Raw genomic sequence first — 288,358 nt, 5'->3', positions numbered from 1 at the left:
CCTTCTAATCTTTTACTCCCCAAGGCATAAATGAAGGTTCATGGTAATAAAGGAATCACGCTCTCTTCTTTGTAAAAGTCTTGAAGGCTTGGTCCCTTTTTCGGCCTAGTCAAAGCCGTCTGAAAGTGGCCACGTTGACACAGAAGGTATGGGATGGGTGGTTGAAACAAAGTGGATAAAGCTAATATCTAAATAAAATCAATTCTAATTCTGTCTTAAACTCGCCATGATGTAGAATCGATTTAATTTAGATATTAGACTCTTGCAAACTGTGTGAAAGTTGTGTGGAGCTTCACCATGGCTAGTACTACAAAGTAACTTAACAAGCAAGATGAGCAAGGCCTTTGTCCCAACACAATTTCAATGGCTTCTCTCAATCGTCCCAAAGTATCCATCTCAATTCTTGCTGGGACAAAGGCCTTGCTCAACCACCGAAGCTAGTGTTCAGGAAAAGTGTGCCTCAGCTTAGCATTGAGCCGGTTGAAAAATCTAAACATCAGGTTGAAGGGAGGGAAAGAAGGAGAAGAAAACAGAGTAGAATTGTAAAAGATGCCCATGAATTTGATTTTTCCCAAACGGTGACTGAAGCATGTGAACATGCTCTGTGTCTCTCTCTAACTCTAAAGGAGCGCGCGCCGGCGCATGCTCTTTGAGAGAGTTGAGAGAGAGAGAGAGAGAGAGAGAGAGGACTTTGAAAATTCGCATCGCCTGAGGCTTTGAGAGTGAGTGGTGTTGACACTGGTTGTTTGGGATGCTACATTGTCATGCTCTCCCTGCTAGGATTCTACAACATGCAGCCGGCGCGCGCTAGAAGAAATAGACCACTGTAGTGCAGTGCGCAACTGAGGGGAAAATTAAGAGCTGGAGTTAACACGAGCGAGGGAGGAATGAACAGCTGAGGATCAATGGTGCCACTGCAGCTAACGCAGGATGCGAGGTTCTTCTCCCTTGCTTGCTATTCCTACACCTCGCCACCCCTGGAGCGAGAGCCGGAATGCGTCGCTCCTCCTTGTTGTTCCTCGTGAGTAAAAGAGTTGATTGTGCTCCATCCCGTAAGCAGGAGGAGAAGGTGGATTTTTAAGGTCAAAATTCCTACATGTTGCATTGCAATCCCGCCACCATGTCTCACCATTGCTCTCTTGCTCTCTCTTATGCGTGCTCTCTCTCTCTCTCTCTCTCTCTCTCTCTCTCTCTCTCTCTCTCTCTCTCTCTCTCTCTCTCTCTCTCTCTCTCTCTCTCTCTCTCTCTCTCTCTCTCTCTCTCTCTCTCTCTCTCTCACACACACACACACACACACACACACACACACACACACATGCGCACAGGCAAGTTTGCAAACAGAGAAGCAACACTCTCTTGGTGCTCGATGAGTACACCTGAATGCAATACCAAGCAAACACACACACACACACATTCTCTGAAAGGGAAAATTACCAAAATACTACTATAATTTGCAAAAATTCCCAAAATACCCCCAGTATTTTGTCATAAATTCCCAAAATGTCCTTCAAATTTTCCAAAATCCCAAAATACCCCTGGTTGTGAGAGTAAGTTTTGCCAAAAAGATTTATTTATTTTAGCTTCTCATAAGATGACTGATTGTCTATCATCCAAGATGCTAAAACAAGAATTCGAGCTGGTTATGTAGGCTTTGGAGCTGAATGGATTCTTTTTTGCGAGGTAATTTGTGACAAATTACATGCTAAGCACTCAAAAGAGGATCTCAATTGTTGAAAAGGAATAAAGATTAGCAAATCTTGAACAGTCCAACAAAAATAGATACAAGGGTATTTTGGGAGTTTTTGAAATTTGAGGGGTATTTTGGAAATTTCCAGAAATTAGAGGGGTATTTTGGTAATTTTTCCTCAAGTGTGTGTGTGTGTGTGTGTGTGTGTGTGTGTGTGTGTGTGAGAGAGAGAGAGAGAGAGAGAGAGAGAGAGAGAGAGAGAGAGAGAGAGAGAGAGAGAGAGAGAGAGAGAGAGAGCAAGAGAGAGAGAGAGAGAGAGAAGACTTCATCTTTGTTCTAGCCGAATCACTACTTCCATTCAATGCCTTCACAATCACCTCGGCCCCATCTTTACACTTCATGTCCATAGTACCTCCATGATCTTTATCACCTTCCCCGCCCTTGCCCATGAAGTCCTCTTTCTTTTGTTTCTCGTCATGAAAACTCAAAAAGAGGACTTTGAAAGAGTCTGCGGTCCTCTAAAAATTCTCAAAAAGAGCCGGCGCCGATGTGGTGGAGTTTTGAAGAGTTTCTTTTTAAAGGTTTTGTTTATCTGGTCACTGGTCAAAATGAAGATGTTGACCTTCTTGCTTAGCTATTGTGCCTCCAACAAGCTTTTAGAATTTCCTTGCCCAACTAGATCCGATGAATATGGACCCTCATATTTGCCTTTCCTAGCCAACACCATTGTGTGAACGTTATTGGTTGTAGCAGTCAATAACCCAATGAGCCCTTGGAGGGGGGTACCCTGTGGGTACATGCTCAAGCAGATGCGCACTGGCATTTCACTTGGTTCAAATTTTGAAAAATAGAGTACCACCTAATAGGGGTGAGAAAACTCCACAAGGTAGTGGAGAGGCTCCAGCATGATTACAACAGACATGTTAAAATAGAGTACCACCTAATAGGGGTGAGAAAACTCCACAAGGTAGTGGAGAGGCTCCAACATGATTACAACAGACATGTTAAAGGAAGCTAGTACAAGATCGGAGCCAAGTTGTTGCATACACTGGGGTTCGCAATCTTGTAAAAGTCTCACAAGAAGGGATGTGAAGATGATGAAGTGCTTTGGGCATGATAGATTATCCTATGGTCGAGAAGATAGAGATGCTGATGATGCAGAATTTTTCGATCGAATTACCGTGGATGCTACTACATCCAACTCATTGAACCAGTTGATTTCTTGAGGAATGCTTGAGTTGATGATAGATAGATAATATGTAATTTGATGCTAAATGTTTCCTATTATGATTTAGGTTCTATATGTATTTTGTTGACTTTGCTTGTTTTTATGATTGCTTGGAAAGGTTTGCTCGGAGTTTGAAATTCCCCAGATTTCTCCAAGACATCAAATGTCGTGCAAATACACCACGTGTTATTGCATTTGTAGTTTTTTTTACTGAGATAGAATTTTTTATAATGCTAGGCATTTGTGTATGTAGTAGATTTGTCTACTATTGTTGTTGTCCCTCATAGATTGCACCTCCAAGCCATTGATGACTTTACGTCAATTTCCACCAATGAACATAATTGTTCCTCTTCAGTTTCTTGATGGTGCTGAAGCAAGGGGGCCATCTCCCAGGTTTGAGCCCTTTTAGAGCCTTTGCAAACCTTTGAACCTCAAGGGTAGTCCCCAAGCCGCACAAAAAACTCCTCGCTCCCTTCCCAAGTCCACCAAGGAGTTCTAGCTTTCACGGGGGTTATGACTTGCAAGCCCTCCAAGGGGAAGACATTTCAAAATGCTATCGAATTATGGCACCTTTGTTGTTATGCGTCTCGAAACACAATCAAGTAGTGTCAATTTGGCCATGTGTGTCAAAATGCACCATGCTTAAGGTGCCCAGTGCATGCAAGAGGTGGCCCAAGGAGCGCTAACATTGCAAGATTATGTGCCCAATGCTCAAATTGACCTCCCCTTCTGACAACATTTTGAAACTTTGCATCGGTGGTGGAGGAAACCTCATGTGACCAAAAGGCCTTGTTTCCCAGCATTTCAAAATGCTACACAAAAACAAGTAAATGTAAAGACAACGATAACTCCTTTGTCTTTAATAAGTGCAACTTCTCTTCGACTAGGCTATGATACCATGTCAACGTCGATGATGCAAAATCATAGAGCCAAGAGAGAATGCACGAGAGAGATATTGTTGAACCAATCAATTGGGCAATGAAGTAGATGATAATACAATGGGGAGTAAGTGTACTTATATATTAGAGTAGGGGCCTTAAGTACCCCCTTCAGTAAATTTCCCTACCCAGAATCTTGTCCAACAAGTAAACTAAATACCTAAAGGAAAAACAAATTGGGTTCACATAGGGCTATTTATTTGAGATGCTATAACTTTAACACCCTCTTTGTAGCTCATAGTGGACATATGTAGGAAGAATAAGTCGATGAAATAGCTACCATGGACACCCCATCATTGGACAATATAATGGATACACTTCGGATTTGCACCACCAACTTGTCACCTGAGAAGAATGACATCTTTAGCACCGGTCACCTCACTGAAAATTGAATTGTGGACCACACTACGACCACGAATCCCAATTTGTGAGTTGTGAACACACCACATCCAAACTTTCCTACTCAATGAACTTTTTGAACACATCTTGTCCATATATCTAGCCAACAAAAATGGATTTTGTGAACATCATAAGTAGTTTGTATAGATTGCATTGGTTCTTTGTCAGATGCATGTGCCTTGATCTTTGACTCATGGGACTAAACACTAATAACTTGAACTCCAATAGATGGGTGGAAATCAAGTATAGAAGCTCCTTTTGCCCGTCTCTATGGCTAAAGCAAGTTGTGGCTATAGGCACCTCACTTAGAAGGCTAGAGCCCTTGCCAATGTAGTCTTCACCACAATGGTAGACTCGAGTGAGTCCTTCAGAGAATCATTGTCACTCCTATCCTCGTCATGCTTGCCTTTCCCTTTGTCATTTGTTGAGCTTTGCCTTTGGATTTTTCGTGAACATCATGTCAAAGAGGGTTAGGCAGCACTTTGTCCTAAAGTGCAAACCAACACCATTCAAGCTAAGAATGGTAGATCAAACAATATCAGAACCCTTGGGAATAGTGGAGAATGTACCAATTAGGGTGGCTAGTGTCAACTTTAAAAACTCATTCTTGACATTGGAAGTCGCAGACTCATATAATGTAGTGTTAGGAAGACCATGGCTCAAAGCAGCGGAGCAATACATAATTGGGTCACAGATGAGTTAACAATGAAAATGGGCACCAAGAAGGTCACTATGTCATAATCATCCATGAGAGTTCCAAAGGACATCCATCCAGGAGATATATTCATCTCAAAAACCTAGGAGCTGAGGGAAATCTGGAAGCTAGTGGCATTGTCCCAAAGGATATCCTGGATTTAAACTAGTGGGTGATGATCTGAAGTTGGTGGCTTAGCAAGGGATATTCCCAGCTCACTTCAAGCATGATGGAGCAAAACTTACGCCATGATTGCCAATGACTAGCACCACACTACACATATACTTGGATTTTTTCTCTAATAAGTTCTCACAGCCTCAATAAGCTATCCATACCCCCTAGAAGCTATCACACTAAGCTCTCATGATAAGCTATCATGTAATGATCAATCATTAAGACATGGTCAAAGAGGCGATACGGGTGATAAGCTATCCCTAACTTGGAGTTGCCTTTCGCAAGTTAAAGGGGAATTCTTGTGGATATGCAACATTGATAAGCATAGTTGTGAGTCATCATAAGAAAGGAGCAACCACAAGAGATCACCCGATGATCGTGCACTTGAGCATCTCCAACCACTAATTGCTCTTGCCACCCACGGCCGTGAAGGAGTTTACTTCTCTCTCTCCTCCTTACACTACTGACTTAGGCTCACTTTCTCCCTTACGCCGACAGCTCGTTAGTTTCCCCTACATACGCCCTCAAGCAAGCTTGGCTACCCACTTTTTCAATCTCATCATGCACTCTAATACCACATGTAAGAATCTCAATTGCTTCCTTCCCTTCCTCCTCCCCCCATTCTAGCACCCTTTCAATGCTCGCTCTCTTCCCAGCTCGTCGAGAATCATTGAGCATTCAATGGCGTGATTCCAGCTAACCAACTTTTATCCCCTTAGAGGGCTCTCTCATGGAACCTTTAGAGGGCATTACAATTTGGGGGGCATTTATCCATTGGAGGGCCCTTCAACCATTCTACATGTGCCCCATACACCCAAGCGATGGCAAGCGTGACTGGAGCCTTCCGCTGATAGAATACATATGGACCCTAGGGTCATCTATCTCTTGCCTACGAATCTACGATCACCGCGCTAGCAAGTTATTCTTGTGCAATTTCCTTTGGTTTCCTTTTCAATTAGCGTAATGGTCATCCGAAAATTGTTATGAGGGTATGGGGCACCCCTTTGCAAATTAATGGGCCCTCCAAAGGCACCTCTAATGGGCCTATGTGAGAACCCTCCTAGCCAAGACATTAGTTCAAGACACCTTTCAAATTGGGCCTCCCTCTTGCGAATAAAACCCACCAAGCTCCTAGCATCTCATCACCCCTTGTCAATTCACACATGATCCTTCTTGGGCTTCTTGGCCAACTCAGCCGGCCCTCATAGTTGCACCCTTCATCGTCAACTTATAGAAATTGGTCTCTATTTGTTGTTTTTGTTAAGAAAATGTGTTGAATAATAGAATGTTTGGCTCTAATGGCTTGAAAACGCTAGAGGAAAGAAAATTAAGAAAAAAAACACAAATGTATAAGGCGCATTCGACCATCTCTATTTATATGCACACACAAAGTCTTTTGACTTTCCACCTCCATGGTCTTTTCATTTCCTAAACTCACCCTTCACTTATGCACTGGAGATGTTTTAAAAGGATTTTTAATTTTTCAAGATTGGGGAGGCCTAATAGAATGCTTAACAAAGAGCCAAATTAATGCATAAAATTGTGCATCTCTAATGTACCCAAACATGGTTGTGTAGTAGTCGGCAAAACAACTCTAGCATTATAAGAGCTAGAACCTGCAACACCATCCATAAAATTTGTATCTATTAGACTTGGTCATAAATCATGATCGTGCACAATGTTTCAAGATCCCTTTGCAATAAAAATATGTTGCTTCTTGCATGTCTATAATGGGTAGTTTTCACTCTCAGAAGACAACCTACAAAAAACATAAATTTTTGTTGGCTATTTGCTAGTACTATCAAATCAACAATTTAATTACATGAAATTTTAATGTACATGCATTAATCATTGTGTAGTAACAACAAGAGCAAGATAAAAAATTTGAGTAATTAGCACAAGAAAAAGAAGATTAGAGAGAATAAGAGACATGATGGGGTCGGCCTCAATCTAATTTGAGATCTTGTTTAGCTAATAGGGATTGTATAGACTAAGATTCTCTCAAACCATATGCTCCTAAATTTTTGCAAGTAATAAAAAACGGAGCAATCCTAACCCCTTCTCAAAAGGCCTACCAACTACACAAACCCTAAGTACATGCGGAGAGAAGGGGAAGCTTGCAAGAGAGTCATAGTTAGATAATGGATATAGGTGAGAGACTCTATCAACCTACGCCCACTGGGTCACTAACCCCTTCTCAAAAGGCCTACTAGCTACGCAAACCCTAAGTACATGCGCAGAGAAGGGGCAGCTTGCAAGAGAGTCACCGGTCTTTTCTCTTTCGATGCCAAGAAGAGACCGCGGTTGAGAGCTTCCCTCTCTCTTCTCTAGTTGTGTTACCCAAAGTGTGTGTGTGTGTGTGTGTGTGTGTGTGTGTGTGTGTGTGTGTGTGTGTGTGTGTGTGTTTGTGTGTGTACACTCTTCTTCTTCCGTTGCGACTTCTCTCCCAACGCTACACAGAAGAACTCCAGATTAACCAACGTTGTGCTTTTCTTTGCATGTAGCACTACTGAGAAGCCAAATCTCTAACGCTACTGAGTTAGGCTCACTAACCCAACACTTTAAAATGCTTTAAGTTGAGGTGGATAGGGCAACTTTGAGCTTCAGAGAGGGTGTTAGAGTTTTGGCTTCAGAGAGAGACAATCTGCATGGTGCGTTGATTGGGATGCGGCTAATGCTAAGAGGAGGACTGTCATAATAACTAATATCTAATTATCCAAAATGATTTTCTCATGTTAAACTGATCATTTAATATGGGGAAGTACTAGGGGAGAAAAAGCTAGAATATTGGTTAAGCTGATAGACCGATCACAGTAGGGATCCAAAGGAGGGAATATAGGGATCCAAAGGGGGGGGGACATCTGCAAAAGAGCAATGTGCAACAATGGGCTTCAAAGACCCTAAGTTTTAGCCCATTACGACGTCCAAAATGCTAAGGTTCCAATTTTCAAAGGTAAGTTCAAATGGTCAAGCTTAGTGGAACTGGATGGTTTAGTGATGACCAAAAAGTCTTCCATGACTCCTAAAGAGGAGGGGGTGAGCCCTAAAGGTAGGGCAAGAGAGATAAGCTTGTGAGATAACACGCACACACACCCAAAGGCTTCCCTTTACACAAAGGGCATATTGGACACATGTTAGCTCCCTAGCCCAATTGCCCACAAGGTGCACTCAAATCCTATTGGATGGCCATAGAGGTGGACCAATGAGAATTAGGCTAGAGTAAATCTAGATTAATTCATTTAAAAACAATTAATAAAAGAACCAATGAGAATTAAGCTCTCTAGAAGACTATTGGACAGTCTCCCAAGGGGTCCAATGAGCATTCAGCAGCCCAATGGCTTGCCTGCTTCCTATTGGCCAGAAGACAAAGGGGTCCAATGAGAGTTTAATTGCATTGATTAATTACCTAAAGCTCTCACAAAAGGGGAAAGGGGGACACATGTCACAAGGCTATCACTTATGCTTCTCAATTTTCATTGGCTAAACTTTGCAGGGTCCAATGGGGTGTCAACATGAGTATTTTGCAAGAGGGATCGACCAAGAGAGAGAGGGGGGTGATTTTGTCAAGGCATTATCACACACACACACTCACACAATCTCATGTGTGAAGCAAGAAGACTCTCTCTCTCCTTCTCAAGCTTTAATGGAAAGCTCATCACCTACTCCAAGCTTGTGAGAAGGGAGGCCTACACCAACAACTCTTGGCTTTGTGATGCAAATCCAACCAAGATCCAAGCTTCAATGCATGCTCATCCCCTCTACCATGCTAATTACTAAGCTATGCTAAGCTATTATGAGTGATTAGGTGAGGAGACACATTTCTTTCTCGTAAGATTACTCCTTCTTCCTCTCAATTTACTCTCATACCCCGCTAGCTCTCACCATCTTCGAAGGTGTGTGAGGTCTTGGGTCTTAGACCGTGAGGGAATTAATGTTGTGTTTTAAAGTGTTTGCTAGTGCTTGAAGCTTCCATCTTCATTGCACTAGCTAGTTATTGAAGGAACACGAAGAAATGTATTGTAAAATGTCTCCCTTGATGGGGGAAACCTATAATACAAAGCCTTTTGGAGGGGGGACCGGCTCCATATAAATCCGGTCCTCAACTATTGTCAATATCTTAATTTGTCTCTCTTTTGAAGTATTGTTCATGCCTATCTAACTAGGTGTTATGCTTTTTGTTTCTCTCTCCATCCAAGCACTCTTGCTATGCTCATTAGGAACCTATTCTAATGAAATGCTCACTATGTCTATGCTATTTTCCACTACACACAAGTTACTAGGCCATTGAATGTTACATTGGTATCAGAGCACAAGGTTTCTCTTTTCTTGCTCAAGAAGGGAGGTCCTCAAGCTAGCTATAAATGGTTGATATTATTAATTGCAATTGAGTAAGTAGAATAGGGATTTTTTCAACCTTGGAGTGCGCCTGCCTTTGTGCAGATAACGAGGCATCACCGTCGGGATCTATGGTCTTAATAGTGGAGTCCTACGAGGCTTGCCTATAGCTTAACCACTATTGAGCTATTAGAAGCTTGACAGGAGCCAGTATTGTTTTGGTGTTGAAAGAACCTCTCTTCTATTCCTTGCAATTAATTATATTCGAGCCACGGGTACAGGAGCTTGAGTGCTTTTCTAACTAGGACTTGAAGTGCCAAAGTACACCTAAAAAAATTGTTAGAATGGCTGACAATAGTAAAGAGAGTGAAATTAATGTTGATAACTTTGATTTTGCTAATGAGCAGGCTATTGATGATGCCCCTATGCTTGTTAACTACCTTGTTTCTAGGCTTCAACAAGTCATGGGCAATCCATCCCTCCAAAGTGAAGTGCAACGGTAGCTTCGTGCTCATGGGATTCTCCAAACTCCCCACCATGAGAAGAGAGTACCTAGGAAGTCTCCTAGCGAGACTTCCAAAAGAGGCCTCTCTCCAATTCGGGAAGAAGAAGAGGATGCGTACGAAGGGCTCAAAAATCTACTACTTGATGATGCCTCTCCTTCCCAAACGAGAACTCAAGAGCCCCCATCGAAAGAACGAGAAAGAAGTGAGTCTCTTGCCACCTCGGCGGAGATGGCTCCACAAAGGCGGCGGGCAAAACGCTCTCCATCACCTCCTAAACAGAGAAGACCATCGCACACTTCTCCACACCATAATTCAAAGAGGGATGACAGAAAACAAGAGAAGAAAAAGGCGAGAAAGATGTCACCCTCTTCTCCATCTTCTTCACCCTCTTCCTCTTATGAAGAAAGTGATGATGCAGACAAAGAGGAACGAGGCAAGAAAAAGGCAAGAAAGAGGTCACCCTCTTCTCCATCTTCCTCAAATTCTTCATCTTCTAAAGAAAGCGATGGTGTAAAAAAGAAGAGGCCATAGGAAATCCTATGCCGCGTGGAAGAGATTGTCCAAGCTCACGAAGTTCAAAGAGGGAGGAAAGAGCATCTCTTTCCTTACCTATGACGGCACCTTTGGTGCTACAGACAAAGTCTTGGCTTTCATCCAACAATTCGATGCGGCGTTTGGAGATGAGGGCTTCACGGAGTCCTCTAAGCTACGCCATGTAGCTATGCACTTTCAAAAGTCCACCAGGAAATGGTGGTCTAGCCTACGAGCAAACAGTGAAGCTACACAAACATGGAAAGCTTTAAGAGCTTCCATTATGAAGCAGTTTTTGGCTACCGATGCCAAAGGCAAAGCACTCACCGAATGGCGAAGCTTGAAGCTCTCTCCCTACGAATCCATTCACAAATATGTAGAGAAGTTTTAGGACTTACATCTCAAAGACACTATCTTCAAATAGATGGATTTTGGAGAGCAAAAACAACAATTTTGTGCGGGCTTAACTGAAGAAATGGCGGAGTATGTTAACTCCCAAAGGCCATGCACCATATCTGCGGTCATACACCATACTATGGTGGCTTCACGAATCAATTTCCAAAACAGGGGCTAAGAGAAATCCTAAGCCCACGAAAAACAAGGGTTCTAATGAGCCTAAGGGGAAGGACAATGTCCAAAAGTCTCCTAAGGGCAATTCCAATAACCACAAAGCTAAGGAGAAGGGAGTTTACAAAGGCCAAAACAAACTCTCTCTTGAAGAGCTTGAGCGTTATTGCAAGGATAACCATTGTTCCAAATGCGGCGAGCAAGGGCATGTGTACCGTGTTTGCCCCCAAAAGAACACCCGCCATGAGCCTCCTAGAGCTACCTTGGTTGAAATCCAAGAAGAGGAATCTCACCACAAAGGATCTCCTCTATGCCATGCTTGGGGAAAGGTAAGAGAACATGATGCTTTTATTCTCTTTGACTCCACAAAGTTGGCCACCAAGCTAGGCATCCAAGCCTATGAGATGGGAGATGTCCTACCCACCGATGGTGCTTTCAAGGGGAAAGAATCTTCAGTCACTCCCTTAATTGGGAAATTGAGGCTCCATGTCAAAAGCTATGTGGACAAAGAGGACTTCTTTATCTCTCCTCTCAAGCATGAGGATGTAATACTAGGGGCACCATGGTTTGATTGCATGGCTGCCAATGTTAGATTCCCTGAAAGGATTTAGGTTCTAGGAAAAAGATATGTACATAGATGCTAAGGAGTTGGGTAACACCATACCCATTGTACATACGCAAGCTTTCAATAAGTCAATAAAGAGCTCTATTTCTGTGTACATGATTTTTGTTAAAGATTCTCAAAATGAACCTAATGCTTTAGCAAAAGAAAATATAAACAAACACAAAGAATTATAGTTATCCAATTTTGTCAAGGGCTTTCAAGATGTTTTTATTGCCAACATCCCTTGTGAATTACCTCCTAAACAAGGCAATGATGACCATGCAATTGAACTTCTTCCAGGAAGTTCACCGTTTAACAAACCTCCTTATAGAGTTTCTCAAGCTCAACAAGAGAAGATTATGTGGCAAGTGCATGAGTTAGTTGAGAAGGGCATGGTTAGGCCTAGCTCATCTCCATTTTGTTCACCCGTGCTATTAGTGCAAAAGAAAGATGGCACATATCGTATGTGTGTCGACTATAAGCACTAAATAGGATCACTTTCAAAAATAGGTTTCCCATTCCACGGGTAGAAGACCTATTTGATAAGCTGCAAGGGTCGACCTACTTTAGTAGAATTGACCTAAAAAGTGGCTACCATCAAATAAGGATAGTTGATCAAGACATTGTAAAGACCGCATTTTGCACTACATTTGGTCTTTACAAATATATAGTCATGCCTTTTGGCTTGACCAATGCACCAGCCACATTCAACCACTTGATGGAGAAGCTATTCAGGCCTCACCAAACTTTTATTGGAGTGTTCTTCGATGATATTATTATCTACTCTAATTCATTAGATGAACACAAGCAACACCTCCAGGTAATATTTCAAGTTCTACGAGAGAATAAACTTTATCTTAATCGAAAGAAAAGTGATTTTTTCTTACAAGAGATTCACTATTTAGGTCACATTATCTCTCAAGATGGCATCCAAATGGATCCATCAAAGCTAGAGGTAATAAAAGGAAGGCCTAATCCAAGGAATCTTCATGAACTAAGAAGGTTTATAGGTATGTGTGAATACTATAGACGTTTCATAGAAAAGTTATCACTAATAGTAGGACCATTACATGACCTAACAAAAAAAAATGTTAGGTATACATGGTCTACCAAGGAGAACAATGCTTTCGAAAAGCTTAAAGAAAAGCTTATCTCTCAACCTGTGCTTACACTACCGGATCTCAAAGCCATTTGAGGTCCAATGTGACGCTTGTGGTGATTGCCTTGGAGCTGTTTTGCTCCAAGAAGGGCACGACATAGCCTATGAAAGTCAAAGGCTCGACCCTGTTGAGCAAGTTTTAGGCATATATGAAAAGGAACTCCTCGTAGTTCTATATGCCTTAGATTCGTGGAAGCACTATTTACTGGGGACTCCTTTCATTCTGCGGCGGGACGAATCACCAAAGCCTTAAGTACTTTATGACGCAGACCAATCTCTTCGACAAACAAATGAGGTGGGCAAATTCCTTTCGCAATTTGATTTTCATATGGCTCACATTGCTGGCAAGCATAATCAAGTAGCCGATGCACTCTCAAGATGGCCAAGAGTGAATACGGTTTCCATAGCAACTCACAATGATCTATCTTCTATGATAGATGAGTATGCTATTGATCCCGATTTTAGAGATGTGATTTCAGCCCTTGCACTAGGGAAGAAAGAGGAACCATTTACTTTACAAGATGGTTATCTTCTCTATGGAAATAGACTATGCGTTACTAACTCACTACGTGAGAAAGTAATGTATGAATCTCATGCTCCTCCTTATGCGGGACATAGAGGGATTCAGTCTACCCTAAAAGGGATTGAAACATATTTCTATTGGCCTACCATGAAAGCAAAAGTACAAGAGTATGTTTCTAAATGTGTGGTATGCCAAAAGACGCAGTTTGATAGAGGGAAGCAACCTGGATTGCTTCAACCATTGCCAATCCCTAATTCACCATGGGAGAGCATATCCATGGATTTTATCTTTGGATTGCCCAAGTCTATCCATGGGAATATGGGAATATGGACGATAGTAGACAGGTTCAGCAACCAAGCTCATTTTATACCTGTCAAAAAGACTATCAAAGCCCATCAAATGGAAACCCTCTTCATTTCACAAATCTTTAAGTACCATGGCTTGCCAATGTCCATAGTGTCGGATAGAGATCCTAGAATGACCAGTAATTTCTGGAAGGGTCTCTTTGAGAATTTAGTGACAAGGCTAAACTTCTCTTCGGCCTATCACCCGCAAACGGATGGCCAAAGTGAAATAGCTAACCTAACAATTCTTGATCTACTAAAAGCCATTGGAAGAAGTACTTACCCTTAGTGGAGTATGTCTACAATAACATTGTACATACTTCCACGGGAAAAGCACCATTCGAGGTAATTGAGGGAAGATATAAAAGTCCCCTGCTACTTAAGGTACACGGGAAGATCTTCGCTACAGATGAGTATAGCCGAGACCTACAAGAATCTTTCCAAAAGATTAAGGATGCTATCTCTATCTCACAACAAAGGCAAAAGGCTGCTGCTGTAAGCACAGAAGAGGCCAAGCCTTTAAAGAAAATGATTGGGTTTTGCTTAAATTTCCCAAGGCTCGATTAAGGCACACCACGGGCAAGAATCCTACGGGACACCAAAAATACTATGCTAAGTTAGCAAAAAGGTACTATGGTCCCTTCAAGATTCTTAGACCAATCAATGAGATGGCCTATCAACTCAAGTTGCCCAATCATTGGCTCATACAGAATGCTGTTCATGTGAGCCTACTAAAGCCTTACAAAGGAGAGCCACCTCAAGAACCAGCTATTAAAGACCAACCTAAGATCGAGGACCAAGAAGAGGTGCTGTAGCCCAAGTCCATTATCCGACATAAAGACAAGGTATTAAGAGGCGGTAAGATTATCTTATTAAGTTTAAGAACTATCCTTTTGAAGATTCTAATTGGATGCAAGGCATAAAATTTAAGGATAACCTAAACCTTGTCAATGCTTACAATGCTTTCCTAGAGGAAGCAAATGTACAAATGTTTAAAATGAACAAAGTTTTTGTCTTCTAAGACTCTCTTTTTGTTATTTGTGCACAAATGTTAAGTATTATGCATGCTTAGAATCAAGTTTGTGGAGACGACGTCTCCCAAACACCAAGTAGAGCTTGTCACTCTACTATGGAAGATTGACGAGTCTCCCTTATTCTTTTATCTATGAAAGAATAGGGTTAGTAAGTTAGTGGGCAGCCAGATCTGAGGTGTTCGTCTCTAGGGTTAAGGCACATCCCGCCTTCACCCCAACAATTGTATTGGATAACTCCTAATTGGGATAATTTGTCTCAATCGCTTAGAGTTTTGGAGAGTCCTTGCATGCCATGCCCATGAACTTTATACTAAAAACCATTTCTATCCTCAAAGGGTAGACTCATTGAGTTTCTCTATGTCCATACATGCCACCTTGATGGGGTAGGAGGCAATACTGGGTAGGGAAGGGATGGGGAGGCTCAATCTATTCAAGGGGGCTAGTAGATGTTATTGGAGCTTGGTCTTACGATCAACATATACTAGCTTTTAGTGAGTCTCGATAGTAGGTGTAGTACCCTCCTTGCTTTGTAGCTAAGAGGTCAAGATTACATATACCAGCTTTTAGTGAGTCTAGATAGTAGGTGTAGTACCCTCCTTGCTTTGTAGCTAAGAGGTCAAGATTATAATAATTAATATAGTGATAATAAAAATCATATATAAGTATTTATTTTAAGCTGCACAAATATGGCCCAAAATATACACATGCATACTCAGCTCATGTTAAAGGCTACATATACCTTACTATGGTGAAAACGCATATATAGACAAGTTATAAAGTTTAACTCTCTCTATCTGTATGAAAGTTTCTTCTTGTTTTGGTTATCTGCAAACATGGAAATAATCTCCCTCTCTCACCCTCCCTTGTGTGTTCCCAAAAAATACTTTTCTGTACCAATGGGAAACATTGGGCTATTGAAAATTACAAGTTTTTTCCCAAAAACTTTGCATGCTCTTTTTACAAATTATAACTAGATTATGGAAAAATTTGCAGTTTTTTGAAATTGCCAAAAAAAAAATCGCACGTGAAAACCAAAACATGGCAAGTAAGGTAAAGGGGCCAATAAAAAATTGGGTCCCTGTGAAGGGACCCTTGGTCCCCCTAGCTTTATGATGCTAAAGATTCAGTACTGGGACACAAAAGGTCCCTTGGTGAGGTGGTTAGTAGAGTGAAACTTAAAATTTTGGCCGTCGGATCAAGGTTCAAGCCCTGTTGGCAGCACTGTCACATCAAACCCTCTGGTGTGCCCTCCTATTCATGGCCACACCAGGGGGTCCTACTCGCAAGTTTTGACTATTATTGCCCATAATCTATAGCGATTCCTTGGCCCTGCTGGATTTGCTTGAGGAGTAAAACCTCTAAACTTTTGCAGGTTTCGAACTCTCACGGCCCGCACATAGGCTTTGAGTCCAATACTCTAACCAATGTGCACACAACCAACTTGTGCTTACAAAGCATGTACGTTAAGATTAAAAAAATATTTCTTCTCTCCAGTTGCATGCGACACCTTCATGATCCACCCTGGCCCACCGGCTCTTGCACATCATGTTTCGCCTTGGTCTGCTGCCTGCCTTGCTGCTCGTCGTCTCATCGCCCATCACCTACGAGATTTCTTGGGGTGCTTGAGTTTCGATCCTCTAAAATAACGACATCTTTGTCCAATTCTGGCCTCCTACATTTTTTCAAAAATCAGCGAAACCTACTCATGGCCACTTTTGTTACACATGAATTTTTGGTCGTTGTCGTGTGTCACTGTCAGAGCTATGTTTGTGACGTGATTTTTACGGGAGGTAGGTGATGCTGCGCTCTTCAGATTGTACCCATTCAGTTCGAAAACAATGCAATATACTGGCAACAGTTTGTCACCTACCTTAGGTGGCACTAACCTGGCCCCTTTACCCTACATTGTTATTGTTTGGAGGCCTTCTACGAACAATGCCTCCCTCCCTTCTTTCTCTCCTCTCCCCTCTTTGTGTATCTTCTATACACGGATTTACTTCAACGCCCACCCTACCTAATTTCCAATCTCACATTGTTCCCTCACTACCTCACCCATATCAAAAGTTTTCCACGACCTTCCTGATGAGTGTAAAATGGATTGACATGAATCTCTTGATGAACAATTAATCATAACTACCCATATCCATGATGCTTAATTGACCATATATTTCCCTTCAACAACCCCCCTCCGTCCAAGGTCACTAGTGATTCCCACCCACTTCACAAGTGTCAAGTATATGTCTCCACAAGGCAATGACTAGTTAATGTCTCCCTTTCTAAGAAAGCCATCACATGCAACACTATTCCACAAGCTTTATTCATCGATCCACAATTGCTCCCAGGAGTTCCATGCTTCATCAAGGCTTGGCTAGTAAGCCACCACGGATATGACCATGCTTGCAATCTGCTCCCCTTCCAACCCCACTCCCTACCAAATATGTATAAAACTCACCATCTTTTCTTCGACAAATCCCATGGCTAGCTCAATGGTGCTCATGCTGAGGGGTCCTGTGATCAAGCCTCTCTTCCATTTTGCGATGATAAGTGTGCGGAAATCATTATCTTTTGGGGAGGAGAGGCTGCCCGAGGAATTCTGGGTCCGGAAGCATCTCCTTTTTCGTCGGATGAGCTGTTGCAGTCACGCCCCTGTAGCAGTGTGAAACCTCTCTAAGTTGGTTGTCAATAGCGAAGGTTCGAACTGAGAACGTTGTTCACTCATACAATGCAACCATTTCCTTTTTCTTCACCCCCACGAAATGGGACTGCTATACATATACAGAAGAACAAGACGGGCGTGCAGAGGATGCTGGAGATGAGCCAACAGACCCTTCTTTTTTGTTTTCTAGAACCATGATCCTGCCCTTGGCTAAGCTCGGCACTCTCGCAATCCGCACTCTCAGTAAACCCCTTGCCGCTAGGCTCAAGGCTCAAGCTGCTCGCCACGAGCGATTCCGTAAAGTCATTGAAAACTTTGCACAGGTAACAGTAGGTCGCCATTGCTTTTCTTAAGGAAGGGATCATGCCTGGATCACAACATGACTTCTCTCTCTCTCTCTCTCTCTCTCTCTCTCACACACACACACACACACACACACACACACACACACACACACACACACACACACACACTCACACACAGGGCTGTGTTTCGAAATGTAGGCATCTGTAGACTTGTCATAACGTTTCCAGGCGCATAACTATGTACCGTGGGTTGTGGAAAAACCTCTTGCATAGCTTGGAAAGTGGTTCCTGTCCATTTAATGCAAAGGTGGCTGGTTGAATTGGCAAAGCTTGTGGAATAGGCGTCCTAACCACCTGTTCGTGGACAGAAGGAGGTTGTCTTGGAGCTCCAATTGACTCTGCAACATGAGAGTGCTCCCCGTCTTGCTAAGAGGCACAAGGGACCTCCGCTTGAGCCTCAACTGGCTCTATTGCATGAGACAGTTGTCTTGTCTGTCGTGACATTGGTGGCGCTTGTAGAAATTTCATAAACCTAGGATTTTGCACCAACCGAGAAAACACATTTACAGTGCCAACCACTGTGTCCTAAATGCATCCTCGTCTAGTTGCAATCATATACCCTTGACCTGTGGAGCAATCAAATCAACAAAAAATACCCGTGAACTCTCGCGACGCTCGAACACTGGAGGAGGAACAACGTGTCTATTCTGTGAAGAGGAACCCTCTTCTTTGGCGTTGTTTGTCTTGTGAGCCATAGTGTAATTCCAAGCTTCCGTGCTTTGTGTCTTCGCCGCAAACCAACCAAGGCTCACTCTTTAAGGAAAAAGTGATTCTGTCCCCGTGACGGAATCATGAAACGGACCCGTAGGGTGGTAGACTTTAGCTTTCACGACACATAGGAACTTTAACAAATAAACCTGTGACTGGAATTAACACTTCAAACAAATTACGGCTTGGCAGCTAGAGTGCTACCAATCAGACAATGACACCTTGTAGGCCCCAAAAATTGGCGCCCCTTTTGGCATTTCTTTATTGTTATAAAACTTGGGAGATAACTTGTAGTTCCTACGAGCTGTCCCGCTTTTGCCGGGCTGAAAATGGCATACTCTAGCCCAATTTTGGTAGCATAACCGCAGTAGGAGGCTTTACAGATAAATTCCCCATGCAAAAGATGACTTCCCCGGCACATATGAGTACTTTTCCAAGCCTGGCGAGAATCTGCTGCACACTGAATCCTCTGTTTTTTGGTCTCGGAAATGCACAAGATCACCTGTACAACGATTCCATTGCTTCCCCGAAGCTCCTTGGGGGTACTAGGGATCAATTAAGGTCAAAACCCTAAACTTGCAAAAATACACAGCAAGCTGTATTTTATTGTTTTGGGCTCCGTTTCGCGTGCCGGTCATATCCGTATCAAGCCCTCGTACTCCTGCACTTGTAGGGCTAGTTGCCCTTTGAATCCAACAAGATTTCTTGCGTGAAATCTCTCCGATCTCACATGTACCTGTGGGGAATTAGCAATTAGCTAATCCAGTACTTGGACAAGAGGCTCTTGTGTCGGCATACGCTCATGAACCCACACAACTGTGCATACAAATGGAAAGCCCTTGAGCTGGGCATTACGATTCTGTATTCAAAGGGAGAGAGAGACGCGAGAGAGCGGAATCATAGCACTACATAAGACAAGGGAGAAGGTAAGCTTTTCATTAAAGCTGTGATCACCTGCACCCACTACTCACGCACTCAAGTTCACTTGTAGAGCTAAAATTAGCCCCCTCTCAAAATGGGCGTCCCCTCTTCGAGCAATTCTGGAAAAATCACCTGGAGCTAGCATGTGTCCACTTTGCCTCTTCTGAGCTAAATTTCTAGTATCCACCGACTTCTAAAGTGTAGCGAGGGGCCTAAATGACTTTGAAGTGAGCCTAGACACCCTCTTACTGCTCAGATTTCAATGCCGGCTGGCCCGACCATCTTTGGGGCGACCTGCTTTCTCGACTGCGAGTGAAACTCTTGGACGTCGGCTATTTCACACTGGCCACATAATGTCCGGTCATTTGTGACTTCAAAAAGAGGCTCCCAAAAATTAATTAAAAATTAAGGGAAAGAAATCAACAATTAAGGTTAGTGGTTGCCACAGCCTCATGACACAATGTCACACCGTAGAGGTGTGTACACGGTGGGGAAAGAGAGCGCTAGCAAGAGGAAGAGAGATCGTTGGGATAAAATGCGCGCGAGAGAGAGAGAGAGAGAGAGAGAGAGAGAGAGAGAGAGAGAGAGAGAGAGAGAGAGAGAGAGAGAGAGCCTAAAACGTGGATCTTTGCACTGAACAATATGCCAAAACTACCAGGGGGGAGGTCTGCATATATAGGGCAATTGGAAAATTGCCCTACTTGCCTGAAAAACCCAACGATTCCAAAAAATTGGCTAAATTGCTAATAAATATATAAATTCACTAAAAGTGACCTGACATACATATTTAGAACACAACTGCAGAAGAATCGAGACTCTGACCTCGGGAAACCCTAGCAACAGGATCCTTGCCTTATGCCAGCCTACGGGGTGAGCAACACCATGGAGTGCATTGCCGAGAAAGGTGCGTCAATACAGCAGGGCACAACAACAAAACAAACCTCACTCCCTAATCTGCTCCTCGGAGATATTGGAGCCATCATCGGACAAGAATCTCGATGATAAGAATCTGAACTCTTAACACCCCCTCAGCTCCTGGATGACAAACAAGTCCTAGGGAGCTAGCATGAGAAGATAGAGGTTTGGTGAAGATATCAACAGGGTTATTCGAAGTCGGGATGTACTCTAGTCGGATAGAGCCATTTTTGGTCTTCTCACAAACAAAATGGTACTGAATCTATATGCTTGGTTTAGGCATGGAACACCGTATTTCTCGCAATGGCTATACAACTCTGGTTGTCAGAGTACATGATGTGTGTGCTGGGGAAATCCCATCTCCCAAAGTTAGCCTCTATAACCACACTGACTCGCAAACAACCATGCACTCTGCCTTTGTGGAAGATAAGGAAACTGTAGGCTGTTTCTTGTTGCTCCATGAAACTGCTCCAAAAGAAAAGGTGTAACCTATAGTTGACCTCGTTTATCTGAATCTCCACCCCAATCTGAATCACTCCATCCTCGTAGAATGATCTTGGAGTCTGTATCTCTTGCTGCATAGTGAATGCCTAATGACTTGGTCGCCTTTAAATACTGTAGAGACCGAAGAGTCCGCTCCAAATGTGATTCGGTGGGTCTCTGCGTGAAAGAACTGAGAAGTTCCATTGGGAAATTGACATCAAACCGGTTGTTGAGAACCCAAATAAGAGAATTGACTAGTTTCCGATATTATGTAGCATCTCCTACATTTGGGGGGTCATATTGTGACATTTTTTGGTTGGGATACATAGGGGTTGAGATAGGTTTACACTCAGTCATACCAAATGCAACTCTTGGATATACCGCTCCTGAGAGAGAAAGATGCCTTCATTGTTTGCCATATCTCCACCAATCCAAGAAAGTAGTGAAGCAAGCCGAGATCTGTCATCTCAAACTCCTTAGCCAAGGTCTCCATAGTACTGCGGATGTGCTCAACATGGCTACGTGTAATCACAAGATCGTCCACATAGAGGATAACAAGTGTCACCAATCCTCCCTCACGGTAAATGTATAAATTTGGGTTTGCAAAAGATTGCAAAGGAGCGTCGTAGGAAAGAAAGACTCTTATCTTCTAGTACCACGCTCGAGGGGTTTGCTTCATGCCATAGAGAGCCTTTAGCAACCTACAAACCATGTCTGTGAAATCTGGATCCTCGAACCTTGGAGGTTGCTCTACATACACCTCCTCCTCTAAGTCACCATTGAGAAATGCCGAAACAAAATCCATTTGAAACACCGGGCACCCGAAAAAGGCAGCAAGGGTAAAAACCAATCGTATGGTCGCCATCTTCGCAATCGGTGCAAAGGTCTCATCATAATCCACACCAGGTTTCTGGGAGAAGCCCTTGGTAGTTAGCCTTGCCTTGTGCTTGTTCATAGAACCATCATATTTGTACTTGGTATTGTAGACCCATTCGACACCAATCACCTTCTGCTTGCAAAGCCGCGGAACCAACTCCCAAGGGTCGTTCTTTTTTAAGGAATCAAGTTCTATCTGCATGGCCAACTTCCACTTCGGTTGTGAAAGCGCCTCCTCAACTGTCAAAGGATCTGTGTCCTTGATCACTGTCGACATCAAAGTACATTTCACCTGTAATAAAGTCCCATCTACCTCAGCAAATCGAAGTCATTAAGATCTTTGTGTAGTACCGGCTTCACGCCAGTCAGGTGGAAAATCTGAAGTCGTTGCATCTCGCAAAGTCTCCAATAGCCACTTCGGTAACTTGTCTAACGTGCTCCCCGGGGGAGGAGCTATTGGTATATCCGGCTCTAACTCTGCACTATGATGAGAACCGTCGTCATGTGCATCATGTGAAATGGGTGCATTCTCCTTTGCAGCCTTAAGGGAAAGGGGTTGGAGAAGAGGGTTCATTAAGAGGCAACACATATTCTGGGTCTCCAAGTAGCGGCAAATGAGGGATCTTCGTGGAAGACTTGGGAGCGGAAGTCCCCCCTCTAAAGGTAAAAACTCGTTGAACACAAATTCATGGTTGAGTACAAACATCCTTATCCTTTGGATCATAAAGTAGATATCCCTCTGAAGGAGTATGTATGCCGACAAATACATCCTCTTGGACTTGGGGTCAAACTTTTGCTCCTTCGGTACATGTGTCACAAGACAGGCACCAAGTGCCAATAGAAAAGAAAAGACTGAACAGACTTTTAGCACTTCAATAACAGCTGAAGCTGAAAGAGAGAGACGACACGCGACACGGAGTGGCAAAATTCCACCCCAGAGAGTATTGGCCCCAAACCTTGGCGCCCCTTTCGATATTTCTTTATATTGCATCAACACTGTAGAAGCCGGTACTCCAGAGTCTGCACCTTCTCGAGGAAGCATGCCAGAATGAGCCCTAACCTCATATTTAAAGGCCCTAGGCCCCAAAAGCAGTTTACAATAAAAAGCTTTCAAACTCAAAAGCTTCTGGTCCGAAAGCAAAGCCAAAAAGCTGCCAGCGTAATTTACAGAAATCCGTACAGTTGCCACGTCATCAGCCATCGCAAAATGCGAAAATCCGTATAGCCTGCCACGTCATCATGCCAACGCAATTTTCGAAAATCTGCCACGTCATTAGTTTTTCTTGTGTGTGTGGGTCTTGCTTAAAATCTATTTAAATTCTTTATGTCACTTGGGGCCCCATCGGACGGGTCCCCATAAGTTGGTAGGACTTCTTCTTCTGTTACTTGTTCTTCTTAGGGTTTAGGCCCCTCGGCCGACATCTGCAAGTTGGCTCCCTTCTTCAAGGCTTTGACACGTCAGCAATTTGTGACAACATGGACATATGTAACAAACTTGGACACTCCAAGTCAAGATTCTACCGCGACACAACAGAGATTCACTTCAAAACAGTTCACAATTCACACTTGAGTCAACACGACCCGACGTAGTTGTTTGCCTAGAGATGTTGGCCCCAAAGACTGACGCCCCTTTCGGTATTTCTTTTTGTATTAATCTGTGTTAAAAGTACAAGACAGTGGGTAGGTGCTCACTCTCAGACTCTGCGTCCAGATGCTCTGAGAAGTGAGGGCATAACCACTTATTTATTGGTTACAAGGGACGCCCAAAAGCAGAGTCCCAAAAGCTACCAATTTTAAAAGCTTCTTAAAATAAAACAACTGGCTCAAAAGCTGTCCCAAAGTTCAGCCAGCGCAAAATCAAGAATTCCGTACAGCTTTGTCATCGTAAAAAGCGGAAATCCGTACAGTAGGCCATGTCAGCACTGTGAGCGTGAAAAGTGGTGGAAAATCCGGAACTGCCACGTCAGCTTGTCTCCGCATTTTACGGCCTGTATCCTGCTGCCAGCCTGTGTGGTGTGTCCAGGAGCATGCCACGTTACTCATTTGTGACATACCCCCCTCTTGAAAGCATTGTAATCGCCTACGATTACGCCTGCAAAACAGATAGAGGCCATAAACTGTCTTAGCAGACACTGAGTGCTAGTACCGACGCACTAGGAACAACACATCTAGCACATGTACCAATTGACAGTCACATCAAAGGACATCACTTGACATCACAAGACATTACATGACAAATCACATTCAAAAATCATTCCAAATCTCATACCATGATTAATCGGCAACGTATTTAGCAATCGCATCTAGATCCAGTCGGGACCTCACAGATGCCCGATTAACCAATCCATATTGCAATCATGTCTATAGAGATTAATGAGATCGAAATGATGCAGTCATTTTGTCTATCCGTTCTCGCACTCAAACAAGTCAAGTACAAATCAATCAGTATCATTTTCGGAAATTCTAGTTCATAAAGTCATTCGGCAGAATACTGTTAGCCCAGCAGTATCCCTGAAACCCAAAGGGACATCAGTGTACTCTATATCAAAAATCGGGGTAATCCGTTGACAAAGGAGTGGACTGACTCCCCTCTTGTGCAAGCCCGCTGCACTAGATTCACCCATGTTGAATCGGGGTTCTATCGGAGTAGACTATGCTAAACCGAATGCTTCAAGGTAAAGGTTCACAATCTAAGGAGTATTTGCTAGGCAGTGTAATAGGGAATGGGCGGAACGCAGCCCAAATGTTCCGAAACGGTGTTCCGGACGAGTCCTGTTCCCGAAACAGAGTCGAGAACGGAACACCGTTCCAGAACAGGGCGTAACCGGAATGGTGTTCCAAAACGAGGGGGAACGGGGCGGAACGTGAGACATTAAAAATACGAGAGTGGGTAGGTGCTCACTCTCAGACTTTGGTCCAGATGCTCTGAGAAGTGAGGGCCTAACCACTTATTGATTGGTTACAAGGGATGCCCAAAAGGAGAGCCCCAAAAGCTGTCAATTTTAAAAGCTTCTTAAAATAAATCAACTGGCTCAAAAGCTGTCCCAAAATTCAGCCAGCGGAAAATCAGGAATTCCGTACAGCTTTGTCAGCGTAAAAAGCTGAAATCCGTACGACAGGCCACGTTAACACTGTCAGCGTGAAAAGCGGTGGAAAATCCGGAACCGCCACGTCAGCCTGTTTGCGCGTTTTAGGGGCCTGTAGCTTGTTGCAAGCATGTGTGGTGTTTCCAGGAGCATGCCATGTCACCCATTTGTGACACATATGTATCGCTTCCAAAGATCCGAAAGAGGGAGACGTCGGGCTTCTTACCAAAATAAGCTTTGAACAGGGTCTTGCTTGGAATTGAAGAGGTTAGAGATTGGTTCATGGTATGAACTGTTGTTGCAACTGCCGTTGCCCATAAGGACTTTGGCAAGTGTGGATGCTTAAGCATGGTCTGTTCCATTTCTATGATTGTCCTATTCTTCCGCTCCACAACTCCATTCTCTGAAGGGGATCCGGTATTCACAAGCATTCACTTGATGCCATTGTCTATACAAAATTGAATAAATGCTTTGGAGCTAAATTGTCCACGTTTGTCCGATTGAATAGTCTTCAACACTTGATTGCTCTCCTTCTCCACAAGAGAATGCCAATTCTTGAAGAGGCCAAATGTCTCATACTTGTGCTGTAGAAAATATACCCAAGTAAAGCGGCTGAAATCGTCCACGATCAACATGAAATAGAGAGCCTTGCCGAGCGAAGTAGTCTGCATAGGTCCACAAAGGTCGGTGTGAACCAACTCCAAAACGGCAATGGCTCGTCGTGTAACAAGTCTTTGAATAGATTCTTGATGTTACTTCTGTCACAACCCAGTGACGTGGCGTGCCCAGTACACACACACAGCCTTGGCGTGAGAAAATCTGGCTGCGGTTGCATCTTACACAAAATGATGATCTGGCTTGCTATACAACACTTTCCGCGATTCACGGAGCTGTACAGATTGGCTGAGCGAGGGCTTTTGTGTTTTGCGTGGGCAGTTTTTGGCAGCGTGGGATTATCTACGCAAGGAGTTAGAAAGAGAGAGCTTAAAAAAAAAACTTTGCTTTATTCTTTTTGGCCAAGTATGGCTTGAGAGAGAAGCCCCTTTTTGCTTTATGAAGAGCTTTTGATTTTCAGCTTTTGGGCTCTGCTTTTAGCATCCCTTGTAATCTTTAAATATGCAGGCAGGGCCTCATAACTCAGGGCATCTGGTGTAACAGACTTGGACACTCCAAGTCAAGAATCAACCGCGACAGCACCAAATAACCACTTCAAAACAATTCACAGATCACAATAGATTTGCACTGGCCCGGCGGAGTTTCGTGCCTAGAGATATTGGCCCCAAAGACTGGTGCCCCTTTCGGTATTTCTTTTTGTATTAATCAATCATCAAAGTACAAGAGAGCGGTTAGGGTTTCACTCTCAGACTCTGCGTCCAGATGCTCTGAGAAGTGAAGCCCTCACCACTTATTTAAAGATACAAGGGATGCCCAAAAGCAGAGCCCCAAAAGCTTTTAAAATAAAAAGCATCAGTTCTCTCTCTCTCTCTCTCTTAGAGAGTCTTTTCTCTTTTTTTATTAAAAAGAGCAAAATTCGCGTCGCTCATCATTTTTCAATTTTTTTTTTCAGCCTCCGCGATTTTCAAAAATTAGGGTTTCTGCTGTTCGCCACGTCATCACTTTGTGACATACCCCCCTCTTGAAAGCATTGTAATCGATCGCGATTACGCTTGCAAAACCGACAAAAGCCATAAACCGTCTTAGCAGACACTGACTGTTAGTACGTACGTACTAGGAACACATCTAGCACATGTACAAAATCGACAATCACATCACACGACATCACCAGACATCACAGGACATCACATGACATTCAACATTCATTCGGATCTTAGACCATGGTTTATCGGCAATGTAGCTAGCAATCACATCTAGGTCCAATCGGGACCTCATCGATGTCCGATTGACTAACCCCTATTGCAACCATGTCTATTCGAGATCAATCAGACCAAAATGCTGCAGTCATTTCGGCTATCAGTTCCTGCACTCACAAGAAGTCAAGAACAAATCAATATCATTATCAGGAATTCCATTTCATAAAGTCATCCAGCAGAATACTGTCAGCTATCAGTATCCCTGAAGCTCAAAGAGACATCAGTGACTTTAGTATCAAAATCGAGGCATTTGTTGACAAGGGAGTGGAGTGACTCCCCTCTTGTGCATCCCACTGCACCAAATCTCCGGCCAAGTTGAATTCTGGGTTCCGTTTGGAGTAGACTATGCTAAACCAAAACATTGACGTAAAGTTTCACAATCCGAGGAGTATCTGCTAGGTCCTCCTCCTCCATCCACTTCGCATCAAATGCAGGAAAGTTCTTGAACTTAACCAAGAACCGCCTTCGGACTTTACCTTTCTTCGTATCATTATGTGCCAAAACCTGTTCAGGAACAAGGATCTCCTCGTTTTCTTCCACTTCGGGTTGCTCATCAGGCTCCCCATCATCAGGCACATCACCCTTAACAAGTTTCAAGAGACTCACATGCAATGCATTGTGAATCCTCCAAGTATCTGGCAGTTTCAATCGGAAGGAGACGTCATTTATCTTGTCAGTGATCTGGAAAGGTCCGTAGTATCGCATACTAAGCTTTGGAAAAAGCCTCTCCTTTCCCTTTTTCTTTCGTATGCGTGCCTTCTCAAAATGTAAGAGCACCCAATCATCCTCCTTCAATTTCAAGTCGCGACGATGGCGATCCACTGCCTTTTTCTGTCGTTCTTGAGACTCCTGCAAAGTCTCGCGAACCTTGGCAAAAGCCGTATCCAAATCTCGCGAATATTCATCCGCTTCAAATATCTAATCTTTCGTGCTCAGGAAGGACGGAACCTTCGCAGCACTTTCAACAATCTCACATGGCGTCTTCCCCGTCGAAGAGTGTATCGTGTTACTGTAGGCAAATTCCACCAAAGATAAGTTCTTTTCCCATTGAGTCTTCTGATCCGAGATACAAGACTTCAATAAATCTAAAATCATTGAATTGGCAATCTCAAATTGCCCGTCAGTCTGCAAGTGGAACGATGACGAGAACTGCAACCGTGTGCCAATGTTCTCCCAAATTGCCTTCCAAAACAAACTCATAAATCTGGGGTCTCTGTCGGAGACAATCGTCTCAAATTGCCATGTAATCGGAAAATCATCGTGATCATTCTGTGTTCTCGGGAGATAAAAAATGAAATCCATTTCAATACTTTTTCAGGGGCGGGTGGGTATGGGTAAAGGCTTTAACAATCCCTGTGCCTTATGCCTGTCAAAATTGACCTTCTGGCATACTAAGCAACTGCGCACAAACTCTTCCACATCCTTTTTGAGTCTCAGCCAAAAAAAAGTATCTCTCTACCCCCTTCATGGTGATAGCAATGCCGCGGTGACTCGTAAAAGGTGGACAGTGGCATTCAGTCATAACCTTTTCCCTCAACGGTTGTGTAACGCACAACATAGTCTTTATCATCAAGTAGCCTTCCCGAAGGGAGTATCGAGCTACTGTCTCCCCATCTCGTATCCGTGTGAAAAATATCTGCAAAATCCGTATCTATGGCATACCCATCGACCATATCCTCGAAGCTCCTATGATGTGTCGCGGAAATAGCCAGAACCAATGGTTTCCGAGACAAAGCATCTGCCACCACATTCTTCTGTCCCTGCACATGGACAATCTGGAAGTGGAACTGTGACAAGATGTTCGCCCACCGCATCTGCTTTTCTGAAAGATGCTTCTGTGACAAGAAGTAGCGCAAACTTTGATGGTCTGTGAAGACAGTAAAATCCGCTCCGAGTAGGTAATGCCGCCACTGAGTAAGAGCATGGATAACCGCCAAAAGCTCTTTCTCATAGATCTGTGCTGTCATCTCCGGCCTAGAGAACAAACAGCTCTCATAAGCTATGACATGGCCTTCTTGCATCAAGACCGCACCAGACCACAAGCATCACAATATACTTCAAATGACTTCTGCAAGTCCGGCAAAGTCAAAATAGGTCCCGTAGTCAAGTTCTCTTTCAATGTCCGAAAGGCAGTCACCTCTGTGGGTCCCCACGAAAAAGGTACTCCTTTCTGTGTCAAGGTATGCAAAGGGGAAGCAACCTCTGCAAACTTTCGTATGAACCGCCTGTAGTACGAACACAGTCCCAAGAAGCTTCTAACTTCATGGACATTCCTCAAATCGGGCCAATCACGGATAGTCTCTATCTTGGCCGGGTCCATTTGCACTCCTGCTGCTGACACAATGTGTCCCAAAAAGTGTATCTCTTTGTAGAAAAAATTCACTTTTCTTTGCATTAATCACTAACGTGTGATCTCGTAATGCCTGAAAGACTTGAAGCAGATGATCTCTGTGTTCTGCCTCATTCTTGGAGAAAACAATGATGTCGTCAAAGAAAGTGCCAACAAATAGCCTGTACTCTCGAAAAATCCTGTCCATCATCCGGTTAAATGTCGCAGGAGCATTGGTTAAGCCAAAAGGCATCACCAAAAACTCAAATAACCCAAAAGTCGTCCGAAAAGATGTCTTGTAGACATCTCCTGGCGCTATCCTGATCTGATGATATCCACTCTTCAAGTCAATCCTGCTAAAGCACGAGGATCCCTATAGCCTGTCGAGTATATCATCGATCCTAGGAATCGGAAATCTGTTCTTGATGGTGATTTCGTTGAGAGTGCTATAATCGATGCACATTCTCCAAGATCCGTCTTTCTTCAAAACCAACAACACTGGAGAGCAATACGGTGAAGTACTAGGATGGACAAGACCCTTTTCCAAGAGGTCTTTCACTGGGTTCATAATCTTTTCATTCTGTACTCGGCTCACACGGTAAGGTGGCCGATTCGGTGAGGTGCTTCCAGGTATCAAATCAATGGTATGATCTTCAGGCCCTCTGAAAAGCAATCGGCATGAGTGTGGAGAAAAATCTTGGCGTTCTTTTGATCACATCAAAACATATTCAACCTTTGTCCATCGTTCAGTTCTCTCCCAAAACAATGAGTAAGAAAATTAAGTTCATCAAGTACAATCTCTAAGCCCTTCATTTATCAAAGTCGCTTTCGCGGCCCGGTAGTCAACCACGGCGTAGTTCTTGTGGTACCAAGGGATCCTAAGTAGAACGTCACTCGCGTGCCCTGAACACCCGTGTCATTGCAAACAAAGTTTGCCAATGCTCGGTGTAATGGCAACATCCCATCCGGGTGCCAGTCGAACTACCTCCGCCTGTGGCGTTAGTATGCCGGGCGTAATTCCAAATCGAGCCGCCAATTCCAAGTGAAAAGAAGTTGGCCTTGGCTCCTTCAAAAGAGCTTCCTGATCCTTGACTTTGCCCCAAAAGCGGCAAAGTTTGTACTTTCATTCATTAGATTCGGTGCAGGTGCCACACCATGTGGTACCAGTTCTGCTTTTCTATCTGCCTTTTCTGCCATATTCCTCAGCTGCTCTTGAACTCTCAAGCCTGTCGTCGTCTTTATCATTCTGTTCTTTCTGTGCCTTTATAGGGCACTTCGCGGAGATATATCCATGTTCCCCGCATCCAAAGCACTTCCCCTCTCTGATGAAGCGAGCTCTCTCCTCAGGAGTAAACTTGGGTCATGCATCCTTTTTCTTTGGGTTGCTCTTTTTCTTTCTACTTTCATTCCCAGAAGTCTGTTCGGCTCGTTGTGTCATGGCCTTGTCTGTGGGGTCGTCAAACTGCCAGAGTGAATGGCAAAGCCCCGCTTCGCATGACTCATCAACTCCGAAATAGAAGCCGACTTCTATTTCAAGCAGTGATCTTGGATCTCTGTAGGTAGACCCAAGGTAAACCGCTCAATCTGTTCTCTGAACGAGATCTTCTTGAATGAAGAGGCGGGTAGAAAAGAGCTCCAGAATCTTTCACAGTAAGCATTGATTGTATCTTTCTTAGTCATCCGAAGATGGTTCCAAGCAGCTCGTATATCTCGTTCATATTCTTGCGTCAACCAAGAAGAAATAAAAAGCTTCTTATATTTCAGCCATTTAACTGGGGCAGTCTTGTTTAAAAGAAGCGTGGACCACCAAGTACGAGCATTCCCCTTAAAGTAAGAGGCATCTCTCCGAATCTTGGAGTGCTCTGAATAGCGTCCTCCCGCGAAAGCGATGTCAAACTGCTGTATAAAAGACAAAGCCTTCGAAGCATCTGAGTATCCTGAAAAAGTATCAAACTTGATCGAGTGGCCAGCTTCCTTAAACTCTTGGACTTTCTTGCTTTTATCTTCGAGAAAGTCATACTGGTTAGCTTTGTAAAAATTCTTCTTGTTCGCATAAAAGTTTCCGTTGTCAATGTTTGAACTGTCTGTAGACGAGTCCTCTGTAGAAGTGTCACTCACTGGGCGAGACTTAGACTTCCTTGCCCTTTCCGAAGCGTTGTTTCTTGCTTCGCTTTTTACTTTTCCTGTCTTCTTCGCTCGAGTCTGAAGAGCTAGAAGAACTGTCAGAAGAAGAAGAAGAAGAACTGGGTAGGTCTTCAAACTTGACGCGCTTCTTCAATTTCTTTGCCTTGTCAAATGTCGACCGACGACCCAAATATCCCGGGAAGTCAGTGCCTTTCTTTTGCACGTCGAAAAGCTGAGCAATCCGTGCATCAACCACGTTCTCCAATTCCTTCTCCGTATATTTCTTGGAGGCAAAAGGTTTCTTGAGAGCGGGTTTCGGGAGTGGTGTTGTGGTTCTTTGCCACTCCATCTGTACCTCTTCCAAAGAGGTCTGGTTCATATATTTTGCCATCTTCGGGTCCTTGGCAAAATTGAGCATCATCTTTGTTGCATCGCCAATCAATTGACGACGCTCCATCTCTCTTTGCTCCGCTTGAGTAGGCCGAGGCGGGCCATACTCTCTGTCTGAATCTTCGTTGTGGTCCCAGCCCGCATCTCCAGATGCAGAGGGAGTCGACTGATCATTGCCTGAAGCCATAGGTGCCGCGGATTTTTTTTTTTTCGGGGATCGGATTTCTCGTAGAAGAGAAATCGGCCGTGCTCTGATACCACTGTAACAGACTTGGACACTCCAAGTCAAGAATCAACCACGGCAGCACCAAATAACCACTTCAAAACAATTCACAGATCACAATAGATTTGCACTGGCCCGGCGGAGTTCCGTGCCTAGAGATATTGGCCCCAAAGACTGGTGCCCCTTTCTGTATTTCTTTTTGTATTAATCAATCATCAAAGTTCAAGAGAGCGGTTAGGGTTTCACTCTCAGACTCTGCGTCCAGATGCTGTGAGAAGTGAAGCCCTCACCACTTATTTAAAGATACAAGGGATGCCCAAAAGCAGAGCCCCAAAAGCTTTTAAAATAAAAAGCATCAGTTCTCTCTCTCTCTTAGAGAGTAGGGTTTCTGGCAAAAATTAGGGTTTCTGTTGTCCGCCACGTCATCACTTTGTGACATTTGGACGCAGAGTCTAAGTGTGAGCACCTGTTTGCACTCTTGTACTTTGAACACAGATGAATATAAAAAGAAATACCGAAAGGGGCACCAGTCTTTGGGGCCAATATCTCTGGGCCAGTGTCGAATCAATTGTGAACTGTGAACTGTTTTGAAGTGAATATTTGTGGTGTCGCAGTAGATTCTCGACTTGGAGTGTCCAAGTCTGTTACAGTGGTATCAGAGCGCGGCCGATTTCTCTCCTATGGGAAATTCGATCCTGTTTACGCGACACCTATGGCTTCAGGCAAAGATGAGTCGACTCTCTCTGCATCCGGAGATGCGGAAAGGGATTGCAACGAAGATTCACGCGAGGAGTACGGCTTGCCTCGGCCTACTCCGGCGGAACGTCAAGAGATGGAGCGTCGACAATTGATCGGCGATGCAACAAAGATGATGCTTAATTTTGCGAAGGACCCGAAATTTGCAAAATATATGAGCCAGACTTCTTTCGATGAGGTGCACACGCAGTGGTGGAAGACCACAAAACCACCCCGCAAACCCGCTCTCAAGAAACCTCCTACTCCCAAGAATTATACAGAGCAAGAATTAGAAGAGGTGGTTGATGCACGAATTGCTCAGCTTTTTGACGCGTAGAACAAAGCTAAAAAGCACGGCAAAAAGCAGAAGAAAGGCACTGACTTCCCGGGTTATTTGGGTCGTCAGTCTACTTTTGAAAAGGCAAGAAAGCAGAAGCGTGTTCGATTTTAAGGAGTACCCAGTTCTTCTTCTTCTGACAATTCTTCTAGCTCCTCTGACTCGAGCGAAGAAGACAGAAAAGGCAAAAAGCGAAGCAAAAAGCAACGCTTGGAAAAGGGCAAGAAAAAGGTAAAGAAGCCTAAATCTCGCCCCGTGGTTGACAGTTCTACAGAGGACTCGTCTAGTTTGGACTCTAATGACAACAGCTTTTATGCAAAGAAGAATTTTTACAAAGCCAACCAGTATGACCTTCTCGAAGACAAAAGCAAGAAAGTCCGAGAGTTTAAGGAAGGTGGAGAGTCAATCAAATTTGACACGTTTTTTGGTTATAGAGATGCTTTGAAGGCTTTGTCTTTCATACAACAGTTTGACATCGCTTTCGCTGAAGGACATTACTCAGAGCACTCTAAGATTCGGAGAGCTGCCTCTTACTTTTAAGGGGAATGCTCGAACTTGGTGGTCCACGCTTCTATTAAACAAGACAGCGCCAGTCTGTAACAGACTTGGACACTCCAAGTCGAGAATCTACCGCGACACCACGAGAAATCACTTCAAACAATTCACAGTTCACAATTGATTCGACACTGGCCCGACAGAGTTCCATGCCTAGAGATATTGGCCCCAAAGACCGGCGCCCATTTCGGTATTTCTTTTTGTATTAATCTGTTGCAAAAGTACAAGCGAGTGGGGAGACTTTACCCCACAGATGAGATCATGACGCAAAGAGCTGAACAGACTTCGATAAATGAAAGTAGAAAGAGGAAGAGCAACCCAGAAAAGAAAGATGCACGACCCAAACTCACTTCTCAGGAGAGAGGTTGCTACATCAAGGAAGGGAAGTGCTTTGGATGCGAGGAAACTGGACATATCTCCGTGAAGTGCCCTAAAAAGGCACAGAAAGAACAGAACGACAAGGACGACGATAGGCCTGAGAGTTTGAGAGCAGCTGAGGAACGTGGAAGAAAAGGCAAGATGAAAACAGGACTGGTTCCAGATTGCGTGGGTACCGATCCCACCACGATCGACGTGAGTACGGAACTTTGCTGAGCTTGGGGCAAAGTGAAAGACCAAGAAGCCTTGATCTTCTTTGATGGAGGAGCCAAGGCCAACTTCATTTCACCAGAATTGGCAGCACGGCTCGAGATCAATCCCGATCGGATGGGACCACTTGTAGAGGCAGTTCTAGCGGCACCCGCAGGGACGTAGCCATTACACTTGTCATTGGCAAACTTCGGTTGCATTGTCGGGGATATTTGGGGCATGAGGACTTTTACTTAATGCCTTTGGAAGGTTGTGATGTTCTCTTAGGAATTCCTTGGTACCACAAGAACAACGCCGCGGTCGACTATCGGGCGAGGAAAGCGACATTGACCACAGAGAAGGGCAGAACCATTGTACTCGATTTAAAACCTAAGGGCGAGTCTGTCCCTATTGTATCGGCTTCGGCCATTTCAAAATTAATGAAATCCAGTCTGTTTGTTTACTCGATCTTTATGAAAGAGTTGAGTGATGAGGATAGGACAAATATGTCTGAACTTGATAAAGAACGCCAAGATTTTCTCCACTCTCATGCCGATTGCTTCTCAGAGGGCCTACTAGGCGAGTTACGACCCGCTTGTCTGTAAGATCATACCATTGATCTGATACCTGGAAGCACACCACCGAACCGGCCACCTTACCGTGTGAGCCGAGCCCAAAACGAAGAAATTATGAACCAAGTGAAAGACCTCTTGGAAAAGGGTCTTGTCCAGCCTAGTACTTCACCGTATTGCTCTCAGTGTTGTTGGTTTTGAAGAAAGACGGATCTTGGAGAATGTGCATGGATTATAGAGCTCTCAACAAAATCACCATCAAGAACAGATTTCCGATTCCTAGGATCGATGAGATACTTGACCGACTACAGGGATCCTCGTGCTTTAGCAGGATCAACTTGAAAAGTGGATATCATCATATCCGAATCGCGCTGGGAGACGTCTACAAGACAGCCTTTTGGATGACTTTTGGGTTATCTGAGTTTTTGGTGATGCCTTTGGGCTTAACCAATGCTCGTGCGACATTTAACCGGATGATGTACAAGATTTTTCGAGAGTACAGACTATTTGTTGACACTTTCTTTGACGATATCATTGTTTTCTCCAAGGATGAGGCAGAACATAGAGATCATCTGCTTCAAGTCTTTCAGGCATTACGAGATCACAAGTTAGTGATTAATGCAAAGAAAAGTAAATTTTTTCTACCAGAGATACACTTTTTGGGACACATTGTCTCAGCAACAGGAGTGCAGATGGATCCGGCCAAGATAGAGACTATCCGTGATTGGCTCGATTTAAAGAATGTCCATGAAGTTAGAAGCTTCTTGGGATTGTGTTCGTACTACAGGCGGTTCATTCGAAAGTTTGCAGAGGTTGCTTCCCCTTTGCATATCTTGACACAGAAAGGAGTCCCTTTCTCGTGGAGACCCACAGAGGTGACTGCCTTTCAGACATTGAAAGAGAAATTCACTACGGGACTAGTTTTGACTTTGCTGGACTTGCAGAAGTCATTTGAAGTATATTGTGATGCTTGTGGTCGTAGTCTTGGTGCAGTCGTAATGCAAGAAGGCCATGTCATTGCTTACGAGAGCCGATTGTTCTCAAGGCCGGAATTGACAACACAGTTTATGAGAGAGCTTTTTGCGGTTATCCATGCTCTTACTCAGTGGCGGCACTACCTACTCAGAGCGGATTTTACTGTCTTTACAGACCATCAAAGTTGACGCTACTTCTTGTCACAGAAGCAACTATCAGAAAAGCAGATGCGGTGGGCGAACATCTTGTCGCAGTTTCACTTCCAGATTGTCCATGTGCAGGGACAAAAGAATTTGGTAGCAGATGCTTTGTCTCGGAAGCTGTTGGTTTTGGCTATTTCCGCGATTCACCATAGGAGCTTCGAGGATATGGTCGATGGGTATGCCACAGATACGGATTTTGCAGAGTTTTTCTATCACGAGGACGTGGCAGCTGTTAACTATGTCACGAGGACGTGGCAATTGCTAACCTTAGTTGTTGGTTTCTTTCCAATGATTTTTGTTTAATTTTTGAGACCCTCTTTTTGAAGTTGCAAATGGTCGGACATTGTATGGCCAATGTGAACGGTAGTTTCACCCGCAGACAGGAAGTTGGTCGGCAGTGGAACTCGCAAAGTAAAAGGATGTCTAGGCTCAGTTCAAGATCATGTAGGTTCCCCCGTTGCACTTAGCAAGTTGGTGGATACTAGGAAGTGAACTCAATAAAGATACAATGCCAAGGTGGGGTCACCAAAAGAAAGTACTCGACAGTTGGGCCACATTGCATTTTTGGATGCGGTCCTAGTGGGCATTGATGGTCAGATGACCAATGGGAGTCCAACGGAAGCATCCCCTAAAGTTTAGGGAACTGCTATTTGGGCCACAAAATCTATTCGCGTCATTAGCTTCAGAATGACAAGGGGAACATTTTATTACTCTGCTGCAAAGTCAACTGATGCACCGATTGAGAGATTTTTAAGCAGGAAGCCGAATGCGGGGAAATTGCATGCATGAGTGTCAAGTGGCACTTTTTGGCCAATTTACCAAGTTTGGGAGATCAGAACTCGTAATTGACTTTTTGGAGCAGTTTTGGAGGCTGATAACTCTGATTTTCAGTCATTTCTCTCCATTTTTGAGCTTCCCATGACGTTACCTAGGAGCAAGGAGCTCATTTTCAGCATTGGCAGGCATCAGATGCGTGTTTACAGGGCTATTTGCTGCGTTTTCAGCGTTACGCAGGTTTTGGCAGCTATGGAAATCTTCTTCTTTTTGCATCTATATGTTGACAAATGCATTATAGGTCAAGCGCAGAAGAGGGGTCGCTCGATTTATGCTGGGGGGATGCTTCATTGAGAACCTGTCAACATAGGTTAAGAGCTATGGAGTGCTTCCTTTCCACTCTATGTACAGTGTGGTGCTAGGAGTGATGCCTGCACACTACACACTGCTCTCTCTCTCCCCCCTACATGCAGTTATGTGATGCCCCACAAGAGGGCTCTTCATTTGACTGATGTACAATTTGACTGATGTACAATTGTGTGGCTTCATGCTTTTGTGTTACGGCAAGAGCCTCCTTCAACAGGAACAGGGGTAGCTAACAGCTACTCCAAAGCAGGCACCGGTGAGGGTCATAACCTCACTGTACAGGTGCGTTTTCAACGCTGTGTATGCGTTGTAAATTGACTGTTTTTCAGCCATATGGATGCCAAAACCATTGCGAATCGTGCCCCACTGGCAAAGGACAGTTAGGGGATTGTTTGGGGCTGAAAACAGGGCAAAAACCAGTAAATACAGCGTGCTGAATTTACTGCTTTTGGGCAGGAATCAGAGGGTTTATGCCAATGGAAGCGATTTACAGCAGGAGAATTGGTTTCGCGCAAGTTTCGGGGTTGTTATGCTACCGAAATTTGGCCAAAACAGGTGGTATCTAGCGGGATACGGGTAAAGGATTCCCAAGACTCTACTTTGTAATTTACCCTCTCAAAGTATAAAGAAATACCAAAGGGGCGCCAATTTTGGGGCCTACAGATTGTCGGCGTCTGCTCGGAACATTCTAGCTTCCGAGCCGTGTGTGTGCTTAAGTGTTAATTCCCGTCGCAGGTTTCCTTTGCATGTTTTCTCTGTGTGTGTCTAAAGTAAAGAATTTCGTGTGAAAGCCAAAGCCTACCGCCCCACGGGCCGGTTTCATTTTCACACGGATACGGGACGGGGAGACAGTAGCGGGATATTCCATTCGGGATGGCTACTTGATGAGGAAAACCACGTTGTGCGTTACACAGCCGTTGAGGGAAAAGGTTATGATTGAATGCCCCTGTCCACCTTTTACGAGTCACCGTGGCATTGCTACCACTTTGAAAGAGGTAGAGAGATACTTCTTTTGGCCGAGACTCAAGAAGGATGTGGACGAGTTTCTGCGCAGTTGCTTGGTATGCTAGAAGGTCAAGTTTGACAGGCATAAAGCATAGGGATTGTTACAGCCTTTGCCTATACCCACCCGCCCCTGGGAAAGTATTGCAATGGATTTCATTTTTGATCTCCCGAGAACACAGAGTGGTCACGATGGTATTTGGACTGTTATTGACAGATTTAGCAAGCAGGCTCATTTCATTCCAGTGAAGAAAACAATCAAGCCGGATCATTTAGCAAGACTGTTTGTGGCCCAGATCTTCAGATTGCATGGCATGCCCGAGACGATTGTCTCTAATAGGGACCCTAGATTTACGAGTTTGTTTTGGAAGGCAATTTGGGAGAAAATTGGCACGCGGTTGCAGTTCTCGTCACCTTTCCACCTGCAGACTGACGGGCAATATGAGATTGCCAATTCAATGGTTTTAGATTTATTGAAGTCTTATATCTCGTATCAGAAGACTCAATGGGATAAGTATCTACCTTTGGTGGAATTTGCCTACAACAACACGATACACTCTTCGACGGGGAAGGCGCTATTTGAGAATATTGAAGGTGCTGCGAAGGTTCCACCCTTCCTAAGCACGAAAGATAAGATTTTTGAAGCCGATGAGTACTCGTGCGACTTGGACACGGCTTTTGCCAAGGTCTGCGAGGCTTTGCAAAAATCTCAGGAAAGACAGAAAAAGGCAACGGATCGCCATTGTCATGATCTCATCTGTGGGGCAAGGCAATATGGCACTGACACGTGGCACTGTTGTACGGACTTCCGCAGATTGCGGCACCAATCTCGGAAACGCAGCAGTCGTACGGATTTCAACTTTTGGGCATTGCTTTTTCTACGCAATTGAAGAGAGAGAGAGAGAGAGAGAGAGAGAGAGAGAGAGAGAGAGAGAGAGAGAGAGAGAGCTCTTTTGTTTGTTTTATTTCCCCCCCCCCTCTCTCTCTCTCTCTCTCTCTCGATTGTGAGAGGCAAAGAAAGCTTTTGATTTACAGCTTTTTGGGGCTCTGCTTTTAGCACCCCTTGTAACCTTTAAATACGCGGGTAGGCCTTTCACAACTCAGAGCATCTGGATGCAGAGTCCGAGTGTGAGCGTCCGCCTGCACTCTTGTACTTTGAACACATATTAATATAAAAAGAAATACCGAAAGGAGCGCCAGTCTTTTGGGGCCAATATCTCTAGGCACGGAACTCCGCCGGCCAGTGTCAAATCAATTGTGAACTGTGAATTGTTTTGAAGTGATTATTTGTGGTGTCGCGGTAGATTCTCGACTTGGAGTGTCTAAGTACGCTACTTCTTGTCACAGAAGCAGCTATCTTTCGGATAGCTGCGGTGGGCGAATATCTTGTCACAATTCAACTTCGAGATTGTCCATGTTTAGGGACAGAAGAATTTGGTGGCAGATGCTTTGTTTCGGAAGACATTGGTTCTGGCTATTCCGCGATACACCATAGGAGCTTCGAGGACATGGTCGATCGGTACGCCAGAGATCCAGATTTTTCAGATGTATTCAGTCGAATACAGAATGGGGAGGTAGTAGCGGGATATTCCATTCGGGATGGCTACTTGATGAGGAAAACCATGTTGTGCGTTACACAACCGTTGAGGGAAAAGGTTATAACCGAATGCCACTGTCCGCCTTTTACCGGTCACCGTGGCATTGCTACCACCTTGAAAGGGTTAGAGAGAACTTCTTTTGGCCGAGACTCAAGAAGGATGTGGACGAGTTTGTGCACCAGTTGCTTGGTATGCCAGAAGGTTAAGTTTGACAGGCATAAAGCGCAGGAATTGTTACAGCCTTTGCCCATACCCACCCGCCCCTGGGAAACTATTGCAATGGATTTTATTTTTGATCTCCCGAGAACACAGAGTGGTCACGATGGTCTCTGGACTGTTATTGATAGATTTAGCAAGTAGGCTCATTTCATTCTAGTGAAGAAAACAATCAAGCCGGATCACTTAGCGAGACTGTTTGTGGCCCAGATTTTCAGATTACACGGCATGCCCGAGACGATTGTCTCCGACAGGACCCCAGATTTATGAGTTTGTTGTGGAAGACATTTTGGGAGCGCATTGGCTCGCGGTTGCAGTTTTTGTCATCTTTCTACCCGCAGACTGACGGCAATCCGAGATTGCTAATTCAGTGGTTTTAGATTTATTGAAGTCTTATATCTCGGATTAGAAGACTCAATGGGAAAAGTATCTACCTTTGGTAGAATTTGCCTATAATAACACGATACACTGTTCCACAGGGAAGGCGCCATTTGAGATTATTGAAGGTGCTGCGAAGGTTCCGCCCTTCCTAAGCACGAAAGATAAGATTTTTAAAGCCGCCGAGTACACGCTGACTTGGACACGGCTTTTGCCAAGGTCCGCGAGGCTTTGCAGAAATCTTAGGAAAGACAGAAAAAGGCAGCGGATCGCCATCGTCGCGATTTGAAATTGAAGGAGGATGATTGGGTGCTCTTACGTTTTGAGAAGGCACGCCTAAGAAAGAAAAAGTGAAAGGAGAGGCCTTTTCCAAAGCTTAGTATGCGAAACTATGGACCTTTCCAGATCTCCGAAAAGTTTAATGATGTCTCCTTTCGATGAAACTGCCTGACACTTGGAGGATTCACAATGCATTTCATGTGTCTCTTGAAACCTTTTAAAGGTGATGTGCTCGAAGATGGGGAGCCCAATGAGCAATCTGAAATGGAAGAAAACGAGGAGATCCTTGTTCTTGAACTGATTTTCGCACATAAGGACAGAAAGAATAAGGGTAAAGTAAGAAGGCGGTTCCTGGTTAAATTCAAGAACTATCCTGCATTGGATGCGAAGTGGATAGAGGAGGACGTAGCAGATACTCCTCAGATTGTGAACCTTTGGTTTAGTGTTGCTAAATTGGCTTTATCTTACAGAAAAACAATTCTAAATGAATTATTGGATTTATAAGTGAGAGGGTTTTCTCGCTTGGAACGCCAAGGAAAAATAATTCTAAATGAATTATTGAAATTTTAAGTGAGAGGGCTTTTCTCACTAGAGACATCCGAGTACAGAGTATTTCTAGTGCGTCATTTAAAGTAATGACGGGAACACTGAGAACGGGAATATCTGTAAGGCCACCAGGAACGGGTACTTCTGATGCGTCACATCGGATGGGTGACAGGGAGCATCGGAAAGAAGTATCCGACCATCCGGGAACGGACATCTCTGATGCGTCATAGGATGGGTGACATAGAGCATCGTGAAGGAGATTGTACGGTAAGTTCGGTAGGAAAGGACTAGGTAATGGGTATTCCTGATGCGTCACAAGGTGGGTGACGGGTGCATCGGAAAGGGAATATCCATAGTCGGGAGGAAATTCCGAACTGTGTTAGAATTGTGCACAAGGAAAAAGCAAGCACTTGAATGAAGATGGGTTCAAAGGAAACTTTGAGGAAAAACAGATGCTTTCTGAGAAAGCGGGATTGCTTTTCGGGAAAGCAGATGCTTTCCCGCGAGGAAGTCTATGTCTGCATTGCAACTGTGCATGTGATTGCATCCAGGGACGCCTGGGAAGTGCTGTGAAAGCATTGTTTTTAACTTATAAGGTTTTATCGAGTTTTTGGGCAGGTTCAAACTATTTGTACAATATGCCGTCCGCCCACTTAATAAGTGGGCAGCCATCTGATAAATAAGGCAACAGATCAGCCAGCGTTTTCTCTCTCTTTTTCTGGCAGAACAACGAAAAAGAAAAAAAAAACCCGGCCGCGATCTCTATGCGAGCAGCTCTTCATGCCCGTGGATAGGAGCTATAAAAGCATCACATGCCCTCACTCAGAGGGGAGGAGCAGTTTATGCAAGAAGGAGATGCTGTTGCAGAGTTCACCCGCAAAGAAGACGTTTGCCGGTGATGCCCATGGCTGCCCCAAGTGTACCAGATGTCGCCAACACTCAGTGCGCGAGTTCCCTCGCGAAGAAGTGCCTACGGAGCGTGTTTCCATCGTGACAAGCTGCTGTTTTTCTTTGTTTTCAGCCCATAAACGTCGTAGACGGGGCTGATTTACGAGAAGGAACCCGAGAACACGCCTTTTTTGTGTGTAGGATTGGAAGAGAGGATTTTCTATGTAGAAATCTCTTCCAGGGAAGTGCTTTTCGCGAATCGAGTTGCGTTTCGAGCGTCGAGACTTTGAAGGTGTCACGAGGACGTGGCAGTTATTAACCATGTCACAAAGATGTGGCAAGTGCTAACCTTGGTTGTTGGTTTCTTTCCAATGGGGTTTATTTTATTTGTTTTGAGACCCTCTTTTTGAAGTAGCAAATGGTCGGACATTGTATGGCCAATGTGAACGGTACATTCACCCGCAGACGGAAAGTGGTCAGCATTGGAATTCGTATGGTAAGAAGATGTATAGGCTCATAGCAAGATCATATAGGTCCCCCCGTCGCACTTAGTAAGTTGGTGGATACTAGGAAGTGAACTCAATTAAGGCGTAAAGTCAAGGTGGGACTACCAACTGAAAGTATCCAATACTTGGGCCACATTTGCACTTTTGGATGCGGTCCCAATGAGGATAGATGGTCAAAAGATGAGTGGGAGCCCAATGGAAGCATCTCCTAAAATTTAGGGAACTGCTATTTTGGGCCGTGAAATGTGTTCGCGTCATTACCTCCGGTATGACTAGGGGAACATTTTACAACTCTGCCGCGAAGTCAATTGGGCAACCGGTCCGGATATTTTTAAGCGGCGAACCCGAAACGGGCAAATGCTTGTAAATGCGCCAAGTGGCAAAAATTCATGAACTTGCCTCATGCAGAAAAATGGGCGCTGATTTTTAAGCTGGGAGAGGCCTCATTATGCAATCTGTCTCACAGGTTAAGAGCTATGGAGTGCTTCCTTTCCCTCTTATGTACAGTGCGGTGCTAGGAGTGATGCCCTGCACGCTACGCACTGCCCTCTCTCTCCCCTACGAGCAGTATGTTATGTCCCACTAGTGGGCTTTTCATTTGACCAATGTACAGTTATGTGGGTTCATGCGGGATTGCTGAGGCAAGAGCCTCTTGCAGAGGTACTGGATTAGCTAGCGGCTAATCCCCCGCAGGTACAGGTGAATTCGGAGAGGTTTCACGCCAAAAATCTCGTCCGATTCAAAGGGCAAGTAGCCCTACAAGTGCGGGAGCTCGAGGTCTTGCTACGGATGCGACCGACACGCGAAACGGAGCCCAAAACAGGGAATTACAGCCTGCTGTGTATTTTTGCAGGTTTAGGGTTTCGGCCCTAAACGGACCCTAATACCCCCAGGAGGTTCGGGGACGTAAGGGGACCGCTGTACAGGTGAACTGGCGCATTTTCGGGGCAGAAAACAGAGAATTCAGCGTGCTGCAGATTCTCGCCAGGTTTTGCAAAGTGTCCGTATGCGTCGGGAAAGTCACCTATTGCGTGGGGATACTGACTGTGAAGCGTCCTAGTACAATTATGTTGCCGAAATCGGGCCGGAACAAGTGTTTCTTAGCCTAGATTGTACGGGGCAGCTTGTGGGAGATCACAGGTTTTATTCCCTTTGATAAAGAATGAAGAAATACCGAAAGGGGCGCCAATTTTGGGGCCTACAAGTTGTCGGCGTTTGCTCGGAGCATTCTAGCTTCGGAGCCGTGTGTGTGATTAAGTGGTAATCCTCGTTACAGGTTACCTTTGCAAAGTGCTCTCTGTGTGTGTGTCTAAAGTAAAGAATTTTGGGTGAAAGCCAACCCCTACCGCCCTACGGGCCGGTTTCATGGTTCCGTCGCCGGGACATCAATCACTTTTTCCTTAAAGAGTGAGCCTGGATTGTTTTGGGATAAAGACACAGAGTGCAGGAACGCGGGGATTACACTTTGACCGACAAGGGGAAGGGAATTACGGAAGAGGGTTCCTCTTCAAAGGACAGACGGGAGATTCCTATGGTTTTTGAGATTGGCGAGAGCTCACAGCCACGTCAGTCTATACCTCCTGTCAATGTGAATGTCCCTCCAGTAGTACAGGGCTTTATGACAGGGCAATTTGAGGATGATGCGTTCAAGACTCAGTTAGTTGCCGCGGTGAATGTCTTTTTGCAGCTGGTGCAGAATCCGAGGTTTATGGAATTCTTGCAAGCGCCACCAGTGCAACAACAAAATAGGCAACCTACGCCGCGTACGGAGCTTGTTGATGCTCAAGCCCAGGTTCTTCATGTGGCGCAAGAGGAAAGGGAACACTCGCATGTTGCGGAGTCGGGGGCTCCAAAGCAGGTTCCTGCGGTGCCTGAATAGGTGGCTAGAACGCCTATTCCACAGGCTATGCCAGTTCAGCCCGCCACCTTTCAGAGCCAACATGCTGTCTTGAATGGACAGGGAGTTGGATACCAGGCTATGCACTCAGTTTTTCCACCAGGTACATCCTGGGTATTTCGGGGGTGGATCAGTGTTCCAAAGTATGGCTGGTTATGCGCCTGGAAGTCAGTCGTACATGCCAGGAACAGTGTTCGGGGGTATGCAAGGCATCATGCCAAACCCCATGTATGGTAGAATCGGCATGCAGCAGGGTTTTCAGAGCAACCACGGCCAGTTTGGGGTGCCACAGGGTCATTTTGGCATGGCTGGTTTTTCTGGACAGCAGCCAGATATCGCACCTTTGACGCAAAATGTGAATGGCCAACACGTGCCAATCATGCCTACTACAGTGCCCATGTTGCAGACCATTCCGTATGACAATTTGGGGGCACTAGAGAAGCCGAAGGCTTACAAAGAAGGTGGTGCAGCAGTAAAGTTCAGTACCTTCAGTGGTTTCGAGGATAAGACAAAGGCACTCACTTTCCTCCAGCAGTTTGATACAACTTATGCGGGAGGGAATTTTACAGAGGCCTCGAAGGTCAAGAAAGCTGCCACTTTCTTAAAGGACAATGCGCTTACATGGTGGACGACATTGTTAATGCAAGGACAGGCACCCGCCACTTGGGTTTACTTCAAGCAAATGTTTGCATCTGCTTGGCTGTCAAATGAATTTGAAGCCGACGTCATGACAGATTGTCACCAACTTACTTCAGCTTCGTGCAAGAGCTTGCTGGAGTACAATAGGAGGTTTTGTAAAGCATTACTCTCAGTGACCTCCTACAGATTTGTGCCACTGACAGAGCAGATAGAGAAGTACTGTTGTGGGCTGCCTAAAGGGCTTCGCGATTACTGTACAAAGCACAGAGTGGCTACCCTTACTCAGCTTATGGAAGTTGCGAACACTGGTCTTGCCTTGTTGAAAGGAGAGGACAGTGGATTTCCGAGCAGTGGCAAAGGAGGGCAGCAAAAGAAAAATTCAGCGAAGAAGCGCTTTGTGAAAACGGCTCCTGATGCGTCACAGGGGTCAGAAAAGGCCACCAAAGACAAGGATTCAGCCGGGACTTCTGGAGCGCAGGCTAAGAAACAGAAAAGGAAGCCTTTTGTGCGCAAGTCGCTCGAGGAAAAGTAACCTGGTCACTTTTCTAACAATAGTTCACAAAGGAAAAGCCCAACTGACTCAGAGGATAAAGAAGACCAGAAAGGCAAGAAGCCAAAACCCACGACAGGTTTAGTGCTAGACATGGTGGGTGACAGGCCCAACATAGATGCCAGTGAGTTATGCAAGGCATGGGGTGAAGTTAGGGATCAGACGGCACTCATCTTCTTTGATCCAGGTGCCAAAGCCAACTTTATCTCACCAGAGTTAGCTATGAAGCTGGGCATCAGAGCTGAAGAGATGGGGTACACAGCAGAGGCAGGGTTGGCATGTCCTGGCCACTTAGAGTGTGTTACTCCCATCATTGGAAAGTTGCGTCTGCATATTCAGTCGTATGTGGACACTGAAGAGTTTTACATCATGCCGTTGAAAGGTTGTGACGCCTTGTTGGGGATTCCGTGGATGTTCCGAGTGCATGGAGTTTTGGATGCCTACAACAAAAAGATCACTGTACAGCATAGGGGCAAAACTCACATCTTGGATGTAAAGCTTAAAGGAGAGTCAGTCCCTAATGTACCTGCTTCTTCTATCACTTCTGTAATAAAGAATCATCTTTCTGGGTACTTGATTTTTGCACGTGATGTCTCAAATAGTGAGCGGTCAAATTTATCTGTGTTAGATAAAGAAAGGTCAGCATTTTTGCAAAAGTTTAGTGACTGTTTTTCTGATTCATTACCGTCACAATTGCCACCAGAGAGACCTGAGGACCATCGGATAGATTTGGTGCCAGGGTGTAGCCCACCAAATAGACCTCCCTACAGGGTTAGTGCGGGGCAGCAGAAAGAGATTATGGGCCAGGTTGAGGAGTTATTAGAGAAGGGGTTGATTCAGCCTAGTTCTTCACCCTTTTGCTCCCCAGTGCTCCTAGTGCAGAAGAAGGATGGCTCATGGCGCATGTGTATTGATTACCGTGCGTTGAATAAGAATACCATCAAGAATAGGTTCCCTATTCCTAGAATTGATGATATTCTCGATCGTTTAGAGGGTGCTGCAATTTTCAGCAGGATAGACCTTAAGAGTGGGTACCATCAGATTCGTATAAGGCCAGAGGATGTATACAAGACTGCGTTTAGAACGACATTTGGTCTTTATGATTCTCTAGTGATGCCGTTTGGACTAACAAATGCTCCTGCCACGTTCAACAGAATGATGGACCGGATTTCCGCTCGCATCAACAGTTTGTTGGAACGTTCTTCGATGACATCATAGTGTATTCGAAGAATGAAGAGGAGCATAGGCGTCACTTGACCATTGTGTTCGAAGAGCTGCGCAGTCACAGGTTACTTGTCAATCCTAAGAAAAGTGAATTCTTCCTCGAAGAGATCCACTTTCTGGGCCACATAGTCTCAAAGGATGGTGTTAGAATGGATCCCGCAAAGGTCGAAGCTATCAAGACATGGCCAGACTTGAAGACTGTGCACGATGTCAGAAGCTTCTTGGGATTGTGTTCCTACTATAGAAGGTTTATCAGAAATTTTGCAGAGATAGCATCGCCTCTTTACGCATTGCAAAAGAAAGAGGTCACTTTCAGATGGACCCAAAAAGAGATTTCAGCATTTAGTCTCTTAAAGGAAAAGTTGACTTCAGATCCAGTTATTGTTTTGCCAGATCTGAGGAAGTCATTTGTGGTCCAGTGTGACGCGTGTGGCAGTAGCATCGGAGCAGTGCTAATGCAAGATGGACGGGTAGTAGCTTATGAAAGCCGAATTTTGCAAGGGCCAGAGAGGACTATGCAAGTCTATGAGAAAGAGCTCTTGGCTGTGATTCATGCGGTTTCTAGCTGGAAGCACTACCTCTTAGGCACTGATTTTGTTGTCCAAACAGATCATCAGACCTTGCGATACTTCTTGACAGTCAAAGTTATCCGAAAAGCATATGCGATGGGCAAACATTCTTTCCATGTTCCACTTCCAGATTATGCATGTGGAAGGCAAGAAGAATGTTGTGGTTGATGCGTCATCAAGAAAGCCGCAAATTTCAGCTGTGTCAATTCCTTATCATCATGAGTTAGATGACATGAAGGAACATTATATTGCTGATGAAGATTTTGCAAGGATCTTTGAACAATTACAAGAGGGGCAACATCACGAGCACTACCTCCTTAGAGATGGTTTTATGATGATGCATGGCAGACTTTGTGTCACTAGGCCACTGTGACATAAGGTCATGGAAGAGAGTCATGTCCCACCGTATGCAGGGCATCGTGGCATTGATGCGACAGTTAAAGCGGTAGAGACGTTCTTCTATTGGCCTACCTTGAGGAGAGACGTGGATGCCTTTGTGCGAGCATGCATAGTTTGCCAAAAGGTCAAGTTTGACAGGCAAAAGGCACCAGGGTTGTTACAACCACTGCCGATTCCGGATAAGCCATGGGAAAGCATTGGTATGGACTTTATCTTTGATTATCCAAGGACGCCAATTGGGAATGATGGTATATGGACCATTATCTACAGGTTCAACAAGCAGGCCCATTTTATCCCTGTCAGGAAGAAGATAAAATCTGATCAGATGGCACGCTTGTTCATGTACAATGTGTTTAAGTACCATGGTATGCCACAATCGATTATCAGTGATCGTGATCCTCGCATGACCAGTTTGTTCTGGAGAGGATTGTTTGAGAAAATGGGCACTACGCTCAAATTCTCGTCTTCGTTTCATCCACAAAGTGATGGACAGTCAGAAGAGGCTAATTCTACTGTCTTAGATCTGCTGAAATGCTATGTGTCAGAATAAAGGGCAAGTGGGAACAGTATTTGCCTATGCTTGAGTATGCGTACAATAATACGGTGCATTCGTGTACTGGCAAAGCACCTTTTGAGATTGTTGAAGGCGGCAAAAAGGTTCCTCCCATTTTGCATACAAAGGACAAGATCTTTTAGGCAGATCGATATGTTGAGAACATGGATGAGATGTATAAGAAGATTAAAGTTGCCTTGGAGAAGACTCGGGCAAAGCAGAAAAAGGCTGCCGATCGTCACCGTCGTGAATTGCTACTATCACCTGGTGATTGGGTTCTGTTAAGGTTCGAAAAGGCAAGGTTAAAGAAGATGATAGGCAAGGCACGGCTATTTCCTAAGCTCAGCATGCGTTACTATGAGCCTTCTCTAGTTCTTGACAAGATCAGCGATGTGGCTTACAGGTTGAAATTGCCTGATGCATGGAAGATTCATAATGCGTTTCACGTGAGTCTTCTAAGACCCTTCGTGGGTGATGTGCCAGAAGATACGCTAGTTGAGGATCAGCCAGAAGATAAGGAACTTGATGAGATCCTGGTACCTGAGCAAGTTTTGGCACATAAGGACAGAAAAGTTAAAGGACAAGTTGCAAGACCCTATTTGGTGAAGTTCAAGAACTATCTGCCTATGGATGCAAAGTGGATGCAAGAGCATGAACTGTCAGAGTCACCAAATGTATTGCAGCTTTACCTTGAAGCCTTTGGGTTACAGCCTACTTATGCCCCAACCCAATGTGTGCAAAGGAGGGGTAATGATAGAGCTAGTACATCAAATGTACATATGAATTCAGTGCCATAGATGGAAATGGCGAAAGTATGAAGGTCTCATTAAGTCATTTGTATCTATGTATGTTACGACCTTTCTTGCGGATACATGCGATGATAAAAGAGTGTTAATAGCACAAGATCATCAGTGGCGTGTATTTATGGTATGCAATCGAGGACGTTTGCGATTTCAAGAGGGGGGTATGTCACGAGGACGTGGGAGTTATTAACCATGTCACAAAGATGTGGCAACTGCTAACCTTGGTTGTTGGTTTCTTTTCAATGGGGTTTATTTTATTTGTTTTGAGACCCTCTTTTTGAAGTAGCAAATGGTCGGACATTGTATGGCCAATGTGAACGGTACATTCACCCGCAGACGGAAAGTGGTCGGCACTGGAATTCGTATGGTAGGAAGATGTCTAGGCTCAGAGCAAGATCATATAGGTGCCCCCGTCGCACTTAGTAAGTTGGTGGATACTAGGAAGTGAACTCAATTAAGGCGTAAAGTCAACGTGGGACTACCAACTGAAAGTATCCAATACTAGGGCCACATTGCACTTTTGGATGCGGTCCCAATGAGGATAGATGGTCAGAAGATCAGTGGGAGCCCAACCGAAGCATCTCCTAAAATTTAGGGAACTGCTATTTTGGGCCGTGAAATGTGTTCGCGTCATTACCTCCGGTATGACTAGGGGAACATTTTACAACTCTGCCGCGAAGTCAATTGGGCAACCGGTCCGGATATTTTTAAGCGGCGAACCCGAAACGGGCAAATGCTTGTAAATGCGCCAAGTGGCAAAAATTCATGAACTTGCCTCATGCAGAAAAATGGGCGCTGATTTTTAAGTTGGGAGAGGCCTCATTATGCAATCTGTCTCACAGGTTAAGAGCTATGGAGTGCTTCCTTTCCCTCTTATGTACAGTGCGGTGCCAGGAGTGATGCCCTGCACGCTACGCACTGCCCTCTCTCTCCCCTACGAGCAGTTTGTTATGTCCCACTAGTGGGCTTTTCATTTGACCAATGTACAGTTATGTGGGTTCATGCGGGATTGCTGAGGCAAGAGCCTCTTGCAGAGGTACTGGATTAGCTAGCGGCTAATCCCCCGCAGGTACAGGTGAATTCGGAGAGGTTTCACGCCAAAAATCTCGTCCGATTCAAAGGGCAAGTAGCCCTACAGGTGCGGGAGCTCGAGGTCTTGCTACGGATGCGACCGGCACGCAAAACGGAGCCCAAAACAGGGAATTACAGCCTGCTGTGTATTTTTGCAGGTTTAGGGTTTCGGCCCTAAACGGACCCTAATACCCCCAGGAGGTTCGGGGACGGAAGGGGACCGCTGTACAGGTGAACTGGCGCATTTTCGGGGCAGAAAACAGAGAATTCAGCGTGCTGCAGATTCTCGCCAGGTTTTGCAAAGTGTCCATATGCGTCGGAAAAGTCATCTGTTGCGTGGGGATACTGACTGTGAAGCGTCCTAGTACAGTTATGTTGCTGAAATCGGGCCAGAACAGGTGTTTCTTAGCCTAGATTGTGCGGGGCAGCTTGTGGGAGATCACAGGTTTTATTCCCTCTGTTAAAGAATAAAGAAATACCGAAAGGGGCACCAATTTTGGGGCCTACAGGTTGTCGGTGTCTGCTCGGAGCATTCTAGCTTCCGAGCCGTGTGTGTGATTAAGTGGTAATCCCCGTTACAGGTTACCTTTGAAAGTGCTCTGTGTGTGTATCTAAAGTAAAGAATTTCGTGTGAAAGCCAATGCCTACCGCCCTACGAGCCGGTTTCAGAAGGTAACGATTTTCATGTTATGAACTCTGAGTATTTGTTTGCAGGTGTACTTCCTCTTAGTGAGGGAGTAGGAGCAAAGGAAGGTATGAGCCTCTGCAGGAGAAAAGCGCTCTGAGGAACTAGAGCCAGATCAGCCCAGGGGTTTCGTACCCGAGTTTGGGAAGTATATCCACGAATCGGAGAGAGAGGTAGTCTCTCAAGTTGTGATCCGGAAGGTGGGATTCCCAAGTAAGGACTTCGTGTCCGGGAAAGCAGAGTTGTTCTGCGGGAAGAGGACTCTGGAAGTAGAGTTCTAAAAGAGAGTTGCAGGGATGTCATGCCCTGAGTCTGGAAGGTGAGATGCAGAGGCGAGAATCTTGATTCTCGAGGAATTGGAATAAGGAACGGAAGTTCCTTGGAATAGGGTTTTGCCCTAGGAATCGGAAGCTGAGGCTTTGGGGAACCATCAAGTCTTATTCTAGAACGAACGTGGTAATACGTTCGGTTCAAATGCTTGTATAGACTTCTCCTCAGTAATAAAGATACTATTACGGGGGGGGACCAGCCCATCTTCTGGTCCCTAGTATTGTGTCGATCTTCTCACTTTCTATCTCTCTCTCTATTTATTTCTCTCTATATCCTCTGGCTTCAGTAATAAGTGATAAATCCTATTTATCCGAATGTATTTTATATTGTTATGCGCTCCCGTTTGTGACAGTGGTATCAGAGCATGGTCTCCTCTCTTTCTCTGTAAAGGAGGATGACTCTGGGAAGATACGGGAAGAAGCCATGACAAGCCAAGAGAGAAGTAAGCAGGCGGAACCCTAAGTCCTGCAAGGAAAAGCTCGCAGTGTTGGAAATTTTTTTTCTCTCTGCAAGAAGTCGACACAAAGCTTGGGATTCTCTGAGAAGGCGACAAGAGCATGATGCTCAAGAACCTAGAGAATCCAAGGAGCGGAATGCTCGAGATCCTTCAGAATCCAAAAAATATCCAACTAAAGCCATGGAATCCCAACTAAACGACAATTTGTGAGAAGCTTCGAAGGTGAGGCATGTGACCAAACACCTCAAGGGGATTGCAAGTATACCCAAGCTCAAGGAACTTACAACAAGACTTGGATTCAATTCAAGGCTGAATTTTCCGACAAATTTTTTTCCTCTACGCTTTGAGGAAGGCATCCAAGAAGATTGGGATCGGTTTGCCCAATAGAAATATGAGCGAGTCCAAGCAAGTAGTGGTTCACTCTTGCCAAGGTAGCTCCACTCTTGACCCTCTCTGAGGAAGGAAAAATGCCCGAATTTTGTAGACGCATCTGCAAGATACTTTGCAGCAAATGGTGGAGTCAGCAATACAAGTTGAAAGTGTACATCTCAGTGTACATAGAATCTAATCTCCGCAGTGGGACGAGAACCATTGAACACAGAAATGACGAATTTTTGTTACCTCTCCCCGAAGGATACATTGCTATCCGGAGAAAGTTTGGAGTAAGGGAATTCAATCTAACTCCTGAATTTTTGACCCTCAAACTTTAAGTGAGAGGGCAGGTCTTTGATCAAAGTTAAATCTTTGAGGAACTCATAAAATGCATATTGCTTTTATGCACGAGATATGCATGTGTCTAACCAGGATAATCACTCTCGAGTATTTATGAGAGTAGGATCGATTTGAAACATTGTTTTTTGAGATGAATTGGTTTGCTCAACCATCCGGAAGGTCAACTATTGATCTCGTATCCGGTAGTTCACCAACAAATTACCTGCTATTGCGGGTAGGAAGGAACCATTCCGAGCTTTCAACCAAGAAAAGCTTTCACTAAGCTTATGAACCAACACCCCCTACCCGGTCAGGGAAGACATGGTAGTGCTTTTCGCACAAGTGAACGAACACTCCCTTTACAAGGGAAGGAACAAGTGACGACTACGGCCTGTGCTTGAGGAATCCAAGCATTGAAATCCTAGTTTATTTGATGAGCGGGTTTTGCTCTAAGATTGAGCCAAGGGATCGTCAGGTTGAGCGTCTTCGCTCTAAGGATCTTACGAAGGGACGGAAATTTTCCAAGCTCACTGAAACTTATGTACACCTTTGGGTACATGGATAAAACATGAAGATGCAGACCTATGCCAAGGAACTGGACGAGAGTTTGTTATACTCTCTTGAGCGCCTTTTTGCGCGCAAGGATATTCCGACATGAGAATCTCTATTTGAGATGTGTTCGGTAGAAGAAATTTGAGTTTCTCTACGGAGAAGAGGTTTTCTGATGGTCGTTGATCATTGAGTACGCTATGTGCTTTTACCATTACAGAGCAACTTTTGGTTGCGGTATATGTTTCTCCATGAGCGGGTCAAGTAGCATTTACACGCTGCTGGAATAAATTCGAACTATTATGTTCGTAAGAATATAGTTCGCCAACCGTTTCAAAACGGTAAGAATTACATATGGGAGAACATCCCTGAGAATCAAAGACAGTTCGCTCTATTGTGAACCGGGTTTGAACGTACGTTTAGAAAATGCTATGGCTAGAATCCTATCTTCCTGAGATTTTGCAAATCGTCATTGATGCTTGCAAGGTGAATCATTTTTTATGATTTTGTAAGGAAGAGACGCTAATTGGCGTCGGAAAATCACTGTTGGTGGTAATAACTCGTAGGAGGAAACGATTGGAAGGAAGTGCTGTCGTGCACAAGGAATCTTCGGACTGGAACCGTCCGCCTACGTTGAGCGACGGATTGGAACAAGAACCTTCTTTAAGGTGATCGCAAATTGTGGAAGAAAGACATCGACCTTAATGCTCTATGACTTGGGCATTCCCTATGTGGGAGGACACAAGAGGTTTAATATCCTTAGGACTAATAGCGCAAGGTTATGCGCAAGGACATAGACCTAGATTGATTTCTAGGAGGTTTATTCTTCTCGGAATTGAGAAGGTGGAATTGAGTTAACAGATTCTCGGATGAGGAAACTTCCAATCTGTTGGAAAGACGCGAATGACGAGTTCTTACATGGCTCGTAACTTTAATGAAAGGTGAAGGATATCCTTGAGGTCCTAGAGGAAAGACATGAACCGGTAAGGTAAGTATTAAATTATTGAATTTTTGTTTAATTTAATTTTTAAGTTCTCTTTTGAGAAAGGACTAGCTCAACTCACCATTGAGCAAGATTTGGAATCTTTCCGGTTTCTCCCCGGCAGTTCAGTTGGACCTCTACAGTTGAGGACAACTGTTTATAAGTGAGAGGGATGTTGCTAAATTGGCTTTATCTTACAGAAAAATAATTCTAAATGAATTATTGGATTTATAAGTGAGAGGGTTTTCTCGCTTGGAACACCAAGGAAAAATAATTCTAAATGAATTATTGGAATTTTAAGTGAGAGGGCTTTTCTCACTAGAGACATCCGAGTACAGAGTATTCCTAGTGCGTCATTTAAAGGTAATGACGGGAACACTGAGAACGGGAATATCTGTAAGGCCACCAGGAACGGGTACTTCTGATGCGTCACATCGGATGGGTGACAGGGAGCATCGGAAAGAAGTATCCGACCATCCGGGAACGGACATCTCTGATGCGTCATAGGATGGGTGACAGAGAGCATCGTGAAGGAGATTGTACGGTAAGTTCGGTAGGAAAGGACTAGGTGATGGGTATTCCTGATGCGTCACAAGGTGGGTGACGGGTGCATCGGAAAGGGAATATCCATAGTCGGGAGGAAATTCCGAACTGTGTTAGAATTGTGCACAAGGAAAAAGCAAGCACTTGAATGAAGATGGGTTCAAAGGAAACTTTGAGGAAAAACAGATGCTTTCTGAGAAAGCGGGATTGCTTTTCGGGAAAGCAGATGCTTTCCCACGAGGAAGTCTATGTCTGCATTGCAACTGTGCATGTGATTGCATCCAGGGACGCCTGGGAAGTGCTGTGAAAGCATTGTTTTTAACTTATAAGGTTTTATTGAGTTTTTGGGCAGGTTCAGACTATTTGTACAATATGCCGGCCGCCCACTTAATAAGTGGGCAGCCATCTGATAAATAAGGCAACAGATCAGCCAGCGTTTTCTCTCTCTTTTTCTGGCAGAAAAAAAAAAAAAAAAAAAAAAACCCGGCCGCGATCTCTACGTGAGTAGCTCTTCATGCCCGTGGATAGGAGCTATAAAAGCATCACATGCCCTCACTCAGAGGGGAGGATCAGTTTTTGCAAGAAGGAGGTGCTGCTGCAGAGTTCACCCGCAAAGAAGACGTTTGCCGGTGATGCCCATGGCTGCCCCAAGTGTACCAGATGTTGCCAAGACTCAGAGCGCGAGTTCCCTCGCGAAGAAGTGCCTACGGAGCGTGTTTCCATCGCGACAAGCTGCTGTTTTTCTCTGTTTTCAGCCTATAAACGTCGTAGATGAGGCTGATTTACGAGAAGGAACCCGAGAACACCCCTCTTTTGTGTGTAGGATTGGAAGAGAGGATTTTCTATGTAGAAATCTCTTCCAAGGAATTGCTTTTCGAGAATTGAGTTGCGTTTCGAGCGTCGAGACTTTGAAGGTAACGATTTTCATGTTATGAACTCTGAGTATTTGTTTGCAGGTGTACTTCCTCTTAGTGAGGGAGTAGGAGCAGAGGAAGGTATGAGCCTCTGCAGGAGAAAAGCGCTTTGAGGAACTAGAGCCAGATCAGCCCAGGGGTTTCGTACCCGAGTTTGGGAAGTAGATCCACGAATCGGAGAGAGAGGTAGTCTCTCAAGTTGTGATCCGGAAGGTGGGATTCCCAAGTAAGGACTTCGTGTCCAGGAAAGCAGAGTTGTTCTGCGGGAAGAGGACTCTGGAAGTAGAGTTCTAAAAGAGAGTTGCAGGGATGTCATGCCCTGACTCTGGAAGGTGAGATCCAGAGGCGAGAATCTTGATTCTCGAGGAATTGGAATAAGGAACGGAAGTTCCTTGGAATAGGGTTTTACCCTAGGAATCGGAAGCTAAGGCTTCCGGGAACCATCAAGTCTTATTCTAGAACGAACGTGGTAATAGGTTCGGTTCAAGTGCTTGTATAGACTTCTCCTCAGTAATAAAGATACTATTACGGGGGGGGACGAGCCCATCTTCTGGTCCCCAGTACTGTGTCGATCTTCTCACTCTCTATTTGTTTCTCTCTATATCCTCTGGCTTCAGTAATAAGTGATAAATCCTATTTATCCGAATGTATTTTATATTGTTATGCGCTCCCGTTTGTGACATTTAGCATAGTCTATTCCAAATGGAACCCTGAATCCAGCTCGATCGGAGATCTGGTGCAGTGGGTTGCACAAGAGGGGAGTTACCCTGCTCCTTTGTTAATAGATGCCTCGATTTTTGATCAGTGATGTCTCTTAGAGCTTCAGGGATATTGAGAGCTTACAATATTTTGTTGTATGACTTTATGAAATGGAATTCCCGAGAAAATGATTTGTTCTTGACTTGTTTATTAGTGCAGGAACTGATAGACGAAATGACTACAACATTTTGGTCTGAATGATCTCGAATAGACATGGTTGCAATAGGGATTAGTCAATCGGGCATCTATGAGGTCCAGAGTGGATCTAGATGCGATTCCTAATTGCATTGCCAATAAATCATGGTTTAAGATCCGAATGAATGTTGAATGTGATTAGTCATGTGATGTCCTTTGATGTGACTGTCGATTGGTACATGTGCTAGATGTGTGTTCCTAGTGCGTCGGTACTAACAGTCAGTATCTTCTAAGACAGGTTATGGCTTTTGTTTGTTTTGCAGGCATAATCGTGTGTGATTACAATACTTTCAAGAGGGGGTTATGTCACAACCCAGTGACATGGCGTGCCCAGTATACACACACAGCCTTGGCGTGAGAAAATCTGGCTGTGGCTGCATCTTACGCAAAATGATGACGTGGCATGCTGTACAGCACTTTCCACAATTTACGAAGCTGTACGGACTGGCTGAGTGAGGGCTTTTGCGTTTTGCGTGGGCAGTTTTTGATAGTGTGGGATTATCTACGCAAGGACTTAGAAAGAGAGGGCTTAAAAAAAAGAAGAAGCTTTGCTTTATTTATTTTTTGGCCAAGTATGGCTTGAGAGAGAAATCCCTTTTTGCTTTATGAGGAGCTTTTGATTTTCAGCTTTTGGGCTCTGCTTTTAGTATCCCTTGTAATCTTTAAATGTGCGGGCAGGGCCTCATAGCTCAGGGCATCTGGACGCAGAGTCTGAGTGTGAGCGCCTGTTTGCACTCTTGTACTTTGAACACAGATTAATATAAAAAGAAATACTGTCACGTGACACATCCAACCCTATGTTGTCCGTGGACAAGCTACTTCGATAACAAGGGTTCCGTCAGTCCAGTCAGTCTAGATTAGAAGTGATCTGGCACTTTTGTGAGTCTATTCGTAGACCGTGCATGCCCAGTCACTTAGTGTAGATGCATATCTTCTGGTTGCACACAGCATGATCATAAGCATTTCCATCAGAATCCTTCAGGGGAATTTTCCAGTGCATTTAGCCTATTTTACCTATCTTTGACATTTTTCACTTATTAATTTAAGTGACTTTTGTTGAAAAGTAGGTAGGGCAAATTGGGTAAGATAATATATAAGCAAACCAAGGTTAGCACTAATTGGCAGATAAGCAAGGAGAACACAGGCCTTCGGCGAAAGGTTCCCCCTCTCTCTCAGCACGACTCCCCAACTACCTTGGCGATTTCCCTCATGCAGGCATCCTAGCGTTTTCAACAGCCCCAAATCAGCGTTTTCAGCACCAAAACGCAGCAGAAATCAGCGTTTTCAACAGCCTCAAATCAGCATTTTCAGCAGCAGAAATCAGCCCCCAAATTCAGAGTTTTTGATTTGGAGGAGATTTCAGCCTCGAGCGTTTTTGGACACCAGATACATACCTTCAGTTTTCAGCCATAGCGTCGGCTTCGTCACCCTCGTCGATGACCCCGACATAGTCTAGACTTGCATCAGTTTTCATGCATACACTTTTTACCAGTTTGTGCAATCAATCGTAGACCACTCTCGCCAACGAGAGTGGGGCCTTCGGAGGAGGTTTTTACAACGTCTTTGGTGTTATATCCCCCTTCTCTCTCTATCTCTCAGTCTCATACACTTGCACGCACAGTATCCACTCACTGTGTTCGTGATCATTGCACTATCATTAAAGATGGAAGGCTCTCCCTTCCATAAGAACAAAAAGGAACCTTGAGCACATTATGGAGCATTCATCTTGAGAAAGAACAACATTCATTCAGCTGCACCTTACAAATACCAAAAGGGGTGCCAGTCTTTGGGGCCAATATCTCTAGGCATGGAACTCCGCTGAGCCAGTGTCGAATCAATGAGGAACTGTAAACTGTTTTGAAGTGAATATTTGTGATGTCGCGGTAGATTGTCGACTTGGAGTGTCCAAGTCTGTTACAACTCCCTCGAATGCAAGTAATGCATTTGCCATGCTTACTTCCAACATCTGGTAAGCCTGTAAGCATCTGCTCATTGAAAGCGAGCCGAAGAGCATCATTGTTCAAATGACCAAATGAAACCGGCCCGTAGGGCGGTAGACTTTAGCTTTCACCCGATTCTTTACTTGAACTTTACGACACAGAGGAAAACTTCACGAATAAACCTGTGACTGGAATTAACACTTCAAACAAACCACGGCCTGGCAGCTAGAGCGCTACGAAGCAGATAGCGACACCCTGTAGGCTCCAAAGACTGGCGTCCCTTTCGATATTTCTTTATTCTTATTGCGAATAGACGATCCGAACACTTTCACCTAACTCTCACCAAGCTGTCCAAACGTGTCGATGGCTGTAATTGCAAGTATTTGACCCAATTTCGCCAACATAACGGTGCAAAAACCTTTGTAGATCAAAAGTACATGTCAAGGACACTTTCCCTTGTGGTTTGGAAGCTTTCTAGTGAGCTGCAGGTCAATTTCAGCGCGCTGTAATTCCTTGTCTTGGCGATGTCTTGCAGTTTAGGTGCAAAACCGTAAACCTGCAAAAAAACACAACAGGGTGTAATTTTCTGTTTTGGATCGTTTTACGTGGAGCGAACACGTCTACGCGTGTCTCAGGTGCTCCCGCACGCAATGGGACAGTTCCCCTTTGAAACGGATGAGTTTCCACGCGAGAAAACTCTCCATTTTTGCAATCCTTTGCAATGGAATTGTGCATACCTGTGGGGGATTAGCAATTAGTTAATCTGGTTTATATACAAAAGGCTCTTGCCTTGGTAAACTGATAACTGTACATGGTCATCAGAGAAGCCCAACTAGTGGGTCATTACCATATGTGCAAAGGGGAGAGAGATGCGCAAGAGCAAATCGTCGTGCTACATGAGACAAGGGAGAAGGCAAGCTTTCCATTAAAGCTGTGATCACCTGCACCCACTACTCACACACACACACTGTATCACTATGAGTAAAAATTAGCCCCCTTCTCAAATTTGGACGCCCCCTCTTGCTGATGGATCTTGCAAACAGCCGTGGAGCTGCCATGTGTCCAGTTTGCCTCTATTGAGTTAATTCCTAGTACCCACCGACTTATAACGTGTAGCGAGGGGCCTACATGACTTTGAATTGAGCCTAGACACCCTTTTACTGCTCGGATTCTAGTGCCGACTGGCCCGGCCAATTCGTGGCTGTCGGCCGTCGACCGTTTCACACTGGCCACACAATGTCCGACCATTTGTGACTTCAAAAAGAGGGTCCCAAAAATTAAATAAAAATCAAGGAAAAGAAACCAACAACTTAAGTTAGTGGTTGCCACGTCCTCGTGACATACCCCCCTCTTGAAATCGCGAACGTTGTCACAAAAATACGGAAGCGTAAACTGACATTTAATTGCACTTCAAATACTCAAGAGAATTAGAGGGAGTGAGAAAACTTGACACTTCATTGGGGACCAGAAGATGGGCTGGTCCCCCCCCATAAAGAGAATATCTTTATTACTAAGGGAGAATCTTTACAAGCACAGGAACGGGGCATACGCCCGTCCTCTATTCTTTCTTCTGTTCTGTTCTGACTACTGACTGAGAAAGTGTTTCCACTTTCTTACTGCTTAGGGGATTTCCCCTCTTCTGCGAGACTGGTTGGAAGCTCTCGAAAAGAGAGTCTATCTTCTTAAACAGCTCATCGGAAGCTCTCACAGAGGAGAGTCCATCTTCCGTTATGTGTTGCCTTCATGCTCATTCATTCATGCATGGAACACAAAAGAGAAACAAGCAAAATGCACACGCACATGCTTGCTGTAATTTTCTGTACATAACCTGAAATTCTTACCTTTGCACACCCCTACGCCGAAACAGAGGTCTTCTTCGCGATGAAATCGCGCCAAACTTGGTGTAGACTTAGGATAAGGAAAGAGAAGAGAATTTCTATGGCTGATTTGCTGAAAACAGCCCTAATCGAGGTGATTAGGGGCTGAAAACAGAGAATTTCAACAGCCGCACTCTGCTAAGAGAGCGTCTACGGCAGCTTCTCGCGATGAAACTTCACTAGAAGGTGTCTATGACTGTGAGATCCCTTGTTCTTGACGATGGGAGCACAAGGCTACCACATATGTCGCAAGGGGTTGCTCTCAAGCTTCAATGGAGGGCTCCACCGCGTAGAGCGCGCTCACATTAGGGGGGGGTAGGTGCACTGCCAGCCCTGAAAATGGGGGAGGGGGGCTCCTAAATAGCCATCAGGGAGAGGGGGCGCTAGGAAGAGAGAGAGGGTGAGTGAGAGTGAGAGAGAGTTAGTTTGCATTGGTAAGTGTGCCACTTGGCACACTTACTTTAAAAACTTAAAAACCATTCAACTTTTGACTTTAAAAACTTCTAGCTCATTAATTAAAAATGTGCAACTAACTAACAACTGCTACCAATGATTCTTTTATGAGAACACCAAAGGTCTGTCGGCGCAATGCCGCACCGGCACTGCACCGCCTTTACCTGTTCACACTTAAGTGTCTGGCCGCCCGCCCGGGCACGAACCGTTAAATTTAATTTCACGGAACTTACCCTAAGGCTTTATTAGCTTTATTAGCCTTAGGGTCATTGTTCTAAGGACCCCATCTCATTCATGTGCTTGTATCGACGCGCGTATTTTTCTGAGCCTAAAATCTGAGGCTACTGCTTACCCCTTTCTGAAGACCCGATTTTCCAATCACTAGGGCTTCAGGGTAATTTCTGCTAAGGTCCCTCTGAGGTGTTCTAGCCCGCATTTAGGCTCACCTGAGGCCTTAGAACTGCTTGGTGTGCACACAACTAATTAGATAATTCTTTTCTCGTAAATAAATTAATTATTTACAAAGTCTGACTTAGTTACAAACGTCCTCGATTGCGTGCCATATATACATACCATTGATGATCTTGTGTTGTTAGCACCCTTTTATGACCGCATGTACCCGCAAGAAAGGTCATAGCACATAGATACTGTCACAACCTGGTGACGTGGCAGGCCCCCAAACACACTTACACAGTCAGGCAACAGGGTACAGACCCTCAAAACGCGTCGACAGGTTGACGTGGCAGTACCGTACGGACGCTCCGTAAAATCCGCTGACAGGCCGTACGGAAATCCCGCTTTTTGCGTTGACTTATTGACGTGGTAGAGCGTACGGATTTCCGCAGATTACACTAACAATTTTCATTGGCAGATTTTTAATAAGCTGATTTTGGGACAGTTGCTTTTATTTTAAAAGCTTTTGGGGCTCTGCTTTTAGCATCCCTTGTAAAATCTTTATAAGTGGCCTTTGGGGCTCACTTCTCAGAGCATCTGGACGCAGAGTCTGAGTGTGAGTCCCCGCCGACTCTCTTTGTACTTTGCATATAGATTAATATAAAAAGAAATACCGAAAGGGGCTCCAGTCTTTGGGGCCAGTACTTGTTGGCACGAAACCACGCCACGCCATCTCGTCTTTGTGAACTGTTTCGAAGGGAATCTCTGTTGTGTCGCGATAGAATCTTGACTTGGGGTGTCCATTTTGTTACAGTGGTATCAGAGCGCGACCGATTTCTCTTCTACCGGGAAATTCGATCGTTTTCTCGCAACACTTATGGATTCCAACAAGAATCAGTCGACTTCTTCTGCATCTGCTAATGCGGGAGGATATCACGAACAAGATTTTCATGATTAAATAGAGGAAGAGTATGGGCCACCTCGCCCTACTCAATACGAACTTGAAGAGATGGAATGTCGACAGTAGGTTGACGAGTGCACAAAGCAGATGATCCTTCGCAATTTGCAAAATTTTTGTCTCAGCAATCCATCGCAGAAGTGCACACCCAGTGGCAGAAAGCTACAGAACCACCCATCAAACCGGCAATCAAGAAACCTCCTTCTCCGAGGATGTTTACAGAGCAAGAATTACAATAGGTGGTTCAGACACCGAATATGAAGATGTTATTACAGCTTGGCATCATTTGAGGATGACTAAGAAACACACGTTGGATGACTATGCCAGAGGTTTTGGGATACTTATTTGCCAGTTTCCTTGTTTCGGAAGATTACTTGAGGGACCAGATTGAGCGGTTTTGCTGTGGTTTGCCAAAAAGAGATTCGAGAGTATTGTCTTGGACAAAAGTGTGTCTCTATTCAGAGACTTCTGGGACATGCTAAGCAAGACTTTGGAATGCATGGCGGCCCATTGATATATTTTACGAACAGGACATTATCCACTTCAACAGGGCAAGAGTCTTTCAGTGTAGAGAATGAATTAGGAGAATTGGATGACATCTCATCACAGTATTCCTGAGCACCAATGGAATTAGATGGTAGCGCATCCAAGGGTTCCGACGAACTAAGGGAAGTAGTTGCACGTTCATCAGAGGATTCTGGAGAAGAAAGGTGACCAGATGATAGTGCGTCATAGGATTCCGACGATTGAGACCGGCCTACTAGTAGACAGGGGAAGGATAGCGAGCCTATCCACAAGTCCGAGGACTTCCCCCAGTTTGGAGTACTCCATGATCTCCTTCCTGAGGCATGCATACGGTGAGTGTGTGTCATCCTCCTCTTCCCCATCATGTGTGTGGAACTCCTCTGTCTCTCCTCTTATCTGTGCAAATCTGGATTCGTCGGATGCAAAGTAGCAAATGGAAATGTAGAGGATGTGCTCCTCAAATAGCTCAAGCCGCATCCACATGTAACGTGAGTTTGGGTCGTGTGTCATGATTGTGACTATGTTGTAGTATTACACCTACTCCAAGTTGTAGATACACGGAGTGCCATGCTAAGGAGAACCCTTGCACTTGGATGGTCACATCCCTTCGCCCAAGAGACGTGCCTCTTCGCCAAAAGCCACACTCCTTCGAGGACTGGTCACACCCCTTCGCTCTACCGGTGCGACTCTTCGCCCAATGGTTGCAGCTCTTCGCCGAAAGGATGTGTCTTTACGTCTAAAGTCATGTCTCTTCACCAAGAGACATGTCTTTTCATTTGTGTCTCTTCGTCTCCTATATAAGGAGCCTATTGTACTCAGTTCAAGCATTCAATCAATCAAACATAGAGTCTTCGGAGTCTTGTTTCTGAGTTCAGTTCAAGTTTCTTAAGTCTTAATCGTGAGTTTAAGTACTTAATTAAGGATTAGTACCTAGAATCCTTACAGTGGTATCAGAGCAAATTTTTTTCCGGACTCGAAGGTTGTGAGCCTCTCACCCTCGCCACTACCCTCTGCCCCCCTTCTTGGAGTTGTATGGAAGTAGAAGAAAGATGGAATTCAACTTCGTCGTTGATGGTATGAGGTAACATGAATTTATCTGTTCCAATTACATAAAATAAAAGACAGAAGAGCTATGTGTGTGTGTGTGGCGTACCCGAAAAGCTCGCACCCCTTCGTCGAATTACACCTCTTCGTGCCTGTGTGCTCGCACCCTTTCCTGCGAAAGGACATGGCCTTGGCAGACAAGTATCTCCTCGCATTCACATCCCTTCATGTGAAAAGATGTGCCTCTTGATGCTGGACTGCTGAATCAGTGGGCTGAATTGTGTGTTTTTCCTCGGCTAAGAATCCCTCGCATGGTGGTACTCGTGCCTTTCCTTCTTGCGCACACCCCTTCCCCAGGCACCCCTTGGCGTACCTTCTTTCATGCTGAAGCGCTGGCTGTACTCCACGCTGGCTGCAACCTTTCGTGAGTTTTTTTTTAACGCTACTAGACAGCCAGAGTCCCAACGCATGGGTTTTTATTAAAGCCAACTCATAAGCCAGCGCAATATTTATTAAACCCACCGAGGGCGCCCAAGTTGGCCAGCCACTCCCATTAATAAAAGGGACATTTGAATGTTATACCAGCCAACGATAAAATAACATGAAGTGCAGCAAAAATAATTTACGCTCCTCTCTCTTGCGAGTAGCCATGACTCTTCGCCCGCGAGCACCTCTTCGCTGGCATCTCTTGCTTGCAAAATCGTCACCTCGCGTGCCCTTTTGGAAACGCTGGCTGCCTTTTCATGTTGCGCAGCACCCTTTCGAGGGAAATTCTTAGGTGAGGCAATTTTCAGCGCTGCATAATCAACCAGCGATATTTTTTTTAAGTGGCCAACCTACAAGTTGGTTTGGTCGCCCAACTTATTAGCCTCAGTGGGCACCCCCTTGGTGAAAGTTATAAAAAAAAAATAGAAAAAAAAGGGAGAACAAGTAACGATGCGTATACTCCAGCGTTTCAACTTTCTCTACGTTGATATCTCACACAGAGCCAGCGCTGGCAGTTCTGGCCCCTTGCACCTTCATTCTCACGCAGTGTGCATGCACTTGCTATGGCCGACGAACACCAGTGGACTGCTTTCCCGTATATCTCGTACATAGACGAGATTACCGAAGCAGTCTTGGCGGCGCACCCTCTCCCGGCACCCAAAATAATCGTCATTCCTGATACTCCTAAGCCGTAACCCGTTCCAGACGCAAGTTTCGCTCTCGAAGTCTCAGTTCTTAAGCTTATTCGGCAAAAAAGTTACTTTCGCTAAATAGTCGACATGGCCAAATCACAAGGTGGCGACGGCAATATTTTACCCGAGGATCCGATAGTAGTTTTCAAAAAGTAGATGGCAGCAATTTCATCAAGCCTCGCATCGATTCACACTCGCTTGGATCATATGCAACAGCTTCTCAGACAATACATGCATCTTCTTCCGACGCTTCTGTGGTCAACCAGAAAGAACCACTCAAACATAAGCCTTCGGAACTCAAATTTTCTCACCCAAAGCATGGTTTCTTAGAGACAACGAGACACAAAGTATCTTCGTGCGAGTAGCAAAAGTCTCGGCATGAATATTCTTGGAAATGTTACACTTCTCAGCAACCAACTTCTTATTCGAATCATCAACAACAAAAGCAGCAATATGAAGCTTCCAACAGATCATCAACAATATCAAGATGGGCTTACTTAGTGGCACATATATCCCACCCTAGTCGAGTACTCGGTCGTGAATGTTGCGACGTTGGACAAGTTCCCCCTCGCGAGCCATGATCTACATTTAAGTCTTTCTTGTCTGATGGTGGTAAAATTGAAGATTTATTGATCCTTTCCTTGTGCAAGAGGATTCTTCAGAGGTCCAACAAGCAACAACTCCCTCGACCTCCCCCTTCTCAATTGGAAGCCTTAATACCCGTTGAGAAAGCTAAAGATTTAGAAGATTCCAGTTCTTATGATACAACCGACAAGCACATAACCCCTTCTTTGGCCGTGATCCAGGCAGGAAAATTCGCCTCATCACTGCCCTTGAAGAATACAGTTTGTCTCTAAACAGATACCAGATGCTATGGTGAATGATACTTTTTTAAACTTGAAGATTCCAATCCTTACCTTCAGCGGTGCAAAGGATAAAGCAGATATAGGATCTTGCAGCATGACTTCAGTCGCTGCAAATGAATCTTTGGACACAACTTGTTCTATTGATGAACCTTTACAGATGAATATACCTTCAAAAACTACTCTGTCTCAGTCTACGACATCCCTTCAGGAGGATCTTTGTAAGGTGCAGTGGAATGAATGTTTGCGCTTTGCTCAAGATGAGTGCTCCGAACTGTGCTCAAGGTTTCTTTTTGTTCTTATGGAAGGGAGAGCCTTCCGTTCTTAATGAGAGAATGCTATGATCACAACAAAGTGAGTGGACACTGTGCGTGAAAGTGTATGAGACTAAGAGATAGAGAGAGAAGAGAGATATGACACCAGAGACGACGTAAAACCCTCCTCCCAAGGCCCCACTCTCGTCGGCGAGAGTGGTCTACTTATGATTGCACAAACTGGTACAATGGGAATGCATGTGATTGATGCAAGTCTAGGCTATGTCGACGATGACGACGGGGATGGCGACACCGACCTAAGGGCTAAAATCTGCAATTTTTTATCTGCTGTCCAAAAACGCTATGGGCTGAAATCTGCTGTTGCCGAAAACGCCAAGGAAAATGCTGATTTTGCGGGTCTTTAGGGCTGAAAGTCTGCATCTACTGTAGGGCTGAAAACTGATGATCTTTGGGCTGAATCTGCTACTCCTTTAGGGCTGAAACTGATGGTCTTTCATTGCTGAAAATCGCCAAGGCTGAAAGCTGTAAAGGCTGAAAACTGCTAATGCTAGAATCTCCAAAAATGCTAGGGGTGCAATCTGGAAACGCTAGGTGCTGGGGTTGTGTGGGCGATAATCCTCCTGATGGAAAACGCCAGGCTGATGCTAATCTAGGGCGATGATGCTTGATGATGCAAAACGCTAGGTTGAGTCCTTCTTGCTTGGAGGGGAGACCACCAAGTTCTTGCTTGAGAAGTTGCCTGTTGAGCTTGGCTCCTGTTGCCTCTTCTGCCATTTAGTGTTAGTTTAGGTTTGCTTGTATACAAACTTACTCAATTTGCCCTTCCTACTTTTCAACAAAAGTCACTTAAAAATAATAAGTGAAAAATGTCAAAAATAGGGAAAATAGGCTAAATGCACTGGAACATTCCCCTGAAGGATTCGGATGGAAATGCTTATGATCATGCTGTGTGCAACCAGAGGATATGCATCTACACTAAGTGACTGGGCATTCACACTCTACGAATAGACTCACAAAAGTACTTCTAAATCTAGACTAACTCGACTGATTGAACCCTTGTCGTGTTGTAGCTTGTCCACGGACACATAGGGTTGGATATGTCACGTGACATCCCCTCCTTTTCAAAGTGAGGTACTGGTACCGAACTGTATGGCGTCGAGGGAGATCGTCAACAGCATCCGGAATCCTGGAAGGGACTCTTCGCCGGCCCACTTTGATGTGTGGGTCATGCGGTACTTAAACTTCATAAAGGTCTGCAACGCTTGCTTCTTTGGGCCGCGCCGAAAGCGACACAAAGTCTTTTGTGGCTCCTTTGATGCTTCAACTTCGTCTAGAGTCCTGCTTCGTTCTTCTTCAAGAATCTCTATGGCTAAAAATTCCTGAAACCACTTCCAACACAAAAACATGAACATACCTATTCACTGTAAAGTGAGTGGAATAAATCTTGTCTTCCTAAAAGACTGTGCATGCAATGTAGATGAACAAAGATACGGAGTGCTAAACCGTTCACCACACACACGCAAACAATGAGACCGAATCTTTCTCTTTTGATCTAAAGCAATCAACTGTGGCAATTCACAATGGAAATGCCCATGGTTGGTGCTCATACTTTCATGTGCTCTTTCTACAAATCTGTCATGCCAAGGAAGAGACATGAAATGTGACTTCCTTGCATATATACTTTTCAGATTTTCATGAAAAATCCGCATACATCCGTGCTCATCCATGAGTGAAACATGCTCAACATACAATACGTCATGCCTAGGAAAAGGGATCACATAAAGATGCTAACTAAAATACAGGAAACGATCACGAATGAAACACTCGATCAATGCGTGCGTATGAATCATGCGAACACATAATATTTCCTGTGAGGGTTCTTTGTACCTAGGCTCGAGAACCAAGATCGCTTTTGCGTGAGGGGGTTCTTTGGACCTCGACTCGAGAGTCAAGATCGATCCTTCGTGATTGATCGAATCTGCAACGAGGTTAGCTTTGCTAGAAAAAGCATCCACTAACACATCCTCCTTGTGAACAATCGCATCTTCTTCATGCAACTCATCATGCTTGTGAGAAATCACATCTTGATCATGCAAATCATCATGCTTGTCAGTGTTATCCAAATCATCATGCTCATCATTATCATTCAAATCATCATGCTTATCATTGTCATTCAAATCATCATGCAAATCATTGTCATTCAAATCCTGTGTGTCATGCTTTGGAGAAGAAGAGACTGAGAGAGTCTCCTTTCCCCAAATCTCTTGCATCTGTGCCTAAACTTGAGAAAAGAGTCACCAGAACTCTTTGTTGTGTCGGTCGCTCTGTTCTTGTCTCGCTTTGGCTGCCTTTCTTTCTACTTCGCTTTCTGCGTTTCTTTCTGCGTGTGCTATCCATTTCTGCTTCTCTTTCTTTGCATTCATGATCAAATTTTGCCATTCTTTCTGCATTTCTTGCTTCGCGTTCTAACTTCCTTTCCATAAATATCTGGTCCAAAGCCTCCATAGGAGTTAGTGCAATCCTTGACGTAGATGGGGAAGGGGGATGGTCGGAAAAACCTCCTTGTGGGGAACATTCTTCGTCGCCTCTCTCATGCTCATCACCTCCAAGCGAATTATCGATTCCGCTTCGAGTGATGACCATTCTGAAGTCGTGGGCTCTTGTGGTCTTGGGTTCTTAAGTTCACAAGGAACTTGGGTTCTTGGGGGTCTTGGGGTTCTTGAGTTCTTGAGGTTCTTGCGGGTCTTGAGGTTCTTCTTTCGCTTGCAATCTGTGTTTGAGAAGGATCTTCTCTTCACCCGAGTTCTGCTCTTAAATGCACTGGAAAATTCCCCTGAAGGATTCCGATGGATTGTGATAGGAATGCTTATGATCATGCTGTGTGTAACCAGAGGATATGCATCTACACTAAGTGACTGGGCATGCACGGTCTACGAATAGACTCACAAAAGTGCCAGATCACTTCTAAATCTAGACTGACCGGATTGACTGAACCCTTGTCGTGTTGTAGCTTGTCCACGGACACATAGGGTTGGATGTGTCCCATGACAATCTTACTGTTCCAGACAAACCAATGGAATACCTTACAGATTTCCAACCAATGGTCATCACTCAACAGACAACTCAAGTCAGTTTATCAATAATTTCACTCGAAGCAGATACAGATTCAATCTTTTCTTGGACAAAGCTAGAAGTTACAAAAGACTTTGACAAAGGCACTTATCAAGTTGCAGATATGATCAGTTTTCAGTTTGGCAAAATCGTCATGGTCAATAACAGTGCCATGACGAGGGACTTAACAAAAAGAGCTTTGGATGCAGAAGCACAAAAACAATACATTTCCTTCTCCAGGAGTTTCTTCAACTACCCTGGGATTTATTTAAAGAGGGAGGGAATGTCACGACGCTAGTGGGGATGTCGTGGTATTTAGTCAATACTATGCATGATGGAGCTGATGGTTATATCATCTTGTGGGTGACTACCATGGCTCTATACCTTGCACTTTCCTTCAAGGGTGAATTTGGGCTTATCTTGGATTCATCTAGGTATATATATTTAAAGAGGAAGGGAATGTCACGATTGTGACTATGTTGTAGTATTTCATCTACTCCTAGTTGCAGATACGCGAAGTGCCATGCCAAGGAGAACCCCTGCACTTGGATGGTGTCACGTGACACATCCCAACTCTATGTGTCCGTGGACAGGCTACACCACAGCAGGGTTCAATCAGTTCAGTCAAGTTGGATTAGCAGTGATCTGGCACTTTTGTGAGTCTATTCGTAGACCGTGCATGCCCAATCACTTAGCATAGATGCATATCCTCCGGTTGCACACAGCATGATCATCGGAATTCCCATCAGAATCCATTAGCATCAGTTAGGGGAATTTTCCAGTGCATTTAGCCTATTTTCCTATTTATTGGTTATTTTCACTTATTATTTTTAAGTGACTTTCCTACAAAAGTAGGTAGGGCAATTTTGCTAAGTTAATATATAAGCAAACCCAAGTTAGTAGTAATTGGCAGAAGAGGCAGCAGGAGCTTCCCGCTCAACACGCAACTTCTCAGCAGTACCCCCCAACACCCCCAGCGTTTTGGATCCCCACCTCGCCGGGCAAGTTCCCATCCTCAGTGTTTTCTCAGCATCAACCATCGCCATCAAGTCCAACCCTTTTTGGCGTTTGTTCTCCCTTCAGGCAGCCCCCAAAGCCCAGCGTTTTTGGGATTGCAAAGCATCAGCAGAATCAGCATTTTGACATCAGCAAATTCAGCCAAGCTAGCGTTTTTACCGGCGTTTTTGCATTGTTGCAGCATTTTGACTTTCAGCCCCAACCTGCCACAGATACACACCATTTTCAGCCTTTAGCAAGGTAGCAGATACATCCCAGATCGGTTGCAGAAGTTTCCCCATCTTTAGCCCAAGAAAATGCAGCCAAAACAGTCATTTTCAGCCACCGAAACAGTCCCGAAATTTAGCGATTAGAAGATCTCAGATTTCAGCCACCAAGTCGTCGTCGTCATCACCGTCGTTGTCATCGGCATAGTCCAACTTGCATCAGTCCATTGCATACACATTGTACACCTTTGTGCAATCAAAGAATAGAGCACTCTCGCCGACGAGAGTGGGGCCTTCGGAGGAGGGTTTTACAACCTCTCGGTGTCGTATCTCTTCTCTCTCCTTCTCTCAATCTCATTCACTTGCACACACAATATCCACTCACTTTGTTCGTGACCACAACACTCTACAAGATGGAAAGCTCTCTCTTTCCCTAAAGAACTAAAAGGAACCTTGAGCAATAAAGATCACTAATCTTGAGAAAATTCAACATTCATTCTGCTGCACCTAACATTGGTATCAGAGCTTTGGAAGTGTTCTGCATTACTCAAGGAAAGAACCACAAGAACCACAAGAATTTTTTTGCTTGTTGCGATCGCACGAACCCAAGTTTACTTGGGTGTGGCGATTCCTAATCGTGTTTTGTTGAAGAGTGACAGGAATCCCAAGAAAGAAGGGCTTGTCCAGCCTCCCCTTGTGTCTCTTTTCACTCATTGAGAGCGGACCATGCACTTAGCAGCCGGCCAATCGACGTGAGGTGGGAAAAAGAAACCTTGGTGTGAGCGCAAGGCCGCAAGGGGTGCGCACGCAGAAAGGAGTAGAACTCGGGTGAATAGAAGATCCTTCCCTAACGCGATTTGCAAGCGAAAGAAAACCTCAAGAACCCCAAGAACCCAAGACCCTCAAGACTCAAGAACCTCAAGAACCCAGGATTCTCACGAATCAAGGACCTCAAGACCCGCAAGAACCCAAGTTCCTCGCGAGCTTAAGACCCCAAGATCCTAGTGCATGGTCGTCACCCGAAGCGGCATGGATACTTCGCATTCAGGTGATGAGCATGAGAGAGGCGACGAAGGATTCTCCCCATCTGGAGATTTTTCCAACCCTCCCCCTTCGCCATCTACGCCACGAGTTGTCCTCACTGCTATGGAGATGATGGTCAAGTCGATGTTGGACATGATGACACAACAACAAGAAACGAATCGAGTTGCCTTGGCACAACTCGCAAGCAAAGCAGAAGAACAAGCAGCAAAGGACCGTGCACAAGAATCCAAGGACCGCGAGCGCGATGAAAGAAACGACAAACTTGCTGCAAAACAAGAAGAAAATCGACTTGCTCAGGAACATGAGTGCCTTGCTCAGGAACGTGAGCGCATTGCGCTTGCCGCAAAACAAGAAGAACAGCGACTTGCTCTCGAACGCGAGCGCGTTGAACGAAAAGAACGCAAAGTAGAAAAGGATGCCGAGTGTGAAGCTCAAAGGGAGCTTCGCAATCAAGAATTTATAGCCCAAATCCTAGCCTCGAAGATCGAACCACCCAAAGATCGTGGGAGTTTGTCAAGTGGCGCAAGCCACGATGCGGATTCACACAATCCAGTCACAGAGAAGTTGACTTTCAGTATGGCGGTAAGATGGATGCTACTGTTATTCATTCTTGGTTGCATCAATTTAATGCTTATTTTGCGACAACTAAGAAAACAGGCAATAGCAAAGTTTTGACGGCGGCTATGTACCTTGCCGGTGATGCCATAAATTGGTACCAGGCATGGCAAGAGGCACAGCTAGCCGCGCACCTAGAGGCAGCCGACGATTTCACGTCCCTCTCTTTTAGTTGGGCTGATTTCCAAGACAAGCTCAAGGCGCGGTTTATGCCACCTCAGTACCTTGCACGATTGAAGAACGATTGGCGAGCTCTCAAGCAAAACGGTATGCCGGTTATGTCTTTCTCTAATCAGGTTTTGCAGCTCGGCACTCGTTCTGGTTAGATACACCGTTTTGGCTTTCGTTCTGGTATGGACGCTCTGATCACGAAGGAGTGCCTTGATGTGTTGTTTGCAATTCAAGAGACTGCCTTCACTAGAAGATTTGTTGTTTCTCCTCTCTCAGGATGTGATATGATTTTAGGCATGAAATGGTTTCGTGAAATAAACCCTCTCGTTGATTGGGAGGCTAGCACTTTAACTCTCAATGCCAAAAGTGATTCTCCTACTGTCCTTCATGGGTGGATACTTCTCCTTCTCCATCTCTCATTGCTAATATGCAGGACAAGGTTGAGAGGATTCGAGAAAAGGAGACTCTCTCAGTCTCTTCTTCTCCAAAGCATGACCCACAGGATTTGCATGATTGTGTGAAGCATGATGATGATTTGAATGACAATGATAAGCATGATGATTTGGATGCCACTGATTTGCATGATGATTTGGATGATAAAGACAAGCATGATGAATTGCATGAACCAGAAGTGATTGTTGACAAGGATGATGTGTTAGTTGATGCTTTTTCTAGCGAAGCTAACCTCGTTGTAGATTCGATCAATCACCAAGAATCGATCTTGGCTTTCGAGTCGAGGTCCACAGATCCCCCACAAGAAGATCCGATAGATCCCGAAGAAGAGATCTTGGCTCTTAAGCCTTGGTCCAAAGAACCATCACAGGAAGTATTATGTGTTCGCATGATTGATACGCACGCATTGTTCGAGTGTTTCATTCGTGAAGGTTTCCTGTATTTTAGTCAGCATCGGTATGTGATCCCTTTTATTAGGCATGACATATTGTATGTTGAGCACGTTTCTCTCATGAATGAGCAGGGATATATGCGGATTGTTCATGAAAAGTTGAAAAGTTTGTATGCAAGGAAGTCACATTCCATGTCTCTTCCGTGGCATGACACGGTTTCCGAACGAGCACATGATAATGTGAGCACCAGGCATGGGCATTTCCATTGTGATTTGCCACAGTTGATTGATTTCGATCAAACAGAAAAGATTCGATCGCATTGTTTGCATGTGTTTGATGAACGGGTTGTCACTCCGTCTCTATGTTCATCGGCATTGCATACACAGTCTTTAGCAAAGACAAGATTTTTTTCCTTCACTTTACATGGAATGGGTATGTTCATGGTTTCGTGTTGGAGATGGTTTCATGAATTTTCAGCCATGGAGATTCTTGAAGATGGAAGAAGCAGGACTCTAGACGAAGTTGAAGCAAGAAAGGAGATTCAGAAGACTTTGTGTCTCTTTCGGCACGGCCCAAAGAAGCAAGCGTTGCAGACCTTTATGAAGTTCAAGTACCGCACGACCCACATAGCAGAGTGGGCCGGCGAAGAGTCCCTTCTAGGATTCCTGATGCTGTTGGCGATCTCCCTCGACGCCATACAGTTCGGTACCAGTATCTCACTTTGAAAAGGAGGGGATGTCATGTGACACATCCCAACCCTATGTGTCCGTGGACAAGCTACACCACAGCAGGGTTCAGTCAGTTTAGTCAAGTTAGATTAGCAGTGATCTGGCACTTTTGTGAGTCTATTCGTAGACCGTGCATACCCAGTCACTTAGCATAGATGCATATCCTCTGGTTGCACACAACATGATCACCGGAATTCCCATCAGAATCCATTAGCATCAGTTAGGGGAATTTTCCAGTGCATTTAGCCTATTTTCCTATTTATTGGTTATTTTCACTTATTATTTTTAAGTGACTTTCCAACCAAAGTAGATAGGGCAATTTTGCTAAGTTAATATATAAGCAAACCCAAGTTAGCAGTAATTGGCAGAAGAGGCAGCAGGAGCTTCCCGCTCAACAGGCAACTTCTCAGCAGTACCCCCCAACACCCCCAGCGTTTTGGATCCCCACCTCGCCGGGCAAGTTCCCATCCTCAGCGTTTTCGCAGCATCAGCCATCGTCATCAAGTCCAACCCTTTCTGGCGTTCGCTCCCCCTTCAGGCAGCCCCCAAAGCCCATCGTTTTTGGGATTGCAAAGCATCAGCAGAATCAGCGTTTTGACATCAGCAAATTCAGCCAAGCTAGCGTTTTTGCTGGCGTTTTTGCATTGTTGCAGCATTTTGACTTTCAGCCCCAACCTGCCGTAGATACACACCATTTTCAGCCTTCAGCAAGGTAGCAGATACATCCCAGATCGGTTGCAGAAGTTCCCCCATCTTTAGACCAAGAAAACGCAGCCAAAACAGTCATTTTCAGCCACCGAAACAGTCCCGAAATTCAGCGATTAGAAGATCTCAGATTTCAGCCACCAAGTCGTCGTCGTCATCGGCATAGTCCAACTTGCATCAGTCCATTGCATACGCATTGTACACCTTTGTGCAATCAAAGAATAGACCACTCTCGCCGACGAGAGTGGGGCCTTCGGAGGAGGGTTTTACAACCTCTCGGTGTCGTATCTCTTCTCTCTCCTTCTCTCAGTCTCATTCACTTGCATGCACTATCCACTCACTTTGTTTGTGACCACAGCACTCTACAAGACGGAAAGCTCTCTCTTTCCCTAAAGAACTAAAAGGAACCTTGAGCAATAAAGATCACTAATCTTGAGAAAATTCAACATTCATTCCGCTGCACCTAACCGATGGTCACACCCCTTCGCCCAAGAGACGTGCCTCTTCGCCAAAAGCCACACTCCTTTGACGATTGGTCACACCCCTTCGCTCTACGGGTGCCACTCTTCGCTCAATGGTTGCAGCTCTTTGCCGAAAGGATGTGTCTTTACGTCTAAAGTCATGTCTCTTCACCAAGAGACATGTCTTTTCATTTGTGTCTCTTCGTCTCCTATATAAGGAGCCTATTGTACTTAGTTTCAAGCATTCAATCAATCAAAAACAGAGTCTTTTGAGTCTTGTTTCTGAGTTCGTTCAAGTTTCTTAAGTCTTAATCATGAGTTTAAGTATTTAATGAAGGATTAGTACCTAGAATCCTTACATCGTGTGCTACTATCTATTGTGCTGTGGAGTGAGCGTTTCCGTGAGCTCTCATGTGTCTCTACGAGCAGAATGAGGTCTCGGACATGCATCACCTGCTCTATTCTCACTATATGTGTATACAAGGAACCATTACAGTTCCATGCCGCCATGTGCATTGTGTATCTTTGTGTGAGGTGTCTCATAGGCCGCGAGTCCCTAGTCAGTCGCCTTGCCATCAATGATGACCCGTCCGTCTCTGTAGATGGCCCTCTTACCCTCTTTGCGGGCCTGTAGTATTCGGGGAACACATGCTTGTTGATGCTCAATCTACATGTGTGTGACATCATCGTTAAGGTATATGGGTGGCCTTTGTAGTACGCACAGTGCCACCCTCTTCCTCATGAAGGTTGTGAAGAACACGCTTATTATGTGTGTTTATTCATACTGAAACTTAAAAGAAAATTGAACTCTAAATAGAACTTGAGAACAAGAGACTTAGAGACTGAATGTTTGATTGATTGAAATGTGTTACAATGGCGTTCTTATATAGAATCTGAAGAGACACAATGAAGAGACGTGACCCTTGGTCAAAAGACATGACCCTAGGTCAATAGTCTTGTCTTTGTGCTGTAGAGTCGTGACCATTCGGCGTAGAGGTGCAACCATTCGCCGAAGAGGCATGGCTATTCGCCGAATAGATGCGACTCTTGGACGAAGAGGTACGTCCTTTCGAGAACAGGGATCTCTGATCTGGTACGTCTTTGTATCTGCAAGAGAACTAGGCAAGAAAGGTAGTACAATCATGAAGAATGCGTCACAATCGTGACATTCCCTCCCATTTAAAATAAAACCCTGTGTATTAAATTATAGACATTCGTTTATCAAAGAATTCTTGTAGAAGTTGAGGATATTGTTGCATCTCTTCATCCGTTTGCCATGTAGAATCTGATTCATCAAGATCCATCCACTTGACTAGGAATTCTGTAGTAATCTTCCGTCTTGTCTCTTTCTGATGAACATCAAGAATAAGTTCTGGAACTAGAATCAAGTGTTCTTCCTTTATTTCTGGAACATAGGATGAGACATCTGGAATAACTGAATCTCCTGGAATATATTTCTTAAGCCAAGAAATATGAAATGTTGGATGAATCTTTCCCCATGCTGCTGGAAGTTCAAGTCTGTAACTGATTGTAGAATACTTCTTCAAAATCTTGAAAGGATCATAATATTTGGGTCGTAACTTTGGAAAAACAGACTTTACTGTCTTATATCGATGCGAAGCAACATATAATAACACCAAGTCTCCTTGTTGAAACTCTGTATGGCGACGATGTTTATTTGCTTGCTTTTGATAAGTCTGTCGAACATGTGCCAACTTGTCCTTGATTTGAATAAGAATATCTTGCATTTCATTTACCAATTGATATGCCAAAGCAACCTTATGTTGTATCACAAAATTTGTAGGAATCAACGGAGTATGTCCAAAGGCTGCTTGGAAGGGAGTCAAGCCAATCGCTGAATAAAAGGAGTTATTGTAAGAAAACTCCACCAATGGCAAATATTCTTCTCAAGAATTCAATCGAATCTGTATATAATGTCGTAACATTTCTTCCAATATTTGATTTACTCGTTCAGTTTGTCCATCAGTCTGTGGATGATAAGCTGAACTGAATAAAAGATTCGTTCCCAATGATTTGAATAAGGAGGTCCAAAAATGTCCTGTAAACTTTGGATCTCGATCTGAAATGATTGATTTTGGTAATCCATGGATTCGAAATATATGTTGCACGAATAATGAAGCAATATCTGGCGCCGAAGCTGTCATTCTGCAAGGTATGAAATGTGCCATTTTAGAAAATCGATCCACTATCACCAATAGCTGATTATTTCCTTTGGAAGATTTGGGCAACGTTGTGATGAAGTCCATGCTAATGCTTTCAGAGCGCTTATTTGGAATTGGTAACGGTTGTAACAATCCTTGCGGTAATTGTCGTGACGCCTTCATAGTTTGACAAGAGTGACAAGCTTTGACAAAGTTCACCACATCTTGCTTCATTTGTGGCCAATAATAAACAGCTGTCAATAATTTGTACGTTTTGTTGATTCCGGGTTGAGGAGCATAAGGTACTTCATGATGTTCTTGAATAATCATTTTTCGCAAACGCGAATTATGTGGTACACAAATTCTGTCCTCATAATACAACAGATTATCTTGCATTGTATAAGCTGCAACCATGTTCATTTCTGCCTGTGTAGGAGTGTTTGTTCGAAGCACTCGAAAAATTTCAGCAAAATCTCGATCAGTCAAGTATTCATTTTTAAAACAATCAGGAATATCAAATGTAACTGTAGAAATTGCCATATTCGTAGCTTGAGGCATTTGACTAAGTGCATCTGCTACCGAATTTTGAAGTCTTGGTACATATTCAATGACCATGTGAAAATTTGCCAAAAATTCCACCCAACGTCCTTGTCGAGGGTTCATAACTGGTTGTGTAAAAATATATTGTAATGATTGATGATCTGTCTTGACAACAGAGTCAGCTCCCAAAAGGTAATGTTTCCATGTACGATATGCATGGACAATGGCTATAAACTCTTTGTCATAGCCTAGATAACGGATTTGTATAGCAGTAAACTTCTTGCTATCAAATGCAATAACCTTGTCATTTTGCATTAATACACCACCAGAAGCACGATCTGAAGCATCTGTCATCACAAGAAATGGTTTTGTAGGATCCGCAATGGCCATGACTGGAGTAGTTGTTAAGGCTTGTTTGAGATCATTAAAAGACTTTTGTGCTTCCGAAGACCATGTAAGTTTATCAAACTTCGTCAACTTTCATAGAGGAGCAGCAATATCTGAAAATCTATAAACCTTGGTATGATAGAAATTTGCTAATCCCAAGAATGAACGAACATCAGATATTGTTGTTGGAAGAGGCCACTCCATAATGACTTTGATTTTCTGAGGGTCAACTGCTATTCCATCAGCTGAGATAACATGACCAAGATACTCGATCCGATCCTTGAAAAATTCGCTTTTTTTCTTGTTGACATAAAGCACATTAGTCAGTAATACCAAAAACACCAAACGAAGATGCTCTTTGTGTTCTGCAATATCCTTGCTAAAAACCAAAATGTCATCCAAGTAGATGATGACAAATTTATCCAGATATGGACTAAAAATTTCATTAAGGTCATAAATGATGCAGGAGCATTGGTTAATCCGAAAGGTATTACCAGAAATTCATAATGTCCATATTTTGTTATGAATGCTGTTTTATACTCATCACCTGCTTTGATTCTGATTTGATGATAACTAGACTTTAAGTCAATCTTCGAAAATACTTTAGCACCCAAAAGTTAGTCAAACAGTTCATCAATCGGTGGAAGAGGAAATTTGTTTTTAATTGTTAATTTGTTTAATGCACGGTAGTCAATACACAAGCGCATCGAACCATCTTTGTTTTTAACCAACAATATGGAGCACCAAAAGGACTTTTACTTGGACGAATATGACCTTTATCTAATAATTCTGCTAGTTGTCTCTGAATTTCCTGAGATTCAGAATATGAGACTCGATACGGAGCTCGTGTAGGCGGAGCACTGCCAGGAATGAGATGAATCGGATGATCCACTGGTCTACGAGGAGGTAAGGTGCTCGGCAAGTCATCAGGAAAAAGATCCAAGTATGGTTTATAGAATGGTTGCTCAAGGTAAGCTGCTAGCTTTGGTGCTGGTTTGGATTGAACTGTATCAGCTGTATCATCGTCGATGCTACGTATCATTAACAATGATATAGAATTGTCTCGTTTGCGTACCATCCGTTTAACTTACAATGCAGAAACGACAGTCATCGGTTGTACACGAAATAAGCCATTCAGAGTAAGAAGCTGGCCACCCTTGCAAAGAGTTATAGTATGTCCTCAGAAACCGATCAGAGGGTCATATTGGTATAACCAACATTGGCCAAGAATCATATCATAAGTGGATAATGGCATTATTTCGAAAGTGAGACTATCCTGATAGTCTTGAACGTCAAAGGGCAACTGCTGAACAATTGTGTTGCACGTTAAGAATGACCCATCTGCTAACTCAACATCGTACGGTTGAGTACTCTGGACAATAGGTAATTGTAGTTGATGCACAATGTAGGTACTCATAAAATTATTAGAACATCCGCTATCAACCAAAATGTTAATTGGTTTGCCATGAATGAAGCCAAGGAGACTTAAGGCTTGATTAGACAAGTTGCTCGGTATGGGCATAGTATTCTGGGCATTTTTCATTAAAAATGTAGCCACCTTGGAAACGTGAATTGTGTTTGCCTCTGTCTTGCTATGAAGTAGAATCGGCAGACTGGTGAGAATTAAAAGGTAACATTGTCAGTGTCTCTGCATTAGCGTTTCGTCTCAAGTTAGACGGTTGAGGCCGCTTATCACATTGGAACCAACGATGAGGTCCACTGCAAAGGGTACATAATCCATCTTTGAAGAGTTGTGAACTGGATTGTTGTGGAGGAGCAGCAGAAGTTGACGCTTGATTGCCATATGAACGTCTGTTCGGGTAAGAATTTTGCCGAAATGATTGTCGGCCGTGACGACGTCGATTAAAATTAGATCGATCATTTTTGAAATTTGGCCTACTATTTTGCGCTCTCGGACTCCAAACACTAGATCGGGACAAGGAACTAGCAGTTGATTGGGACTGTGAAACATTAGAACCATTATGTGATGTATTGCCTGAATAAGAGACATCACGCTGGTTTCGAAAGGGGGCACGGGATCCGCGACCAAATGGGTGATCACCGGCTCGACCAAGCGGAAAGTGATCTCTGCGAAAGTCACCTAACGGTTCCACATATGAAATGGCGTCCTCAACTGTAGGGGGGTTTGCCTTATGTACATCATCGCGAAGGGTGGGCTCAAGTCCATCGACGAAAAAATGTAATTTATCGTCGGGAGTAATTGGCATTATCTCCAAGTTTAGGAAGCAGCCACAGAGCCATTTTGCTTTAAGTGGCGCAACGTAGAACGCGCATGAAAATCAGCACTTGCTGGCACAAAGGCTTTGCACATTGCGCGCTTGAATTTGGCCCACGTCGGTGTTTGTTTTCCTAAGGCAACCTGATTTTGCCACCAAAGAAAGGCAGTGTCTTTCAGGAGGCTAGCAGCCAAAGCTACTTTTTTTTGTTCCGTTATGTCTAGGTTATTAAAATAATTGTCCATCTTGAAAATCCATTGATCAATCACCCGCTTATTGCGTCGACCATCATAAGGTTCAGGGGGTTTGATGTCCACCTTTTTTTTATTAGATTCTGTAATTAATCGAAATAAATATTTAAGTTCAGGATTGTTAACCTCATCAGGTGGATTAGGCATGGCTTGATCTTCGCCACGTACGGAAGATGTAGAACTGCCGTCCTGCTGAGGTGTCGGCTGTGTCAGGGCTTTAACTTACAGTATTTATAACGACCAAGCGTGCAGAACACTCAAATTAGATTACGGGATAGGGAGAAGGGAGTTTGGAATAAACGGGGGGGGGGGGGGGGGGGGGGGAAGAGAAGGGAAGGTTGGTTGAGGATTATACGACCAAACGCGTTTCGCTCTTTAGAGAGCTCATCAGTGGTATTCCAAGGGAGCTTGGAGAGGGAAGAAGAGTTTAGGGAGAGGAGAGTGAGGGTTGTTTAAGTAGGGGAGGTTGGGTGCAAGTTTTTGAGAGAGAGCAAAAAAGGTTGGAAACCAAACTTCAATTTTGAAAAGTTTGTGTCCTCTTTTCTTGAGTGAGTTAGTCATTAGAAAAGAAGGGTCTATTTTGTTTGGTTAAACCGAAAAGAGGAGCAATCATGTGTGAGCTTACTGAGCGGGGCGGGCTAAAGAAGGGTCTATTTTGTTTGGTGAAACCGAGGAAGAGGAGCAATCATGTGTAAGTAAGCTTACTGAGCGGGGTGGGCTAAAATTTTTATTTGTATGAGAGAGGGTTATAAAATTTGGGTAATACCAACGTTTGGTAGGCAAAGATTATTTTTATGCGAGTGGGAACGATAACACAAAAAATACGCTTATGATTTAAGAATTTATTTTGAGATTGGTAGGTAGAGAAGTCCTTTGGTTTGATAACACTTTAGTTACAAGAGGCAAGTAGGATGTGCGCCACTTATAGGGTAAAGAGTATCGGACACAAAACGCTTTTTTGGTTATACCCATAATTCTGGTTACAAAAGGGAGAGGGAGGGGGGAAGAATGGGTGGGTATATAATGGTGACCAAGAACGGGGTGTGGGTATACACTGGTGCAATGGGGGTATATACTGGTATCAGAAAAATGGGGTGTGGGTATAAACTGGTGACCAAGAAAGGGGAAGGAAGCGAAAGAGGGGGGGGGAAGGTTGAACCGAAGTAGTGGTACCATTATCCTGCATAAGTTGTAAAGAAAATCAAACGAGGGTAAGTTGGGCATGTTGACCTTGCTATGCATTAGGACTGTTTTTTAAGGATTGTGTGTAAGTTTGGTCCAGTGGTCCAACATGTGATGGGTTTTTCCAAGTGGGAGAGGTGCGGAGAGTTTTGGCAAGCTTGATGTATAGGTTTCCCAATTAGTAAGGAGGGTTTTAGTTTTCTAGTTTCTGGGGTAAAGGGTAATTTGAAAATGATTGGGGGAGGTTTTTTGATTGGAGAGGGTTTATTTAAGAGGTTGTTTCTTTCCAAATAGGATATTGAGTTGAAGATCCTAAGGAGCACTTCCCTAGGATAGCCTCTTTTCCTAAGTCTGATAAAAAAGAGGTTCCTTGTAGTTTGGTAGTGTTCAAAGAAGCTTTCCCTCACAAGGTATCTTTTGAGTTCTCATTTGATGAAGGCTATTTTTTGGTGGGTTGGATGCAAAGAGATCCATGGTATGTAGTGAAAAGAATTTAGGGGCTTTTGGTAGCATTTTGAATCTAGGATACCATGAGCTAGAAAATTGGGCCCTTTAAAGAAGTGTATATCTAGGATTGTGGCTTGATTGGTAGAGATACAAGGGGTAATTTTGATGTGTTCATGTAGTGGCATGAAGTTGGGTGGGTTAGCCCTAGTCCCTCCTCCCTTTTCCTTTTCCCGAATCCAAAGAGTTACGATTAGGATGAAGTACAAGATTGTTATGTGAAGAAGAGAGGGGATTTGAAGTTTGTGAAGGCTTTGGGGAAAAGAGATTATGAATGTGATTGAGAGGATATTTAGGTGGCATGGTAGTTTCTTTGGAGTAGTGTGCGAGAGGGAGTTTACGCTTTTTGGAAAGGGGAGAACTAGGGGGAGAGCTAGTGGGAGATTTTGTTAGAAATGGTTTGGTTGTGGATTGGGGGAAATGGTGATGAGGTTGTGCTTTATTGAGGAAGGGATGATGAGAATATGATTTATTGGATTTGATGATTGGACCGAGTTTGGTTGGCTTAGAGGGGAGAGAGGTTCTTGGTGGAAAAAAGGGGGCTTTGGAAGATTTATGAAGAGAGGATGATTTAGGTAAGGTGGGACGAGGATTATAGATTGGAGGGTTTTTGTTGAGGGTGATTTTGGAAGAGGGAAGGTGCTTCATTTGTTTGATTACCTCACGCTCCACAAGTTCTTTGATAGATTCTTCTTTGGGAAGGTGGTTTATTTCTTCAAGTGTAGCGGTAATGGTTCGCTTTCTAGCCTTCTTAGCTTCTTCTTCTTTGACGGTGGTTAGGTGGGTGTTGAGTATGTGTGTTTGCATGAGAGAGAGGAAGTGTTGAAGAGTCGAATTCTTCCATTCTTTCAAGTGGCCTTGCCACTCTAGAGTAGAGATTAGGGGTAGAGAGATGTGTGTGAGTTTTGTTGTGAGGCTAGAGAGACGGTTGTCCACATTAGCGTGGTAGTTTAATTCGGTGTTGAGATTTTGAAGGAGGAGTTTGTTGGCTAAAATAAGGGCTTGGGTGCAATCCAATTGATATTGGATAGTGAGAGCGGTAAATTTTGCGTTAAGAAGAGCTTGAGCTTGTGTGTCTTCAATTTGTAGACGGGGTGGTTTCATGTTGAGGCTATTAGGAGCTAATTGTTGCTTATGTAACTCCTCCAAGTGAGTGATGAAGATTGTAGTTTTGCACTTCTTTTTGTGTAGTTTTTGAAATTCGGCAAGGGAGGATGATAGAATGTCTTCAAACTCCTTCGGTTTTTTAAGGGATAGAGAGGGGGGTATTTTATGTTGTTGTTGGGTGTGATCCAAGTAGGAAGGGGGAGAGACATGACCGCGGTTTGGAGGAGGGGGTTTCAATTTTAAGGTGGATGATGAGGGCTTTGGGCTTGGTGGATTAGGTTTGATGGTATTGAGGGAAATTTGGAGGCTAGATGCCGGTTTTTTGTAAGGTTTGGTGGGTGCGGGTGGGGCGAAGTTTTCTTCCGGGCTAAGATTAAGACGGACGGGAGAGTTAGCTTCGCCATCTTCTTCTTCTTCATTTCTATGGGGTCTAGTTTGTTGTAGGTTGATTGCGAAGTCGAAAGAGTCCTCGGGGAGGTGTTCGAGCTCTTCCGTGATGGTTTTGTAAGGGTCTAGGGTGAGGGGGTCGAAGGTTGTAGAGATTTCTAAGGTGAGTTCCGGGTTATTAATATTGGCCCCGGAGCTATGTTGACTTTCCGTTGGTGAGAAAGCTTCCATGCTCGCAATTGATGGCAAGTTGTGGCGTTGAGCATTGGTTGCAAAGTCTTCGAAGGTGTCACAAAGTGATGGCGTGGCGGACAGCAGAAACCCTAATTTCTGCCAGAAACCCTAAAATTCCTGCAAACCCTAATTTTTGCCAAAAACCCTAATTTCCGGAAATCGCTAGGGCGGAGTATTAAAAAATAAAAAAATAATTTAAAAAAATTTGGAAAATGATGAGCGATGCAAATTTCGCTTTTTCTCTACTTAAATGAGAAAGAGAGAGAATGCTTTTGCTTTCATGTTTTGACTCTCTGTGAGAGAGAGACAGAGCAATTGCTTTTGATTTGAAGCTTTTGGGGCTCTGCTTTTGGGCATCCCTTGTAACCTTTAAATTAGTGGTGAGGGCCTCACTTCTCAGGGGCATCTGGACGCAAAGTCTGAGAGTGAAACCCTACCGCTCTCTTGTACTTTGATGATTGATTAATACAAAAAGAAATACCGAAAGGGGCGCCAGTCTTTGGGGCCAATATCTCTAGGCACAGAACTCTGCCGGGCCAGTGCAAATCTATTGTGATTTGTGAATTGTTTTGAAGTGGTTATTTGGTGCTGTCGCGGTTGATTCTTGACTTGGAGTGTCCAAGTCTGTTACAGTGGTATAAATCCGATCCCCGAACTTTTTTTCCGCGGCACCTATGGCTTCAGGCAATGATCAGTCGACTCCCTCTGCATCTGGAGATGCGGACTGGGATCACAACGAAGATTCAGACAGAGAGTATGGCCCGCCTCGGCCTACTCAGGCGGAGCAAAGAGAGATGGAGCGTCGTCAATTGATTGGCGATGCAACAAAGATGATGCTCAATTTTGCCAAGGATCCAAAGATGGCAAAATATATGAACCAGACCTCTTTGGAAGAGGTACAGATGGAGTGGCAGAGAACCACAACACCACTCCCGAAACCCGCTCTCAAGAAACCTTCTGCCTCCAAGAAAATATACGGAGCAAGAACTGGAGAACGTGGTTGATGCACGGATTGCTCAGCTTTTCGACGTGCAAAAGAAAGACAAAAAGCACGGCAAAAAGCAGAAGAAAGGCACTGACTTCCCGGGATATTTGGGTCGTCGGTTGACATTTGACAAGGCAAAGAAACGGAAGAAGCGTGTTCGACTTGAAGGAGTACCCACTTCTTCTTCTTCTAACAGTTCTTCTAGCTCCTCGGATTAGAGCGAAGAAGACAGAAAAAGCAAAAAGCGAAGCAAGACACAAAGCTTCGGAAAGGGCAAGAAAAAGGCAAAGAAGGCTACATCTCGCCCAGAGACTGACAGTTCTACTGAGGACTCGTCTACAGACAGCTCAGATTCCAATGACGGAAAGTTTTATGCGAACAAGAAGAATTTTTACAAAGCCAACCAGTATTTCTCGAAGATAAAAGCAAGAAAGTCCGAGAGTTTAAGGAAGGTGGCCACTCGATCAAGTTTGATACTTTTTCAGGATACTCGGATGCTTCGAAGGCTTTGTCTTTTTTCAGCAGTTTGACATCGCTTTCGCGGGAGGACGCTATTCAGAGCACTCCAAGATTTTTGAGAGCTGCCTCTTACTCTAAGAGGAATGCTCGTACTTGGTGGTCCACGCTTCTTTTAAACAAGACTGCGCCAGTTAAATGGCTGAAATTTAAGAAGCTTTTTATTTCTTCTGTGTTGACGCAAGAATATGAACCAGATGTACGAGCTGCTCGGAACCATCTTCGGATGACCAAGAAAGATACAATCAATGCTTATTGTGAAAGATTCTGGAACTCTTTTCTACCCGCCTCTTCATTCAAGAAGATCTCGTTCAGAGAACAGATTGAGCGGTTTACCTTGGGTCTACCTACAAAGATCCGAGATCACTGCTTGGAACAGAAGTCAGCTTCTATTCAGCAGTTGACGAGTCATGCGAAGCGGGGCTTTGCCATTCACTGTGGCAGTCTGACCTACCCCACAGATGAGGCCATGACACAACGAGCCGAACAGACTTCTGGGAATGAAAGTAGAATGAAAAAGAGCAACCCAGAGAAAAAAAAGGATGCACGACCCAAGCTTACTCCTGAGGAGAGAGCTCGCTTCATCAGAGAGGGGAAGTGCTTTGAATGCGGGGAACATGGACATATTTCTGCGAAGTGCCCTGATAAGGCACAGAAAGAACAGAATGATAAAGACGACGACAGGTCTGAGAGTTCGAGAGCAGCTGAGGAATGTGGTAGAAAAGGCAGATAGAAAAGCACAACTGGTACCACATGGCGTGGGACCTGCACCGAATCTAATGAATGAAAGTACAAACTTTGCCGCTTTCGAGGCAAAGTGAAGGATCAGGAAGCTCTTTTGAAGGAGCCAAGGCCAACTTCTTTTCACTTGGAATTGGCGGCTCGATTTGGAACTACGCCCGACAGACTGACACCACAGGCGGAGGTAGTTCGACTGGCACCCGGATGGGATGTTGCCATTACACTGAGCATTGGCAAACTTTGTTTGCAATGACAGGGGTGTTCAGGGCACGCGAGTGACGTTTTACTCGGGATCCCTTGGTACCACAAGAACTACGCCGTGGTTGACTACCGGGCCGAGAAAGCGACTTTGATAAATGAAGGGCTTAGAGATTGTACTTGATGAACTTCAGTTTTCTTACTCATTCTTTTGGGAGAACTGAACGATGGATAAAGGTTGAATATGTTTTAACCTGAAGAAAAGAACGCCAAGATTTTTTTCTCCACGCTCATGCCGATTGCTTTTGAGAGGGCCTAAAGATCATACCATTGATCTGATATCTGGAAGGACGCCACCGAATCGGCCACCTTATCGTGTGAGTCGAGTACAGAATGAAAAGATTATGAACTCAGTGAAAGACCTCTTGCTCTCCAGTGTTGTTGGTTTTGAAGAAAGACGGATCTTGGAGAATGTGCATCTTGGTGATGCCTTTTGGCTTAACCAATGCTCCTGCGACATTTAACCGGATGATGTACAAGATTTTTCGAGAGTACAGACTATTTGTTGACACTTTCTTTGACGATATCATTGTTTTCTCCAAGGATGAGGCAGAACATAGAGATCATCTGCTTCAAGTCTTTCAGGCATTATGAGATCACAAGTTAGTGATTAATGCAAAGAAAAGTAAATTTTTTCTACCAGAGATACACTTTTTGGGACACATTGTCTCAGCAACAGGAGTGCAGATGGATCCGGCCAACATAGAGACTATCCGTGATTGGCTCGATTTAAAGAATGTCCATGAAGTTAGAAGCTTCTTGGGATTGTGTTCGTACTACAGGCGGTTCATTCGAAAGTTTGCAGAGGTTGCTTCCCCTTTGCATATCTTGACACAGAAAGGAGTCCCTTTCTCGTGGAGACCCACAGAGGTGACTGCCTTTCAGACATTGAAAGAGAAATTGACTACAGGACTAGTTTTGATTTTGCTGGACTTGCAGAAGTCATTTGAAGTATATTGTGATGCTTGTGGTCGTAGTCTTGGTGCGGTCGTAATGCAAGAAGGCCATGTCATTGCTTACGAGAGCCGATTGTTCTCAAGGCCGGAATTGACAACACAGTTTATGAGAGAGCTTTTTGCGGTTATCCGTGCTCTTACTCAGTGGCGGCACTACCTACTCAGAGCGGATTTTACTGTCTTTACAGACCATCAGAGTTTGTGCTACTTCTTGTCACAGAAGCAACTTTCGGAAAAGCAGATGCGGTGGGTGAACATCTTGTCGCAGTTTCACTTCCAGATTGTCCATGTGCAGGGACAAAAGAATTTGGTTGGCAGATGCTTTGTCTCGAAAACCGTTGGTTCTGGCTATTTCCGCGATACATCATAGGAGCTTCGAGGATATGGTCGATCAGTATGCCACAGATACAGATTTTCCAGATATTTTCACACGGATACGGGATGGGGAGACAATAGCTGGATACTACCTTCGGGAAGGCTACTTGATGAAAAAGACTATGTTGTGCGTTACACAACCGTTGAGGGAAAAGGTTATGACTGATTGCCACTGTCCACCTTGTACGGGTCACCGTGGCATTGCTACCACCATGAAAGGGGTAGAGAAAGATTTCTTTTGGCGGAGACTGAAGAAGGATGTGGAAGAGTTTGTGCGCAGTTGCTTGGTATGCCAAAAGGTCAAGTTTGACAGGCATAAGGCACAGGGATTGTTACAGCCTTTACCCATACCCACCCGCCCCTGGGAAAATATTGAAATGGATTTCATTTTTTTTTATCTCCCAAGAATACAGAATGATCACGATGATTTTCCGATTACATGGCACGCCTGAGACGATTGTCTTCGACAGAGACCCCAGATTTATGAGTTTGTTTTGGAAGGCAATTTGGGAGAACATTGGCACGCAGTTGCAGTTCTCGTCATCGTTCCACTTGCAGACTGACGGGCAATCTGAAATTGCCAATTCAGTGATTTTAGATTTATTGAAGTCTTGTATCCTCGGATCAGAAGACTCAATGGGAAAAGAACTTACCATTGGTGGAATTTGCCTATAGTAACATGATACACTCTTCGACGGGGAAGACGCCATGTGAGATTGTTGAAAGTGCTGCGAAGGTTCCATCCTTCCTGAGCACGAAAGATTAGATATTTGAAGCGGATGAATATTCGCGAGACTTTGATACGGCTTTTGCCAAGGTTCGCGAGACTTTGCAGAAGTCTCAAGAACGACAGAAAAAGGCAGCGTATCGCCATCGTCGCAACTGGAAACTGAAGGAGGATGATTGGGTGCTCTTACTTTTGAGAAGGCACGCCTAAGAAAGAAAAAGGGAAAGGAGAGGCTTTTTCCAAAGCTTAGTATGTGATACTACGGACCTTTCTTGATTACTGACAAGATAAATGACGTCTCCTTCCGATTGAAACTGCCAGATACTTGGAGGATTCACAATGCATTGCATGTGAGTCTCTTGAAACCTGTTAAGGGTGATGTGCCTGATCATGGGGAGCCTGATGAGCAACCCAAAGTGGAAGAAAACGAGGAGATCCTTGTTCCTGAACAGATTTTGGCACATAATGATACGAAGAAAGGTAAAGTCCGAAGGCGGTTCTTGGTTAAGTTCAAGAACTTTCCTGCATTTGATGCGAAGTGTATGGAGGAGGAGGACCTAGCAGATACTCCTCGGATTGTGAAACTTTACCTCGATGTTTTGGTTTAGCATAGTCTACTCCAAACGGAACCCAGAAACTCAGCTCGGCCGAAGATCTGGTGCAGTGGGATGCACAAGAGGGGAGTTACTCCGCTCCTTTGTCAACAGATGCCTCGATTTTGATACTAAAGTCACTGATGTCTCTTTGAGCTTCAGGGATACTGAGAGCTGACAGTATTCTGCTGGATGACTTTATGAAATGGAATTCATGATTATGATACTGGTTTGTTCTTGACTTCTTGTGAGTGTAGGAACTGATAGCCGAAATGACTGCAGCATTTTGGTCTGATTGATCTCGAATAGACATGGTTGCAATAGGGGTTAGTCAATCGGACATCGATGAGGTCCCGATTGGACCTAGATGTGATTGCTAGCTACATTGCCGATAAATCATGGTCTAAGATCCGAATGAATGTTGAATGTCATGTGATGTCCTGTGATGTCGTGTGATGTGACTGTCGATTTTGTACATGTGCTAGATGTGTGTTCCTAGTACGTAGGTACTAACAGTCAGTGTCTGCTAAGACAGTTTATGGCTTTTGTCGGTTTTGCAGGCGTAATCGCCGTCGATTACAATGCTTTCAAGAGGGGGGTATGTCACAAAGTGATGACGTGGCGGACAACAGAAACCCTAATTTCTGCCAGAAACCCTAAAATTCCTGCAAACCCTAATTTTTGCCAGAAACCCTAATTTCCGGAAATCGCGGAGGCGGATTATTAAAAAAAATAAAATAAAATAAAATAAAATTTGGAAAATGATGAGCGACGCAAATTTCGCTTTTTCTCTACTTAAATGAGAAAGAGAGAGCGAATGCTTTTGTTTTCATGTTTTGACTCTCTGTGAGAGAGAGAGAGCAATTGCTTTTGATTTGAAGCTTTTGGGGCTCTGCTTTTGGGCATCCCTTGTAACCTTTAAATTAGTGGTGAGGGCCTCACTTCTCAGGGGCATCTGGACGCAGAGTCTAAGAGTAAAACCCTACCACTCTCTTGTACTTTGATGATTGATTAATACAAAAAGAAATACCGAAAGGGGCGTCAGTCTTTGGGGCCAATATCTCTAGGCACGGAACTCCGCCGGGCCAATGCAAATCTATTGTGATTTGTGAATTGTTTTGAAGTGGTTATTTGGTGCTGTCGCGGTTGATTCTTGACTTGGAGTGTCCAAGTCTGTTACAAAAGGCGTAGTCCTCCATGGTATGCTTGCCACGTCGGGTGACTTGGGTGGTCTAGGGAGATTAGCTTCGTGCGAGGACCCACTTAATAAGCCCGAGGCTGTCGAGGCTGTAAAGGCGAGGGTGTGTGAAGGTGTACTAGAGTTGTACCCTTGTGTGTAGGTGTATTGTAAACACCGTGACTGTACTGCGACTGTATTAAGCGAGGGTGTGTGAGAGTGTGTTAGCAGCGAACGATTTAGAAAAGCATGTGTGTGTGTGTGTGCGCGCAATTAAGCGTGTGAGCACCGGTTTGTTTTGGAGCGCCCTCAGTTTGAGTTGGCTAAGGACGATGCGGCTGCCGTGTGCACCTGGGTTGGCATTAGATAACGAATGCTATAGGCGATGCTTGTTGGAGAAGCACATCAAGTAGCTCGCGATTGTAGGTTGCATGGGGGCTGAATGGGGTGTAGTTTCTGCGACAGGGTGTTTAATGGTACCATGTAGGGTGATGCTGGGAAAGAGGTGATGCAAGGTGATACTGCCAAATACGGTGGCGAAGCTGGCAGAACTTAAAAGATGCTGAGTGAGGGGTGATGTAGGGTGCTGTGGATCCGTGCAGTATGCTGAATACGACTATATGGGCTTTTGCAGTATGATGCCGAGTGTGGTGGCGACGCTGGCAGTAGTATGTAACGCTGCAGGGGTTGTAGGTGATGCCGAGTGTGTGGCGCTGCCTGTGTTACAGGTGATGAGTAGTGTAGGTGTTGTGTGCAAGCAATGATTGCGTGTAGGCGAAGCAGGTGTAGGCAAAGCAGAAGCTATGAACGCAGCTCAGTGCGAGGCTGTAGGAGGAAACCACCTAAAGAGAATCCCACTCTAGAATCTATCTCCAAGTTAAACCTTCTTCACCTTCAACAACAATTGGAATCCTACAACTCTCCTTGCTCAAAACCCCCCAAATTTGTACATCTAGCCCTAAAATCTCTCTCAATAGACAACTCCATTGTCATCAAACCCGCCGACAAAAACCTTGGACTCACTATTCTCTCGAAAGAATGGTATGAGAATGAACCACTTAGGCAACTCAATGATCCCATCACCTATCAACCAATCACCCCACCTTCTCATAATTACTTAGTCTCTCTCCTCTCTACCATCATACATAAATACACCCTCCTGCTCATGGAACAATGTGCCTTCATCCTTGCACCCCTCTCTAAACCTTTCAAACCCTGCCCAATCTACTTTCTTCCTAAATTGCATAAACCTTCCCTGGTTGCAAGACCCATTTGTTCCTACAAAGGCTATCTCTTTGAAAATGCATCCAAATGGCTCCACATGGAACTATACCCGATTCTCTTGGATAAAAAACAACACCTAAAAGATTCCCTCTCCCTAATCAAAGACCTACACAATACTTGATTTCCACCAAACTCTCTCCTCTTTACCTTTGACGTAAACTCTCTATACACTAGCATCCCCATTGACCAAGGACTCCATGCCCTAAAAACAACCATTTGCAAACACTTTGACCCTCCAAAAACCAACTTCATCATCTCTCTCTCTCTACCCTCATCCTCACACAACACTACATCGGGTTCAATAACAAAGTTTTCAAGCAAATCAAGGGCATAGCTATGGGATCAAATTTTGCCGTAGTCTACGCTTGTCTCTTCCTTTGCCACATGGAGTCCCAATCCTCACTCCTTCATAACCCTAACTTAGCATATTTTAAAAGGTTCATTGATGATGCCTTTGGAGTATGGACAGGCCCTTTAGAATCACTAACATTTACCCTCAACACATATGCAGGACCACTACATGAACACATCAAAATTACCCCTTGTATCTCTACCAATCAAGCCACAATCCTAGACATACACTTCTTTAAAGGGCCCAATTTTCTAGCTCATGGTATCCTAGATTCAAAATGCTACCAAAAGCCCCTAAATTCTTTTCACTACATACCATGGATCTCTTGGCATCCAACCCACCAAAAAATAGCCTTCATCAAATGAGAACTCAAAAGATACATTGTGAGGGAAAGCTTCTTTGAACACTACCAAACCACAAGGAACCTCTTTTTTATCAGACTTAGGAAAAGAGGCTATCCTAGGGAAGTGCTCCTTAGGATCTTCAACTCAAGATCCTATTTGGAAAGAAACAACCTCTTAAATAAACCCTCTCCAATCAAAAAACCTCCCCCAATCATTTTCAAATTACCCTTTACCCCAGAAACTAGAAAACTAAAACCCTCCTTAATAATTGGGAAACCTATACATCAAGCTTGCCAAAACTCTCCGCACCTCTCCCACTTGGAAAAACCCATCACATGTTGGACCACTGGACCAAACTTACACACAATCCTTAAAAAACAGTCCTAATGCATAGCAAGGTCAACATGCCCAACTTACCCTCGTTTGATTTTCTTTACAACTTATGCAGGATAATGGTACCACTACTTCGGTTCAACCTTCCCCCCCCCTCTTTCGCTTCCTTCCCCTTTCTTGGTCACCAGTTTATACCCACACCCCATTTTTCTGATACCAGTATATACCCCCATTGCACCAGTGTATACCCACACCCCGTTCTTGGTCACCATTATATACCCACCCATTCTTCCCCCCTCCCTCTCCCTTTTGTAACCAGAATTATGGGTATAACCAAAAAAGCGTTTGTGTCCGATACTCTTTACCCTATAAGTGGCGCACATCCTACTTGCCTCTTGTAACTAAAGTGTTATCAAACCAAAGGACTTCTCTACCTACCAATCTCAAAATAAATTCTTAAATCATAATCGTATTTTTTGTGTTATCGTTCCCACTCGCATAAAAATAATCTTTACCTACCAAACGTTGGTATTACCCAAATTTTATAACCCTCTCTCATTCAAATAAAAATTTTAGCCCGCCCCGCTCAGTAAGCTTACACATGATTGCTCCTCTTCCTCGGTTTCACCAAACAAAATATACCCTTTTTTAGCCCGCCCCGCTTAGTAAGCTCACACATGATTGCTTCTCTTTTCGGTTTCACCAAACAAAATAGACCCTTCTTTTCTAATGACTAACTCACTCAAGAAAAGAGGACACAAACTTTTCAAAATTGAAGTTTGGTTTCCCACCTTTTTTGCTCCCTCCCAAAAACTTGCACCCAACCTCCCCTACTTAAACAACCCTCACTCTCCTCTCCCTAAACTCTTCTTCCCTCTCCAAGCTCCCTTGGAATACCACTGATGAGCTCTCTAAAGAGCGAAACGCGTTTGGTCGTATAATCCTCAACCAACCCTCCCTTCTCTTCCCCCCCCCCCCCCCGTTTATTCCAAACTCCCTTCTCCCTATCCCGTAATCTAATTTGAGTGTTCTGCTCGCTTGGTCGTTATAAATACTGTAAGTTTCGTCTCAAGATAGACGGTTGAGGCCGCTTATCACATTGGAACCAACGATGAGGTCCACTGCAAAGGGTACATAATCCATCTTTGGAGGGTTGTGAACTGGACTGTTGTGGAGGAGCAGCAGAAGTTGACGCTTGATTGCCATATGAACGTCTGTTCGGGTAAGAATTTTGCTGAAGTGATTGTCAGCCGTGACGACGTCGATTAAAATTAGACCGATCATTTTGGAAATTTGGCCTACTATTTTGCGCTCTCGGACTCCAAACACTAGATCGGGACAAGGAACTAGCAGTTGATTAGGACTGTGAAACATTAGAACCATTATGTGATCTATTGCTTGAATAAGAGACATCACGTTGGTTTCGAAAGGGGGCACGGGATCCGCGACCAAATGGGCGATCACCGGCTCGACCAAGCGGAAAGTGATCTCTGCGAAAGTCACCTAACGGTTCCACATATGAAATGGCGTCCTCAACTGTAGGGGGGTTTGCCTTATGTACATCATCGCGAAGGGTGGGCTCAAGTCCATCGACGAAAAAATGTAATTTATCGTCGGGAGTAATGGTCATTATCTCCAAGTTCAGGAAGCAGCCACAGAGCCTATTTGCTTTAAGTGGCGCAACGTAGAACGCGCATGAAAATCAGCACTTGCTGGCACAAAGACTTTGCACATTGCGCGCTTGAATTTGGCCCACGTCGGTGTTTGTTTTCCTAAGGCAACCCGATTTTGCCACCAAAGAAAGGCAGTGTCTTTCAGGAGGCTAGCAGCCAAAGCTACTTTTTTTTGTTCCGTTATGTCTAGGTTATTAAAATAATTGTCCATCTTGAAAATCCATTGATCAATCACCCGCTTATTGCATCGACCATCATAAGGTTCAGGGGGTTTGATGTCCACCTTTTTTTTATTAGATTCTGTAATTAATCGAAATAAATATTTAAGTTCAGGATTGTTAACCTCATCAGGTGGATTAGGCATGGCTTGATCTTCGCCACGTACGGAAGATGTAGAACTGCCGTCCTGCTGAGGTGTCGGCTATGTCAGGGCTTTAACTTCATTTGACAAGGACTGGAGCATAGACTCGAACTGGGCCTGTCGTGAAGCTTGGGCCTCAAATTGTTGCTGAATGGCGGCCAAGAGTGCTGCTCCGTCTACCTGTTCTTGCTGTGTCCCTGAGTCTGACATGACGAGCTCACAGCTCGTAGCGAGGCGAGGCTAGAAAAGACCAACCTGTAGGTAAAGTAGGCGGTGTGTGTAGTGGCTCCGCGAACTCAGCGAATGCTGGGTCGTCCTCCATAAAATCCTTGATCTCGTCGAGCTCTGGAGTCAATGGAGTGTAATCTGGCACGACTTCCTCTGCGTGGAAAGGAATTAATGTGGGAAGTTTGGATCTCGAAGAGGTTATCCACGTAACAAGCCGGAATATGATGTGCGACGAATGGGAAACGAGTCAAAAGGAACTCGTAATGTGGCAACTCTGTCTGCTTGCACCGAATGGTAATCCGCCACACTAACCACCTTTGGAACCCGAAACGGCGTTGCGAGATGTGCACCAGATACTCTCTTTCAAGAGGGTTCGGAGGTTCGGGAGAGTACGTGGGAGACGGAATCCCCTCTGGTGCTTCCGGAACAGCCTGCTTTGGAACAGGTGCGGGAATAGGTATAGGCGCAGGGATCTCTGCAATTTCCGGCTCGGGAGAATCTGGAATTAGTATGATGTCGGGTTCCGGCGAATCGGAGATGATTATTATTTCGCAGGGAGGAGGATTTTCGGGAAGAACTTCTTCTGGCACGTCGTCTACGTATGACAGATACGGAAGAGGCACATCGTATGCGTCATCGTCCATGAGAAGGTGAAGGCCGGGACGCGTGACGCGCTGCGAGAGGAAGTGCGCACAAGAATGCGAGCGCTGGAGCGTTTCTCTGCAAGGCGGGCTCGTACAGTGTGTTTCGCTGGCTTCATTTGTTTTGAATAAGTTAGCCTATTTTTTTAATGAATACCAAGTCACGCCCTTTTGGCCGGCCACCCAAGTTTGGGGCAAGCGGGTAACTTAAAACACTCTAATGTGTAATATTTAAGTTTAGCCAGCGTAAGAAACCAGCCAGCGTGCGAATTCGGCCAGGCAAAAAAAAAGGAAACGTCAATCGCTGCCAAAGCTGCCGCTTGAGGGTGTCGCTTGGTGATGGGCTCTGTTGCTTGGGAAGAGGTGCGCCGAAAAGGCACACCACTACATGTACCGGTTGTACATACGAGCCTTCGGGTACACGCCACACAAATTCTGGGTACGCCACACACTCACACACACTACTGTTGCCCTCTTTATATTCCCTTTTCTTTTCTGTTTTTCTCTGGATTAAAGAGAAAAGTTAAGAGTTACCGCATACACGTAGGCAATTGGCCACCATCTTTCCTTTGCTACCATACAACTCACGAGGTGAGGGTTGCGGGAAGGGTAGGCAACGATGAAGCTAGGTAGATGCCAAGTCCAAAGGCCTGGGAATTTTTTTTTGCTCTGGTACCACTGTGAAGAACACACTTATTATGTGTGTTTATTCATACTAAAACTTAAAAGAAAACTGAACTCTGAACAGAACTTGAGAACAAGAAACTCAGAGATTGAATGTTTGATTGATTGAAATGTGTTACAATGGCGTTCTTATATAGAATCTGAAGAGACACAATGAAGAGACGTGACCCTTGGTCAAAAGACATGACCCTAGGTCAATAGTCGTGTCTCTCTGCTGTAGAGTCGTGACCATTCGGCGTAGAGGTGCAGCCATTCGCCGAAGAGGCATGGCTATTCGTTGAATAGATGCGACTCTTGGACGAAGAGGTACATCCTTTCGAGAACAAGGGTCTCTGATCTGGTACGTCTTTGTATCTGCAAGAGAACCAGGCAAGAAAGGTAATACAATCATGAAGAATACGTCACAATCGTGACAAAGATAGTCCTCTCCACCTCATTGGGAAAGTGCAGGACGAGAGCTCTCTTTTTGGTGGTGTCCTTCCTTGATCTCCACGTCTTGGTGAACGGGAAGGAGTTGTTTTTGTATCCGAGCTGAAGGCAAAGCTCTTTAAGCTCTTTGGCGTCTTCTTTGAGGGTATAGGTGATGACTGTCGCTTACACATTGAGACATCGTGCTCGTCTCATCTTCTCCTCCTCTATTGTGGTTTGTATAAGGAGGTGCTCTGTCACAAGACAGTCACCACGTGCCAAATAGAAAAGAACAGACTGAACAGACTTTTAGCACTTCCATAACAACTGAACTGAAAGAGAGAGAGAGCACACACGACACGGAGTGGCATAATTCCGCCCTAGAGAGTACTGGCCCCAAACCTTGGCGCCCCTTTCGGTATTTCTTTATATTGTTTCAACTGAGTACAATGCCGGTACTCCCTGCACCTTTACATTGAAGCATGCCAGAGAATGAGTCCTCTGCACATATTCAAAGGCCCTTGGCCTTGAAAAGGACTTAGATGAAAAGCTATAAACTCAAAAGCAACTGGCCCAAAAGCAGATGCCCAAAAACTGCCAGTGCAAAAGCAAAAATCCGTACAACTCTGCCAGGTCAGGAGCCAGCGTAAAACGCGGAATTCCATAGTCTGCCACATCAGCAGCCTTTACGCTATTCTTTTTTTTTTTTTTGTGTGTGTGTGTGTGGGTCCAGCTTTATTTTAATGCCTTTATGTCCTTCAGGCCCCATCAGACGAGGTCCCAAAAGTTGGTGGAACATTTACTTCTTCTGTTGCTTCTTTTTAGGGTTTAGGCCCCTTGGCCGGGATGTGAAGGTTGGCTCCGTTCTTACACATCAGCAATTTGTGACATGCTCACCTTTTTGGGTTTCCTCTTTGACTTCTTTGCGGAGGCTTTTATGTACTACCTCCACCCATCCCTCCTCCAGGGCCTCCATCTGCCCTTTTATGGAGTCGGCCATGGCTTTTGTCTTCATCTCGATGGTCTCGGCAAGGGCTTTTGTGAGCTCCTCTTTCATTGCTTCCTTCACTTCGATAATCTCTCCTTCTTCACATTGCAAATGCCTGGGCAGGGAGAGGGGGCGACTGGGCAAGGGAGAGGGGGCTCACTAGGCAGGGAGGGCTTTTGTGAGCTCCTCTTTCATTGCTTCCTTCACTTCGATAATCTCTCCTTCTTCACATTGCAAATGCCTGCACCCTCCTCACCTTTCCATCCTGTTTGTATGTATGTGTGATTGTGTGTGTGTGGGTTTGAAAAGAGTGTGTGGGGGGGGGCGACTGGGCAAGGGAGAGGGGGCTCACTAGGCAGGGAGGGCTGAGTGCGAGAGGAGGGCTGGGGGCTGAGTGAGAGAGGGGGGTGGGCAGTGGGCGCGAGGCAGGGGGCAGGTGGGCAGAGAAGAAGAAGAAGAAGAAAAGGAAGAAGAGATCAATCTACCACACTTCGGTGATAGAAAGGTTATACCATTTTCATCTTCTTATTAGGAGACACACACACACACACACCCGAGAAGAAGAGAATTTTAACTTTGTAGGAAACTATCCCAAGAGACCTTAAAGATCCATCCGGAGAGAGAGAGAGAGAGAGAGAGAGAGAGAGAGAGAGAGAGAGAGAGATCTTTTTTATAGGCAAACCACAAGTTTTCTGTCACCCTACAACGGCGAATATATGGTCATGCAACAGATGTTGAAATTCGACCCTTAGACCCAGAAAAGGCTGTGCAGGCTGCTGCAGATATTCTTGGGGAGGTCATCGTATTTTCGGTAACCTTTGTTTTGATGCTTTGACTCTGAGCCTCTCTTTTGTTTTGTTCCTTACTGGCCTGGGTCTATGTAGGTTGGAGTGGGTGCAGTGATTTTTGAAGTCCAAAGAAGTGCCAGATCAGAAGCTCGGAAAGAGGAAGCTCGAAGGCAGGAAATTGAGGTGGGTTTTGGCTGGAGTAAGTCATGTGAGTAAGTGATGTATGTGTTTCTTGCACTGTCCACTCTTTTCTATCCCAAATACAAGAATATCCTTATGCATGTGTTTCTTGCACTGTCCACTCTTTGAAACAATTTTTCATGTATTGGATAGAGAATTTTGAAACATGTGTGCATTGGCCTGCTTTGCCCCGTTTTCTGACCTAGTGTCATCTTTTGTCAGATGTAGTCACACCATTAGTAAGAAAATTAACCTGTTAATTACTTCTCAGGCCATATCAGACAGAATAAAATCATTGGAGGAGGCATTTGATAATTTTCTTAAAGGACAGCAATCGTCTTCAACGTGGCTGCCTTTCAAGCAGGCACAATCTCAAAAACCAGAAAAGGCTTAATGACAACAATCTTGTTGAAAATGTATGGAGGAGTTGTTTCTTGGGCACTCGGCCATTGCGACGCTAAGAGACACAACTAGGTGGTTGAGATATTTGAACTGCGCCTGCCATGGAAGAGGGACATTCTTTTTTCAGCTGCTTTCATATTACTCATGTGAAGCGAAGTCAGGTGGCTAGTTATATCTTACGACTATGCCATGGCTCTGTATATTGGATGTAATTCCAATCGCCAATTTTACCCGTTTTTGGTGGAATTGTCTCATGCATAAGTACTCAAAAACCGAGTTAACTAGCTGTCCATTTTTTTGTAAGAACCTCATTCTCGGTCTCATCTGTGCAAGTGCATATCCATAATTGGTGAAGGAGATTTGATTCTGCATGGTGCCTCCTTGCTCATGGAACATCTTTTTTATGGGTGGACAATACTCTTCTAGTTATAGAGTTTGTGTTCCAACTTTGGTCATGGAATTTCTTTTTAGTATGGGTGGACAATGAATGCTCTTCCAGTTATATGAACTTTGTGTTCAATAGGAGTGGGCTGCTGTATAATTGTAAACAGTTAATGGACTTGTTTTTTCTGTCACTTTCATTTCAATTCTTAAAGTATTATGTTTCATAATTAAACCCATTCGCAAGGGCAACAAATTCCCTGCAAGTCTAACGATGTCCAAAGCGATTTGTGATGTGATTCACGTTTCCAGCATTACACAATATCTTCTCAGCATCAGAAGACAATAATATATTTTAGTAGGCATGGAAAACTTTTTCCTATGACATGAATTGATGTAAGGAAGGCAACCATGTGGTATACCTCCATAAGGCATATAAAAGATTGAACTTGAAACGGACGATCAAGAGACACATACATGAAGCAAGATGTTGTGTTTAGTATAAGCCTAAATTTATTCAAGACATGCAAATCATGTTCTGGTTCACACATGTTGGCTCAAGGCGTGTATTATAGATATAAACATCCAAACCTTGAGGTGTTTGTGACATCTTTTGATCTAATTTAGTGCAGCAAAACTTTTTTGTTCAGCAGCTATGTTGACAAAATTAAAGCAATTCACTAACCGAGGAGTTTGACTTGATGTAAAGTGCAGCAATTTCTCCATCTAGAGAGCTTGAACACAAGTTCCTAAGCCCTTGACAACGAGGCTTGTCAAGAACAGAAGATAATACACAAAGTGCCTTGCATAGCTAATGCGGAACTGTTGGGAAAGCCTTAGCCATTGCTAATGGGTTAAAGGGGATTAACAAGAAATCTATACATGATATAAAGAGCACCATGATATCATTTATATAAATAAAACAAATATATCAAGCTCCTTACATGGGAGAAAAGCTTGATCTAGGGCTTGCATCATATGCTCATGCATCATTGCAACATAAGGAATATTGACCCTTTTTCTTAGGGATGCATTGTGGCTTGTACATGCATATCTCATGGACAATGGGTATACATTGGTATATTATGGGTAGATCTAGTCACACGAGGTAGCGCATAGAAGAGGCATAGGCCACAACCATTCTTGACTTACAAAACACCTCACTTACATTGGACAAACCACAATCAACTATCATAAAAAGGTGGCTATCTCTCTCCCCCCACATCCCCCCCCCGCCCCCCGCCTTTTTTACAATTAGGCCAACTATGGGTACATCAACCATCCCAATAAAAAGGCTATGACTCCAAACAAAAAGGGTCGGATATTTTACATAAAGTCTTTACAAAGCATCACCCTCAAAAGCATGATTCACATGCATTTTCGCCACTTTCATTTTCTTCTTTTGCTACATTCTCCTTGCCCATGCCTTGCTTGTTATTCCTCATCTCATGTTTGTAATAACAACTAGTTCCTTTCAATGCATGGATTGGTAGTGAAACAGTCTTTAGCCATGTGTTCTACATTACCACATTAACCCACCTTTTACTTGAAGAGATGAAGGGACATTTGATGTAGAAGCAATCTTTGATGTAGGTCCAAGGTTGCAAGGCAAGTGACCCTGACCATTCATCTACTGACATTTCTAGAGCAGAATAACTCCCCCCAATGTCAACAGATCAACATTTTCCATGCAGGGGAGACTTTTCATTTCTGTCCAAGCTAGAACTTCGTCTTTGATGCCACTTGTTAATGATACAACATGCGCACGCAGTTACAAAGCTTGAATGGGAGAAAAGAGCAAGCTCTAGAGATGGCAGCATTTGAAATATAGAAAAGAGCAAGGTGGAGAGAAGGGAGAGCTACCCAACAATCACAGAAGCACCTAGTAAGATTCTTTATTCATTGATGTCATTATGAATACGAATAATGTTAGTGTAAGAAAAGAAATAAGAAGAGAGTTTGAGCTCTTGTAAGTGTGTAGGCGCGCACACACACACTTTGTCACTATATGGTGCTTGACCTAATTGCCTACCTAGATCGGACTTTCTATATTGGTGGGATGGAGGGCCCGTTTCTCTTCTCACACACTTGCACTTGAGCTACTGATGTAGCAGATGGCTATTTTGTCTTGTGGATGACTACCTTGAGTCTATATCTTGGAAGAATTTGACTCTTTCACGACATGATGGAGCTGACTAGTCTTCAAGCTTTATTTCACAACCTTGGGAAGGTTTGTACTGCTCATACGTTACCTTGCTGAAGTCTTCACCTGTTACCTCCCCTATTGAGGTTATCTACTGAAGGGTGACATTATTGAGCTTTCCTCAAGGTCGTACTATGCCTATTGGGGTTGTTGGTTACAATGACTGGTGGATGTTTTTTGGACCTTCTATCATATACACGCAGTATACCACTATCTTATTGTAGTATGCCTTGCTGGTTTCATATTCCTAGGGTAGGAAACTGGACCTCTTTGAGGCTCTTGATGGGTGTTGAAGTTGGATTGCTATGGGACTTAACCCTTGATGCCTAACGACCATATTTATTACCTAGGTTTATCCCCAAAAAATGAAATTCTCTTTTGTCTTGTTCTTTCCTTGCATTCTTCGCGGGGTCTTCCTCACTCTGTCGTGTTATTTTCTTGGCATAACCCGCATGGGATCGTCCTCACTCTGCTATCCCTCATAACTCTCTGAGACACTTCACTCTCCTACCCCCTACCCCCCCCCCCCCCCCCCCCCCCCCTCTCTCCCTTCCTCAATGTGCCAATTTGTTGCGTGGCATATTGGGTGACTCCTTGAAGGTTGTGTTTCTATGCTCCTCTGAGGCGTGCCTGGTTGCTAGATTCTTGGGATATGGAGATTTATTCAAGGTGCCCAACTAGACCCATCATGATGATACTGCTTGGGTGCTTTCCTGTCTCGAAATTGCTATTGTGAACTTCACTGGCTGACATGGTACCTATTTAACCAAGGTGAGGGTTTTTCACCCTCACTTAGCCTTGTTTTACTATTTGATTCTTGTTAAAACCTATGTAAGAGTGGGTGATGGTAGCTTCTCTAATGGTTTAGCTGATACAACATGAAGATGATGATAAGGTGAGATAATTGTATATTTAATTGATTGATTTTAAAAAAATCCCACTTCTGTCTTTTTTTTTTTTGCTGTACGAAATAGATCTGACCAAATATAGGGGCATCTTTTTTACTTATAAGTTGATGATAGGTATAAGATGATGATGCCTATTGGCTCTTCATTTGGTTTTGAATCTGGTTGACACTAAGGCTTTACTTTGTCGGCACGCCCTTCTTAAATTGATTGCAATTATCGAGCATGCTTCCGATGGTTATTACTTCTAATATAATGGTAAAGATCATGGCCTCGCTATTGATTCATGTTGCTGATTATGATACTTGCACTCTAATTTCAATCTCATCTTTTTACTAGTTTCTATTTACCTATCTAGGTTGATAGTTATGATAATCTGATAGCCTCTGATTGCTCCTCTTGGACATAAACCGATCTTAGTTATGAATTCTGGTACAAGTTGGCTGAAATCATTGCTGGCTCTTGATGCTTTCATTGATCTGTGTTTATACGAGTACGGATCCTTTACTTCCGGTTTTGTGTTCCTTTAATGACACTAATAGAGCTATATTATGATGACTTGGTAGTACTGGTGGGCATAATTAGTTGATCTAGTGTACCTAGCTTGGGAAGTTTGGGTTTGCAGAACCATGGGAAACCTTTTTGTCAGTAAATCGGTGAGCCTTGATAGGCTGCATTAATATGATTAGTGATGTCGAACTTACACATGGCGGATGGCTGCTGTGATATTCTCTTTGCACTGTGAAATGGTCTTCAAAGCATGATGTGGTTTGATCTTTACTAGATTTTTTGGATACTCACTCCCTTGGGGATAATACTTAAGATGGTTTGCTAGTCTGCATGTGGTTGGTGTGTCTGGATGTGCTTTTTGTTTAACTAAACCTTACGAGCTGGTTGTCGAAGCTAAAAAGACTCATATTTGTCAAAAAAATTGGCACAAAAAACCCTCTTTACCTCTATGAATGAAGCTCAGATTTGACTTTAATGATTTGGGCTATGATTCTTGATACTATTGTCGAGACTTTACCTTGAGGAAACTGACATCTCGAATCGGCTTTACATGAAAACCATGACTTTCATGATAGCTATAGCTCTAGGGCTTGAATTTACTTCACTCGGATTGTGCAGACCATGGTTTGTGCTTGGTTCACATTGGATCGGATGAGCTTCTAGAATTTCTAAATTTGTAGTTGTATGGCACTTTAATACGGAGAAGTAGACTGGCCCGCAATTATCTGGGCTACTTAAAGCTTCACTTTTCATGATATTTTGTTAACAACTTGGACACTAGTATGATACAAGTTTGTTTAAACTTGATAAAAAACTGGTTGACTGTGTGATTGGTTCATGTTTTAGGATACTTTATACTTCAAAAGGTTTTGAGAGACAACACTTGGATCAGAAGGAGTGATGGCGTTTTGATCATAACAATTTTAAAAAAACTTGCTAACCATTCACTTCTGAAAGGATAATTACAACTTAAATACTTCAATTTTTTAATGAAATATTTAAGGGATCTTTTGACAATTGGATCAAAAGGGGTAGTGGCCTTCTGATCACATTAAAAACATAAAAATTAATAGCTTTATGTTTTGGGGTTTGTAATTCAAAAAGTATATCTTATTTGGAATACATCACAAAATTTGTTAACAAAAATGAAATATTAGAGGGATCTTTTGACGCTTAGATAAGAATGGGTGGTGGCCTTCTGATCATAACACTTTAAAGCTAAAGGGATTTTTTGACGTTTGGATATGAAGGGGTGATGGCCTTCTGATCACAATAAAAACATGTGTAAATACACTTCTTTTGGTTCATCCACTTATTTTTGCAAGGGATATTTGTCTCCTAAATACTTTGCACCATTCGATGCTTTAAGAATAATAGTATGTTTAAATTAAAAAGTTTTTTAAGTAGGACATGGATAACAATTGATAGGTTTGTTGACACATGTAATATGTATTCAAAGCTAGCAAATCTATTGTTTTATTTATATGGATGCAGGTGAGAATTCTATCTTTACTTAGGAGCTTTTTGGCTTAGGTATTGTCCTACACTAAATTACCTGGCTCCTTTTTTACTATCTCATGTATAAATGCAGTGGAATGATACTTCATTCTCACTTTGATGTACAAAAATGAATCTAAGACTAGTCATTTTTGTGCTAATCTCTGTCCTTTGTCTAAAGCTAGCAGTCTTTTGAGCTTTTATGTTCTTTTGTGTATAAGTTTAGTACATCAACACACATGTCATAAATAAACAGAAGGTTCAGAAGGCTACGAGACCAAGAGGCTGGTTTTATAATTTTTTTGTCTATAGGCTTTGATTGACCCATTGTCTATAATTCCTTGTTAGGTTGACAAGTGTTAGGTGGTCTTTCCTAGTCTCTAGATTGGATTCTTGCTCACAACTACTGTAGTCTTTGACTAGGTTGTTTTTGGGTTTCAAGTTAATCCAAAATTACTTACCCATGTGTAATTATTTTTATTCTTATGATTTCAAGAACATTCTACATGTAAACGGACTACTCTTGGATGGACGGTTCATTTGAGGACTATCCATAAAAACTAGTAAAAGCATGGAAAACTTCTACGAATGATTATGAACGGTATCCATGCTATTTTCTAATGGCTGACAAAGCCTTAAAACTCCCATTGGAGTATAACCTTCTCTGTTGACATTGTCACTTATAGCTCCGATGAGACTCATGGATTTTTTGATATGGTACTTCTTTGGATTCAGACTTGACTATTCCACTCTCATCAATTTTATGAGACAGTAGGCCCATACTTAATGGGCCTACTGCCTTAACATTGAGTATTGTGCATGGGTAAGGACGGGCACAACACACACACACACACACACACATACACACTTTCACTATACTTGGCTTGACCTAATTGCCTACCTAGACTGGACTTTCTATATTGGTGGAATGGAGGGCTTGTTTCTCTTCTCACACACTTACACTTAAGCCACTGATGTAGCAGATGACTATTTTGTCTTGTGGATGACTACCTTGAGTCTGTACCTTGGAAAAATTTGACTCTTCAGGGCATGATGGAGCTGACTAGTATACAAGATTTATTTCACAACCTTGAGAGTCCTACTACCTCCCCCTTTGAGGGTATCTACTAAAGGGGGATATTATTGAGCTTTCCTCAAGTACTATGCCTATTGGTTACATTGATTGGTGAATGTTTTTTGGACCTTCTATCATATACACACACTATCTTATTGCAGTATGCCTTGCTGATTTCATATTCTTGAGTAGGAACTGGCCCTGTTTGAGGCTCTTGATGGGTTTTGAAGTTTGATTGCTATGGGATTTAAGCCTTGCTGCCTATATACCATATTTATTACGTGATTTTTTTCCCAAAAAATTAAACTCTCATTTGTCTTGTTCTTTTCGTGCATTCTTCGTGGGGTCATCCTCACTCTGTCGTATTGTTTCCTTGGCATAACCCACGTGGGGTCTTCCTCACTCTGCCGTCCCTCATAACTCTCTGAGACAATCCCCCCCCCCCTGTACCAATTTATTTCCTGGCATACTGGGTGACCCCTTGAAGTTTGTGCTTCTGTGCTCCTTTGAGGCCTACACGGTTGTTGGATTCTTGGGATATGGAGCTTTATTCAAGGTGCTATATTGGACCCATCATGATGATACTATTTGGGTGCTTTGCCGTCTTGAAATTGCTATGGTGAACTTCACTGGCTGACAAGGTAGCTATTTAACCAAGGTGAGGGTTTTTCTATACCCTCACTTAGCCTTGTTTTACTATTTGATTTTTGGTAAAACCTATGTAAATTTGGGTGATGGTAGCTTGAGCTTCAATTGCAATCCAGCTTAGAAATGCAATAGTGGATTTTTAAGGTTTAAGCCCAGAAAAACACATGTAAGTGATTTAGGATCATCCATAAAGCATAATCAAACGAGAGTATGCTACCATCTTTGCATAGGTCTCCTTGCCAACATGCTCACATCCGCACTTGAGGAAGGCCGATGTACATTCCAAATTTGTGTTGTATAGTTTGGCTCTTTTCTCGTAGTAAAGATGACTCCTTTGACTCACATGATGCAACCAAAGGATGCTTTGCATTGATTGGTCTCAAAACCAGACATTGTAAAAGGGGTGGCCATGAGAGTATTCTCGATGAGATTAGAAGAATTAGAGTCAAGTATGTGTTGCAATCCCATTTTTTGACCCATTTTGTGAGTGCCATTAAGGAGAGTTAGAAGCAAACCTTTTGTTAAGGGTGGACACCTCCAAGGATGATCTCCTGTAGGCTACACATAATAAATGGGTTTGTGTAGCTTGCAAATGGCTTCTTAGTGAAGTTGAGGATATGGCTAATCATAGAGAAGCTTTGGCTTGTGATCTATTGCTCTTCTTCATCTAGATCTATATGTATTAGGGTGTTATTGGTGTCCATAGAGGGTGACCTCAGAGTGGCTACTCGGGAGATGTCTCTTTGCACTACCAAACGATGGGGTCCTTCTTCCCATGGCAATGTATGAACTTGCGCATGAGATTGGGGGACTATTTGGTCCACTCTTTTTGTTTTGTGGAATTGTCCTCCATAATGGGTGTGAGGATTGCATCCAGCTCCCATAATCACGTCACAACAGCGTCTGGGTTTTCCCTTGTCAGGGAGTATAATCTCAACCCTGATGGGAGGTCAAGCAGGATAAGGATCAATAGCTCCGATTGTGCTTCTTGCCTCAGAGTAGCACCATCAAGTTTAATTAGAGTACTAAGGAATAGGGGGTTACCGATGCACAACAAGAGCCCTTATACAATAGGAGGGGTGGAGGTGATAGGGGCATGTACCCAATTTGGGAAAGTGCCTCCTCCCAACCTTCAACCATTTTCCAACCACAAGACTACCACGGATTTTATATTAGTGAATTAGAATAGCTTGGATTTTTCTAAACTATTTAAAGTGTCTTACATGCCATAGGTAGCATAACCCAAGTTATTGTCAAAGTATGTAAGTTCAAATCATCTCTACTTGAGGTGTGAACAAGGGCTAAGGATGAAGGCATGATGGAAATGAGTCAATATGGACTCAAGTATGATGTCACTACATGAGGATATGTGACCATGGTCATGAATTTTATCCCAATTAGGTGTTAGATGTCTCTACAACAACCGCCTAGAAGACAGATGAAAAGTACATAAAAGGTAGAAGCAATTTTAGGAGGTCTACAAGTAGATTTGTAGGAGTGATATTAGCCACCTACAACAGTGATCTTGTCAAGAAATACAAAGAGAAGTTTCTCTACTCAATTTGGACTACAATTTGGTTAGAGGCTTTATTGATGAGTGCACATGCAGTGCGCGAAGCGTGCGTGCGAGAGAGGTGAGGGCAAGCGTGAGAGGGTGAAGTGCAAGGGAGACAATATGTGGTGGAGATCTCAGAGGCAATACCCTCTAGCCCCTTATTCTCTATATGTACATAAGAATAAGATGAGGGTTAGTGTGAGTGGTCAGTGTCAATGGGCGGCCCGACACTGGGCGCCCAGCCCAGGGTGAGGCACATCGCCTTTACCCCAACATACTCCCACAAAAGGTGATTGTGCCGATAAGTGGACCCTACTAGCTATCTACTAGTATATACAAGATGATAGGTGGGAGACTCTCTCAACCCACGCCCATTGGCTCACTCACTTGATCTACATGCAATCGCATCGGCTCTAGGTGAGCATGAAAATCAACGCTAGAGCCCGCATGCAAATCCTGTACTCCCACTGCAGCTGCTAAGTCGAGCCTCGACACTAATAGGTCGTACATGAGACGCCCGAACGCTGATGACATCTGCGCAATCCTAGCTCTGTCGGCTTCCTTAGCGCCATATGCATACACTGCATCATCAAGAACACTCATCACGTATGGGTGTGTCTCGTCTGACACTGGAACATGCATGTCCCTGTCGTCATAGGTGGTACCCTGTGTCCTGGCAAATCATCATCAACATCTAGCATACGCATATCACAAAACTCCATATCCGTCATCTCTGCATATGCCTCTAGGGAGCAGACCGGCTCTACCTCTCTCTGCATAAAATGAGATAACTCCTGTTGTGACTCACTAGAGCAAACCCGCTCCACCTCTATTGCTACAAAGTCTACTGACATGTCCTGCACAACTACATGCTTTGTCTCTGGAGCATACTGGAGCTCACTTGCGAATGAGACTCGCCTAGTCTCTCACTCATCACACGTCAGTGTAGTAACTAAGACTCTACCGTCTCATAAATCAGAAACATGTAGTGGGTGAAGGAGTACGAGTGGAAGTGCGACGCGAGAGAGAGTGCGAGAAGAAGAGCACGACCATATGGTGAAATCGCTCTACTGTAATGTGTAGAGCATAGTGAGTTCTTATTAGGTTTTTACAAAAGAATATGTGTACATACCTGGCGGCCCGCCCACTTACCTGGGCGACCACATTGGGCTTTATACCCCAACAACCTCCCACTTAAAGTCCAATGTGGTACTTTAAGTGTGAGAGAAGCTACTATACAAGCTAATATACAAGAGATGTAGAGAAGTGATGTACTACCCTACACCTAACTGCTTGCGAAAATGGGCAAAGCTCTCTGAGGGAAGTCCTTTTGTAAGTAGATCAGCAGGATTTTCTGTGGTGTGAACTTTGACAAGCTGAAGTTGCTTATCCTCGAGCATTTCCCTGATGAAATGATACTTCACATCCACATGCTTTGTCTTTGAGTGATAAACTGGATTGCGAGCCAATTGTATAGCACTTTGACTATCACAATATAACACAGGCATCTCTTCTTTGATTCCCAAATCTGTTACTAGTCAATTAAGACAAATTGATTCTTTGCATGCCTCTGATGCTGCAACATATTCAGCCTCTGTAGTAGACTGAGTAACACAATCTTGTAATCTAGAACGCCATGATACTGCTCCACCAGCCAATGTAAAGACATACCCTGACGTAGACCTTCGGTTGTCTAAGTCACCTCCATAATCTGAGTCTGTAAAACCCTTTACACTTAGCTCCTGACTCCCATAGCATATACGCATACTCTTTGTAGCTTTCAGGTATCTCAATATTCCTTTCATTGCCTCCCAATGTTTCTTGCCTGGGTTTGACATGTATCGACTTACTACTCCCACTGCAAATGCAATGTCTGGGCGAGTAGCAATCATTGCATACATCAAACTACCCACTGCAGACGCATATGGAATCTTATCCATTTCAGCCAGTTCTTCCTCAGACACAGGACAATCTTGTTTGCTAAGTTTCACATATGGTGGCAATGGAACACTCAATGCCTTTCCCTTCTCCATATTGAAACGTTGCAAAACCTTGTCAATATACTCTGTTTGAGATAACCAAATCAACTTCTTTGATCTGTCTCTCTCAATGCGCATACCAAGTATATGACTTGCCTCACCCATGTCTTTCATGTCAAACGATTTTGCCATCTTTGACTTCAAAGCTGAAATTTCTTCCAAGTGCTTGCCAGCAATCAACATGTCATCCACATACAAAATAAGGATCAGCCAACTGCCATCCTTAGCCTTCTTTGTATATAGACAGTGATCGAACTCACTACGTTTGTAGCCTTGAGAAAGCATAAACTTGTGGAATTTATGGTACCATGCCCTCGGTGATTGTTTTAAGCCATAAAGACTCTTTAACAACTGGCATACCCAATCTTCCTTGCCTTTCTCAACAAACCCTTATGGCTGCTGCATGTAAATTTCCACATCTAAATCACCATGCAAGAACGCTGTCTTGACATCCATTTGGTGCAACACCAAATCTAATATGGCAACCAATGCAAGAAAGCATCTGAATGTAGTCATCTTGACCATCGGAGAGAAGACTTCCTCAAAGTCAATGCCTTGTTCTTGCTTAAAGCCCTTGGCAACAAGCCTTGCTTTGTACTTTGGCTGACTATCATGAGCGGTGATCTTATACCTGTAAACCCATTTACAGGGTAGAGCCTTTTTGCCCCGTGGTAATTTAACTAGCTTCCATGTCTGGTTTTTATGCAGAGCTGTCATCTCTGACTGCATGGCCAATTGTCAATTCCCGGAGTCCTTCATTTGCACTGCTTCCTTGTAACATGAAGGCTCATTGCAATCAATCAACATGACATAGTTCATAGATGGAACAAACCTATCAGGAGGTCGCGTGACACGTCCAGATCTACGCACAATAGGTGGCTCAGGCTCAACCACAACCTGTGGTTCCACTCTATCCTGTCCTTGCTCCTCTTGAGCCCTGACATTTTGTCTTGCACGTGCAGGTCCATCTTCTTGGAAGACAACTCTTCTAATCTCCTCAACCCTCTCTGGTTTAGAATGATATTTGGATTCATTAAAGTGAACATCATTGCTGCGGACAACCTTTCTGGATTCGGGATCCCAAAGTCTGTACCCCATCTCACCAGAATTACCATAGCCTAGAAAGATGCACTTTCTACTCTTTGGCTCAAGTTTGTTCCTAAATTCCTTTGCAACGTGAGTATATGCCTCACAGCCAAAGACTCTGAGATGCTTGTATGAGGGCACCTTGCCTGACCATACCATCTCTGGCACTGAATCCTTCTGCAAAACCTTGCTAGGAGATCTATTTACAAGATGAACAGCTGTTGATACAGCTTCAGCCCAAAACCCATTTGGCAGCTGTGCATTAGACAACATACTTCTGACCTTCTCTTGTATGGTCCTATTCATCCTCTTAGCAACACCATTTTGAGGAGGATTGTAAGGAGCAGTAAGTTCACGTTTTATACCTTTTGACTCACAAAAGTCCTGAAAGGCCTTTGAAACATACTCTCCACCATTGTCAGTGCGTAAGCATTTAAGCTTCTTGCCACTCTGATTCTCCACAAGTGTCACAAACGTTTTGAAAACACTAAACGCTTCATCCTTGTGCTTGAGAAAGTAAACCCATACTTACCTTGAGTAATCATCTATAAATGTCATAAAGTAAGAAGCTCCCGCTAGAGATAGGTTAGGCATAGGTCCACACAAATCACTATGAACAAGTGCCAACTGTGTATCTCTTCTACTGCTTCTATGCTTATGTGGCTGCTGTGTTTCCTTACCATACAGACAATGTTCACAGAATTCAAAATCATTAAACGAAAAGCTAGGCAAATAACCAGAACGAGACAAGATTTCCATTCCCTTCTTGGACATATGTCCTAACCGGCTATGCCACAAAGAAACGTTTGGCTGCTCGGTTACATTGATTACATTTTTAGAACATTTGATACATAAATCATGTAAAGTCCTCCAGACTTTACTCCATGTGCTACTGTCATAGAACCCTTGGATATCTTCCACATGTTTTGTCCAAAAGTGGTGACGTAGCCAGCATCATCAAGTAAACCTGTGCTGATCAAGCTCTTTGTAATTGCGGGAACATGTCTCACATTCTTCAGCGCGAAAGAAGAGCCATTCTGAAACTTCAATTGAACATCTCCAACACCTAAGATCTCACATGTCTGCCCATTGCCTAGCCGAACATGATCTTTAGTGGTCACATAAGAGGTAAACCACTCCTTGTTTGGAGACACATGAAGTGATGCCCCTGAGTCTATAATCCAGTCACTCAGTGCATTTCTATCAGATGTTGTAAGAAGAGCTGAGTCCATTGTATTCTTCAAGAAGTAGATGTCTCCTGACACTAGACTGTCATCCTCTGCAACGGTGTTTGTCACATTTATTTCTTGAATCTTCACTGAGGACTTGTTCTTCTCACCATGGTCTTCAGTTTTCTCTTTGCCTTTTTCTGCTTTCCATTCTCTGCAGTCTCTTTTCATGTGACCCTTCTTGCCACAATGGTAGCATTCTATGTCACTCTTGCCTTTAGCACTGCGGGACTTGCTACGAGACTGATTCCTCTTTCCGCCTTTGTACTTTTCTTTGGTCCTTCCCCTGACAACTAAGGCTGTTCCTTTGCCTTTGTCCATTGTCTTTCTATTGGTTTCTTCAGTAAGCAGACTTCCTTCTACACCTGTTATGTTCAAACCATCTGGAGGTGCAAAATTACTCAAAGCTGTGCGAAAAGTGTCCCAACTTTCCGGCAATGTGATCAACAGGAGCATAGCTCTAACAGGTTCATCAAACTTGACACCTTGAGCTGACAACTGATTATAGATTGTGTTGAATTCATTCAGATGATTGGACATAGGTGTCCCTTCTTTCATCTTCAAGTCAACAAGCTTCTTAAGCCAGTATACCTGTGAAGCTGCACTCTGCTTCTCATAAAGATCACTCAGCTTTAACCATGCTTGATAAGCCGACATATCGTCTGCTACATTGAAGTAAACGCTTTCTGCCAAAGTCAGCATAATGGTAGAAAGTGCCAATTCATCCATTTCGCTCCATTCATCTTCGTCCATATCTTCTGGTTTTATCCCCTTGAGCTTTATAGGTTTTATCTGCTTCTTTTGTACCAACACGTGCCAAATCTGCTTCTTCCACAATGGGAAATTGGTTCCATCCAGCTTCTTGATATTGTAAAGAGCAGTGTCCTGTGATCCAGCCATAGCTATGCTTCACAATGGTTTACTTTCCTGGGGAAAATTCAGCAGAGTTTCCCCTGTAAACTGACCTTTGAACCAATATCAACCTGTCAAATGAACCAAGAAAGCTTCAGATTCTACATAAATTTCGGCAGAGTCTCCTTTGTAAAATGGCTCTGGTGTACTCAAAAAACAGACCAAAAACAGCTCAAAAAACACTGTCTCTCTGACACTGTAAGCTGCGGGTAAACCTGTCATGCACCTGTACTGTCTCTCATTGTCGTGTCACTGTCCTGTAAGCATAGACTGTGACAATGCCTCAATGGCAGTAAAGCAAAGATGAAATCCCAACTGTCTAACTCACAGTCAATACATCCTAGCTGCCTATCTAAGGGTGCTCAAGGGATCGCTCCAAGACTTGTATCACCGAAAGGATCTCAACATTCGAGAATCCCCCAGCTCAATAAAACCTCACTCGACCCTCAACAAAGGCTGCAGTATATCTGACAGTACATAGACTTCCCACAAAGTCATACATCCACAAATTTCCCACTGTATGCTGTAACCGCTGCGGCGGTTGTTTGCTGCGTGACTCACAGCCAGCAAACCCTCAACAGACATACATCATCTCTGACAATACATCCCATGTAGAAGTACCTACAATGTCAGGATGAAATCTGGAATATCAAGCAGCAAACATAAGCTACATGATGAACTAGTGGATGTCGCCTATAGTCTGTGTGTAGATGCGCCCGTGTCGTATGTGACACGCCTCCAAGAACTATGAGCCGTCCTTCAATGTGTAGACAGCCACAAATCAACACTCTCGGAGTGTCGATATCCTCAGCACCTGCAGTCGTAGGCCGAAAACCCCAAATTTGCAGAGTCGGATCTGCACTCGCTGAGACCACGTAGTCGAAAATGGCCTGCGCAGAACTTTGTCGAAGCCGAACGGTGACCGAGATGACCTCAGAATGAAATTCTGAGAACACCAAGCCCTTCGAGCTCTCCCACAAGATCTGGGGCCGTGTCTTCGCCTGTCGAATTTCACTTCAATCTGAGCTAGTGACTCTAGCCTCCTGCAGTGCTGCCCCGAGCCTCGATCTGAGCTCTGATACCAGTTGAAGGAGTACGAGCGGAAGTGCGACGCGAGAGAGAGTGCGAGAAGAAGAGCACGACGATATGGTGAACTCGCTCTACTGTAATGTGTAGAGCATAGTGAGTTCTTATTAGGTTTTTACAAAAGAATATGTGTACATACCTGGCAGCCCGCCCACTTACCTGGGCGACCACATTGGGCTTTATACCCCAACAGTGGGTAAACCACAGAAGACCTAGCTCCTCAAGAAATGACTAGGCGACCCAACTGCAATTGGAATGACCGCTCTCGAAGCAGTACCCGACAGCCACACTGTTTCAAACATGTAACTGAGATCAAACTCTGTGCAATCCCAGGAACATAGCACACATGTGTAAGCGTATAAGATGCACCACTGGGTAGTAATAGACAAATATCTCTTGCACCCTCTATGTCATATGCTGAACCATCAGCCAAATGAACACGACCATAACTCCCACTAGCAAATGTGCTAAACCAGACAACGGCATGGTGTGACATGAAATGCTGCAGACTCATCTAGTAGCAATCGGGAGCAAGTGTCATCTCTGTCAGACCTGTATCGTGGGTGGAGACTAGATGTAAATGTGACATCATCGTCACTGGCATATGTAGCTGTCTCTCTAGTCCGTGTCGTAAATGTCTGTGCATCACGCCTCTGTCTCCGCTGTTGTCTCATGCATCTAAACAACAACACCTAATGTGCTCTGTATGACCACAATACCAACATTGCATATGTCGGGAAGATCGAGACCTCCGTCTCTCATGAGCCGTCACTGTAGACTCAACTATGTCACACATCATGTCAATGCATAAGCGTCAAAAGTAAGAGCACTCGACCACCACGCTAATCAAGCATAAACCAACCAATACCTCAATAGTGAACACTTGTAACCTGCATGCTGTAGTCTCACGCTCGGAATATGCGTCGATGACTCGATCACTGTCAGGTTCTTGTCAGTTTTGGACACACTTCCGTGTTCTCGTATCCACTCTCGCAGGAGTGAGGTTTATGGTATGCTTATAGTGGTTACAGGTTTTCTTTGATTTTGCCTCATGTTCTCACATCGATGCATACTCCGAGCATGAGACTACAACATGCAGGTTACAGGTGTTCAGCTATTGGTTGGTTTATGCTTGATTAGTGTGGTGGTCGAGTGATCTCCCATTTTTGACGCTTATGCATTGACATGATGTGTGAGACAATTGAGTCTACAGTGGGGCTCATGAGAGACGGAGGTCTCGATCTTCCCAACATATGCGATGTTGGTATTGTGGTCATACAGGGCACATTAGGCGCTGTTGTTTTAGACGCATGAGATAGTAGCGGAGACAGAGGCGTGATGCACATACAATTACGACACAGACTAGAGAGACAGCTACATATGCCAGTGAAAGTGATGTCAAATTCAAATCTAGTCTCCACCCATGATACATGTCTGACAGAGATGACACTTGCTCCCAATTGTTGCTAACTCATCTAGCAACAATCGGGAGCAAGTCTCATCTCTGTCAGACATGTATCGTGGGTGGAAACTAAATGTAAATGTGACATCACCGTCACTGGCATATGTAGCCATCTCTCTAGTCTGTGTCGTAACTGTATGTGCATCACGCCTCTGTCTCCACTGTTGTCTCATGCGTCTAAAACAATAGTGCCTAATATGCCTTGTATGACCACAATACCAACATCGCATATGTCGGGAAGATTGAGACCTCCATCTGTCACGAGCCATCACTGTAGACTCAACTGTGTCACACATCATGTCAATGCATAAGCGTCAAAAGTGGGAGATCACTTGACCACCACACTAATCAAGCATAAACCAACCAATAGCTCAATAGTGAACGCCTGTAACCTGCATGCTGTAGTCTCACGCTCGGAATATGCGTTGATGTGAGAACATGAGACAAAATCAAAGAAAACCTGTCACCACTACGAGCATACCATAAACCTCACTCCTGCGAGAGTGGATACGAGAACACGGAAGTGTGTCCAAAACTGAGAAGAACCTATCAAAGTGAGAGTAGAACTCGATCACTGTCAAAATAATGGCGAGAACCTAGAGAAAATCCGATAGAGTTTCCCCTATAAACCGAGCAAAATATCAAGTCAAATCTCAACCATAAACGGCAACACGAAAGTAAACCAACTCAAGAGAAGCCAAGCAAGGCTATACGCATAATCAGACTGCAAGTCTGTCACTGCATAGCTGTTGAAAATCAAGTCTCATGACCAAAACGCTCTCTATACACGATAGAGGCAAGACAACATATCTGTGATAACAAAGCATATAAACCTGTCAACAACTGATCCACATAAGGCATACATAGGCCAAAACCATGGCAAAGTGCTCACTTCTGGATGAGTGGCTCTTGGACAATTTGTATCTGTCTGTATAACCTGTACACCTGTGAACCTGTGATGTCTGAGCTATCTAGGGTAGCTCACCTGCACAAAACCTGTGCCCAAGTGAGAGTAAACACTCAATCACTGTCTGAGTGGGAATAAATCGACCACTGTGTGGGAGTCACAATTGACCACTAAAGCACCAAAGAATAACACTGCAGATACACATGTAATTCCATGGTAAGAATCTGGGAAAAATCGGCCAGAGTTTCCCCACAAAGTGATCAAGATCACATCAAAACTCAGCCATAAAATACAATCCACATCATGCATACATCACCTACCAAACATATGGCAATTGATCTCACTCCTGCATGAGTAGCTCTCTGGACAAAGTGCTCAATACCTGTATGCACGTGAATCTGTCACCTATGAGCTCTAACTATATCCGCACATGCCATACATAGCAAAGCCTCTCTGAATCTTTGACCACACAATCATTCATGTGCACAATAGTTGTGCCACATAATCCGCATGATGGTAATAGATCCACAACCTGCTCAAAGCGTAGAGCACCTGGCTGCCAGGGAATCACCTGAAGAGTAAACCACCTGCACTCTACCTTGATGACACGGCTCGAGTCTCACCAAATCAGCCCCACACTTTCACATATGCATTCATTCACTCTAAATGGGCTGAAGATTCAGCTCTTCAAAGCTTTCCATCACCCTGACCTGAAGCCCCGATTTAAACTTCGAAACACGTACCTGTGAAAAATCCAAAATACACACAACTGCTGCAGGAACTTTTGTGATCAGAATTAGGTCAAACAGACATCACCATTGCGTCCGGAATGTGCCAAACCTCAGAAAAGAGTCCTGGGTTGCGCAGGTCTGAGTCCGTATGAGGGATTTATGCCCAAAAAAGTGATTTTCGAGCCCATAAATGCACCTACACAAATTTGTTTCTGCAAACCTGTCTGCTGTGTGGTGTGTATGGGCTGATTTGTGAACACAAAGAGCTCAAAATACACTCCTCCTACAAGCCTCTACAAAATGGGTCGCAAGCTCTTCGATATGTGCTCCGATTTATGACATCTCCCCCATGGTCGAGCTCCTGCAAAGCTTCTGGTACTGCATATGTGTGCTCTCCCTCTCCGTGCCTGTGCTCTGATACCATGCACGTGCAGTGCGCGAAGCGTGTGTCCGAGAGAGGTGAGTGCAAGTGTGAGAGGGTGAGATGCAAGGGAGACAATATGTGGTGGAGCTCTCAGAGGCAATACCCTCTAGCCCCTTATTCTCTATATGTACATAAGAATAAGATGAGGGTTAGTGTCAGTGGTTAGTGTCAGTGGGCGGCTGGGCACTAAGCACCTAGCCCAGGGTGAGGCACATCGCCTTTACCCCAAGATTTATCCTAGTTCCACTTCTACCATTTCTGGTGAAGGTGTTGGGTAAAGGAATTGCATCTTTACCTGGGACCGGATGTCCGATGTCCGACCGCCCACTGTATGTACATACACATTCCTTATTCTTCATATACCCAAAGAATGAGGAGCTCCTCACAACATTCTTGGAGGTTTATCCACCCACACAGTGTGTCTTCTACTCTTCTCCTCCCTTGCACTCCAAACGCACCGCGCATCAGTTTCGCACCTAGCGCTCTTACAAGTGGTTTCAGACCTTCGGTTTTGCGTGGGTGTAGTGCGACGACCGAGTCGACGGATTTGCAATGACAAGTGTATTGATAGTAGTAGATGCAAGAGAAGGAAGAACGGAGCAGCTTGGCAACATCTGTGCATCACAGGTTTGCGAGCGGTTTTGCTCGTGTACACGAAGGCTTATATGCCAGCATTGTGTGCACATGGATTGCAGTGCAAGAGAAGCCCAGATTGCAGATTTGAGCTTAAGCATTGATATTCAGCTTGCATAGAGCTTGTGTAGCAAGACATTGCCAAATTTTGTAGAGAAGAAGCAAGAGCAGGAAGTGTTGCAGCTTGTTTTTGCTGTTTTCGGCTCCCAAAACAATGTATTTTGCATATCTCTGTCATACGAAGTTGGATAGATATGATCTAAGAGTTTAAGCTGGGGTTTTGGCACATTCTTCATGCAATGCTGATTCCCATTTTCTGAAATTTTGATCAAAATCACAACAGGTGCAATAGTAGCAAGTGTATGCTGTGTTTTTGGGCCAAAACGGATGTTTTTGGCATATCTCTTAGACTCAGGCTCGGATATATGTTATTTAGGAGTCTATCCCGAGGTTTTGGCACATTTTGGACATGCTAGTCATGTCAAAATTTTAAGATTTTGAGTGTTGAATATTTTGTAGCAGCCTGTAGCAACCTCGACATATCGAAGCTTGGTATTTTGATTCCTACATTGTAGAGCATTGTGCGGTTTTGCCTCTATGGCTATTTATGGCACATTGTGGTACTATTTGAGAGGGAATTCACCTTGCTTTTTTGTATATAAGTGATGCTTTGGGACATGACTTTCAGATTGTTACACGTTTGGATGCTTTTGTACGCATTATATGACTGTGCGGGGCGTTCTAGAGAGTGGTTTTAGCACAATTTTGTGCAATTTATGCTATGTATGCATTTGCAGATACAACTTGAGCTAGGTATAGCTCACGGGTGGAGTTGTCCATAGAGCTACTCGTGCAGGAGTGAGCTCGGTTGCCATGCTTATGGTACATGTATGCCATATGTGGATTTGTGATTGAGACGGATTGGTCTCAAAAAGGTTTATGCACTTTTTGATTATGATCCACAGGTTTTGTCTTGCTTCTCTTCATCGCGGTTGGAGAGTGTTTACTTTTGACTTGATGTATGAGTGTGGATGAGAGATCGAGTCTCTATTTTACGCATTATCGAAACGGCTTCATTGATGCATTTTACACATTGTTTCTGTTGTCGATGGCTGAGATGATTTGAGTTTTTACTCAGTTTACAAGGGAAACTCTACCAGTTTTTTTCCAGATTTCGCCACGTTTTATGCATACCTACAATTTTTCCCTCCGATAGTTTAGTGGTCGAGTGTTTGAATCCCATTTTGACAGGTTTTGATAGCCTTGTATACACTCCCGCAGGAGTGAGAGTTGCATATGCTCGTGTGGCTATAGAATTTTCCAATCACAAGTTTCATACGTTTTTGCATATTTTTATAGGAAGTTTCTCTTGTGGGATGTGTTTTGAGCTAGTTTTCTCACTACTTGCGTATATGGTTATGTGCTTTACGCACGGTTGAGTTGTGGAGCTAGTTTTATGCATATGTGAACATCAATTTTGAGGCGTTGATCATGGTTTCCATGATTCTATAGTGATTGAGTTATCTCCCACTTTGTTACCAGTTTGGCACGGTCTATGGTTGAGCTTTTGTTGGAGTTCTTTACTGTTTACAAGGGAGACTCTTCCAGATTTCTCCCAAGATTTCTCGCCATAGTTTGATTTCTTGGTATCCACTTAGCAGACATGTGTGAGAGTTTAGAGTCTATGATGATGACTCGTGAGAGATGGCGATCTCGTAGTTGCTGATATATGCATTGTTGGCATTGTGGTCACACAAGGTACATTAGACGTTGTTGTTTCATATGTATGAGACAACAACAAAGATCTATGTGTGATACACATGAGGTTTTGACACATGCTAGAGCAGTGGCTTCATATGCCAGTGACGGTGATGTCACATTTGCATTTTAGCTTTCCTCCCGATTACATGTCTTTGAGAGGTGACACTTCTCCGTGTTGGTTACTAGACAAGGATGCGGTTTTCCACATCACACTGCATCGTGAGTGGTTTAGCACCTTCTCTAGTGGGAGCTTTGGTTTTCTACACTTGGCCAATGGTTCGGCGTTCAACATTGCATGTGCAGGAGATGTTTGCTTGTCATTGCCCAATAGTGCATCATATATGCTATGAAATGTGTGCTATGTTCCTCAGCTAAGACATAGCTTGATCTAGTGAGATAGTTAGCAGATTGTGGGTGTCATACATTGCTTAGAGATAACTTTTTCCATATGCATTATGGATTAGTACTGATTGCCAGAGGAGCCCGCATTAGCTTGGTATATTCTATGCATGTATATGAGGTTCGAGACGGCATGGTCTCGATTTTGTTGTTGCATGCTTTGAGCAAGAGACAAGACGTGTCTCCTTCACGGGGGTGAGCTCTACCATGCTCACGAGATAGAGCACTTAGCTGTGTAGGACGTGCTAATAGACTCTATAGAAATAGAGGTAGAGCGACAGTGCTCTTGTGAGAAACAACATGTGTTGTCAGAGTCTTTGCTGATAGAGGTAGAGCGGGTTTGTTCTGTTACCATATACATGTGGAGTGATGTGTGTTTACACACTTAAGACCGTGGGGGCATTTTTTCCCTCACTAGGAGGTTTTTCCACACGTGCATTGTATATACGCCCATCATTCTAAAGCTATCTATTTTTCCATTTCACACTAATACACTCTCTGTTGTGTGCCTTGAGTTTTCTTCGTCTTCTCCAAGTTGTGTGTGTTTTCTTGCAACCCAAATTCCACAATTGGTATCAGAGCAGGTTGTATCCTCTCGAGCTTAGTCACCAGCTCACTTTCTCCGCTTTAAGTGAGCTTTGGCGAGCGTTCGTAGGTTGACAAATATTTTGAGCGAGCTTAAAGAGTTAAATCCGCTTAGATTTTTTATTCGGGCTCATTTTTGCCTTCATTTTCACTACAAGCAATACTGTGCAGGCTATTTCATCATTTTGCACAAAATTTTGAAAGCGTGAAGCAGAAGGTACCGATAGGTGCGCGTCGCGATGTAGTGCAGGATTGGGGCAAGAAGCAGGAGGCGAAGTGAAGCAGAGAAGAAGCACTAGGGATAGAAGCAGGAGAGAGAGAGAGAGAGAGAGAGAGAGAGAGAGAGAGAGAGAGAGAGCTCACGTTTTTGGAAAAAACTCAATAATTGAGTTTTGGGTTTTCCCACTTTTATTATAAGTGACTTTAAAAATGTGTCCAGGTTCAATATGAACCTGTACAAAGTATAAAAATGTACAAAAGGGGTTATTTAGGCCTTTAACCCAACAACCTCCCACTTAAAGGCATAAATGACGCCTTGAACCAACTCCCACCAGCTGTATGCAATGCTCATGTTGAGCCTTAGCAAGACTTTTTGTGAGAACATCTGCAGGGTTATCCTGTGTATGGATCTTAATCAAGGTGACTAGACCATCCTCCAATACATGTCGTATGAAGTGGTACGGCACATCTATGTGTTTAATACGTGCATGAAACATGTCATTTTTTGCTAAATAGACAGCACTCTGGCTATCACAACCCAACACGGGTGTATGAGCAGGCATGCCAAGTTCTTTCGCAAGTCTGCCCAACCAAATGGCCTCTTTTGAAGCCTCTATGGCTGAAATATATTCAGCCTCAGTAGTACTCAATGCCACAATTTTCCTTAACCTAGAACACTAAGAGACTGCACCACAACAATGGCAAATACATATCCACTGGTAGATTTCCTAGTATCCATGTCACCTGCCATATCTACATCACAATATCCATGCAACTTTAAGTCACTTTTGCCATAACACATACACTTTTGTACCTTTCAAATATCTCAGAATGCATTTGACAACATCCCAATGCGCTTTGCCAGGATTTGACATGTATCGACTACAACTCCCACTGCATAAGCAATGTCGGGACGAGTGGCAACCATAGCATACATAAGAGAACCGCAAGCTGATGCATAAGGGATTCCCTTCATTGATTTCAATGCCACCTCATCCTTTGGGCAATGTGCTTTGCTAAGCTTAGTGTATGGAGGTAAAGTTACCCCAAGAGACTTAGCATCAGCCATATTAAATATGTCAAGTACTTTTGCAATGTACCTTGCTTGAGATAAAAACAACAATTTCAGCTTTCTATCTCTTTCAATACGCATGCCCAAAATATGCTCTGCATCACCCAAATCCTTCATAGAAAATGCTGAATTTAGCTTATGTTTCAGAGCATCAAGACTAGTCTTATGTTTCTCGGCAAGCAGCATGTCATCAACATAGAGAATAAGTATGATGGGACTACCATCTTCATCCCTTTTCGTATACAAACAATGATTTGCATGGCGGCATTTAAAGCCTTGAGACAACATAAAAGCGTCAAACTTCTTCTACCATTGTCGTGATGATTGTCTCAAACTATACAGCGCCCTTTTCAACTTGCATACAAGTTCCTCGCGTGTAGGAACTACAAAACCTTCAGGCTGTTTCATGTATACGTCCTCTTCAATGTCACCATGCAAAAACGTTGTCTTTACATCCATTTTATTCAATTCCAAATCAAGCACCACAACGAGAGCAAAAAGGACACGTAAAGTTGTAAGCTTTACAACAGGAGAAAAGATTTCTTGAAAATCAACTCCTTCTTTCTGTGCATATCCTTTTGCAACCAATCTTGCCTTGTACTTGGATTTTTCATCCACTATCTTAATCTTGTATACCCATTTGTTAGGAAGAGCCTTTATCCCTTTAGGCAATGGCACAAGATCCCAAGTATCATTTGCATACAAGGATTTCATTTCCTCTTGCATCGCAATCTCCCACTTACTGCTTGACTCACATGATTTGGCCTCTTTATATATAAGAGGTTCACCCTCATCTGTCAACATTACATGATCTAAAGAGGGGTTAAATCTTTGCGGTTGCCTTCTCAAACGAGTTGACCTGCGTACCCAATGATCTACATTCTCAATCAACGGGTCTACATCATAAGGCAACTCATGTTCAGCTCTATCATGCTGCTGAAAATCATTTTCAGCCAATTCAGGTGGCTGTCCATCCTCATTAGGAGCATCAAAATCATGTCCTACCTCTTCTAGCTCAAGATTAACTGGCGATTATCAATTTCAGTTTGCGGTAATGCATCATGAGGCTCTTTTTCAACATCAGTGGGTGGCATGGAAGGCTGAAATCTAAATGTTTTCTTGTTAGCATCAGATTTTGTAGCATTCTTAAGCAATTTTGCCTCATTGAACACTACATCTCGGCAGCGTTACCTTTCTAAACTGTGGTAACCACACTCTATAGCCCATTTCACCTTCTTCCCCATAACCTAGGAAGACTCCTCTAATAAACTTCATATTAAGCTTTATTCTCAAGTCATTGCATACATGAACAAAAGCTTCGCAGCCAAATACTCTCAAATGATCATAAGAGGCAGGTTTGCCAGACCAAACCTCCTTTGGAATGTCATTTTTCAGCATACTATTAGGAGAGCAATTGCAAATATGAACTGCAGTTTTCAATGCCTCTCCCCAAAACTCTTGGGAAAGATTAGCGGTGGACAACATGCAACGCACTCTCTCGCATGAAGAACGATTATACCTCTCAGCCACACCATTAGAAGATGGATTATAAGGGCCTGTCAACTCCCTTTTAATCCCATTTTCATCACAAAAACACTGAAATTTAGCAGATACATAGTCTCCTCCATTATCAGATCGGAGACATTTAAGCTTAGTACTCTTTTGTGTAGTGACAAAAGCATGAAATTTCTTAAAAGCATTAAAAGTCTCACTCTTAATTTTCAACAAATGCACCCATCCTTTCCTAGTACAGTCATCAAGGAATGTAACAAAATACAATGCACCACCAAAAGACTTAACAGGCACAGTGCATACATCGGAGTGAATAAGATCAAGAGGATTAGCTTTGCGAGAGACACCATAGTAATAAGAAGATTTCTTTTGCTTTCCATAGAGACAATCGTTACAAAAATCCAAGTTTTTGCCTTTTACATCAACCCTCTTCAGAGAGGAAAGCACATCAATACCCTTTTTGGCTCATATGGCCACGTCTCTTATGCCACAATTCCGTGTGTGAAGCAACTTCAGCAACAACAAGAAACTTGCCTGGCAAAGCTTTGCATCGAAGATAGTACAAAGTACCTCTTTTAGACCCTTTTGCAACAAGCATAGAGCCCTTAAGCAACTTCCATGAACCCCCAGCAAAGATGGTAGTATAACCATGTGCATTTAGCTGGCCAGCAGATAGCAAACTTTTCTTAATGCCTGGTACAAACCTGACATCATTCAACACAAGCTCTTGACCATTGTTAAGAGCCAAACACATAGTACCCATTCCCTCAATATTGCAAGCAAAATTATCACCAAGGTACACCTTGCCATAATTGCCTACAGCATATGTAGCAAAACACTCCAAAGATGGAGTCACATGGAATGAAGCACCAGAATCCACTATCCATGACTGGGATAGGCCATCATTAGCACTGACCAATGCATCAATGACATCTTTCTTTGAGATAAGCATGTTTTCTGCATTAGCTATCACCAAATCTGAGGGGCATAAAGCCACAACCAAGATTTCCTCAACGTCTGACAACTCCTCAATGACCACACTAGAGGATACATTTGCATTCTCAGCATCCCTGGAGGAATCACCTGCTGATTTTTTCCCTTTCCTCTCATCTTTCTTCTTCTTATCTTGTGTTTCCTTCTTCCTTTCCTGCTCTTTCTTGAAATACCTCCAATCGGGTTTCTTGTGACCCTTTCTACCACATTGATAACAAGTGACATCCTTATCCTTTGTCTTGCTCTTACTTCTATTTTGAGTCATGTTGCCCACATCACGCTTTTGATTTCTACCTCTTGCATCGTAGGCAGAACTTCCACCTTCCCCACTAGACTTGCGTCTAATCTCTTCATTGAGAATAGACCCTCTCACACCGTCATACGTGAGGGTGGGACTGTTGCTCAAAGAGACAACCAAGGTTTCCTAAGTATCTGGCAATGTCATAAGCAAGAAAATAGCTTTCAGCTTATCATCGAATTGTTGAAGCCCACTGTCCTACAACTAACTCAACACACTTGTAAAAGCACTCAAATGCTCAGAAGTTGACTTCGAGTCATCAAGTTGCATATTCACCAACTTTGGCATCAAATGCACCTCGTTCACATACGTGGTGTTTTCATAATTGGACTTTAGCTTCTTCCAATGCATCTTCACAATCCTTTAAAAAAAGGATACCTTGCATGCGTTCTTGCCAGAGGTTGAAGCCTTGATCATCAAACCTTTGATTTCCATTAAAGTTTTAGTGTCAGATGCGGAAGAGGAAGAAGCCATTTTAATTCAACCACAAGTGTGTATACAAGAGAGATACAATAGGTTGAAAATTTCAGCAAATAGGAGCAACCATAAGACTTTGCATAGATAGACCACAATTTCTTTACATGAAACTGTCCAAATCTGAAATTTTAGCTAAAAAGTGCAATTTCAAGCACATGTACTCAGATTTTCACTCTATTTGTCGTAACAAACATCAATACATGTGATCCCACGACTTTGGTACACCTGCGTATTGCTGTTTTGACCTGTTATAACCTCTAAATCACCTGTTTTGACCTAAAAACAGCCTGTTTTGGGCTGTTTTGACAGTTATGGTGACCTTTTTAACTCCGGAAGCAAGGGGCTTTGCAATGGAAGCGAAATTGATCACGGGAGAGCAATTTTAACTCACTGTCCGGTAGACTGCACAGGGCTATTTTGAAACCCTAGGGCTCTGATACCATTTGAAAGCGCAAAGCAGGAGGTACCGATAGGTGCACGTCGCGATGTAGTGCAGGATTGGGGCAAGAAGTAGGAGGCGGAGTGAAGCAGAGAGGAAACGCTAGGGATCGAAGCAGGGGGAGAGAGAGAGAGAGAGAGAGAGAGAGAGAGCTCACGTTTTTTTGGGAAAACTCAATAATTGAGTTTTGGGTTTTCCCCCTTATATTATAAGTGACTTAAAAAAAATGTGTTAAGGTTCAATATGAACCTGGAAAAAGTATAAAAATGTACAAAAAGGGATTATTTAAGCCTTTAACCCAACAAAATTTTGTCAGTGCCATTTTTTGCATAACAGGTCCCTTACGGTCTTCTACAGTTTGTTCTATATAGCACGTGTTGTTTTCGTTTTTCTTCTCCTCTTTTTGGGCAATTTTCACATCAGGTGTAGCATTTACCATGGCTGACAACAACACAAATGTGTTCAAGATCTTTGATGTTGAGGACAAATTGGATGGGGACAATTACCCTATGTGGGCTTATATGATGCAACATTTTCTTGTGTCAAAGGGCGTTTGGAACATTGTGCAAGGTATTGATGTACGTCCTGGTTCTGAGGATACATGCGACGTTGAGGATGTTGCAGGTCTTGCTGCAAGGATTGCTACTGTCAGAGTTGTTTTGCCTATGGTAGAACAAGATTGTTGGGATGTAAAAGATGCACAGGCTCATGCATTGATTGCATTGTCTATGAAGCACACTATTACTCCTCACATTTGCTCAACAAAATCTGCAAAACATGCTTGGGATATTATGGCTGGTCTTTATGCAAGTCGCAATGAGGCAAAAAATGCATTGCTACTTAAAGAGCTGGAGTCAAAGATTATGCACGAGGAAGATGACATGGACACTTTCCTTGCTGGTGTCAAGGATATCAATGAGAAACTTATTTCTGCAGGAGAAGTCATTTCAGATACTTCCCTTGTGCCGACTATTCTTGATGCCTTGCCAGATTCTTACCAGACTTTTGCTAGTACTTGGAGACTTATGACCCAAGGAAATCTTGAAGTTGTCAAGTTTGATACATTGCACATTATTGTTGCAAGAGTCACTTTCCAAAAACAACACGACTAGGCAACGTGCAGTTGAACATGCCTTTATTGATGCTCAAAGAAAAGGTGGTAACAACATTGCAGTCACTTCTTATGGTTCTTCTACGAGTGGAAAATTACATGAATCTGCTGGTAGTAATTCGTATGGAAATTCTAGTGATAAGGGCAAAAAGAAGATGCATTGCCATTATTGTAAAGCTAATGATCACTTGATCAAGCAGTGTTCTAAGTTGAAGGCCAAATTGGCTAAGAAGAAAGAGGTTGGTTTTACTACTAATGTTGGTTCCACTACAAATGCAGCTATTGTTGAGTCTTTTGTGAAAGGAGGCTGTGATGTTGATGTTGATGCAGAATGGGCTTTTAGTGCAGAGTGCACTTATAATCATGTTGTCCATGATGCATGCATGTCAATTGTTGCTGCAGATTCACATGTGTGGTATTTTGACAGTGGTGCTACAAAGCACATTACCTCACAACGTGATTTGTTCACCTCTCTTGAATCTGTCCCTCATGGAAATTCAGTTATTTGTGCCAACAATGCCTCTTGGCCAGTTCATGAAGTTGGAAAGATTGTGCTTACTTGCTGCAAATGGCAGTTCTTTCACAATTGTTGATGCACTTTATGTACTTGGGATCAAGAAGAATCTTTTGTATGTATTTTCACTTGCTAGACTTGGTCTTGTAGTCAAATTTGTGGATGACAGATATACAGTACATGATCTCAGTTTTGGTGATGAGATTGTTGCATCTGGCATCTTATGTTGTGGATTGTATAAGCTCACTTTGTATGACAAGTGTGGGCAAAATTTTGCAAATGCAGTTGTGGATTCTAAGGCTATTTCATATGCAAAACTTTGGCATGCACGTTTGGGACATTTGATTTTGCCAGTTTGTTGCATTTGCAAAAATTTGATATGGTTTCTTCTTTGCCGCCTCTTGAAGCACCTGTCAAACATGTTTGTGAAGGCTGTATTTTGGGTAAGATGCAGTGTTCGAAATTTCCAAACGATGGTTCAATTAGGGCCACATGAAGGTTGCAGCTTGTGCATAATGATGTTTGTTGGTCCATGCAAACTCCGTACTTCATGACTTTCATTGATGATTACTCCAGGCATGCATGGGTATTTCCACTTAAAGAGAAGTCCAAAGTATTTATGTGCGTCAAACAATTTCTGGCTATGACTGAAAATGTCTCAAAATGTACTATGGGCATCCTCCGTTGCGATTGAGGGGGAAGTATATGTCTCATGAATTTAATGCATTTCTAGCTAGTCGTGGGATAAAACACCAATGTACAGTGCCTTATACGCCTTAGCAAAATGGTGTTCCTGCAAGGAAAAAAGGTCACTTACGAAAATGGCACGATGTATGGTCAAAAGTCAAGCTTTGCCACATTTGTTTTGGCTTGAGGCCATCATTTGTGCCACTTATGTACTTAACAGGTGTCCTACAAAAGCTTTGCAGTCTATTACTCCATATCAAGCATGGCATGATAAAAAGCCTTCTATTGAGCACATGCGTGTTTTTGGCTTTTTGGCATATACTTTGGTGCCACAAACACAACACAAAAAATTGGATGATAAGGTTGTCAAATGTAATTTTGTTGGTTATAGTGCTGAAAGCAAAGGTGACAGATTGTATCATCCGCAAACGAAGGGTATCTTGGTCTCACGAGATATTATGTTTGTGGAAGATTCTATTCAACCATTGCTCTGATATACTAGAGACAATAATGTTAGCTCACATGACATTTATGACACTTTGTTGCCTCTTTTCAACGGTTGGAAGTTCAAATGTAAATTCCAATACTTGATGAGGAAAGGGCTGAGAATGAGCAGGCTAGAGGTATGCCTAAATGGATGGTGCATACTTTGCGTGACAGTTAATTGGATGCACCTTTGCCTAGTCATACTCATTTAGGTTCTCACCATGCATCTTATGCATTAGATTGTTATGCTTTGGCTGTGTCTAGCTTACATGATGTTGAGGAACCTCTATCTTTTGATGAAGCACATAATTTAGAAAATTGTATGGCTGCCATGCAATCAGAATATGATGCACTTATAGAAAATGACACATGGAATTTATGTGATTTGCCTCCTGGCAAAAAGGCCATTGGTACAAAGTGGATTTACAAGTTGAAACAAAGTGGATTTACAAGTTGAAACGCAGGCCAAATGGTGAGATTGATCACCATAAGGCTAGAGTTGCTGAAAAGGTTATGCACAACAAAAAGGCATCGAGTATGAAGAGACTTTTGCTCCAGCACAACGTTCAAGAATTGGCAGGCTGTCAAGAGGATTTTCTACTACTTGAGTGGCATTTTACATCTTGGCTTGTTTTATCCCAAGGGGGGGATCATTGCCGCCAGACTTACATGCTTTTCTGGACTTAGATTGGGCTGGTTGTTTTGACATGTGAGTGTCCACAAGTGGTTTTTCTTTCATGCTTGGCAGTTCATGTATATCATGGTTGAGCAAGAAGCAACCTATTGTGGACACTTCTTGTTGTGAGGCTGAGTATAGGGCAGTCTTCACAGCTACGGTTGAGTGTGTATGGCTCAGATGCCTTATGGCTGATTTGGGTGTTGGACAGGACACTGCCAACACTATCTACACTAACAGTCAAAGCGCATTGGCAGTTGTGAGGAACCCAATTTTTCATGCTCCCACAAAGCACATTGAGGTGCATTACCACTATGTCAGGGAGAGGCTGTCAGCAGGAGATATCAGCTTGGCTTATGTGCCAACAAAGGACAACCTTGCATATCTTTTCACAAAGGCATTGTCTTGTGAGAAGTTCGAAGCTTTTTGAAAAGCTTTGGGCTTACTCCCCTTTGTGGATTGTTCATGTCCTCAAGGCATGGCACTTCCCTTTACTCTATGTGCGAGCTCTTGTTCACCGCATCACTCTAGGGGGGATTTGTTACCATATGCATGTGGTAGTGATGTGCGTGAACACACTTAGGACCGTCGGGGCATTTTTTCCCTCACTAGGAGGTTTTTTCCCTCGCACATTGTATATACGCTCATCATTCTAGGGCTATCTATTTTTCCATTGCACAGTAAGTAATACACTCTCTGTTGTGTGCCTTGAGCTTCCTTCGTCTTCTCCAAGCTATGTGTGTTTTCCTGCAACCCTAATTCCAACATGCTCCCTAAAGACACACAAAGATGACAGACATGGAGTTCTTTGATATGCTCATGCTAGAGGTTGATGAGTTGGTGCCAAGACGTGTAGTTATGTCTATGGGTGAGAGGAATGTAGCCATCCCAGTGTCGGCCTTGCCACATCCATACGCGATGAGTAGTTTTGATGATGCAGTACATGCAGATAGCACAGGAGAGGCTATGTTAGCCAGGTTTTCGCAGATTTCATCACCATTCGGGCGTCTCATGTACGACCTTCTAGTGTTGAGGCCCGACCTAGCAAGTGCATTGGGAGAATTTGCAGCAGGGATTGTCAGTTGTACGGTGATTGACACTAGCATGATGCATAGTGGAGTTTTGCAGGCCATACAGAGTTTTCTGTGAGATTTACATACAAGCTCTAACATGGGTACACATGCTCACCTATCCCTAGAGTCGATACGACTGCATGTAGATTGTATGAGTGAGCCAATGGGCATAGGTTGAGAGAGAGTGATGCTATTGGTAAGCACACTCACACCTTAGCATTGGGAAGAAGAAGAGAGAACGTAGTGAGAGACATTGTGAGGCATTCGATAATCTTGTATTGAGTGTTATAGCTGGAAAACACAATCATTGTACTCCCTTTAGTGATTGGATTAGGTAGAGAGATCTACTGTTACCTACCGCCATCACCCAAAAATAAAGACATGAGAATGTTAAATTAAGTGGGTGGAAGATAGGTGTCAAAATAGAACTCTATGTGTTATAGATGTTCGCCTAGTACAAACTCTAAACGTGTGTTATACCTAGTTAGAGGGGTCCATAGAGTAGGTGTTGGTGTGGTAAGGTGATGAAGCTCCCAAGCTAGCATCATGTGTAAGTATCCTCTTGTAAAGGGTCTTGGATTTTTCTCCCTTTCTAATTGGATTCCCATTGTGGTCTTCCCTCCAAAAAGAAAGTGGGTGAGTCGTGGGGTCTCATTTTTTTTCTTTTGTTAAGAGATGAGTGGTGCTACAACTTGTTTTGAAAGTACACATTGGTGGTCTTTTATTGGGATGCCTTCATCTTTGAGTATATGGGATACCCATGCCCTTATTTTTGGTTTTTGTTTGGTTTATATGCTAGGGAGTAGGGCCGACCATGTACAAGCCTTTATGCACCATGTTGAGGGGTAAGTTCTAAACAAAGCAACTAAATGTTTCTTTTATATACTATATAAAAGAGGCAAACCTTGCATCCACATGGCTTCAAATGCTTTGTAGCCACAATGGATGCAAGGCACATGCCCTCCCTTACGCCTTGCTAGCTAGCGACGCCCTCCCTTCCCCCTTGCCAGCTCGGCATTGAAACGTCTCTCTCTCTCTCTCTGTGCTTTGCAATGCAGCACCCTTGAGCTGCCTTCCCTTTCCCCTTGGCAAATCAACGATGAAACGACGAAGGAAATGAGAGTAGAAAGATGTGGATGAGGAGGAAATGAGAGTAGCAAGCTATGGATGCACCCATTACAAGTGCGTCGATGGCGTATGTGCAGTGATGATGATGAAGAGATGTGCCCAATGCATGATGAGCTCAAGCATGTCCAATCGCCTAATGACCATCTTTGCGAGATTCTTGAGGAATGCTTTGTCTACTATTTTATACCAGACTTGACTAGCAATTAATTTGTGTTAAGATTTTTGAGTCAAAACACTAGATTGCAGCAGATAACTTCTTGCGCTAGCAACCTAGAGCTATTGTCTCCCGTGTTCTTGAGGCAAAGTTAGAGGAATTGACATCAGTTGCAATGGCTATGGAGGATGATGGTGGTGGTCTTGATGATGATGATGGAGATTTGACTCACAGGCTGAGATGTTCTATTATGAAATATTTACGATCAGAATGCTACAATGCAACAATTTGTAAGTCTCACTAGAAGCATGTGGATGGATTATCTGGAGGTATGCATTTGTGCCTTGCCTGCCATCTCCATAGACAATTGAAATGCATATGAAATTTTACAATGGTTGTTGCATAGCCTTTACCCCCATATGTCAGCATAGGAATGTCTTTTGACATATTATGGTGGGCTTCTGTATCCAATTGTCAGTCGATCTTAGTACAAGCTCCTAAATCTTTTATGTTGATCAATTTGAATGTGAGAGAGAGTTCATAAGCCTACATTTTAGTGATAGTTGACTATTGTGATACTACTGACTCTGACATTGTTGACATGCCCACAAGGGACTATGAGTGCATTGACATCGTGGTGGATGGAAAGGGGTAATTAAAGAAGCAATAGTGCTTTATAGTAGACATCGATTTCAGGGTCCAATTCAAGATATCAAGTGCATCAAAGTAATATGTGCAGCTCTTGAGTGTTTCACCCAGGTTGTTTGGATGTGCCTAATACATGATGAGCTCAAGCGTGCCCAACTGCCTAAAAACATCTGTGCGAGTGGAAGTGTGTGTGTGTGTGTGTGTGTGTGTGTGTGTGTGTGTGTGTGTGTGTGTGTGTGTGTGAGAGAGAGAGAGAGAGAGAGAGAGAGAGAGAGAGAGAGAGCTCCCAATTATGCCTTAAACCTCACAACTATGCCAAAAACGGCATAGTTGCGAGGTTCAACAACTGACAACGACAAATTAATCATTATATAACAAGGTTCATTTTTGAAGGTTGTAGAGCCCTTCACGGCCACTCTTGAATCATTTCGAGAAAAAGTGCCCTCTAGGGGGACTTCCACAATACTAAGTTGCACGGGGTATTTAATAAATCTTGAGAGATGGGTGGATCTCAAGGGGGATGGACGACCCACAAAATAGGGATGCCGTTGATTTTCACATTCCTTAGCTGGGCATCAAACCCGTGACCTCCTCGTTGGCAAGTTGATGTGCTAATCGCATGCTTGCGTGGGTTTGGTTGCCCAACACTCCACTTCGCAACAACAGGATAAAGTGAACATGCATAAGCAAAAATAAACTCGGTCCTAAAAAGTAAACTCAGTCCAACACTCCACTTCGCAACATGATAAAGTGAACATGCATACGCAAAAGTAAACCCGGTCCTAAAAAGCAAACTCTGTTGCCATCCAACTGCTGTCATGAATCGTGCTCATATTGCCCCCTCATCGATCCCACGGCTCGGTTTGCATTCAAGACACATGGTCTTTAGTTAAAGTAATGAGGGTCTGCTTACAGGTTAGGCTATGGTCGCTTGAGGCTTAGTTATTCATAGCCAACTATGCTCTCTCTCTCTCTCTCTCTCTCTCTCTCTCTCTCTCTCTCTCTGTGCCGACATGATGCAAAGTACTATGGCTCCCATGGAGAAGGCCATATTCCGCTTGTTGGGAACATCCCGCAAATAGTGCATGAGGAGGATATGCTCTCCTCGACAACCCATGAGGGGTGTATGCTTAGTGTGCTGCTTCACAAAACCACATAAAACTTATTGATAAGGGAGCATGGCTAGGTGGGCCAAAGGATAAAATCCTCTACGGAGTTTTAGAGCCCTTATATTTTTATGTCTCCGTGAGTGAGAGGACTCTTGCGTAGAAGGAAGGTGAAGAATTGCTAACAAATGATAGAAGTGGCATGAGACAGAGGATCGAGGTGCAGGGGACGGAGGCACGTGAGGGAAGCAGGGTAGGCAGTAGAAGGAGGTGAGACAATTGTTACACAATTGAAATCAATATTAAGGCTTAGGAGCAACATGGAATATTCGATAGTAATCAATTTTTCTAAAAGAGTTACCAGTATGTCGTACTGATTTCAGAAAATTGTCTAAAAGCAGAATTTGTTGAAGAGACTTCTTTGGAGAAGCCAGAAAAACACTCGTGCGAAAGGAAGGAGGGGGGGGGGCATCTTGCGTCAAGAGCAGAGCACATCGAAGGCATGCAAATAACATCGAAAGAGCACAAAGCAGGTAGCTCGTCCCCGGCATTTGGCATTTGATGCAGGATGAGGAGCAATGCTTTTAAAAAAAAAAAGCTTGCTTCAACCCCCCCCGAATACAACCAACTCTGATTGCTTGGTTGGCTTACATAAAGTGTTTCGAAGGGACCCTCCGGTTGAGTTCGATGCCCGAGTCCAAACTTTTGGGCTCGCTTCTCTACCTAAGAGAACATCTCGTGAGATTCCAGGGTAATAAAAGGTGCAGCATGCCGGTAGGTAGTACTAAGAATGAGGCTTAGTTCAAAACCCACACTTACGAAATAAAGGGGCAAGAGGGAATAAGGAGGAGAGGACGCATTCAAGAAACTTTTGCAAATATGGAAAAGTTAGCATAGTTTAAGAACATGAAGGCTTTTATATAATGCAAGAACTTTATTTTCCATTTTATAGGCCACGTGAGAATGGGTGGAAGCTCTCTTATCAGTTTAAATAATTGACAACTAAGCCTCGCGTGACCACTACCTTAGTTGATCGTTGAAGCGAAAAGTGGCTTCTTTGGCGACTCGCTGTTAGCTTCTTCTTGCACTTGCACACCTCTGGACTCTGCATCTATGATCTCACCTCGCTTTCACGCGTCTTCGTTGACATCTGCTTTCACACTATAATAAGGTCGTACACAGCGCTTCTCGTTTCCTACCTTTCCTTCCCGTGTCGCCGAGCTTGTCTTGCCTGGTGAGTCCCTCAATCTACCTGACATCAATTTTCCGTCTGCATTCGTCTAGCTTGTGCACGAGCAAGCAGGCCAAGTTTGGTACGTCTGGTTGCGGGAGTGTGGCAATAATCCCAAAGGCGTCTGTATTGGAGAGTTCGTGGACTTGCATCTTCCCCAATGGCAGTGGGAGTGTCATCAGACAAGGATTACCCAATACCTCTCCTATGTTTTGGAAGGTAGAAAAAAGGAAATAGATTCAGCCTACTGCGTTGATGCCTCGTGACTGATGTATATATGTAGATATGTTATGTTTTGTTATCAAATGAATTTTCTGAAGGTGTTCATGTGAGGTAGAATGTGTGCAGTAGTTTATCTCTCTTCACCAAAAGGGGTGCAATTATTAGCCTTCCACTTAACTGGAAACACTTATGGGATACTTCAATAGGCTGCTCCAGGGGGCGTCATTACGTTTTCTTGAGGCGGTGGACATGTACTACTTGTAAGCTTCCTTGCCATCGACTTGGTCTTTGGCCTTGAAGATTTCTATGCAGGTTCCTGGCTTCTTTCTCCGGGTGGCGATTTGTCACAAAAGTGATGACATGCATTGAGTCCCATTGGTCAGAGGAGATGATGTGTCACAAACTGTATGGTAAAGATGATGTGGCACCCGAAAATTGTGGCGGAAATTTGGACCTGCTGACTTGGCAATTTTCTTGGCTATAAGTGCTTTTGGACACTTGATTTTGATAGCAAAAGCTTTTGGGCATACCAGCCTTTTGTATCAATTGCTTTTTGGCCAAGTGCCTTCAACTATGTGCCTTGGGGGTCGAATCTGGCAAATCAGTGTGTGGTCACACAGAGCAAAGCAACTCTATGGCATGACTACTTTGTTCTTATTAATATGAAAAGAGGGACCAAAAGGGACCCCAGACTTTAGGGTCAATGCATTTGGAAGCGTAACTCTGCCACTTCATGTCTCGATTAGTTTGAGTTTTGAAGTGCGAGTGTTAAAGTTTTTGTTTCGTTCGTGTGTTGCTGAGACATTACCATCTCGTGAGTGCCGAGCCGGTTACAATGGTATCAAAGCTTTAGTCGATACTTCTTCTACTGAGGATCCGATTCAATTTTCGCGGTACATGCTATGGACTCGGAGAGAGACTTAAATCAAGAACTGGAACATGTCTTACCTACAATTTTGTGAGAGGATGATTCCAATGGGCATTACAATTTCAACACCAACAAATCAATTGAGGAGAGTCTAATGAATTACTCGATGACCCTTTAGAAGAGTATAAAAAGTTTGATTCCGGAATTCGATGATGTATGGTAGAAGGCTTTAAATAACCTGTAAATTGGCAATGAAAGTAAAAGCAAAGCCAAAGTCAGAAAAGAAGCGCTCTTTTATGACAATGTAAGGTTATTGCATGCCCCATGCAGTGTGACATAAAAACGCGTTTCATGCGGATGAAACCCCGAAACCTATGAAACGTTTTGCCGAAATGCATGAAATGGACAGGCATTTTTTATGAAACCTTTAAAATTGGGGCTTTTTTTTCCAGAAACTTTGTTCAATAGAAGTACTTTGCTAAATGAATCAATGATGCATCAGTTATGATTCATGAAACTAGTGGCTGTGTTTTAACTTTCATCAATACTGAACATCTCTTTGATTGTGCTCGCTTGAAGTCGCTTCTAAGCAGTGAGCAGTGAGCATGTCTCTCTCTCTCTCTCTCTCTCTCTCTCTCTCTCTCTCTCTCGTGGACATTAAAGTCTAGAGTCATGTGTGCTACATTATATACATATTTATCATATTTTATTAATATATAATTTAATGTCGTTTATGAAACCTGTTTCATGTTTTTGACGCTATGAAACGAAACGTTTCAAAACCTCGAAACGACCGAAACCACGAAACGTTTCATGTCACACCGGCCCCATGGAATGAAAAATCAATGAGTTAATGAAGCATTGGAAACACTCAAGAAAGGGACGAAAGTCAGAGTCTTTCGTCGTTTATTTGAGTCGACAATCTACATGTGAAGAATCTGCAGAGAAGGAATCTAATCTAAGAAGCGACACCGTCGACTCGTTTACTTTGAAGATGACATTAGCCCTTCTTCTTCCTTTTCCCCCTCTTCAAGCGTGGAGGATGGATGGGAGTCGAAGAAGCGGAAATATCAAAATTGCAGATCTAAACGGGGCAGAAAGAGCTATTAAAGCCTAGACATTGAGACTACTGTCACAAACTGCTGACGTGTCAAAGTCCTGAAGAATAGAGCCAACTTACAGATGCCGGTCGAGGGGCCTAAACCCTAAGAAGAACAAGTAACAGAAGAAGAAGTCCTACCAACTTATGGGGACCCCGTCCGATGGGGCCCCAAGTGACATAAAGGATTAAAATAAAGCAGGACCCACAGTTGATGATGTGGCAGTTTTCGAAAATCACGCTGATAGTGATGATGTGGCAGGCTGTACGGATTTCCGCGTTTTGCGTTGACTGTTGATGTGGCAGCTGTACGGATTTTCGTAAATTATGCTGACAGCTTTTTGGCATTGCTTTTGGACCATAAGCTTTTGAGTTTGAAGGCTTTTCATGTAAAGTGCTTTTCATAGGCCAAGGGCCTTTAAATATGTGCTAAGGGCTTATTCTTTGACATATTTCCTGGAGAAGGTGCAGAGTCTGGAGTTCTGGCTTGTACGATGTTGATGCAATATAAAGAAATACCGAAAGGGGCGCCATGGTTTGGGGCCAATGCTCTCTAGGGTGGAATTTCGCCACTCCGTGTCGTGTGTCATCTCTCTCTCTTAGTTCAGTTTTGTTATTGAAGTGCTAAAAGTCTGTTTAGTCTGTTCTTTTCTATTGGCACGTGGTGCCCGTCTTGTAATAGTGGTATCATGAATTTCGCCACTCCGTGTCGCGTGTTGTCTCTCTCTCTCTCTCTCTCTCTCTCTCTCAGTTCAGTTGTTATTGAAGTGCTAAAAGTCTGTTCAGTCTGTTCTTTGCTATTGGCACGTGGTGCCCGTCTTGTGACAATGGTATCAGAGCATCAGTTGTGTGCTTTTCTGAAAGCATACTGGTCCTACCAAAGAACAGACAAAGCAAAGCAGAGACTAATGGAATGTTATGTGAAGTATCTCCGGGTCCCGACCTCGGACTTACTAGCCACTGCCACCCTTCATACATCGCGCGTCGGGCGCGCTCCCGTCTTCACCGCTCATGTCTTACAGGGAAGGATCACTTGCAAGAGAAGGATCCAAGATTTGTTTCAAGTAACTGTTTTTCTTAAAAGCAGTGCCATGCAAATGTTGATCTCTATAGCTACCAACCGCACACTTCCAAGAACTTGGCAAGCTTTCAAGAATTTTTTTTGCCCGAAGTTATATGGTTTCTGACATCTTCCTTCGGAGTGCAACTTCTGGCAGAGTGGGGTATCTTGAAATGGTTGCCATGGAAACCCTAGCAGATTTTAACTTGAAATTTCTCGACATCTCTCAGTTGATGCCTCTTCACGCGCTGACGACCTTGGAGGTCCAGTGCGATTGCTATGTTGAGACTACCATCACCGCCAAAGAAACATTGTCTGTCTAAGAGCTGATGGACCATGTTGTGCTCGGCTACGACCCTATGGAATGAACCTAATGAAACCGGCCCGTGGGGCGGTAGGCATTGGCTTTCACTTGAAATTCTTTACTTTAGACACACACAGAGCTCTTTGCAAAGGTAACGTGTAACGGGGATTAACACCTAAGTACACACACGGCTCAAAAGCTAGAATGCTCCCAGCAGACTCGACAACCTGTAGGCCCCAAAATTGGCGCCCCTTTCGGTATTTCTTTATTCTTTAACAGAGGGAATAAAACCTGTGATCTCCTACGAGCTACCCCACACAATCTAGGCTAAGAAACACCTGTTCTGGCTCGATTTCTGCAGCATAATTGTACTAGGACGCTTCACAATCAGTATCCCCACACAATAGATGACTTTCCCGACGCATACGGACACTTTGCAAAACCTGGCGAGAATCTGCAGCACGCTGCATTCTCTGTTTTTTTCCCCGAAAATGCGCCAGATCACCTGTACAGCGGTCCCCTCGCGTCCTCGAACTTCCCGGGGTATTAGGGTCCGTTTAGGTCCGAAACCCTAAACCTGCAAAATTACACAGCAGGCTGTAATTCCCTGTTTTGGGCTCCGTTTCGCGTGCCGGTCGCATCTGTAGCAAGACCTCGAGCTCCCGCACCTGAAGGGCTACTTGCCCTTTGAATCGGACGAGATTTCTCACGTGAAACCTCTCCGAATTCACCTGCACTTGCGGGGGATTAGCCGTTAGCTAATCCAGTACCTGTGCAAGAGGCTCTTGCATCGGCAATCGTGCATGAACCCACATAACTGTACATTGGTCAAATGAAAAAGCCCACTAGAGGGGCATAACATACTGCTCATAGGGGAGAGAGAGAGAGCAGTGCGTAGCGTGCAGGGCATCACTCCTGGCACCGTACTGTACATAAGGGGGAAAGGAAGCACTCCATAGCTCTTACCCTATGACAAAAATGCAAAAGGAGGCCTCTCCCAGCATAAAATTCAGCGCCCATTTTTCTGCATGAGGCAAGTTCATGAAAAACTGCCACTTGGTGCATTTACAAGCATTTGCCGGTTTTGGGTTTGCTGCCTAAAAATCTCCCAACTGATCGCCCAGTTGACTTCACGGCAGAGTTGTAAAGTGTTCCCCTAGTCATACCGGAGGTAACGCGAACACATTTCGTGGCCCAAAATAGCAGTTCCCTAAATTTTAGGAAATGTTTCCGTTGGGCTCCCATAGGTCATATGACCATCTATCCTCATTGGGACCGCATCCAAAAGCGCAATGTGGCCCAACTGTCGGATACTTTCCGTTGGTAGTCATACCTTGACTTTAGGCCTTTATTGAGTTCACTCCCTAGTATCCACCAACTTGCTAAGTGCGACGGGGGGACCTATATGATCTTGCTCTGAGCCTAGACATCCTCTTACTATACGAATTCCAGTGCTGACCACTTCCTGTCTGCGGGTGAAACTACCGTTCACATTGACCATACAATGTCCGACCGTTTGCTACTTCAAGAAGAGGGTCTCAAAAATAAAACAAAACCCATTGGAAAGAAACCAACAACTAAAGTTAGCAGTTGCCACGTCCTCGTGACATAGTTAACAGCTGCCACGTCCCCGTGACATACCCCCCTCTTGAAATCGCAAACGTCCTCGATTGCATACCATATATACACGCCACTGATGATCTTGTGCTATCAACACTCTTTTATCATCGCATGTATCCGCAAGAAAGGTCATAACACATAGATACAAATGACTTAATGAGACCTTCATACTTTGGTCATTTCCATCTATTACATTGAATTCATATGTACATTTGATGTACTAGCTCTATCATTACCCCTCCTTTACACATGTTGGGTTGGGGCATAAGTAGGCTGTAACCCAAAGGCTTCAAGGTAAAGCTGCAAAACATTTGGTGACTCTGACAGTTCATGCTCTTGCATCCACTTTGCATCCATAGGCGGATAGTTCTTGAACTTCACCAAATAGCGTCTTGCAACTTGTCCTTTAACTTTTCTGTCCTTATGTGCCAAAATTTTCTTAGGTACTAGGATCTCATCAAGTTCCTCAACTTCTGGCTGATCCTCATCCGGCATATCTTCTGGCACATCACCCACGAAGGGTCTTAGAAGATTCACGTGAAACGCATTATGAATCTTCCATGCATCAGGCAATTTCAGCCTGTAAGCCACATCGTTGATCTTGTCAAGCACTGGAGAAGGCTCATAGTAACGCATGCTGAGCTTAGGAAATAGCCGTGCCTTGCCTTTCATCTTCTTTAACCTTGCCTTTTCGAACCTTAGCAGAACCCAATCACCAGGTGATAGTAGCAATTCACGACGGTGACGATCAACAGCCTTTTTCTGCTTTGCCCGAGTCTTCTCCAAGGCAACTTTAATTTTCTTATACATCTCATCCATGTTCTCAACATATCGATCTGCCTCAAAGATCTTGTCCTTTGTATGCAAAATGGGAGGAACCTTTTTGCTGCCTTCAACAATCTCAAAGGTGCCTTGCCTGTGGACGAATGCACCGTATTGTTGTACGCATACTCAAGCATAGGCAATACTGTTCCCACTTGCCCTTATTATCTGATACATAACATTTGAGCAAATCTAAGACAGTAGAATTAGCCTCTTCTGACTGTCCATCAGTTTGTGGATGAAATGAAGATGAGAACTTGAGCATAGCGCCCATGTTCTCAAACAATCCTCTCCAGAACAAATTGTCATGCGAGGATCACGATCACTGATAATCGATTGTGGCATACCATGGTACCTAAACACATTGTACATGAACAAGCGTGCCATCTGATCAGATTTTATCTTCTTCCTGACAGGGATAAAATGGGCCTGCTTGCTGAACCTGCAGATAATCGTCCATATACCATCATTCCCTGTTTGCGTTCTTGGAAGATCAAAGATAAAGTCCATAGCAATGCTTTCCCATGGCTTATCCGGAATCGGCAGTGGTTTTAACAACCCTGGTGCCTTTTGCCTGTCAAACTTGACCTTTTGGCAAACTATGCATGCTCGCACAAAGGCATCCACATCTCTCTTCAAGGTAGGCCAATAGAAGAATGTCTCTATCGCTTTAAATGTTGCATCAATGCCACGATGCCCTGCATACGGTGGGACGTCACTCTCTTCCATGACCTTATGTCGCAGTGGCCTAGTGACACAAAGTCTGCCATGCATCATCATAAAACCATCTCTGAGGAGGTAGTGCTCGTGATGTTCCCCCTCTTGTAACTGTTCAAAGATCCTTGCAAAATCTTCATCAGTAGTATATTGTTCCTTCATGTCATCTAGCTTATGATGATAAGGAATTGACACATCTGAAATTTGTGGCTTTCTTGATAACGCATCAGCCACAACATTCTTCTTGCCTTCCACATGCATAATCTGGAAGTGGAACATGGAAAGAATGTTTGCCCATCGCATATGCTTTTCGGATAACTTTGACTGTCAAGAAGTATCACAAGGTCTGATGATCTGTTTGGACAACAAAATCAGCACCTAAGAGGTAGTGCTTCCAGCTAGAAAGCGCATGAATCACGGCCAAGAGCTCTTTTTCATAGACTTGCATAGTCCTCTCTGGCCCTTGCAAAATTCGGCTTTCATAAGCTACTACCCGTCCATCTTGCATTAGCACTGCTCCGATGCTACTGTCACACGCGTCACACTGGACTACAAATGACTTCCTGAGATCTGGCAAAACAATAACTGGATCTAAGTCAACTTTTCCTTTAAGAGACTAAAAGCTGAAATCTCTTTTTGGGTCCATCTGAAAGTGACCTCTTTCTTTTGCAAAGCGTGAAGAGGCGATGCTATCTCTGCAAAATTTCTGATAAACCTTCTATAGTAGGAACACAATCCCAAGAAGCTTCTGACATCGTGCACAGTCTTCAAGTCTGGCCATGTCTTGATAGCTTCGACCTTTGTGGGATCCATTCTAACACCATCCTTTGAGACTATGTGGCCAAGAAAGTGGATCTCTTCGAGGAAGAATTCACTTTTCTTAGGATTGACAAGTAACCTGTGACTGCGCAGCTCTTCAAACACAATGGTCAAGTGACGCCTATGCTCCTCTTCATTCTTCGAATACACTATCATGTCATCGAAGAACGTCCCAACAAACTGTTGATGCGAGTGGAAAATCCGGTCCATCATTCTGTTGAACGTGGCAGGAGCATTTGTTAGCCCAAACGGCATCACTAGAAACTCATAAAGACCAAATGTCGTTCTAAACGCAGTCTTGTGCACATCCTCTGGCCTTATACGAATCTGATGGTACCCACTCTTAAGGTCTATCCTGCTGAAAATTGCAGCACCCTCTAAATGATCGAGAATATCATCAATTCTACGAATAGGAAACCTATTCTTGATGGTATTCTTATTCAACGCACGGTAATTAATACACATGCGCCATGAGCATTAGGAGCAAAAGGGTGAAGAACTAGGCTGAATCAGCCCCTTCTCTAATAACTCCTCAACCTGGCCCATAATCTCTTTCTGCTGCGCCGCACTAACCCTGTAGGGAGGTCTATTTGGTGGGCTACACCCTGACACCAAATCTATCCGATGGTCCTCAGGTCTCTCTGGCGGCAATTACGGCGGTAATGAATCAGAAAAACAGTCACTAAACTTTTGCAGAAATGCTGACCTTTCTTTATCTAACACAGATAAATTTGATTGATCACTATTTGAGACATCACGTGCAAAGATCAAGTACACAGAAAGATGATTCTATATTATAGAAGTGATAGCAGAAGCAGATACAATAGGGACCGACTCTCCTTTAAGCTTTACATCCAAGATGTGAGTTTTGCCCCTATGCTGTACAGTGATCTTTTTGTTGTAGGCATCCAAGACTCCATGCACTCGGAACATCCACGGGATCCCCAATAAGGCGTCACAACCTTCCAGCGGCATGATGTAGAACTCTTTTGTGTCCACAAACGACTGAATCTGCAGACGCAGTTTTCCAATGATGGGAGTAACACACTCTGAGTGGTCAGGACATGCCAACCCTGCCTCTGCTGTGTACCCCATCTCTTCAGCTCTGATGCCCAACTTCATAGCTAACTTTGGTTAGATAAAGTTGGCTTTGGCACTTGCATCAAAAAAGATGAGTGTCGTCTGATCCCTAACTTTACCCCATGTCCTGCATAACTCACTAGCATCTGTGTTGGCCTGTCACCCACCATGTCTGGCACTAAACCTGCCGTGGGTTTAGGCTTCTTGCCTTTCTGGTCTTCTTTATTCTCTGAGTCAGCTGGTCTTTTTCTTTGTGGACAATTGATAGCAAAGGGACCAGGCTGCTCGCATATAAAGCATTTGTTCTCAGCCATTAGGACCTTTTGCTCGAGCGACTTGCGCACAAAAGGCTTCCTTTTCTGTTTCTTAGCCTGTGCTCCAGAAGTCCCGGCTGAATCCTTGTCTTTGGTGGCCTTTTTTTGACCCTTGTGACGCATCAGGAGCCGTTTTCACAAAGGGCTTCTTCGCTAAATTTTTCTTTTGCTGCCCTCCTTTGTCGTTGCTCGGAAATCCATTGTCCTCTCCTTTCAACAAGGCAAGACCAGTGTTCGCAACTTCCATAAGCTGATATAGGGTAGCCACTCTGTTCTTTATACAGTAATCGCGAAGCCCTTTAGGCAACCCACAACAGTACTTCTCTATCTGCTCTGTGAATGGCACAAATCTGTAGGTCACTGAGAGTAACGCTGTACAAAACCTCCTATTGTACTCTAGCGAGCTCTTGCACGAAGCTGAAGTAAGCTGGTGCCAATCTGTCATGACGTCGGCTTCAAATTCATTTGACAGCCAAGTAGATGCAAACATTTGCTTGAAGTAAACCCAAGTGGCGGGTGCCTGTCCTTGCATTAACAATGTCGTCCGCCATGTGAGCGCATTGTCCTTTAAGAAAGCGGCAGCTTTCCTGACTTTCGAGGCCTCTGTAAAATTCCCTCCTGCATATGCTGTATCAACTGTTGGAGGAAGGGAAGAGCCTTTGTCTTATCCTCGAAACCACTGAAGGTACTAAACTTTATAGCTGCACCACCTTCTTTATAAGCCTTCGGCTTCTCTAGTGCCCCGAAGTTGTCATAAGGAATGGTTTGCAACATGGGCACTGTAGTAGGCATGATCGGCACATCTTGGCCATTGACATTTTGCGTCAGAGGTGCGATATCTAGCTGCTGTCTAGAAAAACCAGCCATGCCAAAATGACCCTGTGGCACCCCAAACTGGCCCTAGTTGCAATGAAAACCTTGCTGCATGCTGATACTACCATACATGGGGTTTGGCATGATGCCTTGCATACCCTCGAACACTGTTCCTAGCATGTACGGTTGACTTCTAGGTGCATAACCAGCCATACTTTGGAACATTGATCCACCCCCGAAATACCCAGGATGTACCGTGGGTGGTGGAAAAACTGGGTGCATAGCCTGGTATCCAGTTCCCCATCCATTCAAGATTGCATGCTGGCTCTGAAAGGTGGCAGGCTGAACTGGCATAACCTGTGAAATAGGCGTTCTAGCCACCTGTTCAAGGACGAGAGGAGCCTGTTTTGGAGCCCCTGACTCCGCAACATGTGAGTGTTCCCTATCCTCCTGAGCCGCATGAAGTACTTGGGCTTGAGCCTCAACAAGCTCCGTACGTGGTGTAGGTTGCCTATTTTGCTGTTGCATTGGTGGCGCTTGCAAGAACTCCATAAACCTTGGATTCTGCACCGGCTATGAAAGACATTCACCGCGGCAACTAACTGAGTCTTAAACGCATCATCCTCAAGTTGCCCAGTCATAAAGCCCTGTACTTGGAGGGACATTCACATTCAGAGGAGGTACAGACTGACGTGGCCGTGAGCTCTCGCCAATCTCGAAAACCATAGGGATCTCCTGCCTGTCCTTTGAAGAGGAACCCTCTTCCATAATGCCCTTCCCCTTGTCGGCCATAGTGTAATCCCGCGTTCCTGCACTATGTGTCTTTACCCAAAACAACCGAGGCTCACTCTTTGAGGAAAAAGTGATTGATGTCTCTGCAACGGAACCATGAAACCGGCCCGTGGGGCGGTAGGCGTTGGCTTTCACCCGAAATTCTTTACTTTAGACACACACAAAGTACTTTGCAAAGGTAACCTGTAACGGGGATTAACACCTAAGTACACACACAGCTCGGAAGCTAGAATGCTCTGAGCAGACGCTGACAACCTGTAGGCCCCAAAATTGGCGCCCCTTACGGTATTTCTTTATTCTTTAACAGAGGGAATAAAACCTGTGATCTCCTACGAGCTGCCCCGCACAATCTAGGCTAGGAAACACGTGTTCTGGCCCGATTTCGGCAACATAACTGTACTAGGACGCTTCACAGTCAGTATCCCCACGCAATAGATGACTTTCCCGACGCATACGGACACTTTGCAAAACCTGGCGAGAATCTGCACCATGCTGAATTCTCTGTTTTTTGCCCCGAAAATGCGCCAGATCACGTGTACAGCGGTCCCCTCGCGTCCCCGAACCTCCTGGGGGTATTAGGGTCCGTTTAGGGCCGAAACCCTAAACCTGCAAAAATACACAGCAGGCTGTAATTCCCTGTTTTGGGCTCTGTATTGCGTGCCGGTCGCATCTGTAGGAAGACCTCGAGCTCCCGCACCTGTAGGGCTACTTGCCCTTTGAATTGGACGAGATTTCTCACGTGAAACCTCTCCGAATTCACCTGTACCTGCGGGGGATTAGCCGTTAGCTAATCCAGTACCTGTGCAAGAGGCTCTTGCCTCGGCAATCGCGCATGAACCCACATAACTGTATATTGATGAAATGAAAAGCCCACTAGAGGGGCATAACATACTGCTCATATGGGAGAGAGAGAGCAGTGTATAGCGTGCAGGGCATCACTCCTGGCACGACACTGTACATAAGGGGGTAATGAAGCACTGCTCTTAACCCGTGACAAAAATGCAAAAGGAGGCCTCTCCTAGCATAAAATTCAGCGCCCATTTTTCTGCATAAGGCAAGTTCATGAAAAATTGCCACTTGGCGCATTTACAAGCATTTGCCCGTTTTGGGTTTGCCGCCTAAAAATCTCCCGACTCGTCGCCCAGTTGACTTCGCGACAGAGTTGTAAAGTGTTCCCCTAGTCATACCGGAGGTAATGACGTGAACACATTTCGCGGCCCAAAATAGCAGTTCTCTAAATTTTAGGAAATGATTCCGTTGGGCTCCCACTGGTCATCTGACCATCTATCCTCATTGGGACCGCATCCAAAAGTGCAATGTAGCCTAACTGTCGGATACTTTCCGTTGGTAGTCATACCTTGACTTTAGGCCTTTATTGAGTTCACTCCCTAGTATCCACCAACTTGCTAAGTGCGACGGGGGGACCTATATGATCTTGCTCTAAGCCTAGACATCCTCTTACTATACGAGTTCCGATGCCGACCACTTCCCGTCTGTGGGTGAAACTACCGTTCACATTGGCCATACAATGTTCGACCGTTTGCTACTTCAAGAGGGTCTCAAAAATAAAACAAAACCCATTGGAAAGAAACCAACAACTAAAGTTAGCAGTTGCCACGTCCTCGTGACATATTTAACAGCTGCCATGTCCTGGTGACACCTAACCCTAATTTTTTTGGTGCAGGTTTCAGGATGGAAAGTCAGTCGACTTTTCAAGCTTGATTGATGTCGAGATTGCTTTTTAAGTTTGAAATCTGTTTGAGAACTTGTTTGTTGATCCTGTTTGGAATTTGTTTGAAATGGATGGTATCTGTTTTGAACGTGTTTGGTGCCGATTTGAAATGATTGACTCTGGTTTTAATACTGGTTTCATTGATTGGTGATTTTACTCCCGGGTGGAGTAGTGACAAATGATGCTTGAGAATGCTTGCTCATTCATACTCCTTGCGCGGACCCTTGTGGTTATTTGCGGGGGCAGTGTTGAATGATTGAAAAGTGTTGTTTTTACTCATGGCCCGGACCCTTGTGTTTATTTACGGGGGGAGTATTAAGAAGTCTGAGCAGTGGTTACTCTCAGCAACTCCAAACGACGCAAGCTGCGGTCTGGGGGGCGTTTGGTTGTAAAAGGCCTCTATATCTCATGGCTCGGACCTTTTTAGGTTATTTGCGACAGGAGTGATGAGGGAGTCGTTGAATAGCTGAATGGCTCGGACCTGGATGGTTATTTGCGGGGGGAGTGTTTATCAACGGCTTTATGTTTCTATGTCTTGTAACATGCATATGTGAGCATTTGTGTTGCATTGTGATGTGTCAACCATTGATTATTCCTAATTGGATGAGATTGCCTTGGTATGTAATTTTAGTGCATCTTGCAAGACACTCGTGGAAGAATCAAGATCAGTGTGGTCTGGGTGTGATGGCTAATTTTACTACACTGGAATATCAAGAGTTCCGATTTGGACGAAAGGAGAAGCCAACTCCTTGATCAAAAGAGCCGAAAGGAGAAGCTAACTCCTTAACAAAAAGAGCAAACTGATTGTCCCTCGGAATGACGCTCGGAGAATTTTGAGCTAACTTGAGTTGTTTTGCAGATATGTTGTAATCGTGGACGATTACTTTCTTTCAAGAAGGGGAGATGTCACAAACTGCTGACGTGTCAAAGCCCTGAAGAATGGAGCCAACTTACAGATGCCAAGCTCACAAGTGACAGCTGCTCGCTACTGTTGCCGCTCGCTCTTGAGCAGGAGGAGATCCCTGCGCCAGCCTCCACCTCCGCTTCACCTCGACAGCCGCTCCCCCCCTAGAGTTCCCCCCCTCTTCCTCATCCTCCCCCCCGCCTTCTGCTCCCGTCGCCTCTCCACCTCGCCCCTCTACCTCTGTCGCCCCATCTCGCCCCTCTTCTCCTTTGCTCCCCCCAGCTCCTTCTCCCCCCCCTCCTGCTCCAGTTTCATAGTCGACTCAGGAGACAGTTCCCTCTCCGGCAGCTAGGAGATCTCTTGGCAGCGCCTTTGCCACGAGTCGCCTAGCGAGAGAGGGTAAGTCCTTCTTGCGGCCCCCTGTGCAGATTCAGACATCTTTCCTTGCAGCTATCCCTCGTGGTCTGACAAGCATTGACATCCGACGCCGCTGGGACTTCTTCGACTACGGGTTCACTCGTTTTCTCGGCGATTCCGCAGCAGACCATGAGGCAGCCTGCTTCAGGGTCTATGTTTTGTTCCTCGCCGTTAGGGGGACAGAGGCCTTGGACTCAGCAGTTGGTTTCTCCTTCCCCCTCTGTGGTAGGGCCGAGACAGAGTGGTCCCTCGACTTAGTGGTGGGATGGTTGCATACACAGGTCCTAGAGTTCTCTCACCACATGGGAGAACTTGGAGTTACAGATATGGTGCAGACTTTGTGGCCATTGGCCAAGTTTGCGGTGACACCCCCAGACTCAGTAGGATGTAGGCACATTGTGGTGTACTTCTTTGCTGATATGCAGTGTTTGCCTTGCTATGTATACATTCATGAGGACTCTTGGACAGAGGAGGGTGCTTTACGCACGGCTCGCTCTGCTTGGGCTTGGGCTAGGCACTCAGTGTAGTCACGCCTATCTAGAGGACGCTCGGATGCGGATTACTCCCCATCCAAGCTAGCCTCGAAGATAGCCCGTCTTGCTTCTGCGGTAGCATCTGTTCTCTCTCGCTCCCCATGAGGATCGTCTCATGGAATGTGCAGGGACTAGGTGGGCCCCAATTTCAGCGACAGCGGGGCCGATTGCGTCAGGAGATTCAATGTTTTCTTGTGGGAGGAGAGATTGATCTCCTTATGCTTGAGGAGCACCATCTGTGTGAGAGCCGCATTCGGCGATGTGGTCAGATTTTGCGTGGACGATATGATACCTTTTGGTCAGTTGCTTTTGGACCTGGAGGCATCTAGGGTGGGGTATGTATGACTATTGCGGACTCATTGCAGCAGGCCATTGTGGGCAGAGGGATTATTGTGCCAGGTAGGGCTCAGTGGATTACTATGCAGGTTCAGGGTGGCCTTGTGGGCTTCTTGAACATCTATGCGCCCAATGTGGCGAGTGCTCGTGCAGAGTTTTGGTCACAGATTGTTGAGTCTTTGCCGTAGGCCGATCATTGGTGTATAGGAGGGGACTTCAACATGTCGAAGGACCCTTCTGACAGGATCGGAGGCAGCCATGCTACTGTGCATGGAGTCGAGTTAGCAGCTTGGGAGAGGTTGTGTATGACTTTGAGGGTCTCGGATACATGGCAGCATTCAGGCTTTGTGAGGCCTTCAGAGAGTCTTGCCTTCTCTATATCGGACCGCAGAGTGGGAGGAGTGAATCTATCGCGGATAGATCGCTTCTACACTAGTGACCATTTCAGTGACTTGGGGGGATCAGTGGGCATCCTGGCAGGGACATCCTTCTCGGACCATGCACCAGTGATCCTCACAGTGGCAGACAGGCAGAGGAGTGGGAGCACGATGCTTCGCATCGCAGAGCGGGTCTTGTTGGACTCAACACTTAGAGAGAGGGTAGAGGCTCTCTGGACAGAGGGCATGGACAGACCTGCAAACTGAGTGGCCTTAGGTCTAGCTCAGCTTAGCCACTTTTTCCTTCAGGAGTCTCTGGCTCGCCGAGGCGGAGCAACGTCTCAGACGAGGCATGGCTTCACTACAGAGGATGCAGGAGCAGCATCCAGACAGTCCATGGTTGGAGGAGCGGTTACAGCAAGCTCGACAGGAGCTTGCTAGCACAGAGGAGAGGCATCATGAGTTTGCCTTTCACCGGCAGGCATCTCAATGGACTCAGGTGGGTGACAGAGTGACTGGTGCTTTTTTTGAGACAGTGGGACCTCGGCACTCGCATACCAAGGTCATTCAGTTGAGGAGGCCTAATGGGTCAGTTGCTTGTGAGCACGAGGATATGCGTGCAGTTGCTACTGACTTTTACCGTGAGTTACTGTCGGCTGAGCCTCAGTCAGAGCGGCAGGATGCATGCAGGGAGCAGGTTTGGGCACAGATGCCATGTCTTGTGACATAGGAGATGCGCCAGAGGCTTGAGATGCCACTTCAGCTTGAGGAGTTGCACACGGCTCTTAGGGCCCTCCCTCGTGGTAGCTGTCTAGGTGAGGATGGGTTGACTCCCAGCTTTTTCTTGGAGTACTGGGACTTGCTTGGCCTAGATCTTTGTAGTGCTTTTCAATACATTTTGCACACAGGAGTGATGCCTGACAGCATGAGTGAGGGCCTGATCTACCTCATTCCCAAGGAGGGTGGCTCCTTGGATGAGATTCGACAATGGCGCCCTCACCATCCGCAACTCAGCCTACAAAATTCTTGCCAAGGCTCTGAGATTGAGGATTCAACCACTTTTAGAGAGCCTTATACATGGGACTCAGACAGGTTTTGTCAAGGAACGCAGTATCCTTGACAACATCTTTACTTTCTGGGAGGCTTCTGCCCTGGCACGGCTCCGTGGTGAGGACCTTGTGATTCTTCTTCTCGATTTTGAGAAGGCATACGACAGAGTTGACTGGGACTTTCTAGAGGGCACTCTACGCAGGATGGGCTTCTCAGATGCTTGGATCAGAGGGGTGTCAGCTTTGTACAGACAGGCTCATAGTCAGGTGCTTTTGGTAGGAGGGAGAGGTGAGTGCTTCATGCTCACACGCTCGGTCAGACAGGGTTGTCCTCTTGCCCCTTTTCTCTTTCTGTTCTATGCGGAGGCGATGAGTAGATTTTTGGTGTCTCAACAGGTTGGTTTACGGGGCTTAGCACTCCCTATTCGAGGAGATGAGCTACTGGACACTGAGTTTGCCGATGACTCAGCCTTGTACTTAGATGGCCAGGAGGCCAATCTTCACAGATGTGAGCAGGCTTTGGAGACCTTCTGCTGTGCATCGGGCGCACTGATCAACTGGAGAAAGACAGTGGCTTTCTCGGTTGGTAGTGCTCCTGTGCCAGATTGGATGCCAGGAGAGGGTTTCAGGTGGATTCCCCCAGGGACTGCAGTTCGGTCCTTGGGTTGTCAGGTTGGTTTGGACTTGTCTCCCGAGCAGCAGATTGCTCCTCTTCTCTTGTCCATCAGGAGAAAGCTGTTACATTGGAGCTTAGCACGACTTTCGCTGGCTGGTAGAGTAGTAGTTGCCAACCAGGTGCTGTTGGCAACTATGTGGTACATCACTTACTACTGGATCTTCTCGAGTTCTTGTATCAGCCAGGTAGAGAGGTTGATCAGGAACTTCCTTTGGTCAGGACGTGACACTCAGATAGCCCAAGCCAAGGTGGCTTGGTCGGTCATCACGCTTCCTTGTTCTCAGGGAGGCCTTGGGATCACTGATCCAACACAACAGAGCAGAGCCCTTCTTGGGAAGTTCATAGTTAGAGGACTGCTTCTAGGTGAGGAGCCCTGGAAGGAGTTCTTGGCACTTCTTGCTGCAGAGGCTTCGTGCCAGGGTGCCTCAGTCACGATGCCCTTGGCAACCTTCGACCAGATGGATCTTTACAAAGATGCGCCGAGTTGGTTTGAGTAGGAGACTGGAGGACCGCTTCGCTGTGAGTTTGCTTCGATCTTGGGAGCTCTTACGGCGTGGCCTGGAGCAGAGACAGCCGACGTGCACGGAGGAGCGCCTACGGGAGTCCCTCGTCTGGAACCCCATGGTTAGCACTCAGAGAGGCCACTTGGTTGGTAATCGGCCTCATGTTTCCTGGGGTCCCATGGCAGCAGGACCAGCGCTCTGTCTAGGTGACTGGCTAGAGTTCACAGGTTTGTCAAAGGAGGTGTAGGGTTTCCAACTACAGGGCATGAGAGGGGTGCAGAGCATGTGTCAGGACATCTCAGAGTCAGTTCCAGCTGAGTGGCTCACGCCTCTTGAGCCAGTAGCACCCCGGTGGATGGGAGCCTTCAAAGGACTGGAGGTTCTCATTTCAGCCAGGGCCTGCTCAAAGACTGTCCTAGCCCTGTTCTTTGAGCTTTAGGGTGGGGGACGATTACAGTGAGTTGCAATAGAGGCTCCGTAGGTAGCAGAGTGTTGTTTCCAGAGGATCCGAGTTGTGGGCATCTGTGGGAGGACTTGCATCATAGACCCTGATCCAGCAGCTCTTGAGACTGGACACTGGAGGCTATGGGCTTGGGAGTGTTGTCCATTGGCACGAGTACAGTGGGATCCTGGTGAGTGGCTATGGAGGGACCCCTTCTCTTCTGCAGACCACCCGGGAGTCCCTTCTTTCAGTACACTGTTGGGCTTGGACGTCATATACTTGCAGCACAGAGAGAGGCCCGCCCCGCTGCCGCATGTCATTGGCAGGAGGAGGGCCTCACAGTTGAGTTCTTGGCAGCCTTTTGGCAGAGGCTGTGGGACTCCAGACAGCCGAGGCGCATCACTTTGTTTCAGTGGATGGTTGCACATAGAGCTACAGCAGTAGGGAGCTGGCTTGTGCATAGTGGTCTCTCGGCCGCATGTGCAGCCTGTGACCAGTTGGTGGAGAGTCAGCGTCATTGTCTTTGGGACTGTCCCTTGGCCCAACAGGTGTGGCTACGAGTTCTTCGGCTGATGCCTACTCTCTCCACGGCTAGACAATACACTTGGGGGGCAGCGGCTTGGTCCACTCTCACGGGCCCGGCACTTCAGTTTGAGCTATCTTCCACCAGCAGGATGACAGGATGATAGTGATATAGGGGGGGCGACCTACACTCCAGCCTGCTAGAGAGCTTACTCCACAGGAGTGGTGCAGTGAGAGAGAGGAGTGTTGGTAGCTCATCAGTGGCCTGACACTTTGGTTCATCTGGCGGGCCCGCTGTTTTCGCATTTTTGAGGCTCGCTCCGTGCCACTAGCAGAGACTGTTCGTGACTTTTGGCTAGAGCTGATCCATACTCTCAGAGGATAGCTAGAGGGACTACAGGGCAGCTCCGATCGCATGCGGGAGCGCCGCGAGGCTTTTCTTCGACTCTGGAGCCCTGGGCCTTTCTACACCATTGTCAAGGGTGTGCTTAGATGGCACTACCGACCACTTGTGTGGCTCTTCCCTCCTCCCATCTCTTGATTTAGCCTCATTGTATATATGTTGTTCTTTCATTGGGAGAGTCTCCCCATCATGTTTGTTGTAGCCCTCTCTTGCAGAGGTGGTTGTAGCCCTACGGGCAGTTTTCATTAACTAATAGAAGGATCTTTTTCTCGGAAAAAAAAAAACTTACAGATGCCGGCCGAGGGGCCTAAACCCTAAGAAGAGAAGAAGAAGTCCTACCAACTTATGGGGACCCCGTCCGAAGGAGCCCCAAGTGACATAAAGGATTAGAATAAAGCAGGATCCGCAGCTGATGATGTGGCAGTTTCCGAAAATCACGCGGACACTGATGGCGTGGCAGGTTCTACGGATTTTCGTAAATTACGCTGACAGCTTTTTGGCATTGCTTTTGGACCAGAAGCTTTTGAGTTTGGAGGCTTTTCATGTAAATTGCTTTTCATAGGCCAAGGGCCTTTAAATATGTGCTAGGGCTCATTCTCTGGCATGCTTCGTGGAGAAGGTGCAAGGTCTGGAGTTCCGGCTTGTACTGTGTTGATGCAATATAAAGAAATACCGAAAGGGGCGCCGAGGTTTGGGGCCAATACTCTCTGGGGTGGAATTCCGCCACTCCATGTCGCGTGTTGTCTCTCTCTCTCTCTCTCTCTTTCAATTCAGTTGTTATTGAAGTGCTAAAAGTCTGTTCAGTCTATTCTTTTCTATTGGCATGTGGTGCCCGTCTTGTGACAACTACCTCTTTTGACAATTTTGATTCCTATACTTATGGAAATTTCTTTGACAAGAAGAGGAATCACATGAGTTGGGAATGTAAGTACGACAATTTTGAACAGAGGAGGGGAAAGAAGGAAATTGAATTCAAGGATGGGTGTCACACATCAAGTTTGATACTTTTCTTGGTCATAAGGATACCCATAGAGCTCTTCCTTTCATACAATGGTTTGATACTGCTTTTTCCAAAGCAAACCGTCTTTTCTAGAGACAATTCCATAGAAGCCTCAAAGGTTTAGAAAGTAGCTTGCCATTTCAAAGGGAACGCTCAGACATGGTGGTCCACGCTTTTATTAAAAAGCGCCATGAAGTTGGGTAAAGTTCAAGAAGCGGTTCACTTCAATTTGACGAACTCCCCTGATTGAAGTTGATGTGTTGACTGCTTAGAACCATCCTTGGATGAAAGAAGAAGACATTATCTCCACTTACAATTAGAGATATTGGGACATGTTTTTACCAGCGGCTTCTTTCAGAAAAGTCTCTTTAAAAGAGCAAATGGAACATTATTGTTACTGTCTACCAAAAGAGATTCAGAGATATTGCCTCATGGAGAGGTCTTCTAGCATTCAGAGACTTTCGGAACATGCTATGGACAATTTCTTTTTACAGACTGGTTATTGACTTACGCTACAAATGAGCCAGTGACAAATTACCACAAGAAATCTTGGCGTTGGCGAAGTTTTCCTAAACTTGAGCTAGTTCTTGCTTTAAATCAATTTAAAATAGCTTGGATTTATAAAGGTTCTTATGAAGTGCAAGATTCACCTAGGACCTTAAATTCTAGGATTGAGAGTGCTGGTTAGAAAGAGTTATACAGGGATTACAAAGGGAGATTGATTCAATTAGCTAGGGTTGAGAGGTCTAATATAAGAATTTCTTTAAGCTCTTGTCTACCCTTGAGAACTACTCTCTAGAAGATTTAGAATTAAGAAAGCCTCATAGTCCTCAGCTAACAGTACTTTTAGGTAATTTTTTTGAAATCTAAGTGTCTTAGTCTTAAGAATCCCTTGGTTGGGAAGAAAGATTTGTCAACAACTATCTTTACCTTTCCTGACTTAAGACAAGATTGGATTAAGCTCTTTATTGAGATCTCGAGAAGCTTTGGATGCTCTGACTCCTTGTGTTAGAAAGGTATGGAACCATTCCGATGAAGCTTTCAAATATGTGAAAACTATAGGACAAAAAGATTTTAACTATAGTGATACTGGACATGATCTCAAAGCGCAAGAGAGGCTAGCAATTTTTGGTATTGATTGTCCTTGTGGTAAAACTGTCAAAGTCGACGATGCGGAAGCGTATAGACCGAGGGGAGAAAGCAAGAGAGAGAGAGAGAGAGAGAGAGAGAGAGAGAGAGAGAGAGAGAGAGAGAGAGAGAGAGAGAGAGAGAGAGAGAGAGAGAGAGAGATAGATAGATAGATACTGCGAACCAACCAATTTTGGCAATGAATTGATGATAATACAATGGGGGCTGAGGGTTGCTTATATAGCAACCTAAGTGAATTGCCCTACCCAGACTTTGACAAATAAGTAAAATAAATACCTAAAAGCCAAACTAAATAATGGGATCACACTGGGTAGTTCACTTGAGATGCCAAAACTCCAACACCCTCTCTGCAGCTCATACTGGACATCAATAGTGAGACCAAGTCGATGAAGAAGCGACTATGGACACCCCGGTCCCCAACAGCTATACACTCCACTGGATACACCTCGGATTTGCTTCCCTCAACTTTGCTCCTTAGAAAAATGCCATCTTGAGCATCGGTTGCCTTTTAGAAAATTGAATTGTAGACCACACTACACCCGAAAATCCTTATTCATGAACTATGAACACATCACGTCCGAAAATACTTTCCAGATAATGAACTTTGAAACACATTCTGTCTTTGAACAGACATGATGACAATTTTCGGGTCCGCTCTATACCTGCATTCCATGTTTAAACAAAAATGCTGATTATTTTTTTGTTTGCATGATGGTTGCAAAAGGATTTCGACTTCTAGTATCTCTGAATTCAAAAGCTATTCAGTTTATCAAGCAAAGGACGTCTATTGTAGCTACTTACCTATTTAGTTTCTTTGATGTAGCTAAAACATCAAAATTCATTTCCATATTTAAGTATAATTATATACAAAAGTATATGTATCCATTTTTACTTACCTCTATTAATTCTCTTTTTAAATCGTCTCATTTAAGTTGTGAATAATATATAGAGATTAATCACACGTGGATCTGTGCACTCATCCATAGTGTTTTAGATACGTCTGATTGGTTCCCTGCTAGATGCATGTGCCTTGAACTCCGACCTACGGTCCAAACGCCTATAACTTGATTCCAACACAAGGGTCCAAATTAATTATATGGAGCACTTCTTGCCCCTCTCTGCCACTCACAAGCCTTTCTCTGGTTGAAGTTAGTGGAGACTCTTACACTTTGACTAGAAATCTAATGTCGAGGCCACTGTGGCCGCCGTCACGTGTGCCATGCCGATCTCCTCTGTCGAATCTTTATTACCGTAATCTCCATCCAGCTTGCCTTTGACTTTGTCTTCATGTGAGTTCCTGCTTTCGTCTTTGGCTTCAAACTCCAGAGCCAAACAAAGAGTCGAGTCACATTCATAACAACTGTGGTCGTACCTCGTGGGTACCGAGGCAGCTAACTGAGTATTGGTACTACCATCCTTGTTAAGCTTGCCTTTGCCGTTGTCCTCTAATTTCCCTGAGAACTGTGTCGATGCATAGGCCGCTAACTGGATGGTTGATCTGCTTTCCATAGCCTTGAGTTGGTCTTGGTTCTTCATAGCCGTCGGAGACAATCGTGGGAACAAACCCTTAGGGCTCAACTTGATAGCATTAAAAAAAAAAACCGCCATCCAATGTCACGGGAGATGGCTACCACGTGGCAATAGAAAAGAACAGACTGAACAGGCTTTTAGCACTTCAAATAACAATTGAACAAGATAGATGACATGGCGAGTGGCAAAGTTCCACCCCAGAGAGTATTGGCCCCAAACCTTGGCGCCCCTTTCGGTATTTCTTTATATTACTTGAACTCAGTACAATGCTGGTACTCGCGCTGTGCACCTTCGCACCGAAACATGCCAGAGAATGAGCCCTTGGCTCTTATTTAAAGGCCCTTGGCCTTGAAAAGCAGTCACTTGAAAAGCAGTCAAACTCAAAAGCAATTGGTCCCAAAAGCACTAGTGTGAAAAGCTGCCAGTGCGTTTTGATGTCAGCGTGAAATCTGGGATTCCATATAGGTTGCCATGTCATCAGTTTTATGCTTCGTGTGTGTGTGGGTCCAGCTTTATTTTAATGCCTTTATGTCACTTGGCCCCATCCGACGGGGTCCCATAAGTTGGTGGGAACTCTTCTTTGAAAATAGGCCACTCGGCAAGACTTTGCAAGTTGGTAAAACTTCTTATACTGCTTCTGCTTCTTCAATTAGGTTTTAGGCCCCTCGGCTTGGATATGAAGGTTGGCCCCATTCTTCAGTGGTTTGACACGTCAGCAATTTGTGACATCCAACTATCAAGCCTCACCAGCAGCTGTCAAACCGTTGAAACTCCTCCTCTGGCGGCCACCTCAGAACTACGTCGCAGCATAAGCGCTCGCCTTTTCCCTTCGTCGGCACACAGTCTTGTCGCCAGAGCCCCTTCTGAACGCGTGTCAAAACGAGCCGCCTACGGGTGAGGAACGCTGTCGGTGGCCACTAGCACAATACAGTCTGCGTTTTAAAACGCAGTTGACACGTAATTGTCTGCCACTGTTTGAGCCTCTGCACCTGAAAACGCTTCGTGAAGCAGATGGCGCCTCTTGCAAGGTAGTTCCAGCCTCAGCCAATAGCGGTTTAAAATGTAATAAAAAACGCTAGAGCTTGAGGCTTCCTGTCCCAAAGAGGAAAAATACGACCTCACCCCACAACTCCTCTTTTCTTCGCGACGATCCTCTGCCACCTTGCTATCACCGAGCACAAAGCTCTGACACCATGTCAAAGTCGACGATGCGGAAGCGTATAGACCAAAGGGAGAAAGCATGAGAGAGAGAAAGAGAGAGAGAGAGATACTGCGAACCAACCAACCTTGGCAATGAATTGATGATAATACAATGGGGGCTGAGGGTTGCTTATATAACAACCTCAGTGAATTGCCCTACCCAGACTTTGACAAATAAGTAAAATAAATACCTAAAAGCCAAACTAAATAATGGGATCACATTAGGCAATTCCTGAGATGCCAAAACTCCAACAAAAACTACCTTTTCTTCTTACGCGAATGAAGCTTTAGGTCATGTAGTTATGCCTCCTCAAAGCCATAGAAAAAGGAATTTCTAGTTTCGTAGTGAAGTGTGAGGAGTCTTTAGGAGTTAACAATGTTTTTTCGTGTTGGTCCTCAAGAAAGCTTTTTTGACGCTAACATCTTGCACTAGGAACATTTCTTCAGAAGGAATAGCTTATCTTCTTCTGATCGTCATGCTATTTGGAAATTTCATTGTGATTTTGTAATCTCTTATGTAAATAAGTGCTCAAAAAAATTTGTTGTTATGAGCAAAAGGTTTTATTTAGAATGCTTTTTAAGTGAAGCAAACTCGAAAATTTATAGCAGTTGTGATCTTTCGATGCAAGAGGTACTCTTGAAACATCAAGACTTTTGTAATTCCTTTGGTTTCAAGTGCTATCCTAAATTACTATTTTTGTATACCATTTGGAAGCTCCACAAAAATCTTATCAAACCTAGATTTATAGTTGCTTCTTGTAACACCTCTCTAAGTGAGGTTTCCAAATGGCGTATTTTCAAAGTCATTCTACCTAGCATAAATGAACTTTGCAAAAATTTAAAGCATGCAGACGTCCCTACTGACTCAAGTTGGAATTTTAATGATTCAGTAGGTGTAATACCTCTTATATAAGTTTTTGAACTCTTCAAGAAGCATAAATGAGAGATCATCTCCTTTATAGACTGATCGTTAGACAAAGAACAATGATCCTAGAGATATGTTTAGAGGTCCTTGCTTTGGAGAGTGTCTTTCCCTAGATTAGAAGGACCCAAAAATATGGATAATCTCACAAGTTGGCAGTTGAGACAGGACTTGAAAGTTGAAAGGCAGAAAACAGACACGAACAAGATTTTTATGTTCAAATGGGTTCTGGATACTGAAGGGTGGGCTAAAGCGTTGGTGAACTGACCCAATGGAATTTTTCATTATGATGGGGTTGCCTAATTGCATTGATATTGCAAATAAAACTGGTGAAAGTTGGTTATCGTAATACATGTTTAAATCCCTAAAGCTGAACTATTCAACCTTGTTTTACCAGTGACCAGCATTTCTGCCTTCCCAAGAATGGACTTGTTTGAATTCGAGTTCTACCACCTCAAGGTGCAGGTGTAGAAAGCTCAGGGCTTTTTATCTGTTTGTTCTTCCAGATGCTAGCAAACCAAGTGAAGAAGAGGTTGGTTCACATAAAATGCATTACTTTTCAACTTACCTTTTGTTGAAAATTTTCTGTTTTGATTGATAGACCTACTTGATTGTGTTATTGCAGCGATAGAGGCTTAAGATGAACACATTAAGTTCTTGCTGTAGTAGGGGAACTGATGTAGCAAAAGCAACCCTTTAAAACAGAAAGCTGTGGAAACTCAATGGCTTCAGAAAGCTTACCACCTCTCAGATCTTCCAATGACGAGACATTGTCAGAACCACTACTTCCTAACATGCCAAGTGGAAAATCTGTCAAGAGAAAAGGCACCATAAAGCTTTCAAAGAGGCTGCGGCATTGTCGCAGTGCACCTGAATTGGATGAGAGCAATCCCCATATAGATGTAAATGAAAAGTTGGTGCTGCCTGTAGTCAAGGATCATGATACTAAGCGTTTAATCTTAATCGGTGCTGCAGCATTTGTGGTGTATTCATGTCTCGGTGTAGCGTGTTTTTATGCAATGGGCTCAAATTTGCAAGGGAAAAGCACAAATTTAATTGTAGATGCCCTTTACTTTTGTGTTGTCACCATGACAACTGTGGGATATGGGGACCTTGTACCAAAGGGAGTTCCAGAGAGGTTATTGACTTGTGTCTATGTATTTCTTGGTTTTGGCCTGGTTGGCTTGCTTCTAGGCAGTGCAGCTGATTTTCTGGTTGAAAGACAGGAAATTATGCTAAAAAGTGCTCTTTCAGAGATTGATAAAGAAAGTGATTTTTCAGAATTCAATGAATCAGGCCACGAGACGAAAGTCAGGCTGAAGGTGGCCATAGCAGGGACAATATTTTCGGTGCTATTTGTGATTGGCATAGTTGTGATGATAGAAGTTGAAGGATTGGGCTTTGTGGAAGCCTTTTACCTTGTTTGTGTGACTGTCACAACACTTGGCTACGGTGATTTTAGCTTTCAAACCATGGGAGGCAGAGCATTTGCAGTAGTCTGGATTCTGGTCAGCACAGTGAATGTTGCCCAGTTGTTTCTGTACATAGCAGAGTTGTACACAGAAAGAAGACGGCAATCAGTACTCAAATTTGTGCTTAGTCGGAAAACGACAGCTTCGGACTTGGAAGCAGCTGATATGGACAACGATGGGGTTGTGAGGTAAAGCTCTCTCTCTCTCTCTCTCTCTCTCTCTCTCTCTCTCTCTCTCTCTCTCTCTCTCTCTCTCTCTCTCACACCCGTCCATGCATCATATCCCACACCCTTAGGTTGGAGCCAGCTAGCTACTCCCTGGGCATACCTTCAGATCTAGAGATCCATCCCTTCATCATTACCCTCTCCCCACCCATGCTTACACCACCCTCACCTTACAATCTAGGGTTTTGTCCATTAGCACTGTTATTTTCTACCTTTGTTATTTTCCTGGTTATCCAGAGGATATGCTAATGCACATTGATTGGTCTCATAAGCCAACTTGGACTATAGAAGACGTTAATAAATCTCTCTCTCTCTCTCTCTCTCTCTCTCTCTCTCTCTCTCTCTCTCTCTCTCTCTCTCTTTGGGTTTCAAGCCCTTTTATTGTTTGGTCTACCCCGCAGAATCATGTCTTAAGTAAAGATAGATGCACACCACTCTTTATTGTGGAGTTTACATGTCAAAAGAAGTGGCTAATGTTAGTCTAGTTCTCTCTATATATAATCATAGCGTGTTCTTTTTTGCTTGTTGACACCTCTCTCTGTTGTCTTCTGCTTCTGCTGGCACTCTTCCCTTGGAGATTCTTCGTCTACATCCCCCATAGCTAATGTGCTCCTAAAAGTGGTAGCAGAGCTCCAGGAGGTCGGGCGTGGCTGTAGGTGGTGGCTGCAACAGAGCCAAGGTCGGCACAGCATCTCAAAATGCAAGAGCACTTCCTTGTGCGTTCTAGAACGCTGCCTCAGAGCGTGGTGTAGAGGTGGTGCCCTTGATGGCAGTTGCACAAAGGTCGTGGCTGGAAACCATTTCTGCACAGCGCGTTTCAAAACGTTGTCTGCTGGCGCATTCATGTCGGCGAGGCAACTCTATTTGGTAGTCCTGCACCAGCGTTCCAAAACGCTTGCTAGAGAGTGGCGCTAGAGGAGGGCAACGGGCTTGCAGCTTTTCAAAACACGTGTGCAGAGGTGGTGCGGATACAAGATCGCAAGATTTTCAGCATTTCAAAACGCGGTAAGTCAGCGAAGCAGTGGGCAGTAGCCAAGCTTTTCCAAGCGTGTCAAACGCTGTCCAGCAGAGGTTGAGCTAGTCAGACGTGCATAGCCAACTGGTTGCATGCTCTAGGTAAAGGTACATGCTTGTGTTGGTGGTACAAGTATAAGAAAAGATATTCAAATTCTTTAGAGTAAGGTCCATGTGATGGTTGGAACTCATGATCGAGTTTATGATATGTTACGTCGCGGTTCATTGCGACCAGAATACATCAAGATATTTGTTCTTGATGAGGCTGACCAGATGTTGTCCCGTGGTTTTAAAGATCAGATATGACAGACTTCAATTGTTACCAGAAAATCTACAAGTTGGAGTGTTCTTGGCTACCATGCCTCCAGAAGCTCTTGAAATTATAAAGGATTTCCGATCTGGATATTCTCAAGTGCTCCTAACCACAGATCTTCTTGCTCTTGGTACATCAACATATGCAAAGTTCAAAGATTGTTTTCCCGTTCCATGTCATAGTTTATTCTGTCAATTGTTAGTTTCTGTCATGTCCCAGTTGTACGGGTATAGTTAACACACAAAAAGTCGTTAAGACTTCCCATATTTGTCAGTTTGGTTGAGTTCTTGTTGTCCCACTTTGATTGTTGTGTGAGGGAAGTACACACACCATGATGATGTCGTCAAGGCGGGGGGCGGGGCGGGGGGGGGGGGGGGGGGGGGGGAGCTCTTACGTCATAGTCACAAGGGACGCGTCCCGAGGAGTGGGGACAGGGGACGGGGCTCAAATGGATTTTAGTGCAAAAAAGAGGGCGGGACGGCAAGTGGGGACGGTGAGCCCAAAAATGGGCGTCCCCTGTGACTATGGCTTACGTGCCCAGACATTAAGCCCGCCTACAATAATAGTACAATTATGTCCGGCGAGTGTGAACCTGGCCCTTTAGGACTTGAGCCTCATGTGTGAGACATCTTGTGTGATCACACACTTGGAATCTAGGCCCTTGGCAGCTCTGCCCGCACACCCGTATTGGTGTGGGCTTGGTGGTGTAGGACACCGGCCCTTGTGGCGGAGGCTAGCCTACTTGGCTACAATCCCAAGCTCGGGGGTGAGCCCGTATTGGCTCTATGGCTGGGAGTTGAGCCTGATGTCCACTCACTACATGTGTCTATGTGTGAGTTTGGCTTGCGTCATGTCATGTGTGCAGGATGGATCTGGCGAGGGACTAACATTGGTATCAGAGTAGGCTATCCATTTCGGCAGTCATGAGTTAGTAACGGTCTCTTCAATTCCATCTTCATCTCTTTAAAGGGGAGAAGGAAGAATGTGAAGAGATTGTTACTGACTCCTAACTTGCGAAATGGACAGCCTACTTTGATCTGGCTTACGCGTGGTAAGCCAATGACTTGGGCGGACTTCTAGACGGTCTTTATCACTCGCCTCGTGTTAAGTGGATAAGATCGAGTGTTTCAAGAAGCTATTCAAGTTGGAGATGGGCAAGAAGACTCTGGACGCTTACTCACAGGAATTCAAAGACTTAGTCTACAAGATGAAAGCCTGGGAAGACCCATAGGTCATATTGCAAATGCTCTATCTGTTTGGATTGCCGCCGGCTTACCAGAATGAGGTATTACGGAATCCTATTACTTCCCTAGAGGACATCTACAAGTTCGTCAAGAATTATGATAATAATTTGGTGGCTTCTGGAGGTGGCCCGACGGATGGGGAGACTCCTCTTTGTGGTCCCCTCCACGTCAAAGTACAAGCGTTCAAATGCTTCAGCAGCCACAAGTCAGTCATCGGACCCTCTGCAAGGAATCGAAGAATGACGGCAAATCAAAGGATTAGAAAAAGAACCGTTGTTTTGATTGCCATCAGACCGGCCACTTTCGCAGCGACAAGACAAGTGTCGGCGTTTGCTTGGTAGCGCTCTAGCTTCCAAGCCGTGTGTGTTTGAAGTAATAATTCCTGGTACAATTTTTTATTTGCAAAGTTTCTTTGTGTCCTAAAGTCTAAAGTAGAGTTTCGGGTGAAAGCCAAAGTCCACCGCCCTACGGGCCGATTTCATGGTTCCGTTGCCGGGACAGAATCACTTTTTCCTCAAGAAGTGAGCCTCGGTTAGTTTGCGGCGAAGACACAGAGTACAGGAACGCGGGATTACACTATGGCCGACAAAGGGAAAGGCATTATGGAAGAGGGTTCCTCTTTACAGGACAGGTAGACAATTCCTACAGTGTTTGAGATTGGCGAGAGTTCACGGCCATGTCGGTTTGTACCTCTTGTTGATGTGAATGCTGCACCAACGCAGGGCTTTATGACTGGGCAACTTGAAGATGATGCGTTCAAGACTCAGTTGGTTGCTGTTGTGAATGTGTTCTCTCGACTGGTGCAGAACCCAAGGTTTATGGAGTTTTTACAAATGCCACCAGTGCCACAGCAGACAATGCAACTCACACAACCAGTAGAGCCCGATGAGGCTCAAGCCCAGGTACTTCATGTGTCCCAGCTGGATAGGGAGCACTTGCATGTTGCGTAGTTAGGAACTCCAAGACAGGTTCCTTTCGTCCATGAACAGGCGGTTAGGACGCCAATTCCACAGGTTTTGTCAGTTCAGCCCGCCACCTTTCAGAGTCCACATGTTGCATTAAATGGACAGGGAACCAGTTTCCAGGCAATGCATCAGGTTTTTCCACTACCGACAGTACATCCTGGGTATTTCGAGGATGGATCTGTGTTCCAAAGTATGGCTGGTCATGTCATGTGACACATCCAACCCTGTGTGTCCGTAGACATGCTACAACATGACCAGGGTTCAATCAGTCAAGTCAGTTTAGAATAGGAAGTGATCTGGCACTTTTGTGAGTCTGTTCGCAGACCGTGCATGCCCAGGCACTTAGAATAGATGCATATCCTCTGGTTGCACACAACATGACCATCAGATTCCAGTCAGATCCCATCAGTAGCATTTTTACAGTGCATAGGCCTATTTTCTCTATTTTTGACATTTTTCACTTATTATTTTTAAGTGACTTTTGTTGGAAAGTAGGTAGGGCAATTTTGCTAAGTTTGTATATAAGCAAACTAGCGCTAGCACTTTCTGGCAGAAGAGGCAGCAGGAGCACCTTGCTCAACAGGCAACTTCTTAGCAAGACCAATCCCCGCAACAACTGGCGTTTTCTCTCAACAAAAGGCCCAGCGTTTTTGCACCAGATCAGCCAGCATTTTTGCACTTGCAGATTCCCGGCGACAGTAGACAGCAGATCAGCCCTAGCGTTAGCAGATTTCCCCGCAAGGTCAGTTTCCAGCCCTAGCATTTTTGGTTTGCAGATCAACCTCAGCGTTTTTGCAGATCATCACGAAATCAGCCATAGGACCAGCTTTCAGCCTTTAGCACTCGGAGAACAAGTCCCGAACCTCGCAGACCTCACCTTCCTGCAACAGTTCCTTGCCACACGGTGGGATCCATCGAAGTTTGCAGTTTCAGCCCGGAAAACACAGATTTCAGCATCTGTGTTTTCAGCGCGTCGTCGTCGCATTGTCGCCATCGACATAGAGTCCGAATTCAGCAGATAAAGATTTCCAGATTTCAGCCCTTAGCATTTTCAGATTTCAGCCGTCTCGTCGTCTCTCATCGTCGTCGACATCGTCGGCAAGTCCAAGCATTGTAGAGATTTGTGCAATCAATAGTAGACCGCTCTCGCCATAGAGAGTGGGGCCTTCGGAGGAGGGTTTTTGTCACAAATGCGGGCACCACGTGCCAATAGAAAAGAACAGACTGAACAACTTTAAGCACTTCAAATAACAACTGAACTGAAATGGAGAGAGAGAGACGACACGCGACACGGAGTGGCGGAATTCCACCCCAGAGAGTATTGGCCCCAAACCTTGGCGCCCCTTTCGGTATTTCTTTATATTGCATCAACACAGTACAAGCCGGTACTCCAAACTCTGCACCTTCGTACTGAAGCATGCCAGAGAATGAGCCCTAGCCTCATATTTAAAGGCCCTTGGCCTGAAAAGCAGTTATAGTAAAGAGCCTTTAAAACTCAAAAGCTTCTGGTCCAAAAAGCAGTTTACATGAAAAACTTTCAAACTCAAAAGCTTATGGTCCAAAAAGCAATGCCAAAAGCTGCCAGCGTAATTTACGGAAATCCGTACAGCCTGCCACGTCATCATGTCAGCGCAATTTTCGAATTTGTCTGTTGCCTTAGGGTTAGGGTTAGGGTTTCTGGCAGAAATTAGGGTTTGCAGGTTTTAGGGTTAGGGTTTTCAGAATTAGGGTTTCAGCAATTAGGGTTTTTGGCAGAAATTAGGGCTAGGGTTTTTCTGCACTCGGGCAACCGCGTCATCACTCTGTGACACTTCCTCTCTTGCTTGTTCTTCTTAGGGTTTAGGCCCCTCGGCCGGTAGCTCCGGTCTTTAGTAGGTCGACACGTCACCAATTTGTCACATCTCCCCTTCTTGAAAGAGAGTAATCGTCCGCGATTACAGCATATCTGCAAAACAACTCAAGTTAGTTCAAAAATTTTCGAGGGTCATTCCGAGGGACAATCAATTTGCTCTTTTTATTAAGGAGTTAGCTTCTCCTTTCTGCTCTTTTGATCAAGGAGTTAGCTGCTCCTATCGGCTGTTTTGATCAAGGAGTTAGCTTCTCCTTTCGTCCAGATCGGAACTCTTGATATTTCGGCGTAGTAAAATTAGCCATCACACCCAGACCGTACTGATCTTCCTCGGGTGTCTTGATGCACTAAAATTACATACCCAGGCAATCTCATCCAATTAGGAATATTGAGTGGTTGGCACATCACTATGCAACACAAATGCTCACATATGCATGTTACAAGACATAGAAACATAAAGCCGCCGATAAACACTCCTCCCGCATAACCTAACAAGGTCCGGGCCGGGAGATATTCAACGACTCCCTCATCACTCCTCCCGCATAACCTAAAAAGGTCTGGGCCGGGAGATATAGAGGCCTTTTACAACCAAACGCCCCCCAGACCGCAGCCTGCGTCGTTTGGAGGTGCTGAGAGTAACCACTGCTCAGACTTCTTAATACTCCTCCCGCATAACCATCCAGGTTCGGGTCGGGAGTCACAACAACAATTATTTTACAAGCATACAACCAAACGCTCCCCAGGCATCGGCCTGCGTCGTTCAGAGGTTTTCAAACATACAACGAAACGCTCCCCAGGCATCGGCCTGCGTCGTTCCGAGGTTCAATCAATACCAAAACAATATTTCTCACTTCTCCACCCGGGAGTAAAATCACCAATCATTGAAACCAGTATCAAACCAGAGTCAAACAATTCAAATCGGCACCAAAACAGGTTCAAAACAGATATCATCCATTTCAAACAAATTCCAAACAGGATCACCAAACAAGATCAAATAGAACTTAAACTTAAAAAGCAATCTCGACATCAATCGAGCTCGAAAAGTCGACTGACTTTCCATCCTGAAACTTGCACCAAAAATTAGGGTTAGGTTCATTCCATAAGGTCATAGCCGAGCACAGCATGGTCCATCAGCTCTTGGACAAACAGTGTTTCTTTGGCTGCGATAGTAGTCCCAAGATAGCAATCGCACTCGGTCTCCAAGTTCATCTGCTCGTGAAGAGACATCTACTGAGAGATGTCGAGAAATTTCAATTTATAATCTGCTAGGGTTTCCATGGCAAGCATTTCAGGATACCCCACTCTGCCAGAAGTTGCACTCTGAAGGAAGATGTCAGAAACCATATAACTTCGGGCAAAAAATTTCTTGAAAGCTTGCCAAGTACTTGGAGTATGCTGCTTGGTAGCTGCAGACGTCAACATTTGCATGGCACTGCTTCTGAAAAAAAACAGTGACTTGAAACAAATCTGGATCCTTCTCTTGCAAGTGATCTTAATTGGCTTATGCCCTGTAAGACACTGCGGTGAAGACGGGAGCGCGCCCGATGCGCGATGAAGTAAGGGTGGGAGTGGCTAGTAAGTCTGGATTGGAGGGCGAAGATACCTCGAATCAAATTCCAATAGCTCTGTCTCCTCTTTTGTAGGATCGGTATGCTTTTAGAAAAGCACACGCCTGATGCTCTGATACCACTGTCACAAATGCGGGCACCACGTGCCAATAGAAAAAAAACAGAGTGAACAACTTTAAGCACTTCAAATATCAACTGAACTGAAATGGAGAGAGAGACGACACGCGACACGGAGTGGCGGAATTCCACCCCAGAGAGTATTGGCCCCAAACCTTGGCGCCCCTTTCGGTATTTCTTTATATTGCATCAACACAGTACAAGCCGGTACTCCAAACTCTGCACCTTCGTACTGAAGCATGCCAGAGAATGAGCCCTAGCCTCATATTTAAAGGCCCTTGGCCTGAAAAGCAATTATAGTAAAAAGCCTTTAAAACTCAAAAGCTTCTGGTCCAAAAAGCAGTTTACATGAAAAACTTTCAAACTCAAAAGCTTATGGTCCAAAAAGCAATGCCAAAAGCTGCCAGCGTAATTTACGGAAATCCGTACAGCCTGCCACGTCATCATGTCAACGCAATTTCCGGAATTTGTCTGCTGCCTTAGGGTTAGTGTTAGGGTTTCTGGCAGAAATTAGGGTTTGCAGGTTTTAGGGTTAGGGTTTTCAGAATTAGGGTTTCAGCAATTAGGGTTTTTGGCAGAAATTAGGGTTAGGGTTTTTCTGTACTCGGGCAACCACGTCATCACTCTGTGACACTTCCTCTGTTGCTTGTTCTTCTTAGGGTTTAGGCCCCTCGGCCGGTAGCTCCGTTCTTTAGTAGGTCGACACGTCAGCAATTTGTCACAGTTTTACAACGTCTTTGGTGTCGTATTATCTTCTCTCTCTATCTTTCAGTCTCATACACTTGCACGCACAGTGTCCATTCACTTTGTTTGTGATCATAGCATTCTCTCATTAAGAACGGAAGGCTCTCCCTTGGCAGTGTTCTGTATCACTCTAGGAAAGAACCACAAGAACCACAAGAACCACATTATTTTTTTTTTTTGCCTGTTGAGGTCGCACGAACCCAAGTTCGCTTGGGCGTGTCGATTCCTAATCGTGTTTTTGAAGAGTAACAGGAATCCCAGGAAAGAAGGGCTTGTCCAGCCTCCCCTTGTGCCTCTTTTCACTCATTGAGAGCGGACCGTGCACTTAGTGGCCGGCCAATCGACGTGAGGTGGGAAAAAGCAACCTTGGTGTGAGCGCAAGGCCGCCAAGGGGTGCGCCCGCAGAAAAGAGAAGAACTCGGGTGAAGAGAAGATCCTTCTCTAACACAGATTGCAAGCGAAAGAAGAACCTCAAGAACCTCAAGAACTCAAGAACCCCAAGAACCAAGACCCCCAAGAACCCAAGTTCCCTGTGAACTTAAGAACCCAAGACCACAAGAACCCACGACTTCAGTGGATGGTCATCACTCAAAGCGGAATGGATACTTCGCTTGGAGGTGATGAGCATGAGAACGCGACGAAGAATTTTCCCCACCAGGAGGTTTTTCTGACCCTCCCCCTTCCCCATCTACGCCAAAGATTGCACTAGATCCTATGACGCTTTTTGACAAGATGGTGATGGACATGAAGTTAGAACGCGAAGCAAGAACAACAAAAAGTAAAGCAGAAATTGATCGTAAGTACGAAGAAAGAATGGAAGCCATAGTGCGTGAGCACGAGCAAGCACGCTTGGAAGCCAAAGTAAGACAAGCCAAATTGGATCGTGAGCGCGACGAAAGACAAGCAGAAAACAAAGCAAGGCAAGCAAATTTGATCGCGTGAACAAAGAAAGAGAAGCAGAATTTGATCGCGAGAACAAAGCAAGAATGCAAGAGATGTTGCGACTTTTTTCTCAAGTGCAGGCGTGAAGGAGTACGAGCGGAAGTGCGACGCGAGAGAGAGTGCGACAAGAAGAGCACAACGATATGGTGAACTTGCTCTACTATATTGTGTAGAGCATAGTGAGTTCTTATTAGGTTTTGCCAAAAGAATATGTGTACATACCTGGCGGCCCGTCCACTTACCTGGGCGACCGCATTGGGCTTTATACCCCAACAACCTCCCACTTAAAGTCCAATGTGGTACTTTAAGTGTGAGAGAAGCTACTATACAAGCTAATATACAAGAGATGTAGAGAAGTGATGTACTACCCTACACCTAACTGCTTGCGAAAATGCGCAAAGCTCTCTGAGGGAAGTCCTTTTGTAAGTAGATCAGCAGGATTTTCTGTGGTGTGAACTTTGACAAGCTGAAGTTGCTTATCCTCGAGCATTTCCCTGATGAAATGATACTTCACATCCACATGCTTTGTCTTTGAGTGATAAACTGGATTGCGAGCCAATTGTATAGCACTTTGACTATCACAATATAACACAGGCATCTCTTCTTTGATTCCCAAATCTGTTACTAGTCGATTAAGCCAAATTGATTCTTTGCATGCCTCTGATGCTGCAACATATTCAGCCTCTGTAGTAGACTGAGTAACACAATCTTGTAATCTAGAACGCCATGATACTGCTCCACCAGCCAATGTAAAGACATACCCTGATGTAGACCTTCGGTTGTCCAAGTCACCTCCATAATCTGAGTCTGTAAAACCCTTTACACTTAGCTCCTGACTCCCATAGCATATACGCATACTCTTTGTAGCTTTCAGGTATCTCAATATTCCTTTCATTGCCTCCCAATGTTTCTTGCCTGGGTTTGACATGTATCGACTTACTACTCCCACTGCAAATGCAATGTCTGGGCGAGTAGCAATCATTGCATACATCAAACTACCCACTGCAGACGCATATGGAATCTTATCCATTTCAGCGTGTTCTTCCTCAGACACAGGACAATCTTGTTTGCTAAGTTTCACATATGGTGGCAATGGAACACTCAATGCCTTTCCCTTCTCCATATTGAAACGTTGCAAAACCTTGTCAATATACTCTGTTTGAGATAACCAAATCAACTTCTTTGATCTGTCTCTCTCAATGCGCATACCAAGTATATGACTTGCCTCACCCATGTCTTTCATGTCAAACGATTTTGCCATCTTTGACTTCAAAGCTGAAATTTCTTCCAAGTGCTTGCCAGCAATCAACATGTCATCCACATACAAAATAAGGATCAGCCAACTGCCATCCTTAGCCTTCTTTGTATATAGACAGTGATCGAACTCACTACGTTTGTAGCCTTGAGAAAGCATAAACTTGTGGAATTTATGGTACCATGCCCTCGGTGATTGTTTTAAGCCATAAAGACTCTTTAACAACTGGCATACCCAATCTTCCTTGCCTTTCTCAACAAACCCTTATGGCTGCTGCATGTAAATTTCCACATCTAAATCACCATGCAAGAACGCTGTCTTGACATCCATTTGGTGCAACACCAAATCTAATATGGCAACCAATGCAAGAAAGCATCTGAATGTAGTCATCTTGACCATCGGAGAGAAGACTTCCTCAAAGTCAATGCCTTGTTCTTGCTTAAAGCCCTTGGCAACAAGCCTTGCTTTGTACTTTGGCTGACTATCATGAGCGGTGATCTTATACCTGTAAACCCATTTACAGGGTAGAGCCTTTTTGCCCCGTGGTAATTTAACTAGCTTCCATGTCTGGTTTTTATGCAGAGCTGTCATCTCTGACTGCATGGCCAATTGTCAATTCCCGGAGTCCTTCATTTGCACTGCTTCCTTGTAACATGAAGGCTCATTGCAATCAATCAACATGACATAGTTCATAGATGGAACAAACCTATCAGGAGGTCGCGTGACACGTCCAGATCTACGCACAATAGGTGGCTCAGGCTCAACCACAACCTGTGGTTCCACTCTATCCTGTCCTTGCTCCTCTTGAGCCCTGACATTTTGTCTTGCACGTGCAGGTCCATCTTCTTGGAAGACAACTCTTCTAAGCTCCTCAACCCTCTCTGGTTTAGAATGATATTTGGATTCATTAAAGTGAACATCATTGTTGCGGACAACCTTTCTGGATTCGGGATCCCAAAGTCTGTACCCCATCTCACCAGAATTACCATAGCCTAGAAAGATGCACTTTCTACTCTTTGGCTCAAGTTTGTTCCTAAATTCCTTTGCAACGTGAGTATATGCCTCACAGCCAAAGACTCTGAGATGCTTGTATGAGGGCACCTTGCCTGACCATACCATCTCTGGCACTGAATCCTTCTGCAAAACCTTGCTAGGAGATCTATTTACAAGATGAACAGCTGTTGATACAGCTTCAGCCCAAAACCCATTTGGCAGCTGTGCATTAGACAACATACTTCTGACCTTCTCTTGTATGGTCCTATTCATCCTCTCAGCAACACCATTTGAGGAGGATTGTAAGGAGCAGTAAGTTCACGTTTTATACCTTTTGACTCACAAAAGTCCTGAAAGGCCTTTGAAACATACTCTCCACCATTGTCAGTGCGTAAGCATTTAAGCTTCTTGCCACTCTGATTCTCCACAAGTGTCACAAACGTTTTGAAAACACTAAACGCTTCATCCTTGTGCTTGAGAAAGGAAACCCATACTTTCCTCGAGTAATCATCTATAAATGTCATAAAGTAAGAAGCTCCCCCTAGAGATAGGTTAGGCATAGGTCCACACAAATCACTATGAACAAGTGCCAACTGTGTATCTCTTCTACTGCTTCTATGCTTATGTGGCTGCTGTGTTTGCTTACCATACAGACAATGTTCACAGAATTCAAAATCATTAAATGGAAAGCCAGGAGCACAGTTTGGAACACTCATCTTGAGCCAAGTTCAAACATTCATTCCGCTACACCTAACAGGTTATGCGTCTGAAAACTAGCAGTATATGCAAGGAACAGTGTTTGGGGGTATGCAAGGCATGATACCAAAGCCCATGTATGGTAATATCGGCATGCAGCAAGTCTTTCAGAGCAAGCAAGGCCAATTTGGGGTGCCACATGGCAATTTTAGCATGGCTGGTTTTTCTGAACAGCAGCATGATATGTCATTTTTGATGCAAAATGTTAATGGCCAAGGAATGCTGATGATCCCTACTACAGTGCCCATGTTGCAGACAATTCTTTATGACAATTTGGGGGCATTGGAAAGGCCAAAAGCTTACAAAGAAGGTGGTGTCACTGTAAAGTTTAGTACTTTCAGCTGCTTTGAGGATAAGGCAGAGGCTCTTACTTTCCTCCAGCAGTTTGATACAGCTTATGCAGGAGGGAATATTAGAGAGGCCTCTAAGGTCAGGAAAGCTGCCACTTTCTTGAAAGACAATGGGCTGACATGGTGGACGACATTGTTGATGCAAGAACATGCGCCCGCCACATGGGTATACTTCAAGCAGATGTTTGCATCTGCGTGGCTGTCAAATGAATTTGAAGCCAATGTCATGACGGATTACTTGCAAGAGCCTATAGGAGTACAATAGGAGGTTTTGCAAAGGGTTGCTCTCAGTAACCTCCTACAGGTTTGTGCCACTGACAGAGCAGATTGAGAAGTATTGTTGTGGACTTCCTAAAGGGCTTCGAGATTACTGTACAAAGAACAAAGTGGCTACCCTCACTCGGTTTATGGAAGTTGCCAACATTGGTCTTGCCTTGTTGAAGGGAGAGAACAGTGGGTTTCCGGGACAACATAAAATGGGGGCAGCAAAAGAAAAATTCATCAAAGAAGCCCTTTGTGAAAATGACTTTTGAAGCGTCACAGGGGTCAAAAAAGCTCAATAAGGACAAGGACTCAGCCGAGACTTCTTAAGCGCAGGCAAAGAAACAGAAAAGGAAGCCTTTTGTGCATAAGTCGCTCGAGGAAAAAAAGGTCGTGATGGATGAGAATAAATGCTTTATATGCGAGTAGCCTGGTCACTTTGCTATAGATTATCCACAAAGGAAAAGGCCAGTTGACTGAGATGATAAAGAGGACAAGAAAGGAAAGAAGCCCAAGCCAACGGCAGATTTAGTGCCAGACATGGTGGGTGACAGGCCTTGTACAGAGGCGAGTGAGTTATGTAGAGCATGGGGTAAAGTCAGAGACCAGACGACACTTGTCTTTTTTGATCCAGGTGCCAAAGCGAACTTTATCTCACCAGAGTTAGCTATGAAGCTGGGCATCAGAGGTGAAGAGATGGGGTACATGGCAGAGACAGGGTTGGCATGTCTTGGCCACTTAGAGTGTGTTACTCCCATCATTGGAAAGCTGCGTCTGCATATTCAGTCGTATGGGGACACATAAGAGTTTTATATCATGCGTCTGCTCTACTAAGAATCCCATGGATGTTCGCGGTACATATCATGCTGGATGTCTTTGGCAAAACGATCACCCTTCAGCATAGGGCAAACCTCATGTTTTGGATGTAAAGCTCAAAGGGGAGTCTGTCCCTATTATATTTGATTTGGCTATCACTCCTGTAATTAAGAATTATCTTTTTGCGTATTGGATTTTTGCACGTGATGTTTTCAGATAGTTGTCAGTCAAATTTATTTGTGTTAGATAAAGAAAGGTCAGCATTTTTGCGAGAGTTTTTTTTTTCTCCGAGAAAAAGATCCTTCTATTAGTTAATGAAACTGCCCATAGGGCTACAACCACCTCTTCAAGAGAGGGCTACAACAACCATGATGGGGAGACTCTCCTAATGAAAAAACAGCATATGTACAATGAGGCTAAATCAAGAGATGGGAGGAGGGAAAAGCCACACAGGCGGTCGGTAGTGCCATCGGATTACAACCTGGACCATGATGTAGAAAGGCCGAGGACGCCAGAGTCGAAGGAAAGCCTCCCTGCATCACTATCATCCTGCTGGTGGAAGATAGCTCAAACTGAAGTGCCAGGCCCGTGAGGGTGGACCAAGCCGCTGCTCCCCAAGTGTACTGTCGAGCCGTAGAGAGAGCAGGCATCAGCCGAAGAACACGAAGCCACACCTGCTGTGCCAAAGGACAGTCCCAAAGACAGTGACACTGACTCTCCACAAGATGGTCACAAGCTGCACATGCGGCCTAGAGACCATTATGCACTAACCAGCTCCCAACTGCTATAGCTCTGTGTGCGACCAGCCACTGAAACAAGGTGACTCGCCTCGGCTGTCTAGAGTCCCACAACCTCTCCCAAAAGGCATCCAAGAACTGAGGTGAGACCCTCCTCCTGCCAATGAGGTGCTGCAGCGGGGCGGGCCTCTCTCTGTGCTGCTAGTATGTGACGTCTCTGTCGAACAGTGTACTGAAAGAATGGGACACCTGGGTGGTTTGCAGAAGAGAAAGGGTCCCTCCAAAGCCACTCTCCAGGATCCCACTGTACTCGTGCCAGTGGACAGCACTCCCAAGTTTACATTCTCCAGTGTCGAGTCTCAAGAGCTGCTGGGTCAGGATTGATGACACAAGTCCTTCCACAGATGCCCACCACTCGGATCCTCTGAAAACAGCACTCTCCCACTTGCGGGGCCTCTACTGCAACTCGCTGTAAGCGTCCCTCACCCTGTAACTCGAAAAAAAGGGATGGAACAGTCTCTGAGTAGGCTCGGACTGAGATGAGAACCTCCAGTCGTGTGAAGGCTCCCATCCACCTGGGTGCTACTGGTTCAAGAGGTGTGAGTCACTCAGCTGGAACTGCCTCTGGGATGTCCTGGCACATGCTCTGCACCCCTCTCATGCCCTGTAGCTAGAAACCCTGCAACTCCTCTGACAAGCCTGAAAACTCTAACCAAGTCACCTAGAAAGTGCGCTAGACCCGCTGCCATGGGACCCCAGGAAACATGAGGCCGACCACCAACCAAATGGCCTCTCTGAGTGCTAACTGTGGGGGAGCAGGAGAGAGAGCCCACTTGCTACTCTATGTGATGAGAGTGAAGGAGAAGAGGAGAGTGGCGCAGAAGAAGCTCACGCAGAGAGAAAACGTGAGAGGAAGAGAGAGCTCGTAGAGAGATTTGGGAAAAGTCACTCTATTTACTTTTTGGGCTTGACCTTTAAGTATATGAGTAAGTGACTAGGGGGCCATTCACACTTGGGCCCCCTCACTTATAAGTCTTTTAACTTATAAGTTAATAAGTACAAGGCACTTAGGCCTTTATTCCCTAACAACCTCCCACCTAAAGGCAATGTACCTTGGGAGATCAAAGAATCAACTAACTATGATACATCAGCTGATCATGCACTTACTCATCCAACACCCATCATCTGACGGCAATATGCAAACCGCTCTGCTGGAAGACTCTTGGTCAAAAGATCTGCAGGATTGTCATCTGTGTGCACCTTGACAAGTGTAATGCTCTTGTCATCAAGCACACTCCTGATAAAATGATACTTCACCTCTATGTGCTTTGTCTTGGCATGAAAAACAAGATTCCTTGCAAGCATAATAGCACTCTGACTATCACAGTGTAGCACAGGAACCGGTGACTTAATGCCAAGCTCTTCTACCAAACGCATGAGCCACAAAGCTTCTTTGCATGCCTCAGTGGCAGCCACATACTCAGCCTCAGTGGTAGACAAAGCAACACATTTTTGCAGTCTAGAAATCCAAGAAACTGCACCTCCTGTGAATGTAAACACATATCCAGAGGTAGACTTCCTGCAATCTGGATGTCCAGCAAAATCTGCATGTGTAAAGCCATGCACAGATGTCTCACTCTTCCCAAAACAAATGCACAAGTCTTTAGTGCCTTTCAAGTATCTCAAGATACACTTCACTGCTTCCCAATGCTTTTTGCCAGGATTGCTCATGTACCTGCTTACCACTCCCACCGCAAATGCAATGTCCGGACGTGTAGCAACCATAGCATACATCAAACTGCCAACGGCTGATGCATAAGGAATCTTGGCCATTTCAGCCCGCATATCATCTGTGTTTGGGCAGTCATGTGCAGTCAGTTTTACATATGGAGGCAGCGGAGTACCAAGTGCCTTTCCCCCATCCATATGAAAACGATGTAGCACCTTATTAACATAATCTCGTTGAGATAGATACAGACGCCTGTTGGGTCTATCTCGAGAGATACGCATGCGCAAAATATGATTAGCATCACCAAGATCCTTCATGTCAAAGCGATTCTTTAAGCTTTGCTGTAATGCATCCAACTCCGTGACATTTTTACCCGCAATAAGCATGTCATCAACATACAAAATCAGCAATAGAAGAGATCCATCACTTGCCGTTTTGATATACAAATAGTGATCAGAATTACTTCTTTTGTATCCTTGAGACCTCATGAATGTATCAAACTTGTGATACCAGGCACGGGGAGACTGTTTCAAACCATACAAGCTCTTCAAGAGTCTACATACTTTTTTCTCTTGCCCCTTTGACACAAAACCTTCTGGTTGCATCATATAGATCATCTCAAGCAAATCGCCATGCAAAAACGCTGTTTTGACATCCATTTGCTTTAACTCCATGTCTTCAGAAGCAACCAGGCCTAAAACAAGACGTAATGTGGCAAGCTTTACAACAGGAGAAAAAATCTCATCAAAATCAACACCATGCTTTTGCTTGTACCCTTTAGCAACCAAACGTGCCTTGTACTTAGAAGAAGCATCAGATGTGACCTTGGTCTTGTAAACCCATTTACATGGCAGAGCCTTATGCCCTTTAGGCAAATCAACCAAGTCCCATGTATGGTTTTTCTCCAAAGACTGCATTTCCGAAACCATTGCTTTGAACCATTTCTTACTGTCTTCCCGTTGCATAGCCTCTTTATAGCAAGACGGCTCACTACAATCAGTAAGCATGACATAGTCCAAAGACGGTTCATATCTATCGGGGGCCTTGTCACCCGAGTAGACCTACGCACCCAATGATCCATAACAGGTGGATTTTCAGCCTGTAAACCATCAAAAACAGCAGGCTGTTCAGCCGGTTGCATCGCAACAACGGGCGGTCTAGGAGCATCAACCTGTTCCCCTACCTGTGGTGCATCAATGGCAACTTGTTGGGGCTGATTTTCAGCAGCTAATGGCTGATTTTCAGCACCATTTTCAGCATGTAAAGGCTGCTGAACATTGGGCCTTCTTGGCTGTCCATATGTAACATCTTCACGAAAAACAACCCGGCGCACTTCCTCGACCTTTGTGGGCTGTTTGTGCATGCAATTCTCATTGAAGATGACATCATTGCTGCGTATGATTTTCCGTAATGCGGGATCCCATAATCTATACCCCATTTCACCATCCTCACCATATCCTAGGAAAATGCATTTATGAGACTTTGGTTCTAGTTTGGTGCGTAGTTCACTCCGGATGTGAACATAGGCCTCACAACCAAACACTCTTAAATGTGCATATGAGGGTGGCTTGCCAGACCACACCTCCTCAGGCACCTTTCCACCCAAAGCCTTGCTAGGTGAGCGATTAATCAAGTGAATAGCTGTTTGCACAGCTTCTGCCCAAAAACCATGAGGTAATGCAGCATGTGACAGCATACTCCGAACTTTCTCTTGGATAGTCCGGTTCAACCTCTCTGCAACTCCATTTTGAGAGGGATTAAAAGGAGCCGTGAGCTCTCTTTTAATACCTTTAGTAGCACAAAAGTCAATAAATGCTTTTGATACATACTCCCCTCCATTGTCTGAGCGCAAAGACCTAAGCTTCTTGTCAGTTTGATTCTCAACAAACGCAAGAAACTTCTTGAAAGTATCCAAAACATCGCTTTTAGCACGTATTGGATACACCCACACCTTACGTGTAGCATCATCGATAAACGAGACAAAATATTTCTTTCTCCCTAAGGACAACTGTGGCATTTCACATACATCGGAATGCACTAAGTCTAACCTGTCAGACTTCAAAGAAAGAGACCTTTTGTGTTTGACTGTGCTTACCATAAATACAGTGCTCACAATGAGAAAAATCAGCATACCTCAAACACGGCAAATAACCACAACGAGACAGAGTTTCCATTCCTCTTTTACTCATTTGTCCCAACCGGCCATGCCACAAAGAAACACTTGGCTGCTCGGTTACGGCGACAACATGGTCACGCACACTAGATACATGCAAAGGATACAAAGTGTCCGATTTACAACCCTTGGCTACAATCCGGGCCCCTTTACAAATTTTCCACTTGCTATCACCAAAAGTGGTGTGATAGCCTGCATCATCTAGCTGCCCTGTACTAATCAAACTCTTCTTGAGTTGTGGCACATGGCGCACTTTGTGCAAAACAAAAGTCATACCATCAGCAAAGGAAAACTGGACACTGCCAATACCTGCAATGTCACATGCATAGTTGTCTCCCAAATAAACAGTGCCCTGCACCTCACCTGAGTACTGTGTAAACCAATCCCTATGAGGTGTTACATGAAAGGAGGCACTTGAATCAAGAATCCAAGTATGCATGTCCACATCAGAACCCATAGCAAGGGTATGTGCATCCACAGAAGAGGCATTGAGTACATCAGTGCTGCTGTCACTGTCACAACTACTAGCAACATTGATTTCCTCAATCAACACAGTGCTCTTCTTGGCATTTCCCTTGTCCTTTGCATCAGTTTCAGCACCCTTGTTCTTCTCTTTCTTCCACTCATAGCATTCCCGTTTATAATGCCCTTTCTTTCCATAATGATGACACACAACATCTTTCCTACGAGATTTGCTGCGTGCCCTGTCCTTACTGTCAGATTTCTCCCTCTGTTGAGACCTGCCTCTCAAGTGCAATGCATTAGAAGACCCACCTGTGGTGTTCTTCTTGTTCATCTCTTCCATCAAGAGAGAACTCTCTACATCTGCATACTTAAGTGACGCACTTGAGTTACTAAGAGCTGTCCGGAATACATCCCAACTCTCGGGCAATGTGCATAGCAGAAAAGTAGCTTTGAACTCCTCATCAATCGTGAATTTCAGCTCTGTCAGCTGGCTGAAAATAGAATTGAATTCATTGAGGTGCACTGACATGTGCGTACCCTCCTTCATGCGGAGATCCATAAGCTTCTTAAGCCAATACACTTTACTGGCAGCACTCTGCTGTGCATACAACTCGTCTAAACGCTTCCACATGCCCCATGCTGTCTGCTCATTCTCTACATTGAAGAATAAATTGTCAGACACCGAAAGCATGATCGTGGAGCGAGCCAACTCGTCCACTTCTTCCCATTCTTCAACCTCCATATCAACCGGTTTCACACCCTGAAACTTAATAGGTTTCGCCTGTTTCTTCTGCAACATCACATTATAACATTGCTTCTTCCATATAGCAAAGTTATGGGCCCCTTCAAGCTTGCGAATGTGCAACAAATTGCCACTTTCACTGCTAGAAGCCATTCTGAGTGATTGCAAACACTGAAACCCTGTTGTGCCGACCTAAACATGCCCAAATGTGCGCAATCGGGCAAAAAACAGCTTGCTGTTACAGAAAAACAGCGAGCAAATTTCACGCGAAATCACCCCAAAATAGCGTACATTCACTGCCAAACCCTTACCAAAGGTTTCCACAAAGTGTATACATCATTTGCTTGCTGAAATTCCCTGTTTTAGGGCAAAAATCAGACCTGTAAACACCTGTTTTGCTGAATTTTCAGAGCCTCGTTGGTGGAAACACCTGTAAGATTGACCTGTGAGACTTGCCCTAATGAGATTGCATCAAATTGACCCCGAAATTGGTCAATTTCAGCAGAAATAGGCTCTTGTTCGCCAGTTTTTGAAACCCTAATTTTGGGGAAACTGTCACCGGAGGTCGATTCTACACGGTGAGAGGATCCCTTCGCGACAGAGTTGATCGAAAACGGTTGAATATCCTTCCCGCAGCGAGCAAGAACAGAATTCTGATCTGTGTTGCGAAAATGGCTCTCTTGGAAACCCTAAAGCTCTGATACCATGTGTGGGGGAGCAGGAGAGAGAGCCCACTTGCTACTCTATGTGATGAGAGTGAAGGAGAAGAGGAGAGTGGCGCAGAAGAAGCTCACGCAGAGAGAAAACGTGAGAGGAAGAGAGAGCTCGTAGAGAGATTTGGGAAAAGTCACTCTATTTACTTTTTGGGCTTGACCTTTAAGTATATGAGTAAGTGACTAGGGGGCCATTCACACTTGGGCCCCCTCACTTATAAGTCTTTTAACTTATAAGTTAATAAGTACAAGGCACTTAGGCCTTTATTCCCTAACACTAACCATGGGGTTCCAAACAAGGGGCTGTCGTAGGCGCTCCTCCGTGCAAGTAGGCTGTCGCTTCTCCAAGCCTCGCTGCAAGTGCTCCCAAGATCGAAGCAAACTCACAACGAAGCTGTCCTCCAGTCTCCTGATCAAACCAACTTTGGGAGCCTCCAGCCTGAGGCACCCTAGCACGAAGCCGGTGTAGCAAGAACTCCTTCCAGGGCTCCTCACCTAGAAGAAGTCCTCTGACTATGAACTTCCCAAGAAGGGCTCTGCTCTGCTGTGCTGGGTCAATGATGCCAAGCCCTCCCTGTGAACAAGGAAGAGTGCTAGAGCTGATCCACACTCTCAGAGGACAACTCGAGGGACTACAGGGCAGCTCCGACCGCATGCGGGAGGGCAGAGAGGCTTTCCTTCGACTCTGGCGTCCTGAGCCTTTCTACACCATGGTCCAGGGTGTACTCCGATGGCACTATCGACCACCTGTGTGGCTATTCCCTCCCCCCATTTCTTGATTTAGCCCCATTGTACATATGCTGGTTTTTTTAGTGGGAGTCTCCCACCATTGTTGTTGTAGCCCTCTCTTGAAGAGGTGGTCGTAGCCCTATGGGCAGTTTCAGTAACTAATAGAAGGACCTTTTTCTCGGAAAAAAAAACAAACAATGAAGAGTGATGACCTGCCAAGCCACTTTGGCTCGGGCTATCTGAGTGTCACGTCTTGACCAAAGGAAGGTCCTGATCAGCCTCTCTACCTGGCTGATACAAGAACTCGAAAAGATCCAGCAAGAAGTGATGTACCACATAGTCGCCAACAACACCTGGTTGGCCACTACTACTTTGCCAGCCAAAGAAAGTCATGCTGAGCTCCAGTGTAACAACTTCCTCCTGATAGACAAGAAGAGGGGAGCAATCTGTTGCTCGGCAGACAAGTCCAAACCAACCTGATAGCCCAAGTACCGAATCGCAGTCCCTGGGGGAATCCACCTAAAACCCTCTCTTGGCATCCAATCAGGCACAGGAGCACTACCAACCGAGAAAGCCACTGTCTTTCTCCAGTTGATCAGTGCGTCAGGTGCACAACAGAAGGTCTCAAGAGCTTGCTCACACCTGTGAAGGTTGGCCTCCTGGCCATCCAAGTACAAGGCTGAGTCGTCAGCAAACTCAGCGTCTAGAAGCTCATCTCCCCGAAATGGAAGTATTAAGCCCCGCAAACCAACCTATTGCGACACCAAGAACCTGCTTATCGCCTCAGCATAGAACAGAAAGAGGAAGGGGGCAAGAGGGCAGCCTTGTCTGATCGAACGTGTGAGCATGAAACGATCGCCTCTACCTCCTGACAAAAGTACCTGACTGTGTGCTTGTCTGTATAAAGCTGACACCCCTCTGATCCAAGCATCTGAGAAGCCCATCCTGCGTAGAGTGCCCTCCAGAAAGTCCCAATCATCTCTGTCGTAGGCCTTCTCAAAATCGAGAAGAAGAATCACCAGATCCTCACCACGAAGCCTCACTAAGGCAGAAGCCTCCCAAAAAGTAAAGATGTTGTCAAGGATACTATGCTCCTTGAGAAAACCAGTCTGGGTCCCATGTATAAGGCTCTTCAGAAGTGGCTGGATCCTCAAACTCAGAGCCTTGGCATGAATTTTGTAGGCTGAGTTGAGGACTTTGATGGGGCACCAGTGTCGAATCTCATCCAAGGAGCCACCCTCCTTGAGGATGAGGTAGATCAGACCCTCACTCATTCTGTCAGGCATCTCTCCTGTGTGCAAGATGTACTGGAAAGTAGTACAGAGATCAGGGCCAAGCAAGTCCCAGTACTCCAAGAAAAACTGGGAGTCAAGCCATCCTCACCTGGACAGCTACCATGGGGGAGTGCACTAAGAGCCGTGTGCAACTCCTCAAGCTGAAGTGGAAGGTCAAGTCTCTGGTGCATCTCCTCAGTCACAAGGCAAGGCATCTGCGCCCACATCTGCTCCCCTGTATGCATCCTGACTCTCTGACTGAGGCTCTGCAGATAGTAACTCACAGTAAAAGTTAGTAGCAATTGCACGCATGTCCTCTGGCTCAGAAGCAACTGACCCGTCGGGCCTCCTCAACTGACTGACCTTGGCATGCGTACGTCGAGGTCCCATTGCCTTGAAGAAAGCACCAGTCACCTGTCACCCACTTGCGTCCACTGAGATGCCTGTCGGTGAAAAGCAAACTCATGGCGCCGCTCCTTTGTGCTACCAAGCTCCTTGCGAGCCTGTTGTAACTGCTCCTCTGTGCTACCAAGCTCCTTGCGAGCCTGCTGTAACTGCTCCTCCAACCAAGGACTGTCTGGATGTTGCTCTTGCATCCTCTGCAAGGAAGCAACACCCCGCTGAGACGCTACTCCCCTCTCACTGCAGTCAGGCGAGTCAAGGACTCCTAGAGAAAGAAACGACTAAGCTGAGCTAGTCATGAGGCCACTCTATGAGCAGGAGAATCTTGCATGTCCAAGCTCTCTGTCCAAACTGCCTCTATTCGCTCTTTGAGTGCAGAGTCCAACAAAACCCTCTCAGGGATGCGTAGCATCGTGCTCCCCCGCCTCTGCCTATCTGTCACTGTGAGGATCACTCGTGCATGGTCCGAGAAGGAAGTCCCTGTCAGGATGCCAAGTGTCCTACCCGAGTCACAGAAAAAGTCACTTGTGTAGAAGCGATCTATCCGCGATAGATTCACTCCTCCCACTCTGCAGTCCGAACGAGAGAAGGCCAGGCTGTCTGGGGGCCTCACAAAGCTAGAGTGCTGCCACACATCCGAAACCCTCGAGTCATACAAAACCTCTCCTAAGCTGCCAGCTCAACTCCCTGCACAATAGCGTGGCTACCACCAATCCGGTCAGAAGGGTCCTCCAACATGTTGAAGTCACCCCCATTGCACCATTGCTCTGCTTGCGGCAGAGACTCAACATCTGTGACCAAAACTCTGCGCGTGCACTCGCCACATTGGGCGCATATATGTTCAGGTAGCCCACAAGGTAACCCTGAACCTACATAGTGATCCACTGAGCCTTGCTTGGCACAATAATCCCTATGCCCACAATGGCCTACTATAGAGACTCCGGAATAGTCATACATACCCCAACCTGGATGCCTCCAGGTGCAAAAGCAACTGACCAAAAAGTCTCATAGCGACCACGCAAAATCTGACCACAACGCCGAATGCGGCTCTCACAAAGATGATGCTCCCGCAGCATAAGAATGTCAATCTCACCACCCACAAGGCATCTCTGCAGCTCCTGATGCAGCCGACCCCTCTGTCGTTGAAACTGGGGCCCTCCTAATCCCTGCACATTCCATGAGATGATCCTCATGGAGTCAGTGAGAGAAAACAGATGCTGCAACAGCAGCCAACCTCGCTATCTTTGAGGCCGGTTTGGATGGGGAGTAATCCGTATCCGAACGACCGCTAGACAAGCGCGCAAGAAGTGACTGTCTCGCCCAGGCCCAAGCCGAGCGTGCAGCCCGAAGGGCTACATCCTCTATCCAGGAATCTTCATGCACAAAAACATAACATGGAGGGCACTGAGTGTCAGCAAACAAGTGTACCACAATGTGCTTGCAACCTGTTGCATCTGGAGGTGTCACGCTGAACTTGGCAAGGGGCCAAAGTGTCTGTACCAGATCTGTCACTGCTAAGTCCCCTGTGTTGTGTGAGAACTCAATAGCCTGTGTTTGGAGCCAGTCCAGGACTGTGTGCTGGGTCCACTCTGTGGTATCCCTACCTCACAACAGAAAGGAGAAACCCACCGTTGTATCCAGGGCCTCACTGCCTCTAGCTGCAAGAAAGAGGACGTGGACTCAAAAGCTGGCCTCGTCCAAGTCGGAAAAGGAATCACCCAGAAACCGAGTGAAGTTGTAATCGAAGAAATCCCAGCGTCTACGAATGTCGAAGCTGGTCAGACCTCTGGGGATCGCTGCAAAGGGAGAAGGGAGCACCGAAAAAGGCGGCCTCAAGTGGGGCTGTCCCTCACGAGCCACACGGCTCGTAGGGAAAGCACTACCAAGAGAACGCCTTGCGGTAGAAGCGTGGCCAGTACCCTGTGTCTGAGGAGTGGCGGAGGGGTCCGGAGACGAGGCCGTGGGCCCCATCGAGGAGAGGGGAGGGGCAGGGGACAAAGGTGGAGGTGGGGGGGGGGGGGGGAGGAGGCGGGGGAGGCGGGGCGGCAGCGGCTGAGGGAGGAGGAGGCGGTGGTGGAGGAACAGAAGTGGACGGGGCCTCCTCAGGCAGGTCCTGCTGAAGGGGGTGGAAACGGGAACCCAGTGCTGTTGAGCTGCAGCAGGTCAACCACCAAGAGGAGCAGTGGGGTGAGCTCTCCCCTGACGGCGGCGGCCAGGCACCTGCTGCCAACCATCAGCTGGCTGGTCACAAGTCTCTGTCGAAGTACCAACCTGTGTATCCTGTGTACCTGGTTGCTTGGCATGCTCGCAGGAGTATTCGGGTCTCTTGCGAGGACAGGCCTTTGCCATATGGCCCATCTGTCTGCAAATGAAACACTGGTTCGGGAGACCCGAATACTCCACACTCTGTCTAATCCATCCCCCACTCACCCTAGGCAGCAGTACCACCTTGGGGAGGGAGTGTGTGTCACGAACAAGAACCCGCACTGTAGGTAGACCTGCGGCCTTGGCCAGAACTGAAGTTGCCGTGCGTGGAGACTCCAAAACTGTCCCGAACATGGAACCAATCCTGGGTAGGAGGGATGCTACTCTCGCCTCAGGCCTAGAAAGCAAACCGAAATTGGCAAGTCTGCCTCCTCCTCGAGCACATCTGTAGTAGGGTCGAAACCATGTTGCCAACGTCGGAAGTAAGCTCGAGTTGCTCTGATGCCAAGCGGGCTCATCGAGATTGGTCGCCATGTCTGCAGACTCGAACTCGACCTGGTAGTACCCTCTCCCGAGGATCTGGACATCTGTAATCTTGCCCACATTAGAGAGAAGACCGGCCTGCAGTAAATCCCGAACTTCGCTCCGACTGGGCCGAGTGCCAATGATTTTACAAATAACCGAAGTGGCCTGCAAGGCGCTCCACTTTGCCCATCAAGCTTGCTTGCTCTTCTGGCGAAAGAGCAAGTCGAAAAGGTCGGCTCCGCGGTGTCGGGCGAGGGGGCTTCTGTGGAGTCCCTCTGAGGTGGAGCAGAAGCCGCCATTTAGTGTCTGTTGCTGAGAGGATAGGGTCATTGGAGGCGAGGTGAAAGCTAGCAAGCTGAAAAAACAGCCTACAGGCTCGAAGAAGGCGAAAAAGGGGTGGAAAAGAGGGGGGGGGGGGGGGGGGGGGGGGGGGGGGGGGTACGAGGGCTGAGGCCAGGGGGCGGGAGGCTGAAGTGGCGGCAAATGGGGGGTGCGGGGGCTGGCTGTACCTGCATAGCAGCGCGCTGGGGGCTGGCTAGCGGCGGGCAGGGCAGCAAGCAGGGGAGCGCGTAGAGTGGGGGAGGAGGGGGGATGCGGGAGCAGAGGCGAGGGAGCTGCGCGCGCAGAGGGGGGGGGGACCAGCAGCGAGCTCGCTTTACTCAGAAAATCTGAAAGTTGAATTAAGAAATCATTTTTGCGAGAGTTTAATGAATGCTTTTTTAATTCATTACCGTCACAATTGCCGCCAGAGAGGCTTGAGGACCATGCGATAGATTTGGTGCCAGGGTGTAGCCCACCAAACAGACCTCCCTACGCGGTTACTGCGGCTTAGCAGAAAGAGATTATGGGCCAGGTTGAGGAGCTTTTAGAGAAGGGTCTGATTCAGCCTAGTTCTTCACTTTTTTGCTCCCCAATGCTCCTAGTGCAGAAAAAGGATGGCTCTTGGCGCATGAGTATTGACTACCGTGCGTTGAATAAGAATACCATCAAGAACAATTTTCCTATCCCAAGGATTGATAAAATTCTTGACCGTTTAGAGGGTGCTGCAATTTTCAGCAAGAAAGACCTAAGAGCGAGTACCATGAGATTCGCAGAAGGTTAGAGGATGTGCACAAGACTGCGTTTAGGACGACGTTTGGTCTTTATGAGTTCCTAGTGATACCATTTGGTCTTACAAATGCTCCTACTACGTTCAATAGGATGATGGACCGGATTTTCCGCTCGCATCAAAAGTTTGTTGGCACATTCTTTGATGACATGATAGTCTATTCGAAGAATGAAGAGGAGCATAGGCGTCACTTGACCATTGTGTTCGAAGAGTTACGCAGTCACAGGTTACTTGTCAATCCTAAGAAAAGTGAATTCTTCTTGGAAGAGATCCACTTTCTTGGCCACATACTGTCAAAGGATAGTGTCCGAATGGATCTCGCAAAGGTTGAAGCTATTAAGACATGGCCAGACTTAAAGACTGTGCATGATGTCGTAAGCTTCTTGGGATTGTGCTCATACTATAGAAGGTTTATTAGGAACTTTGCAGAGATTTCACCTCTTCACGCTTTGCAAAAGAAAGAGGTCACTTTCAGATGGACCCAAAGAGAGAATTCAGCTTTCAATCTCTTAAAGCAAAAGTTGACTTCAGATTCCGTGATTGTTTTACCAGATCTTAGGAAGTCATTTGTGGTCCAATGTGATGCATGTGGCAATAGCATCGGAGTAGTGCTAATGCAAGATGTCGGGTAGTAGCTTACGAGAGCAGAATCTTGCAAGGGCCAAAATAGACTATGCAAATCTACGAGAAACAGCTTTTGGCTGTGATTCATGCGCTTTCTAGTTGGAAGCACTATCTGTTAGGTGCTGATTTTGTTGTCGAGACAGATCATCAGACCTTGCGATACTTCTAGACACAGTCAAAGTTATTTGAGAAGCATATGCGATGGGCAAACATTCTTTCTATATTCCACTTCCAGATTCTGCATGTGGAAGGCAAGAAGAATGTGGTGGTTGATGCGTTATCAAGGAAGCCACAAATTTCAGCTTTGTCAATTCCTTATCATCACGAGCTTGATGACATGAAGGAACAATATGCTACTGATGAAGATTTTGCAAGGATTTTTGAACAGTTGCAAGAAGGACAACATCATGAGCACTACCTCCTCAGAGATGATTTTATGATGATGCATGGCAGACTTTGTGTCACTAAGCCATTGCAACATAAAGTTATGGCAGAAAGTCATTTCTCATCGTATGTCTCATCGTGGAATTGATGCAACAGTTGCAGCGATAGAGACATTCTTTTATTGGCTTACTTCGAGGAGAGATGTGGATGCCTTTGTGCGAGCATGCATGATTTGCCAAAAGGTCAAGTTTAACAGGCAAAAGGCACCAGGGTTATTACAACCATTGCCAATTCTGGATAAGCCATGGGAAAGCATTGCTATGGATTTTATCTTTGACCTTCCAAGAACGCGGACAGGGAATGATAGAAGATAAAATCTGATCAGATGGCAAGGTTATTCATGTACAATGTGTTCAAGTACCATGGTATGCCACAATCGATTGTCAGTGATCGTGATCCTCGCATTACGAGTTTGTTTTGGAGAGGATTATTTGAGAACATGGGCAATACGCTCAAGTTCTCGTCTTTGTTTCATCCACAAACTGATGGACAGTCAGAAGAGGCTAATTCTACTGTCTTGGATCTGCTGAAATGTTATGTGTCAGATAATAAGGGCAAGTGGGAACAGTATTTGCCTATGCTTAAGTATGCGTACAACAATACGATGCATTCGTCCATAGGCAAGGCACCTTTTGAGATTGTTGAAGGTGGCAAAAAGGTTCCTCCCATTTTGCATACAAAGGACAAGATCTTTGAGGCAGATCGATACATTGAGAACATGGATGAAATTTATAAGAAAATCAAAGTTGCCTTTGGAGAAGACTCAAGCAAAGCAAAAAAGAGCTGCTAATCGTCATCGACGTGAACTGTTGTTTTCACCTGGTGATAGGGTTCTATTGAGGTTTGAAAAGGCAAGGTTAAAGAAGATGAAGAGCAAGGAATGGTTGTTTCCTAAGATCAGAATGCTTGACTATGGGCCTTTTCAAGTGCTTGATAAGATCAACGATGTTGTTCATAGGCTGAAATTGTCTGACACTTGGAAGATTCATAATGCCTTTCATGTGAGTCTTCTAAGATCCTTTGTGGGTGATGTGCCAAGAGATATGCCCCAGGAGGATCAGCCGGAAGTCGATGAAGCTGATGAGATCTTGGTATCTGAGCAGATTTTGGCACATGAAGAAAGAAAAGTTAAGGGACAGGTTGCAAGACACTATTTAGTGAAGTTAAAGAACTATCCACCTATGGATGCAAAGTTGATGGAAGAGTGAAATGTCAGAGTCACCAAATGTATTGCAGCTTTACCTTGAGGCCTTTGGGTTACAGCCTACCCATGCCCCAACTCAACGTGTTCAAAGGAGGGGTAATGATGGAGTTAGCACATCAAATGTACATACGGATTCAGTGCAATAAAAGTGTGCATCGCTCTTCAAGTGTTAAAGGTATTATGCTCACTTCTATCATAGATGGAAATGACAAAAGTATGAAGGTCTCATTAAGTCATTTGTATCTATGTGTTATGACCTTTCTTGCGGGTACATGCAATGATAAAAGCGTGCTAAAAACACAAGATCATCAATGGCATGTATATATGGCATGCAATCGAGGACGTTTGCAATTTCAAGAGGGGGGTATGTCACGAGGACGTGGCAACTGCTAACCTTAGTGGTTGGTTTCTTTCAGATGAATTTAATTTTTGGGACACTCTTTTTGAAGTCACAAATGGCCGGGCATTGCGTGGCTAGTGGGAAACGGTCGACTGCTGAGAGTTTCACATGCAGTTGGGAAGGGTAGGTCGCCACGAGATGGTCGTGCAAATTGGCACTGGAATCCGAGCAGTAAAAGGGTGTCAAGCTTAGTTAAAGTCATTTAGGCCCCCTCGCTACACTTGTAAGTCAGTGGGTACTAGGAATTAACTCTAAAGAGGCAGACTAGACACATGGCGGCTTTGCAGCAATTTGCCAGATCCATCAGCTAGAGGGGGCGCCCATTTTTGAGAGGGGCTGATTTTGCACTTCAATGTGACTACATTGTGTGTGAGAGTAGTGGGTGCAGGTGATCACAGCTTTAATGGAAAGCTTGCCTTCTCCCTTGCTCTATGTAGCGCGATGACTTGCTCTCGCATATCTATCTCTCCCCTTTGGCACATATGGTAATGCCCCACTAGATGGGCTACTCAGTTGACCATGCACAGTTCCGAGGGTTTATGCGCGTTTGCCAAGGCAAGAGCCTTCTGAACAGGGACCAGATTAGCTAATTGCTAATCCCCCACAGGTACGCATAGTTCCATCGCGAAGGATTGTGAAAACAGAGAGTTTTCTCGCGTCAAAATTTGTCTTTCAAAGGGGAATTGTTCCGTTGCGTGCGGGAGCACCTGAGACATGCGTAGGCGTGCTCGCTCCGCCCAAAAGGATCCAAAACAGAGAATTACAGCCTGCTGTGTTCTTTGCAGGTATAGGGTTTCACACCTAAACCGTAGGGAATCTCCAAGAGAGCCTCGGAAAGGCCTTAGGATGCGTGTATAGTGTTGTAGGCACCTAACAGTGAAACAGAAAGTTACAGCATCCTGAAATTGACCTGCAACTCACCGTAAAGCTTTAGAATGCGGGGAAAAGCATCCTAGGCGTGTCCTTTTGACCTACAAGGATTTTGCGCCGTTATGTTGGCGAAATTGTGTCAAAAACCCGCAATTACAGCCATGGACAGATTTGGACAGCTTGGTGGGAGTTAGATGAAAGTGATCGGATTGTTTCTTTGCACTCAAAATAAAGAAATAACGAAAGGGGCGCCAGTCTTTGGGGCCAACAGGTGTCAGCGTCTACTTGGTAGCGCTCTAGCTTCCAAGCCATGTGTGTGTGAAGTGTCAATTTCCGCTACAGGTTTTTATTTGCAAAGTTTCTCTGTGTCCTAAAGTCTTAAGTAGAGTTTCAGGTGAAAGCCAAAGTCCACCGCCCTATGGGCCGGTTTCACACCGTACTTTGGCCTTGGTTGGCCGATATTTTTATTGGCCGCATATGAAAGCCTTTGTTGAAAAGTATGTGTAGGAATGTGCGCAATGTCAGCTCACCAAAGTTGTAAGACAAAACGCACTGGGTTATTACATCCTTTGCAAATTCCCGATTGCAAATGGACAAAGGATTTTGTAGTCGGATTACCTCGAACCAAGCGTGGGCACGATGCCATTTGGGTCGTCGTTGGTCGACTCACAAAAATGGCGCAATTTATCCCTACACGTTCCACCGTAAAGAGCCACGAGCTAGCTCAACTCTTTGTGGAACATTTGTACAAATTATATGGTTTGCTCGACGAAATTGTCAGTGATCATGATCCAAAATTCACAGGCAATTTTTGGCAAACGGTCTTCCAAAAATTGGAGACCCCTCTGTGCATGTCTTCCTCAGATCATCCTGAAACCGATGGACAGACCAAACTCACAAATCAAACTATGGAGGACATGCTATGAGCATATGTCTCTCAATGGCAATCTAATTGGGAATGCTATCTCCCACACATTTAGTTTGCTTATAACAGTACTAAGCACTAGGCTACTGGCCATAGCCTGTTCATGCTTATGTAGCGGAAACCACTAATTGCCACCGGTCTCAAGGGGATCAAGATGCAATCGGTTGTAACAAACTTGGACACCCCAAGTCAAGATTCTACCGCAACACAACAGAGATTCACTTCAAAACAGTTCACAATGACGACACTCCCGACGTAGTTCCGTGCCCAGAGGTATTGGCCCCAAAGACTAGCGCCCCTTTCGGTATTTCTTTTTATATTAATCTGTGTTCAAAGTACAAAAGAGTCTGTGGGCGCTCACTCTCAGACTCTGCGTCCAGATGCTCTGAGTAATGAGGCCCAACCCACTTATTTAATGGTACAAGGGATGCCCAAAAGCAAAGCCTCAAAATCTTTTAACTCAAAAGCAAAGTTCCCTAAAGAAATTCCTAATAAATCTTCCATCCAAAAGCTGCTAAAAACTGCCAGCATAATATTCGGAAATCCGTACGGAACGCCATGTCAGCAAACCAACACAAAAAGCGGGATTTCCGTACAGATTGCCATGTCAACATGTCAACGCGTTTTGCGGTGGAATTTCCGTTGGCTGCCACATTAGCCTATCGGCTCATTTCAGGGGTCCGTATAGGGCCTGCCACGTCACCAAATTGTGACATACCCCCCTCTTGAAAGAATTGTAATCACCCTCGATTACGCCTGCAAAACAGACAGAGGTCATAAATTGTCTTAGTAGACACTGATTGTTAGTACCGACGCACTAGACACAAAACACATCTAGCACTTGTACAAATCGATAGTCACATCAGTGGACATCACATGACAAATCACATTCAAATTCATTCCAAATCTCAGACCATGATTAATTGGCAACGTATTTAGTAATCGCATCTAGATCCAATCTGGACCTCACAGATGCCCGATTAACTAATCCTTATTGCAATCATGTCTATAGAGATTTATGAGACCGAAATGTTGCAGTCATTTCGTCTTTCAGTTCGTGCACTCAAACAAGTCAAGTACAAATCAATTAGTTTCATTTTCGGGAATTCCAGTTCATAAAGTCATATAGCAGAATACTGTCAACCCAGCAGTATCGCGAAACCCAAAGGGACATCATTGACTCTATATCAAAATCGGGGTAATCCGTTGACAAAGGAGTAGAGTGACTCCCCTCTTGTGCAAGCCTGTTGCACTAGATTCACCCATGCTGATATCGGGTTCTATCGGAGTAGACTATGCTAAACCGAATGCTTCAAGGTTCCAAAATCTGAGGAGTATCTGCTAAGTCCTCCTCCTCCATCCACTTCGCATCCAATGCAGGATAGTTCTTGAATTTAACCAAGAACCGCCTAATCACTTTACCTTAAATCTTTCTATCTTTGTGTGCCAATATCTGTTTTGGAACGAGTATCCCCTCGCTTTCCTCCACTTCGGGTTGCTCATGTGGCTCCTCATCATCGGGCACATCGCCTTTAAAAGGCTTCAATAGACTCACATGAAATGCATTGTGAATCTTCCAAGTATCAGGCAGCTTCAATCTAAAGGAGACATCATTTATCTTTTCTTTAATCTGGAAAGGGCCTTATTATCTCATGCTAAGCTTTGGAAAAAGCCGCTCCTTTCCCTTTTTCTTTCTTAGGCGTGCCTCCTCAAAACGTAAGAGCACCCAATCGTCTTCCTTTAATTTCAAATTGCGACAGTGTCGATCTACTGCCTTCTTGTGTCTTTCCTGAGATTTCGCTAAAGCCTCCCGGACCTTGGCAAAAGCAGTGTCCAATTCCCTCGTGTACTGGTCGGCTTCAAAAAATTTATCCTTCATGCTAAGGAAGGGTTGAACCTTCGTAGCACCTTCAATAATCTCAAATGGCGCCTTCCCCGCCGTCGAAGAGTGGATTGTGTTATTGTAGGCAAATTCCACCAAGGGTAAAAAAAATTCCCATTGAGTCTTCTGATCAGAAATGTAAGACTTCAATAAATCCAGTATGACTGAATTTGCAATCTCAGTTTGCCCATTTGTCTACGAGTGGAAAGATGACGAGAACTACAACCGTGTGTCAATGTTCTCCCAAATAGCCTTCCAAAACAAAGTCGTGAATTGGGGATCTCTATCAGAGACTATTGTCTCAGGCATACCATGTAATCTGAAAATTTGTGAAATGAACAATCTCGCTAGATCATCCGGCTTGACTGTTTTCTTCACTGGAACGAAGTGAGCTTGCTTGCTAAATCTGTCGAGGACAGGCCAAATGCCATATTGCCCACTCTGTGTCTTCGGGAGATCAAAAATGAAATCCATAGCAATACTTTCCCAGGGGCGGGTGGGAATGGGTGAAGGCTATAACAATCCTTGTGCTTTATGCATGTCAAACTTGACCTTTTGGCATACCAAGCAACTGCGTACAAAGTCGTCCACATCTTTCTTGAGTCTCGGCCAAAAGAAGTAACGTTCCACACCTTTCAAGGTGGTGTCAATGCCGCGGTGACCCGTAAAAGGTGGATAGTGGCATTCGGTTAGAACCTTTTCCCTCAACGGCTGTGTAACGCACAACATCGTTTTCTTCATCAGGTAGCCATCCCGTATGGAATATCCTGCTACTACCTCCCCATTCTGTATCCAAGTGAATACATGCGAAAAATCTGGATCTGTGGCGTACTGATCGACCATGTCCTCGAAGCTTCTATAATGAATCGCGGAAATAGCCAAGACTAACGGCTTCCGGGACAAAGCATCTGCCACCAAGTTCTTTTGTCCCTGAACATGGACAATCTTGAAGTGAAACTGTGACAAGATGTTAGCCCACCGCATCTGCTTTTCCGAAAGTTGCTTCTATGACAAGAAGTAGCGTAAACTCTGATGATCAGTGAAGACCATAAAATCGGCTCCGAGCAGGTAATGTCGCCATTGAGTAAGAGCATGGATAACCGCGAAAAGCTCTTTCTCATAAGTCTGTGCTGTCAATTCCGTCCTTGAAAACAATCGGCTCTCATAGGCAATGACATGGCCTTCTTGCATTAAGACCGCACCCGGATTACGAGCACAAGCATCACAATATACTTCAAATGACTTTTGCAAATTCGGCAAAGTCAATACTGGTCCCGTAGTCAATTTCTCTTTCAAAGTCTGAAAGGCAATCACCTCTGTGAGTCCCCACGAGAAAGGGACTCCTTTCTGTGTTAGAATGTGCAAAGGGGAAGCGACCTCTGCAAACTTTTGAATGAATTGCCGGTAATAAGAACATAAGCCCAAGAAGATTCTAACTTCATGAACATTCTTCAAATCCGGCCAATCACGTATAGTGTCAATCTTGGCCGTGTCCATCTGTATTCCTGCTTCTGAGACGATGTGTCACAAAAAATGTATCTCCAGTAAGAGAAATTCACTCTTATTGGCATTGATAACTAACTTGTGATCTCGCAATGCTTGAAAGACCTGTAGCAGATGGTGTTTATGTTCTATCTCATCCTTGGAGAAGACTATAATCTCATGAAAGAAAGTGCCGAAAGGGGCACCAATCTTTGGGGCTAATACCTCTGGGCACGGAACTACTCCAGGCTGTGTCGTCTTTGTGAACTGTTTTGAAGTGAATCTCTATTGTGTCGCGGTAGAATCTTGACTTGGGGTGTCCAAGTTTGTTACAATGGTATCAGAGCATTAGGCGTGTGCTTTTCTCAAAGCATATTGGTCCTACTAAAGAGCAGACAGATCACTTGGGCACACTTTTGGAAATTGTTATTTAAGAATCTTCGTGTCCTCTCCCCGGGCTTATTAGTCACTCCCACCCTTACTTCATCACACATCAGGTGTCACCAGCGTGTGACTACTATCTATCCTTTTTGTTGATTTCTTTCTTATTATCTATTTACTTTCACTTTTTGGAAACACCCCTCGGGAAATCTAACTGCCCTGCATTGCATAGCTAGTGTGGAACTGTCCAGAGGGAGTCGAGGCCTGAGGGCAAGAGAGCACTAAGGTTGGACAAGGACTATGGTTAGCCAAGTGCGGTCATTGACTACCCAAAGTGGAATCCTTTGCTACAAAGGCTACATTTCAGTTCTGGATGTGGCCGCAGTGTAAAAAGAGGGTCGGATGACCTAGAAAGATACAATGGCAGCATCTCCTAAAATTTAGGGAACTGCTATTTTGGGACCTGAAAATGTGTTGCCGTCATTACCTCCGGAATGACAAAGGGAACATTTTCTTACTCTGTTGCAAAGTCAATTGACGCACCAGTTGAGATATTTTTAGCCGGGAATGCCCAAAGTCGGAAAATGTGCCATGTGGCACTCTGTGAGCATTCTGCTACTCCTGGCCAGAGAGGAGGCGCCTAAAATATGAGAGGAGGCTGATTTTCAGAATTTGTCACAGGTTAAGAGCTATGGAGTGCTTGCTTTCCCTCTTATGCACAGTGCGGTGCCGGGAGTGATGCCCTGCACGCTACGCACTGCCCTCTCTCTCCCCTTTGGCAGTATGTTATGCCCCACTAGTGGACTCTTCATTTGACCAATGTACAGTTGTGTGGGTTCATGCGCGATTGCCGAGGCAAGAGCCTCTTGTACAGGTACTGGATTAGCTAGCGGCTAATCCCCCTGCAGGTACAGTTGAATTCGGAGAGGTTTCACGCCTGAAATCTCGTCCGATTCAAAGGGCAAGTAGCCCTACAGGTGCGGGAGCTGGAGGACTTGCTACGGATGCGACCGGCACGCAAAACGGAGCCCGAAACAGTAAATTACAGTCTGCTGTGTATTTTTGCAAGTTTAGGGTTTTGGCCCTAAACGGACCCTTATACCGCTAGGAGGTTCGGGGACGCAAGGGGACCGCTGTACAAGCGATCTGGCGCATTTTCAGGGCTGAAAACAGAGAATTCAGCGTGCTGCAGATTCTCGCCAGGTTTTGGAAAGTGTCCGTATGCGTCGGGAAAATCATTTAATGCGTGGGAATACTGACCGTGAAGGGTTCTAGTACAGTTATGTTGCCGAAATCAGGCCAGAAGAGTCAAAATTCAGCCAAGGTTGTGCGGGGCAGCTTGGAAAGAACCACAGCGTTTATTCCCTCTTTTAAACAATAAAGAAATACCGAAAGGGGCGCCTAAGTTAGGGGCCAATCTGGTGTCGGTCTTCTCATACAGGTGCATCCTAGCATCTGTATCACATTCCCCTCTCTTGTGTCACTATAGCGCAGGTATAATAGACGACTAATAATGGGTGAAAGCTAAATCAAGGTTTGAAGTAAAGTCTACCGCCCTTTTTGGATTGAACAGGCCGATTTCATGGTTCGTTCGACGGGATTAAATCACTTTTTCCCATAGAAGTGAGCCTTGGTCAGTTTTGGGCTTGAAGACACAAGGGATCATAGACCAGACACAGGAAATTGCAATTATGGCTGACAGACCAGATGATGTGACTGAAGAGGTTTCCTCTTCAGAGGGTCAACAGACACATGAAGTGGGTGAGTCCTCAAGACCACCACAAACGGATGATGATATATTCAGGACCCAGTTGGCTACTGTTGTGGCTATGTTCACACAAGTACTGCAGAACCCGAGGTTTTTAGCCTTTCTGCAACCTCCTGTTCCGTCTCAGCAAGTTGGGTCACTGGATCATATTCAAAAGCCTGTTAAGGCTCGAACACAGGTGATTCATACCGCACAGTCTATGGAAACACCTGTACACTTGACGGAGAATATGCAGTCTCCACAACCTGTGCCTAAGGTGCAAGAACAGGTGGCTGAGATGCCAGTCTTTCAGGCTGTACCAATTCAGCCCGCCACCTTTCAGCAGCCTATAGCTGGTTCTAATGGGCAGGGAAGCAACCTACAGGCTATGCAACAGGTCTTCCCACCACCTTCAGTACACCCTGGCTATTTTGGAGGTGGATCGGTATTCCAAAGCATGGCTGGTCATGCACCTGGAAATCAGTTTTACACGCCAGGAACAGTGTTTGGGGGTTCTCAAAGGATGATGCCTAACCCCATGTACAGTGTCATGGGTATGCAACCAGGGTTTCAGAGCACTTAGTGCCAATTTGGGATGCCACAGGCAAATTTTGGTATGGCTGGAATTACAAATCAGCAGCCAAATATGGCATTTCCAAGTCAAGTTAATAGCGGCAAACACTGGCAATGGTAGCAAACACTGGCAATGGTTTGCTCAAGGGAGAAGATTGTGAATTTAATACTGGCGTCAAGGCAGGATCAAGCAAGAAAAATTCAGCGAAGAAGCACGTTCCCAATGAGGTTCCTAAAGGGACTCAGGAGCCAGCCAACGCAGGGAAAGATAAAGCTACGGCTGAATCAGAAAAAAGACCAGCAAAGAAATGAAAAAGACGTTTTCCTCGCAAGTCAGAAGAGCAAAAGAAGGTCCTGAGGTCAGAGAACAAATGCTTTATATGTGAGCAGCCTGGCCACATTGCTTACAATTGTCCTACAAAGAAAAGGCCAGTTAATTCTGATGACAAGGAAGACAAGAAAGGAAAGAAGCCCATGGCTGGTCTAGTTCCAGATATGGTGGGCGACAAGCCAAATTCAGATGCAAGTGAGCTTTGCAGAGCATGGGGAAAGGTCAGGGATCAAACAATGCTTATCTTCTTTGATCCAGGTGCCAAAGCCAACTTCATTTCCCCAGAATTGGCTTCAAAGTTGGGAATCAGACCTGAAGAGATGGGGTATACAGCAGAGGCAGGTTTGGCATGTCCTGGCCATACAGAGGCTGTGACACCCATCATTGGAAAGTTGCGCCTACATATCCAGTCCTATGTAGATGCTGAAGAATTTTACATCATGCCACTGGACGGATGTGATGTGTTGCTAGGTATTCCTTGGTTATTTGTGTACAGGGAATCATGGATGCCTACAACAAAAAGATCACTGTACAGAGCAGGGGAAAGACTCACATTCTGGATGTAAAGCTTAAAGGGGAGTCTATTCCCACTGTATCAGCTTCTTCTATTACTTCTGTAATGAAAAAGCATCTTTCTGCGTACTTGGTTTTTGCACGTGAAGTGTCAGATTGTGATGAATCAAATTTATCTGTGTTAGATAAAGAAAGGTCAATGTTTTTACAACAGTATAGTGACTGTTTCTCCGATTCATTATCGTCTCAATTACCGCCAAAGAGACCCGAGGACCATGCGATAGATTTGGTGCCAAGCAGTAGCCCACCAAATAAGCCTCCGTATAGGGTTAGTGCGGCTCAGCAGAAAGAGATAATGGGCCAAGTACAGGAACTGTTAGAAAAGGGGCTGATTCAGCCCAGTTCATCTCCATTCTGTTCTCCAGTGTTGTTGGTGCAGAAAAAGGATGGCTCATGGCGTATGTGCATCGACTACCGTGCACTGAACAAGAATACCATCAAGAATAGGTTCCCTATACCGAGAATTGATGATATTATGGACAAATTAGAAGGAGCAGCTATGTTTAGCAGGATAGATCTAAAGAGTGGGTACCATCAGATCCGCATTAGATCAAAGGATGTGCACAAGACTGCTTTTAGAACAACGTTTGGCCTTTACGAATTTTTAGTGATGCCCTTTGGTCTCACAAATGCTCTTGCTACGTTCAATAGGCTGATGGACAGAATTTTCCGTCCACACCAGTAGAGCTACGCAGTCATAGGTTGCTCATCAATGCAAAGAAAAGTGAGTTTTTTCTGGAAGAGATTCTCTTTCTGGGACACATTGTCTCAAAGGATGGTGTCAGAATGGATCCTGCAAAAGTTGAAGCGATCAAGTCATGGCCAAATTTGAAGACGGTGCACGATGTCCGAAGTTTCTTGGGACTATGCTCCTATTACAGAAGGTTTATCCGAAATTTCACTGAGATTGCTTCACCTTTACATGCTCTTCAAAAGAAGGCAGTCACCTTTAGATGGACACAGAAAAAGATTTCAGCTTTTAATGTCTTAAAGGAAAAGATGACTTCAGATCCAGTCATTGTGTTGCCAGATCTTAGGAAGTCATTTGTGGTCCAGTGTGATGCCTATGGTAGTAGCATTGGTGCAGTGCTAATGCAAGATGGTAGGGTAGTAGCCTATGAGAGCAGAATTTTGCAAGGGCCAGAGATGACCATGCAGGTCTATGAGAAAGAGTTACTGGCTGTGATTTATGCGCTCTTTAAGTTGGAAACACTACTTGCTAGGTGCAAGGACAACATCATGAACACTATCTTCTCAAAGATGGGTTCATGATGATGCATGGCGGATTGTGTGTCACAAAGCCATTGCGACGCAAAGTTATGAAAGAGAGTCATGTCCCACCGTATGCAGGGCATCGTGGCATCGATGCTAACGTTAAAGCGGTTGAGACATTCTTCTACTGGCCTACATTGAGAAGAGATGTGGATGCCTTTGTGCGAGAATGCCTAATTTGCCAGAAGGTCAAGTTTGACAGGCAAAAGGCACCAAGATTATTGCAACCACTACCTATTCTAGATAAACCATGGGAAAGTATTGCTATGGATTTTATCTTTGATCTTCTGAGAACCGAGACAGGAAACGATGGTATTTGGACCATCATTTGCAGATTCAGCAAACAGGCTCATTTTATTCCTGTCAGGAAGAAGATAAAGCCAGATCAGATGGCACGCTTGTTTATGAGCAATATTTTCAAGTATCATGGCATGCCACAGTCGATTGTTAGCGACCGTGATCCACGCATGACAAGTTTGTTCTGGAGAGGCTTGTTTGAGAATATGGGCACAACGCTCAAATTCTCTTCGTCATTTCATCCTTAAACAAATGGGTAGTCAGAAGAGGCAAATTCTACTGTCCTAGATCTGTTGAAGTGTTATGTGTCAGAGCATAAAGGAAAGTGGGAGCAGTATTTGCCATTGGTGGAGTATGCATACAATAATACAGTGCATTCATCAACTGGCAAGGCACCTTTTGAGATAGTTGAAGGTGGCAAGAAAGTTCCTCCCATATTGCATACAAACGACAAGATATTTGAAGCAGATAAGTATGTTCAGGACATGGATGAAATGTACTAGAAGGTCAAAGTGGCCTTAGAAAGGACTCAGGCAAAACAAAAGAAAGCAGCTGATCGTCACCGTCGTGAAGTGGTATATTCACTTGGTGATTGGGTGCTTTTACGCTTTGAAAAGGCAAGGTTAAAGAAGATGAAGGGCAAGGAAAGACTGTTTCCAAAGCTCAGCATGCGTTACTATGGGCCTTTTCAAGTGTGCGACATAATCAGTGATGTTGCATATAGGCTGAAATTGCCTGACAGTTGGAAGATTCACAATGCGTTTCATGTGAGTCTTCTCAGACCATATGTGGGTGATGTGCCAGAAGATATGCCAGTTGAAGATCGGCCGGAAGTCGAGGAACTTGACGAGATCTTGGTCCCTGAACAGATTTTGGCACACAAAGAAAAGAAAGTGAAAGGCAAGGTTGCTAGGCGTTACCTGGCAAAGTTTAGAAACTATCCACCAATGGCTGCTAAGTGGATGGAAGAAGGTGAACTTGCAGAGTCACCAACTGTGTTATCACTTTACCTTGAAGCCTTCGATTTGCAACCTACCTTGACCCCTTGAGTTTCAAAGCTACATGGATTGTCAGTGTGACAATGGCTTCTGAAACAAATGATGTACATGGTATTTAAAGTGAGCTCAAATCAAATACCTATTACATGAATGTTAGAGCTGCATAGATTGTCAGTTTGGCAATTGCTCTTATGGAATGTCCAAAAGTTTGATTAGTGCTATAGAAGTGAGTATTTCTTGTCAGTTTGTCAAGGATACAGTGATTGCTTCTATTAAAGAGTACATGTGTAACTGCATTCTTAAACTGTCGGTTTGGGTATGCTCGAAAGTGTTACAGGATCCAACGTGTACTATAAGACAGTGGCAAAATGTGCAGCTACCATTTTGTCATTGGAAAGTTAGTGCCTCAAAGCAATGGTAGAGTGCGAAGCTACCACTATGTCATTGGGACAGGGTTCACATGCAGGCAATACATGAGTCGACGAGGTGTTGAATACACCAGGGTTGACAATGAGCATGTATGTGTCGACAGGTGTTGAATACATCAGTGTTGACAGTAAGCATGTACGACATAGATGCAAACGAGGACGTTTGAGATTTCAAGAGGGGGGTATGTCACCAGCGTGTGACTACTATCTATCCTTTTTGTTGATTTCTTTCTCATTATCTATTTACCTTCACTTTTTGGAAACACCCCTCGGGAAATCTAACTGCCCTGCATTGCATAGCTAGTGTGGAACTGTCCAGAGGGAGTCGAGGCCTGAGGGCAAGAGAGCACTAAGGTTGGACAAGGACTATGGTTAGCCAAGTGGGTCATTGACTAGCCAAAGTGGAATCCTTTGCTACAGAGGCTACATTTCAGTTCTGGATGTGGCCGCAGTGTACAAAGAGGGTCGGATGACCTAGAAAGATACAATGGCAGCATCTCCTAAAATTTAGGGAACTGCTATTTTGGGACCTGAAAATGTGTTGACGTCATTACCTCCGGAATGACAAAGGGAACATTTTCTTGCTCTGTTGCAAAGTCAATTGACGCACCAGTTGAGATATTTTTAGCCGGGAATGCCCAAAGTCGGAAAATGTGCCATGTGGCACTCTGTGAGCATTCTGCTACTCCTGGCCAGAGAGGGGGCGCCTAAAATGAGAGAGGAGGTTGATTTTCAGAATTTGTCACAGGTTAAGAGCTATGGAGTGCTTGCTTTCCCTCTTATGCACAGTGCGGTGCCAGGAGTGATGCCCTGCACGCTACGCACTGCCCTCTCTCTCCCCTTTGGCAGTATGTTATGCCCCACTAGTGGGCTCTTCATTTGACCAATGTACAGTTGTGTGGGTTCATGCGCGATTGCCGAGGCAAGAGCCTCTTGTACAGGTACTGGATTAGCTAGCGGCTAATCCCCCCGCAGGTACAGGTGAATTCGGAGAGGTTCCACGCCTGAAATCTCGTCCGATTCAAAGGGCAAGTAGCCCTACAGGTGCGGGAGCTCGAGGACTTGCTTCGGATGCGACCGGCACGCAAAACGGAGCCCGAAACAGTAAATTACAGCCTGCTGTGTATTTTTGCAGGTTTAGGGTTTTGGCCCTAAACGGACCCTTATACCGCCAGGAGGTTCGGGGACGCAAGGGGACCGCTGTACAAGCGATCTGGCGCATTTTCAGGGCTGAAAACAGAGAATTCAGCGTGCTGCAGATTCTCGCCAGGTTTTGGAAAGTGCCCGTATGCGTCGGGAAAATCATTTAATGTGTGGGAATACTGACCGTGAAGGGTTCTAGTACAGTTATGTTGCCGAAATCAGGCCAGAACAGTCAAAATTCAGCCAAGGTTGTTCGGGGCAGCTTGGAAAGAACCACAACGTTTATTCCCTCTTTTAAACAATAAAGAAATACCGAAAGGGGCCCCTAAGTTAGGGGCCAATCTGGTGTCGGTCTTCTCATACAGGTGCATTCTAGCATCTGTATCCCATTCCCCTCTCTTGTGTCACTATAGCGCAGGTATAATAGACGACTAATAATGGGTGAAAGCTAAATCAAGGTTTGAAGTAAAGTCTACTGCCCTTTTTGGATTGAACAGGCCGGTTTCATCAGGCGTGCTCCCGTCTTCATTGCTCTGTCTTACAAGAACACATGGGTTGTCACAAACTGGTGACATGGCAGAGCCACGTGGACAAATACACACACGCAGATGTGGTGATTGGACAAACAGTACGGACTGTCTGCAAACTACGCTGATTGATGATGACGTGGCAGACTGTACGATAGCACCAGATTTTGCGATGATTGCTTTTTGGGCAATTTTGGAGTCAGAAGCTTTTGGGATTGTTTGCTTTTGAGTTTTGAAGCTTTTGGGGCTTTGCTTTTGGCATCCCTTGTAAGAATAAAAGAGCCCTAAGGGCCTCACTCTTCAGAGCATCTGGACTCAGAGTCTGAGAGCGGAGGACCCTGCGGGAGTTGTACTTTGCTCAAAGAATAATATTAAAGAAATACTGAAGGGGGCGCCGGTCTTTGGGGCCAATCTCTCTGGGCACGGAACTACGCCGGGCCGTGTCGACCAAATTGATTTGTGATTCTCTCTTGTGTAGCGACAGATTCTAGACTTGGGGTGTCCAAGTTTCTTACAGTGGTATCAGAGCATCAGACGTGTGCTTTTCTCAAAGCATACCGGTCCTATCAAATTGCAGACTGGGCACTCTTGGAAATTGTTATTGGAGGTATCTTTGGGATCTTCAGGTCCTGACCCCTTCATACATCCTTCTACCCTTCTTTGGGAAATTGTTATTGGAGGTATCTTTGGGATCTTCAGGCCACTTCTACCCTTCATACATCGCGTATCGGGCGCGCTCCCGTCTCCATCGCTCTGTCTTACAGGGCATAAAGCCATAAAGAATCCCACATTACTTATGGATTCCAACAAGAAACATTCGACTTCTTCTGAAATTGCGAATGCGGGAGGAGATCACGAAGAAGATTCTCATGAGCAAACAGAGGAAGAGTACGGCCCACCTTGGCCTACTGAGTTCGAGATTGAAGAGATGGAACGACGACAACTCGTTGACGAGGCAACGAAGCAGATGATTAAAATTGCCAAGGACCCAAAACTTGCAAAAAAATTTGTCTCAGCAATCCATCGCAGAAGTGCATACTCAGTGGCAGAAAACCACCAAGCCACCAATCAAACAGGCGATCAAGAAGCCTCCTACTCCGAGAATGTTTACTGAAGAATGCGGTGCAGGCCTAAATCAATCAGCTTCTGGACACGAAGAAGTCGTTGGAAAAGCAACTGAAGCAACGTAACAAGGGAACTAATTTCCCCGGTTATTTGGGTCAAAAATCCACTTTTGAAAATGCCACAAAGCAGAAGAAGTGTGTACGCTTCGAAGGATTGCCCTCCACCTTAAACCCAAAGAATGACAACTCTAACCAGGAGGTAGCCAAGTAATTTCATATAGAGGCCCCCAATGGCACCTCTCCTCCACACATACTAGAAACCCGTGAAACTCGTGTCAATTGATGTCACTGCTACTGGTTGGACAAGAAATTGGAAGAGCTCTCTCTCTCTCTCTCTCTCTCTCTCTCTCTCTCTCTCTCTCTCTCTCTCTCCCCCCCGGGAAGAGAGAAGCACCAATGGCCAGCAAGGCGAAATTTGCGCTCACAAACAAGCACATTTCTACATAATGAAAGCTTGGAGGAAGAAGATGGAAGAAGAATGGAGAAAAGCGAAAATAGTTTTTGTTCGCGAGCAGGACAAGAGGGAGAGATAAAAAGAGGATAAAGTCTCCAAGAGAGAATCTCTGACCCCTATGACAAAAGAAGAGGGTACTCACCGACAAGGAAGCCATCGAAGAAGAGATCACCAAGGAAGAACCTCAAGGAAGAGGCAAGGGAGGAGGCCAAGAAGTGGATCAAAGTGGCCAAGAAAGAGAGGAGCAAGGAGCCTACACCTACCCAACTATTATTAACATGACGTTGGAGGAAGAACGGAAGGAGGATACAATCCATGCATGTACACATATTTGGTATTAAAGACTATGATAATGTGGATGAGGAATTAAGGAGCTTATAACAATGATGGGGTGGACAACACCCACGCAAACTAAAGCACGGAGGGTGGGGAGAAAGAAGGCAAATAGAGGCACATCCTCTGTCAAAGAAAGGGCACTAATTATACACTTTTCTTCAATGGAAGCAAAGGAGGAGTTCTTGAAAAGGAGGCCAACTTTAAAGAAGGCGGGTGATGATCTTACCTTGGCACAGCTAGCACACATAATGGAAGTCATGCGAGAGATTAGAGCGGCAAGGGAGAAGGGGAAAGTGGCTTTCTACAAAGATGGACGCATTGTGATTATGGAGAGGCGTACCACATGACTGTGCGAGGCCTATGGGACCAAACTCCACATTGTTGCTTGGAACTGTAATGGGTCTCTGAGACTGGATGTAGGAGCCTTTCAGGATAGTTGCATTGGGAGGGACATTATATTTAACTCGCAGAGGCATCAGGCACCTAGATAGAGTTTACCACATGTTTGTGGATGTAGATGGAGCTACGAGATAGATTTTTATCAATTAGTCTTTAGCCAAGACTCAAGTGAGGTTTGGAGATTGTTTCATGAGCACTCCCTAGCACTAGCTATTATATCTACAGCCATATGGGGTGAGTATGCTACTTCTCTACAGTCTTTAGCCAAGACTCAAGTTAGGTTTGCAGATTGTTTCGTGAGCACTCCCTAGCCCTAGCTATTATATCTACAACCATATGGTGTGAGTATGCTACTTCTCTACATGGCCCTGGACTAGCAGTCATTGCCAGATCCACCAGAGGCATGCCCACGCACTTGCACTTTCTTTACTGTGGAGATGGTAAAGGAGGCTATCGATAGGATGACCACTACAAGAGCATATGATCATGACAGCTTGGTAGTTGATCATTTTATACATGCGAAGGATCTTTTGACTGAACTTCTTGCATCGATGTTTAATATAGCTATATGTGAGGGTTTTTGTGATATTCGGAGCATTTCCATGATTCTACCTATTTTCAAATTTGGAAACCTGGGAATTACTTCACCTTAATGATTGGACACTGAAACCGGCCTGTTCAATCCAAAAAGGGCGGTAGACTTTACTTTAAACCTTGATTTAGCTTTCACCCATTATTAGTCGTCTATTTTACCTGTACTTTCAAGACACAACAAAGGGGAGAGGGATACAGGCTGCTAGATTGCACCTGTATGAGTAGACAGACACCAGATTGGCCCCTAACTTAGGCGCCCCTTTCGGTATTTCTTTATTGTTCAAAAGAGGGATGGCGCTGTGGTTCCCTACAAGCTGCCCCGCACAAACTCGGCTGAATTTCCACTATTCCAGCCCGATTTCGGCAGCATAACTGTACTAGAACCCTTCACAGTCAGTATTCCCACGCATTGACCGACTTTCTCGACACATACGGGCACTTTGCAAAACCTGGCGAGAATCTGCAGCACGCTGAATTCTCTGTTTTCAGCCCTGAAAATGCGCCAGATCGCCTGTACAGTGGTCCCCTTGCGTCCCCGAACCTCCTGGGGGTATTAGGGTCCGTTTTGGGGCCAAAACCCTAAACCTGCAAAAATACACAGCAGGCTGTAATTCGCTGTTTCGGGCTCCGTTTCGCGTGCCAGTCGCATCCCTAGCAAGTCCTCGAGCTCCCGCACCTGTAGGGCTACTTGCCCTTTGAATCGGACGAGATTTCTGGCGTGAAACCTCTCCGAATTCACCTGTACCTGCGGGGGGATTAGCCGCTAGCTAATCCAGTACCTGTGCAAGAGGCTCTTGCCTCGGCAATCGCGCATGAACCCACACAACTGTACATTGGTCAAATGAAGAGCCCACTAGAGGGGCATAACATACTGCCAAAGGGGAGAGAGAGGGCAGTGCGTAGCGTGCAGGGCATCACTCCTGGCACCGCATTGTGCATAAGAGGGAAAGCAAGCACTCCATAGCTCTTAACCTGTGACAAAATCTGAAAATGAGGCTCTCCTCTCTTCAAATTCAGCGCCACTTCTTGTTGCATAAGGCAAGTGCACCAGAAGGTGCCACTTGGCACTTTTACAAGCATTTTCCCGTTTCGGGGTTGCCGCCTAAAAATATCCCAACCGGTTGCCCAGTTGACTTCACGGCAGAGTAAGAAAATGTTCCCTTTGTCATTCCGGAGGTAATGACGCCAACACATTTTCAGGTCCCAAAATAGCAGTTCCCTAAATTTTAGGAGATGCTGCCATTGTATCTTTCTAGGTCATCCGACCCTCTTTGTACACTGCGGCCACATCCAAAACTGAAATGTAGCCTCTGTAGCAAAGGATTCCACTTTGGCTAGTCAATGACCCCACTTGGCTAACCATAGTCCTTGTCCAACCTTAGTGCTCTCTTGCCCTCAGGCCTGGACTCCCTCTGGACAGTTCCACACTAGCTATGCAATGCAGGGCAGTTAGATTTCCCGAGGGGTGTTTCCAAAAAGTGAAAGTAAATAGATAATAAGAAAGAAATCAACAAAAAGGATAGATAGTAGTCACACGCTGGTGACAGACACACTAGCCAAATTATATGCATCCATCATTGAGCATGAGCTGAGCTGTAAGGTGCAGCGGAAGTGAAAGTTGAACTTTGCTCAAGATGAGTGCTCCGAACTGTGCTCAAGGGTTCCTTTTACTTACGGAAGGGAGAGCCTTCCGTTCCTTTAGTGAGAGAGTGCAATGAACACAAACAAAGTGGTGAACACTGTGAATGAAGATGCTTAGAGAGAGAGAGAAAGAGAGAGAGAGAGAGAGAAGAATACGACACCAGAATGTTGTCAAACCCTCCTCCGAAGGCCCCACTCTCTATGGCAAGAGCGGTCTACTATTGATTGCACAAATCTCTACAATGCTTTGGACTTGCCGACGATGTCGACGACGATGAGACGGGCTGAAATCTGAAAACGCTAATGGCTGAAATCTGCTATTCTTGTATTTGCTGAATTCTGACTATGTCGATGGCGACGATGCAACGACGATGCGCTGAAAAAGCAAATGCTGAAATCTGCGTTTTCCGGGCTGAATCTGCAAACGCTGGCTGATTTGACCGTGCGGCGAGGATTTGCTGCGGGAAGGTGAGATCTGCAAGGTTTGGGACTTGTTCTGCGGTGTCTATACGCTGAAAACTGAAAACGCTGGTCTATCTTGTGGATCTGTCACGATGAATCTGCAAAACGCTAGATGGTTATGTTGATGCAAAAACGCTAGGGCTGAATTTCGTCTTGATGCAAAAACGCTAGGGGATCTGCTGGTCCTGTTGTCGCCAGGCTGTTGCAATGCAAAACGCCAAGGCGGGTTTTGCCATGCAAAACGCTAGGCTTGGTTCTTGATGAAAACTCTAGGTCTGCAAGTTGCAAAAAACTAGGTTTGTTGTTGGGGGTGGATCTTGCTAAGAAGGTGTTTGTTGAACCTTGGTTCTTGCTACCTCTTCTGCTAGAAAGTGCTAGTGCTAGGTTTTCTTATATATTGCCCAAGTCAAATTGCCCCTACCCAGTTTCCCAATAAAGTCACTTTATAATAATAAGTGAAAAATGGCTAAAATAGGGAAAATAGGTCTATGCACTGTAAAAATGCTCCTGATGGTAATCTGATGTTCATGCTGTGTGCAACCAGAGGATATGCATCTACTCTAAGTGCCTGGACATGCACGGTCTGCGAATAGACTCACAAAAGTGCCAGAACACTTCCTAAGCTAGGTGAACTGAACTGAACCCTTGTCATGAAGTAGCTTGTCCACGTACACATAGGGTTAGATGTGCACGTGACACCCTTCCTTTTCAAAGTGAGGTACTGGTATCGAAATGTATGGCATCGAGGGAGATCACCAACAGCGTCTGGAATCCTAGAAAGGACTCTTAGCCGGCCCACTCTGATGTGTGGGTCATGCGATACTTGAACTTCATAAAGGTCTACAACGCTTGCTTCTTTGGGCCGCGCCAAAAGCGACACAAAGTCATATGTGGCTCCTTCAATGCTTCAACTTTGTCTATAGTCATGTGTCTACCTTCTTTAAGAATCTCCGAGGATGAAAATTCCTGAAACCACTTCCAACACAAAAACATAAACATACCCATTCCATGTAAAGTGTCTGAAAAAATTCTAGTCTTCTTGGAAGACTGTGCATGTAATGTAGATGAACAAAGTGACGGAGTACCAAACCATTCATCAAACACACACAAAAAATGGGGTGGAATCTTGACTTACTTATCTAAATCAATCAACTCTGGAAAATCACAATGGAAATGTCGATGCTTGATGCTCAATCCTTCTTGTGCTCTTTCGGATATTGTGTCATGCCAAGGAAGAGACATGGAATGTGAATTCCTTGGGTGCAACATTTCATCTTTTCATGAGTAATCCGCATACATCCGTGCTCATTCATGAGTGAATCGTGTTCAGTGTACCATATGGCATGCCTATGAAAAGGGATCACATAAAGACGATGACTAAAATACAGGAAAACCTTCACGAATGTAACACTCGAACAATGCGTGCTGACTAATCATTCAAACACATAATACTTCCTGTGAGGGTTCTTTGGACCTCGACTCGAGAGCCAAGATCGATTCTTCATGATTGATCGAATTTGCAATGAGGTTAGCTTCACTAGACAAAGTATCAACTAAACCATATCCTTGTGAACAATCACATCATTATCATGCAAATCATCATGCTTATCATCATCGTGCAATTCATCATCCGTGTCATTATCATCCCAATCATGTGTGTCATGCTTTGGAAGAGAAGAGACTGAGAGAGTCTCCTTTTCCTGATCCTTTTCAATCTTCATCTGCACATTAGAAATGAGAGATGAAGAATGAACAACTGGCTCTCCACGAATGACAATGGGAGAGTCACTTTTGGCATTGAAAGTGAACGTATTTTTATGCTCACGAAACCATCGAATGCCCAAAAGCATATCACATCCTAAAAGAGAAGAGACTACAAATTTTCCACGGAAGGATGCTTGTTGAACAGTGAACAAAACATCAAGGCACTCTTGGGTGACGAGAGAGTCCATACCGGGAGAGAAGCATGACACCTCGAAAGGAGATGTCTTGCGAACCTCCAAGCGGGCTCTTTAGACAAGAGAGTCACTAATCAAATCATGCATACTGCCTGGGTCAAACAAATATGACAAAACGCTGACCCTTCACATGACCATAACAGGATCATGAGAGAGTTGGGTCACACTTGTGTTCTCATTTATTGCATTGACCGAGGAAGTGGGTTATGTGGGTTCTTTAGTTTCATTAGATTCGAGCTTAGGACATGTTCTTTTTATGTGACCCTTGATGTGACAATGAAAACAACGACCTTCCTTAGAATAAATGCTTTGCTCTTTCGACGTGATGTATCCACCACAACTTAGGTTTAGCAATTGTGTTAGCTTTACCCTTAGGTTCATTTGGAGAGTTCTTTTTTGAGAGACTATTGGAAGATTGGTTAGAAGAGTTACCGTTCTTACTATTTTGAGAAGTCTGAGTGGTACTTGGAGAAGTCTTGTTTTCCTTAGGCTTTCCTTTGTTGTGCTTCATCTCTTGGGAGAGAGCAATTGCTACCGCCTTGTTGAGATCCACGGGGTCGAAGACTTCTACATCCAACTTGATATATTTGTCCAACCCAAAAAGAAAAGTCTCTTTGTGCTCATCATCCGAGTGTAATTGGGTGTTGAGCTGCAAAACAGGTTAGAAAAAGACATGACTGGCATACCATTCTGCTTGAGGTTGTGCCAATCTTCTTTCAACCGCGCTAGGTACTGTGGTGGCATAAACCGTGCCTTGAGCTTGTCTTGGAAATCGGCCCAATTGAAAGAAAGGGGCGTGCCTTCCTGAGCTTCTTCTAGGTGCGCGGTCAATTGTGCTTCTTGCCATGCATGGTACCAATTAATGGCATCACCGGCAAGGTACATAGGTGCCATCAAAACCTTGCTATTTTTTGTCTTCTTAGTTGTCGCAAAATAAGCATTAAATTGATGCAATCAAGAATGAATAATCGTAGCATCCATCTTACCATCGTACTTACTGAACGTGATCTTCTCTATGACGGGGTTGTTGGAGTCGGAATCTCGGCTTGCGCCACTTAATGAACTATCAACATCTTTGGCCGACTTGGGTTTCGAGGTGAGAACCTGTCTGATCAACTCTTGCATGTTTAGTTCTCTCTGTGCCTCATGCTCTGCCTGTCTTTCTTCGGCCGCGCCAAACGCGTTTGCTCCATGGTTGCCTGTCGTTCTGCTTTTCTTTCTTTCCGTTCCTTGGCCGCCAAGCGCGCTTCGCGATCCAAGGATTCCTGTCTTTTTTGGCGTTCACGCTCCTCGGCAATACGATTCGCTTCTTGTTGTGCCATCATGTCCATCATCGACTTGACCAAAGCTTCCATAGGAGTTGGTGCAATCCGTGGCGTAGATGGGGAAGGGGGAGGGTCAAAAAACCCTCTTGGTAGGGAAAATACTTCTTCACCTTCTTCATGCTCATCACCTCCATGGGAAGTAACCATTCCGCTTCGGGTGATGATTATCCACTTAAGTCTTGGGTTCTTAAGTTCACGAGGAACTTGGGTTCTTGGGTTCTTGGGGGTCTTGAGGTTCTGGAGCCTTGAGGTTCTTGAGGTTCTTCTTTAGCTTGCAATCTGTGTTAGAGAAGGACTTGGGTTACGTGCAACCGTAACAAGAAAAAAAAAATGTGGTTCTTTCCTTGAGTGATACAAAACACTGCCAAAGCTCTAATACCAATGTAAGGTGCAGCGGACGTGAAAGTTGACCTTTGCTCAAGATGAGTGCTTTGAACTGTGCTCAAGTGTTCCTTTTACTTATGGAAGCGAGAGCCTTCTGTTCCTTTAGTGAGAGAGTGCAATGAACACAAACAAAGTGAATGAAGGTTGTGAATGAAAGTGCTGAGACTGAGAGATAGAGAGAGAAGAATACGACACTAGAATGTTGTCAAACCCTCCTTCGAGGGCGCCACTCTCTATGGCGAGAGCGGTCTACTATTGATTGCACAAATCTCTACAATGCTTTGGACTTGCCGACGATGTCAACGACGATGAGGACGACGACGAGACGGGCTGAAATCTGATAACGCTAATGGCTGAAATCTGTTAATCTTGTATCTGCTGAATTCTGACTCTATGTCGATGAAGATGTCAACGACGACGATGCAACGATGACGCGCTGAAAACGCAGATGCTGAAATCTGTGTTAATGGGCTGAATCTGCAAACACTGGGAAGGTGAGATCTGCAAGGTTCGAGACTTGTTCTGCGGTGTCTACACGCTGAAAACTAAAAACGCTGGTCTATCTTGTGGATCTGTCTCGATGAATCTGCAAAACGCTAGATGGTTATGCTGATGCAAAAATGCTAGGGCTGAATTTCATCTTGATGCAAAAACGCTAGGGGATCTGCTGGTCCTGTTTTCATCAGGTCGCTGCGATGGAAAACGCCAAGGCGGGTTCTGCCATGCAAAAACGCTAGGCTTGGTTCTTGATGAAAACCTAGGTCTGCAAGTTGCAAAACGCTAGGTGTGCTGTTGGGGGTGGATCTTGCTGAGAAGGTGCTTGTTGAACCTTGGTTCCCGCTGCCTCTTCTGCTAGAAAGTTCTAGCGCTTGGTTTCCTTATATATTGCCCGAGTCAAATTGCCCTACCCAGTTTCCCAACAAAGTCACTTAATAATAATAAGTGAAAAAATGGCTAAAATAGGGAAAATAGGTCTATGCACTGTAAAAATGCTCGTGATGGTAATATGATAATCATGTTGTGTGCAATCAGAGGATATGCATCTACTCTATGCAATGTTCGGGAAAAACCATTTTTCCAAACATACAAAATTCCCTTTCTTGAATTTGCAAAGAGGAAATTTTCTGTGTTTTGGGGTAGAATTTCTCCTTTCCCCCTTGCTCTCAATTGGCATTTTTGAAAGTGAAAACGGCATGATATTAAGCTGAGACACATTTTTCCCGAACACTGACTCTATGTGCCTAGACATGGACGGTCTGCGAACAGACTCACAAAACTGCCAGAACACTGCCTAAGCTAGGCTAACTGAACTAAACTGAACCGAACCCTTGTCATAAAGTAGCTTGTCCATGTACATATAGGGTTAGATGTGCACGTGACATGAGCAGATGGGCAAAGTGAAACCGGCCTGTAGGGCGGTAGACTTTAGCTTTCACTCGATTCTTTACTTGGAAAACTTTACTTGAACTTTACGACACAGAGGAAAACTTCGCGAATAAACCTGTGATTGGAGTTAACACTTCAAACAAACCACAACCTGGTAGCTAGTCTCTACCAAGCAGACAGTGACACCGTGTAGGCGCCCAAAGACTGGCGCCCCTTTCGGTATCTCTTTATTCTTATTGCGAATAGACGATCCGAACACTTTCATCTAATTCTCACCGAGCTGTCCAAACCTGTCCATGGCTGTAATTGCAGGTTTTTTACTCAATTTTGCCAGCAAAACGGCGCAAAAACCACCGTAGGTCAAAAGTACATGTCAAGGACACTTTCCCTTGCGGTTTGGAAGCTTTCCAGTGAGCTGCAGGTCAATTTCAGCGCGCTATAAAAAAGAGGGTCCCAAAAATCAAAGAAAAATCAAGGGAAAGAAACCAGCAACTAAGGTTAGTGGTTGCCACAACCTCGTGACACAAAGAGAGAGAGAGGGTATCCGAGCGCTAGGCCAGGTTGGTTTCAGGAGGGGTTTCTCTACCCTAGATCACATTCTCATATTACAGGCTATCATTGTGGAGGGTAGATTTCATGGGAGGAGGATTTATTGTAGCTTTGTGGATTTCCGCAACGCTTTTGATACTATTCCGAGGGGTAGATTGATGCGCAGACTGCAAGAGCTGGGAATGCTATAGAGCTCATATGGGGGATCATGCCCTTGTGCAGGACAGTTACAGGAAAGTGTGTTCGCTGTAACAAACTTGGCACCCCAAGTCTAGAATCTGTCGCGACACGAGAGAGAGATTCACTAAAAATACTTCACAATTCAATTCTAGACGACACGGCCCGGCGTAGTTCCATGCGCAGAGGTATTGGCCCCAAAACTTGACTCCCCTTTCGGTGTTTCTTTATTTTATTAAATTTTGAACAAAGTACAACTCCTGTTGATGACCTCCGCTCTTAGACTCTGCCTCCAAATTCTCCGAGAAGTGAGGCTCTTAGGGCTTATTTATTCTTACAAGGGATGCCAAAAGCAGAGCCCCAAAAGCAGAGCCCCAAAAGCAGTTAAACTCAAAAGCAGTGAGTCCCAAAAGCAATGGTCCCTAAAAGTTGGCCCCAAAAAGTAGCAGCGCTTTTTGCAGAATTCCGTACAATGCCACGTTATCAGCCTGTCAACACGTTCTACGAGTTGCCTGACAACGCCATTTGCGGACGTTCGTACTCTCTGCCACACCAGCTGCCCGTACTCCCTGTCCACGTCAGCCTTTCTTCCCGGTGGTCATACCACGCCATCACTTTGTGACATACCCCCCTCTTGTAAGAATTGTAATCGCCCTCGATTACGCCTACAAAACAGACAGAGGCCATAAACCATTTCAACAGACACCGACTCTAAGTACCGACGCACTAGACACGACACATCTAGCATTTGTACAAAGACGACAGTCACATCACTGCACATGACATCACAGGACATCACATGACAAATCAATCACATAAAAATTCATTTCAAATCTCAGACCATGACAGCCAGCAACATATCTAGTAACTGCATCTAGATCCATCCAAGACCTCCGATTAACTAATCCCATATTGCGGTCATGTCTATAGAGATTTTCGACTCTCGTGTGCGAGTAATCATTCGCCTCAAGCACTGTCATGTCCAAGAAATCATTTTTGGGGATTCCATGTCGAAGTACTTCTCTCATAAAGTCATTCAGCAGATACTCTCAGCCTATCAGCATCCTTGAAACCCAAAGGGAAATCAGTGACTTTATTCCATCAAGGTAATTTGTGACAAAGGAGTGGAGTAATTCCCCTTCTGTGCAGTCCTGCCTCCAACCAGATTCACCCTACTGATCTGTGGGAACTCTTGGAATAGCCACTGCTAGACCAAACGTGTCGAGGTAAAGTTCCAAATCCGAGGAGTATCTGCTAGGTCCTCCTCCTCCATCCAATTCGAATTTAATGCCGGATGGTTCTTAACTAAGAACCACCGTTCACTTTACCTTTCTCTTTCCTATCTTGGAAAGCCAATATCTATTTGGGAACGAGTGTCACAAACTGGTGACGTGGCTGGCTGCCCATGTGTATACACACCCCCCGGGGAAATGGAAATGATCTGAAAAGCTGATGTGGTTGGCTGTAAGGCAGGTCCGAAATTTGCGAAAAACCTACCACGTGGCAGCTATACGGACGCTTGCAAAAAGCGGCGCTGATTGTGGCAGTTTTTGAATGCTTTTGGACCTTGCTTTATTCCACGCAAGTTGAGAAAGAGAGAGAACTCTTTTGCTTTTTGGCTATGCAAGAAGATGAGAGAGAGAGAGAGAGAGAGAGAGAGAGAGAGAGAGAGAGAGTTCTCTTGCTTTATTTTCAAAAGCTTTTAACTTTGAAAACTTTTGGATTTTCAGTTTTTGGGCTCTGCTTTTAGCACCCCTTGTGATCTTTAAATATGCAGGTAGGCCTCTCACAACTGAGAGCATCTGGACGCAGAGTCTGAGTGTGGGCGCCTGCCTGCACTCTTGTACTTTGAACACAGATTAATACAAAAAGAAATACCGAAAGGGACGCCAGTCTTTGGGACCAATATCTCTAGGCACGGAACTCCGTCGGGCCAGTGTCGAATCAATTGTGAACTGTGAAATGTTTTGGAGTGATTATTTGTGGTGTCACGGTAGATTCTTGACTTGGAGTGTCCAAGTCTCTTACAGTGGTATCAGAGCGCGGCTGATTTCTCTCCTACGGGAAATCCGATCCTTTTACGCGACACCTATGGCTTCAGGCAAAGATCAGTTGACTCCCTTTGCATCCGGAGATGCAGGAAGGGATCACAACGAAGATTCACGCAAGGAGTACGGCCCGCCTCGGCCTACTCCGGCGGAGCGTAAAGAGATGGAGCGTCGACAATTGATCGGCGATGCAACAAAGATGATGCTTAATTTTGTGAAGGACCCGAAATTTTCCAAAATATATGAGCAAGTCTTCTTTCGATGAGGTGCACACGCAGTGGTGAAAGACCACAAAACCACCCCGCAAACCCGCTCTCAAGAAATCTCCTACTCCTAGGAATTATACAGAGCAAGAATTAGAAGAGGTGGTTGATGCACGAATTGCTCAGCTTTTTGACACGCAGAACAAAGCTAAAAAGCACGGCAAAAAGCAGAAGGAAGGCGCTGACTTCCCAGGTTATTTGGGTCGTCAGTCTACATTTGAAAAGGCAAGAAAAGCAGAAGAAGCGTGTTCGATTTGAAGGAGTACCCAGTTCTTCTTCTTCTTCTTTTTCTGAGAGTTCTTCTAACTCCTGTGACTCGAGCGAAGATGACAGGAAAGGCAAAAAGTGAAGCAAAAAGCAAAGCTTCAGAAAGGTGAGGACTTGTCTAGTTCGGACTCTGATGACAACAGCTTTTATGCAAAGAAGAAGAATTTTTATAATGCCAACCAATATGACTTTCTGGAAGACAAAAGCAAGAAAGTCCGAGAGTTTAAGGAAGGTGGACAGTCAATTAAATTTGACACATTTTCTGGTTATAGAGATGCTTCGAAGGCTTTGTCTTTTGTACAACAGTTTGACATAGCTTTCTCAGGAGGGCGTTATTCAGAGCACTCTAAGATTCAGAGAGCTCTTCTTACTTTAAGGGGAATGCTTGAACTTGGTGGTCCACGCTTCTATTAAACAAGACTGCGCTAGTTAAATGGCTGAAATTCAAGAGGCTTCTTTTTTTTTCTTGGCTAACTCGAGAGTATGAACACGACATACGAACTGTTTGGAACTATCTTCGGATGACCAAGAAGGATACGGTGGATGCTTATTGCGAGAGATTTTGGAGCTCTTTTCTACCCGCCTCTTCATTTAAGAAGATCTCGTTCAAGGAACAGATTGAGCGGTTTACCTTGGGTCTTCCCACAGAGATCCGAGATCATTGCTTGGAACAAAAGTCAGCTTCCATTCAGGAGTTGACGAGTCATGGGAAACGAGGTTTTGCCATTCACTCAGGCAGTATGACCTACCTCATAGATGAGATCATGATGCGAAGAGCCGAACAGACTTCAACAAATGAAAGTAGAAAGAGGAAGAGAAATCCGGAAAAGAAAGAGAAGGATGCACGACCCAAACTCACTCCTCAGGAGAGAGCTTGCTTCATCAAGGAGGGGAACTGCTTTGGATGCGGGGAAACTGGGTATATCTCCACGAAGTGCCCTAAAAAGACACAGAAAGAACAAAACGACAAGGACGACAACAGGCCTGAGAGTTCGAGAGCAGCTGAGGAACGTGGAAGAAAAGGCAAGATGAAAACAGGTCTAGTTCTAGATTGTGTGGGTACCGATCCGAGTACAATGGACGAGAGTATAGAACTTTGCCGAGCTTAGGGCAAAGTGAAAGACCAAGAACTGGGAAGAAACCCTAATTTTCTTTGATGGAGGAGCCACGGCCAACTTCATTTCACCAGAATAGGCGGCGCGGCTCAAGATCACTCCCGATTGGATGGGACCACTTGCAGAGACAGTTCTAGCGGCACCCAGCAGGGACGTAGCCATTACACCTGTCATTGGCAAACTTTGGTTGAAAAAGAAATTGACTACGGGACTAGTTTTGACTTTGCCGGACTTGCAAAATTCATTTGAAGTATATTGTGATGCTTGTGGTCGTAGTCTGGGTGCGGTCTTAATGTAAGAAGGCCATGTCATTGCTTACAAGAGCCGATGGTTCTCAAGGCCGGAATTGATCGCATAGATTTATGAGAGAGAGCTTTTGGTGGTTATCCATGCTCTTACTCAGTGACGGCATTACCTACTCGGAGCGGATTTTACTGGCTTTACAGACCATCAGAGTTTACGCTACTTCTTGTTACAGAAGCAGTTATCAGAAAAGCAGATGCGGTGGGCAAACATCTTGTCACAGTTTCACTTCTAGATTGTCCATGTGCAGGGACAGAAGAATTTGGTGGCAGATGCTTTGTCTCGAAAGCCGTTGGTTTTGGCTATTTCCACGATACATCATAGGAGCTTTGAGGATATGGTTGACGAGTATGCCACAGATGCAAAATCATATGCCACAGATACGGATTTTGCAAATGTTGTCACACGGATACGGGATGGGGAGACAGTAGCGGGATATTCCATTCGGGATGGCTACTTGATGAGGAAAACCATGCTGTGCGATACACAGCCGTTGAGGGAAAAGGTTATGACCGAATGCCACTGTCCGCCTTTTACGGGTCATCGCGGCATTGCTACCACCTTGAAAGGGGTAGAGAGATACTTCTTTTGGCCGAGACTCAAGAAGGATGTGGACGAGTTTGTGCGCAGCTACTTGGAATGCCAGAAGGTCAAGTTTGACAGGCATAAAGCACAGGGATTGTTACAGCCTTTGCCCATACCCACCCGCCCTTGGGAAAGTATTGCAATGGATTTCATTTTTTATCTCCCGGGAACACAGAGTGGTCACAATGGCATCTGGATTGTTATTGACAGATTTAGCAAGCAGGCTCATTTCATTTGTTTTCATTCCAATGAAGAAAACAGTCAAGCCGGATCACTTAGCGAGACTGTTTGTTGTGGCCTAGATTTTCAGATTACATGGCATGCCTGAGATGATTGTCTTCGACAGGGACCCCAGATTTGCGAGTTTGTTTTGGAAGGCAATTTGAGAGAACATTGGCACACGGTTGCAGTTCTCGTCATCTTTCCACCCGTAGACTAACGGGCAAGCTGAGATTGCCAATTCAGTGGTTTTAGATTTATTGAAGTCTTACAGGTCAGATTAGAAGACTCGATGGGAAAAGTATCTACCTTTGGTGGAATTTGCCTACAACAACACGATACACTCTTCGACGGGGAAGGCGCCATTTGAGATTATTGAAGGTGCTACGAAGGTTTCCTAAGCACAAAAGATAAGATTTTTGAAGCCGATGAGTACACGCGCGACTTAGACACGGATCTTGCCAAGGTCCGCGAGGCTTTGCAGAAATCTCAGGAAAGACAGAAAAAGGCAGCGGATCGCCATCGTCGCGATTTGAAATTGAAGGAGAATGATTGGGTGCTCTTATGTTTCGAGAAGGCACACTTGAGAAAGAAGAAGGGAAAGGAGAGGCTTTTTCCTAAGCTTAGTATGCGATACTACGGACCTTTCCAGATCTCCGAAAAGATCAATGATGTCTCCTTCCAATTGAAACTGCCTGACACTTAGAGGATTCACAATGCATTTCATGTGAGTCTCTTGAAACCTTTTAAAGGAGGTGTGCCCGAAGATAGGGAGCATGATGAGCAAACCGAAGTGGAAGAAAACGAGGAGATCCTTGTTCCTGAACAGATTTTGGCACATAAGGAAAGAAAGAATAAGGGTAAAGTGAGAAGGTGGTTCTTGGTTAAATTCAAGAACTATCCTGCATTGGATGCGAAGTGGATGGAGGAGGAGGACCTAGCAGATACTCCTCAGATTGTGGAACTTTACCTTGAAGCTTTTTATTTAGCATAGTCTACTCCAAATGGAACCCCGAATTCAGCTTGGTCGGAGATCTGTTGCAGTGGGTTGCACAAGAGGGAAGTTACTCCGCTCCTTTGTCAACAGATGCCTTGATTTTTCAATATTAGAGTCACTTATGTCTCTTTGAGCTTCAGGGATACTGAGAGCTGACAGTATTCTGCTATATGACTTTATGAAATGGAATTCCGGAAAATATGAAACTGATTTGTTCTTGACTTGTTTTTAAGTTCAGGAACTGATAGACGAAATGGTTGCAGCATTTTGGTCTAAATGATCTTGATAGACATGGTTGCAATAGGGATTAGTCAATCGGGCATCTATGAGGTCTTGAGTGGATCTAGATGCGATTGCTGATTGCATTGCCGATAAATCATGGTCTAAGATCCCGATGAATGATTGAATGTGATTTGTCATGTGATGTCCTGTGATGTGACTGTCGATTGGTACATGTGCTAGATGTGTGTTCCTAGTGCGTTGGTACTAACAGTCAGTGTCTGCTAAGGCAGTTTATGGCTTGTGTTTGTCTTGCAGGCGTAATCGAGGGCGATTACAATGCTTCCAAGAGGGGGGTATGTCACAAACTAGTGACGTGGTTGGCTGCCCATGTGTATACACACACCCCAGGGAAATGGAAATGATCTAAAAAGCTAACGTGGCTGGCTGTAAGGCAGGTCCGGAATTTGAGGAAAATCTGCCACGTGGCAGTTGTACGGACGCCCGCAAAAAGCGGCTCTGATTGCGGTAGTTTTTGAATGCTTTTGGACAGCTTTTGGACCTTGCTTTATTCCACGCAAGTTGAGAAAGAGAACTCTTTTTCTTTTTGGCTATGCAAGAAGATCAGAGAGAGAGAGAGAGAGAGAGAGAGAGAGAGAGAGAGAGAGAGAGTTCTCTTGCTTTATTTTTCAAAGCTTTTAACTTTGAAAGCTTTTGGATTTTCAGTTTTTGGGCTCTGCTTTAGCACCCCTTGTAATCTTTAAATATGTGGGTAGGCCTCTCACAACTGAGAGCATCTGGACGCATAGTCTTAGTGTGAGCGCTTGCCTGCACTCTTGTACTTTGAACACAGATTAGAATTTATTTTATCTAAAATTTGTTCTAGAACGATTATCTCCTTGTCCGGCTATATTTCCATTCTGTCAGTCAACCTTATTCTTGTGCCTTGTTAGGGCACTGTGCAGATATATATCCTTGTTCTCCACATTCAAAACACTTCCCTGCTTTGAAATATTCTTCTTTCTGATCTTCTGTCAATCGAGATTGTGTGTCTGTCTGTTGTCTGTTTCTACTTGTCGAAGGCTCATATGGTGGGTAAGTCAAGCTACCCAAATGCATAGCGAATCCCCACTTAGCATGTCCCATCAATTGTTGAATGGACTCTGACTTCTTCTCAAGGCAGTACTCTCGAATTTCTTTGGGAAGTCCACAACAAAACCCTCTCAATCTGCTCCTTAAAACTGATCTTCTTGAAAGAAGAGGTCGGAAGGAAAGTATCCCAAAATCTTTCACAGTAATCATCCAAAGTGTCACTGTCCCTTGCACATCTAACCCTATGTACATGTGGACAAGCTACTTCAGGTCTAGGGTTCAGGTCAGCTTAGGAAGTGTTCTGGCACCTTTGTGAGTCTGTTCGTAGGCCGTGCATGTCCAGACACTTAGAATAGTTGCATATCCTCTGGTTGCACACAACTTGATCATCAGATTATAGTCAGTAGCCATCATGAGTATTTTATAGTGCAAAGAACCCATTTTCCCTATTTAATCCATTTTCACTTATTATTAATAAGTGACTTTGTTGGGAAACTAGGTAGGGCAACTTTGGCAAGTTAATATATAAGAAAGCTAGCGCTAGCACTTTCTGGCAGAAGAGGCATCAGGGAACCAAGTTCTGGCAATGCACCTTCTCAGCAAGACTGGAAGGAGGACTTAGCGTTTTTCAGCCATCAAGACTACATCAGCGTTTTCAAGCAATTGCAGATCAGCCCTAGCACTTTGCAGATTGCAGATCAGCCCTAGCACTTTGCAAATTGCAGATCAGCCTGGTGTTAGCAGTTCACAGGATCAGCCTAGTGTTTTTGCAGTCAAGAGATGAGCCCAGCGTTTTTGCAACTTGCAGATCACCTAGCATTTTGTAGATTCCCGGCGAGACAAAACCAGCCCAGTCATTAGCGTTTCAGTTTCCGGCAGTTAGACTCCGCAGATCAAATCCCAAACCTTGTAGATCTCACCTTCCCGCATCCGCACTGTCATATCAGCCAACGTTTGCAGTTTTAGCCCGCTATTCGCAGATTTCAGCATCTACGTTTTCAGTGCATCGTCGTCATCGCCATCATCGCCGACCAAGAGTCAGAATTCAGCAGATAGAAGATTTGCAGATTTCAGCCCCTAGTGTTTTCAGTTTTCAGCCCGTCTCGTTGTCCTCATCATCGTCGTCGATATCGTCGGCAAGTCCATTGCATTTTAGACCATTGTACAAGGATTGTGCAATCAATAGCATAGACCTCTCTCGCCATAGAGAGTGGGGCCCTTGGAGGAGGGTTTAACAACATTCTGGTGTCGTATTCTTCTCTCTCTATCTCTCAGTCTCAGCACCTTCATTCACAGTGTCATTCACCTTGTTTGTGATCATTTGCACTCTCTCACTAAAGGAACGGAAGGCTCTCCCTTCCGTAAGTAAAAGGAACCTTGAGCACAGTTCGGAGCACTATCTTGAGCAAAGTTCAACATTCACTTCCGCTGCACCTTACAGTCACCCCTCATCATCCAAAGACGGTTCACTTGGTTCTCACATCTCGCTCATACTCTTGAGTGAGCCATGAAGAAATAAAAAGTTTCTTGAGTTTCAGCCACTTTGTCGGTGCTTGTTTCCTTAACAAGAGAGTGGACTACCATGTCCGTGCATTGCCTTTAAAAAGGAATGTTGCCTGTTTGATTTTGGAGTGCTCTGTGTAGCGACCTCCAGAAAATGCTATATTAAACTGTTGGATAAAGGCTAAAGCCTTAGGAGCATCTCGAAATTACCGCGTGTCCACCTTCTTTGAATTCCTTGGCCTTCTTGTCGTTGTCATCGAGAAAATCATACTGATTAGCTCTGTAAAAGTGCTTCCTTTTTTAATAAAACATATAGTCCGTTCATTGTTTCTTGCGCTTTCTGTCCTCATCACTCGAGCCAGAAAAGGATGAGCTATCCAAGCTGTCAGAAGAAGATGAGGACGAACTGGACAATGCTTTAAAGCATACACACTTCTTCTGTTTTCTTGCTTTCTCATAAGAGGATTTTCGGCCCAAGTAACTAGAGAACAACTCCCTTGTTCAATTGCTTCTCCTTTGACCAAAATAGTTGGTTGACTTGCTTTTCAACAATGTTCTAGAGTTCATCTTCAGTAAACATTTGTGGGACAGGAGGTTTCTTGATTGCCGGTTTTACTGGTGACTCAATGGCTTTCTGCCAATGAGTATGCACTTCATCCATCGAGTACCGGGTCAAAAATTTGGCATACTGTGGATCCTTTGCAAATTGAAGCATCTGCTTTAGGCACTCGTCAACCTGCTATTGACATTGCATCTCCATGAGTTCATACTATGAAGGCCGAGGTGGCCCATACTCATTTCCTGCTAATCTTCTTGAATTTTCCGTATTGCCTCCCGCTTCGGAGATGGCAAATGGAGTCGTTTGATTCTTTTCGGAATCCATGCGTGCCACGAGAAGAAGGATCGGATTTCCCGATAGCAGAGAAATCGGCCGTGCTCTAATATCACTGTAACAAACTTGGGCACCCCAAGTCTAGAATCTGTCGCGAGAGAGAGAGAGAGAGAGAGAGAGAGAGAGAGAGAGAGAGAGAGAGAGAGAGAGAGAGAGAGAGAGAGAGAGAGAGAGAGAGAGAGATTCTTTGAAAATACTTCACAACTTAAATCACAGTTCAATTCGAGACGACACGGCGCGGCGTAGTTCCGTGCCCAGAGGTATTGGCCCCAAAACCTGGCGCCCCTTACAGTATTTCTTTATTTTATTAAATCTTGAGCAAAGTACAACTCCCGTAGGTGACCTCCGCTCTCAGACTCTGCGTCCAAATGCTCTGAGAAGTGATGCCCTTAGGGCTTATTTATTCTTACAAGGGATGCCAAAAGCAGAGCCCCAAAAGTAGTTAAACTCAAAAGCGATGGTCCCAAAAGTTGGCCCCAAAAAGCAACAACATTTTTTGAGGAATTCCGTACAGTGCCACATCATCAGCCTGTCAGCACGTTTTACGGGCTGCCTACTAGCGCCATTTGTGGATGTACGTAATGTATGCCACGTCAGCTTCCACGTCACATGTCCGTAATGCCTGTCCACCTCAGTGTTGCTAAATTGGCTTTATCTTACAGAAAAATAATTCTAAATGAATTATTGGATTTATAAGTGAGAGGGTTTTCTCGCTTGGAACACCAAGGAAAAAATAATTCTAAATGAATTATTGGAATTTTAAGTGAGAGGGTTTTTCTCACTAGAGACGTTCGAGTACAAAGTATTCCTAGTGCGTCATTTAAAGTAATGACGGGAACACTGAGAACGGGAATATATGTAAGGCCACCAGGAACGGGTACTTCTGATGCATCACATCGGATGGGTGACAGGGAGCATCGGAAAGAAGTATCCGACCATCCGGGAACGGACATCTTTGATGCGTCATAGGATGGGTGACATAGAGCATCGTGAAGGAGATTGTATCGTAAGTTCGGTAGGAAAGGACTAGGTGATGGGTATTCCTGATGCGTCACAAGGTGGGTGACGGGTGCATCGGAAAGGGAATATCCATAGTCGGGAGGAAATTCCGAACTGTGTTAGAATTGTGCACAAGGATAAGCAAGCACTTGAATGAAGATGGGTTCAGAGGAAACTTTGAGGAAAAACAGATGCTTTCTGAGAAAGCGGGATTGCTTTTCGGGAAAGCAGATACTTTCCCGCGAGGAAGTCTATGTCTGCATTGCAACTGTGCATGTGATTGCATCCAAGGACGCCTGGGAAGTGCTGTGAAAGCATTGTTTTGAACTTATAAGGTTTTATTGAGTTTTTGGGCAGGTTCAGATTATTTTTAAAATACGCTGGCCGTCCACTTAATAAGTGGGCAGCCATCTGATAAATAAGGCAACAGATCAGCCAGCGTCTTCTCTCTCTCATTTTCTGGCAGAACAGAAAAAAAAAAAGGAGAAAAAATTTTTGAAAAAAAAAAAAACAAAAAAACGGCCGCGATCTCTACGCGAGCAGCTATTCGTGCCGGTGGCTAGGAGCTATAAAAGCATCACATGCCCTCACTCAGAGAGGAGGACCAATCTTTGCAAGGAGGAGATGCTACTGCGGATTTCAACCATAAAGAAGACGTTGCCAGTGATGCCCATGGCTGCCTCAAGTGTACCAGATGTCACCACCAAGACCCAGTGCGCGAGTTCCCTCGCGAAGAAGTGCCTACGAAGCATGTTTCCATCGCGACAAGTTGCTGTTTTTCTCTGTTTTCAGCCCATAAATGTCGTAGACGGGGCTGATTTACGAGAAGGAACCCGAGAACACACCTCTTTTGTGTGTAGGATTGGAAGAGAGGATTTTTCTATGTAAAGATCTCTTCCGGGGAATTGCTTTTCGAGAACGGAGTTGCGTTTCGAGCGTCGAGACTTTGAAGGTAATGTTTTTCATGTTATGATCTTTGAGTATTTGATTGCAGGTGTACTTCCTCTTCGTGAGGGAGTAGGAGCAGAGGAAGGCATGAGCCTCTGCAGGAGAAAAGCGCTCTGAGGAACTAGAGCCAGATCAGCCCAAGGGTTTCGTACCCGAGTTTGGGAAGAAGATCCACGGATCGGAGAGAGGTAGTCTCTCAAGTTGCGATCCGGAAGTTGGGATTCCCAAGTAAGGACTTCGTGTCCAGGAAAGCAGAGTTGTTCTGCGGGAAGAGGACTCTGGAAAGAGAGTTAGAAAGAGTTGCAGGGATGTCATGCCCTGAGTTTGGAAGGTGAGATCCAGAGGCGAGAACCTTGGTTCTCAAGGATTTGGAATAAGGAATGGAAGTTCCTTGGAATAGGGTTTTGCAATAGGAATCGGAAGCTGAGGCTTCCGGGAACCATCAAGTCTTATTCTAGAACGAACGTGGTAATACGTTCGGTTCAAGTGCTTGTATAGACTTCTCCTCAGTAATAAAGATACTATTACGGGGGGGGACCAGCCCATTTTTTGTTCCCAGTACTGTGTCGATCTTCTCACTCTCTATCTCTCTCTCTATTTATTTCTCTCTATATCCTCTGGCTTCAGTAATAAGTGATAAATCCTATTTATCCGAATGTATTTTATATTGTTATGCGCTCCCGTTTGTGACACTCAGTCATTCTGCCCAGTGGTCATGCCACGTGATCACTTTGTGACATTCGCCGAAGGGGATGTCGAAAATTATTCACTCCACCGTTGGGGTGAAACGAGGCTGCCCTCTATCCCCCTCTCTTTTTGACATGCATGTGGATGAGGCTTCAAACTACATAGATAGGAAGGGTGACAGAGGGGCATAGTTGGCAGAGACATGGATACCCCTATTGTTGTATGTAGATGATAATGTGCATATTTCAGATTCACCGGGGGGGGGGGGGGGATGTAGCGCCATCTTAAAGCTTTACACACATTTGCGCAAGATACCTGTATGTCTACTAACCTTGGGAAGACCAAGGCCATGGTATTCAATACTATAGCACAATGGGTCAGTGATCAACACCCGATTTTACTTATGGATAGGACCAAGTGGAGCATACGGATATGTACACTTACCTTGGGGTGGTTTTTTGGGGCCCGATTTTCTCCATGAGAACAGCGACAAAGACTAGACTGACTACAGCATACGAAGCTTTGAGAGGTCTAGAGAGATGTGTCCACAAGATCAGTTCCACGAGCCTTGCACCAAGCTATGGGCCTTTTGATACTCTAGTTGCCTCAACTATGCTATATGGAGTGTAGATCTGGGAACCCTCAGTAGATTATGATAGTCGTCAGCATGGACGTAGAGATGGGTGGCAAGACATGGAGAGGCCACTTATCTCCATGATCTCCAAGATGATCAAGGCTAAGGCCTTGGTTTCCCATGCTGTCATTGGAGCAGAGTTGGTGCCCCTCCTTTGGTGGTGGAGGCTCTTACAAGATCAATGGCATTCATACACAACTTATGCGAGCTCCCACGAGATTGTTATGCTCAGTCGGCTCTGGAGTTCTCACGGCACTTGACAGCACAGGGAGATACATCGTGTTGGTATGCATAGATGGCAACATGGTCCGAGTTACACGGCTTCTCTATGGAGAGGCTCCCCCCCTTTCAGCACTCTGTGTGTGTGTGTGTGTGTGTGTGTGTGTGTGTGTGGTGTGTGTGTGTGTGTGTGTGTGTGCATGACAAAGGGAGGTCACTAGACTTATATGACGCATCTATTCCAGCTGGATACCAAGAGGGCATGGATACAGCCTATACAGGAGTTGGGCACGAAGATGGCTACATACAGAGAGCATTTTATCCAGCTCACAAAGGATGGATTCTTATCTAGGCCTACCTACATGCATATTCACTTCTCCCATGGCTTGCGATGTGCTATTGGAGAGATTCGGACATCATCACACCAGTTGGAGATTGAGATCAACCAATTTTGAGGCATCTAAGCAGAGGCCAGGTTGTGCCAGTTGTATACGTGGCCGCTTTCATTTCCTCTTTAGAGAGGGTTTTGGTCCTCTATCTAGAGTTATGAGATACCAGGATCAGAGATGTCTTGAACTCTATCTAGTGGAGATTCAACATCGAGCAGGGTTATTGAGAGAGAGAGGCTCGTAGACCGTGAGACACACCCAGAGACAGATCACAGAGTTCTTCCACGTAGAGATTGAGCTGAGATGAGAGCAGTGAGAGAGGAGGGATACAAGGCATATCACTAGTAGAGGTATATTCAGTGATCGAGCAGCAGAGTTGGCAAGATCTAGGGGGCCCAAGATGAGGGGATGCTCCTATCATCGGAGGACGTTGCAGCAAAGGATCAGATCTATACTAGCGAGACATGGAAGACGCCTTGTGCAGACTCTCATCGTGGAGGACATTGACACGATCATGCACCAACCAATGTGAGCCATCTTCGGATTCTGATACACACATCCACCATTTGGTATCTTTCTCTGAAATACATACCCACCTTTTGTATATGTAGCCCTCAGGCTCTTGATACCCACCTTTTATAGCTCTAGCAGTGTTTCTGTTTAGTTAGTTTCCTTCTTTTTACCAGACCTTGTAGTAGATTCACCATGATGTAACTCTTTGTTCTCATCGGTCATTTTGGCCTCTCTCTCTCTCTCTCTCTCTCTCTCTCTCTCTCTCTCTCTCAGTTCAGTTTTGTATCAGTTTTTGTTTCATTTGTCTTTCCGATAGACGGATGACATACACACCATGTACATTTGATTTGTCTCATAGGCCGATTTCGGCCTGACATAGACGTTAAAAATCTTTCTTTCTTTCTTTCTTTCTCTCTCTCTCTCTCTCTCTCTCTCTCTCTCTCTCTCTCTCTCTCTCTCTCTCTCAGCACCCCATTGAGGTTGGCCTCCCCTAGAATTTGTAGAATAAGCCCGCGAAAGATTCATGTACCCACAAAACTAGGAGAAACACGCACTTGCAACGGCCAACATGGAGGCCAACCTTGATAGCCTAGAGAAGAATCTCATGTAGCTGATCGTCGAATCCAAGAAAACACTTGATAGCAACCTCAGCACCACTAACCGGGAGCTCATTGCAAGCTTTGCCAAGCTTGAGGCAGAGGCAAAGGCGCAGAAGAAGGAAAGAGCTACCATGGAGGAGATGATTGGCCTTCTCAAAGTATAGGTTACATTCCTACATGACCAGTCACCATCCTTTTCTATCTCAGGTGTGGTCATGCATTGCATTTCTTACTTCGTGTGGATCATAGCACATGCTGGACTGTGTGTGGGAAGGTGGGCTACTAGTGCTGACCATGATCCAACATGCATCTACCGGCACGCCAAAGACTGCGACTGACTTCCACTATAATAGAAGATTATTTTCTTTTGTGAGTGTGTGTGTGTGTGTGTGAGAGAGAGAGAGAGAGAGATGATGATGATGATGTATTTACGTCCTCGGGGGGCCAAAATGACCCATGGGACCCAAAATCTCATATATGAGACTCCCCCCTTCCCATGTGAAGGAGGGGACGTGTCATGATTCTGTGGTGATTTTGTTTGTTGGTGTGGTGTGATGTTCTAGCACTTTGGCAAGATAGATGCCTAGTGCTACTGGAGAGGGATGTGTTCTTGAGAGAAGCTCCTCAAATGTAGTACATCCTTGAATAAGTTGGGGAAAGTCGACCCGAATGTGTGCATATGCTGGACATTCAAGGGTTAGTGGCATTGAGTGCATCTCCTCATGTTTGCATCAATATTCAGCCATCCTCCCGTTTCACTTTTGAGCATGTGTAATCTTGTCCGCATCAAGGTGATGGCCCGTCTCGCACGGTAAGACATGGGTGTTGCGATATGTATTTGGGTTTCCCCGGTCTTGTACTCTTCCCAGTATCTCGTGTTTATGTGCTTGCAATAGTATTCAAACTTGGACCTGTGCATTGCATTCTTCCATTTGCTGTGGAGGGCCTCAAGTAATTGTAGTTCAAAATTCAGCTCGTGCTCAGCAACCACATTCCATTTAGAGAACCATTTCTTGATGTCCTCAACAAGGCTAGAGGTGAGAAACTTGCTTTTGTGGTTCTTTTGCGGCTTACATCCTACCTCCCATGCTATGTGAGGCAAACGGTTATGAGGCGTCAGCTTCACCTTCAAGAGATATCTATGCATTCTTTGCAAGGCAAGCATTTCCAATGGTCTTTGTCTAGTCTCCAATAGCATCACTGAGTATGGTGTTGTGGTTTTTATCTCCATATGTCTACATAAGAACTTTTTCTGAATTTTCTCAATGTCATTCCATGTGCTGGCCGGAATACTTGGTCCCCATACCTCTACCCCATACAATAGCGTTTGGACCACACACGCATTGAAAGTCATGGACTTTATTTCCCACCTTCTAGTGACGCTTTGTTTGCACATGTTTTCAAACTCGTAATACCTTGCTTGTCCTGCTTCAATTCTTGTTTTTGCACATTGCCCCCATCTATGATTCGAGGGTATAATGATGCCCAAGTATTTAAAGCTGTCCACTGCTTGAATCTCTTGCCCATCATACATAAGGGCGGGCTGATCCTTTGATTTGTGTGTACAAATCGCCATACATTTTGTTTTCGTGACATTCACTGAAAGTCCTATGGCTTCGCAGAAAGTATGTACCGCATCCAAAAGTTTTTGCAAGAGAGACATGCTATGCGCTAAAAGAACCACATCATCAGCATAAATGAAGAGTAGCAAAGTAATGAGACCTATGTTTGGTGCATCTCCATTATCTTGCGTCGTTTGGCAGATACTGTCCTCAAGCTCATCTATGCATAGCCCAAATAATGTTGGGGACGGAGGGCATCCTTGTTTGACCCCTATTGTGCTAAAGAACTCTTTGGAGAAGCCTGTTTGCATTTTCAGTTTACATCGAACCGCATGGTATAGGCGTGCCACCGCAACCCTCAAGTGTATGGGAACCCCAATGGTCTCCATGCGGGACCATAACCCATGACGAGGTACCCTATCAAACGCTTTCTTAAAGTCCACAAAACAGCAGTACATAGTTTCCCCTTTGAGTCGCGCCTCTTCCATCATAATCCGGATTGTAATCAAGTGATCTATGGTACTATGTTTTGCTCTAAAACCTGCTTGACCGAGAGCCCTCTTTCCACTATTTTCAGCCCATGTGCTAATATCCTTTTCTATCAGGCTCCCAAAAAGTTTTGCCATGCAAGAGCCCACCATGATGGTGCGGTAATTCGTGAGTAGGTAACGGTCTCCGCCTTTAAACAAAGCTTTGACCCAATTCTCTTGCCAATCTTCAGGCATGCCTTGGTGGATAGCTTGATTCATCATGCAGTGTATCCATTTCTTGGCTTCATTGCCCGACCATTTCAGCATTTCGGAGTTGAAGTGCAAAATGTCAGAGGCTTTCCCAGTGGCTAGTTTTTTCAAACCTCTCAAAGCCGTTGCAAAAGTTATAGGTTCCTTAGTGTCAACCTGAATTTCAGCATTTATCATTATTTGAGCATCGGTGGGAGCATAGAGTGTTTGTGCATATACATACATTTCGTCCATGCTGAAATTTCCCATTATATCATCCTTTTTTCCTTTCATGTTGCGCCATGCTTTCTTGGGCTCTTTCTTAAATCTGATCACCTCTTCCTCCTCCTCCAAAAGTTCATGCATCCTTCTCTTTTCCTTTTCAGCATCTTGTATTCCTTGGCTGCACTTTCCCACTCCTTCGTGGACTTATTGAAGCACTTTAACTTGCGTTTGGCTGCTTTACATTCTGCATCAAACCATGGGTTATGAGGGAGACCTTTGGCTTGTTGGTGATTTCTTTTAGATCGCCCCATAGTGACCTCTGCAGCCTCTTCTATTGCTTGACGAAAGGTAGCCCAATTTTTTGAAATGTTTTGGGACATGCATTGGCTACTCAATAGGCTGTCCAGAAAAGTGGCATAATCGAATTTCTTTGTGGCTTGCATTCGATATGCCCAACTTGTCGCCTTTTGGATGCGTTGTGTAGGCATGTGTGGGAGGTCTAGACATACATGAATTGGAGTATGGTTCGAGTTCGGTGACCGAGCCCCAATTTTAAAGTGTCCAATTAAATCCAATGCATTGTGGCTAACTAACGCATAGTCATTAGTGCTTCTTCCATGGTTTGATGTATAGCATGTGTATGTTCCGGAGCTTGCAAATTTCTTGGTGCCATTCATGACTACAAGTTGCATAGAATTCATCATGGATATCAAAGCCGAACCTTGTTCATTCATGAGATGATCGCATGAGCATCTATCCCATATTGCATCTAATACAAGAGCGCCATCTTTGTCGGCGGGATGGGTTGAGTAGTCAACCAATTGAACGTGTATGTTGGCTATGCGAGCATTAAGATCCCCGAGTATCATCGGTGTGTAGGTTGCAATATCTGTATATAGGTCGGCAAAAGGGTCATTCTTGGAGAGATTATGCAAATCATAGAACGGGGATTCCCGATGTGGGATGTAGTATCGCGCAATGAACATCGATCTCCCAGATGTACAAATCTCAGCCCATATGTATCGTTTGTGTTCATCTATCTTGCATATCTTAACCTGATTTTGCATTTCCTCCTTGTACAGTATAGCAACACCCCCTTGCCCACGCATCTTAGTACCAGGCCACCAGACCGAGTGTGTAATATATCCTGGAATACTTGGCAGTCTACATGTGTCCTGTTCCCACGTTTCAAGTAGAAAAAGTATGTCTGCTTGTGGTAAAACCTCTGTCAATCCTTCCCCTTTGTGCCAAGGGAAACCTCGGCAATTCCAACTTGTGACGTGTATGTTCGTGGTCCCATGGGTTTCCTCCTGTCATGCTTCTGGTGGTGTTGCCCCTGTGGGGGTGGTGTTCTTTTTCATTCGTTCTTCATATGTCTGTCTTCTTTCCTTTTGTTTCGCGGGTGTCCTGTCTTCACTAATGTAAATTGGGGTGTCCCTTAGATAAATGCGAGCATTTTCGAGTATGATGGATCTTTTACGTGCATCCAACATTGTGCATACAATTGCGCGATTGTTCTCAGGTCTCTGCTTACCCACACGGTGTGCCCCATACACCACTACATCATGCATGCCAAATGTGTTTGCAAGGAGGTCCGTGACCTCCGCATTCAACATGAGTACTTTCTCATTGTCAGATTCGGGGATGCCTCGGATCACAACATTCATACTGCGTTTCTCTCACTCATTATACTCTGTGTCATCTACATTTGCATACGTCTCATGTGTCTGCGGAATGGCATTTGGAGTACTTCTTACTACATGTGCCCAGGAGGTCGTATTTCCTGTTGCATTATCACTGATGTGTGCAAGCTTCTCATCGTGTGTAGCTAGAGCGTCTTGCACATTGGAGACCTGTTTGTTTAATGCATCTTGCAGGGCCTGAATTTTCTCATCTTGATGTTGCATTTTCAGATTCTGTATTTGGATTGTGTGCTCCAATTCCTGGTTCTTTAGTGCAAGATTTTTGATGTCTTCACCTTGCTTCATCACCATTTCCTGTAAGGATGAGATAAAACCCCAAATGTCTTGCATCGAGCATAGCACCGATTTCTCGGTTCCTGCAACTGTGTCTTTACCTGTCCCTGTATTTGTACCTGTACCTGTATCCATCTTGGATGGGGGTGTTTGTTTATCCTTTGCATTTGGCATGTTTCTTGTCGGTGACGATCGCACGGAGAAACCACTTCTTGAAACCCGTAGGTTGACTGGTTCACTCATTCATATGGGGTTCACCCTTGCTGCAGTGTTGCGCACAGGTGTCCACTGCAGTTCTACGCAGGGGGCAATGGCGGCAGGTGTGCTCCACAACAATGCTGCGCAGGGGTGCTGGGCTGTTGAGGACTGTGGCGAGAGCAATGACGGGAGCAGTGGCGAGCAGCAAGAACCTGTATAACCGAAGGTCTATCTCCTCTTCTTTGCTTCCCTTCTCCTTGTTCTCTCTGCCTTTGATCTTCTAGACCCTATGGATTCTTGAGCATCTCTCCTGGATGCTCCACTCTACGAGTGCAGCCAACTCGCATATGTCTTGCTCTATCACATACAAAACAGTGTCTAGGTAGCCTAATAAAGAGAGCTTGCTGCTGGATATCACCTCCATGTATAGTAGGAAGGGAGATGAATCAAGGAGGATTCGTCATGAGAGAGGGTGAAGAATCAATCGAAGAGTGGGAGTGTACACACCGTCGGATAATGCTCGAGTCTCCCTTTAGTCAACACCACTCTAGACTGTTGTTGATCTATAAAATGGGCAGCTTGCACTTTGGTAAGAGCCAAAAACCTATTAACTACTAGGCCCTCACTCAGGCTAGCTTGATCCATCCCGTGTCTGGTTTTATATAAGTAACACAAAGCTCTGCTAAGTCAAGGAATTCTATGCTAGAGATCAACTAGCGTGGTCCGATGTCTCCAAGTGGACCCTATAACAACCTAATGGGGAGATGATCACAATATTGGGAACAAAAATGTCAAAAAAGATAGCTTTCGGGTAGTCCATTAGTTGTCTAGCCAACAACCCCTCCTCCACCAAACAACATGCCTCCAATGTGACAATTGAATTGCGAATGGTGCTTAGTGCATTTGCCGAGAGTGTGACTATCACCACGAGGTGTATTTTTTCCATTGCCTTCTTTAAATATGTGCTCCATATATTTATGTATTTTATTTTTACTTGTTTTTCCCGAAACCCTTGAAAAGGTGCAAGTGGACATTGCATGGCCACTGTGAGACGGCTACGGCCGAACGGGTTTCTCTACATCAGAAATCTAGGTCGGTCAGTAAGGAACTAGTCGGGCCAGTTAGCACTGAATTCTAATGAGTATGGAAGCCTGTGTGCGCCAAAATGGAATTTGGGCCACTCGGCAAGTCACAACTTTATAAGTTGGTGGGTACTAGGAAATTAAACCAAAGGAACACAATTCGGAAGCTCTTCTCAAGAGGGGGCGCCCAAAATTGAGAGTGGAGGCTGATTTTACTCATAAGTGAACTACAGTGTGTCTGAGTAGTGGGTGCAGGTGATCACAGCTTTAATGGAAAGCTTGCCTTCTCCCTTGTCGCATGTAGTGCGACGATTTGCTCTCGTGCATCTCTTTCTCTCCCCTTTGCACATATGGTAATTCCCCTCTAGTTGATGATGTGGGTGGTTTAGGGAGGATGGTGTCACCAGCGTGTGACTACTATCTATCCTTTTTGTTGATTTCTTTCTTATTATTTATTTACTTTCACTTTTTGGAAACACCCCTCGGGAAATCTAACTGCCCTGCATTGCATAGCTAGTGTGGAATTGTCTAGAGGGAGTCCAGGCCTGAGGGCAAGAGAGCACTAAGGTTAGACAAGGACTATGGTTAGCCAAAAAGGGGTCATTGACTAGCCAAAGTGGAATCCTTTGCTACAGAGGCTACATTTCAGTTATGGGTGTGGCTACAGTGTACAAAGGGGGTCAGATGACCTAGAAAGATACAATGGCAGCATCTCCTAAAATTTAGGGAATTGTTATTTTGAGACCTGAAAATGTGTCCGCGTCATTACCTCCGGTATGACTAGGGGAACATTTTATTACTCTGTCGCGAAGTCAATTGGGCAACCGGTCAGGATATTTTTAAGCGGCGAACCCGAAACGGGAAAATGCTTGTATATGCGCCAAGTGGCACATTTCTATGCACTTGCCTCCTCAAGGAAGAAGTGGCGCTGAATTTTAAGCTGGGAGAGGCTCATTTGCAGATTTTGTCACAGGTTAAGAGCTATGGAGTGCTTCCTTCCCCTCCTATGTACAGTGGGGTGCTAGGAGTGATGCCCTGCACGCTACGCACTGCCCTCTCTCCCCTATGGCAGTATGTTATGCCCCTCTAGTGGGCTTTTCAATTGACCAATGTACAGTTGTGTGGGTTCATGCGCGATTGATGAGGCAAGAGCCTCTTGCACAGGTACTGGATTAGCTAGCGGCTAATCCCCCGTAGGTACAGGTGAATTCGGAGAGGTTTCACGCTAGAAATCTCGTCCGATTCAAAGGGCAAGTAGCCCTACAGGTGCGGGAGCTCGAGGACTTGCTACAGATGCGATCGGCACGCGAAACGGAGCCCGAAACAGTAAATTACAGCCTGCTGTGTATTTTTGCAGGTTTAGGGTTTTGGCCCTAAACGGTCCCTAATACCCCCAAGAGGTTCGGGGACGCGAGGGGACCGCTGTACAGGTGATCTGGCGCATTTTCGGGGCTGAAAACAGAGAATTCAGCGTGCTGCAGATTCTTGCCAGGTTTTGCAAAGTGCCCGTATGCGTCGGGAAAGTCATTCAATGCGTGGGAATACTGATTGTGAAGGGTCCTAGTACAGTTATGTTGCCGAAATCGGGCTGGAACAGTTGAAATTCAGCCGAGCTTGTGCGGGGCAGCTTGTAGGGAACCACAGCGTTTATTCCCTCTTTTTAACAATAAAGAAATACCGAAAGGGACGCCTAAGTTAGGGGCCAATCTGGTGTCGGTCTACTCATATAGGTGCAATCTAGCAGCCTGTATCCCTCTCCCCTTTGTTGTGTCTTGAAAGTACAGGTAAAGTGGGCGACAAATTAAATGGGTGAAAGCAAATAAGGTTTAAGTCTAAGGTCTACCGCCCTTTTTGGATTGAACAGGCCGGTTTCATGGTTCCATGCCCGGGATTAAATCACTTTTTCCCATAGAAGTGACCCTTGGTCAGTTTGGGCTAGCAGACATAGGGGATCATAGACAAGACACAGGGAATTGCAATTATGGTTGATAGACCAGATGATGTGACTGAAGAGGTTTCTTCTTCACAGGGTCAACAGACACATGAAGTGGGTGAGTCTTCAAGACCACCACAGACGGATGATGATATATTCAAGTCCCAGTTGGCTACTGTTGTGGCTATGTTCACACAAGTAATGCAGAACCCGAGGTTTTTAGCCTTTCTGCAATCTTCTCTTCCATCTCAGCAAGTTGGGTCACTGGATCATATTCAAAAGCCTGTTAAGGCTCGAGCACAGGTGATTCATACTGTAGAGTCAATGGAAACACCTGTATACTAGACGGAGAACATGCAGTCTCCACAACCTGTGCCTAAGGTGCAAGAACAGGTGGTTGAAATGCCAGTCTTTCAAGCTGTACCAGTTCAGCTAGCCACTTTTCAGCAGCCTATAGCTGGTTCTAATGGGCAGGGAAGCAACCTACAGGCTATGCAACAGGTCTTCCCACCACCTTCAGTACACCCTGGCTATTTTGGAGGTGGATCGGTATTCCAGAGCATGGCTGGTCATACACCTGGAAATCAGTTTTACACACCAGGAACAGTGTTCGGGGGTGCTCAAACGATGATGCCTAACCCCATGTATGGTGTCACAGGCATGCTACTAGGGTTTCAAAGCACTTAGTGCCAATTTGGGATGCCACAGGCAAATTTTTGTATGGCTGGAATTACAAATCAGCAGCCAAATATGGCATTTCCAGGTCAACTTAATTGCGGTCAGGGAACACAAATGAACCCTAACAGTGTTCCCATGTTTCAGTCACTTCCATATGACAACTTAACGCCGCTGGAGAGGCCAACTCCGTACAAAGAAGGTGGCAAAGGTGTGACATTCACGACCTTTACAGGGTTTGATGGCAGGAAGAAGGCTCTCTCATTCCTCCAACAGTTTGACAAGGCCTATGCAGGGGGAAACTTTACAGAGGCTTCAAAGGTCCGCAAGGCAGCCACTTTCTTGACAGGGAATGCGGGACAATGTTGGACAACTTTATTGCTCGAAGGGCAAGCTCCGTCCACATGGATTTACTTCAAGCAGATTTTTGCAGCAACATGGTTATCTGATGACTTTGAAGCAGATGTCATGACAGAATGGCACCAGCTTAATGCTGCCACTTGCAAGAATCTGGATGACTACAATCGGAAGTTTTGGAAAGCTCTACTTCCAGTAACTTCCTATAGGTTTGTGCCATTGACAGAACAGATTGAAAAATACTATTGTGGCCTACCCAAAGGATTGAGAAAGTACTGCACGAAGACCAAAGTCACTACTTTGACGCAGCTCATCGAGGTAGCAAACACTGGCAATGGTTTGCTCAAGGGAGAAGATTGTGAATTCAATACTGGCGTCAAGGAAGGATCAGCCAAGAAAAATTCAGCGAAGAAGCACGTTCCCAATGAGGTTCCTAAAGGGACTCAGGAGCCAGCCAACGCAGGGAAAGGCAAAGCTACCGCTGAATCAGAAAAGGGACCAACAAAGAAATGGAAAAGACGTTTTCCTTGCAAGTCGGAAGAGCAAAAGAAGTCCTAAGGTTAGAGAACAAATGCTTCATCTGTGAGCAGCCTGTCCACATTGCTTACAATTGTCCTACAAAGAAAAGGCCAGCTGATTCTGAAGACAAGGAGGACAAGAAAGGAAAGAAGCCCATGGCGGGTCTAGTTCCAGATATGGTGGGCGACAAGCCAAATTCAGATACAAGTGAGCTTTGCAGAGCATGGGGAAAGTTCAGGGATCAAACAATGCTTATCTTCTTTGATCCAGGTGTCAAAGCCAACTTCATTTCCCCAGAATTGGCTTCAAAGTTGGGAATGAGACCTGAAGAGATGGGGTATACAGCAGAGGCAGGTTTGGCATGTCCTGGCCATACAGAGGCTGTGACACCCATCATTGGAAAGTTGCGCCTACATATCCAATCCTATCTAGATGCTGAAGAATTTTACATCATGCCACTTGACGGATGTGATGTGTTGTTAGGTATTCCTTGGTTATTCGTGTACAGGGAATCATGGATGCCTACAACAAAAAGATCACTGTACAGAGCAGGGGAAAGACTCACATTCTGGATGTAAAGCTTAAAGGGGAGTCTATTCCCACTGTATCAGCTTCTTCTATTACTTCTGTAATGAAAAAGCATCTTTCTGCGTACTTGGTTTTTGCACGTGAAGTGTTAGATTGTGATGAATCAAATTTATCTGTGCTAGATAAAGAAAGGTCAATGTTTTTACAACAGTATAGTGACTGTTTTTTCGATTCATTACCGTCTCAATTACCGCTAGAGAGACCCGAGGACCATGCGATAGATTTGGTGCCAGGCAGTAGCCCACCAAATAAGCCTCCGTATAGGGTTAGTGCGGCTCAGCAGAAAGAGATAATGGGCCAAGTATAGGAGCTGTTAGAAAAGGGGCTGATTCAGCCCAGTTCATCTCCATTCTCTTCTCCAGTATTGTTGGTGCAGAAAAAGGATGGCTCATGGCGTATGTGCATCGACTATTGTGCACTGAACAAGAATACCATCAAGAATAGGTTCCCTATACCTAGAATTGATGATATTCTTGACAAATTAGAAGGAGCAGCTATGTTTAGCAGGATAGATCTAAAGACTGGGTACCATCAGATCCGCATTAGATCAGGGGATGCGCACAAGACTACTTTTAGAACGACGTTTGGCCTTTACGAATTTTTAGTGATGCCCTTTGGTCTCACAAATGCTCCTGCTACGTTCAATAGGATGATGGACAGAATTTTCCGTCCACACCAGCAGTTTGTTGGTACATTCTTTGATGACATGATAGTCTATTCAAAGAATGAAGAGGAGCATAGGCATCACTTGGCCATTGTGTTCAAAGAGCTACGCAGTCATAGGTTGCTCATCAATCCAAAGAAAAGTGAATTTTTTCTAGAAGAGATTCATTTTCTTGGGCACATTGTCTCGAAGGATGGTGTCAGAATGGATCCTGCTAAAGTTGAAGCGATCAAGTCATGGCCATATTTGAAGACGGTGCACGATGTCCGAAGTTTCTTGGGACTATGCTCCTATTACATAAGGTTTATCCGAAATTTCGTTGGAACAGTTGAAATTCAGCCGAGCTTGTGCGGGGCAGCTTGTAGGGAACCACAGCGTTTATTCCCTCTTTTTAACAATAAAGAAATACCGAAAGGGGCGCCTAAGTTAGGGGCCAATCTAGTGTCGGTCTACTCATACAGGTGCAATCTAGCAGCCTGTATCCCTCTCCCCTTTGTTGTGTCTTGAAAGTACAGGTAAAGTGGGCGACAAATTAAATGGGTGAAAGCAAATAAGGTTTAAGTCTAAGGTCTACCGCCCTTTTTGGATTGAACAGGCCGGTTTCAGATGGCGACGTGTAGAACCCATGACGAGCAGCCTTGCAGAGAAAACGAGAGAGAGAGAGAGAGAGAGAGAGAGAGAGAGAGAGAGAGAGAGAGAGAGAGAGAAATGAAATGAAATGTTATATTAACGTCTTCAAAAGGCCAAAATGACCAATGAGACCAGGAAGTTACAATGCGGTGTATCTGATACCAAGTTAGATTAACAAAATAAATTTTTAAACTAGGATAACAAGATATAAATACTGCGGAATCCTAAACTAAGCGGATAGGTGTGAAAGGCGAAAGGCGTGAAATGTGTGAACTGAGCAATACAATGTGTAGACAATTTGGGAAGGAAGTAGAGATCTATCTTCATAGAGATCCATCTTCATCTGCACTCTGGACGACGAAAAAGTATGGCTCAAATCCTTTGCTGTAGCCTCCTTCGTAATTGTGTAGCTCCTCTTCTCCATCGGGGTCGTCTAGATCTCCCTAGCTCCAATGCTCGGTCTATGAGAATGCCAGTAGTGTGGGTAGACCTCTTCACTGTTGGTTGCTCCTCTGTCTGTTCTTTTGGGTGTACAATATCTAGTGTAAGGAAATCTGTGATCCGTCTCTGGGGTTGTGTCTCTTCAGCTCTCCTCAGTAAAGTTTCTCTATGCCTGTGTAGCTCAAGTATATATAGCACAAGACATCTCTAATCCTCATAACTCATGACCCTAGATAGAGGACCAAAACCTTCTCTGAATAGACAATGAAAACGGCCTCGTATCTCATAGTACACTGTGCAATGACATATGTAATGTATCTCTGTCTCTGGCTCTAGATGGCATAAGCGGCATATCCTGCTATCTGCTAGTGTCCCGCTGAATCTGCCAGTCTCAATCTCGAGCTGATGTGAGGACGTGCGTATCTAGCCAATGGCACATCGCACACCATGAGAAAGATGCGTGTCCATATAGCTAGGTCGAATCACAAAGCCATCCCCCGTGAGGTGGAGAAAATGCTCTCTATAGAAAGCCATCTTTGTGCCCAACTCCTGTATCGACTCTATTTATGTCCTTCTCGTGTCCAACTGGATCAGATCCTGACGAATGAGTCTATTAATCTCTACCCGCGTCAAAGACCTCAAGGGTGCTTGTAGAGAGTATTGAAAAGGAGGCAACCTGTCCATGGTGAAACCATGTGTGTGAAACCATGATGCCATCTGTGCATACCAGCATGATGTATCCTCATTAATAGCTAATTGTCTGGAGGACTCTAGAGCCACCTTGGCATATCTGTCTCTGGTAGTATCCCACAGATTGTGTACAAAGGAGACTGATCTAGTAAGCGCCTCAATCTCCAAAGGGGGGGCAGCTAATTCCGCTCGAATGATATCATGCGGTACGGAAGCCTTGGCTCTAATCAACCGAGAGATCATAGATACCAGGGGCTTCTCCATACGCCTCCAACCCTCCTGGCCTACAGAAGGTCCCCAAACCTGCACCCCATATAACATAGTAGAGGCAACCAAAGTATCAAAGAGCCATAACTTTGTCCTAGGTTCCTGGAACTGAACCTGCGAACACATCCTCTCCATTCCTCCCAGAGCCACACCAGCTCTAGTTAGTCTAGTCTCTGCTGCTCTTCTCAAGTAAAATCTCGGCCCAGTAAAGACTACCCCCAGGTAAGTGTATGCATCTGTATACTCCACAATCTCCTGACCATATTTGAAAGTAGGTACTGATCTCGTGACCCATTGCGGTGTGGTGTTAAACACCATAACCTTGGTTTTACCTAGGTTTACACACAATCCACTATCCTCTGCAAAACTGCGTAGTGCATCCAACTGTCGTTGCATACCTTCTGGCGAGTCAGATATCAGCACAATATCATCAGCATATAGCAACAATGGGATCCACGTTCCTGCCAGCTGTGCACCTCTGTCACCCTCTCTGTCGATGTAATCAGACACCTCATCAACATACATACCAAATAGAGTAGGAGACAATGGGCAGCCCTGTTTCACTCAAATAGTAGAGTGAACTAAATCAGATACCCCTTCCGGAGTGCGTACATGTCCCATCACTGATCAGTACAAAGCCATAATCTCCCAAATCACCTCTATGGGCATCCCCATCTCCTGTAGTCTGCGCATCAATCCAGCTCTTGGTACCATGTCAAATGCTTTACGAAAATCCACAAAGCTACAATAGATCCGTCTCCCATGTGCTCTGCCCTCCTCAATGATGGCCCTGAGTGTCAGAATATGATCAAGAGTGGAGAAACCCCTCCTGAAGCCGGCTTGACCCTTTGCTCGTACACCCTCGCCCTCTGCCCAATTACTCAAGTGTTGCTCCAGGATAGATGCATACAACCGTGCCAATGTGTGTCCAACCATAATAGTGCGGTAGTTCCCAGGCTCTGTAGGGTCACCAGCCTTGAAGATGGCCACAATATTAGACAACCTCCAAGTCTCAGGTAATCCCTCACACATGGCACGATTGAACAACACTGCAAGAACCTCCATCAGCATATCCCTGGCATGTATAAAGTGCTCCGCTACTAGACCGTCATGATCATATGCCTTCCCGGTCTTCATCCTATCGGTGGCCCTTTGTACCATCTCAGGTATAAAGAAAGTGCTCGTAGTTGGGCAAGGCTTGGTAGGGTGTGGAAGGGGTTCCTGTCCAGGAACCATATATAATGATGTCGCATATTGGCCCCACACCTCAGGTGAAGTAATCACTAGGGGAGGGGAGTGCTCATGGAAGAGTCGCCATGCCTCTCCTTAGTCCCTACTCAAGAACATCTGATACAAGTCTCGCTCCATCTGAGCTAGGTAAGCTCGCTTTTTCCGTCGCACAAGGCATCGAAAAGCAATCCGAGACTGTCTGTAAGTGATGACTCCTAAAAGAAGATCCCTCTGAAGCTGGGCTCTCATCTCTCTGCACTCCTCATCATACCAACTATTATGGGGCATGCTCCCAGAATGTCGTCTCTTGCCCGGCTGAGTGTGTGGGTATGCCACTGATGCAGCCCCATGCAGTGTCTCAGTCAGTAGAGTGGTGCACTCCTCCACTGAGAGGCCTGTACCATTTGTGCCAGCTGTGCCTTCCAATAGACGGTCCCAGATCTCCTCTAAATAAACGAAATCAATCTCTGGTGTAAATGTATACCGGGTGTGTGACCTGCCTCCTGATGTCTGGGTTGTACTATACTGAAATTTAACGGATAGTGTCAAGAGAGCATGATCTACTGCTATGCCCACTGGCCGGGCTCCCACTATGAAATCCTGAATGCAGGGGACAAAGCTCGGTTGTGTCATAACATAATCCACTGTACTGGCCCCATGTCTATGTGGAAAGCATGTGAAACCGGTTGCTCGAGGAAATCGCTGTAAGCCATTAAGTATGGCTAATCCATGTGTAGTCGTCATTTCCATGAGGTATCTCCCATACTCTATTTGCTCTCTGTCATCTGAGCATCTGTCAAGTCCCAACTCACCCACATCCAACTCTCTAAGCATCTCATCTGAACTGTCGTAGAAGAATGTCTGCGAGTTGCCCGTTCGGGCATTGAAGTCCCCTAGGAGAATGATATCACCATCCCTAGAAAACTCCCAAATGTCATCATCTAGGGTAGAGAAAGGCGACTGCCCTCTGGATGCGGCATACATTGATGTACTGGGAGGAAAGTAACATATGGCAATATATAGGAATCGACCTGTGTCAGGTCTCAGTCTCTCCCACATATATCTAGCATGATCATCTCTTCGTACAATATGCAGTAATGGTTGTAGTTCCTCTCTGAATAGCACTACCACTCCTCCTGAATCTCTACTCCCATGCTCCGATCTCGCATTTGTCCTGTGAGCTGTTTCCCATCTGTATCCCACCACATGTGGCATTACCTGTCCAGGGGCCTGATGAGTCTCTGAGAAGAACACAATATCCTTGTCTTTGAAACTCTCCTCAAATGCACCCACGTCCAACCTCATAGACCCATTACAATTCCAGGTAGCCATCTTCAGTGTGGTCCCATAGGTATCGCACCGTCATGCAGTACGCCGCTCTAAAATCTCCACACGTCCATCTCTGTAGAAGGCTATCTTTCCCTTCTCCCTTGCCGCTGTAATCTCTAGCATTACCTCTCTCATATGTGCGAGCTGTGAGAGAGTCAGGTCATCACCAAGGAAAATACCTGTCTTTTTGAGAGTAGGCCTCTTCCTCAAGAATTCCTTCTTCTCTTCCAACGAGGGGAAGCGTAGTATGAGAGCTCTCCCCTTTGAAGACTCTCCCGTGCCATCACTTTTCTTACCTACCCTCCATGCCTTTGTGTGCAAAGGCTTCTCCATCCCCATCATGGATGTAAGGCTTGTGACCTCTTTCTCCACATTGTTTATGTCCTTAAGACCGGTCACTCTCACATGCAATGCTCGCATCCGCCTTCTTTGTTCCTCTTCGAGAGTCATGTTGATGAGCGTCGGTGTACAAGGAGTTTCTTGACCTTTCCCCTTCTTGGCGACCTCAATCCATTTTTCAGCCGTCCGTCTTTTTCTGTGTCCTTATTATCATCTCCGCCCATGAAGATGTCTTTGCCACACTCAGTTTCTCTTCCTCTGTGATCATCCTTACCTGTTCCTTAATTTCCTTGATTTCATCTATCACCGAGGGTTGAAATTCGCCTTCCTCTAGTCCATTGCTTACTCTATCAGCAAGATCCTGTTTAAGGGCTGAGACTTCTTTTTTGAGTACCCGTATCTCGACGTTTGGGTTCTTCTGTTTGAGGGCTGAGACTTCTTCTTTGAGTGTCTGTATTTCTGCGTTAAGGCTTCGTACAGCAATAGCAAAACAACATGCTATATCTTTGATTGATTAAAAAGCTACATATATAGAAGAATACTATCCATGCATAACTCAATCTTTAACTGAGGTTTCAATCTTTAACTGAGGTTTCCATGCATGCCATAGAGTGTGTACCCATGAGGCTTAGACACCACTGAACCCGGGCTTGCATACCCAACACTAGTTGGGCTTCTCAATTTACCATGTACAGTTTTGGGGTTTTTATGTGCGATTGCCAAGGCAAAGAGCCTTCTGTACAGGTACCGGATTAGCTAATTTCTAATCCCCCATAGGTACGCACAATTCCATCGTGAAGGATTGCAAAAACGGAGAGTTTTCTCGCATGAAAACTCGTCTAATTCAAAGGGGAACTGTCCCATTGCATGCAGGAGCACCTCAGACACGCGTAGGCGTGTTCGCTCCACTCAAAACGATTCAAAGCAAGAAATCTATCACAAACTGTTGACGTTGTCAAGTCATTGAAGAACGGAGCCAACCTTCAGATCCCGACTGAGGAGCCTAAACCCTAAGTAAAGAAGCAGCAGCAGAAGAAGTTTTACCCACTTGCAAAGTCTTACCGAGTGGCCTATTTAAAAGAAGAGTTCCCACCAATTATGGGACCCCGTGCGATGGGGCCTAAGTGACCTAAATAGATTAAATAAAGCAGAGCCCACACACACACACTCTCAATTGCGTGGAGCGTTGATGACGTGGAAGTTGTACAGACAACCCGGAATTTGCACTGACATGCTAATGTAGCAGATTGTACGGAATTCCGCGTTTTACACTCTAGTTGCTTACCTGGCAGCTGTACGGATTTTCGTAATTTTCGCTGGTAGCTTTTTAGCTTTTGGGCCAAATACTTTTAGAGTTTAATGCTTTTCATGTAACTGCTTTTCAAGGGCAAGGGCCTTTATATATGCAAAGGGCTCATTCTCTAGCATGCTTTCAGATGAAGGTGCAAAGCGCGAGTACCGGCATTGTACTAAGTTGAAGCAATATAAAGAAATACCGAAAGAGGCGTCAACGTTTGGGGCCAGTGCTCTCTTGGGGTGGAACTCCGTCACTCCCTGTTTCGTGTGTTGTGCATCTCTTTCAACCCAGTTGTTATTTGAAGTGCTTAAAGTTGTTTAGTCTGTTCTTTTCGGTTGGCACGGTGTGCCCGTCCCCGTGATAGTGGTATCAGAGCTTCAGGCGTGTGCTTTTCTGAAAGCATACCGGTCCCACCAAAGAGCAGACAGCAAGTTGGCGCTTCCAAAGTTGACACGGGAATTTATTCAAGAATCTTTGTGTCCTGACCCTGGACTTATCAGCCACTCCCACCCTTACTTCATTGCGTATCGGGCGCGCTCCCGTCGTCATCGCTCTGTCTTATAGGGCATAAGCCATAAAGAACCCAAGACATGGGCGTTCATGGATTCGGCTAAATACTTGCAGTTTCTCCTCAACGAGCTTCGCGACATTCTTTCGTGGCATCCTCAGCAAAATCTCCCGATGTTGCAAAGTTTTTAACAGTTTGTGAATTACATGTTACCCCCTCTGATGCCCCAAATGGTTCCTCCTCCTCCGGCACTAGAAAGTACGAGAGCTTCCAACCGGCCACCTTCCCAGTAGTTTGTTCTGATCAGGGGAGTCTTCAGGAATATGGTGCAGCCATCTAACCCTGATCTAGTGCAACCGCCTTTGCCACTGCTGTTGCCCCACCACCACCGCCACAAGGCTACAATGGTTGGAGTCCGTATGGATATCCTTATTATCCGTACCCGGGATACACGCCTAATCAACTGAAAGACTTCAAGGATGGCGTCACGACAGCCAAATTTTTCACCTTTTCAGGGGTGAAAGATCAGAAGAAAACATTACAGTTCCTACAGCAAATTGACAACATCTATGCTTTGGGGAACTATACAAAAGAATCCAAGATTTCTTGAGCAGCAAGATTTCTTAAAGATAATGTGATGCTGTGGTGGAGTTCAATCACGACACAACCGCATGCTCCAAGGACCTCGCAAGCTTTCGAGACAGTCTTTGCACATAGTTATATGACTTCTCTCTTTGAAGTCCGGATTTTGGCAAAGTGGGGCAACTTGAAAATGCTTGCCACAAAAACCACGGACGACTATAATCAAAGGTTTCTCAACATGTACCTTGCAGTGTCCTTCTTTAAGTTCGTTCCCTTGGAGGCCCAGTGTGAGCGATACACCATTGGACTACCATCACCATTGCAGGAATATTGTCTCCCCAAGCAAGTCTCTACCATGCAGACCATGCCGCGGTCGGCTACAAACTGATGAAGGGAAAGCTAGAGTTTACCACAGAAGAACCTCCGGCCACTAACCAGAACTCTCGGCAACAACGAACAAATTCTCGAGTCTCGTGAAAGTCAACCGCAAAGGCCTCCTTTGATGCCTGAACAACGAGACACCTTATCACAAGAAGGCCGATGGTTTGGATGCTTTCAAACAGGGCATAACCATTCTAGTTGTCTCCATCGCATTGATAGACAATCGGAGCCGACACCCACACGGACGGTCAACAGAACCCCATCGCCACCTCCAGCTAAGAGAGCTAGACCCGCTATTGGACTAGTCTCTGATATCTATGGCATATGCCTTGAAAGTACAAATGAATTTTGTCGAGCATATGGCAAAGATGCGACTCTCCACATTTGGAAATGAACCATAACCCTGATGCAAAAGGACAAGTCAATGGTCCTCAAAGTTCGGCTGTTCGAACAAAAACCTGAATGAATTTTCAAGTCGTTTTGTAGTTAAATACTTTTGAACTCTGTTTGAGGAAGTATTGTTTGAAATTTGTTTGAAAGGGATGGTATCTGTTTTAAACCTGTCTTGGTGCCAATTTTAACTCGTTGACTCTGGTTTTAATGTTGGTTACATTGATTGGTGATTTGTACTCCCGGGTGGAGTAGTGAGAAATGTTGTTTTGCTATTGTCTGAACCTCGGAACGACCCAAACGGAATGTCTGGGGAGCGTTCCGTTGTATGTCTGTGGAGCATTTGATTGTGTGCTTGAACTTCCAAACGACGCAGGTTGCAGTCTGGGGGGGTGTTGGGTTGGAAAAGGCCTCTATCTCCCGGCCCGGACCTTTTTAGGTTATGTGGCAGGAGTGATGAGGGAGTCGTTGAACAACTCATGGCCCGGACTTGGATGGTTAATTGCGAGGGGAGTGTTCATTGACGGCTTTTTGTTTCTCTGTCTTGTAACATTGCATATGTGAACATTTGTGTTTCATTGTGATGTGCCAACCATTGAATATTCCTTATTGGATGAGATTCTTCTGGGAAGCCAACGACCCAAGAAATCAAGAGCTCCAATTTAGAATGAGACTCCTTATTGGATGAGATTCTTCTGGGAAGCCAACAACCCAAGAAATCAAGAGCTCCAATCCGGAATGAGACTCCTTATTGGATGAAATTCTTATGGGAAGCCGACGACCCAAGAAATCAAGAGCTCCGATTTGGAATGCAAAACTGATCATCCCTTGGATTGTCCCTCGGAATTCCCTCAGAAATTTTTGAGCTAACTTGAGTTGTTTTGCAGGCATGCTGTAATTGCGGATTCCTTTCAAGAAGGGGGGATGTCACGAACTGCTGATGTGTCAAGTCATTGAAGAACGGAGCCAACGTTTAGATCCCGGTCGAGGGGCCTAAACCCTAAGTGAAGAAGCAGCCCACTTGCAAAGTCTTGCCAAGTGGCCTATTTTTTAAGAAGCTCCCACCTATTTATGGGACCCCATCCGATGGGGCCTAAGTGACCTAAAGAGATTAAATAAAGCGTAGCCCACACACATACACTCAATTGCATGGAGCCATGATGATGTGGCAGATGTATGAACAGCTCGAAATTTGCCCTGACGTGCTGACGTGGCAAATAGTACGGAATTCCGCGTTTTACGCTCGAGGTGTTGGTGTGGCAGTTGTATGGATTTCCATAATTTTCGTTGGTAGCCTTTTAGCTCTTGGCCAGATGCTTTTAGGGTTTAATGTTTTTCATGTAACTGCTTTTCAAGGCGAAGGGCCTTTAAATATGTACAGAGGGCTCATTCTCTGGCACTCTTCCAGTTGAAGGTGCAGAGCGCGAGTATCGGCATTGTACCGAGTTGAAGCAATATAAAAAAGAACCGAAAGGGACGCCAACATTTGGGGCCAATGCTTTCTTGGGGTGGAACTCCACCACTACCCATTTCGTGTGGCGTGCATCACTTTCAGTTCAGTTGTTATTTGAAGTGCTTAAAGTTGTTCAGTCTTTTCTTTTCCGTTGGCATGTGATGCCCGTCCCCGTGATAGAATCACAGCCTGCTGTATTTTTTTGCAGGTTTAGGGTTTCACACCTAAACTGAAAGAGAAATCATGAGGGGAACCTCGGGAAAGCCTTGGATGTGTGTACAAGGTTTTGGGCTCTTGACAGTGGCAAAACAGAGAATAACAGCATGCTGAAATTGACCTGCAGCTCTCCGGAACGCTTCCGAAATGCAAGGGAAAGTGTCCTTGACATGTATTTTTGACCTACAGGGGTTTTGGTGCCATTATGTTGCCGAAATCAGGTCGGAAACCTGCGATTTCAGCCCTTGACAGGTTTGGACAGCTTGGTGAGAGTTTGATCTAAGTGTTTGGATCGTCTATTTTCAATTGAATAAAGAAATACCGAAAGGGGCGCAAGTCTTTGGGGCCTAGAGGGTGTCAGTCTTCGTGTGCGCAGTGATGATCTAGTCGTTGGATTCATCTGTGCTCTCTTTTCTTCTCAGTGCTCTGTGTAAAGTTAACATGTAATTGAATTAGTACCACCCTCTGCTTTGTACTTGCCGGTTATAGTGACTCCAATGGAGATCCCCTCAGAGTCCATGATGAAGAGTAAAATCACTTCCAATGAGCAAACCGAGTGCAACCCAATGGGTGGTGATTGCGACATATTGCCAATAGAGCTGCTTACAAGAGTCTGAAACCTGAAAGGTGCATTAGCACCAACAGTGTCTTGCCGCCAATGATGACTGTGAGTGTTCTATGTGTAATGCATCAGATTCCTAATACCTTGTTTTGTTGAAATCCCTAAGCAACAGCGTGAGAAAGTGGGAAAGCACCAACAGCAACAAAACTTGCAACCTTGCTGTTAACAATGATAAGGAGTTGATAGCTTGAATATGAGGGTGGAGGTGTTAACAGTTATAGCATCTCTCTGGATTTGTCCAGTCGGTCCCGTTCTCTCTCAGGGATATGTAGTAGGGAGTGAGGGCTGTTTGTGGCTGTGCCCTGTTGAAGTGAGGTAGTTTTCACATGTTAGTGTATGTTCAGCCATGTGTAGCCTAGGGTTTTGGCTTCTTCCATCTCTATTTAGTCTCCTAGAGACGTGGGGTATTTTTCCTAGGTGGCCTTTGGTTCCCTAGGGTCTATTTAGCCATATCCCCCTATTTTATAGGTCGTGGACAGCCTGATTTCTGGCCGACCAGCCTCTTGGGGGCTATTTATGCATGGGTAGGGGGGCACCTTGAGGTACTGTGTCTACACAGGCTCAGTCCAACAGGGCGGACCTAGGCCACTGCAGTAGCCAGCCGGAGGGGGGGGGGGGGTGGAGAGATCTGCCTTGTTGCAGCCCCTTCCCTAGCGTTTTTTGGTGGGCAGCAGATCTGCACTTCTGTGGGAGCAGTGGACAATAGGTGTTGGCTCTCGGCGACGGCTCCCTCAGTTGGGGCGATGAGCAATAGGACTTCTCCTTCAAGACTTTCCCTCAGGGCAGCCCATTGGGTTGGCTTCAGATGAAAAGGTAGTGCACTGATCTGGTGCAGGTCTAGGAGAGTAGAGATCTCCTCTAGAGGGTAGCCATACTGGCAACCATGAGGCTTCTTTGACCGATGCTGGATCTCTTGTGATTTAGCTCTTTTTGAGGATACACCCACATTGTGTTGTATAAGCCCCCCATTTGCTTCACCCCCCACTCATACATATCCTACACAATCCCAGCTAGCTGCGTAGTTCACATTTAGCAGCTTAGGATTCCATAGTATTTTTATTTTGTTACTCAGACTTTGTATCAGATCCACCACATTGTACCTTTTTGATCTCATAGGTCACTCTAGCCTTTTGAAGACGTTAATATAATATTTCCTCTCTCTCTCTCTCTCTCTCTCTCTCTCTCTCTCTCTCTCTCTCTCTCTCTCTCTCTCTCTCTCTCTGCGCATTGAAATTGGGGCTTTGACCCTTGCATTACAAAAAAATCAACCATATACACATAATTTTCAATACATATAAGGAAGATTGCACTGCGTGTTGTATGCCCAACATGGATGTATGGAAAGAGAGGACTATCTAAGTTTATTTTATTTTGGTTTTCAACATATCATGCTGCATTAATGTCAATTCTTATCCTATGCAGTGCTTCAGAGTTTGTAATCTACAAATTGAAAGAGATGGGGAAGATCGAGGAGGAAGACATTGTAGAGATCTTGAAAGAGTTCGACTCATTAGATGCTGACGACTCAGGGACTTTGTCTCCTTTTGACTTGAAGCTAGCACAGACTACAGAATTATGAGTGCGACTAAAGAGTGGTTTCGTCCGTGACATCCATAAACCAAAGTTGGTCACTGCCTTTAAATAAGATGAACCTTCCGGACCGACACACTAGCGATACAAGACCTGTACAATGGGTTCTTAGAGGTAATTTTGACAAGCTCTGAGGCAAAAGATTCTTAACATTCTTTAGTTTTTCAATCATATATTGGTTAAAGTGTACAAGGGGTGTGTGTGCGGTAAACTTGTCCTTCAGCAGTCATGATGAGACAAGTCACGCTTTTTGAATTATGTTGGAATTCATCACATTGAGGTGGCCATACAAAGGGTTGGGCTTGATGCATTGTCGAGGCATATTGTGAGGCTTCGACATGAGCCAATTACGACCACCATCACACTCGTCAATTGAGCGTTGTAGATACTTGGCTTGTGGGTTGTCTCTAGAAGCCCTTGTGTATCTCATGCAATACACAAGATTATTGCAGAAAAGAAGTCACATGACTAAGCTCAGTTCCATGCCCTCAAACATTTGCAAGTAGGGGTCTTTTTTTTAGTTCATTTTTTGCACTTGTATTTGGAAAAAAATCTGTAATGGTGTTGGCATGCAACATCATTCATTAGTATGTTAATTTGTTGGAAAGGAAGTGGTTTATGATGGGGAAAGCATTGAGATTTTGGTTGAAATAAACCTGTGTCTAAAAGCTTGGAAAACCTACATAGGGAGTATTTCAGAGGTGAATTTGAAGGTTTCTGCAATAAATTTATTTAAATATTGTAGGTTTTCTTACCTTTAATTGTTAGGTTTAGAGGTAACACACTCACACTCACAAACCCAATCCAACTAGCCTATCCCAAGCTCCACGCTTTGTGTGCTTGACATAAACTTTGTGCTAAAAACGTGAAAAACCTACATATGGAGAATTTTAGAGGTGAAATTTGAAGGTTTTCACATTAAATATTGTAGGTTTTCTCACCTTTATCATTGAAATATAGAGCTAAATTTCAAAATTTGTAGGGGCTTTGGCGCACTCAATGTTGGATCAGTCTTTGAGTTCTCTTGGGATTGTTTCTATGTTGGTAAAAATATTCTCTTCTCTTTCTTCTCTTGTGGTGCAGCTATCTTCAAATTTTAAGAGCCCACCCAAGTTTGGAAGTGCCAATGTTGTTTTCAACGAATGCTAGTGATGCATTTGACTAAACTAGGTGTTACTTTGAGGTTGGTATTGCAACTTTTGAGCACATAATCGTGCTCTGTTTGGTTGAATGATTGATTGTTGTCAATCGCAACTGCCTCAAGCCCATAACGGATTCTATCCAACTTTCACTTTGGTTGGCACTACTTGCCGGAAGGCATTTCCGGCAGGTAGTGCTAAAGCCTAGTTTCAATTGTAGGTGAACACTGGATCAGTGATGTGAATCTCAGTTTAGTCTAGAAAATTCCTTTGTTGATTTCATAGTATTTTCTACAAAATCAACAAAGGAATTTTCCTTTGTGATTATAAACTATAAGAAATATTGTTTCCTACAGCATTTCTTTTGTTGATTTTATAGTATCTCCTAGTTTATAGTGTTTTCTAACGCATGGAGTGCTTTTGTCTACCTTAGTGACGGCCATGTTTTCCAAGCAAGGGGTGAGCTTGTTTGTTGCACTATTTAAGTGGATTTCTTTTTTTGTCAAATATGATATGATGATTATCTAGACATAATTGTTTTGGTGGTGCTTGCCAGATTTACAAAGCTTGCCATGGTAGCTTTCCTTTGTGCATTAAAAATGTTAATACAACGAGGTTTTCCACTTCCAGTTCTTTAATACTAGCTCTTGTAGTAGAGTGTGAAAAACACAAGTTTGCCCCCAACATGCAAAGTCTCCTTTGGTGCTTTTGATACACCAAACAAATGTTGGAAAAACATCATTTCTTTCCAAAACGAAGAGTTGAAAAGCACTTAGTTCTTTCCGAAAGCAAGTGTTTTCAATACGTTTTCCTTGGCTTTCGTTTGATGTTTTATAATTGGAGTTGCAAGCAGAGGTACCTTTTTCCGAGCAAATTGCTCTGAGGTCTATTTACTGGCTCTACACACATCCAATCAACATTAATCACGATGCTTATTTGAATCAAATAATTAGCATCACTTCAAGCAGCATTTGGTTTATGAATTCATGAAGCTGAGGGTGCATTTTCTACTTCTTTCTCGATTTTAAAGTATGTTAGATCAAGATGGCTATATTGCCATCTTGATCTAAACTTTATTTCTAAGTGGAATTCGTGTAAGAAATCATTCTCCTAAACATACACACCTCCTTTTAAGCCACATGTTTAATCATTACTCTAAAAATGGTACTTTTCTTTAACAAATTTCAAGGGCCATGATTCTTGTTTTTTATTTTATTTGTCATGAGTCTAGATTTTTGGATTTCTAAATGGTGAAGCTATAACTTGAGCCACACTTCTGTAAGAAACCGGTCCCAAGTTCCAACCTTTGGAGTAAAATTATCGTTTTTACTGTGGTTGATTCAAATGCTAGGCTTGAAACACACATTTTAAATACACATAATTAGCCCTAAATGATGAATCAAACTAGACATTAGGTCCTAGACATTTGAAAACAAAAAATAAAGCAAAGAGATTAACGCTAGGCTAACCCTTTTAGAAGTCACAAGGTCAAGGATTTTAAGGGAAATGAAAAGTTAAACATGATCTATATAAAGAAGACTACTTGCATCACAATGCGTATTAAATCAATCTCTCTCTCTCTCTCTCTCTCTCTCTCTCTCTCTCTCTCTCTCTCTCTCTCTTCGGCTAGATCTTTAAGGTCTCTTGGGATAGTCCTACGACGTTAAAACTCTCTTCTTCTCCTTCTCTCTCTCTCTCTCTCTCTCTCTCTCTCTCTCTCTCTCTCTCTCACACACACACACACACACACACACACACTCATTAATATCCACCCAACAAGTGAAATTTTGGCTTGTAGAAGGCTATAGGGTGATGGTAGAGAAAAGATGCAATTTGTGAGTTGTTGATGCAGAGCTTGCTAATTGTAGACATGTGTCCTCTTTGGTTGCAAGGGAAGTAAAGATTAGCTTTTCCTTTTATATTGCAAATGGGCCTTTCTATTTACATTTGACTTTCTTGTCCTTCTTTGCTTTGTTCTCTGACTACGATTGTGTGCGTGTGTGTGTGTGTGTGTGTGTGTGTGTGTGTGTGTGAGAGAGAGAGAGAGAGAGAGAGAGAGAGAGAGAGAGAGAGAGACTGTCTTGGTGGACTATGGTCAGTGTTGCGTACAAGCTTCAGGTCTCATTCTTGAGAAAATGCTAGAACTCAATAGTAAGTCCACCAAAAAAAGGTAATCTGGGGGAATTTGGCTATTCATTGCAAACATGACTTCTAAAGATAGATTTGGACTTGTCTTTTCAAGGGGTTTTTTTCAAGACCAATATTGATGTTTTTTAGAAATTTGTGTAAGTTCGCATTTCAAATCTTTTGAAAACAACCATTGTCCCTTGAATGAGTGTGCCGGTTTTGCGGAGATAGCGACTCGAGCATGACACAGTACATTCCTATAATATAATACCCTTTGAAAAATCTTACTCAGTGACATTTTAAGAATATGGATTTTAGGATCCTCACCAAAAGGATTGCACTTCATCAATATCTATCTATATCTATATCTATACTATTCTAAAAGGGGGATATCTATATCTATACTATTCTAAAAGGGGGAGGGCTTCAGACCCCTCCCTAGACACGTGGCAGCTTCTGCTTCATCCGGCAGTGTCTCCTGCAGCTCCGACGACACAAAGGACAGAGAGCGCACACACACACACACTCAGAGAGAGAGAGAGAGAGAGAGAGAGAGAGAGAGAGAGAGGTGTCTCCTGCAGCTCCGACAACACAAAGGACAGAGAGCGTTCACACACACACACACACACACACACACACACACAGGCGGCTAAGACCACCAGCCTTAAAACCGTGTGATGGATTAAAGACTAGAGATAAAGTTCTATACTAAGCAGGAACACGATTAACTCTAGGCATGTGGAAGCATTGTTCTGCACAAAGGTTCATAACTTTCTGTAAGCATATATAGAACATGGGTTGGCCCTCAAAATTAATCGCTCTTTCCTGCGCATGCTCAACCAAAAAGGAGAAGCGCTAGTATTTGTGATGTGCTCACACCACAGGCATATATACTACACGCAACATACGTTGTACACATCGTTTTTTTAATTTAAAAAACGCATGATGGCCCAAGCTCTAGCGCTAGAGCAAATAGGGAAGTATTGCTCTCTCTCTCTCTCTCTCTCTCTCTCTCTCTCACACACACACACACACACACACACACACACACACAAGAACAAGGAGCAGAATACTCAAATACCTATTTGGGTGTGCAAATCTACTCTCCCCAACATACATACTCATATATATGTAGCCAGCATACACATGTTGCTTGAAATTGACATGTACAATTTTCACTTGCTCTACTTACAAAACAAGTACATGTGTGTGCACACACGCACACATATGTGTGTGCACGCATTATGAAGAGATGCTAACAGTTATAATCTACAATTTTTATACTCATTTATATCGATCGATAACATATCCATCAATTAACGATGTGTAAGAACATATATGAGATTTTTAAAAACAATGATGTGTCATCGTATAATATGTTCGAATAATATAGTTGCACATATCTTACAACAAGTATTCGTGTTTAAATTGTTTTGCAAATTTTATATCATGCAACCTAGAATAGAATCCTGTCAAGGTCGACGATCCGAAAGCGTAGGGACCAAGGGGAGAAAGCACAAGAGAGAAAAATATTGCTAAATAAACCGACCTTGGCAATGAATTGATGTAATACAATGGAGGCAAGGGGTTGCTTATATAGCAACCTCAATAAATTTCCGTACCCAAACTTTGACAAATAAGTAAAATAAATGCCTAAAAGCCAAACTAAATAATGGGATCACATTGGGTAGTTTACTTGAGATGCCAAAACTCTAACACCCTCTTTGCAGCTCATAGTGGACATAGATAGTGAGACCAAGTCGATGAAGAAGCTATCATGGACACCCCAGTAGAAGGCCTTGGACTGCTGGATACACCTCGGTATTGCTACTCTCAACTGTGCACATGAAAATAATGGGATCACATTGGGTAGTTTACTTGAGATGCCAAAACTCTAACACCCTCTCTGCAGCTCATAGTGGACATAGATAGTGAGATCAAGTCGATGAAGAAGCTACCATGGACACCCCAGTAGAAGGCTTTGGACTACTGGATACACCTCGGTGTATCCAGTAGTCCAAAGCCTTCTCGGTGTTGCTATCCTCAACTGTGCACTTGAAAATAATGCCATTTTCAGCATCTGTTGCCTTTGTAGAAAATTTGGATTGTAGACCACATTACGTCCAATAATCCCCATTCGTGAATTGTGAACACATCACGTCCAAAATATAAAACTCAAAGATAACGAACTGTGGAACACATCTTGTCCATGATCCGACCAACAACAATGGATGAAAGCACGAGAGAGAGAGAGAGAGAGAGAGAGAGAGAGAGAGACAAAGAGAGAGAAATATTGTTGAACCAATCGACCTTGGCAATGAATTGACGATAATACAATGGGGGTTGAGGGTTGCTTATATAGAAATCTCAATGAATTTCCCTACCTAGACTTTGATAAATAAGTGAAATCTGACGTCGAGGCCACTGTGGCCGCTGCCATGTGTGTCATGCCGATCTCCTCTGTCAAATCTTTATCATCATAATCTCTGTCCAGCTTGTCTTTGACTTTGTCTTCATGTGAGTTCCTGCTTTTGTCTTTGGCTTTAAACACTTGAGCCAAACAAAGCATTGAGTCACATTCATAACAATTGTGGTCGTATCTCGTGGGTACCAAGGCAACTAACTAAGTACTGTTATTGCCATTGTGTCAAGCTTTCCTTTGACTTTGTCCTCTAGAGAACTCATCCATTTTCTTTTGGATTCATAATCTCGAGCCGAACAATTTTCCGGATTCCTTGAGAATTGTGTAAAAGCATAGGCCGTTAATTGGATGGTTGATCTACTATCCATAGCTTTTTGTTGGTGTTGGTCGATGTCGTTATCGCTCGAACAAGGGTGGACCGTCTCGTGGTACAAGCCCTCTTAGGACCTTTGCACTCCGTGCTTCTCCCAAGCCGCTCCGCAAAAATCACTTTGCCATCCCTCTCTTCAGCTCCAATCTCGACCTCTTCCAAGTTGCTCCACGAGAAATTGCCCTTCATGAAGCCCAAGTACGCGTTCTAAAGTCGATCAAAAGAGAATACCTTGGGGGCCTCCAATGCCTTCTCTTAACTTTTCTGCAGAAGTAATTTTTGTGTACCTCTGTGTACTGTCAAGGCAGGAACATAGGGGCAGGGTGGTTGACTGTCGTCAGTGGAGACGGAAACACATCAGCGTTTTAAAACGCTACCTGCGTGCCAAGAGGATGTTGCTAGCAAAAGGAGATGCTATCACCAGCGTGTCAAAACGCAGGCGGCAGGAAAGGAGACACCGGACGGTCAAGTTGCAGGGCATTTTCGAATGCCGTCCCGATAGGGGGAGATCGTTGGCTCTATTGCCATTGTTTTAAAACACTGCAACAACAAACAACGCCCAAAGTGCCAGCAATCGCCCTGTTTCCCGCCAACGTTTCAGAACGTAGCTGCCAGCATAGGGAATTGACGTCGACAGCAAAGGGGGAGAAACTCTTCTCTTCACTGATCTTCTCCACACATAACGCCTTGCTCGCCCAAGGTCATGTCAAAGTCGACAATGTGGAAGAGGGAGGGGAGGGGGGGGGGGGGGGGGGGGGGGGGGGGGGGGGGAAGGAGGAGAGAGAGAGAGACACAGACTCTTGAACCAACCAACCTTGGCATTGAATCGATGGAATACAATGGAGGCAAGGGGTTGCTTATATAGCAACCTCAGTAAATTGCCCTACCCAGACTTTAACGAACAAGTAAATTAAATGGCTAAAAGCCAAATTAAATAATGGGATCACATTGGGAAGTTTACTTGAGATGCCAATACTCCAACAAATCCTTGTTATACTCATATGTGGTCTTTGGATGCAATACTCAAAATCATGCTAGAAATGTATGATTGGTGTATAGGGTGTAATCAAACGCAAGAAAGGAACGTATGGTAGCAATTTTGGACCCTATTTGGAAGCCCGAAAAACCTATCAAATTATGTAAAGAATCCATCCCTCCATTTCTCGCTAAGAGCGACAAAATACTTCCTTGTGACATTTATGTAGAGGGGAATAGGAAGAGGGGCTGGTGACTTGGGCCAGTGATAACATTCAAAAAAAGTTGTTTGGAGGCTGATGACCTAGTGAATATAGCTTTAGTTCTTACTAACCGTGATCATTGGTTGGTTGACAGGTATAGGTTTTTTCCTTCTAATCATAGGCTACTCCGAATGTTCTCCACCATGATGTTTTACCATGGAAATTTATTATGAATTGACTATTGTGTTTATCAATATTGTCATGTGTATTGTCCGTTATGTTGTCTAATTAACAAAAACAAGTATATTTTTTCTTCAATGCATCCTGTTTTGTATTTAGTTCCATAAAAACGAATTTTTACAATAAACACACACACACACACATTGTGTCCACTAGAAGCTCTTCTAAAAATAGGAACCCTAACCCAAGGATCCTACTAGGATGCTTTTTTTGCAAGGAAAAAATGAATTAGGTTCTTTTTACATGGGAAAGAGATCCCTTTTGGGCATGCGTGGGCTTTTAATTTTCCTCAAAGTGAGTAGTCCTAATGTATAATGATGTATCATGTTTCATCTCTCTCTCTCTCTCTCTCTCTCTCTCTCTCTCTCTCTCTCTCTCTCTCTCTCTCACTCACTCACACACACACAGGGCATGGATAATTGTACATTTGAAAATGGTTTAGATGATTCCATGTCTAGGGACATATATGTAATTTTCTTGATTATTGAAGGAAGGAACCCCATGGTGGGGACCTATGTGGTTTTGATTATCTTTGTTCCAAGGCATGCATATATGGTTGGTCTTGAGCATTTCTTGAAGTGTTCTCTCATATCAAAGTTGATGAGCTACCCTAGTCGGGTGTTTAAACCAATTGTTTTTAAGCACTTTGTTTGTAGGGTTATGTTTCCTTCCAAAGTATGAAGGTTCTCTCTACCTGGAATAAGAAACAAGTAACCGATTGGTGTTTTTCCCCTTTAAGGAAGGCCATAGAAGGTGCAACTTGGTCTTTTTAAAAAACATACCATTACTGATATATGATATCATCCAAAGGTTCTTTGGAATAACATTTGTTTTTTTAAGGGAAAGATGGTGTTTCACCTATTTGGTAATAGGTTGCTCATACTTTTATCCGAATCTAGCTAGCTTGTGTTAGCAAATGAAGTGGGACCTAAATGTTCTAAACCCGAAAGGGTTTTCTTTGAAAAGATGGTGGTGTTTTGCTACAGGTTTTTCTGGACTGAGGGCTTGATTTGGAGAGTGGCCCCATTCTCTGAGATCATCTTGAAGGATTTATTTTTTGGGTATGGTGATTGACCACCATTATATGGTCTTGGTTGTTTTTTTAAATCAGATCATAATGAAAATTTTGTTATTGTGTTATGATGTTCTCCGCTAAATCATCACCGTGGTGTTTTCATTATGTATTAGCTGACTAATATAGTATTTGCCATATAAGGCACAAGAAAATGGTTTCCTTTAGGGACATATTGCTCCTATTTTGGCAACTATTTCATGATTCTTGAGCATCTTTTTTCAAAAAATATATATATAGGAAGCAATATGCAAATAATTTGGTGCATAAACTAGTAATGTTTAGAACATATAAGGTTCACTTAGAGTCTTCCTATAGGTAGTTCTATTGTTGCTCTAGAAGTAAGATGTCTTTTTTAATAAATAGGAGGCAATATGGAAATGAATTGGTGCATAAACAAGTAATGTTTAGAACGTATAAGGTTCACTTAAAGTCTTCCTATAGGTAGTTCTATTTTTGCTCTATGAAGTAAGATGCCTTTTTGCTAAGCGGACCGTTTTTTATTTGACGTCACTGGTTAATAAGGCTATATAAAGCCAAGCAAAACAAGAAAGAAATAACTTGAAAATATGCTTGGGGTGATGGTATCAATGGGCCCTCGAATGGATTGTCTTAGAGTCCATATTGTTTAGGACTATACTTTGGAGGAGTAGATATGGTATTAATGGGCCCTCGAATGGATTGTCTTGAGTCCATATTGTTTAGGAGTATACTTTGGAGGAGTAGAGACGGTACAATTGTCAAATTATGTACTTAGGATCCCTTTTATCTAAATGCCTATGACCATAAAGAAAACATGGAAAAACATTCCTAAGTCTAGAGGAATTTACTCTATGAACCGTATCAAAGTTTTTTTCTTTTTGAAGTAAACAAATAAATTTTTTTTAAAGTTGAGGAAGCAATCTTAAATGGATTGTACATGCTATTTCTCAAAAACAGATAGCTCACTTTTGGAACATTATAAATGTAAGAATGTGGGTGACATTGATAACAGGTAGAGAGTCCCTTGAGGTCTATAAAACACATAAAAGATCAACAAATGGTTTCCTTTTACTGTATGGATGTGCGTGATGATCTCCCTGTCTCTCTTTTCTTGATGGGTGCTCTTCAATAGAAGATCAAAGATCTTCAACTATAGATAAACTTTTTTTATAAATGATTTATTATTCTTGCACTAAATCTGGAAACTATTAGGATCTTAGTACAAACCACTTTATTGCTCTGTGTTAGTTGTTATTTGTTTAAAAAAATTGTTCATCTGTGGGTATTTTAATTTATATTAAACAAAAATACGCGTAGTATACAAAGGGTTTTTTTATTTTGCAGCTACCATGATGATGACTAAAACCATTCTTGCTTTTTGGATCTTCTAGGCTTTATCCCCTTTAGATTTTACTAGCCCTAGGCTTTATGGCCTAGGAAATCTCAAAAATTGGAGGGATCCCCTCTCACGGCCCTTATGTCCTCTGGCTTGACTAGTGAAAAAGGTAGAAAGGACAAACACCTTTACTGCATTGTGTTTTGACCATAACCTTTGATTTTGTGAGGTTGGAGGCAATTTCAAACAAATTGCTCGCATGTGGGTGATTTATGATGCTTTAAAAAGGGGAGAGATTTCCAAAAGGATATAACATGCTCAGATCAGGTGGCTAAGAGACCCCCAATTAAACACACTTAAAGCTGCTTCTAAATGTAGCCCCTCTTCTTTTGTGCTTTTAGAGCTTAAATATTTTTCAAGGATTGGATATCCCTACCCACACTATATCACAGGCTAGCTCTCATTGTGGAATGACTAGAGAGAGGCTTCTAGAATTAAGGTGTACCATCTTGGATGCAAGACACATACTAGTGGAGAAGTATCACTTAAGATCTAGGGGCAAAAGAGTCACACTTTCTGATTCTTCAAGCGTGCCTTTCCTTGGACTTTTACCTTTATTCACTACTTTTTTATGGACAAACAAGACTGTACTTTTACTTTTAAAGAAAGGCTTGAATTTTGAGAGACAGATGTGATGCTATGTTAAACCCATATCTTGAACCCCAAAGTTAATCACTTCTTTAGAAGGACATCATGATCCTTCATCTTGCTTTAATCTAGAGCAATAGGAAACATTATTTTTTTTTAAAGAGCAATTAAGGGTCCTACTTCTTAGGGGGGGACCTAGTGCAGTTTTTATGAAATGTCCATTTCAATGAAGACAACAAATTGATGCTTAGAAACCACTTTATGTAGGAGCTTGTGACGTACCTTATGGTTGGCCATACACACTCTATGCTAGGAGCAAGGGCTCATGGCCCACGGGTGAGCCACCTCTTAGAGGTTTAAAAAAGGGGGGTCACAAGTGGTGTCGAGCAGCTTGAGAAAAGGGCCCATGCAATAGGCAGTGCCCCCATGAGGCCATGAGTAGGGAAGTGGTGATAGCTGTGGGTGTGTCATGTGTGTGTGTGTGTGTGTGTGTGTGTGTGTGTGTGTGTGTGTGTGTGTGTGTGTGTGTGTGTGTGTCTGTGTGTGTGTGTGTGTGTGTGTGTGTGTGTGTGTGTGTGTGTGTGTGTGTGTGAATGAAGCCCTCAGCTTGCGCCATGGCTTGTCATAAGGTTGATACTTATAGTTTTTCATAAGCTTAATCAAAGCTATATACGCTCCTGCTACAATCCCAACTATTGTGTGTGCCAAATTCACCAAATAGTCGACCCCTTTGCAAAATCAAACAACGCAGGCTGTCGCTGCATATTACCACCTCGTATTAGTGGTGGTTTGGCTTGTAAACCCCCTCAGTCTCAGTAGCTCATATAGCTTCTCCAGCTTTGATGGTCTTGCTAGGCTTGGAGCTAGCGTACCAACTACATTGTTTGATTTTTAATAGTGTATAAAGGAAATATATAAGTAGCCGAGGACGTCCTTGTTGACACCAAGGACATCTACCTTGTCTCGACAAGCAAGGATCATGGACAAGTTAATTTAAGAGGTTCTCTTAATACCCAAATGCAATCCTCTCAAGACCCTCCTCTTACACCGCATATTGCATTACAATGCATTGACATCACAATCACGAGAGAGCCAATCAAGGAGATGTATAGACACAAATTTTCAACCCATACATAGCACTACTCTGGCTACACACTATCGTCCCAAAGGACTTCAACTAGGAGGGGGTAGGCATTCTGAATGCAGACTCAAAAATGTGAAAACTATTAGAAAAAGGGCAATGTTTGAAGTGTTTGTATGTTAACATGTGTTTTTCATACAATTTGCTGAAAAATGCCCTTCTAAGTATAGAGAATGGGAAAAGTATAATATTGTATTTCTTAGGTGTGTGTACATGGTATATATATCATCGAAATTTTTTTTCAATTTTCAGTCTTTTGTGCGATCAAAATGAAGCAATCCACAACAATATGACCAAAAATGGTATTTATGTATATTTTGATATTTTTTGGTTTGGATTTCTATTTCTTAGATTGGATTTGTAAGTTTCTTTTGATTTTTGAATAAAAGGATTAAAACTAAGACATAAATATCAAACACACGTACTTAGATTAATGAACGAAAGATATGACAGGGATCATGAAGCTATGATAAACCAACATCTCAAATTTGGTTCAATTCAGACGATGGTGATAGGAAGCCTAAATTAGGCCCACGGTACTTGATTCTGCAAAACCTTTAGGATTGGGGCAATCTGAGTCCACACATGGAAATTATCATAAAATTTAATATCTAACTTTACCAAATGATTTTCTCATATTAAACTGATCATTTAATGTGGGAGAATAAACGGGAACAAGAGTTAGAATAGAGACATGTGCTTCTAGATCTATCTCAACACGGACCAAAAGGAGAGATGGTTGCATCTCAATAGGGGTCCAAAAAGAGATGGTCTATCAAAGAGCAAATGTGCATTAAGTGCTTCTAGACTTACCTCAACAGGGGACCAAGAGGAGAGATGGTTACATCTCAATAGGGGTCCAAAAGAAGGTAGTCTATCAAAGAGCAACGTGCATCTAATGGAGCTTAAAAGACCTTAGGGTTAGCTTCATTAAAGACCTCCAATGGTTAGTGTTAAAAGTCCTTTGACCTTAGGCAAGCTAGGGCTGAGCTTGAGGTGGGAACCCAACCTAAGCTTGAGGTGCTTGTCATGCTTGATGACTAAGGTGCTTCTGGTGCTTGATGACTAAGCTACTTGAGGTGCTTGTCGTGATTGATGACTAAGGTGCTTAAGGTCCTTGTCGTGCTTGATGACTAAGGTGCTTGAGGGGCTTGTCATGCTTGATGAGGAAGGTGATTGAGAAGCTTCCTATGCATGGGGGTAAGGTGCTTGAGTCAAAATAACACCCTACAAACTTAATGAGGAAGGTGCTTGAGAAGCTTCCTATGCATGAGGGGTAAGATGCTTGAGTCAAAAAGAGACCCTACAAATTTAATGAGGAAGGTGCTTGAGAAGCTTCCCCATGCATAAAAGTCTCAAAGTTACGGGAAGCTTTGACTTAACCTCCCACTCACCCAAAGGGCACCCCTTTTCTCAAAGAGCACATGGGACACATGTCAGACTCTCCCTATGCTTAGCCACATGGTGTGCTTGAATGCTATTGGTTGGGCTAAAGAGGGGTCCAATGAGCTTCTAGTTCCATCCAACAAATATCTAGATATTTTCAAGCTCTCTCTCTCTCTAAGGGGTAAGGAGGACACTTGTCCAAAGACTACCCATGTACTTGAATGCATGTTGCATGTGACTGGCTAGGGGGAAGAGGGGTCCAATGAGCTTGAAGCATGTGGAAAAGCTACAACTCGCGCCAAGCAAGCAAGGGGGGGTATACACCACACACACACTCATTTTGTGGATCGTTCTTACTTGGTGAAAGTTGAGGAACTCCACCTCCTTCTCCAAGCTTGTGAGAAGTGAGAGCCTACACCAACACTCTTGGCTATGGAATGCAAATCCAACCAAGAGCCATGCTTCAATGCTTAAGCTTGCCATCTTCTCCATTTTCATTACTATGCTATTATGTATGCTAGCAAGAAGAGTGATGATAAGTGAGGAACTATTTCTTTCTCCTATGGAATGTTTCTTCTTCCTCTTCTGTACCCTCATTCTTCGCTAGCTCTTTCCACCTTTGAAGGTGTTTGAGGCCTTGGGACTGAGGCTTGGGATAGTAAATGCTTTCTACAAATTTTATGTTATGTTTGTGATGCATGAAGCTTTTCATCTTCATTGCATCACCTAGGTCACAAGGAACACAAAGATTGTATTGTACCAAGTCTCTCTTGATGGGAGAAATTACAATACAAATGTCTATGGGGGGGGGGGGGGGGACCGGCTCCGTATGAATCCGATCCTCAACTATTGTCATGTTCTCTAAACTCTCTCTCTTGCAAAAGTATTGTTCATGCCAAGTTAACTAAGTACCATGTTTATGTTGCTACCATCAATTAAGTTCACCCGCTATGCTCACAAAGTAATCTCACAAAAGTGCTTCACCTAATTTCCTAATTCCGCTACTCTCAAAGCTCATAAGCCATTTCCATTACATAAATTTTTAAACGAAAACTATAATTCACGATTTATTAGGACTAACTAAGGAGTATGAGAGAAAGTGAGAAGGCCACTAGATGTCTAATGCATCTTAGACTCGTTGAATATCACTTGTGAGCTGCGTATGACCTTCTTAGATTCTGGGTGCTAGAGACGATATCCCATCTCTCCATCTACACCATATCAAGATGCACTTGTGTGATTTAGGGTCCAACTTCTGCCTAATCTCTTTTGGCACATGTGAGAATGGCCCACCCAAATACATGTGATCGATTGCTATTGGGTTGTTTGCCCGCCCATATCTCTTGTGGAATCTTATACGTCAGTGGTGTACTAGGTGATTGGTTTATCAAGTAAGCATCCGTCATAACAGCTTTCCCCCAAAGCTCGTGAGGTAAAGTGGCCATAGGCAACATAGAATTGACGTTATCCTAGATATTCCTAATCATCCTCTGTGCCACATCGTTCTAAGCAAGTATGTAAGGCATGGTGAACTATCTTCTAATGCCTTGTTTACTGCAAAAGTCTTTGAACTCAGAGGAGATGTACTCACCTCCATTGTCAGCTTGCAAAGCTTTAAGCTTTATACCTTACTGGTTTTCTACCATTGCTAATTCTAAAAGACACTAAAGACTTCACTCTATTGCTTCAAGTTGCAACTCCTATGGTTGTTATAAGAAGGACTCCTATGTTTATGGTTATACATTTAAATGTGATATATTGAATTAATTTTTTTTCCAGATCAAAGTGCTCCATTTATTATATGTAACCCACCCGATTTTTTAAATTTTTATTTGTATATCAGTTCTTGCTCTTTAGTCAAACTTGTATTTTCTATGTGTTTAGCATCTTCTAGATGTATTACTGGGTCATATTGATTCTTTCCTGGAGTTTTAATATTTGTTTGTTTTTCTATAAAATTGTTTGATGTTAATTGTTCTTCTAAACTATGTATGGGATGCATTTGAAGTATTTGACTTATAATTTGTTGTCTAGATTCATTGATTAATAGACGTAATTGAGGACAATTTTCCAAATAGATTTCTATTCCTAGTAGAGGCGTCTATGAATGTTAGGAAGAATAGTGCCCCCCCTGAGACTTAACAGGCATAGGTCCACATGTCGCTATGAACAAGATCTAAAGGACTTCCTAACTTCTTGTCTAAAGATGTTGAGGTCAACCTAGTCTGTTTTCCATAAATGTAGTGCTAATTAAAAAAAAAGGTCTGAGTAATCCAACACAGGAATACACCCAGAATGTTGCAATATCGTCTTTCCTTTCTGACTCATATATCCTAGCCAGCTATGCCACAACTCTATAGACGACAGCTTAGCTACACAAATAAAATTCTCTTTCATTGAAGAGACAAAGTGAATACAATAAGCCAAACTCCTGGCCTTTAAGCATGACCAAGTTTCCTTTCTTGATTAGCCAAGAACCATGCACAAAAATAGTGGCGTAACCCAAATTGTCTAATTGCTCGACAGACATGAGAAGTCCAGCTAGACAAGCATCATGTGGCAATCTTCAATGGAAGATTTAGGAGTGCAGACAATCAGGAGGTAGATCTTTAGCTACTTCCCAAATAAATCTATGACGTAGGTGCGAGAATCAAACAGAAGTTTGGGCTTGCTACCTTTTTATGAGATGGAATCCTATGGTGTGGATCTACAGAGGGCTCATGAGCTCCTCAACTCAATTCAAGAAGATGTCACAACCAAAATCATTGACTCACCTGCAAACCTAGAGAAGCTAGCATAACTAAAGATATAGTAGTAAAGGCTCTAAGGTTACCAATGGAGGGTGAGTCTATGCGCTCTAAAGAAAAGAAAAGAAAAGAACAGGAATCTTCACCAAGAACACTATCGCAACACAAATTTTATTGACATGATCTATAAGTCGGGAGAGGATCTCACCAGTCTCTTCCATCAACACTTCCATTTCTTTGCTAAAAGACCATCGAGTTATACAAGTCCAGGTAGCATCAGCATTTACCACCCCTCTGAAGATTAGGCTACTAGTGCCCATTGACCATGCATCATACATGCTTCACACACTAAGGAGCTCTTGAGGTCTTGGCGCAGATAGCCTATCACGTGATTGGCATGGCCGTCAATTTACCACCTGCCCCGGATCAAAACATATCGCTCATAGCAAGGATAAAGAATAAAGAAGAAGATGAACAGGAAATGGAATCTATAGAATATTCTACAAGAAGATCAAAGAGACAGCTAATACAACCCTCTGAAGATGAAGATGAAGAGAGTGCCAAAGGTCCCATGGAGAACCAAGAAGTTGAATATCAACCATCAGTAGAGAGTGCTCCACAATCCTTGGACACAAAGGAAGAGAAAAAGAGAGCAGCAACAAGCAAGCAAAAGGTGGGTGAGCAATTCAAAATGCCTAAAGGAGCCACCACCAATGATCATAGAGGAACCTACCCAAAGAGCTACTAGGTTAGAGAGGAAAATGAAGCCTTTGAAAGAGAAAGAGGCCTATAAGGGGAATTTGAAGAGTTTTGGTAGCCTAATCCACGAAAGTTGTGCCACCAGAATCCCTATGTACCATCGAGACGAGGATCTCATCGTAGATTTAAAGTATACCTATGGCCAAGAGGAAAGGAAGAGGAATGAAAGAAGTAAAGCTCATAAAGAGGTAATCCAAGGCAGCATTACAGCAGGAGGCACCTTGACATTTGTGTCAGTCCCCCTAATTAAATCAAAGACGCTATCTCCGATTCAAGAAGAGTCTCAAGGGGACCACATGTAAGAGGAAGCAACTCAAGAGCTTCCCGCCATTGGGCCAGAAGTGCTAGAGAGTGCACAGGCTGAAGAAGAGACAAAAGATAAAGCAAAAGAAGACATGAGAAAAGATATTGCAAATACTGCTCATGAGCAAACTCAAGAAGAGACAAAGACTGAAGAGCAAGAGGATACAATTAAAAGAAGACACCAAAGAAGGAAAAGGTAGAGACTAAAGATTCCAAAACCTCTCAAATGGCCAAAATGAAGGATATAGAAGATTATACCCAATTTCCATATCACGTCATAGAAAGCATGAGAAAGAGGTGTATGCCTCCCAAAATAAGATCCAAGAATACGAAGGTAACCACCACCTACTAGAGACTCAAATTGAAGAGGCAGATGCTTTTTTGGATGAGTTTAGTAATCTCCATGATCATTCACAAGCAGAGATACAAAAGCTACAAGCTACCAATTGCCAACAACTTGGACAAATGACCAATATGGCTATAATGTTGAAGCAGCTTTCCTTTGTGGGTGTGAGGACTAGCAAAAGAAGATCCAAGAGATGAATACAATAGTGTTGGATACAAACGCACATGCTCAATGGCTACAAATGCAATTGGATGTTGCCAACATCCAAGTAACTCAATCTGAAGCCCAGCTAAAAAACCGAAAGGAACTTCTAGATAAGCTAAGTATAGCAATCCTCACACTCCAAGACTCACAATTTTCTTACCATCCTATGGAGAAAAGAAGGAAGGATCTTGAGATGGAGTTCAAGCTCAAGCAAATGCAGAGAAGAGAGCTTTCTCTAAGCTTTATGCACAAGGAGGAGTACCAAAAGTAGATAGCTAAGCTCCAAGAAGATTTATAGGCAACTCATATGCAACTTAAAGGTAAGCAAATTGTAACAAAAGAGGATACTTTTGAACCAATCACCAATGAAATAGAAGCATTATAGTTCCTGCAATGCTATCAAAAGGGAAAGCTAGTGAAAATTATATGCTAAGGACCTTAACATATCCTATTGAAGTCTTCAAGAGAATGCAGCATGCATAATGTTTATCAGATGATTCTCACTTGCATTTAGACATTCCCATCAAGCTGAGCCGATGGATGTCCTTTCTTGAGGGCAATCAAGCCCACACCACCGTGGCTCTAATACCTTGTCAAAGGTACAACAAAAAAGGTGAATTAGATTATGATCATGTCTGGTACAATGAGAAAACCTCCTCTGCAGATTGGGTAGCCAATAAATTTCGAATCTACCACGATAGATCTCCTCCATATTGTCCATTGGGCAACAAGCACCCACTGTGTAGGCCTCAGGTGCAACACTTGCAAAGAACAAAGCAACATGGGGAGCGGAGAGATGAAGGAGAAGAGCACTAGAAAGGGAGAGATAGATCGTAGGCAAGATTCTGGAGAGAGAGAGAGAGAGAGAGAGAGAGAGAACACAATGTTATCACTACTTCTTTTGGACATTTTATTAATTTTTGCTAATGTTTTATTCTCACAAACCATTCAAAATAAGCAATGTAAATAAAACTCCCCTTTACCTACTATTCTTAGAGTTTAAGTAAACAGCAACCACTTCTACTTTTGAGTGCATGCATGAAAAGAGAAAGAGAATCTTGAAACTGTGTCTTTGCATGCACCACACTTTTTCAGTAGGAATCATCTTCTTGGCACTTCACAAGGGAGACGAGCACTCCAAGAGAATCCTAATCAAGTGACCTCCTATTTTACCCCCCTTTGGAAGCCAACAGAGCCATCAAAATCTTTATCAAAGCAAAACTGCATAAGATACACTTTTTCCCTCTTTTATGCTTATTTTCTATCTTCATCATGGCATACACTCTCTTGATTGTGCAGCTCTTGCTCTCTTATCTTTCATATATTTATACTATTGTAATTCATGGTCCATGAGATGAATAAAGAGGTAGAAGGCAAATACTCAATCATCTTGATTGAGGGGGATGGTGGTACCCAGTACAGTATCTTGTGTTTTGATTCTTGTTTATGTTGCTCTCTTTATGTGTTGTGATTATTCAATCAATCATTTTGTTGAATTTGTATTGATTTAATCAATTGAAGTTTGTGTTGAAAGTGTTGGGAAGATTTCAAAAAGCCAACAGTGGTATGAGAGCTTGAAAACATTCCTAAAAGTGCGTAGAAGCAAAGAAGAATGCTTCTTGTGGGCAAATCAAACAAATTTTGGCATGAAGACTCTCAAGAAGATTTCTTTTGGAAGGATCTCTCTTTGGTCAAGATGCAATAATAACAAGCTTTCTCATCTCAAAAGCTTTAATCACAACTATGAGCAATCTATTTTGAAGAAAACGATGCAAGCAGTTGAAGTAAAGCAACAAAGACAATTCGTGCATCTCTTACACTCTCAGGAATAGTCGCAAAGTGTTGAAAATTAGCCTCAAAATCAATCAAAGTTCCTAAATTATCAATGAGACAAGAAGACGCTCTCTAAATTGCTTCTATCCGCCATTTTGGATTGTTTAAATACTTTGCATATTCATTGGTATTCTTCTTGGAACTTTTCTAGCTCGTTCAACATGTTGGAGCTATATATGGCTCACTCTACTCAACTTGGTCTCACCTATATATTTGTATCTTGTCCTCAATATGAATCAGTCTTTGGGAGCGTATATGGTGTGTCTCTTGTCTCGTCTCTCTCTCTTTCTCTCTACATCTCAACATGTTGGAGCTATATATGGCTCACTCTACTCAACTTGGTCTCACCTATATATTTGTATCTTGTCCTCGATATGAATCAGTCTTTGGGAGCGTATATGGTGTGTCTCTTGTCTCATCTCTCTCTCTCTTTCTCTCTACATCTCAACATGGTATCAGAGCTCGCAAGACAAGGTGTGTTGGCTGAATGTGCAGATTCCATACCAAATTTTTGAATAGTATCTGCGATAAACTTTGACTGTCGAAGGAATAAAATACCTTTTGTACGGTTCCGTTGGATTTGAATGCCAAGACACGAGTAAATCTCTCCAAGATCCACCATATCAAATGCAGAAGACAATAACTTTTTCACTTGTTGAAGAAATCCCAAATCATTGGAAACAAGGATGGTATCATCCACATAAAGAGCAAGAATCACAAAATTGCTACATTGGCGCTTTATGTATAAGTTGGGGTCTGACGAGCAAGAGATGAATCCTTTAGAGGTGAGAAAAAGATCAAATTTTGTATACCAGGCTCGCGAAGCTTGTTTGAGACCATATAGTGCCTTATGGAGTTGAGCAACAAGGTCTTCTTTACCTGGAATAACAAACCCTTATGGTTGTTCCATATAAATTTCCTCTTCCAAGTCACCATTAAGAAAAGCAGTTCGCACATTCATTTGATGAGCTTCTAAATCAAATTGAACAGCAAATGCCAATAAAACTCGAACACTTGTAATGCGAACAACTGGTGAAAAAGTCTCTTGATAATCAACACCAGCTACTTGGGAGTAACCTTTTGCAACTAAACTCGCCTTGAACTTGTCAAAAGATCCATCTGCTTTTACTTTTGTCTTATATACCCACTTACATTTAATAGCTGTACGACCAGGAGGTAATTCAGTTAGTATACATGTACCTTTAGAGATAAGAGAATCATACTCTGCTTCCATAGCCTCTTGCCATTGATCCTTTTGTGGTGAAGAGATAGCTTCATCATAAGTAATGGGATCTTCGGAAGTAGAAAAAGCATTATCAGCAATATCGTCATCATAAACATGACATGAGCCATGTTCAAAATCAATAGGTAGATCAACAAAAATATCAATATCATCATTGGCAACATTCGGAATGGATGGTTGTGAAGAGGAAAGTTGCTCTATAGGAAGAGTTTCATCTTCTGAAAGAAATGGAAAACCTTGAAGCAATGATTTAGTATCATCAGAATCATCCATGGACCATGAGCCTCCCATAAGCTGTTCGTTAAAAGTAGCATCACGATTCACAATTACTTTCTTGGAGGAAGGGTCATAGAATTTGTAGCCTTTGGAAGTGTCAGAATATCCAATAAAAATAACTTTAAGACCAGGAGCATCAAGCTTTGTTCGTGTTTCTTTGGGAACATGAATATAAGCAATACATCCAAAGGTTCGAAAATGAGATACAGAAGGAATGTCACATGTCTATGCTGTGATGGGTATCTTACCAGAGGGTGCAGTAGTAAGAAGATGATTCTGAATAAATACTGCTGTCAAAGTAGCTTCAACCCAAAAAACACGAGATAAGCCAGAATGAATCAGCATACATCTTACAGCATTGAGAATAGTGAGATTCTTTTGTTCAGCAACACCGTTCTGTTGAGGCGAATATGGAATAGTGTGTTCATGATGAATTCCACTGTGAGCACAGTAACTCACAAACTCTCGAGAAACATATTCGCCTCCATTGTCACTACGAAGCTTCTTAAGGCGACGACCAGTTTGAAGTTCGGCAGCCTTGTGGAATTGTTTGAAAACAGATAAGACTTCAGATTTTTGTCTAAGTAGAAATACATTCGTATACCTTGAGAAATCATCAATGGAGCGTAGCGCAATGGCACTTTTCATCCAAAACTTGTTCGTCTCCTCGAGCTCTTCGATTTGAGTTCTAGGTTTGCATCAATCGGAGTTCGCAGCAGAAAGTTATGATGTTTTTATTGCAATTGAGCTTGACGTAGCTTTCTTCGTCCTACTTCTTTGTGAAGCGTCCGCGATCGTTTTTCTTATTTTGGCGTTAAATTTTTCGAGAAGATTTAGCTTTTTTCTATTCGTATTGTGGCCGTCAATCTTGCGTCTCACGCCACTCTATTTTGAGGACTCTTTTATTATTAACGTCTCCTTTACCCTGCCCTTTTTGGGTGACGTCTCTCACATCTTTGGAAGTTCCTTGAGCATCCTTCTTACGTTTATCGTTGACAGAACGCAGTCCTCATATCTCTCTCATTCTCAATTGCAGCCTTCACCATATATGGTGTGCAAATTCTGCAATCTTATCTTATACGTCTTCTCGCAACAAGATATGGCTATGAATATTCTCGTCAACGGCTTTCCTTCTGGCCAACGTTCTGTTCCTCCTTTCCAAGGCCAAGGTTTTCCAGGCTGGAAAGCAAAGATGTTGTTAATTCTTGAAGGCGATGAACTCTCCGATGTTGTTCTTGGAAATCGTGTTTGTCCGCCTTCGCCTGTTGATACGGATAATGATAACGTGCTTATCACTGAAGGACCTATATTTGAAGATTGGAATGTTGCCTATACGGATTGGCAACGACGTGATAAAGCAGCTCGTCGGTATATTCTTTCTGCTCTTACTGATTCCCTTTTGCTTGATATGTACGAACTGCCTACTTCCCACGACGTATGGAAGTACCTTATTACAAACTTTCAGAAGAAATCTGTCACAGAAATACTTTATTTGAGAGGGTTGCTTAACAAGTTACAATATGAAGTTGGTACTGCCATGACGGAACATATTGAATCTTTCAAATCTATTATTAATCAACTTGTTGCTGCCGGTGATCCTGTTCCACAAAAGCAACTGATTACACTTCTCCTTGATACGGTGAAGGACTCTTCTTATGATAACATTGTTACTATTCTCTCTAATAAAGATGGTCTTGATTTCGACCAAGCCTGCATGTCTTTAATTGAATACTCTCAACGTCAAGAACGTCGTAATGCTAGTCATGATACAGCTATGATTTCACACGAGGAGACTGAGTCACAACAGATGGAACGGGCTTTTTATGCTCGAAGGCGTCCATTTCAACGAGGAAACCGCAGAGGTGGCCGTCGCGGTAATATTTTCTCTCATCTCAAATTTCCTAATAAGCAATGTTCTTACTGCAACAGAAATGGCCATACTGAAGATGATTGTTGGGCACGTCAATATGATGAAGAACACTTCTGACAATGGCGGTCAACTTGCCACAAATCAACCTTATGCTAACTTGATTAGATGTCTTCAGTTTGTTGGCATGAACACTCATCCTGATATTCTGTTTGCTGCTAATTATCTTGGACAACATCTTACATGTCCTTCTCTTAAGCATTGGTCTACTGCAAAGCGTGTGTTGAAATACTTGAAAGGCACTACAGATTTTGGTTTAGTCTATCGACGACAACTCACATTGGATTCTATGCAATCTCTTTCTCTTTTGGGTTACACAGATGCAGACTGGGCAAGCTCACATTTGTCTATGCGATCTACTAGTGGAAATTTCTTCTTTATAAATGGTTGTCTTGTTTCTTGGACTAGCAAGAAACAACGCTGTGTTGCAGTTTCTACGACTGAGTCAGATATGTTGCGGCATCACTTGCAGCTCGTGAGTTGATTTGGCTTCGACAAATGCTGGTTGATATTGGTCACTCTCCTCTTTCTAGCACACCCTTGCGGTGTGACAACCAAAGTGCTATTAGTCTTGCAAAAGACTATGTTCAACATAATAAGTCAAAGCACATTGCTGTCCATTATCATTATGTCAGGTATGAAGTACGCAAAGGAACCATTATGGTTGAACACTGTCCAAGTGACCAGATGATTGCAGACATTTTGACCAAAGGCCTCAACGAGTCACATTTCATCCTCTTGCGCTCGGAGCTTGGAGTTGCTTCGACTTCACTCTTTCTAGATTAGCTTCTTTGCTATTGTAATAGCTTTGTACATATGACATTGTAATCTTTTAGGTACCATGCACTATGCACACTCCACATTTGCACATTGTGATCTCTAAGTCACTTGAATATTTGTACATAGATGCACAATTCACTTTCACATCATCATCGCCGGTTCATATTTTCACATTGTATAGGGGCTTGGGTTTTTCCCTTGAACTCCCCAAGGGTTTTTTCATCCAAAGCTAGAGACCTTTGTTTGAGTGGGGGTGTTGGAGCTATATATGGCTCACTCTACTCAACTTGGTCTCACCTATATATTTGTATCTTGTCCTCAATATGAATCAGTCTTTGGGAGCGTATATGGTGTGTCTCTTGTCTCCTCTCTCTCTCTCTCTTTCTCTCTACATCTCAACACAACATACACAAATATCATCTCATTCTTTTTCTTATTCTCTTTTTCCTTTTTGCAATTTAACTCTTGCATATATTTTGGATTTACATCTATATCTAAATTTTTATTTTGCTTGAGTTAACCAAGTAGGACCCAAGATTTTCTTGTTATGGAACAAAAGATTCATGCTCTCTTTGAAGAGCTTAAAAAGGAACGCTTTGTATGTACTCTCCTCCAAGAAATGCTTGAGAAGTTACAAAAGCAGAGTTCCCAGTACAAGCACAATCATGAATATGACAACAAAGACAGGCGATATATCAAAGTAATCAAGCATACTTTGGATGCTCAAGCCAAGGCAAAACAAAACAAGATCTTTGAAAAGGCATATACTTTTGTAAAGTATGATGGAAGAAAGGATGCATGCATTCTTCTCTCTTGGTTATCATCCGTTCTTTTCAAAGATTTGTCTCTTCATTCCATTTACACCTTAGCAGTGAAGCAACTAGACATGGAGTTTAGTGCTTGATAGAGTTTAGAAGTCGAGGACTTGCTAGATCTATTCTTGATAAGTAAAGAGGGTTGTGAGTGAAATAACCAAAAGCATTTCATTCTTTGATTTTCTCTATGCTTTCAGAGTGTTGTTCTGTTTTCCGTTTTGTCTTTAATTTTATACCATTTTTTTTTCATGTTTCATTTCAGTACTTAGGACTAGGGTAGTAGAAACTACCACCATCAAATGTGGGTTAAAAGTTTGAGGGAAAAAAGGGTGAAAACCATATTTTGGCTGAAATAACCATAACTCTGAAATTTTGAAAATTTGATGGTAGAGACCTCAAAAGTGACCCAAATCAAAAATTTGTGGATCAAGGGTATTAGCAGACTCTCTAGAAGCAATCTGAAAAGTTTGACCAGAATTTGTGGAGGAATATGGATCGCGATCCATGTACCCTAGAGACCATTTTTCGTGAAAAGTGATCATGACATTGAGCATCATTGGGAAACTGCTCTGATCAAGTTTGCTTGAAAGAAAAAGTCAAAAATCACATTAGAATTGACTACTAGAGCAAAAATAGCAAAAAACAGGGATTCAGACACAAAATTTGCGATTTTTCAACTTTTTGAGATCCAAATTCAAAAAGGGGTGAGATTTGGCTTCTACAGGGCATAGAGAACCTACATAACAAAATTCATGAAAAAATGTTGCCAAACATGGATTGCGATCCATGTACCTTTTTGACATTTCGCGCTAATATTTAACAAGTACATCCCTAATAATTAGTGGAATAACTTTCTCGAAAGGGGCCATGTCAAAAAATTGAAAAATGTTGGTCAAAATAGCCAAATATACAAACTAGTCAAAAATCAAAGGTCAGACATAAAAACTTGCTTTTGATTGAAACATCTGGTCCAAATCCAAAACTTTTGATACCATAGCATCTCCTAATCATGCTGATTCTAATGGTACCAAGAAAAGTCAATTTGGCTTCCAAACATGGATCGGGATCCCTGTACCTCATGAAACAAATTTGAAAATTTTTTGGCTGAGATTTGAGGAATAGGTAGCTGAGACAGAGACAAACACTTTTCCCAAAAGAACCATATGCAAAAAAGTTGTAAAAAGTGGTCAAAAGAGCCAGAAACAGAACATTGTGAAAATTGCCACAGCAAACTGTAGAAGTCAGTTTTGGTAAGGCAAAACTGATTCAAATCAAAAAAGATTTGTGGAGCAAGCTACAAACATCATAAGCTATGAGCACACCAAAAATTCAGGTCCAAAAGGGGTGGAACATGGATCACGATCCATGTACCTTTGAGAAATTTTTGGACAAAAAATTTTCCAGCCTGTAGAGCAGAGACCATTGTGAACAAAAGTCCCCAAAGAAATTTTGTCAAAAAAAGTTCAAAAAGTCATCAAAAGTGCCATAAACTGTTCAAGGTAAAAACCCTAAAACAGACTTGTGAATTGACTTTTACTTGACCTAAACAAGTCCAAATCACACAATAAATATATAGCAAGGATCGGGAGACCAAGGACAAGCTGTGTGCCAAGTCTCATTACTATCTGGCACATAGGTACATGGATCGTGATCCATGTTTCTTTGTCACAGACTAATACCATATTTGTACCATAGCTAGAGGACATCACAAGGAATCTAGTGATCTTTTCAAAAGTGAATTTGGATACCAAAAACCAAACCAAAAGCCCTGAACTGCCAAGTACTCTGACAAAGTGCCAGAATTGACCTAACTTTCAATCTAGAGATCCATTTTCAAAAAAATTGATACCATAGGACCTCCTAATCATGTTGATTCTTATGGTACCAAGAGAAGTCAATTTGGGCTCCAAACATGGATCAATAGTACATACACAAGGGAACATATCCCTAACTCCAATTTTGGAAAAAAATCAGCAAATTTGGGTCAAAAGGGAGCAAAATAGGTGACAGACAGAAAACCATAGTGCAGACCTAGTATTGGCTATTTGACCTATCAAACCAAGTTCAAATTCAAAAAGATTTGAGATTTAGCTTGTGGACATAGTCAGGAATAAACTCCTAAGACATCAAGTCTAGATGTGGTTGAACATGGATCGCGATCCATGTACCTCAACCTCCAAATTTGATGAAAATTGGTATATAGTCTGCATATGACCTTGTCTACACATTGTCAAAATTTGGAGAAAAAATTTTGACAGAGGAACATGGATCGCGATCCATGTACCTCAGCATAGGGGGTATCTGACTTGATGATCTTGTAGACATACTTGAGTACATCCAAAATCTCAAGTTTGAGCTAAAAATACCTTCTGGAAACCAAGATACAAGCCAAAGTTCCTGTGTTTCAAGGTCCTAGAACTATTTTGTTTGCTGTTTCAAGTGCGGTTCACAAAAACAGCTCTAACTTTTGATAGACAACTCCAAATTGAGTCAGGTATAGCTAGGAAGATAGCTTGCGGGCAATAGTATACACCTAGACGTGCATTTTTCTAGGTTTCCTAACTCTAAACTTTTAGGATACCCTAAAATAATTTCCAGAGACCAAAAAGTCACAAATTCCTTGCTTCTCAGAGACCTGATCAGGGGCAACAAGGGATAAGTTGCACTAAGCCAAAGTGAGATTGTGAAGAACTATCTTGAGAGTTTTGAGTGAGCCTTAACCGTGAAAAATCATCCACTACCAGTGTTCTCTACTCCACTTAGAGACATGAAAAACGATGCAATGCCGACAACAGGGGGATTGGGAGAATACATAGAGGAGAGGCATCCCCTGATCAACAAACCGAACGTGAGATTCATCAAAACCAATGAAGCCATGAGAGTGCTTACAGATTACCCTCATGAGGGCATATATAGATTCACAAACGGGGATCCATATATCTTCTATAGGTGTGTAGAACCCATTGCCAGGGAGTTGACCACCCATAAGAACCTCTATGCATTTACGTATACAGATGCCACCAGAGTGCACGTTTTGATGGTAGATAAGTATGGAAGGGAGTACAAACTTGTCAATTTATTTGACTTAGAACGATATACATACAAAGGCGCTCCGGTATCTACTTACTTTTAGCCAAAAACGATGCCAGAGCACATATATGAGATGATTCCGCCGAGATTTTCTCCAAGACGAGAGAAGAGAGTGAGAGACATCTTTCCAAGAGATCACGAATTGGTTAGATTAGTGACTGAACCACAATGATTAAGACCATATCAAGTGGCTCAATGTGTCAAAACAAAGTACGATGGGTCGGAGGATCCATATGCTCATGTCTTACTCTTCAAACAAGTTCTGACAGCTGAAAAGATTGCAGATTTCCATACTCAATATGAGGGATTTGGGTTGACATTGGAAGGAACAGCCTTGACTTGGTTCCAACCACTAAATAGAGATGATTTTCTCAACGTAGCACAACTCTAAAAGAATTTGTAAAGGAGTTCTCAAAAAGGGGAATCAAACACGACACGCTGTCACAAATCTACGCTTTCAAGCAAAAAGCGAACGAGAGAGTGAAGGAAGCTTTGCTTCGCTTCAAACAATACATCAAGAGATGTCTTGTGAGAGAGCTACCGCAAGATGAGAGATTATCAGTTCTCTTCATAGAGGGCTTGAGGAATGAAATTCTCACGAAGGACCTAAATTTGAAAGGATGCATGGCATTTGAGCAAGTCACTAGAGAAGCTCTTTATCTAGTTGACAATTGTAAGGCCTACGGAGAGGTGATTGAAGATACAGACAACGCGACTAGTAGTGCATCATCTCCAAAGAGCGAATCAACAACAAAGAGAGATGTTCAAACTCCTTTGGAACGAATCATTGATCAAGTGGTCAAGGGGATAATTAGAAGAATAAACCAAGGCTACATCCAAAACCCGATTGTACGATAGTCTCAATTGAGGATATGTAATACTTGTGGAGGGGATCACCCCACTCTATGGTGTAGCACTCAACCGAAGCAGCAACAATGCTAAGGTAACAACCGCATCTTTTGAACGATGGTAGAGTGGTAGTCAACTACGCTCAAACCAGCATATGGGCCACAACCCGTGAAAAACTAGTACTCCATGGATATGAATACAGTCATGTTCATAGCGAATCAGGAGTATGGCTCAAAGAACATTCTTACAAGGCAAGTAAAACCGTTAGCTAGATGACCAGCTGTGAAACAAGAAGATCCATGCTATGAGTGTGGAGGTGATCATTGGGCATGAAGTTGTCCAAACAAGGGTCCACAAATAGAAATATTTGTATTCTACAAACGTTGTAGGATAGACCATCTATGCCAACACTGTGCTAAAAGTCGAGACTACAAAGGAAAAGCAACAATGAATGTTGTAGGTGTGATGCCTTCTTCACGCGAATCTGAGGTAGAACCCTCCATTCCTTTAAACGTGATGACTCGAGCTCAAGCTCAAGAAGCTGCTAAAAACACAATCGTTGAGGAGGAAGTCACATTGCCTGTTCAAACAGAAATTGAAAACTTACCGGTGAGAAGAAAATCATGGAAAGGCAAACGAAACAAAATGAAAGCAAAAAGGCTACATGAGAAAGCAGCTTTAGAAAACTGAACTGAATCAAACAAGAGAACGGCTTAGACAAGAGCAAGAAAGCAAGAAAAATGCAAAGGGACCTAAAGAGTCAAAGACTAACTCGAGAGGTTCAGTTTTGGTCGACAAAGTCTTTGAACCCTAGGGTGCAATTTTGAAAGCTTATGATGCTAGGTTTAAGACCAACCAAACCCAGGAGGATAGATGGCTAACGTACCCTCACCCAGGGTATGAAAAAGAGAGGTTGCAAATGTGCAAGGAGCTCATCTAGAAGGCCCAAGCTCTTATGGAACTAGTTACAGATGCTCCAAAAACGGATTTGCTAGCCCACAAAAAAATCCAGGAATTGGAAAGTCGTGGTATTGTAAACAAAGAGGAAGATCCAGGAGTTGAGGCACCTTTAGATACAAAGGAAGTAGCTAATACCACAGATGGGGTGGGCTCACAAGTAGTGATGCCTATTCCGGAGGTAGAAGAACCGTGGCCACGATCCTTATGGAAATCAATCAGAAAGTGAAAAAGATGGTAGTGCTAATTTAAAGTCAGCACCTATCCCTGAAATAAACATGGATCACGAATTTTTCCTAGGAGGTCTATGCTCTCAAAGTTGCTCACTCTAATTCTCTTAATTCCGCTATTCTACAATTTATTAGGCCATTTCCATTACATTGGTATCAGAGCACTTGGTTTCTCTTTTCTTGCTTAAGAAGAGAGGTCCTTAAGTAGCCTATAAATGGTTGATGTTGTTAATTATATTAGGGTAAGTGGAACTGTGATCTATTTTCGGTTTTGTTGAGCCCACTATGTAGGACACCTAGGGAGCTTTGGACTTAATAATGGAGTCTTTTTAGACTTGCCTACGGCTTTACCATTATTGAGCCATAAGAAGTCCGAAAGGAGCTAGCTCTCAGCAACTATGCGATGTTAGACCTATTCCTCTACTCTCTATAATTAACCACTTCGAGTCGTGGGTGTAGATACTTAAGAGCCGATTTTCAAAGGCTAAGAGGGGTGGCAACTAAGGTTTTGAATTGCCAAAGCATACACTAAGTAATCACATAAGTTTAATTAGCATGGCTGACAATAGCCAAGAGAGTAGAATGAACATTGATAACTTTGATTTTGCACATGAAGTTGCTAATGACGATGCTCCCATGTTTATCAATTGTCTTGTTTCTAAGCTACAACAAGCTATGGGAAACCCAGCCCTACAAGGTAAGTTTTCAAACAACTTCATAGTTATGGGATTCTCCAAACTCCAAGAGAGAGCACATGAGAAGTCTCCCAATACTTCCGAAGATGTGGCTCCAAGAAGACGGCAGCCTCAATGATCTCCAACTCCCCCCAAGAGGGAAAGATCGCCGCAAAGTCCTCCCCCTCGTTATCACAAAAGAGAAGAGAGGTACCAAAAGAAGGAAAATGAGAGAAAGATGTCGCCCTCTTCTCCATATTCATCACCTTCCTCATATTCCAATGAAGGTAGCGGCTCTTCTCTCAAAGAGCCCAAGAGGAAAGGCCATCGCAAGTTCGGTATGGAGAAGGTCCAAGAAGCTAAAGAAGTTCAAGGAGGGAGGGAAGAACACCACTTTCCTTACCTATGATGGCATCTTTGGTGCTACGGACAAGATCTTGGCCTTCATCCAACAATTTGATGCGGCCTTTGGTGATGAGGGCTTCACGGAGTCCTCTAAGTTGCGTCAGGTATCTATGCATTTCCAGAGCTCCGCTCGTCAATGGTGGGCTAGCCTACGAGCCCAAAGAAAAGCTCCAAGGACATGGAAGGCTTTAAGAGCCTCCATCATGAAACAGTTTCTAGCAAGCAACACTAAAGACAATGTCCTCACGGAATGGCAAAGCTTGAAACTCTCTCCCTACGAGTCTATCCAACCAGAAGTATGTAGATAAGTTTTGGGATTTACTTCTCAAATCCACTATCTACAAAAAGATAGACTTTGGAGAGCAAAAGCAACAATTCTGTGCGGGTCTTTCTGAAGAGACGGCTGAGTATATTAACTCGCAAAGGCTTAGTACCATATCGACAATCATATACCATACTATGGTCGCCTCTCAAATCAATTTTCAACAAGGGGTTAAGAGGAACTCTAAGCCCATGGAAGTGAAGGATCAAAATGAGCCTAGAGGGAGGAATAATGCCCAAACTTCCTCCAAAGGCAACTCTAGCAACAACGATAACAAAGCTAAGGAGAAAGGAGTCTACAAAGGTAAGAATAGACTCTCTCCAACAAAGTTAGAGTGTTATCGTAAGGATAACAAATGTTACAAGTGTGGACAGCAAGGGCATGTCTATCGTGCTTGTCCCCAAAGAAATGCACTCAGCGAGCCGCCTTGAGTTTCTATGCTGGAAACTCCAAAAGAGGATGCTCATAGCAAAAGGCTTTCATTTTTCCTATACTAGGAGATATGTACATACATGTTTATGAGTCGGGTAGCATCCTATCCCTTGTAAATATGCATGTTTTTCACAAGTTAATGAAAATCTATAATTTCATATATAATTTCTATTAGAAAGTATGTAAATGAATTTAATTTTTCAACCAGTAACAATAAAAATTAGAGGAATCAAGAGGAATTAGAATTGTCTAAATTCCTAAATGGATTCCAAAATGCTTTTATTGATGATACCCCCGTGAGCTATCTCCACAATGAGGGGACAATGACCATGCAACGGAGCTTGTACCACGAAGCTCACTGCCTAATAAGCCTCCTTATTGAGCTTTATAAGCTCCACAAGAGGAGTTCAAAAGGCAATAGCATGAACTGATAAGTTGTGAGAGAGATTAGGTTTTCTTCTAACCAAAAGAAAAGTGAATTTTTCAGAGATTCAATAATTAGGTCACATTATCTCTAGAGGTGGTATCTGTATGGATCCACAAAAGGTAGAGTTAATAAAAAGATGGCCTAATCCAAGGAGTCTACATGAGTTGTGAAGCTCTAAAGATATGAGTGCATACTAGAGATGCTTCATAGGAAACAAATCATGCTTATAGCAGGTCCAATACATGACTGAACGAAAAAGAACGTTAAGTATACATGGACTGCAAGGAGAGCAAAATACTTTTGAAAAGTTCAAAGAGAAACTTATCTCTCAACTTATGCTTACACTACGGGATCTCTTAAAGCTTTTTGAGGTCCAATGTAATGCCTGGATGATTGCCTTCGAGCAAAACTTTGCTTCAAGAAGGGAATTCCACAACATAAAAAATTCAAAGACTCAACTTCAATGAGCGAATGTTGGACATATACAAAACGAACTATGAGTTGTTTTACATGCCGTAGACACATGGAAGTACTTCTTGCGGACTCCATCCATGATGCAAACTTAGCTCTCCGACAATCAAATGAGGTGGACAGATTTCTTTTTGCAATTTATTTTTTTACATTGCTCACATTGCTGGCAAGCACATCATGTAGCCAATGCACTTTCCCGACGGCCAAGGGTAGATAGGGTATCAATAGCAACTTACAATGAACTATCTTTTATAATAGTTAAATATGATTCTAACCCAAGCTTTAGGGATATGATAATAGCTTTTACAAATGGAAGAAAAAGAACCACTCACGTTAGAGGATGGTTATCTTCCAAACCTCAATAGGCTATATCTTCCTCACTTCCCATGCTCCTCCCATATGCGGAGCAAAGAGGAATCCAAATTTACTCTGATAGGAGTAAAAGCATTCTTGTATTGGCTTACCAAGAAACGAGAACATACAAGGTTATGTTTCAAAATGTATGGTATACCAAAATATGAAGTATGATAGAGGGACCATGGCTTGCCAACATCTAATTGTGAAATCCTACAATGACCACTAATTTCTGGTAGAGTCTCTATCAAAACTAGATTAGCCCTCTTTTTCTCGGCCTACTATTCCCAATGGAGGAGTATAGCCGAGATCAAAACGAATCTTTTTAGAAGATTAAACAGGCTATATCCATCTATTAGCTAGGCAAAAGAGGCTCCTGCCACACTGGGCACAAAAGAGCCTTACCCTTCAGTGTAAAGGAACAAGGGGCTATTGCAATTAAGCACAAAAGAGCCTTATCCTTTAAAGAAAAATAAAAAAAGTTTTGGGCTATCGCAATTTAGCACAAAACTTCCCCAAGGCTCATCTAAGGCAAATTACACACAGGAATCCTATGGGCCATTAAAGGTATTAAACTAGGTCAGCACAAAGATACTATGGCCCCTTCTAAATTTTCAAGCCCATCCATAAGATGGCTTATCAATTAAAGTTGCCCAACTACTGGCTCATATATATCATTTTTCATGAGAGCCTATTCGAGCCTTATTAAGGAGAGCCACCAATAGAGGCTATAAATGAAGACCCACCAGAGATTGAGGATGAAGCAAACGAGCTCCATCATCCTTCGGCAGGAACACAAGGTATGAAGAAATGGTAAGATTATTGGAGTATCTTATTTAAGTTAAGAATTATTCTTTCAAAGATGCTAAATGCATGAAAAGAACATAGCTTAAGGATAATATGAACCTTGTTAATGATGCTTACAATGACATAGAAGAGTAAGCAAATGTAAAAGAAATGTATTTTAAATGATCAATGTTTTTGTCTTATAAGACTCTCTTTTTATGTTTTGTGCACAAATTTTAAGAAGTATGCATACTTAGGATCATGTTTGCGGTGACTACGTCTCCCAAACACCGAGTAGAACTTGTCACTCTACTTTGGAAGTACGATATGGACTAAAGAGCAGACATGCTTGCAGCAGACAATGTCTCTCAAGCACCAAGTGGATTAGTCATCCACTCTGGAATGATGTCATAGGGTAAAAAGGGATCCTTTACCCGCTAAGTAAAATTGACTAATGACTAAGACTTTATCTCTTCTACCTCATAGTCGATGACGACTATGATTTCAAGAGAGAGGTAATGTCATAAAATCTAATATCTAACCAACCCAAATGATTTTCTCATATTAAACTGATCACTTAATGTGGGAGAATAAACGGGAACAAGGGTTAAGATATAGATATGTGCTTTTAGATCTATCTCAACACGGGGCCAATGGTAAAGGGGCCCAAATGAGAGATGTTCTATCAAAGAGAAAGTCTAACCAATGGAGCATAAGACCTTAGGGTTAGCTTCATTGAAGACCTCCAATAATATGTGTAAAAGTCCTTCGACCTTAGGTAAGCTAGGGCTGAGCTTGAGGCGGGAACCTGACCCAACTTGAGGTGCTTGTCCTGCTTGATGACTAAGGTGCTTGAGATGCTTGAGGTGCTAGGGAGTACTTGAGGTGAGAACCCAACCCAAGCTTAAAGTGCTAAGGGCCAAGCTTGTGGGGGGAACGGGGCCTATGCATGAGGGGCTTGAGGTGTCAAAAAGTCAAATATTCAATCCCTACAAGGAGGGGGCGAGCCCTACATGAGGGGGGATGAGAGAGAACACCCACACACTCACACAAGGCATGCATGGTACCAAAAGGGACACTTGTCCTCCTCATGTTGCCGTCATGGTGTGCCTGAAGCCTATTGGTTGGCCACCCAAGGGGTCCAATGATAATTTAGGAGATTTAATTTATTGATTTTGCATTTATCAAGTCCTCTCTCTCAAAGGGGAAAGGGGGACACTTGTCCCAAGGCTACCCTTGCTGCTTGTAATGCCTCCTGCTCGTGATTGGCTAAGCTTGGAGGGGTCCAATGAGCTTCAAGCATGAGCTACGAAGGGGGGGGGGGGGGGGGGGGGGGGGGGGGGGGGGGGGTTGACCCAAGCAAGCTAGGGGGTTGCTTAGGGGGTATACTCACCCACACCACTCACAAACACTCTCATGGTATGCTACACAAGGTGCAAGAGCTCCATCTCTTGAGAAGTTGAGAGCCTACACCAACACTCTTGGCTATGGAATGCAAATCCAACCAAGAGCTATTCTTGAATGCTTAAGCTTGCCATCTTCTCCATCTTCATTACTATGCTATTATGTATGCTAAGCAAAAAGAGTGATGATACATGAGGAACTATTTCTTTCTTCTATGGAATACTTCTTCTTCCTCTTCCCTACCCTCATTCCCTGCTAGCTCTCTCCACCTTCGAAGGTGTTTGAGGTCTTGGGATAGTCAATGCTTTCCACAAGTTTATGTTATGCTTATTGCAAGAAGGCTAATGGTTTATTGCAAGTAGATTAATTACTTCATGCAAGAAGATTAATTGTATTGCAAGGTAGATTAATTGTTGCTTTAAACACAAGTTGATGCATAAAATTTTACATCTTCATGCACCAAAATGATTTAGGGAACACAAGGATTGATAATTCTCACAAGTTCTCAATTGTTTTCAAGCTAAGATTGATTGTTGCTATTAAGCAAAAGCTTGGTGTATGAAGCTTCCATCTTCATACCGACAAAGAGGTCTCAAGGAACACAAAGATTGTATTGTACCAAGTCTCTCTTAATGAGAGAATCTATAATACAAATGCCTTTTGGAAGGGGGACCGGCTCCACATAAATCCGGTCCTCAACTGTTGTCATATTCTCTAAACTCTCTCTCTTGCAAAAGTATTGCTCATACCTAGTTAATCAAGTGTTATGATTAAGTTGCTACTACCAATTAAGTTCACCCTCTATGCTCTCAAAGTTGCTCACTCTAATTCTCTTAATTCCGCCATTCTACAATTTATTAGGCCATTTCCATTAGAGATGCACATTTTCAACTCAATGGCACTGAGAAGCTACTTGTCAACAGGGCTGTAGAAGGCCTGGACATTGTTCTGATGCCGATTTGTGAATCTACTTTTGAGTGGAAAGCTTGGAAATGACCAATGAGTGGCCGATTCTCTAAACCTCATACCAAGGGCATTTACCAAGTGTTGATAGACGAGACTGATTGCTTCGCCCCTTTAAAGAAGCAGTGCAAGAAGCAATGGTCGGAGGCTCAATGGGTAGAGGTCACAAAGAACATTTTGAATCCACAATGGCCTCAATTTAAAAAGATATTCCCGTGGAAGGTACTTTGGGGGGCCTTGCCGATAGAGGTCAAGATTCAAGCACGTGGTATCGGGCCCGATAGATGTTCAGGGTTCAGATTGGCTAGCGAAGACCTCACCCACCTTTTCATAGAATGCATGGCTATTAGGGGCCTTGTAGGAAAGATGTGCAAATGGATACAAAGAACGTGGAAGATAGGTTTTTTCAAGGAGGATCTATGCCTTGGTGGCAAATAGTTTCGAAGTTTTGCACTTCTAATATGTACTCAAATTGTCAGATATTGTTTCTTCGGTAATATTTGGAAGGCCAGGAACTGGCGTGTCTTTGATTAGTAACCTCTCTGTGGCTAGCTTCTTAGAGATTTTACAAGAAAATAAGGAGATAATATATGTGGTAGGTAAAAGGCAAAACTCAGATGATTGGCTTAGGGCGAGCCTCGCCATCCGATCGAGCCTTGCTTTGTAAAGGATTGGGCTTTTCATAATAGTACGCTACTAGGTGCTTTTAACTAAGCTCAGATGTAACTCTATGTCCCTCAAGGCTCGGCCTAAGCTTGAGGTTGATTTGTACATTACTTGGTGACATTATAATACTGGATTCTATGAAAAGAAATGAATCCACAATTATGCTCACATACTACAATAACTCACAATTGTGAGTTTTGCCAAAAAAATAAATAATAAAATCTTTGAAGAAACAATGGATGATTAATCTATTCCATGTGACTTCATACCTTTTTTTACTTCAAAAGTTTAAGGATGTGACTTGATACTTCTAAGGTTTACGTATCATTTGAAGGGAAAATTTTAAAAAGTGCCCTTCACGAAGAAGGGTAGGACTAAGGGTGGCTTCACAAATGTTCACAAATATCGTGAAGCTGTACTTGCTTGCCAATGGTCAACCAACACGTCGCCGGGGGACATTACCAACATTGCTACACATGCACATACATGTTGGTCATGAACAAAGTTGCTTCTGGGGTAGCATTCCCCCTCGCCCAAGCTACGAAGCTTGCAAACAATCGTAAAAAAGCTGACGCAATTCAATTTTCAACCAATAGGCAATGAGCACATAGCTATTGCATGAGCTATAAAAGCCAAAACTTTAATTTTGCCCACGGACACTGTGTGCAAATGTCCGACAAACTTCTTTTTAAAATGTCTCTTTTGTAACTGGACAACAAATGTCCGTGGATTGCATGTCCACGGATATTTGTGAAGCCATCCTCACCTAGACCTTCTGTAGGAAGTAGAGAACCACCTTGCAAAAATGTAGACTTCTGGTGGGGCTTAAAATTTGTGAATACCCTTGTAATTTATGGAAATTCCCAAAATACCCCTCAATTAAAAATTCCCAACATACCCCTCATATTTGACCCAAATTTATTTGATTTCTCCAAAATTCCCAAAATATCCCTTAGTAAGTCTGCCCAATTTTGGAAATCGCTTTATTACATAGAATCTACTCAGATGCCATCATCCGTTTGAGGACAAAAATGGGGTTCATTGCACGTGGACAATAGAGGGATGGAGAGAGGAGAAGAAGAAGAAGAAGAAGAGTATTTTAACATGTAGAGAGAGAGAGAGCACGAGATGCCAAGTGTGTCAGGGTGGGTAAGGGAGATATTTTTGATCTCTTGGGCGACGCGACAACAATGGGCACACTATGCAACTTTCCACAGTTACATAAACTGGAAAAGTGGGTGTGTCATCAAAACTGTTTACCCATTTCCTGGGAGTAAATAAAGAGCAATCAAACGTGGACGCATAGGGGTGGGTAACCAGATGTGTCCGAAAAAAACAGTGCGCACAAATCCCAATGGTAGAGAAAAAAAGAAGCAAAAAAGTGCCACAGCTAACTTGCATGAGTTTGGAGCTGAGGCAAACCTGACAAATGAAACACAATCCTTTTTCTTGTATCAGGGAGAGATGCCATGGATGAGGAGGAGCGGGGAGAGAGAGGGAGAAAATTTTCTGGTGCTTTTGCTACCTTTGCAGCCTTGTTTTCCCTCTCTAGGTGTTGTGACTGTCGATAGTCGGCCTTCCTTTTCGGTGGAGCGCAGGCACATAAGTGCAAAGAGCAAAGGGGAAGCAATGCTCAAAAGAGAATGACGATGTGTGTGTGTGTTTGTGTGTGTGTGTGTGTGTGTGTGTGTGTGTGTGTGTGTGTGTGTGTGTGTGTGTGAGAGAGAGAGAGAGAGAGAGAGAGAGAGAGAGAGAGAGAGAGAGAGAGAGAGAGAGAGAGAGAGCCACTGCCATTCAACAGTGGAGATCAGGGTAGGGGCGATGGGGGCACACGGTCGGCATAGGGATGATGCGCACAGTCGAACATTGGAGCACATGGCACGGGCGATGGGGGCACACGCTCAACACAGGGAGTTGGGGGTGGGGGTGATTTGGCGATGACAGATGCTTTTGCTTTGAATCAATGTAATGGAGATAGACTGAGTAGTAGTGAATAGAGGCATCTCTGTCTACAAATGATGAACGATTTCATCTTATGTGCCGACAATACCATAATA

General features: G+C 44.1%; 3 protein-coding genes across 6 annotated transcripts; 2 read left to right on the top strand and 1 right to left on the bottom strand.

The window, feature by feature from the left end:
* Positions 1-17,464: 17,464 nt before the first annotated feature.
* LOC147465203 (OPA3-like protein) lies at positions 17,465-98,861 on the top strand. Its single transcript, XM_086518841.1, has 4 exons — positions 17,465-17,702; positions 97,698-97,832; positions 97,906-97,992; positions 98,261-98,861. The coding sequence occupies exons 1-4, from the start codon at positions 17,574-17,576 to the stop codon at positions 98,381-98,383; spliced, it is 474 nt and encodes a 157-aa protein (XP_086374967.1). The 5' UTR covers positions 17,465-17,573; the 3' UTR covers positions 98,384-98,861.
* A 35,175-nt stretch (positions 98,862-134,036) lies between these two features.
* Positions 134,037-250,517, top strand: KCO1 (Outward rectifying potassium channel protein). Of its 4 annotated transcripts, none has more exons than XR_015188982.1 (5): positions 134,037-134,246; positions 158,866-159,000; positions 159,094-160,128; positions 247,778-248,051; positions 249,830-249,968. XR_015188982.1 is itself a non-coding variant. In XM_086518814.1 (4 exons), exons 3-4 carry the CDS (start codon positions 159,191-159,193, stop codon positions 249,984-249,986), a joined length of 1,095 nt encoding a protein of 364 aa, XP_086374940.1. In that variant the 5' UTR covers positions 134,039-134,246; positions 158,866-159,000; positions 159,094-159,190; the 3' UTR covers positions 249,987-250,517. The 4 variants fall into 4 exon arrangements, 2 of the variants coding, with proteins under 2 accessions (XP_086374940.1, XP_086374945.1); XR_015188983.1 differs by having other exon boundaries at positions 247,778-248,037; positions 249,830-249,964; XM_086518814.1 differs by lacking the exon at positions 247,778-248,051 and having other exon boundaries at positions 134,039-134,246; positions 249,830-250,517.
* LOC147465202 (uncharacterized) lies at positions 231,720-232,073 on the bottom strand. Its single transcript, XM_086518832.1, has one exon. The coding sequence runs from the start codon at positions 232,071-232,073 to the stop codon at positions 231,720-231,722; it is 354 nt and encodes a 117-aa protein (XP_086374958.1).
* Positions 250,518-288,358: the final 37,841 nt, after the last annotated feature.

The sequence above is a fragment of the Adiantum capillus-veneris genome, chromosome 1, assembly GCF_014529385.1.
Source record: "Adiantum capillus-veneris isolate H3 chromosome 1, ASM1452938v2, whole genome shotgun sequence".
In the NCBI taxonomy this organism is placed as follows: domain Eukaryota; kingdom Viridiplantae; phylum Streptophyta; class Polypodiopsida; order Polypodiales; family Pteridaceae; genus Adiantum; species Adiantum capillus-veneris.
The sequence above is the reverse complement of the archived record's forward strand: the minus strand, read 5'-3'. Positions and strand labels throughout refer to the sequence as shown.

What these genes read in the sequence shown, in the direction of transcription:
- LOC147465203 (XM_086518841.1), top strand. Translation starts at nt 17,574, where the DNA reads ATGATCCTGCCCTTGGCTAAGCTCGGCACTCTCGCAATCCGCACTCTC. An exon ending in TCATTGAAAACTTTGCACAG is followed by an intron (nt 17,703 to 97,697) that starts GTAACAGTAGGT and finishes TCTTTTTTATAG; the next exon opens with GCAAACCACAAGTTTTCTGT. An exon ending in CTCGAAGGCAGGAAATTGAG is followed by an intron (nt 97,993 to 98,260) that starts GTGGGTTTTGGC and finishes ATTACTTCTCAG; the next exon opens with GCCATATCAGACAGAATAAA.
- KCO1 (XM_086518814.1), top strand. Translation starts at nt 159,191, where the DNA reads ATGGCTTCAGAAAGCTTACCACCTCTCAGATCTTCCAATGACGAGACA. An exon ending in GACAACGATGGGGTTGTGAG is followed by an intron (nt 160,129 to 249,829) that starts GTAAAGCTCTCT and finishes TATCCTATGCAG; the next exon opens with TGCTTCAGAGTTTGTAATCT.
- LOC147465202 (XM_086518832.1), bottom strand. Translation starts at nt 232,073, where the DNA reads ATGCAAGACATTTGGGGTTTTATCTCATCCTTACAGGAAATGGTGATG.